Raw genomic sequence first — 288,358 nt, 5'->3', positions numbered from 1 at the left:
TGTTTAACTTGGGTCGGGGGCGAGCCACTGTGGTGCCCGCTGGTCGAATCCAACTTCTTAACTTTCATCGCCGAGCCAGAGCGTCTTTAAGTCTGCTGGCTAGTGTGATCTGGTGCTGCTGTATGGCAGACCGCTCGGCTTGTTAATTATTAGGATTGAGGATGCTAAACTATTGTCTTTTTTAAATAATACAGCCTGGCTGTGACCTAAATGTGGGCCTCAGCCTCACTCTACTGAGGCTTGCCCGATGCCTGGTGCTGTCTGCCTAGAAAGGAAAAGGGCACATGGCGAGACTGTTGTCTATAATAATATTAGGCAGTTGAAAACAGATCCATGTTGGGGCCTCTCACATCCTGGGAGTCTTGCTAGGTCCCAAGGTCCCAAGTGGGACAAGAAGTGGCCTGGAGTCCAGCTTGATGAGCTGCATTATCAGGTGACAAGGTCTCATTTCTGGTGCTTTGCCTCAGTTTTGAGATGTTCTAACTGTTTCTCATGGCTCAAATGGCTGCAATTTCTGATATTCACATATCCTTCATCTTCATTACTTTATTTTGCTCGCGAGAAAGTGTCACTCATAGTCGTTGAATGGCACTCATAATTTCACTGAAATTATTATAATGTCACACATATCAATTTGAAACCTTGGCAGCTATGTCTACTAAATGCACCAGGCTACTAGGCTTGTCCTAAAAAAGATGGGCTCTTGGCGACCATCTTGGAATTTAAATACTTAAAAGTCACAAGTAAGGGAAGTGAGCTGCCATATAATTTTGTTTCTTTTATATACAAAACAATTTCTAGACTTTAGGGGGCAGATTTACAAGCCTCTTGCGCCACTTTTGCATCACTTTTAACATGGGAAAAGTGACGCAAATGTGACGCAAGGGGTTTGTAATCTGCCCCTAGGTATTTAGAGCAAATATATGTTAATCATATAATTACACCGACAATAGTTTCATCCTAAAGTGAAAAGAATGGTATTGTTTTTCTGGATAGTAAGATCCTTGTAAATACAAACAACAAAACCGTTCTGTTTTAAGCAAGGCAATCTATAGGATTTAGTTTTCCGATATATAACCTGGCGCCGGGCGATTGATTCTAAGGTCATTCCCCATAATGACAGAGACCATAAGACCCTGATTTTAGAGATGGTATCATTCTACCCTACGGTTATTCATGCTAATCAATATCCAATTGTAGGAGGAGAGTAAAATGGGGGACCCTCTGAAACTCGCAGGAAAAGATATCATCTCTTTACGAAACCATCATCCCTTATTTAGAGGTTGCTGACCAGTTCAGTCATAATGTTGCCTGCGATTTTGCCCGAACAGAAATTGAGAAGAATCATCACGGTTTAGTTTGACTTGGCAAACTTTTCTTTCCCTCTAGTAAAAACTAAGAAAAAAGCTCCCACTGGCCATCCCTGGTATAATGGTGACTGCCTGAGGGCTAAGAAAGCACTAATCTCAGCTATTAAAAACAAAGATTCTCCCATGATAAAAGATAAACGGATAGCTCACAATAATATAATTAATATGGCAAAAAACTGTGGGAGGTAGACAAATGGGAAAGCTTGAGATTTGCCCTATGTTCCAGGGATATGCGGTCCTTTTGGAATCTAGTTAACACTGGCTCCACAGAGGGCAAGTCGGCAATAGAACCAAATTTGGGGGCAGGAATTTGGAAGATCCACTTTGAAGCCCTCTATACAAGGGTAGAGGAAGATGAGCGTCAAGCTAGTAATGATTGTGTCTCCCTGCAGCCCCATAATTCTGCTGTGATTGACATTGCTCTGCTAGACATAATAGGAGCACTGAGAAGGATATCCCGCTCAAAGGTGCCAGGTCTAGATAAGATCCCGGGTGACCTACTACGCAGCAAACCTAATATTTGGGCCCCCTACCTATGGACCCCGTTTAATGCCATTTTGCATGGAATGTCGATTCCCCCGTCATGGCTGGGGGCGGAGATTATTCCAATTTATAAAAAGGGCTCACCACTCTTCCCCTCCAACTATCGTCCAATAAGCCTCATAGATATTACTCAAAAAATATACGCAAGAGTGCTATTGTATCGAATGGAAAGCTGGATGGAGGAGCATTCTATACTCAGACCCTACAAAGCAGGTTTTAGAGCCAAGATGTCCACAATAGATCAGATACACAGGCTGCAACTTCTGTACTGGAAGACAGTGCTTTTGGAGGGAGGCAGCCTCTATCTGATCTTTGTGGACCCAAAATTGGCCTTCGACCTGGTCCCTAGGGATAAATTGTGGCCCATTTTACTAAACTTGGGGATTCCCCCTTATCTCTCCTATCAGGTGAAATGGCTCTATGAAAACAACTATGCCCAATTTAGGTATGGTGAAAATGGTGAGCTTACTGACCATATTCCAATAGAAAGAGGGGTAAGACAAGGATGTGTCCTGGCCCGACCCTCTTTTGCTTGTTTATTAATGGTCTGGTGGAGACTCTGAATGCTGGGAGTGACATAGATGCCTCTAGGCTAGCGAACAACAGGGTTCCGGCCCTGATGTTCGCCGATGATACCCTCTTACTATCCAAGTCCCCAATGGGTATACAGAGGGTCTTGGATATTTTCCATCTATTTTGTAAAAACAGGGATTTGGAAATCAATTCAGTAAAGACGAAATTTATGGTTTTTAATGGAGGTAACACCACACAACCAAACCCTCTTTTAGATGGGAAACCATTAGAGAAAGTGTCTGTTTTTGACTTCCTAGGCTTAACACTCACTGACAAAATGGAGTGGACCGCACAAATCAAGAAGACCAGTTTAAAGCTGGCACAGACTGCTGGGGGGATAGCAAAGATGTCTGGGAAGTGCATACACAAAATGGTTAGTCCAGTAATGGAAATTTACAGGGCCCAGGGTAGGGGAGTGGACTTATATGGGGCAGAAACCTGGGGCCATCGACCATGTGATCACTTATCTAAGAACGAGAACTCTTTTATTAGGCAACTTTTAGGTCTCCCTAAAAGTACACCATTGATGCCACTTCGCATTGACCTTGGGGTTAACCCAATTGCGGAGGAAGTTGGCCTTAGGCCTCTTCTCTATTGGAGATGTATCTGGAGTACTCCAGAGCTTGAGTTCTTTAGACAAAAGCTAAAGGAGGTCGTAAATTTACAGAGAGTTGACACAATCCCATGGCTGTCCTACATTAAAAACATCTTGGCTGCTATGAGGATGGAAGACTTATGGGTTAACGCTGAAGCAACTTGCATGACAATTCCCAAGAAGGCCTTGTCAAAGATCTTTAGAGAATATAAACTTAATCAGATAAATGCCAATTCGGACACAGGTGCACTGACCCTATCTTTTCTGGTGGCAAAAGACCAATACAAGCTAGAACCTGTTCTTGATGTTGATAGAGCAAGCATCGCATCGCGACGTGCTCAAGTCATGAACCTCGCCCGTGTGTAATCAATTAATAAAATTTGTACGTCTTACTAATCTTTTATTTTTATATTCGAACGAGGTAGAGGAAGCTTGTGTATGTGTTTTCTAATACAACTAATCCATGTCTCTAAAACATGGCCGCCGCTTGGAAAATTTCTTCTGCGCATGCGTCAGTCACACTCACGTGACCTGACGTAGTTATAAGTTTGGTGGGAAAGGGTGCGCATGCGTAATACACAGCTTTCGTGAATAACGTGGTGATGCTCTTGTGAGAGTGTATATGTTGCTAACAATTAAACTGCATAGTATATTTTTATAATGATAAGTTTAAAGTACAAAACCAATGATGTGTTTACATACATTTATTTCTATGTATTAACTTGTTCTCGCTTGCTTTTCATGTACTGCGGGGAATGGGGGCCCGAACCGGTTGGGAGCCATATTGAAGGTCCCTTCTGCGCATACTCGTGGAGCACTGAAAGGTGGCAACATTGGACAGTGGAACTCAGCCAGCTGGCAGCCACAGTCAAGATGCTCATGGGAAAGCCACCTCTGCCCTACGAGACCGGAGAAAGTTGCTCCTTATATGATACATTGTGTGTTGCGCTACTGTTTGCCGTACAGTTTCTCATGGGAACCCCAATCTCGCTAGGCGGTACCCAGAGATGTAAATTAGGCCTCCAAATAGTCTATTCTGATTGGTGTGTTACCCAGACCCTACCTTAGGACCAATCCAAATTGAGGGATTCTGACACTTTGCAACATTGGGGGGTGGTACACCGTCCCAAAACAGTATAACTACCCTGGGTTCACCTAGGGAATTTGTCCGACTTGTCTGGTTTAGCTGACCTGTCACTGACCCAACGCACTCAATAGGTGACTGAAGATACAGAGTACTGCGGAGCACTCTGTCCGAAATTGACCATAGACTAAGGTTTTACTAAACCTTAAAGTGCTGGCGGAGCACTTTTGCTGGGAGTTCGCTGACCCAATCGGGGTCTTGATCGATAGCTGCAGAGAGGGTGGAGCGCAGGCATTGCTTCCGAACTGTGGGTGCCGGTCCTGTCCTGAGGGTCCTGTCCTGAGGGTCCTGTCCTGATCCTAATCTGGTCTTCCTGTCCTGTCCTGGGTGTCCATTCTGCACCTGCTGTCCATTGAGGGGTATCCTTCCTTGAGGGGTTCCTGTCCTTAACTGACCCGTGGCCAGGGTTTGGTTTCCACACCAGTCTAGGTAAATATCACTCTAAATCTCCTGAAACTGCACCTTTCTATTTTTCTGTCTTTTGCTTTAATAAAGATATACCTTTGCATATGTTAAATTTCCATGCTTTGCCGCAACCATTGAATCATAAAGTCATTTGCATTTATTTCATAACGTGTTCCTATGTTACCCTACCTGTTAGAAATTATATTTTGCATTGCAGTTTGCCATTTCCTGATATGGTCTAGAACCTCCTTACTTAAACTGTCTAAAGAACTTTTGCCTTAAAGCATAGCGTGTCTCTCTTCATAGACTCTCCTATAGATATAAATGTCCTGAACTCCTGTCTTATTCCCTTGAAATAATTCTAGAATACTAGTCCTAACAAAAGCCTATCCCATCTTTAGTGATTCATCTCAAACGTTCTAATTCCCGATCCTTCATTTAAGTGTGTCCTGGTTCCATTAGTTTATAAATGGTTGCACTGACTTATTTGCTATTTAGCTATGTACTTTCTGTTATTCTGATTATCGATTGCTTAATTACTGTGAATTTGATGATTTCTGAATTTTACTAAATTAGATAAAGACTTTAAAACTTCCAGTTGTCCGTGGTCATTTTACAAGATTTATTGAATGTTATTTGCTGGGTTTGTATTTTGCTGCCTTTCCTTTTACAGCTAGCTCCCTGATCCATTGTGGTCATAAGTACCCGTGTCGGTGGATGGTAAGTCGGGTACTCTGAGGAATAACGAAAGGAACTCACAAATATCTGATAGCAGACCGTGAGGTCATCCGATCAAGGTATATGGTGATTTGAAATATATGGGCCCGAAGCCGGAAGTGGCGAAATTATTGGTCGGGTGACCCGCGCGCTCTATCAGTATTTTCTGGTAGCAGAGTTATGGTTAGGGAATAATTAAAGGTTAGGTAGGACTAGTTAAGCTAGCCAAGCCGGTAGCTGCTAAACAGTATTGCTGCTATAAGAGCGGCCATTTCGAGGGACTTGATCACTCTCTTGAGAATGCGCTGCTTTTGAAATTTATGAATTGTTTTAAAATTGTTATTCTTGTTCTTATATTGTTATATGTATTAATCCAAGTGTATGTAAAACGTATCGTTAAGTGTTGTCGGAACTCCCCGGGGAATTGAATAGGCAAGTGGTGAATAGAATCCATTGCCTTGAGGTTGCAGGTTCAAGGAAAGTTAGGTGCAGGTTAGGTAGAAACCAGAAGCACTAACTAGGGTTTTTTCTGAATACATGTGTGAATAAATGTTAGTAACGAGGTTCATTGGCAAAATTCCAATAGTGGCGTAACCTAGTAAGGGTCACATCGGAAGAGTAGCAGGTTCATCGGAGCTTGAGTGAAAGCAAAGGGGTCCGCTGGGAAACCTTAGACTCGGATATATCCCGGAAAGAGTGGATGGGTCTAGGGAAGTAACAGGTTCACTGATGCTAGAGTGAAGGGTAGGCGGAAAAGATCTACCCGCAGCGTGTGAAAAGTAAATGGAAGTAGTTTACTTGCAGTAAAACAACTCTTTCCTGTCTAGACACTTGAGCACTGTGGCGAATGTGTATCCGTTGTAAAATAACCAAGCACTAGCACTTTAGAAAGAAAGAAAGTTTCCGTTACCTTGTGAAGGGAGGGAGTCAGTCGCGAAGCGTCTCTGACGTCACTCTGTGCCGCGCTGGGATTGGTAGAAGCAGCGGGCGGGTAGCGGGGCTGGAATTGTGAAGGAGGGGTGAGCGCCGAAGCGTGAGAACTGTCTCGCGAAAAGGCCGCGCACCCATTGGCCGAAAATATTTGAACTCGTGCACCCCATTGGTCGTGCGGAATTATAAGACGCATTCTGATTGGAGGTAAATTGTAAACAAGGTTAAGTGTAGAAATCGTATGTGGCACTCGTATTCTACAGAAACTAGACCCGATCCAAGAAGCTTAGGTTTTGAAAGGGATCAGTGGAAGGCTAATAGATACGATATTATGTACGGAAATAAGCGAAAAATGTCCCTTTGTAAATAAGGTGAAGAATTACTTCAAAAAGGACAAGCCGATTAAAACTAGAGAGGGCATTGTTATTCCACCACCAAATACTCCCGCCTCTTTCATGATGTTTGACAGAGGGTACAATACGTGTGTGTGGTTAGAAAATTGGGTGAAGTACACAAAAGACGACGGAATAATGGCCTTTCCGTTAGAAGGTACCTTTAATGGTAGGATCTTGTTCAACTTAAGAACCCAAATGAATGAATTACATCCCAGACCGAGACTAACGCAGTATGAGGCATTAGAGGAATGGGAGATTGAGGCTTTCCAAAGAGAAAAGCCCCGAATGGACAAAGGGCTGACAAAGTATTACCCAAAACTGAGACAAGAATCCCGAGCTAAAAAGATGAAACAATGGAGACAGAGCATGATTGTTGAGGGACTGTTTCCCATGATGCCAGCAGAAGATCCTCCCGGGGGGGGAAAAAGAGCAGAAAAGACCAAACATTGGGGGCCCCTGGGAGAATCAGATGACGAATTGTTAGATGACATATGCATGAGAAGTCCGCCTCCTTATAATGAGGGACACCGACCTTCGAGTGCAGGAGATATTCCCCAGAGACCCCTTCAAAGGGAAGAGGTCAGGTCCGTAAGTGTGGGAGGGGATTATCTAATTCCTCCTTATACTGAGAATCTGGGACCCGTAGAAACCAGAAGTATTTACCCCAGGAGACCCGTGGGCGGGGAAACGGGATATTCACGTGAAGGAGATTTTGGCTCTCGCCCCCCCCTTCGGAGGTGAGGTGAGGTCTCTGAGTTCAGGAATGCCACAATTACAGTCCCGGGATGAGGAAGATCCGAGAAGTCTAGGCACAGGAAGTCTGTTTCAGAAACCTAATTATGGCGGAGGACCAAGTGAGACACATCCCACTGCCCCGAGTTATGCTCCCATTCTAACCCCACAGGTGTTACATGGAAACACTTTGGACAGGTTGTTAGAAGAAAAGGAACGAGAAGCATTAGGAAATCAGAGAGCTGAGATAATACAGAAAATGTCACAGCTAAATGCAAGTCCTGAAGCCTTGACGATCCCAGTAACAATCGGACCGGTGGTTCCGTTGTATGGGGACCGTCAAGGAAGTCCGAAAACTCCCGTAATTACTCCTATCATTGCACCGACCAGACCAGAACCATTAATTGTGGATGACCAGACAAGTGAGTGCGAGTCGGAGGTCTCGCTGCTAGATCTGCCCATTAGAAAAACTGGAAAAACGATACCGAAAGGACAGAATACTTTTAATGCGAGGGAAATTCAGATGGAATCGACCTCAGGTACTAGGAGTGTCACATTGGTGACTCCTGAAGAAATTGAAAGATGGAGTCAAGAATTGGGAAAACAAGCGTCCCCAACAAAGCCTTTAGATCTCTACAAGCTGAGAATAGAAATAGAGGAATTGATGGCAGGAAACGTAGGATTAGACAGATTAAATACCTACTCTGAAGACGAAATGCTGTTTATCTGCAAGAGTCTCACTCGAAATACTCGAGTGCTTCATGAAAAACTGATAGACACGGCTGCTAGCATGGGAATAGATATTTCAAAATCAAAACCGCTGCAGAAACCATATAGGGCAGATTTCTCAGACAAGGATTTGGAAAACTTGAATGTTTCAGGGAAGAAAGCACAGGTCAAGGAACTATTGACAGTATTGCAAAAATGGGGAGATGTGGAAAGGTGGAAAGCCAGATGGGCCAAGAAAAAGGATGAGGCCAGATCTAGGCAGGAAACTCCCGAATTCTTGCTAAAAGAAGCTGAAAAACCAGAACAGTTATGCCCTATGCGCGAAGTACCAGGTGGAAAGTATGTGCACGTTCCATGGTCCAGACAGGATATTGTGTCCTTTACTAACGATTTCCCGAAATTGCGCGAGAAGCCAGTTGACTGGTATAGACAGGTGGAAAGGTTCGTAAAGGTGCAAAAATGCCTGTGGAAAGACCTGGATGGGTTTTTCGACATTGTGGTCCCGGTAGATCTGTGGACCGAGTGTAAAATAGCCATAGCTTGGCCTAGTGAGGAATACCCGAGAGATGGCAAAACAGGGGAACCATCGAAAGAAGTAATGAGAAAATATGACCAGGTAATACAGCATCTGAAACTAAAAGTGCCAGCAAAGGAAACTGATTGGACCAAGATAGACAGAACCACGCAGGAAAGAGACGAGACAGTGCACTCCTTTTATGAAAGGCTGTTGCAGGTGTTCAAAACATACAGTGGTATAGATAACATCGAGATGAAGGATATGACACATTTTATTTACAGGTTTGTAAATGGTTTAAGACCCGAAATTTGTCAGTGGATAAAAGATAACAAAATCTGTTGGCATACTAAAAAGATGGATGAGGTCCTACGGTACGCAAAGTACTGTGAGGACGAGATGGCAGAAAAGAAAAAGGCTCTCAAGGAGAAGGTTATGTGGGCTCAAGCGAAGCTCGCAGAACAGCAGGAAAAACAATTGAATAAAATGGCCAAATCTAATGAGAACAAAGGTCCTGGGGGAGGGGGTGGAGGCAAGCCCCGGCCCAAAATTAGCAGGGAGGAGGCTAAAAAGAAATTTCCCTGCCACCAGTGCGGAGAAATTGGACACTGGCGAGACGAGTGTCCCTATTTGCAGGATGATAACTCCCAAACACCTGATTTAACTCCACAGACGCAGAAAGAAAGACCAAGAAAGACACAACAACGGGTAAAAACGATTCAGTTGCCCAGAGCACCAAAGCAAGTATTTAAGGGAAAATCACCACAGGGTGATGACGTAGAAGTCTGGGGATGCGATGAGAACAGAAATACAGCAACTTCGCAGTATTTACTAAATGATACCTTCCTTTGTGATGACCAGTACTGACGGGGCCTGAGAGGGGAGGACGAGGAGTGCGTACTTGGCGCCTCCTTGCCGGTAGACCAGTCCGGACCATACATTTGAAGGAAAGGTTGACGGAAATGATGTCCCTTTTCTGTTGGACACTGGCGCTACCCATTCTACTGTGAGGACAGTGGACGTTCCAAACCTACCCCTCTCGGGAGAAGCCATCCAAGTAGTGGGTGTATCTAATCAATTGATTAGTACTCCTGTTACCGAGCCCATGGAGATCTCAATTGGAAACGTTAAAGAAATGCATAGATTTGTCGTTTGTGACACCAGTCCAGTGAACCTACTGGGACGTGATTTGCTGTGCAAAATGAACTGTACCATCTTTTGCACACCAAAGGGTGTTGAAATTCAGACCCCAGATGAAGATGGCATTTATAAATTAATGTTAATAAGACCTGACTCAGAAATTAAACGAATGACTATGCAGGATTTGCCCAAAGAACTCCAAGAAACAGTGAAGCCAGAGGTATGGGACTTTACCGGAAAAGATGTAGGATTAATGAAAAACGTAGACCCCATACAGATAGCCATCAAGGACAATGCAGTATACCCTAATACTAAACCATACAGAATGAATGCTGAAGTGAGAGCAGGTGTTGCCCTGGAAATACAGAAATTGCTAGAAGGAAACATCATACAGGAAGTAATGAGTAGCCCATGCAACTCACCGATTATGGGCATCAAAAAGCCTAGTGGCAAGTACAGAGTAGTTCAGGACCTAAGAAAGGTAAACAAAATAGTGGTTCCTTGCTGCCCTATTGTCCCGAACCCAGCAGTGATTCTGTACCAGATTCCCTGGGATGCTGAGTGGTTCACTGTGATAGACCTATGTCATGCATTCTTTTCCATTCCCTTGCATCCAGACAGCAAATTTCTTTTCTCATTTGCCTTCAACAGTCACGTGTATGTCTGGAACAGGGTCCCCCAGGGGTACACAGAGATCCCCTCTATCTTTAATCAGATCTTGAAAAAATGCTTGGAAACTTTGGTCTTACCTGGAAATCTGTCTTAGTGCAATACATTGACGACCTCTTGGTGGCGTCCAAAAGTCATAGGGACTGTGTGATTGACACCATTGCCCTACTGAATCACCTGAGTGAGAAGGGACATAAAGTGGCCCCTGAAAAATTACAGTTCTGTGCAAAATCAGTGAAATATCTGGGGCACCAGATAGAGAAAGGCATCAGGAAAGTAACGTCAGAAAGAGTGAGAATAATTCAAAAGATGCAGTTACCCCGTACTCAGAAAGAAATCAGAATGTTCCTTGGAGTGATAGGATACTGCAGGCAATGGATTGTGGGATTTGCAGTCCTAGCTAGGCCCTTGATAAAATTGACCAAGAGAGGAACACCAGATATTGTAGAATGGGATGATGAAAGCTTAACAGCCTTCACAAAATTGCGAGATTGTCTGTGTACAGCCCCTGCGTTGAGAATGCCAGACTATTCCAAGGAATTTGCCCTGTTCTGTGACACTCGCGATAATTGTGCATTGTCAGTCCTAACCCAAGAACATGGCACAACCAGAAGGCCAGTGGCATATTTCTCTGCCACCCTGGATCCAGTGGCAGCTGGATTACCAGGATGTCTGAAAGCAGTAGCTGCTACTTGCACCAGTTTAGAGCAGAGTGAATCCATTGCCATGGGACATCCTGTAACTGTGTATGTTCCACTTGGAGTGGTAATTTTGCTAACGAGAACGAAAACTCAGTATCTCACCCCTAGTCGGCTAACTAAATACGAGAGGATTCTCGTGGGTGCTGCAAATATAACAATTGTCAGGTGCAACATTCTGAACCTCGCCACTCTGCTTCCCAACTCAATGGATATGGAAGATGGGGAGGAAGAGGAGCATAACTGCATTGATTTAACAGAATTTTGCACAAAGCCACGCCCAGACATTAAAGAAACACCTTTGCCTAAACATGACATGGAATTGTTTGTGGATGGTTCATGCCTAAGACATGAACAAGGAGGCCTGAGTGCTGCCTATGCGGTAGTCTCCTTAACCAAAATTGTAGAAGCAGGTTATTTATTTGAAGTAAAGTCTGCACAAGTAGCCGAATTGATCGCTATGATAAAAGCTTGCAAAATTGGGAAAAACGTACGCCTAACAGTGTATACTGACAGTCAGTACTGTTTTGGAGTTGTGCATGACTTTGGCCAATTATGGCTACAGAGGGAGTTCCTGACTTCATCAGGTACCCCTATTCGAAATGGAAAAGTTGTCCAAGACCTTTTAGAGGCAATCCAATTACCAAAGGAATTGGCAGTGGTCAAGTGTGCTGCCCATAAGAAGGACTTTGACCCTGTATCCTTGGGAAATGATTTTGCTGATCGAGTGGCACAATTATGCGCCAGAGATCGATATATCATAAATCCAAAACGGGGGGGGCCCGGAAACAGCTGCCAACTTCGAGTGTTTGAAGAAGTGCCTACATGGGATGAAGTGAGAGAATGGCAGCAGGCGGCACCCTGGCAAGAGAGAGAGAAGTGGAAGGAAGAAGGGTGTAGACCAGGACGTGAGGATGGTGTCATCTTGGGCCCAAATGGTATGCCTGTGTTACCCAGACACTTGCTTGGCACAATGGCTAGACTGATACATGAGGGATCACACATTGGTAGGGACGCCATGATTCTGGTATTCCAACAGACTTGGTACAGCAAAAAATTCAGGAAAGTAGCAGAATCCCTCTGCCAGAGGTGCCTGTCATGTCAAAAGATGAACCCAGGCAAGAGAACAATGGTGGAACTAGGGAAAATTGGGAGGTCAGGGGGTCCCTTGGTGAGAATACAGCTTAATTTCATCACCATGCCACGTTGTGAGGGGAAGCGTTATGTCCTTGTCATTGTCTGCCTATTTTCAAAGTGGGTGGAAGCTTACCCTACTCCCCAAAGTGACGCAATGACAGTAGCAAAGTGTTTACTGAAAGAACTGATACCTAGATTCGGGGTTCCAGTCACGATTGAATCAGATAAAGGCCGACATTTTCAGAATGATGTGATCGACCAACTCTGTAAGGCATTTGGGATCTCGCAAAAACTCCACTGTGCATATCGTCCAGAGGCATCTGGAGTAGTGGAACAAATAAACGGGACTATCAAAACAAGATTAGCGAAATTGTGTGATGCATCTGGCATGAGATGGGTAAAGGCCCTGCCTCTGGTTCTGATGGGACTCCGAAGTATTCCAGACCGGAAGACAGGCCTGAGCCCTCACGAAATCCTGATGGGAAGAGTGATGAGACAAGCATGGATACCAGGAAGCAAATTGTTGAGTATTACTGATGATTTGGTGCTTGAATACTGCAAGAGATTAGGTGACCAAGTGCGTTATATCTCTCGCCAGATCGGAGAAGACGCCGTCGCCAATCCAACGACTCCTCTCCACAAACTGGTTCCCGGGGACTGGGTCAAAATAAAGAAGCATACTCGGTCGAGCTGCCTGGAACCAAGGTGGGGAGAGAAGCGCCAAGTGATCCTGGTAACGACCACAGCAGTGAAGTGTGCCGGTGTTCCCCATTGGATCCACGCCAGCCACACCCAGAAGGTACAACCCGACAAGGAGCCTGGAGAAGAAGACCGTCCAGCGGAGGGGCCTGCAGAAGCAAGACCAGAAGTAAATGACGACGTACAACCCAGTACCAGTCGAGCTGAGGGGTCCGCAGACGTTGGTCCAGGAGTAGTTGATGACGAGCTACCAAGAGTCCAGCCTGCTGAAGGGTTCCCAGAAGTTGGTCCAGAAGTAGCTGATGACGAGCTGCCAAGCATATGGCCAGATGAGTGGATACCCTTGATTGACCTCACCGAATACCCAATCAGAACAAGAGAGCGAATTTGGAAAGGTAGAGAGTGGAATAGAGAGGAAAAGCAAGGCACAGGCGAAGAACCTCAGACTCTTGAGATTCACGTCAAAACTGAGGAAGGAGAAGGTCAGACAGGGACTGAGCAAATAATTGATACACCTCCCCAAACTCCAGAAGTGGGAAAACAACAGATTAGACCTAGTAAAGAGATTCGAGCGGAAGAAAATCAAGAGATCGAAGTGCTCGAACAGGATCAGATAGGATTAGAAAAACGTGTTCAGGACACAGAAACAGAGACATTTGATAAGCAAACTCAAGACTCTCCTGAACAAGGCCAGATTAGTAACCAGGCAGAAGAAATAGATGCAAGCCCTGGAACTAGTCAGATAGGAAGGGAAATAGAAGAAGCAGAATTGCCACAAACTAATGAAAATAAAAGGGCAAGAGAAGAGAACGAAGTCTCAGTGCCAACTAAAAGACTTAAGAAAAGAAAGCATATTGAGCCTGGATTCATAAAGAAATTGAGACTGAGAATAAAAACGGTGGAAGAAAAACGTGCAGAAGAAAGGAGAAGTTCTCGCATAGCAGAACAACCAGAAGACACTTCCAAAAGAAGGAGTGATCGAATAAAAAGACAAAACAAAAAGTACAAGTCTCCTGAATGGACGCTCATTTTGGAAGAATTTGAAGATCTTGATATAACTGACGAAAGCGACGGAGAACCAGTCGCTGAGTACTCTGCCGAAGAAGAAGACAAGCCACCGTGAATTTGCACAAAGTAAGCTACTGGTGTAAAGACACAAAGAGGGGTCGAGAAACTTCTTCTGAGCCAAAATGTCTGATTCAAACGTGAATGGTAGACCTAGTCGCAGTTGTTGCAAAACATGCTGCAAGGTATGTGTATGTAGTATAATTATAGTGATATTAGTTTGGATAGGACTAACAGTGTTCATTCCTTTTGCGGTGAGCAAAAACACTAATGTTGACCCTACTGAGATTGTAAATACTGACAATGAGGAGCTGACAACACAGAGTGTAGCAAGACATGAGAGAGCACTCAGACAAACAAAACGAGACCTAGAAGCATCAGATGAGGGAGGACTACATTATCATGGAGTTAAGAATAAGACACATTTAAATGTTTTCGCAAACTTGTTAATACACTGCGTAGAGACTATGGAAATTGAGGATTGCTATGTCTGCATGAAGCTACCTACCTCTGTGGCTGAAGGCGTGACATACCATCACCTGCCCCTGACATATGGAATATCCTGTAGCATTTTAGCAAGCTTATTTTACAAAAGAGGACCGTTACAGTACTATTACTCTAACAATGACGTGATCTTTCCTGAACTTCCTATACTTGGGAACCTGAATCCTGTACATACTAAAAGTGACGTTACTCGCTACATGGGCGAATACTTTCTGACTATAGGTAATATCGACATAGGTGACGCACACAGAGATAATTTGACTTGTTCTTTGCGTGAGCAGGAAAAGATGTTCCTGAACATGGCAGAGAAGAGGAGAATAAAAATACAAAGAAAGGCAGATGACGAAAGACAGAAAACGCCAAAATGGGCTGAGAACATGGAAGGCACCTCAAATGGTGGGGCGGGTCCTGCTCTGTTGCTGGATTTTGAAAAGAAAGGGAAGCTATGTCTTCACCGCGAGAAGACTAGCTATTATAATAACATTTTCATTGGTTCCAGTGAATGTGAACATAATTACAAGGTAATTGGAGGATGGGGTTTCAAAAATGGGTCAGAGCCTGTGTTTCCTGGAATTTATTATATATGTGGAGACAAGGCTTATTTCAAATTGCCGGATCACTGGTATGGAAGCTGCTACTTTGGCATTGTCTTCCCGAAAATATATCATGTGAACAAAGTTGCTGGAAGCAGTGAAAATACTAATGGCTTAGTGCGTAGTAAAAGAGAAAGCGTAGGTGAAATAATGGGTAGTATTTTCAGTGCACTGATACCTGGAGTGGGAGTGGTTCTGAACACTCACAGAATTTGCAAATTGTCCACTATAGTGGATGTGTTGTCTACTGACACAGCTCATGGATTTCTGCTGGTCAATACCGAAATGGTTGCGATCAGATCAATGGTTTTGCAGAACAGACTTGCTCTTGACACCTTATTAGCAAAAGAGGGCGGAGTCTGCCGGATGTTGAAGGCGCAACATTGTTGCACTTATATTCCGGACAAAAGTGTGCAGCTCAAAAGATATGTGAAAAACATTACTAATTTGGAAAGGGAACTCAAACCACTCGAGGTTGACAGTGCCTGGAAGAGACTGGTAGATGGTCTCTCAAATGTAGGTCATTGGCTTGCTAGTTTAGGTAAAAGCTTATTGTTCAAGGTACTGATGCCAATTGGAATTATAGGTCTTATCCTATTTTTCATATTTGTCTGTTGCAAATGTCGTAAGCACACCAGAAAGCATCAAGTGAATGCCAGAGGAGTGAAACAAAGTGTGGATGAGCTTGAATTAGAGGAAATGAATAATCAGATATACAAAAGGGTGAAAAATTCTCATCCTACCAAAAATGAGAAGGAAAAGCTGAATCGCTTGTTGGAAGAGATAGAGCTGTATAAAGTGTGAAGAAGTTGGCATCTGGTTCCATTATATTTTTGTGATGATAGTAAATATCATCAAAGAGGGGATTGATAGAGCAAGCATCGCATCGCGACTTGCTCAAGTCATGAACCTCGCCCGTGTGTAATCAATTAATAAAATTTGTACGTCTTACTAATCTTTTATTTTTATATTCGAACGAGGTAGAGGAAGCTTGCGTATGTGTTTTCTAATACAACTAATCCATGTCTCTAAAACATGGCCGCCGCTTGGAAAATTTCTTCTGCGCATGCGTCAGTCACACTCACGTGACCTGACGTAGTTATAAGTTTGGTGGGAAAGGGTGCGCATGCGTAATACACAGCTTTCGTGAATAACGTGGTGATGCTCTTGTGAGAGTGTATATGTTGCTAACAATTAAACTGCATAGTATATTTTTATAATGATAAGTTTAAAGTACAAAACCAATGATGTGTTTACATACATTTATTTCTATGTATTAACTTGTTCTCGCTTGCTTTTCATGTACTGCGGGGAATGGGGGCCCGAACCGGTTGGGAGCCATATTGAAGGTCCCTTCTGCGCATACTCGTGGAGCACTGAAAGGTGGCATCATTGGACAGTGGAACTCAGCCAGCTGGCAGCCACAGTCAAGATGCTCATGGGAAAGTCACCTCTGCCCTACGAGAACGGAGAAAGTTGCTCCTTATATGATACATTGTGTGTTGCGCTACTGTTTGCTGTACAGTTTCTCATGGGAACCCCAATCTCGCTAGGCGGTACCCAGAGATGTAAATTAGGCCTCCAAATAGTCTATTCTGATTGGTGTGTTACCCAGACCCTACCTTAGGACCAATCCAAATTGAGGGATTCTGACACTGTGCAACATTGGGGGGTGGTACACCGTCCCAAAACAGTATAACTACCCTGGGTTCACCTAGGGAATTTGTCCGACTTGTCTGGTTTAGCTGACCTGTCACTGACCCAACGCACTCAATAGGTGACTGAAGATACAGAGTACTGAGGAGCACTCTGTCCGAAATTGACCATAGACTAAGGTTTTACTAAACCTTAAAGTGCTGGCGGAGCACTTTTGCTGGGAGTTCGCTGACCCAATCGGGGTCTTGATCGATAGCTGCAGAGAGGGTGGAGCGCAGGCGTTGCTTCGGAACTGTGTGTGCCGGTCCTGTCCTGAGGGTCCTGTCCTGAGGGTCCTGTCCTGATCCTAATCTGGTCTTCCTGTCCTGTCCTGGGTGTCCATTCTGCACCTGCTGTCCATTGAGGGGTATCCTTCCTTGAGGGGTTCCTGTCCTTAACTGACCCGTGGCCAGGGTTTGGTTTCCACACCAGTCTAGGTAAATATCACTCTAAATCTCCTGAAACTGCACCTTTCTATTTTTCTGTCTTTTGCTTTAATAAAGATATACCTTTGCATATGTTAAATTTCCATGCTTTGCCGCAACCATTGAATCATAAAGTCATTTGCATTTATTTCATAACGTGTTCCTATGTTACCCTACCTGTTAGAAATTATATTTTGCATTGCAGTTTGCCATTTCCTGATATGGTCTAGAACCTCCTTACTTAAACTGTCTAAAGAACTTTTGCCTTAAAGCATAGCGTGTCTCTCTTCATAGACTCTCCTATAGATATAAATGTCCTGAACTCCTGTCTTATTCCCTTGAAATAATTCTAGAATACTAGTCCTAACAAAAGCCTATCCCATCTTTAGTGATTCATCTCAAACGTTCTAATTCCCGATCCTTCATTTAAGTGTGTCCTGGTTCCATTAGTTTATAAATGGTTGCACTGACTTATTTGCTATTTAGCTATGTACTTTCTGTTATTCTGATTATCGATTGCTTAATTACTGTGAATTTGATGATTTCTGAATTTTACTAAATTAGATAAAGACTTTAAAACTTCCAGTTGTCCGTGGTCATTTTACAAGATTTATTGAATGTTATTTGCTGGGTTTGTATTTTGCTGCCTTTCCTTTTACAGCTAGCTCCCTGATCCATTGTGGTCATAGGTACCCGTGTCGGTGGATGGTAAGTCGGGTACTCTGAGGAATAACGAAAGGAACTCACAAATATCTGATAGCAGACCGTGAGGTCATCCGATCAAGGTATATGGTGATTTGAAATATATGGGCCCGAAGCCGGAAGTGGCGAAATTATTGGTCGGGTGACCCGCGCGCTCTATCAATGTCATACAGCCCCCCCTTGCAAAAAAACTGTACCTACAATTTAGGCACGGCATACTACCACTGCGCGCATTTACAAGTAAACGGGGAAATACTTTGACTCAGGGCTGTCCAGTCTGTGCAGATAATCCAGAGACGGACCAACATGTTCTATTTGTCTGCCCGGCATACGAGAAGGCTAGATACCGATGGTTACAACAGGTGTGTCGGAATCTTGGGACAAAGCATTGCGTGGAGGCCTATAGGATCCTAAAATATGATACTAGCCTGCCCATAGTGTATATACTCAGTTACTCGCTTTCTCGCTACTTATTTTCTATGAGGTGTGTACGGTCATCTATATTAAAAGGTGGGTTTATGTTGCATCCAAAGAAGACAGATCCAGTTCAATAGTTTAAGAAGATTTATTCTTAAGGATAAGTACAGCTCTCTGACTGCCAGAGTGTCTCTCTATCAAGCTCCAGTCTCAAGTGAGCCACAAGAGCCTAAACATTCTAGTATAGCTAAGCAACAATGACATGTTGAATTGAATTGAATTGAAAATTCCATTTATATAGCGCATAACCACCCGAAGGCCTCGCAGCGCTTATAAGAGTTTGTTATAAGAGGCTTAAAGGAGAAGCATATTAATAACAAAACTTAAGATAAAGCATAATATATACAAGATAGGCATGAAGATGAAGAATACTGAAACAGGGATATAACACACCTCCTCACCTGTAAAAACAAAAAGTTAAGTCACATAGTCATCAAGATACTTTGGAGTGGTCCTCAGCCTGGAACCGACTCTAATGGAGGGGTCAGAGACAAACCCAGGACCGTCCAAAACATTATCAGGAACATCATTATTTACAGAAAATCCATCAAAAGGAGAAGAAAAAGGAACATTGGAAACAGAATTGCGAGAATCATCAAAGGGGCGTGACAACATACCAGGATCAGAGAGGGTTGGAGAATTATCACCAACAACTCTAGCAATGCGTCTGTTGCTCCACCATTTGCCACCTGAAACCATGACAGAATGTTTACCAACTCTGATAATAGTAGTTTCAGGATAAAATCTAGATCCTTTGACTTTACCTGGTCTCCTTATTCTGACTTTGTCTCCAACAGAAAAACACAGATTCTTAACATGTTTACTGTCATCATATCTGATCTTTGACCGAATCTGAGAATTCTCAACTCTGTCCCTTACTACACTCAGGTCAGGGGAAGTTCCACCAGATTTAGTTTTGGTAACCACCCATTGAGGGGACAATTCATTAAAGGATTCTCTACCACGTAGCATAGCAAATGGAGTGATGCCCGTGGTAGAGTGAGGAGTGTTATTATATGACCACACTCTGTCACTGACAACGTCTTGTACAATTTGTCCAGAAGAGATGGCAAGTTGAACAGAGTCTTTTAAAATGCGGTTCACCCTTTCCACTAAACCATTGCCCTGTGGACTGTACAAGGCAGTGGTTAGATGTTTAACTCCATAATTGTTCAAAAAAACTCTCATATTGTGTGAAACAAACTGCACACCATTGTCTGAGACAATAAAACCAGGAATTCCTTCTGACCTAAATAATTTGGACAAGAAACAAATTACATTTTCTGTATTGGGATCCTTCATAAATTTAAAAGACACCCATTTAGAGTGATAATCCACAACAGTTAAAATAAACCTATAACCTTGGTTCAAACCACCGATTGGTCCCAAAAAATCTATACCTAATTTCACCCAAGGATTTTCTGGAAATTTCACAGGAGACAAAGGTGAATTGACTGTGCGTAAAGACTTTTCAGCATGAGAACATTCAGTACAGTTGTACAATAACGTTTCAACCGAAACATCCATGCCCGGCCACCAGTAATGCAGTCTTAGTCTTTTCTTTGTACTGGTAATTCCTCCGTGTCCCTTATGAGCTAAAGTTATTACTTTGTTTCTGATAGATGTAGGGGGAACAAGTAAAGATCCTCTCATAACCAGATCTTCTTCAAGGCTCAGTTCGTCCTTAATTTTAGCAAAAGGAATCATGTTTTTATCAATCTTACTTTCTGTCGGCCAACCATCTGATATCCATTTTTTTAAGAGAATCTGGGAGTTGTCACCATCAGAGGCTTGAATCCATTCCGACTTGGAAATGACTCCCTCAGTTAACTTTAAGCCATCAACTAAACTTATTACCACCTCCTTATCATCAAGGATGGATTCAACCTCCGAAGAATTGACAGGACATCTTGATAAAAAGTCTGCCTTGAAATTCTTTCCTCCCGGAATATGTCTCATTGAAAAATTAAAGTCATATAACTTGGAAAATAAGCGAACTAATCTAGGACTTGCATTTCTCAACCCTTTATCATTCCATATGAAAATAAGGGGTTTATGATCAGAGACAAGTATAAACTCTTTGCCCCATACATAAGTGGAAAAATGTTTGACACCCCAGACACAAGCAAGAGCTTCCTTTTCTATAGTACTATAATTTTTCTCTGAGGGCGAAAGTTGTCTAGAAGCAAAAGCAATTATATTTTCATTCCCATTGTCTAACTGACTAAGTATAGCACCCAGACCCATGTTACTTGCATCAACAGTAATGTAAGATGAGAAAGCCTCATTGAAAGGTTTCAGTGCTGGAGCAGAAATGATCAAATCCTTTAACTTCTCAAATGCAGAACTTTGTTCATCACCCCAGACAAATTTAACTTTGTTCTTGGTTAACAATCTTAGGGGTTCACTGATCAAAGCGAAATTCTGTACAAACCTTGAATAGAATTCACTCAATCCTAAAAATGATCTCAATTGATCCTTATTGGATGGCTGAGCACATTCACGAATAGCCTTAAGTAAGTCTTGTTTGGGACTAATGCCTTCCTGAGATATGACATGACCTAAATACTCCACCTTGTCAAGTAAAAATTTACACTTCTGTTTTTTTACAGTCATACCATGTTTGTTCAAGATGACTAGAACCTGATCTAACTTAGCTAGATGTTCATGAACAGTATTCGTGGAGATAAGTATATCATCTTGGTAAGCTAAAACATCCTTTACATTACCAAACAGTTGTGACATTAATTTCTGAAAGACTGAGGCCGCTGAAGCTAGGCCAAACGGTAGTCTAAGAAATCTAAAAGGACCAAATGGAGTGTTGATAGAGGTGAGATCCTTAGACTCATCATTCAGCTGGATTTTGTGGTATGCCGCTCTCAAATCAATCGTAGAAAATACCTTTGTACCTTTAAGTTGCGCAAGCATGTCCTGGATGCGAGGCAAAGGAAAGCAATCAATCTGAATATTTTTATTTAAGGACCTACGGTCAATGCAAAGCCTGATCTCATCACAATTCTTTTTAAGAGCAACGACAATTGGAGAAATCCACAATGATGAATCAATTTGCTCAATCACGCCTTCATTACATAATTGATCAAGATGAGTTTTAAGTCTATCCCTGATACTCAATGGAACATGTCTGACCTTGTGAACTACAGGAATAGCATCTGGTTTTAGGATAATCTTATGTTCATATCCTATGACTGAACCCAACTTATCAGAAAAAACACCCTGATGTTTATCAATTATGGTGTCTAATGAAGGATGTTCAATAGTAATAGCATTAATGTTTTCAGAACGATCCAGGGAAATAGGATTATCAGTACCTGGTCTCAAAACCATTTTAAATTTCCCCTGGTCCTTCCAACCTAGGATTTTATAACCTTTTTTAGAAACATAAATGTTTGTATCAATGGTTCTATCCTCAAAGGTGATATTATCTAAAAAATATCCCATCATTTTAATTTCTATGTCATTAAAGGCAACAGTGTGTATATCAGTCGGTAATAAATCAATCCCAACCCATTCTTTAAAGAAGAAAACATCAGGAATAATGGTAACCGGAGAGCCAGAATCAACTGTAACTTCAAGGGAAACTTTTCCTATGATAATATCACACACAGGATCACCCCCATCTGCATCTTCTTGTGAATTAATCATTTCTACAGATAGTAAAATTTTGTTAATAGATTTGTCTTTGGATACTAAATTCACTTCAGTGGTGGGATTATCTGATAACACACACATGGTTTTAGCTTTAAACTTACAAACTGAATTAAAGTGACCAATGTTCTTACAATTAGTACATTGTTTTTTTAAAGCTGGACAAGTTGGTGAGTTAGCAAGATGAGATTTTGAACCACATCTATAGCATTGAAGGGATTTATCAGGTTTTTTCCATTCAGTCTTATTAGGTGGTTTATCTTTTTCACGTTGTGAAGAAGATTGTGAACCTTGTTGAGAAATTTTATTAACTGTCTCTGAAATGGAAGGTTTGTTATTGCCAAGTTCTTTGGACGCTGAGACTGATCGTTCTATACCTCTTGCAATTTCTAAGGTTTCAGTGATTGAAGGATTTCTACAACAGAGGATTCTTTTTTGGACTTCGTTGGAATGGCAATTGACAACTAATTGATCTCTCAAATATTGGTCAATAGGGCCTTCAAACTCACAGGAAGCTGCTAACACTCTCAATTCTGCTAAAAAGGTATCACTACTCTCATGTTCCCTGTGTTTCCTAGTGTAAAATTTGTGTCTTTCAACAATAATGCTTGGTTCATCAATAAAATGGTTCTCCAACCTGAGAATTGCTTCAGTGTATACATTCCAATCATCAGAGGGCGGGCGTATAATTTTAGGTTGATGGTCAAAGATCCTCTGACCCTCTGCGCCTAATGCATTGTACAGCATGGCATTTTTACGTACAGGAGGGAACTTAGTGCCATCAATGGCTATAATGTAACTGTCGAAAGATTTGAACCATTGAGTCCATTTTATTTTGGGAGTGGAACCTGGTTCTGGGAGAAAAGGTGAGGGAAGAATAGCCGTTTGCATAACCATAACAAGGCAATATAAAGAAGAAAATTAAGAAAAGAAATGAGAGAACAAGAAAATACAATACACAGAAATAATAAGCAGTATAAATTGAAATTTAACTTAGCTGTGCCTATCAGCGTGCAGGCAACGAAGTAAAATTGGCAAGTATCAGTTGAAGTTGCTGTGCCTATCAGCGTGGAGGCAAGGAAGAGTAGTTCAGTACAGTGCTGTGCCTATCAGCGTGAAGACAACGAAGGTAAAAGACGGTGAAAATGTGGTTGTAGGCATCAGCGAGTGTCCTGTAAAGGAAAGAGTGTCGGCAAATGTGAAAACTATAATAAAACGTTGAAATTAATCAGCTGTGCACATCAGCGAGTGCACGGAGCGAATTAAATGAAGCGCGTTGTTTTGTTGAAGTTGGTTGCTAGGAGACTGCTAAAATGGCGGACACGTTGCGTGACGTGGTAACGTGGAACGTAGCAACGTTGTGCGATGACGAGCCAGTGAAGAGGAAGACGGAGCCTCGCAATGGAGTCTGGAAGATGCTTGCAAGGACGTCAGCAGAAAAGAATGGTCGCGCTGTGAGGCTCTGAAGTCGCGCTGTGAAGCTCGGCAAAGTTCTGGAAACGGTAAGCCTCAGTTTCAGTTGGAATTTTTGAAAGTCGCTGGGATCGCCAGTGTGGAGCGCGAGCCTCAAGAAAGTGCATTAATTGTCAAAAATTCAAATAATGCGATTTCGGAAACGTTGGCATAAGTGCAGTGAAAATGTAGACGTTTTGCCAGCTGCAAGAATGATTTCAAGGCACAAGTTGTAGCAATATCAAAACGCTGATCCAGACTGAGTGACAAAGGAGCAAAGCGTTGAAGGAGTGCCTGTGCAGCAATCAAATAAAACAGCAATCAAATAAAACAGCAAGCGAATGTCTCAGTTGTGTTTCAGATTGGTTAAGTCTCTTATTTTTTTCTCCATATCAAACGAAGTATTGATATTTTAAAATTGATGCTTTTGGTGAAAAACGAAGCTTTATGTTAAGGGTAGGGTTGTGAAATCAAGTCAGAGTTTAAGCACAGTTCAAAGCCAAGTGAGTCATGAATTTGTAAATTTTTTAAAAAACGTAGATATCAAAGCAGGACTTGCAGCAAAGTTTTCAAATAGAAGAGAAAAGGTAACTTATCTTGAAGAGATATGTTGGCTGAGTCTTGAATTCAATAAAGTTGATTGAAGTTTCATGAATGAAGAAGGTTTAAAGAGGGCACTGCAGTCTGGCAGTTGATGAAGATGATGTTGATGAAAATTGAAGATTTTGATTTGGATGTGGGTCCAAAGAGGGCTGACTTGACCACCTCGTCGCCAAATTTATGTTGCATCCAAAGAAGACAGATCCAGTTCAATAGTTTAGGAAGATTTATTCTTAAGGATAAGTACAGCTCTCTAACTGCCAGAGTGTCTCTCTATCAAGCTCCAGTCTCAAGTGAGCCACAAGAGCCTAAACATTCTAGTATCGCTAAGCAACAATGACATGTTATAAGAGGCTTAAAGGAGAGGCATATTAATAACAAAACTTAAGATAAAGCATAATATATACAAGATAGGCATGAAGATGAAGAATACTGAAACAGGGATATAACAGTTTATTGGATAATATTAGCTTTTTTTACGCAAAGTGTATTAATACTTTTTGATTACCTTTTTTTTTTTAAACAAATTTTATTGATAGATCACATAGAAAATCGCAGCTCTCTGTAACCCAGAGACGTCTGCCAGACATAAGTGCACATGTAATATAATGCAATCCATCACGATTTTATCTGTAAGACATTGGAATCATTGCAATCAGCTGATCCCCCTCCCTCCCTCCCTCCCCGCCCCCCCAACTATTAATTACCTTTTTAAGTGTTTTAAAAATATCAATTACGAATTAGTACTTTCTATATTTATATTCAGAACTTCTTTTTTTAAATATTGCAATGCACGCGCACTTTATCTCTACAAATTGTGCTGCATCTTTTTATTTGTGCTTTTATGGCCATAAACGATACAGAAAAGGGGGTGGTGATGAACAGAGTGTCTGAATTAAGCAGACCACTCTTACCCAGTCCAAAGATCAGGGCTTGATCCATCACCGTTATTTATCTCACTGCCCCATCCCAGCTCAGAACCTGGCTATATGCAAATTAGTCTGTCCCTGGCCCAGTGCACCATGGGAACAGGGCAGACCAAACTACCAAGCCAATTCTTCACCAGAAAGGAGACAAGCTACCGGGGACCGGTTTATGGCATTTCAGCCTCTTCGGCCCGGCTTGCTTGAATCCTGATGGAGCAGTGAGAAAGGGACTCATGTCTGAGTATACCCTGCCACACCTATAGTGGCCAAAAACGATACAGAAAAGGGGGTGGTGATAACCAGAGTGTCTGAATTAAGCAGACCACTCTTACCCAGTCCAAAGATCAGGGCTTGATCCATCACCGTTATTTATCTCACTGCCCCATCCCAGCTCAGAACCTGGCTATATGCAAATTAGTCTGTCCCTGGCCCAGTGCACCATGGGAACAGGGCAGACCAAACTACCAAGCCAATTCTTCACCAGAAAGGAGACAAGCTACCGGGGACCGGTTTCTGGCATTTCAGCCTCTTCGGCCCGGCTTGCTTGAATCCTGATGGAGCAGTGAGAAAGGGACTCATGTCTGAGTATACCCTGCCACACCTATAGTGGCCAAAAACGATACAGAAAAGGGGGTGGTGATGAACAGAGTGTCTGAATTAAGCAGACCACTCTTACCCAGTCCAAAGATCAGGGCTTGATCCATCACCGTTATTTATCTCACTGCCCCATCCCAGCTCAGAACCTGGCTATATGCAAATTAGTCTGTCCCTGGCCCAGTGCACCATGGGAACAGGGCAGACCAAACTACCAAGCCAATTCTTCACCAGAAAGGAGACAAGCTACCGGGGTCCCCGGAAGCTTGTTTCCTTCCCAGTGTAAGAATTGGCTTTTGTAGTCTGGTCTGCCCTGTTCCCATGATGCACTGGGCCAGGGACAGACTAATTTGCATACAGCCAGGTTCTGAAACTGGGATGGTGCAATGAGCTAAAAAACGGTGTTGGATCTATCCCTGATCTCTTGACTGGGTGAGAGTACTCTGCTTAATTCAGAGACTCTGTCCATCACCACCCCTTGTTGTAAATAATTTTGTCCACCCTAAGCTTGGAAGGGTATACTCAGATGTGAGTCCCTTGCTCATTGCACCATCAGGATTCAAGCAAGCCGGGCCGAAGACGGCTGTAATGCCAGAAACCGGTCCCCGGAAGCTTGTTTCCTTCCCAGTGTAAGAATTGGCTTTTGTAGTCTGGTCTGCCCTGTTCCCATGATGCACTGGGCCAGGGACAGACTAATTTGCATACAGCCAGGTTCTGAAACTGGGATGGTGCAATGAGCTAAAAAACGGTGTTGGATCTAGCCCTGATCTCTTGACTGGGTGAGAGTACTCTGCTTAATTCAGAGACTCTGTCCATCACCACCCCTTGTTGTAAATAATTTTGTCCACCCTAAGCGTGGAAGGGTATACTCAGATGTGAGTCCCTTGCTCATTGCACCATCAGGATTCAAGCAAGCCGGGCCGAAGACGGCTGTAATGCCAGAAACCGGTCCCCGGAAGCTTGTTTCCTTCCCAGTGTAAGAATTGGCTTTTGTAGTCTGGTCTGCCCTGTTCCCATGATGCACTGGGCCAGGGACAGACTAATTTGCATACAGCCAGGTTCTGAAACTGGGATGGTGCAATGAGCTAAAAAACGGTGTTGGATCTAGCCCTGATCTCTTGACTGGGTGAGAGTACTCTGCTTAATTCAGAGACTCTGTCCATCACCACCCCTTGTTGTAAATAATTTTGTCCACCCTAAGCGTGGAAGGGTTCACTCAGATGTGAGTCCCTTGCTCATTGCACCATCAGGATTCAAGCAAGCCGGGCCGAAGACGGCTGTAATGCCAGAAACTGGTCCCCGGAAGCTTGTTTCCTTCCCAGTGTAAGAATTGGCTTTTGTAGTCTGGTCTGCCCTGTTCCCATGATGCACTGGGCCAGGGACAGACTAATTTGCATACAGCCAGGTTCTGAAACTGGGATGGTGCAATGAGCTAAAAAACGGTGTTGGATCTAGCCCTGATCTCTTGACTGGGTGAGAGTACTCTGCTTAATTCAGAGACTCTGTCCATCACCACCCCTTGTTGTAAATAATTTTGTCCACCCTAAGCGTGGAAGGGTATACTCAGATGTGAGTCCCTTGCTCATTGCACCATCAGGATTCAAGCAAGCCGGGCCGAAGACGGCTGTAATGCCAGAAACCGGTCCCCGGAAGCTTGTTTCCTTCCCAGTGTAAGAATTGGCTTTTGTAGTCTGGTCTGCCCTGTTCCCATGATGCACTGGGCCAGGGACAGACTAATTTGCATACAGCCAGGTTCTGAAACTGGGATGGTGCAATGAGCTAAAAAACGGTGTTGAATCTAGCCCTGATCTCTTGACTGGGTGAGAGTACTCTGCCTAATTCAGAGACTCTGTCCATCACCACCCCTTGTTGTAAATAATTTTGTCCACCCTAAGCGTGGAAGGGTATACTCAGATGTGAGTCCCTTGCTCATTGCACCATCAGGATTCAAGCAAGCCGGGCCGAAGACGGCTGTAATGCCAGAAACCGGTCCCCGGAAGCTTGTTTCCTTCCCAGTGTAAGAATTGGCTTTTGTAGTCTGGTCTGCCCTGTTCCCATGATGCACTGGGCCAGGGACAGACTAATTTGCATACAGCCAGGTTCTGAAACTGGGATGGTGCAATGAGCTAAAAAACGGTGTTGGATCTATCCCTGATATCTTGACTGGGTGAGAGTACTCTGCTTAATTCAGAGACTCTGTCCATCACCACCCCTTGTTGTAAATAATTTTGTCCACCCTAAGCTTGGAAGGGTATACTCAGATGTGAGTCCCTTGCTCATTGCACCATCAGGATTCAAGCAAGCCGGGCCGAAGACGGCTGTAATGCCAGAAACCGGTCCCCGGAAGCTTGTTTCCTTCCCAGTGTAATAATTGGCTTTTGTAGTCTGGTCTGCCCTGTTCCCATGATGCACTGGGCCAGGGACAGACTAATTTGCATACAGCCAGGTTCTGAAACTGGGATGGTGCAATGAGCTAAAAAACGGTGTTGGATCTAGCCCTGATCTCTTGACTGGGTGAGAGTACTCTGCTTAATTCAGAGACTCTGTCCATCACCACCCCTTGTTGTAAATAATTTTGTCCACCCTAAGCGTGGAAGGGTATACTCAGATGTGAGTCCCTTGCTCATTGCACCATCAGGATTCAAGCAAGCCGGGCCGAAGACGGCTGTAATGCCAGAAACCGGTCCCCGGAAGCTTGTTTCCTTCCCAGTGTAAGAATTGGCTTTTGTAGTCTGGTCTGCCCTGTTCCCATGATGCACTGGGCCAGGGACAGACTAATTTGCATACAGCCAGGTTCTGAAACTGGGATGGTGCAATGAGCTAAAAAACGGTGTTGGATCTAGCCCTGATCTCTTGACTGGGTGAGAGTACTCTGCTTAATTCAGAGACTCTGTCCATCACCACCCCTTGTTGTAAATAATTTTGTCCACCCTAAGCGTGGAAGGGTTCACTCAGATGTGAGTCCCTTGCTCATTGCACCATCAGGATTCAAGCAAGCCGGGCCGAAGACGGCTGTAATGCCAGAAACTGGTCCCCGGAAGCTTGTTTCCTTCCCAGTGTAAGAATTGGCTTTTGTAGTCTGGTCTGCCCTGTTCCCATGATGCACTGGGCCAGGGACAGACTAATTTGCATACAGCCAGGTTCTGAAACTGGGATGGTGCAATGAGCTAAAAAACGGTGTTGGATCTAGCCCTGATCTCTTGACTGGGTGAGAGTACTCTGCTTAATTCAGAGACTCTGTCCATCACCACCCCTTGTTGTAAATAATTTTGTCCACCCTAAGCGTGGAAGGGTATACTCAGATGTGAGTCCCTTGCTCATTGCACCATCAGGATTCAAGCAAGCCGGGCCGAAGACGGCTGTAATGCCAGAAACCGGTCCCCGGAAGCTTGTTTCCTTCCCAGTGTAAGAATTGGCTTTTGTAGTCTGGTCTGCCCTGTTCCCATGATGCACTGGGCCAGGGACAGACTAATTTGCATACAGCCAGGTTCTGAAACTGGGATGGTGCAATGAGCTATAAAACGGTGTTGAATCTAGCCCTGATCTCTTGACTGGGTGAGAGTACTCTGCCTAATTCAGAGACTCTGTCCATCACCACCCCTTGTTGTAAATAATTTTGTCCACCCTAAGCGTGGAAGGGTATACTCAGATGTGAGTCCCTTGCTCATTGCACCATCAGGATTCAAGCAAGCCGGGCCGAAGACGGCTGTAATGCCAGAAACCGGTCCCCGGAAGCTTGTTTCCTTCCCAGTGTAAGAATTGGCTTTTGTAGTCTGGTCTGCCCTGTTCCCATGATGCACTGGGCCAGGGACAGACTAATTTGCATACAGCCAGGTTCTGAAACTGGGATGGTGCAATGAGCTAAAAAACGGTGTTGGATCTATCCCTGATCTCTTGACTGGGTGATTTTTATTTATTTATTTATTTAGTAGTTTTGTATAGCGCTGGCTAGACCAGAAGGTATCAGAGCGCTTCACAACATGTAACTCGTATACAAAAGTTAGCAAATGTTCAATTGTACAGAATAGGTCATCTAACTGATTGGTCCCAGGTGGAATCTTGAGTTGAGACCCTGATGATCGTCTTGAAGTCTTAGATAAAAAAATTGGAGAGACACTGGAGGTGGTCTGGGGTCTGTCAGTTCCCTCGAGCATGGTCGAGGAAGAGGGCTTTTAGTAGTCTCTTGAATTTAGAGAACGAGGGTATTGTTCTGATGTGAGGAGGAATGGAGTTCCAGATTTTCGGAGCGTTACCAGCAAAGGATTTGGCTAAGGTTCTGTGCTTGCGAGCTTTCATGGGGATGAGCAGTAGAGAGTGGGAACTCCTGAGGTTCCTGGACTGGCCTGCCCTGGTGAGCTTGGCTGCCAGGTATTCTGGTTTGCCTGTGTGCAGGGCTTTGTGGGTGATGCAGGCTGTTCTGAAATTGGCTCGCAACTCCACTGGGAGCCATCTGAGTTCTTTAAGGGCTGGAGAGATGTGCTCAAATTTCTTAATTCCGGAGACCATTCTCGCTGCTGCGTTGAGTGTCGTCTTCAAGGGGGCAAGGTGGGATTTTGCTGTCCCTGTCAGGGTTGCGATCCCGTAGTCTATTCTGGAGAGGACTAATGCTTGGGTGGCTTGCTGAAGGTCCTTGGGGGGGAGGAAGGGTTTTATTTTGTAAAGTAATTTTAGGTTGAGAAAGGCACTTTTAGCAGATTTTGAGATGTGTTTCTTCATGTCAAGTTTTGGGTCTAGGGTGATCCCTAGAGATTTCACCGAGTCTGCTAGAGAGAGGTCGCCATTGAGGGCATCGATGGCTTTGAGCCATTCTTTGATTTGAGGGTTATCATCTTTGTTAGAAATGAGTAGTATTTCTGTCTTGTCTTGGTTTAGTTTCAGGTGATTGGTTGTGAGCCAGTCTTGTACCTCCTTGAGCGTATTGTTTAGTCTCTGGATGTCATTAATTGAGGTAGTTTCCAGATAGAGCTGAGTGTCGTCCGCATATAGATGAAATGGGATATTGGATTTTCTTAGTAGAGAGGTGAGGGGTTCGATGTAGATATTGAAGAGCTGAGGGGAGAGTACAGACCCTTGAGGAACGCCTCTGATGACCGGATGAAGGTCGGATTCGAAGTTTTTGATTTTTATTCTCTGTGATCGGTTGTGAAGAAAGGAGGAGAACCATTGGAGGACTGTCTCTTGTAAACCGACTCTATCTTGAAGAACCCTTAGGAGCAGGTTGTGGTTGACTGTATCGAATGCAGCCGATAGGTCTAGGAGGACGAGAAGGCAGCATTGATCGGCGTCGAGTGACTTGAGTAGGTCATCTATGACGTTGAGGATTGCAGATTCAGTACTACATCCCTTTCTGAATCCCGATTGATGGGGATCTAGAAATTTGATGTTTTCAAGGTGAAGGGTTAGCTGGGGGAGCACGCATCTTTCCATGATTTTGGCCAAAAATGGAAGGTTCGAGACCGGTCTGAAATTATTCAGATCTTCAGTGTCTAGGCCTGGTTTTTTTAATAGTGGTGTGACTTGCCCTACCTTGAGGCAGTCTGGAACAGATCCAGAGCTCAAGGAGCTATTGATAATCTTGCACCATAATGGAGCTAGGACTCGCTTTAGGTCTTTTGTCAAGAGAGGCGGAAGTAGGTCCAGGGCGTGAGCTGAGGGTTTGGCATTGGAGATTAGATTTACTATCTCTGCTTCCTGGATGGGAGTGAATGATGACCACTGTTGTGGAGATTTCATGGAAGCGTTGACAAGGGTTTTGGGCATATTGTTCTCCTTGAGAGAGAGGGGGTTTAAGCCTAATGCGAGGTCAATCTTGGCAATTTTGTCGTTGAAGAAGGTTGCGAAGCTGTTGCACTGAGCTTTAGATGCTTGAGTTAAGGAAGGAGTGGGTTTGGAGGTCTGATTTCTTATGATGTTGAAAAGTTCTTTGGGTCGATTTTTTGCATTATTTAATGCTGAGCAGAAGAAATCAGATTTTTTATTCTTGATGTGATTTTTGTACGTCCTGCGGGCTTCTTGGAGTTGATCACGGTGGGGGGTTGAGGGATTGTTCCTCCAAGTTCTTTCTACGGCTCTTAATTGCCTTCTTTCCTCGTTGATGTCAGTGGTGAACCAGGATCTGGAGGGGATGTTTCTAGCTTTTTTGAGTTTCAAAGGAGCAATTTGGTCTAGGGTAAGCGTTAACTGAGTGTTATAGAGAGAGGTGATCTCATTGGTTGAGAGGTGGTCAGTGGCGCATGGGAGCAGCAGATTGATTCTTTCTTCTAAGACCGCTCGTGGAATTTGGGCTGTGTTTCTCACCCATTTGGGAGGGTCTCGATTTGGATTGGAGATAGTCAGGATTGGAAGGTTGATATGAAAGAGGACTATGTGATGGTCAGACCAGTCGACGGGGAGGATGTGATCGATGGTGATGGACTTCCTTTCCGCTATAATGGCGTCCAGGATAGCTCCTCTGTGATGAGTTTCTTCTAAGCAGTGTTGTGTCAGATTGTTTGCTTGAAGTAGGTTATTTAAGGATTGGATGAGTTTGTTCTTGGTTTCATTCCATCTGTGAGAGTGAGAGTACTCTGCTTAATTCAGAGACTCTGTCCATCACCACCCCTTGTTGTAAATAATTTTGTCCACCCTAAGCTTGGAAGGGTATACTCAGATGTGAGTCCCTTGCTCATTGCACCATCAGGATTCAAGCAAGCCGGGCCGAAGACGGCTGTAATGCCAGAAACCGGTCCCCGGAAGCTTGTTTCCTTCCCAGTGTAAGAATTGGCTTTTGTAGTCTGGTCTGCCCTGTTCCCATGATGCACTGGGCCAGGGACAGACTAATTTGCATACAGCCAGGTTCTGAAACTGGGATGGTGCAATGAGCTAAAAAACGGTGTTGGATCTAGCCCTGATCTCTTGACTGGGTGAGAGTACTCTGCTTAATTCAGAGACTCTGTCCATCACCACCCCTTGTTGTAAATAATTTTGTCCACCCTAAGCGTGGAAGGGTATACTCAGATGTGAGTCCCTTGCTCATTGCACCATCAGGATTCAAGCAAGCCGGGCCGAAGACGGCTGTAATGCCAGAAACCGGTCCCCGTGTGGTAAATAAATAAATAATACCCTATTTTTGACTAGGCATATATCATAACAGATAGCTCAATAAATAAGAGTCAAGATTCGAGGTAGTAGGAGTTTCTGCAGATTTATTACAGCATAAGGACAGGATCAGGACAACCTGCATAGGAACAGAATGGCAGGGCTAGAGTGGCCCGGCAGCTGCCGGGGCTGGGTCTGGGATGAGCGCGCTAACGTTTAATAACAATACACGGGCATATATACATAGCGCGAACACATAGCATTACATTGCAGTAGGCGTAGCAGTGGGTGGAGCAGAAGGTGTGACGCGTAGCAGTCGCGAAAGATAACAGTAAAAGTAGGTGTAACTGGGCGTATACATAGACATGTGGTGCAGACGTAACAGAATATGTCATGAATGGGGCGGAAACATTGGAGGGGGCTACCTAAGGAGCCGGGACCTCTAACCTGGTGGTGCGCGTAAACTGGCAATGACGTATCACTAGGAGAAGCTGGGGGCTATGAACTCTGTGCTAGGAGCAGAGACTAAAGTCTGGAGGGTCGGAGCGACATGTACCTAAACCCTATCTAGTATCTGATGTTTAGGGAACATGTTGATATAAACTAGAAGTCATGAGGGGAAAAGCTAACTTGACTCTAAGACTGGACCATGCATTATTCTACATGTAGTGCGTGATGAAGAATATTAAATGACCAGTAAATACAGTATTTCTCTAACATGGAGACGTGAAGGCTAGACAATGACGGAAACTATTGATGCAGTTCAGTAGCTTAGGAATGCAGAGAAGGAGGACTAAACTGATAGCTGGAATCATAACATACTCTTGGCAGACTCAGAGGCAGAGCCAAGCTGCACTGGGCACTGCGAGGCAGGAAGTAAGTGAAAGGTCGAGGATACAGGTGGGGGCTGTATCGCTCCTTAGCGAGGCTTCAGGAGACAGGAGCTGAATCTGATGTCCGGGCCCTGTTGAGGCCTGGAAACGGGGACTTTATAATGAAATAACGTGCACACTGGGGAACGTGGCAACGTAGCTTTACATAGGCCTGATATTCGTAGTATTCACGAGGACTGGAAACTGACATACTAGAGGTGGACACAACTATAATTGCGTCATTAATCGGACATGGGGAATAACATATGCATATTGGTCATGTACACATAACATATGATGGATGAGGCGTAGGGACACAGAACATGGCAAAATTTACTTTTCCACATTCCCTCCTTGTCACTACGTTTCCATCAGGAAACATCAATATTCATGATACCATCTATCATTTCATACAGTATCATTTGCTCGTCTCGAATTATCTTGGAACGGGATTTAGAACGGGGCTTGGGACTAGGAATACAAGAGGTAGCACAAATGCCGCAAATCGCAGGGCCACATTGTATACAGAGGCAGCAGCTGAATATGATCGCTACTGCAATACCTAGAAAGGACAGGACTTTCCATCCCCAGGCGGAAATTATATTCCAGAACCAACCGGACCATGTCCAGGTGCCTGGATTTTGGTGTAACAGATGGGCAATTTTATGAAGTCTGGTTATAGCTGAATAAACAGACGGCGCGTTATTAGGAATGAAAATGCAGCAACTAGATCCGAGAACTCTACAGGCCCCGCCCCTATCGGCCAGTATGACGTCAAGGACGAGACGATTCTGTAAAACGACAATTCTCATAAAGGATTGCTCTTCGGTTAAATTACCTAGAGCGGAGGCAGTCTCATCTACTACTGCTTCAAGGGTTCTTGTTAACCTACGGATTAGCTTACTGTTTACAACTGTACCTAAATAAGGGAACACACCTTTATCTATATCAATGAATTGCTCTGCGGTAGTTTCAGTATAATCGACAATCGGGAGGTTTCTCTTGTGTCTAGTATGTACTAGATGTGTGTTTCTATGATAGTCAGGTGGGGCTAGAAAAACAGGTGGCAGTAGGAAGGCAATGTAACAGGTTCCTTCCCAATCGAGGGGCAGACGAACATATGCGGTCTGACCACAAACAAAATAAGAATGACGTGAAGCTTTAAAAATAGATTTCCCACTGTCACTATACTTGACAATAGTAGTACAATCACTATGTCCTACGTGTACAGAACCATGACTACGGACACATAATTCGCCTTTGATTGGTAGTACTGAAATAGCAGGTGAGTCTGGAGTAGTATCAGACTGGACATTCAGGACCATAAAATTCGAAGAATAGTTACCTAAATTATACACTTCATTTTCTAGATCTAAACCTGTTCTGTGGGGGAAACCTTGCTTGTCTGGGAAACATGTACTGTTAAGAAAAGACATATCTGTTGAGGATGACGTTAACGTGGACCATGCTCCACACGAACCATTATGTGAGAATGGATAAGGAAAAAGTGGCAGAACTCCCTTCGGGGTCTGGAAAGGGGGGAGTCGACCACACACCCAACAATTAGTGGCATTGCTGGTCTGGTGTGAGTAATGTAACATACGGATAAATGAATTGTTACGCATAGCGAGGCGGTAAGCATATTCGTGAGGAGGCAGATCACTAAACGTGTGCTCTCCTGTAACATTAGCAGACTTATTTTCATGAGAAACTGAAAAATACAGGAAAAATGCATAGCTGATGCAAGAAATCATAATGCTGATGAATAATATGAAGCTTAGAAAAATGATACATTGAATTGAACTTTGACTGACTCTCTCACTATGGGGGTCTATTTTATACATGTCAGAAACAGCCTAACCGTTTCACCTAGGGGAGGACTTATACAATCAAACTGACTGACTTATTTTACTAGACCGTAGTTTTAACTTATACTCCTGCTGCGGAGTTTTCTCTAACAGGGAAGGGGTTGTGTCAATGTCTTTTGCGGGACAGTCCTTAGGAACAATATTTCGGCAGTCCTTAAAATCCTGGGAATCCTTGGAAATGTTTTTAGAAACGGGTTTTAATCCATTGAAAAGTTTTACATGAGAAAGATGTATCCATCCTTTTCGGCCTTCCAACTTCACGGCTGTACGGGTGGTGAGGAGGACCTGACGGGGCTCCTTCCAACGAGGTTCCAGCGGACTTGATCTGTCAAAGTTTCGGATCATCACCAGCGAACCTGGAACGATTTCATGCGGTGCCACCTCGGTATTGTCTGGAAATGCGGCGGCAACCTGTGAACGACATGAGTTGAGGGCAGACATCAAGGAAGCTAGGTAATCTGTCAGCATATTACATGAAACATCAGTATTACTTCGGGGTCTAGGAGTACCCCACATGTTAGGGGGGCGGCCGAAAACGACCTCATACGGGGACAGACCTGATCTGGAATGTGCGACCATGCGCATATAAAACAAAGCGACTGGCAGAGCTACTAGCCAGTCCACACCCTTTTCTTTACAAACTTTGGCGATACGGATTTTCAGAGTTTGATTATGTCTCTCGACTAGACCGGCTGCTTCAGGATGGCGTACACAATGGAACTTCCACTGGTACCCTAACAAAAGGGAAACGTGCTTCATGAGTTCAGATGAGAATGGCTGACCGTTATCAGAATATACGACTCTAGGGAGTCCATATCTAGGGAAGAATTCACGAACCAACTGCTTGGCAGTGGTCGCGGCTGTGTAATCTGGGACTGGATATGCTTCTGTCCACCTGGACAAAGCGCATACAGCTACAAGGACATACTTGAAACCTCGACATCGCTCCATCTGAATATAATCCATCTGGAGGACTTCAAAAGGGTGGTCAGGAGGCTGGAAACCACCTTGTTCCACCGGGACACTTTTACCTGGATTAAACTGACAACATATCATACAGGTACGGACTTTCTGCTTGGCTGCAGCTCGTAAATGCTTGTTGAACCAAATGTTCTGGATACTGTCTAACATAGCTTTTTCTCCTAAATGTGCTGGACTATGTGCGGTATTAATGATGACTTGAACCATAGAGTCGGGGAGAAACCATGTGGTTCTACCCTTTGTTAACCATCCTTGATCTGTCTGGACCCCTCCTTGTTCGGACCATTTCTTGATTTCATCGGGAGTAGCATGTAACTGGATATCTATGACATCTTGAGTAGGGTCCTTAATTGTCATACATGTAGTCGGATCTGGAGTGTGTGTCAGGTTAACTGGAATGTCTGGAGTCTGTGCTGTAAGCTTGGCTGTGCGATCTGCTAGATCATTACCTTGGGAAATAATGTCAGTAACTTTCGTATGTGCTTTGCACTTCATGATAGCAATAGATGTCGGTAAATGTATGGCATCTAACAGAGCTTGAATAAGGAAACCATGCTGAATCTTGGTTCCATGAGAAGTCATGAAACCTCTCTCCTGCCAGAGCACTCCGAAGTCGTGTACAACTCCAAATGCGTAACGTGAATCTGTGTAAACATTAACTTTCAGGTTCTTGGCGTGTATACAGGCTTGTGTCAGAGCAACTAGCTCTGCTGCTTGAGCGGACAGAGTGTCAATACGGTGTGTTTCAATAACTTCGGTGTCAGTAGTCACTGCATACGCGGCGACTAGTTCTCCTGTACTAGTTCTCATACATGAACCATCCACATAAAGTGTCAGGTCGGGGTCTAATAACGGAATATCTGTCAGGTCTTGTCTTGGCTTTGTCGTAATGTTAACTACTTCCACGCAGTCATGTGTGTCAGGATTTGAATTAACTGATGGTAACAGTGTAGCAGGATTCAGGATATTGCAGCGTCTAATTTCTATGTGTGGCTGAAATAGTGTCAATTCATAACCTGTTAAACGTGCGATTGTCAAGTGCTGTGTTTGTGTTCGGTTTAAAAGAACTTCCACGGAGTGTGGGACTTGTACTGTCAGGGAATGTCCTAAAACTATGGAATCACTTTGTCTGATAGCTAGTGCTGTGGCTGCAACTGACTTGAGGCACGCAGGCAACGCCTGGGCGACTGGATCTAATGTGCTCGAAAAATAAGCACAGGGCTTGTATTGTCCTGCTTGATCTTGTGTAAGAACAGATAATGCTGTACCTTCACGTTCTGTAACGAAAAGTGTAAAAGGCTTACTGTAGTTCGGTGTAGCTAGAACTGGAGCTTGGCATAGGGCTGTCTTTAACTCATTGAAACTAAGTGTATGTTCAGATGTCCAAGGGAGGACAGTCGATACGGCTGCCTCCTGTGTCGTTAACTGTATCAGTGGCTTGGCTAGAAATGCATACTGGGGAATCCATTGTCTACAATAAGAAGTAAGGCCGATAAAGGCACGTACCTCCTTCTGGGTTCTGGGCTGGGGAAGACTCGCTATTAACTGGATACGGTCGGGTGTCAACTGCCTACCCCTCTTGGACAGCAAGTGTCCTAAGTAGACCACTTGCTGGACACAGAATTGAAGCTTCGAAGGGGACACCTTGTGCCCCATCTCGGCTAGGAAATACAGAACTGTCAGTGATGCCCGCTCGCAGTCACGTTCAGAACGGGCTGTGATCAGTAGATCATCGACATACTGGAGCAGGGCAGTGTCAGTTGGCATGTGAATATTGTCTAGTTGTCTCTTGAGTGCTTGACTGTAAATACTAGGGCTTTCTGTGAAACCTTGAGGAGCGCGTGTGAACATATAGCTCCTTCCATTTAAACAAAATCCGAAAAGAAACTGGCTGTCTGGATGAATGGGAACACTAAAAAATGCATTCTTGAGGTCTATGACAGTGAAGAACATGGCTTCGGGATCAATAGCTGTTAACAGGGAAGAGATATCTGGGACAACTGGGTACTGAGGAATAATACATTTGTTAAGCTCTCGTAAATCAATCACTAATCAATATACTGGGGGTGCATTTGGATCAGTACGTTTCATGACTGGAATGATCGGAGAATTACATACATTGGAGTCAGTTTCTACAACTACTCCTTGAGCGATGAGCTCGTCAATAATTCTGGACAAGGCTGCTACAGCCTCGGGTGGCAATCTATACTGCCTGATTCGTGGTAACACTACACCTGGTTTTAGAGTCACACGATAGGGTGTGATTTGCATGTAACCTACATCAGTTGGACCTTGCGCCCATAAATGCTGCGGAACATTAGACAGTCTTGAATCAAAATCTCGTAATACATAGTGACCCTTAAAGTCACGTAGGAACAGTCGTATTCCCTCTGGGGAACAGCATATGACTGCACCCAACTCTTTCAGTGTCTTAATGCCTAATAGATTTTCTGGACATGACTTAGTAAGTAACAGATCAGTAGTGCGGGACAATGGACCTACTTCTAAAGTAACTGGCTTAGATATCTCGTTAACGATAGGTTTTCCTGAAAATCCAAGGGAAACATTTCTTGAGCCTGAGAGCGGAGCCCCTGGAACTTCGGCATGACTAATTGTGGTCCTACTTGCCCCTGTATCAATCAGAAACTTTCTGTCTTTCCCTAATACTTGACTGTGTACATAGGGACCTTCTTGATCTACAGGTATCTCGATGAGAGGCAAGCCAACCTCCCTCTCTAGGCTGTTTCATGAATATGGCTGGTACTCTGGATACTCAGACTGCGCATACTGGTACATCTGCGATGTAACGTGCTGTGTTGCAGCAATAGGCTGCGGTACTGTAACTGTCTGTTGTGCATTCTGTGGCTGAGGAATCTGTGAAACTTGTTCTTGTCTAGGCGGACGTGGTCTTTCTTTAGTCTTACCAGTAGCTATGTTGTGTTTCAGAACTGCACACTCATTTATAAAATGACCTGGCTGTTTACAATAATTGCAGTTCCCTTTAACGGGAGCTGCAGGATGACTGGCTTGATTCGGACCCCTCTTCTGACTGTCTTGAGGAACAGATTGTGCAACTAGCACTTTCATTTTCGTGTCTTTCATACGTTTTCTCTCGTGTTCTTGCTCTTCCCTGATTCTATTCTGGTGATACTGAAGCATCTGGAGCATCTGGGACGGAGTATTTGCTTGCCAGGTGCTTTCGACTTTCAAAACTCGATTTTTAATTTGTGGACTTGAATTCTCGACTAATTTAGTAACGAAAAGGTGAGGGTATGACTCACTACTTGTCTTGAGGCCACTGTTAATACTGAAACATTTTTCAAACCTAGAATAAAAATCACTAATATCTTCATCTTGTTTCTGTTTACAGGCTGAGATTGCATCCCAGTCTTCTTTTCTCGTTGTTAATAATCTGGGTAAAACTTGAATTAATAATTCTGGTAATTCTTTACATTTATCTCCAAGACCGGTACCTGGTACTCGTGCCTTGTCTTCAGCTTCTAGAGCTGTCCAATCGATCTTTTTCTCTCCCACCTCCCATTCTTTTTCCTTTAGCTTTTCATACACCCCTGCGGGTAGCAGAACTTTTAACATTTTAATGATATCTGGGTAAGTGTATTCTCCCATACGGAGCATGTCTTTTAATTCTCGATGGAACCCTGCTGGATCTTTGTCATGACAGGGAATTAATTTCTTCATTTCAAGGAGTTCCATCTTTGTGATTGGAGTGTATACAAACACTCGTTGCATTTCGCCACCCGTTCCTTTAACTGGGTGGACTTCTCGTAACGGATTCTGTCTGTCTATGTAGAATGATTTACTTTCTGGGGGTGAGACATGAACAAAATGCGGGTTCAAGAACGTTCTATATTTGTGACGCTGTTCTAGAATGACACTAATTAAATCGGTACCTAGACCTCTCCATTTATACTGGAGTAACTCGTTCAGGATATCATGTAACGGACCTGGATCAGAGTGCTGACCCTCATACAGAGTAATGAGGTGCTGGATCATATACATACCCACCAGTCGCTGCTCGGCTGGGGGCATTTTCAGAAACATTTGTGCCACTATTTCGTCTGGAAAAGTGGTAGAATCAGTAATCCATCGGACTGCTGATCGAACTAGTTCTTGTTCATGCATAGTACTTAATTCACTGTAACCGATTCGTGATCTCAGAATGTGATCGGTAGCTTGAAATACTTGTTCTAGGGAACCTTGTTCTGGTACTGAATGATGGAAAATAGACTTGGGTTCTAGACGTAAATGGCGATCTGGAAATCTAGATTTTCCTACATACGCTATTCTAGCAGAATTCTCGTCGTCTTCCTCTTCAGGATCAGAGGTACTTTCTTTCTCGCTTACTTGTGCTGCTTTACGCTGTTCGTGTATCTTTATTATTTCTTTACGGATTTTCTTGTACATACTTTCCATGGCACCGATGGTCTTGTGCTTACCCTCGGCTATATTATCACTCCACCTTGTCAGGATTCTCATTTCGGCAGAATCTTTAGACGGGTAATCTTGTTCTCTTATTAGACAATTAATCAGAAACTTTAATATCATGAGCTGGATCTCGGCTTTCCTTTGAGACATGGCATCACTAATGCTTTCTGGATCATCCCCTGTACGGATGAAACGATATATTCTGTCTAGATCTTCTTTCATATTCGGTAAGGTGACTAGATACTCGGCCACCTTTCTTACGCGGAACGAATATAAAACCATATTATCCTCGCCTGGGACTGGATCATAGACACATTCGGCAAGGGATTTTCTTATTTCTGCTACCGTCTGATGTCTAGGCGTACGCTGTGACGCTTGTGCATGTAATTCGGCTAACGTTAAACGCTTGTGTGGCGGCGGGGTTTGAGGAGGACCTCCTCCTGCGGCCCCTAAACTAGAATCATCGACGGACATTCTTCGTGGCGGAGCGGGAAGTTGAAATGCTGGCTGGACCGGGGGTACCGTAGCAGGTACTCCGGTGTCTGGAAGAGCGGGAAGTGCCTGATTTACAGGGACTGGCGGAGCGCGAACAGGATTTGCATATTCTGGGACTGTGTCGTCCAAATAGGACGAAATAAAAATATCAGCTGCGGTCTGTTTGTGACGTAGCTTGGTCGGAACTAATGGTGGCGGGAAATTACTGGATGCCTCCGGGGTCGCTTTTGGCGAGCCCTCGGCAAGAAGAGGATACATACCCTTAATAAGGGCATGCCTCTGTCTGTCTGACTGTTCGGCTTTGACTTGTTCACCTATCTCGATTAATTCTCTTTCTTGGGCTCGTTCTTGGGATTCTCTACTTAACTCTGACTTTCTGACTTCCTTTTCGGTTCTTCTATGCGCTTCTTTACGCCATAACTCGATGGCATCTTTCTGTGACTGTCTGGCTTTCTTTTTCCATAATGCTTCTTCTACTCGCATGATACATTCGGCATCCCATGTACCCGATACAGGCCATCTATACTTTTCTTCTAACTGTTTGGTATACTCTACCCATAAATCTAGATACAATATGGCACTTATGCCATGTTTCTGATACATAAAATGACCTGGACTGTCCCTCGGCGGAACAGGAACTGCTTCTTCTAATAAACCCTTTCTAGTTTTTAACTGACGTAACTTGGAAAAGAGCGGCATTGTAAACTTGAATCGGAACACAATACAATACACAAAGAACAATAACAATTGGGAAAACAATTCAGGCATACCACGACATTGAAAATACATTAAACAATATCATAACATAACAGTTCGAACAGAATATTACCTGGAATACTGAGAACAGAAATACAAGAATTTTCTCGAGAACGGAACAGACTAGAGTTACTGGATGCACTGCTGTAACAGTACGGAACATACCGGTCCCATAAAGGGACGCATCAAGACCCGTATCCACCTAGGTGAACACTTCGTTTGTGAGTCTGGGTACCACCAACCCACGGACCAGGAGTCAATTTAGATTGGTCCTGTCTAGATACTACCCCAGCAATGGTACTCACCGGGCAGCACGGAACGGAAAGCCTCGGACTGGACTGGACTGATGGCGACGAACTTCGGACTTCGGACTTCAGTTACGGGTGGGCCTCCGGATACCTCGGACCTTGGACTCTCGGCTTGGGCTCTGGTCGGGACTCGCCGCGTTCCTCCACCGTCTCGTTTGGATGCTGGACCGCCTCCTCCGTCTCCTCCGTGGGCCTGAGGGATACTTGAAGCAGAAATATCTGCACTTGGCCAGTATGGTTCCGTCACGACTGCAGAGGGTCAGGGGGTCGGCGTGGCTTCACCGACGCGTGGGGAAAGGGCAAGTCCCTATTCGGGCGCCATTATGTGGTAAATAAATAAATAATACCCTATTTTTGACTAGGCATATATCATAACAGATAGCTCAATAAATAAGAGTCAAGATTCGAGGTAGTAGGAGTTTCTGCAGGTTTATTACAGCATACGGACAGGATCAGGACAACCTGCATAGGAACAGAATGGCAGGGCTAGAGTGGCCCGGCAGCTGCCGGGGCTGGGTCTGGGATGAGCGCGCTAACGTTTAATAACAATACACGGGCATATATACATAGCGCGAACACATAGCATTACATTGCAGTAGGCGTAGCAGTGGGTGGAGCAGAAGGTGTGACGCGTAGCAGTCGCGAAAGATAACAGTAAAAGTAGGTGTAACTGGGCGTATACATAGACATGTGGTGCAGACGTAACAGAATATGTCATGAATGGGGCGGAAACATTGGAGGGGGCTACCTAAGGAGCCGGGACCTCTAACCTGGTGGTGCGCGTAAACTGGCAATGACGTATCACTAGGAGAAGCTGGGGGCTATGAACTCTGTGCTAGGAGCAGAGACTAAAGTCTGGAGGGTCGGAGCGACATGTACCTAAACCCTATCTAGTATCTGATGTTTAGGGAACATGTTGATATAAACTAGAAGTCATGAGGGGAAAAGCTAACTTGACTCTAAGACTGGACCATGCATTATTCTACATGTAGTGCGTGATGAAGAATATTAAATGACCAGTAAATACAGTATTTCTCTAACATGGAGACGTGAAGGCTAGACAATGACGGAAACTATTGATGCAGTTCAGTAGCTTAGGAATGCAGAGAAGGAGGACTAAACTGATAGCTGGAATCATAACATACTCTTGGCAGACTCAGAGGCAGAGCCAAGCTGCACTGGGCACTGCGAGGCAGGAAGTAAGTGAAAGGTCGAGGATACAGGTGGGGGCTGTATCGCTCCTTAGCGAGGCTTCAGGAGACAGGAGCTGAATCTGATGTCCGGGCCCTGTTGAGGCCTGGAAACGGGGACTTTATAATGAAATAACGTGCACACTGGGGAACGTGGCAACGTAGCTTTACATAGGCCTGATATTCGTAGTATTCACGAGGACTGGAAACTGACATACTAGAGGTGGACACAACTATAATTGCGTCATTAATCGGACATGGGGAATAACATATGCATATTGGTCATGTACACATAACATATGATGGATGAGGCGTAGGGACACAGAACATGGCAAAATTTACTTTTCCACACCCGGAAGCTTGTTTCCTTCCCAGTGTAAGAATTGGCTTTTGTAGTCTGGTCTGCCCTGTTCCCATGATGCACTGGGCCAGGGACAGACTAATTTGCATACAGCCAGGTTCTGAAACTGGGATGGTGCAATGAGCTAAAAAACGGTGTTGGATCTAGCCCTGATCTCTTGACTGGGTGAGAGTACTCTGCTTAATTCAGAGACTCTGTCCATCACCACCCCTTGTTGTAAATAATTTTGTCCACCCTAAGCGTGGAAGGGTATACTCAGATGTGAGTCCCTTGCTCATTGCACCATCAGGATTCAAGCAAGCCGGCCGAAGACGGCTGTAATGCCAGAAACCGGTCCCCGGAAGCTTGTTTCCTTCCCAGTGTAAGAATTGGCTTTTGTAGTCTGGTCTGCCCTGTTCCCATGATGCACTGGGCCAGGGACAGACTAATTTGCATACAGCAAGGTTCTGAAACTGGGATGGTGCAATGAGCTAAAAAACGGTGTTGGATCTAGCCCTGATCTCTTGACTGGGTGAGAGTACTCTGCTTAATTCAGAGACTCTGTCCATCACCACCCCTTGTTGTAAATAATTTATGGCCATAAAGGCCGAAATAAAGATTTTTTTTTTAATTGAGTTGAATTGATTTTGAGCAAAGTAATCTATGTATTTTCGTTTTCTGATTTATTGATTCAGTCGGTGAGGTAAAGGCTATCTGTCTCCGGACATAGATGGCCGCACCCTTCACGTCTAGTCAAAGGCATGCTCAGACTCTCATTTCCTGTGTTTCTCGTCCTTTGTCGGTTTCGTGGGTCCAGTTCTCGTGTCCGTCTTTAGTTTCATACTAGTTGTGATCACATAGCTTTGCCAGCACACGGCCACGCCCTCTTCCCGCTCTCTCCTCCCGCTCCTCGCTTAATCTGTGCTTGGCCCGTGCCGCGCGTCCATAGCAACCACCCCTGGAGCCGTCTCTACGCGTACTGAGCATGCGCAACAGCCCCATCGACCTGCTTCCTGGACTTCAACGGTGTCGTAAACCGGAGTGCGCATGCGCGTTACTTGTCACTGTGTACATGCAGAGCAGGAGGCAGAGTGAGGACAACAGGCGAGGGGCAGGATGGAGCCCGAAGAAGGGGCAACAGGGGGGCCCCAAGAAGAGCGGGCAGGGAGCCTTCTAGCATCGGTGAGCATTAGGGCGTTGGGCATCAGGGGCTGCTCCAGGGAACCCCAAGACAACACTGTGCACAAGTAGGAGGTGTGCAAAGCACAGCCCCTGGGAGGACATTGGCAGGGTTGGAATTCACACACAGTTTATGTTGAGTGGCATATGGCCGATCTGAGCAATTCTTTTAGTACATTTACCCGTGCCTGCAGTTCAGTATTTATACAGGATGAAACAAAGTTCCTAAAATGCAAAGTTAAAGGGCTTATGAACTGTTCAGGTTTGATCTGCATATGTTATGCCTTTGGGGTTATAGGTTAGCCAGCTGTGTGCTTTTCCTACGCCTTACATTCCCAAGTTACTGCGTTACATATTCCACAAGGGATGGTCTGTGAGTGTGGTGTAACCCCTGTGAGTATTGCCGGATTAGAGCATCTCCTGCCCCTGGTGCTTTCAGCCTCTCAGCCTTAGCATGGTGGTGTTGGGAGGGTGGGGTGGATTGATGCTTACTGATCCTATGTGCTGCTTTGTCAAAGTGCTTCGTGCTCTCTATTGCAAACTGCAAGATGATCACGTAGACACCAGTGGACAGAAGGTGTCTGCTATGGGCTATTGGCCACAGCCTTTGACCGTCTTTCACTCTATTAAACGCCAATATGTTGTATTTAAATATACACCCTTAAGCAATGGATTTACGTTGTCAGGTGTCTGAGGATGATCTTTACTTCAGTTATCCATAGTACACACACACAACGCTCTACTAGAAGTATTTATCTAATGTCTGCTGAATTCACATGTTATATGCCCCTTTCAAATTGTCAGAATACGGAACACACTACCCTAGAGTTCTCTGTTTATCTCTAAGCAGTAAACAGCACAGACACTGATTTCACAATGAAACATACCAGTTAGAACACAACTCGGGTCACTGCCCCCCCCCCCCCCCACACAATATATAGTGCAAAATACCGGACACCACACAATTCCACAAAAAGAAATTAGTGATCGCCCTTTCCATTTCTTACATGCAGACCCCAAATCAAGTGCATCACTGTATTGCTTTAATGTAAGTAGAGGTGTGCATTCCAGTGTCAAGGACATGCCGACCCGTGTCTTTCCCCTTAAAATTAGCAGTGCTTGAAATCCAAATATGTATAAGTATTGCAGAGGAATACCGGAACACTACTTGCCTTTCATATCTACCAGAAACTCACATTTCTTAGACTGTCTGTGTAATTTTCTATTTGTATTTCTATAAATAAATGGATGTGAAGGTGTCAATTGCCCACTTCTTGCACTGCGAAGTTGTCTACCTGGTAGCACGAAGCACTATATCAATGTAATACACAAAAGCTGTTGAAAAAATAGTTTTTTTCTCATGTATCAAGCTAAATGTACCTAAAAGTGACGATCAAGTAAAAACACACACAGTTGTATTTTTTGCATGGTTTTGATTAGCCATTTTTTTCTGTTAAATTGGTGGAAAATCAAATCAAATCATAGAGTATTTATTAAGCGCGCATATCACTCGAAAGTCTCATGGCGCTGGTGGATGACTCAGAGAAGGACTTGATATGGTGCATTAGATGTCAAACAGCCATGTCTTTAAGTTCTTACGAAAACAGGTGTGATCACTAGTGGTGCGAAGAGGTAAGGGCAATTTGTTCCAAAAGGACGGAGCAAGGAATGAAAAAGATTTCCCTCCACACATAGTGGTACGAATTCTGGGCGATGAGAGAAGTGCTTGGTTGCAGGATCTCAAGGTTCTACCTGGTTGATACCAGCTTAACTTTTTGGCCCAAAAATCAGGAGCTTTTACATACATATTTTTATGCGTCAAGCAAAGAATCTTAAAGTGTATACGTTTTCTTACAGAAACAAAGGTTCAAAGCTTCTTTAGATTTTAACAATACAATATAGCACACAATGGACTACTATATGATAACTTGTTCCTGCCCAGCCGGGCCAGGAAGTTTATTTTCTCAAACAATGTCGATTTAGACACAATATTTTCAAACAATTAGTATGACACAAGCCTGTGCCGTACTTAGAAGAGGAGAAAATAGAGGAAAGGTGAAAGGGGTGTCTTCAGGCAAGGAAAAAGAGCAAAACAGGGCACTTTATAGTTGAAAAGAAATAATAACAGTGTCGCCTGGAGTGAAACAAACATTCTTAAATTATGAATTTCTACATGTATGTACACTCATAGGTGTCGACGGTTCGATCCCTTCGCTCAATTAATTAATTGGGATCATCATCAGGACTTAGTAAATAGGGTTGCCTGAAAATAACAAAGCCTCTATAATAAGAAGAGGTTTTTTTGGGTGAGGCGTCAACCTTGCTAGGGGCGCCTAGGGGCAGTGGCATCCAGGATTTCAATGACTTGTCCTGGTGGAGGGTTTTAATTGTTACCCATCGTGATTTCAAGCCTTTGTGGGCTCGTTTCGAAACTTGTTAGTTTCCGAGGGCGAGATGACTCAGTAATAGAGGATGCCGGTTTGGGCTTGCTTATATTCGGTCCTGGAGCGTGCCATTAGGGGCTCGGTGGCCTCAATAGATGTGCACATCAAAAACGAACAATGTCGTCAATACGATTAAGAATGACCCTCGCACTTGGTCCGGGTGTCCAGTATCACTCCCGGCAGTGATACTGGACACCCGGACCAAGTGCGAGGTCATTCTTAATCGTATTGACGACATTGTTCGTTTTTGATGTGCACATCTATTGAGGCCACCGAGCCCCTAATGGCACGCTCCAGGACCGAATATAAGCAAGCCCAAACCGGCATCCTCTATTACTGAGTCATCTCGCCCTCGGAAACTAACAAGTTTCGAAACGAGCCCACAAAGGCTTGAAATCACGATGGGTAACAATTAAAACCCTCCACCAGGACAAGTCATTGAAATCCTGGATGCCACTGCCCCCAGGCGCCCCTAGCAAGGTTGACGCCTCACCCAAAAAAACCTCTTCTTATTATAGAGGCTTTGTTATTTTCAGGCAACCCTATTTACTAAGTCCTGATGATGATCCCAATTAATTAATTGAGCGAAGGGATCGAAACGTCGACACCTATGAGTGTACATACATGTAGAAATTCATAATTTAAGAATGTTTGTTTCACTCCAGGCGACACTGTTATTATTTCTTTTCAACTATAAAGTGCCCTGTTTTGCTCTTTTTCCTTGCCTGAAGACACCCCTTTCACCTTTCCTCTATTTTCTCCTCTTCTAAGTACGGCACAGGCTTGTGTCATACTAATTGTTTGAAAATATTGTGTCTAAATCGACATTGTTTGAGAAAATAAACTTCCTGGCCCGGCTGGGCAGGAACAAGTTATCATATAGTAGTCCATTGTGTGCTATATTGTATTGTTAAAATCTAAAGAAGCTTTGAACCTTTGTTTCTATAACTTAGTCATACCCATGGTTCTTAGCTACCCGCTGGGTTTCCCTTGTTTGTCAAAAAATACGTTTTCTTACAGGCAGCCAGTGTAAAAGCTTCAAACTAGGTGCAGAAGGAGATCTTGGTGGGAGATTAAGTACCAGCCAGTCATTGGTAGAAGCTAGCAGGGCATTCCCATAGTCTATACGACTGATAATAAGCCCCTGGACTAGGGGTTTTCTTGCCTCAGTCAGAATCCACTTAAAAACCTTGGGCAGGCTACGCATAACACCAAAGCAGAAGCCAACTGTCTTATTAACATGGTCTTTCCTTGAAAGCTTATTATCCATTTGAAAGCCCAGATTACACACTGATTGAGTTGGAATAGGACAAGGGCCAAGGCTAGAAGGCCACCAACTAGGAGACCAATGCTCATGAGCCCTGCCATAGAGTATTATCTCAGATTTTCCTCCATTCAGCTGTAAGTGGTTCATGCACATCCACTTATCAATTTGAGACATGCAATCTTTAAACCGGGACTTGGTTTCTGATGGGTCTGGACCAAGAGTGACCAGGATCTGAGTGTCGTCAGCGTATGATACGACATCAAAACCATATGACCTAATCACTTTGGCCAGAGGGGTCACTTAAAGGTTGAAGAGTGTGGGACCCAAGATAGAGCCCTGTGGTACTCCCATCCTGACTGGTCTACTACAGGAGCTGGTCTTTCCTACCTGTACTCTCGTATTTCTAACTGTTTGATAATTTTTGAGCCACTATAAAGCCTTACCTCTGACACCAATCTCCCAAAGCCGATGTTCAAGAATGCTATGGGAGATGGTGTCAAACGCTGCAGATAAATCTAGCAGCACGAGGATAGATGACTGTCCCCTGTCTAGTGCAAGCCTGATATTATCAGATACCTCCAGCAAAGCTATTTCGGTACTGTGGGCTGCCCTTAAGCCAGATTGAGATGGGCCAAGCAATCCACAGCTCTCGAGATAGAACACAAGCTGTTTGTTAACCAGTGACTCAAGCATCTTACCAAAATGAGGGAGCAAAGATATAGGACGATAGTTGGAAAAAAGTTTTGGGTCTGCAGTTGATTTTTTTAGTATAGGCCTAACTCTGGCAGTTTTCCATATATTGGGAAGTTCTGATTTCAACAGTGATTTGTTGAATAAATCCGTGAGACTGTCCAAGAGAGATGGAGCTACAATAGGAAAAATTCTCGGTGGCAAAGGGTCTATAGGAGAATCAGATTTTACTTTTCCAAATGCTTTAATCATTTCATCCGAGCCACATTGAGTAAATTGAGGGGGATCAAGAATAGTTAGAGAACGATTTCCCATGTCGTTATTAAAATCTTGTGCAGGGAAAGAATTATGGATAGCCATGATCTTATTATCGAAGAATTTTTAAAGAGAGTCTACCCAGTCCTGAGGGATAGAAGATTGTGACTGAACAGGCGGGGTAGAGAATTCCTTCAGAATTTGATATAGCTCTTTGTTTGAATTTGCTGCCCTCTCAATACGGCTAAGGAGAAATTATTTTCTTGTTTGTCTTATGTTTTCCATATACTTATGGTGTAAATTGATACTTGTATAGCGCACTACTCACCCGCAAGGGTCTCAAGGCGCTTGTACGAATACCGCTGTGGAACCCGTCCTGGCTTTCCCTGTGAGGCGTCCACTCCTGGGCACCCCCAGGGTGAAGGCCAGGCATCCTTAGCATGGTGCACATCTTTATATGATTTACGACGATTGGTTGTTCAGTAAACCGTGGAGCGGCTCAGGCTTTAATTGTGACTTTAGTGAGAGGAGCAATTTTATCCAAAATGGATGGTAACCCCAGATTTTTATTTTGAGTTTATATATGGTAAAAATGATGGGTTGAGGTTTGTGAGTGTATATAGGATAACTTAGAAGAAACAGAGAGTTTATACGGACAAGAGAAAGAGTGGAGGGAGCGGAGAGAAAGTAGGATCCTTGAGAGAGAGTGTACTCAGACAAGAGACTAAGACACACAGGGAAGATGCCTACAAAGAGTGTTACTGGCGACAGGAAACATTTGATGTATATCTGGCAAATGAGCTAGAGTTATAGGGATGCAATGTATCAATGGTAGAGTAGCATCAGATAGACCGGCGGCATGCACTAATATTCCTCCTTTTAGTGTAGCAACCCTGGACTATCTATGGTCTTCAGTAGAACATTTTCACAACATAGACGTTATCCAGATAATCCGAAAACCTCAAGTGGCCATGTGGCAATTCTATATAAGATCACTATGCCTCTGGAAAAGGAGCAGGCAAAAAAGATGATTGGCCTTTAAGAAGACTGGGCCCTACTACAAAGAATAAACTGGCAGATGGAGCAATCCCAAATAAACAAAATAAAACAAAGTTTAGCTCCACTAGTAAAGTATCTTGGAAGTAAGAAGGAAAATGAAGTAATAGGCTGTGCAGTGCGGATTGTATTATTCTAAGACAACTTAGCAGAATGCCCCAAAAGACGATCAGAGATGGAGCAAAATAGGTAGGGGCATTTTGAGGGCCTTAAAACAAAAGTCTAAGAATGGAGTTAAATAAGGCTCTCCGCCGCCTCTGGTATAAAAACACCTATTTAAAGGATATGAAAGAAAGAGTGAAAAAACAGAGGCAAGCTTACAGTAAACAGCTTTGGCTGGATAAACAGAACGCCGATGAACTGACCTGGGCCATACTCCACCCTGCACTCAAGACAAAGGATTCAAAGAAATACTGGGTGCTAATTAACAAGCTCACTCAAGCCCGAAACCCTAAGGTCTGTATTATCTCTACAAAGCTATGGTCTGACCACATAAAGCAACTTTACAGCACGACAGCTGGTTGGAAAAACAGGCATAACAAGTGTGGCGGATAGACCATTGAACATGATAGCCAATTGTCAGAGACCACTACGGGGCATCAAAGGGGGACACAAATCGTGGGCATATTGAATACGGTGTATGGCTCAATGGAGGTGAGGGAAGTGAGTATAGTACAGACGCCCCTCAATATCAATATTGTGCAGTAAAGAACATTATCATAGACCTAAATTAGACAGCAGTGGTCTGGGGCGCATGGCTCATTGGAGGGACAAGACTAGAAAGAGTAACATGCTTCAAATATCTTGGTGTTACGCTCGATGAAAGAGGGGGCAGAAAAGCCCAGCTAGGCTTCCTGGAAATGATGGCAAAACACCTGACCTGCTGGCTAGCCCAATTCAAGAGAAGCCTTGCATGCCAAAACACAAACATATTATTAACTGAGGTGGCAACTAAGTTGATGCCCACAATACCATATGGTGCAGTGGTAGTTAAGTATCAATTCTATGAGTTGCTGGATAAACATTAATGTATCTGCCATCGCCATCTATTTGCACTCCCAGGCTGCACTAGTCACTCCCAAATAAGACTGGAATTCAGATTACCAAAGCAAGATCTGGCTTTGCGGGCAAAATTTGTTTCATACTGTCAGAAATTCAAAATGGCCCCAATTGGCTCAACGAAACAGCTTCTCTGGGAGAAATTTCATGACCCTGGCTCTGCATGGGGCCAGTTCCTGATAACCTCCATCAAGGCGCTGTGTGCGTAAGATCTGATAAATAACACCTTCCCACAGAAAATAACAGTGAAACTATCAATTAAGTCAGCAAAGATAATCTTACGGGATCAGGACCATAGGGATATAAGATCTAAATTTCACGGCAGCTGGGCCATGAACCTTTACACTCCCCTTGAATATTTGGGTCTTCTCCTACCAAACCATGCAAAGTATATACTCATGAGAATGCTCCTTGGCCTTATCCCACTAAGGCGTTATTGGTATGGTGCAGGGAAAGTGAAGGTGATGTGCAATGTTGATGGTGATGTGCAATGTTGATGGTGTTGCCAAACAGAAGAGTCTTTAATGCACGCGATCTGCATATACAAAGTGCTAAAACCCCTGAGGTGCCACTGGTTCTGGCCAATCTTTCAACCTCTCAATGTGAGGACATGTTGGGCAGCGGTCCTAACCTGCTCAAAAGGAGAATCTTGCCAGCTATCTGGACGCTTTTTAAAGTTTGAGAAAGCAGCAACTGTTAATCTAAAATGACTATGACGGTTTTACACACTTTTACGCACGGAGCACCTTGACTTATTGTGCCACACCTTACTGACACAGAGCTCTTTGGACTTTTGGGGGTCAAATTGAATGTCAATAGAACTTAAGGACAATTTCCAGGATACAGTTTGGCCACGGTTGGAACCGTCTGCCTGTGGAGTAGGAGCTGAGAGAGGCCATGGCTGCTGGACCCTATTTTGCCCCCACAGGAATAATGGACTAGGAGGCACTTTTTAACACTAAGCACTTTAGAGTAGTATGTGGTCCGGTGACTTTGACTAATGTTTTGGTATGAGGCAAAGTATATTTGTCATGTTGGACCTTCTGGAGTGAGGTGAAGCATATGTCATACCAGATCATCAGGAATGGGAGTTTGCTGCCCCAAAAGGAGGCCATTACTTGATACCTTCTTCCTTTTAAATATTGTTTTAATCATGTTTTATAATTGTTGTTTGTGCTGAGATGTTATGATTTTAACTAATCGAGCATTAATAAACTAAAATTAAAATGCAATGAATGTGAGCTGGAGGATAACGAAGTGGGGTGGGCAGTGTAGATAAAGGGACCAATGGCATCTAAACATTTATTTCTCTTGTATCCTACATGAATAATTTTTTTTATTTTATTTATTCATTTTAATCTCTAACAACTAGCCGTCTGAAATCTGTGCCTGCCATTATTCAGACATGGCTGGTTACCCTGCTTTTTCTTAGCTTCTTTGGGTTTATTAAGTTTGCTGTCCATGACAGCTTCTACCAAGCCCTGCCACACTCTCACCTTACTGAGTATTGTTTGCCTATAACTTGAATGCACAAAGACAACTGTCAATACCTGCCAATCCAAGGTTTTACTCCACTGCAGACATTTGAGAATTGCCTCTGGCAGAAGAATTTAGTTGATATTATTTTTTAAAAATGCGTGTAATTACCTCAGCTCACCCGCTTATCCTAATGAAGAACAGACATAATAATGAGACTGTCTATATTTTTTACGTTTTGATTGTACATAATTAGGATACTGTCCAACCAATTGTTTATTGAAACTGGAGTTCAGAGACATGTGGCTCAGTAACTAACAGCTAAACTATTCATGGTATTCCTGCTGTGATGTAAACGATTTACATGTATTCACTCGTTTACATCCTGCTGTAGCACAGATCACTTAGCCCCCAACATTGTGCTGCTGCACCTTTTCCTTTGTGAATACAATCAGGATTTAAGATAAAATGAATGTCTGTGGCTTGTGGTCACACATTATTATCTCTTTATATATATGATTAATTTCCTTTGCACCGTTTAGCTTTTGAATTACTAAAATATGTTAAAATGTATCTGTCTAAAGTAGTACATTTGCAGCATTGAGATTAGCATCTCCTACAATTTGGGATAAGGGCTTACAAATGTGTCTTAGAATCAATTGTCTTCGTAGTTGATTAGTTCCTTTGGAATATGAAACAAGAGCTTTTGGGGCTGACTGGTTCATACCATTTTACCTCACCTGAAAAAATGTGTGTTGGACCAGGCTCTTGCTACAAAATAGCAATGATAAACTAGAAATTTTGTGTCCTTAGCATGCCTTTTGGATGCTGGGAGAATGTACTGTCAGTGGATTCATTATATTAAGAAGCAATGTGCATGTACCAGGGTGTTCTCTAGAAGTCAAATTAATTTACTTTGATTTAGAGCTAGGGTTAGGGATCCCATTGGCCTAGGCCATCTGATCACCAGGATTATTTAATCATAGGGTTTAGGGCATCTTGCCTAGGTATTCAGGTAAAGGGTGTCCGAAAAATGGTGATGTCTGCTTGGGTAGGGCCAGGCATCTGCTCAGAAACTCACTCGCAACAGGTAAGAAGATATCCCTACTCCACCTACAAACTAAGAAAAATGTCATATTCCTGCTGTAATCCCCACTTACTGCTCCACTTTCATATCCTCTACAGACCTTTACAACACATCACAATATCTCTTCCAATTTTTAAAACAGATGTGCACTAATAATGATGTTCTGCATATCCACTTTATGTCAGTATGTTTACACCTATGCTCAACATCACATCAACATTGTCTGTCCTCTCACCCTGCTGCTCCGTCTAACTACTGTTATCCCTGTGATCTACCTCACTCTCTTCTCACACACCTAAACCACTTTTCAACATCTAACACCTAAATGCCACCTATCACATCCTCTGTCCATCCTCCCAAATAAATAATCACCATTCTACTCCCATCCCCTGCTATCTCTTCCTGCTCCCTTGCGTCAGTCCTACTCCTAACACAGCATGCTAACCTCTTTCCTAGACACCCAATCTCGCCCCACATAGATCTTGCCTATCCTAACATATCTCCACTCACTACTCCCTATCATAACTTATAAAATACCACCTTCCACATACAAGACAGAATTCCTGTTCTTTGCCAAGAACAATGTACAAAATGCAGTATAAACTTGGTTCAATGACATCAATCTTGATGGCTTCAAACACCAACTTTCTACGCAGCCCAAGTGATTTGGATTCAACCTGACCCCAACCTTACCTTAAGGAACACATTGTAAAAAAAAAAAACAAGCCAGCTTGGTCCCAGCTCTCTCTTTTTAAAAAAGTTACATTCTTTCTTCGGGAAAGAGACTTCAGGAGTGCTGTTCAATCCCTCGTACTCTTGCATCTGGTCAGTGATAATGCCCTACTTCATGGCCCCTTAGACTCCACACTGACACCCTAGGGGCATCCTACATGGTGCAGCTAGTCTCATCCAGGGCCTGAAGAAATATGATCACATTACCCCATCCTATTGGAACTCCATTGGCTCTGCTTGCCATCTCATGCCATCTTTAAAAGCAGTTGCATTATTTGCAATGCTGTAAAGACGAGCACAGGCGCATATCTTGCGGACAGGTTCTCCATCTCTGGTGAATCTGTGCACAGCTATGACACAATTTAACTTCAAATTAAGAAGTGTAAAAAAGAAAAACAAGACAGCGTGCCTTTTCCCTCCTTGCACCCACGATCTGGTACACATCCCGTGTCCATCAGGGCTGCCTGAGAGGTGCTTCAATTTACATAAGAGTGAAAGCCCTCCTATTTATAGAATGCTACACCACAATGCATTAACCATCTACAACCCAGGTTCCTTTCCTCTTACTCACTGACTCTATGCTTGTCGTTGACCATGTAACTAAAGAAGGTGCCAGTAAGGAGAAAAATAAGGTGCTTAAAGGAAACTTTAAATATATAAATAAGGAAACTTTTCCTTTGGTGCTTAATGAAAGACGATGGACTGAATATAATGATCCTGATTTGGCGGCCACAGAGTACTCTAATTGGCTTGGGGCAGCCATTGATTTTCTTGCTCATATTAAAGAAATTCATATAGGCAGAAAAAAGCCTATGGTGCCCTGGTACACAGAAAAGCTTAAAATTCTCAAGCAATCCGGTTGCCGCTAAAGAACGTATCTGGCACAAACATTATCACCCATCGGAAAGAATAAAACATAAGACCAGGCTGGCAGTATATAAATTAGCCATTAACTTAGAGAAATCATCTTTTTACATTCAGATGACATCATTGCTCAAGTCCTTTAGTGATTTATTTAATTTGATTATTTCAATATCTACCCCGCCTGCTTTGGCACAGGACTTTTGTGGTATGGCTAAATATTTTCACTCCAAAGTTGATGAGCTTTACTCCTCCTTGGACAGTTGTAACTCTGAGCTCTTCAATTTTGACCAAAGTATTAATCTCTCATCCCTTAGTCCTCCCAATATTAAGGATCAGGATGACTGTCTGTTCGCTTTCCTCCCTCTTTCATACGAACAGACTGACCAGCTTCTAGAGGGGATCAAATCAGGCTCCCCTCTGGAACCTTGCTCCCCAAAGCTAATGATGTTGGGTAGTGATATTATTATTCGGCATCTTACAGCAACTCTTAACCTGCCCATTTCCTCCGGACGCTACCCACTTAGCTGGAAATCAGCAGTCATCAAGCGCTTATTAAAGAAAAGAATTCTTGACTCAGCAGAATTTAAATACTATTGCCCCATTTCCCTGGTTCCTGTTACTTCTACAATTCTGGAGAAACACCTTAATGCCCATCTGACTACATATTTGGAACAGCATTTGCTTTATCCTTCCCGGTATGGATTCGGAAGTTGCCATGGGTCTGAAACTGCATTAATAATTGCAGTCAACAACATTCGCATCTTGGTTGATTACGGGCAGACCGCATTGTTGATTTTGTTGGACCTATCAGCGGCATTTAATACCATCTAGTCAATAAGGCTGATTGACAGCCTTCAGGAATTCGAGGTGACAGATTCTGCATTGGCGCTTCTGTCTTCTTTTTTAACAGATAGGTCACAGAAAGTAAAGATGGACCAATTCTACTCAGACCCCACTTTCACTCTTTGTAGAGTCCCACAGGGCTCCTCCTTGAGCCCCACATTATTCAATATATATATCTTCCCACTGGCAAAGCTGGTTAGATCATTTGGGTTGAAGGCAATATCCTATGCAGATCATACTCAATTAGTTGTGTTCATCACAGAGGATATAGAGGCCTCAGCGGGCAATTTTACCAACTGCATGAAGGCGTGGCATCTTGGATGATAAAAACTATCTTCAACTGAATGGGGACAAATCTAAGGTTTTGGTTTTTGGTAGCTAACATTCTATGTGGCCAGAAACGTTTGGATCATGTATTTGTACTGTCGCCTCTGCAAGGAATCTTGTTGTCATCGCTGACAACAAGTTGTCCTTTAATCTCCAGATTCTTGCTTCTGGGTTACAAGGACCCGTAGGAAGATATTTCTGTTTCTTTCTTTTCCCGCACGGAAGCATTCAGCTGTGGTATTGGTTTTATCCAAGATGGATTATTGTAATGCCCTCTATTTGGATATAAATAGGGCCTCTGTCAACAAGCTGCGACTTGTTCATAATGCAGCAGCAAGACTTTTCTTGTACGTTCCGAAATCTCACTCAGTTTTGGCTGACATTCAGAAACTACATTGGCTTCCAGCGGAGAAACAAATCCTGTTTAAGGCCCTATGTATTGTTCATAAGGCGCTTCATAACTCAGGCCCGAGGGAATCAGACACCTCTTCCAACGCTACGTCCCCACCAGACAAGTGCGTTTCGCCAATATAAATCTGCTGTTCGTTGTTCCCAGATACAAGAGGGTAAGATGGGGTGAAGGAGCCTTTGCTGTAGCAGCTTCTACGTTTGAAATACTCTCCCTGTATCGATTTCTAGTCTTGAGTCACATCTTCCTTTTCGGGAGACCTCGACGACCTGGCTTTTTTTCCTTGTAACTGATTTTTACTGAGGGCTTATGCTCCTGCCTGGTAGTGGAACTGCTTCAGCGTCTTGACGCCTTTGGACATTTGTTTGCACTTTATGAGTTGGACATTCATTCATTCATTCATGTACAGCACTCCACAGCCTTTTGCCTAGCTTCATGCTATAGAAATCCCATACATTACATATATGAATATACATAAATATATAAATACCTACCACTAACATCTATTACAAATTTGATACAATACTACCCCAACTCTCATCATCTCCTCATACCCCCAAACACACATTCTTCCACTGAAAAAACACATTTTATATGTATTGCTATTCAGCAACAACACTCATCTAACAGCATAACCATCCTTCTAATCAGAAAAGGACACAGGCCTCCCAACGCTCACCTCTAACAAACTCCGGCTTTAGAATCTCCCTCGCCATCTAACACCTTAATAAGTCAACACAACTCAACACTGCTCAGCACCACACAAATAAACTCTGCCAAAACTTTCATATGCACCCATCAACAACTCTCTTCAATTGCTGTTATTCGATAACTAATACTAAGAAAAAGACAAACTCCTGCAATCTCACACGCTCTTTGTATCACCCATACAACAGCACAATAAAACTCAACTCCGTTTTAAAACGTCACTGAAACATAATCCTACATCCACAACTGCCTCACAAACAGATTCTGACTCACACAAGCCCTCCTTCTCTTTGGATCTCCACCTAACAGCGGGTTTTTACTAATGTTTCCTTGCACACAGTCTGTAATCTATCAAGAAAACTGTCCAATACTGCTATACTTTGTGGCCTAAACATCTGGTTTGATAAAACAAATATACTACAACAACAAAATATTATCATATCAGGTCTAAGTTCACACAACTTTCAACAGATCATCTCCAACCCAGAGCTGACCACTACTCAACAAAGTATACTTGTTACATGGACTGATTATCACATCATCACCGTTGTCATTCAAGATCCGAAATGAACCTAAAGAGCACCTATCCACTATAACCTATAGACAGTGGAACAAACTGAACATGCAGGAGTTGAAATCACACCTAAAATAAATATTCAACTGAAAATAATAAACTCTATAGAAAATTCTTATGAGTAGATGTCCTCAGCCATTGACATATTAATCCCAAAGCAACTGCAAGAGTAAGTAGGATACAACGTGGATGAATGAAGAGCTGAAAAACATTTGAGAGCAACTCAGTGCATATAACTGAAGTTCAGCAACCGCGAAGACAAAACGTCCCTACACAAACACTATACAATGTACAACTCATTTCTAAATAAGGCCAGAGTAATCTTCTACTCAAGCAGGACTAACAATGCCAAATGCCCAGCTAAGAGACTTCATAAAATTCTATCGCAATTTTTTAGGCCAGAGAGTTGTCTAACCTCTACCCATTTCACATGACATCTGCAAAAAACTAGCGACACATTATACAAAGCAGACACCCTAGATCCTTATCTAACAACTGAGAGAAACAATTTCTCCTTTTTCATACAGCCAGCTTCAAACACAGAAGAAATGCAGCTTCCACCTATATCAGCCTTCCACTAATTACGACCTCTGAATTTGAAGGCCTACTAAAAGCTAGCAGCCTAGCCTTCTGTCCTACAGACCCCTGCCCTTCACACATTTTCAAAAAGATCCTTCAGCCAACATTGATATAAATTCCAGTCGGATATATTATGAATAACTCCTTAAAAATAAGAACTTTCCTAGAGATATTGAAGAAGGAATAAAAAGTTGAGTGGAATAACTTGGGCCCTTCAGATTCCAACAGCTACAGACCAATCCCTAATGTGCCTTTTTTTAGCCAGCATCTGGAAAGAGCAGCCTTTCACCCAATCTGAGAATTCTTAGAAGAACATTAACTAATCTCAGACTGGCAAACAGGATTCCACTCACAAAGTGCGACTGAGAATGTCCTAATCACAATTAGGTTGGCCTAAAAACATAGTTCGCAAAAATGGTGTTGCTGAATTACTGCTCCTGGACCTTTCTGTCGCTTTTGACACAGTACTCCATGACACACTATTTCTTAGACTGAAAGAAGCTGGTGTAGATGGCATCACCCTCAACTGGATTTCCTCTTACCTAAACACTAGATTCTACAAATGTCCTTTGTCTTTCTCCTCAAATTCTTACTGCATAAAACCAGGGATCTATCATCTTGGTATGTCACAACTAATTACCATAATGAAAAATAAAGTAGATTTCACAGGGGCCATGTTTACGAGTCTCTCTCTAAATTTGGACCCACGCATTAACACTTGTTAACTCATTGGTTGGAATTACGATTTTGGTTTTATTTAACGCATCCAATAATTGTTTTCTATGTAATGTCATGTTATTTTGATATGTACTTACTGATATAGTGCGCAACTCACCTGCGGGGATATCCTGGCCCTTAAGCTTGATCTGTATGAGCCGACTGGGCTTGGTGAAGAGCCAAGTCTCCTGTGGAATTCAAGAACTGAGGACATGGCTCTGATATACACAGGCGTGTCGTTCCCGGCTTTAGGAGCGATGTAGAAGAAGGCATAATGGCCGGCTCTAGTTCTGTGTATGCTGGGAGGTGTGTGCAAGTAGAAGTCTAGCTGAGCGGATGTTTCTGGAAGTTTATGTGATTGTTGAGGTATGTGGGGTCAATGTTGAGTAAGGCTTTGTATGTGCATGTGAGGTGTTTGTAAAGTACTTTTTTGTGGTTTGGGAACTAGTGAAGCTCTTTGAGGTGTGTGGTGATAGGTTGATGGTGAAGCTGGTCGCAGAGTTTGTATGATCAGGAGTCTTCTGGTCAGTTGAGTATTGATTCCAGTATAGAGTGCGTTGCCATAGTCAAACTTGCTGCTGATGAGGGCTTGGGCGATGGTTTTGCAAGTGTTTTTATGAGCCATGTGAAGATCTACTTGAGCATCTTGAGTGTGTGGAAACAGAAGACAGAAACTGCATTCACTTGGCCGGTCATGGTGAGTTGCTTGTCGATTACAATTCCAAGGTTCTTTGCATGTAAAGCTGGGAGGGGTGTGGGTCTGAGTTGGGCAGGCCACCAATGGGAGTACCAGAGATAGGAGTCTTTGCTTAAGATTACTACTTCCGTCTTGTCTATGTTGACTAATGACTGAAAACCTATAATTTCACCTCTACTCATTAACTTAAACATGAAACCACTACTAAATCTCAATAACAGTTTCAAACTCACTTACTACAGATTTGTAGACAACACACAGCTAATTCTCAAGCTGGAACATCCTAAGGATCTAGAAACATCAAGACCTAACACCTGCCTCCTAGCCGTAGATCAGGGGACTCTGTGGAAACAGAATGCTTCAAAAACTGAAATTCTGACCTGCAGTGATTTGAAAAACTATGACCCTTTATTTCTCTGGCTGAATGGAATGGAACCTGCAACAAAAATAGCCACAAACATGACAAATCTTGGAATTTACTTTGACTCTACTCTTTCCATGGATACTCAAGTGGACAGGCTGTGCTAATCAACCTTCTGCAAGTGAAAACACTTAGGCAAGTCTTTCCACATCTTAAATTTCATCAAAAGATACAAGCAACATCATCACTCATCCTCTGAAAAGGTGCCTATGCTAATGAACTACACCACAGCACTCTGCTATCAACTATCAGATGGCAATACAGAATTAAAAACTTAGCAGCAAGACTGATTCTAAATTTAAATCGGTCTGAAATCTCCACACTGGCTTGCGATAGAAAGAAGATCCTCTTTAAAACTGTAGTGTAGTTCCTATATTCCCAATAGGTTCTGCGCATTGGAATAATATATACTGCAGCTTAGATGTAGGACCAAGGTCAACTAGGTCTCTGCCGAATATATTAGACTTAATTATGTGTGTGCCAGCTAGCTCAGAGGTCACTAGAAACTTTCTCGAAAGTACAAGAAGGGATTAGTTTCTGACAACCATATAACATGACAACTTTGTTTCCCAAGAATAAGAAATCAATCTTCAGAGTTGTGGAAACAATAGATAACTATTTTACTCAGTCAATTGTGTATACTTAGTTTCATCAGAGCTGCTGGGAAATTAGAGAGACTGGCGTTTTCAATAAAAGGTATTTATTGAACAGTCTTCTATCTCAAGCATGAGAAATGTACTGCTACAATAGTAATGCTGGTTATAAAGTACAAGGCATATAATACAAACAGTATTATAAAGTAGTACTGTAAAAGCATGATATGGTTTCTAAGCCATAAGTTGCTTTAAATAGATAAAATGCATAGAATAAATACAATGATAAAAGAGATGGCTAAAAGTACTCAACTGGTGCTTCTAAAATACGCCTACCCCGATGTACCTGACCTAAGCCTAGCACAAGGGAAGAAATAAGTTTAGGAGTAGTTTTAAGTTTAGTATTCTTTGCCTAGAATCTGCCAAGAGTCTAATCAAGAATTCTCTACGGGTCTAATCAGCTCCGTACCTTGGTTTAGAATGAAGGAGGTCTTGTATCTCTCTCGCAGGACTCGATCTCCCAGATACCCGCCAGGGTAAGCTGGAAACACTGGAGCTGGATTTCTCGGCAAGAGAAGAAACAGCGTCTCTCAGTGCGTCTGCTGGAGCGTCTGCTTCCTTCGCGAAAGTATATACCCAGGCCTACAATTGTAAGGACAACCAAGGCTATTTCAACAACAAACTTAACTATCGAAACGCGTTGAAATAAACAGCCCCCCAACAATATCTGGGAAGACCTTATCCGTAAACCTGCACATTAACCAGAACATATATCGTTTTTAAGAAATTTATTAATGAAAATATTGTATTAAGTGTATTGAATATATCTGTTTTGTTATATGTTATTGATCAATTGTTTTATCACTAGAATTAAATTCTTAAATATCAGAAAAAAACTCTTTTTGTGTGTTCACCCCTTTTTAGGTATCGCTGGAGGGCGGAGCTCTTAGCTCCGCCTCCAGAGAAATCTCTTGATTTCAGCAAGGAAAATGGAATACGCCCCCCTGTCCCATGGGCTAGCTCCATAAATGGAGGCTAGCCATTGGGTGCCGGATCTGTCCGTCAAGGCCGGACCAGATTCGGGGGCGTTCCCGAGATTTTTTCCCTGGGCGGAGTTACGTTTTTCCCGTTCCCTCCCCTTTCCCGCCGTCCGTGTCCTCTCCCGCCCCCCTCCCGCCGTCCGTGTTCTCTCCCGCCCCCCTCCCGCCGTCCGTGTTCTCTCCCGCCCCCCTCCCGCCGTCCGTGTCCTCTCCCGCCCCCCTCCCGCCGTCCGTGTCCTCTCCCCACTCCTCGTTATCTTAGAATGGATGGAGATACTCTTCTTACCAGATTGGCTGATTGATCTCTTGTCAATTATTAATTGGTTGCAACAACAGAAGGCTTGCATTTTGTGGATTGTGATTGGCTGAGAAAACACATTCCAGCTAGTCATTGGCTGAGAGGTTCCAGAGTATGCACGTTACTTGACGAAGCATTTAGTTGCTGCACGCCCCGCCTTCCGTCAGGGGGGGGTGAGATAGCTGAGAAGAGAGTGCCGACATGCCTACTTCTTACTGGGTGAACTGCGTGTCCTTAATTGCCTTAGTGAATTGACACACGAGACAGCTGGAATATTCTAGTGATCCGTGTAAACCGGATCGCGGCTGGTGAGTACTTTCCCTTAAGGTTTCAATCACACTGCGCCCCCTGTCCTATTTGTAAGATCCATCGAGAGCCACCCGGTCAGTACCTTTGTCAAGCGCGCGTCACCCCCGGTGCCCCGCCCTCCCCCGCTCCGACCTCAGTGGCTTCCGCCTGGAAGGTCCCTCTCCCGCTACCCTGTCACGGGCCTGCACCCCCGCCCGGGCCGCTACTAGTGCGGTGAGTGCCATTTGCAACTCTTGGTTGTTGAGAGGAGGCGCCGAGTGGCGCGCGGGGATGGCCTGGGATGCCCCCGGACTGACCACCTTTAGCCCTCTGCGAGGCCAAACTGTCCGGTTCTGCACCACCGCTCCGTGGGGGCGGGGCTGAGCCTCCCTTAGTTTCGCCAACGACGCTGTGTGGGGCTGCGGCTGGCCAGCTCCCACCGCCACACAGTTTGTGATGGAGCTTCGCTGCAGCCTTCCAACTCGCTGGCCCCCGGCCACACCTGACAGTTTGGGGTTGCTGTTGGATGCTTGTGATTTGTAAGTCCGCTGCGAAGGCGGAGGAGAGCTCCTCGGGGTTACTATCAGAGCTCCCTTTTAAGCTCATTGGAATGAATTGGACATGAAGGTGAAAGTACACCCTTCGATATGGCGTTTTAAGCTTTTCTGTTTGTTAAAGTAATCGTATGCTTCTTCTCACGTACATAGGTTTTGAAAAATGTAACTTGGTAGTTTTAAATGTTTCTCTTTTGGATTTGTAGTGCGTCTAGAACAGGTTAGTATTTCTATATGTTCAATTATTCATTGTCAATAAAATGTCCATGTTTTAAACGTTCCATCGTAATTGTCCCCGTTGCACCCTGGCACGATGTGACTGGGCTGTGTACTAGGAATTTGTACAACTTTACTCACCCCCATTTGAAAGTGCATATGTGGTTCATGGAGAGCTTTACTTGGACAGGTACTGAGTACCTGTATTTAACTTCATGTTGGTAGGAAACGTGCCTGCCGTTTTTAGAAACGGTGCAGTACTATTAGTGGGAGACTATTCCTGCTCTTCCCAGTGGCAGACAGGTACTCATTTCATGGATACTTAGCACTTGTATTCGTTCCAAGCGCTATAATCATGGTATTCGGTTCCTTAAATGTTTACGAGAGCCTGTATGTAGGTTTCTGTCTTTTTTGGTCTGGACAGTACCTATTTTGCGAGGGAGGGAGTGAGTGGTCTGTACCCAAGTTTAGCTGTTTACGTATGTGAACAACTTTTAATTTCGTGTATATTCTAATAAAGCAAGAAGGCCCTCTAAAGTTTACAATGGCAGGTACTGTCTTGGATATCAACTCTTCATACAACACTTCCCCTTTCAGCATTGGCATCAGATGATTTTAGTGCATCATGTCTCTCAGTAACCCAAACGCTTCTTCATTGTGTTTAGTAAAACGTCTTTAATCCAGCATGTCCATGCCGCAGCATCCTTTTTAGGTTTCGCTGGAGGGCGGAGCTCTTAGCTCCGCCTCCAGAGAAATCTCTTGATTTCAGTAATGAAAATGGAATACGCCCCCCTGTCCCATTGGCTAGCTCCATAAATGGAGGCTAGCCATTGGAACAGAGATCTGTCCGTCATTCACGGACCAGATTCGTGGGCGTTCCCTCGATTTTTTTCCCTGGGCGTTCCCTCTGTGGAGTCATGCGGCGGTGGGCGGAGTTGTTTTTGTTTTTTTCGGCGCCATGTTGCTCTCATTCTGCGGCCGACCGACGTTGGAGGAAGTCCAGGTGGGTGAGTGCTTGTTTTTGACCGTGTGCTGTTCCCGCCCCCCCTCGCTGTCCTGTGCCCCGTTCCCGCCCTCCCCCCCTCGCTGTCCTGTGGCCCGTTCCCGCCCCCCCCCCCTCGCTGTCCTGTGCCCCGTTCCCGCCCTCCCCCCCCCTCGCTGTCCTGTGCCCCGTTCCCGCCCCCTCCCGCTGTCCGTTCCGCCCCCCTCCCTGTGTGTCCGTTCCGCCCCCCTCCCCGTTACCGCCCCCCTCCCCTTTCACTCTCCGTTGCTTGTTAGGTCTGGGATTACACCCATTATAGCATTGCATTCTTCTGATCTACAATTAGGTCTCTGGTGTCTCTGCACAGGAGGAGGATTTGCAAACTATGTAATATACTCATTGCATACATTGGATAGCACCCGCTTGCCTCTTGTGTCTTTCCATCAATGATAGAAATGTTTTTAACACAGCCCCCTGCTTCTTCATTCATATATTAACACGACCCCCTTCACCATTATAGATCGGATATGCCGGGCACTGTTGCCTTGCAACTACTGGCTGCGATGGCGCAGACGACGACAACAACTTTCCGAGGTCTTCTGCTAGTGTGTTTTGGGAACGCAGGCGTGAAGATTGCTGACCTGTAAATTACATGCTCACTGTACCTTAACGCTTTAATGATGTTTGTTCTGACTGAGCCTCTTTGCAATGGCCAGAGTCTTAAAAGCAGTGAAAACACTTTTGTCTGCAATTAATATCCATCTGAGCATAGGTCAAGCATTCAGTGGGTTATAATTTGCAGTCTTGTTTTACCCAGTGGTGCCAAACATGATGACTCTCGCAGATGAAGTTGCAATATCAAGGGCAGAATTGCTTGAGTTTTTCTTTGTATCTTAAATTAAATCATGCAAGTAAATGTTGGTTCCTAAAGAAGAGACATGGGCTTGAACGTTTATTTATTTAGCGGTTTGTATTATTTTAAATATTGCAGCTTTGATTCCTATAGATTTAGGCAGGGCTTTAAGTGGGATGAAAAAACCGAGGAGTCTCCGAAAGAGGCTCTGTTTCTCTTCGTGCTGTGTTTTAAGAAATGCAATAGGTCTCGCATTTGCGAGAGATTAAGCTATTGGCATTGTAAATGACAATGCCTTTTATTTATCTGTTTTCAAAACCAACACATAAATAAAAAGTTTGTCATTTACAATGCCAATAGCTTAAACTTTTGCAAAGGCGAAACCGTTGCATTGTAAATGCTTGTTTAAGTTTGTTGTTGAAATAGCCTTGGTTGTCCTTACAATTGTAGGCCTGGGTATATACTTTCGCACTGAACAATTTCCCTGTCCCAGGATTTTTATCCTTTCCAGGGGGTCCCTGATATATTACACAAAGGGTCTGCTTCCTTCTGCACTTGCTGCTGCAGGGCATCGGGCAAGTAGTTAGTCGATCTGCTCCAAGAACCACCGTGTGTTAGTTTGGGCAAATGTAGGCATATTTATACCATGAAGGTGCCGAATTTGACGCATGATTGGACTTAATAACATCACTCAAAGGTTCAATTCCCAGAAAACTCCAAGATTTCTTGGATAACTTAATATTCAAGCAGGGGGAAGATCCTAGCTGCTGAAGGAGGGGTTTTCCAAGAAATCTTTGTGAATTCTTGGAACTTAGTGGAAGTAGCCTTGCCGTATTTGGGCTGTAAGGCTCAGTCCTAATATGGTAATGATTTCTATGCCTATATAGGGATAAGGTAAAGTATACCTATATAAGGGCATGAATCGGGAAAAGTTACACTAGGGTCCTAGCACAGCCTTTACAACAAAACTACCTTTCATCACTCACAGAGCTATTAACTGCAAAGGATCAACATTTATTCAGGTAAAAATCTCAAAATATTCCCATCCCAGGAACTTATCTTCACGACTTGCACCACGCTTAATAATTTCAGCTTATAGGAAATAAGCCATTGATACTACTTTCTCTGTGCAAGCTGCAAACCTTTGGAATTCCATACCTCTAAAAATCAGAGCCATTGAGAACCACTTAGACCGCAGAAGGATGTTTACTCCCTTGCGACCCAAATATGAATCCACACGTACTCATTTTCTGCCGACAGGCCAATAACCTCAGGACCCTCAAAGATCAAGGAAATGTTAAATCAGCAGAACATCCTTAACAAACAGTCACTATTAGGGGGAGGATGTGGCGCAGCAGCCAGAGCTCCCGACTCAGGAGCTGTGGATCCGGGTTTGAGTCTCGGTTTGAGTGCCCATGGACAGCGCCTGAATACCCTCATGGGTAATAAGCTGCGTCATATAAATCTACAAACTATTATCAGGATGTACCTCATCCCCATAGAAACTCAACACTCGCACATCTTTCTCAAAAGACACACAATGGTATAATCAATGCCAACCCTACTGCTTGTCTACTCCTTAAAACTTGACTGACAGATCTAATAACCTGCTTCATACTTCCACATTCCAAAACACCCGATTTATAGGTAGGGGTTATTCTTTCTCCTGCCTTTCGCTTTGAATGACACTCTTCGTACACTCCCTCCTCTGCATGTCTCAGTGCCTCTATAGCCTGCCCTTTCATAAGTCGGCAGACTGAATGTAAATAAACTAACCATACTCCTCCTTAAAAATCTTGACTTGACTTGACTTGAAAAAATCATAAACTCTCTTTTTGCGTAACCATTCCTACAATACCTAAACCTTTCTATACACTGATTCTTTTTCCTTAAATCACAATGTCTCATTCTGTATTACCTCTCCTTGATATCTTACAATATCTAACCTCCCCACCCTATTTCCTCAACTCTCTTTTTCACTTAGAGTAACTCACTTTACTACTTACACATAATGCCTTTTAACTTAATAATTTACGACTTGAAAATGGAGGAAATTGGCCAGTGTCCTTAGAGCACAAGATTAACCCGTTAACCAACAAATCTAAAACAACAAATACCCACTGCGTTAACCTTCAGCTCCTCGTCTGGGGTAGTAAGCCCTATATAAATGCAAGTACAATACATATTAGCATATTTTATAAGAGTATATGGGTACGAGTTAGGAACTAACTCCTATACCCTTGTGAAGAGTAGAATCAATTGTAGTGTTTGATTAAAATGATGTGTTTTACGACCCCTCTTGTTTAGTCTCTATATGAGTGATTTCCAGTTGAAGTTAACCGTATATGAACAGAGTCCTACAGCTTATGGTCAAGGATTGTATTTGTATTCTGCGAATTGACTTTGATTGGCATTCAGAGACCAATAGTAACTTGCTAGGTGATATTTCGATGCCCAAATAGGGCTTTATAAGCAACTTCAAGTAAGTGGTTCACAAAACCAGAATGGACTTGTACATTAAATTGCTCAAGTGCTGTACCATTTTAACTTGGAGTGAATCTTCTCGCATTTGTGAATGTTCTAGGGCCAGATATGAAAGGAGGTGACAAGCCACAAACTCAAAAGCATGTGTGTATTCAATAACCTTTAGCAGGTTGTTTTCCACTCGGACGTTGGTTGCAGTTTTACTCCTGCCAATGCCGGAGTAAATCGGTTTTCAGGTTGAGAAAAGAAAGGGAACACCTAGGATTTTTCCATTGGATAGGGGAAAGTTAGCAAGTGCAAATTCATTGAGATGTTACATTTAACATTTGGAAATATACAATTGCAGCAATTTCAAATGGCTAACGTGCGTGCATGTGACTACCGTTAGCAATCTTTGAGATCTACAGTTTCCTAGTAATTCTGCTGAAATTCCTTATGAATTTCAGGAAAGTTAGTAATTTTCACTTAGGGAAAAATTCTACAAGAGCACATCTCCATTTATCTTTGCAAATTAGGCAGGAAGCCTTACTTTGATGAAAATCCAGATTACGAGTATTGCTTCTAAAACAGGGTGGTATTTTAGGGCACTAGGCTACTTGAAGTCAATACATATCATTAAGTGGGAATCATTGTTGATGGTGGTCTCACCTGGAGCTCATTATAAGTTTTGTGAAAGGAATTCTCCATCTGCTTCAGTGACGGCATTGCTAAGTTTCTCTAAGAATATTGTAGTTATTAGCTTTTGAGTTAAGAAAGCCTGCCTTGATTTGATAGACCAGTGTGCAGTGGTGACTCCAGCAGTTTATCCTTTGATTGCTGCAGTTATGTCTTACTTTATCCAACAGTCAAGAGGTGGAGCATTGGTAGCTTCAATCTGGAGTAGTGTGATTGATGTTGATAAAGAGAGTACCAAACTATTGTTTCCCTTTACCTCTACCTGCACAGTCCCTGCACAAACCCTTAAATCCCCCTTCTTTGAGTGATATTAAAAATTTGTCATTAAATAAAAGGTTCTTTACCTGTATGGTGAAGTACATGGTAGTAAAATAGCCTGTGTAGTACTTACCTACTTTGGTATGTCCTGCTTAGTGAAATATGCACAGTAAATGTACTTATCTTAATGAACACTTTTCAAGGCTATAAGATCGAGTTATCAGTCAGAATAATGTTTATGAGGACAGGGTTGTGTTGTGAACCATGCTAAGTCATGTATGGTGGGACCACCCTATTTGTGATGGAGGTGAATTGATTTGATTGGGATATCTAGTGCGAAGAACAAGAAAGTTGGTGATAAATGTGCATCGGATTGCAAATGATGAATGAGTCCTGAAGAAGGTGGTGCAGGCAGAAGATGCTGCAGAAACGCTATGGTACGTGCCACAGAGTGTTGATCATCATGGTCCAGTCCATGCATGTTTAAGGAATGATGATGCTGGCTTCATACATTGCAATATCTTTTGTGAAGACCGTGGATTTCCTTGAAATTAAAGTGAAATCACGTCTGTATTGCCGAGTAGTATCGAAATGAATTGTTATGATACAGTTCAAAGGACTTATTTTTGTTATTTTATGAGAAGAGAAAGAGAATGAGATTGATTTCGTATCAAATAAAAAGGTTATGAATAATGAAATAATTGAGTGTGCTGAGAGTGCTATGCTCGCAAGGGTTGAGCAGTTGTCTATACATTGGTTGAGTGTGTGCTAAGAGTGCTATGCTCGCAAGGGTTGAGCAGTTGTCTATACATTGGTTGAGTGTGTGCTGAGAGTGCTATGCTCGCAGGGGTTGAGCAGTTGTCTATACATTGGTTGAGTGTGCTGAGAGTGCTATGCTCTCAAGGGTTGAGTAGTTGTCTATACATTGGTTGAGTGTGCTGAGAGTGCTATGCTCGCAAGGGTTGAGCAGTTGTCTATACATTGGTTGAGTGTGTGCTGAGAGTGCTATCCTCGCAAGGGTTGAGCAGTTGTCTATACATTGGTTGAGTGTGTGCTGAAAGTGCTATGCTCGCAACGGTTGAGCAGTTGTCTATACATTGGTTGACAATAATGAAACAAGTGAGGGTGCTGAGAGTGCTATGCTCGCAAGGGTTGAGTAGTTGTATATACATTGGTTGACAATAATGAAACAAGTGAGGGTGCTGAGAGTGCTATGCTCGCAAGGGTTGATCAGTTGTCTATACATTGGTTGACAATAATGAAACAAGTGAGGGTGCTGAGAGTGCTATGCTCGCAAGGGTTGAGCAGTTGTCTATACATTGGTTGAGTGTGTGCTGAAAGTGCTATGCTTGCAAGGGTTGAGCAGTTGTCTATACATTGGTTGAGTGTGTGCTGAGAGTGCTATGCTCGCAAGGGTTGAGCAGTTGTCTATACATTGGTTGAGTGTGCTGAGAGTGCTATGCTCGCAAGGGTTGATCAGTTGTCTATACATTGGTTGACAATAATGAAACAAGTGAGGGTGCTGAGAGTGCTATGCTCGCAAGGGTTGAGCAGTTGTCTATACATTGGTTGAGTGTGCTGAGAGTGCTATGCTCGCAAGGGTTGAGCAGTTGTCTATACATTGGTTGAGTGTGTGCTGAAAGTGCTACGCTCGCAAGGGTTGAGCAGTTGTCCATTCATTGGTTGAGTGTGCTGAGAGTGCTATGCTCGCAAGGGTTGAGCAGTTATCTATACATTGGTTGAGTGTGCTGAGAGTGCTATGCTCGTAAGGGTTGAGCAGTTGTCTATACATTGGTTGAGTGTGCTGAGAGTGCTATGCTCGCAAGGGTTGAGCAGTTGTCTATACATTGGTTGACAATAATGAAACAAGTGAGGGTGCTGAGAGTTCTATGTTCGCAATGGTTGAGCAGTTGTCTATACATTGGTTGCGTGTGCTGAGAGTGCTATGCTCGCAAGGGTTGATCAGTTGTCTATACATTGGTTGACTAATGAAACAAGTGAGTGATATTAAAAATTTGTCATTAAATAAAAGGTTCTTTACCTGTATCGTGAAGTACATGGTAGTAAAATAGCCTGTGTAGTACTTACCTACTTTGGGATGTCCTGCTTAGTGAAATATGCACAGTAAATGTACTTACCTTAATGAACACTTTTCAAGGCTATAAGATCGAGTTATCAGTCAGAATAATGTTTATGAGGACAGGGTTGTGTTGTGAACCATGCTAAGTCATGTATGGTGGGACCACCCTATTTGTGATGGAGGTGAATTGATTTGATTGGGATATCTAGTGCGAAGAACAAGAAAGTTGGTGATAAATGTGCATCGGATTGCAAATGATGAATGAGTCCTGAAGAAGGTGGTGCAGGCAGAAGATGCTGCAGAAACGCTATGGTACGTGCCACAGAGTGTTGATCATCATGGTCCAGTCCATGCATGTTTAAGGAATGATGATGCTGGCTTCATAGATTGCAATATCTTTTGTGAAGACCGTGGATTTCCTTGAAATTAAAGTGAAATCACGTCTGTATTGCTGAGTAGTATCGAAATGAATTGTTATGATACAGTTCAAAGGACTTATTTTTGTTATTTTATGAGAAGAGAAAGAGAATGAGATTGATTTCGTATCAAATAAAAAGGTTATGAATAATGAAATAATTGAGTGTGCTGAGAGTTCTATGCTCGCAAGGGTTGAGCAGTTGTCTATACATTGGTTGAGTGTGTGCTGAGAGTGCTATGCTCGCAAGGGTTGAGCAGTTGTCTATACATTGGTTGAGTGTGTGCTAAGAGTGCTATGCTCGCAAGGGTTGAGCAGTTGTCTATACATTGGTTGAGTGTGTGCTGAGAGTGCTATGCTCGCAGGGGTTGAGCAGTTGTCTATACATTGGTTGAGTGTGCTGAGAGTGCTATGCTCTCAAGGGTTGAGTAGTTGTCTATACATTGGTTGAGTGTGCTGAGAGTGCTATGCTCGCAAGGGTTGAGCAGTTGTCTATACATTGGTTGAGTGTGTGCTGAGAGTGCTATCCTCGCAAGGGTTGAGCAGTTGTCTATACATTGGTTGAGTGTGTGCTGAAAGTGCTATGCTCGCAACGGTTGAGCAGTTGTCTATACATTGGTTGACAATAATGAAACAAGTGAGGGTGCTGAGAGTGCTATGCTCGCAAGGGTTGAGTAGTTGTATATACATTGGTTGACAATAATGAAACAAGTGAGGGTGCTGAGAGTGCTATGCTCGCAAGGGTTGATCAGTTGTCTATACATTGGTTGACAATAATGAAACAAGTGAGGGTGCTGAGAGTGCTATGCTCGCAAGGGTTGAGCAGTTGTCTATACATTGGTTGAGTGTGTGCTGAAAGTGCTATGCTTGCAAGGGTTGAGCAGTTGTCTATACATTGGTTGAGTGTGTGCTGAGAGTGCTATGCTCGCAAGGGTTGAGCAGTTGTCTATACATTGGTTGAGTGTGCTGAGAGTGCTATGCTCGCAAGGGTTGATCAGTTGTCTATACATTGGTTGACAATAATGAAACAAGTGAGGGTGCTGAGAGTGCTATGCTCGCAAGGGTTGAGCAGTTGTCTATACATTGGTTGAGTGTGCTGAGAGTGCTATGCTCGCAAGGGTTGAGCAGTTGTCTATACATTGGTTGAGTGTGTGCTGAAAGTGCTACGCTCGCAAGGGTTGAGCAGTTGTCCATTCATTGGTTGAGTGTGCTGAGAGTGCTATGCTCGCAAGGGTTGAGCAGTTATCTATACATTGGTTGAGTGTGCTGAGAGTGCTATGCTCGTAAGGGTTGAGCAGTTGTCTATACATTGGTTGAGTGTGCTGAGAGTGCTATGCTCGCAAGGGTTGAGCAGTTGTCTATACATTGGTTGACAATAATGAAACAAGTGAGGGTGCTGAGAGTTCTATGTTCGCAATGGTTGAGCAGTTGTCTATACATTGGTTGCGTGTGCTGAGAGTGCTATGCTCGCAAGGGTTGATCAGTTGTCTATACATTGGTTGACTAATGAAACAAGTGAGTGATATTAAAAATTTGTCATTAAATAAAAGGTTCTTTACCTGTATCGTGAAGTACATGGTAGTAAAATAGCCTGTGTAGTACTTACCTACTTTGGGATGTCCTGCTTAGTGAAATATGCACAGTAAATGTACTTACCTTAATGAACACTTTTCAAGGCTATAAGATCGAGTTATCAGTCAGAATAATGTTTATGAGGACAGGGTTGTGTTGTGAACCATGCTAAGTCATGTATGGTGGGACCACCCTATTTGTGATGGAGGTGAATTGATTTGATTGGGATATCTAGTGCGAAGAACAAGAAAGTTGGTGATAAATGTGCATCGGATTGCAAATGATGAATGAGTCCTGAAGAAGGTGGTGCAGGCAGAAGATGCTGCAGAAACGCTATGGTACGTGCCACAGAGTGTTGATCATCATGGTCCAGTCCATGCATGTTTAAGGAATGATGATGCTGGCTTCATAGATTGCAATATCTTTTGTGAAGACCGTGGATTTCCTTGAAATTAAAGTGAAATCACGTCTGTATTGCTGAGTAGTATCGAAATGAATTGTTATGATACAGTTCAAAGGACTTATTTTTGTTATTTTATGAGAAGAGAAAGAGAATGAGATTGATTTCGTATCAAATAAAAAGGTTATGAATAATGAAATAATTGAGTGTGCTGAGAGTTCTATGCTCGCAAGGGTTGAGCAGTTGTCTATACATTGGTTGAGTGTGTGCTGAGAGTGCTATGCTCGCAAGGGTTGAGCAGTTGTCTATACATTGGTTGAGTGTGTGCTAAGAGTGCTATGCTCGCAAGGGTTGAGCAGTTGTCTATACATTGGTTGAGTGTGTGCTGAGAGTGCTATGCTCGCAGGGGTTGAGCAGTTGTCTATACATTGGTTGAGTGTGCTGAGAGTGCTATGCTCGCAAGGGTTGAGTAGTTGTCTATACATTGGTTGAGTGTGTGCTGAGAGTGCTATGCTCGCAAGGGTTGAGCAGTTGTCTATACATTGGTTGAGTGTGTGCTGAGAGTGCTATGCTCGCAGGGGTTGAGCAGTTGTCTATACATTGGTTGAGTGTGTGCTGAGAGTGCTATGCTCGCAAGGGTTGAGCAGTTGTCTATACATTGGTTAAGTGTGCTGAGAGTGCTATGCTCACAAGGGTTGAGCAGTTGTCTATACATTGGTTGAGTGTGTGCTGAAAGTGCTATGCTCGCAAGGGTTGAGCAGTTGTCTATACATTGGTTGAGTGTGCTGAGAGTGCTATGCTCGCAAGGGTTGAGTAGTTGTCTATACATTGGTTGAGTGTGCTGAGAGTGCTATGCTCGTAAGGGTTGAGCAGTTGTCTATACATTGGTTGAGTGTGCTGAGAGTGCTATGCTCGCAAGGGTTGAGCAGTTGTCTATACATTGGTTGAGTGTGTGCTGAAAGTGCTATGTTCGCAGGGGTTGAGCAGTTGTCTATACATTGGTTGACAATAATGAAACAAGTGAGGGTGCTGAGAGTGCTATGCTCGCAAGGGTTCAGCAGTTGTCTATACATTGGTTGACAATAATGAAACAAGTGAGGGTGCTGAGAGTGCTATGCTCGCAAGGGTTGAGCAGTTGTCTATACATTGGTTGACAATAATGAAACACGTGAGGGTGCTGAGAGTGCTATGCTCGCAAGGGTTGAGCAGTTGTCTATACATTGGTTGAGTGTGTGCTGAGAGTGCTATGCTTGCAAGGGTTGAGCAGTTGTCTATACATTGGTTGAGTGTGTGCTGAGAGTGCTATGCTCGCAAGGGTTGAGCAGTTGTCTATACATTGGTTGAGTGTGCTGAGAGTGCTATGCTCGCAAGGGTTGAGCAGTTGTCTATGCATTGGTTGAGTGTGTGCTGAAAGTGCTATGCTCGCAAGGGTTGAGCAGTTGTCTATACATTGGTTAAGTGTGCTGAGAGTGCTATGCTCGCAAGGGTTGAGCAGTTGTCTATACATTGGTTGAGTGTGCTGAGAGTGCTATCCTCGCAAGGGTTGAGCAGTTGCCTATACATTGGTAGAGTGGGTGCTGAGAGTGCTATGCTCGCAAGGGTTGAGCAGTTGCCTATACATTGGTAGAGTGTGTGCTGAGAGTGCTATGCTCGCAAGGGTTGAGCAGTTGTCTATACATTGGTTGAGTGTGCTGAGAGTGCTATGCTCGCAAGGGCCGCTGTCCCTTCAAGCATATTATGACTTTCCTCACCACCACTGATTTCATGGAGGGCTTTCTTCCATGAAAGCAGTGGCAGTGAGGAAAGAAAGGGGGCCCTACAGGGCCCCTTTTGCCTCACTCCAAGTGTATGAACACAGGCCCTGTGTGCATGCACCCCTAGTTCCAGCATAGCTTGGACTTCACAGTCCATGCCGGGCTGGAACTTACTCTGATGTTCACACTGCGGTGCCTATTTTATAGGCATCTCCATGGGAACGCCAAAGAATTGCCCGCCAATGACTAAAAAAGTAATTACACAGAGGGCGGTTCTCACGCATGTTCGGCAGTGCGGCGACGGGGTGGTCCCGCTGTCGCACTGTCAAACCCGTAATCGGGCCCTAAGTGTGCTGTGAGTGTTCTGCATGGAAAGGTTGGGTAGTGTCTGTAGGTTAAGAATAACGAAATAATTAAGTGTGCTGAGAATGTAAGCATGCAAGATTTGGGTAATGTCTATAATTACTATAATTAATGTAATATAAATTGCTTATTTGTGATTTTATGATTGTGCCACATATGACTGCCTGACTACTGCTTTAAAATGTTAACATTCATTTGCCCGCACTGTATGTCGCTTTTGCAACTTGAGAAAACATGGATTTCACTCTGAATGAGTTTGTATGAGAGAGGGTATCAAGAGCAGCGAGCCACTCTGACCTGATGTCTGTGTGTGATGTACAGGTCATGGGTTTAAATCCTAGCAGGCCCAACTCATTCCTTCTTCCTTTCAAGAAGGATACATTGACAGCCCTTAACTGTGATGCTATTAATAACAGATATTAGCAGACAATGTCATTAGTTTTGTAAATGGATATTATTAGTAATTATATAACAAGATCTCATCGCAGCAAGTAGATTCATTTAGCACTTCAGAGGCAATAAACCATGAATTCTCTCTTCAGGAATTTGAGGTTTCTTTGCATTTATAGACTTGTCAGTGAGAAGGGTCAGTACAAGAAATATGTTCCCATTTGTCACTTGTATGGAGTGGGTGATTCTTGTGTCACTTAAACCAATATTGCATATGAAATGTACTAAAGAGATGCACATTTTGTTGCATGCCTTGTTCTAAAGAAAACGTTATTTTTTTCTTTTTAGTCCATGACAGCAGTGCCAGCAGTCTCCCAATTAGGTGTAGTGGAACACCGCGTGACCCTGAGTGACATCCCAGGTAGTTGCACCCAGGTGTCCAGTGCCAGCGCAGTCTCTCCAGGAGAAGCTGTCCCCCACAACGCTAATGAGGTACATCTTCTACTCTTCACTTAGCCCCCCACCAAATCATCCACCGGTCTATGGGAGAGGTAGAATCATGTATGATTAGCTATCCACAACTTCAAGGCTGGACTGGCCGGGCGGGCATCAAGTGTTTCCCCAAGAGGCCGGAATGGTGGGGGGCGATTTTGTTAGGGGGGTAGTTTTGAGGCAGTTTTCAAAGCACTGCAAAGTTCATTGTATATTCAGCAGTTTTCGGGCAACAATAAAAGTTGACTCCGGTGATTAATGTGCCTGTGGGAGAGAGTTGGGGTTTTGTCTAGTGGCAGTTTTGACTCATCTAAGGCCCAAAGGGTTAATATATTCACTGTAAAGAACGTGTACCATGCATATCAAAGGACAATATTTAATGTGCATAGCTCAGCGAGTTTCTGCTTTTGTCACAGAGATTCTGTTGTCATTGTGCAGTCCATAAATTACATTCGTAATCTGGCACTGTGAGCTATGAACTGCCATCTAAGAGCTGCATGCAAGCGGCATGGTACAGGTTAAAAAGTTATGTTTTTTTCTAGTCATTCTATCCTGATGTTGATAAAAAAGATTTGTTTGTGTAAAAAATACTATTATTATTAATGTCAACCCTAACCACTGTGTTATGTTCTAAATCCTGAGTTTGTGCTTCTCCAGACCAAGCACTCTTAAAAAGTGCCTACTGGTATGGATGATAGGTAGTCCACTTTGCCTTATGTAACATTTTCCATACACTGATTTACACACGTATGGTTCATTGTCTCTTTATGTGTGACAATGGATGATAAACACTTGCCTGGCACTCAACACAGAGAAAACATAAGTCCTTATACTCGGCTCCACCCCCTCCGCATGGGGCGACTCCTGGAGACCCCAGCCCCCGGAAATCCCCCACCCCGACAGACCACGCACAAAACCTCTGCATCATACTAAACCTGTCGCTCACAATGAACCGCCAGATCAACGCCGTCTCATCGACCTGCTTCAACACCCTTCGCATGCTGCGGAAGACGTTCAGATGGATCCCTTCGTAATCCAGAAAAATGTCACACAGGCTCTCATTAGCAGCAGACTGGACTATGGCAATGCCTTCTGCGCCGGAATCAACAAGAAACTCCTTTGCAAACTCCAGAACGCAGCACCCATACTGATCTACGATATCTCCTGTCGCAGCCACATCGCCCAACACCTCCGCGATCTTCACTGGTTCCCAGTCAAAAGAAGAATAACCTTCAAGCACATCACCCACACATACAAGGCCCTTCACAACACCGGACCAATATACCTGAACAAACGCCTCTCCTTCCATGCATCAAAAAGACACCTATGATCAGCTGACCTTGCTTTGACCAGAACAGGTGGAAGGTATTTCTCCTACCTTGCCGCCAAGGCCTGGATCAACCTCCTCCTCCACTTCCGACATGCCCCCACACTGCCCCAATTCAGGAAGGACCTCAAAACCTCAAAACCTGGCTCTTCGGATGACCCCAGCACTCAAAAACATTGCGCTTTTTCCCCCCATCTCCTAGAGACCGCCGTGGCGAGTAGTTGTGCTTTACCAACACTGATGATTGATTGATTGATGTGTGAGATGTAAAGTGCTCTGACCCCCTACACTGGTATGAGAGGTGAGAGGTGAGAGGCACTGTTGGAGGGTGATAGTGAGGTAATCATTGAAGAGCCCCAACAAAGATTGTTGAATCCTATTGCGCTCTAAGGTCATCATTTACTATACTTTTAAATATAATACGATTGAATATATAATGAAAAAGGTGTTGTAGAATGCACCTTTTTTCCTCAAATTTACGTCGGGGAGAAGCCCCACCCTCCAGAAAAAACTTTTTGTAGTAGTCAAGCTCACCCGCTTGACCTGAACGTTGGCTGGTCTCACTTAGTTGTTTTGTTGTGCTATAACTGACATAAAATAGACAGAGTAAACCTTGTGCTGTCTGTATCATTACTTGTAACACCGATGTGAAAAACCCTGGCATTGACAATAAACCGGTTGCAATTTTACGTTGTGGGCCCCTCACACCCATCCACCCAATATCAGCATTTTCCCCCTGCTCTGATAAGTTTTATGGGGTGGATGAGTCATGTGGGAGCCATGCACGTGATCTCTCATCTTGGTGTCTTTGCCCAACCCTCTGCTCTGACCCAAACCAAAAAGAATGCTTGTGAACCTGCACCCTCTATCCACTCTTACCAATGTCTACTCTCTGTCCTCCCATGGCACTGACCACCCCCATTCTGTCTCGATATAGAAAAGCTCCTCACCCTGCCTCCGTTGCTCACCACCCTCGCAGCACTCCATCGCTGCCCCAAGCGCTCTCTGCTCTCACATTGAGAGTGGAGGGTCGAAGCGCGCTGATAGTGTCTGTGTGAGAGCCTTTAATAAGCACAGCTTGTCTTTTTCTATCAGCCTAATCAGACATCGACTGCTGATGGGCGTTGTTGGTGATAGTGTGCCACCAGTATACCCCAGGGGTGTGGAATTTAATAAAATATCTACTTGTCAATGGGACAGGTTGCTTCATAAAACGACTTGTCCTCTAACAAAAATCCCCTTATCCCTTTAGGGCCATGTAGCACGGCGACAAATTATGGAAGCAATCTCATTATATAAGAGGTCTGGTAATAGCCTCTCTGATTATACCAGAGGTCATACCATAATAGGCATACGGCTTCCGGGAGTGCGCAGCGGCTCGCCACAAGCACGAGTATGTGCTTTGAAAAAGAGCAGACTGCTCTCCCCAGCGCGCACCACTTACGGGTGCACCCCTCCGCCTCTCTCTCCCGCTGCAGCCTGCATGCCTTTTTTTTTTATTAATACTTTTAGCGTGAGGGGCTAGTTTGATAACCATGTTATAGTGACCTCTCCCAAAAATCACCACTATGCCCGGATCCCTTAGATACACTCACAGGTGACAGGATGGTTTTAAGGTAAGTACTTGGTAAATATCAGCGCAATTCAATGAACACGGTGGGAGGAGGTTGGTGCTTCAGAAAAGCACCAGTTGCTTGAGACACATTAACATTATGTGGTTTATGAAAATAGACCAAATGCAATGAGCTTTGTTCTCTTGAACCTATCGTGCACTTAATTCATTATCTTTCATGGGACGCCAATGTTCAGACGCATAGAGTCGATGCTGCTCAGTAAGCAAGGCACAAAGCACTGCATATTACCAGGGTTTATTGCAATATTTTAAGACAATCATAATGGGTCACAGTGTTAGATAAAAATATGAATACATGACACTGATACCTTCTTAGTGTAATCTGTGTGCAGTATTAAAAATTCCAAACCTTGGTCAACAGCAAACCCACAGAACATGAAGGTGAAAATCTGATACAGCTAAGAAAATATTGGTTAACAATGAGGTAAAAAAAAAATAGCCTTTTGTGTTGTCAGCAGAGCAATCAGCCTACAGGGTTCTGGAAAACACTCTAATATCCAGCGCCTGCAGCTAAAAATAGCTAGCACCTATTTCTAATTAGTAAAATTCTTACTTGTAAAAACGGATGCATACTCTTGGCAAAAACTGCAATTTTATACTTGCGCCAATAAAGCATTAGTGCATCTTATGAACCCGGATTACAAACGAATCACGCAAGGAGAATGGTCAGGGAATTTGATGTCACATTTCCAGAAAATATCACAAAAGGGTGGCTCCTTAACATAAGAGTACCGTTCTATTTTGCGTTGTTGCTTATCACCGATCTGAACTATATTGATCATCACAGGGTCAGAAATGCAATCGCCCCTTGCACTCCGCTCTACAGTGGGATCACGTGACCACAACTCTAGAAGTAGAGCAAACACCCAGCCTCAGCAGAGAACTTTGAAAAACCTTCTGAAATATACCCGCTAAGTCTGGGGCTGTCCATGTCCCATACATAACACATTAAACAAGCATTTGCAATGGAATAGGTCTCGAAGTTGTGAGAGTCTGAGCTATTGGCATTGTAAATGGTAATGCCTTTTATTTACGTGTTGGTTTTCAAAACCATAAATAAATAAAAGGCATTGTCATTTACAATGCCAACAGCTTAAACTCTTGCAAATGCGAGACCTATTGCATTGCAAATGCTTGTTTCCTTAGTTGCATTTTTTTATAAACATTTTACTTTAAAAGCAATGAATCATCAGTCTTGCTTTCAAGCTTTTGCATATGTTTGTATCTAATCAGAGAGCATCCTGGGAACATTATACATAGCCTCATATTGTTAAACTTTGCAAACATGTGTACTGGAAACACTGTCAGTAGAGTCGTCTGAACTTCCAACATTTCCTTAGAGCGCTCACCCTAATATTAAAGGCTTTGTATTAATGAACCATAAATACAAGTTCGAACAGCATTAACTTTTGGACACAAGCGTTTGCTTAACTGCAGACAGTGCCTTTCCCTGTTCCATAATGTCGTACTGTAAACTGGCAGCCAAAAGCAGGAGGCTGGGCCTACTTGTCCCAAGGACAAAATAAACATGAAAACGTGTTGTCCTTGACCCCAAACCATCTGTCCTGAGTGTCTGTGGTAAAGGAATTCCACACTCCTGATCCTCCCCCTCCTCTGCTAGCCTACATCAGCCAGACGATCCCTGAATGTTACACAGTGTTTTTTGCTCTGGAGAGCTGCGCTGTGCTGGTCATTTGGTGAGCTTCTACATGAATGTGTTGTCAGCCTTCCTGATTTGTAAATGCTTCACTATAGTGTTTACCATTTTTAGGTCGAGCCTGAGCATCGCATGCGCTGCTCTGCGGCATGCTGTATTGGAGAATGCACTTGAAGCCCCGTCCTCTCTCCGCCCAAATTTGTCATTGGCTTAGGCCGTTGCCTTTCGTAAATGCTTTCTTCTGATTCGTACATAGGCTTTTTTTGTCAATCCTTAGTACTGCCTTGTCTTCATTTGTAACCTTCCATGAGGACTGGTACTCTTACTGTGGTTGTTACACGGTCTGCTTTATAAGTTAGTAAGCACTATTTTCTTTAATGTTCTTCCCCTATTTCACCCACAACATCGCAGCACCTGCCCGCTTTTATTTGAATAGTAATGTATTTTTATTCAAATTACAGTGCGGTCGACTTTATAGCGGCCACGTTTATTTAATTATTTAATACACTGCGCGGGCCGCTTTCACTTCAGCGGCTGCGCTTATTTGATTACCAGCGTGGGCCGCTTTCATTTTAGCCGCGCTACGAAACCTTTTACATTTTTTTTTTAACTTGGGGTGAAAGCGCCATACGCACCTTCACTTTAGTGTTGGCTGCGACCCTTTGTTTACTCGCTTCTCATTGTAACCTGAGTATGCGAGCAGCGTCTAAGAAAAAGAGCGTGGCCACCAATGTAGTGGTCTCGCATTTGCAAGAGTCTAAGCTCTGCGCATTAAAAACAACATTGCATTTTATATATGTGTTCCTTTTAAAAACACATAAATAAAAGGCATTGTCATTTTCAATGCCAATATCTTAAATGCTCACAAATGTTAGACCTATTGCATTGAAAATGCTTGTTTACTGGCTCTGAACAAGACAGGCCATAACTGCAGTTACCATGGTCAGCACAGCAGCCCAGGCTCGGTCTTGGGCTGGAGAATATGAATCAGCAGCAGTGCGTGGTGGTGCCGCGTCAATTAGGCGTGCCATAGGGCAATGCGACCGGTGTGGCTGCACTGGGCACTGACCTGAAGGGGGGGGAGATGCTGTGTTTAACATAACTTAAAGCACCTGCTGCAGACTTCCCTGGGTGTCCAGCTCTCAGGCAGCAATATAAATGCCATAATAACTCTTGTGATTAATGTTCCTGCTAGAGAGTGATCAGATTTTTGTCTAGTGCCAGTTTTGACTCTTCATAAAGTAGCCTAGAGGGTTAATATGCCTGCTGCAAAGAACAGATCTGTATTTTGTGTGGATAGCTGAGCGAATTAGTAACGGTAGCGTTTACCAGCACTTTAAAACAAATTAAAAGTATGTGACAGAGGGGTTATGGAGAGATGAGGGGCACTTTTGCCGGGTGGTAGGGAAGGAATCCAAGGAGGAGGTCATCATGGGTCGAAAAAAGGTTGTTGCACCGGCCGCCATCAGCGCCAAAGCCGGCCCTGTCGTCAATTGAAGCTTTACTGTGATTCACCTCCACATGTGAGCCACACACACTGCCCATTGTCTGTGATTTTTTAAATTCATTTGTGCTTACTGTTTGCCTGACTACGTACATATACCATGTCTCTATACACAGTCCCGTTTCCCCTTCATTTTCGCGATGCAGGGTTAATGGCGAAGGAGGCGAGCTCCCCTCTTACAGCAGTACCACTATTTCCCATTATGAGAATGAGGAATAAGAACTAATAATGTTCACCCTGACGCATAGCGAGTTAAATTGCACATGTCCGAAATTAGATCTTGCTTGTCAACTGAAGTGGATGCTGGTGGTCCCTGTGCACATGATGTATCAGAGTCTGGAGACAGACACCAGAGCCCCCAAGTCTCAGGGTTGCCTCGCCTCGCGTTGCAAAGTGACAGCCGGTGAATCCAGATTCTGGTACCTGGAGACAGACTCCAGAGCCCCCAAGTCTCAGGGTTGCCTTGCACAGTGACAGCCGGTGAATCCAGACTCTGGTGCCTGGAGACTGACACCCGAGCCCCAAGTCTCAGGGTTGCCTCGCCTTGCACAGTGACAGCTGGTGAATCCAGACTCTGGTGCCTGGAGACAGACCTAAGAGCCCCCAAGTCTCAGGGTTGCCTCGCCTTGCACATTGATGGCTGGTGAATCCAAACTCTGGTGCCTGGAGACAGACACCCGAGCCCCAAGTCTCAGGGTTGCCTCGCCTCGCGTTGCACAGTGACAGCCGGTGAATCCAGACTCTGGTGCCTGGAGACAGACACCCTAGCCCCAAGTCTCAGGGTTGCCTTGCACAGTGACAGCCGGTGAACCCAGACTCTGGTGCCTGGAGATAGACACCCTAGCCCCAAGTCTCAGGGTTGCCTTGCACAGTGACAGCCGGTGAACCAAGACTCTAGTGCCTGGAGACAGACCCCAGAGCCCCCAAGTCTCTGGGTTGCCTTGCACAGTGACAGCCGGTGAATCCAGACTCTGGTGCCTGAGTCTGGATTCACCGGCTGTCAGTGTGCAAGGCAAGGCAACCCTGAGACTTGGGCGCTCTGGACGCTAGGCTGGCTGTAGCAGCCCCTGTGCAAGCAGACCATCATCTTATGCACTGGTGCTGTCACAGGTGTGCTGCACCGCCTCAGTCACTGCAGTCAGGTGCATGGCCATGTTCTCTCTGCATTGAAGGAATGGAGTTAAAGTTAAAGAAAAGAAACGCACACCTGTCCTCCACCTCAGCTCTGCCTTCACTTGCTTAATCCTTGCTTAATTTAAGTTCAGATTGCATGGAAGATTTGTTAAGTTATACGCTTTGCATTTAATTATTAAGGAAAATATTTATTAAAATAACAAAGGGCCTAGAGGTAGAGTTCTTCTATTGGACGTGACGGATATTCTGTCTACCTTATTACCAATGCCTTATATCGTACAACATTTGTAATAAAGTGGACAGGTTAACCCTCGCGTTTATGATGTAGAAGTCCATCCACCAAACTCTAAGTCAGGATCAAAGCATTTATACCAGAAACTCAGTCCCTAGTAACACGGAGGCGCCTTAGCGTTTTGGAGGATGAATAATTGCATGGTGCCAGACGCACAAAGTTTAAATTGTGCGTGGTGCTGGTATGCAGGTGGAAATCGCATATTCTGGGTTCACAGAATCAACAGAAATGTTTGCCTGCTGCTTAAATTCGCCACTGTTGACCTTCCGCCAGTTGAGTGGACTGTCCATTGGCGTAAATCTGTGACCAAGGCGAGACAGGGCGCGTTCTTCGTCTGGCGGCATGGACAGTGTAGGTGAACACCAGAACCATCTTACATGTTCAGACACTTTCTTTCAGGTTGTTTCAAGAGCTGAGAGTATACTTAAAAATCAAAATGTGTACAGTGTCTAGACCTACTTCTGTAAAGTTTTGTGAATCACCAACATATGTAAATTGGAACACATCACAGATGTAAATCGACAAGACATTTATTCACCTGTGTGTGAATTGACCTGTGAGGCAGTTGTGACGGATGGGACCATATTTTGACAGTATAGGACATTATCGTAGTTTGCGAACATGACTTCCTCTGAACACGGTGGAACCTTGGTCAAGAAACCCTACCTCAAACAGTGCAGTTCAACAACCTCTACTGCTAAATTCCTGACTTGCTCTCCCTGACAAATAGGAAGTTGTAGGCACAGCCTTTCAGCATACCCTGCAAACATGGAGCTTCTCATTTCAAGACTACTTTTATTTTCGAATACCTGCTATTGGGACACTTGTTTTGGGTCTCACTCCTCTTTGTGAAGGATGTTTATGCTTCATACCCTAGTTCTAAGCAGTCTCCAGTCTTTCTTTGTCTGCCTTGAGCTTTCACCACCACAGCTGGCTCCAGCACTCCAGATAAGGCCTTCCTTGTGATGTTCAGGGTGCTAACATACCCTCTCCATGGTTTCTGGTTTTATCTTACTCTCCCGGTCCATCCACAACCAGGTAACTCTGCAGTCCAAAGTAGTGGTAGTTCAAAGGTTTCTATTTGCTTTAAACCGTTTTTTTTCGTTCATATTCCATTTTGTACAGCTTTTTGAGCTTTGATATTTCTATCTTTAATATATCAATTGGCTGCACTGAACCTAAATTGAAACCTTAGCACACACCCATCCACCTTATCGACATCATGCCTGTGTGTTCCGCTTATTTTATCACTTCAATTCCAGGCAGAGCCCATTCACTATCTGCTTCAGTTTTCCTACATTTAAGTACAAAAAAAACAACCAATGTTTGCCTGGCATGACTTCCCCTCCTGAAACCATCCTGTCTCCCCTCTTAACAAGGTACCCTGTTAGACGTTCCATATCAGTGGAGTTGGGCTGCAATCGCTTTTCTCCAGGTTTTTGAGCCTTTGTCTTGAGCAGGTGATTGTGAGATTACAATATGTGTTGAATATTGTGCTGTTAACAGATATACTCCCTGCTATGAATGAATTCTTAGACATTGTGTTTTATATCGGCAGGGCCAGGAGTCATGGTACCAGCTTCCAGCAGAAGATGCTACGGCAGCATCCGCGACCAGGTTTGGAGTGACCGGGCTTGAGACTGACCAGACCGAATTCCCCACGCTGGAGGAAGGCACCCTGATGTCATCTGAAGATACTGGAACTGCTGCAGTGCAAGGCCTCTTTCAGTCTGGCCTTTTAGGTACAGCTTCTGTCCAGTTTTCAGTCAATGTGGCCAGAATGAGCTCTGAGGTTGATGCACACTGCCCTAAGGCCTCACCTTTTGAGGACAGTAGGTTTCGATTGTATTCTCTGCAGTTCTTACTGTCCAGTTCTGTGATGAACAAGACACAAAGTGTAGCACAGGATTCAGTTTATTACTTGCTACTCTTTCAGTTTTGCTCTCCCTCCTTCCCAGCCTCTTTGATCCCCATTATGTTATGCTACCAATCTCTTGCATTCCCTTGTGCCTGTGACATCCTTGGATCAGGTCATCAGCTCCTGGATTGTTACTGGATCATGTCTGAGTCTCCCCATTGGATAATCCTCCATTGTCATACGTCAAGGCAGCTCTTTTCCTAGGGTGTCAGTACCTTGAAAATAAAGAAAAGGGCAGGATTGTCCGCATTTGAAGTTTGCCATATCTGCACCGTCCACCTTATGTCCAATTCTGATCATTCGAGGGTTGTCTGTCAAAATACGGAGTACAAAAATATTGTGGTGTCAAAATGGCGTAAAGTTAAGTGCATATAAGTGAGCACAGCTTTCCTTTGCACGGTTGCATTGACCGGTGTGCCACGCGTCAGTTCTGATATGACTAATATTTACCATATCGATCGCTAAAATACGTAAGTATTCTTGTATTGGATTCCATCAGTCATGATTCAGGTGTCCCTTGAAACTGAAGTGGATCCGGTATTGACTGTTTCTGATTGAAGTCCACCATATGCAGTGCAGTCTTGAAACTGGTGTGGGCCTTGATCTGGCCGCAGCCACTGGCTAGCATGTTAATCACTTAACAGAGCACCTGGTTACCATATCTGGTTTCCTTGCGCTTAGTGGCAGAAGCGTCCGTTCACAATGCTCTCGGGAGGGCTCCTTGAGTCCTCCATCAGCAGTATCAAGCAGAAAATGTGTTTGTGTCTCTACAAAAGGCAGTTAGCCGTGAAAGTCAAACATAACAGTTTTAAGCCGTATTAATGGAGTCGCGCAGCGTGGTCACCATGGCAGCTGTCTTTGCAGTAAACAGAATGGAAATCCAGGCTGGAGCCATTCATGCCCAAGCTGGCAGCGTCTTCTAGAGGCTGTTCAAGCGGTTATTGGGAGTCGTAACTGTTTCCTTTCCGTAGAGTTCATGGCTTGTTTTTCTCTTGTGCCCTGAATGTTAGTTTGTATTCTATTTGGGTCAACTGCTGGGGTGTTGCTTGTTCCTGAAAATACTGAAACCCACTAGTTTTTAGGAAAACTGGCACAAAACAGTGTTTATGACCTTCATGCCCTGCACTTACAAACGCAATAAATAACTTTTTCCTCGTGATTTTCGGCACACGTTATCCCAGCATACCCTGATTTAGGAATTCGTTATTTTCTACACTGCTTGTATGCAGCAGTTGAGAGACACCTGTATGAAAACATTTTGACTTGGTACCATAGATTTGCAGATGCCTTTAATGGCAATGGACAACGTAAATAAAAGGAAAAGACCTTCCCTTTCCTCACATTCTCCTTGAAACCCTGATTTTTTAGTTGTTTGGATCTTGAAGGAAGATGCCTACATTTGTGAAATTGAAGGCAAGCACCATCTTCAAACCAGTGTTTTGATGCCTGACTTCCCATCATTAGTATAGGGCAGCGCGGACCTTTCTCACATGCAAGCAGCAGAAGTGCAGTTGTTGCCGGGACAAGACCAATAGACAGTCTGTGCCCGGTTTTTAACAGGGGCAAGGTGGTGGCCTGTTGGTAGAGTTTGTTAACAAGCTTAACCCGTTAAGTGCTGCGCACGTTCAACGGACGTCGCGTGCACTACCTCGGTAGTGCTGCGCACGTCCGCTGAACATGGCAGCCCCGCCCACGCAATAGAACATTCCGCACCAGCGTGGAACGTTCAGCGCAGCGGAGGGGTTAAAGGAAAAAGTCTTGAGGAAGATAGTAATGGAAACAATGTGTGTTTGCTTTTTTGGTCTGGCTTGACAGTGCAGCTGTTGCCAGACAATTATGTGAGACTCACCAAGACAGGGCCTTTTGCTCCACCCACATGTTGGAACCTAGGAGTACAGTTTTTGATTGGACAGAACGTGTGTACTTTAACCAAAAAATGCCTGCTTTCCACACAGCTGTGATCATTTTGTTTATTTATCCTGCTGCCCAAGGTTGAACTTTCAAGGGCCCACACATGCTATTAAATAGTCGTAGAAAACTAGGTAATGTATGGTGTTTTTCTCAGGCAGCAGCGCAGATGGGAGGAGGACAATCATTAACCCACATGGACTTTTATATCTGACTTACAGTGCAAATGTCACCTGACCTTTTAACCTACACCAGTATCTTGCTTCTACACAAATACATATCCATTACTACGAATCTACTTCTAATACTTCACATTACCATACAATATTCTTCTACATCCAGACCTATCTGCATTTCCAATGCTTGTCACTTACTGTGTTCCATTTTAAAGGGTGTTTATGGATACAGAAATGCGTAATGCTATAATGCAACAGGTAATGATTATCTAGTTGTATTTCTGCTCCAATTTCCCATCTGTTGCTCTAGCCGGGAGGTTTGATATTTTGTTATGTTAGGGTACAATAACTTCATAACACTGGTTTTCCACTCTTGACCACTTGCAGGCAGGCAATATGGTCCTTTTTTTTTTTTTTTTTCTTTTTGTAGAGTTTTATATAGCGCGAACTAGACCCTTCAAATGGTGCTTTACAGGTGCATTCCAGAAGTGGCAGCCCATCTGCACAAATGCAAGCTACCTGAAGGCACACAGAGAGGCCTTCTTTTTCTGAAAACACTGAAGTGGTTTTATTATTGTTTTCGTTCCAGTTGATGCAGTTTAACAGTCTAACTCATCCCCCATCTGTATTATATTCACATCGCTGCCGGTCGACTACATTTAAGCGCCCTACCAATATCATCCTCATAAGTCATTGTCGTTTGTTCTTCCTTTTTCTTGTCTTCCTTCTATTTTCCCTTCTCCTTCAAGCAGCCCACTGCTGGCTGAACACTTGATGAACTTCATGGCCCACTTTGCATCACCCAAATACTGCCTGGACCTTGCACCACCCACATACTGCCTGGACCTTGCACCACCCAAATACTGCCTGGACCTTGCACCACCCACATACTGCCTGGACCTTGCACCACCCACATACTGCCAGGACCTTGCACCACCCACATACTGCCAGGACCTTGCACCACCCACATACTGCCAGGACCTTGCACCACCCACATACTGCCTGGACCTTGCACCACCCACATACTGCCAGGACCTTGCACCACCCACATACTGCCAGGACCTTGCACCACCCACATACTGCCAGGACCTTGCACCACCCACATACTGCCTGGACCTTGCACCACCCACATACTGCCAGGACCTTGCACCACCCACATACTGCCAGGACCTTGCACCACCCACATACTGCCTGGACCTTGCACCACCCACATACTGCCTGGACCTTGCACCACCCACATACTGCCAGGACCTTGCACCACCCACATACTGCCAGGACCTTGCACCACCCACATACTGCCTGGACCTTGCACCACCCACATACTGCCAGGACCTTGCACCACCCACATACTGCCAGGACCTTGCACCACCCACATACTGCCAGGACCTTGCACCACCCACATACTGCCTGGACCTTGCACCACCCACATACTGCCAGGACCTTGCACCACCCACATACTGCCTGGACCTTGCACCACCCACATACTGCCTGGACCTTGCACCACCCACATACTGCCAGGACCTTGCACCACCCACATACTGCCAGGACCTTGCACCACCCACATACTGCCTGGACCTTGCACCACCCACATACTGCCAGGACCTTGCACCACCCACATACTGCCTGGACCTTGCACCACCCACATACTGCCAGGACCTTGCACCACCCACATACTGCCAGGACCTTGCACCACCCACATACTGCCAGGACCTTGCACCACCCACATACTGCCAGGACCTTGCACCACCCACATACTGCCTGGACCTTGCACTACCCTCAAACTGCCTGGACCTTGCACCACCCTCAAACTGCCTGGACCTTGGACCCCACACAGACTGGTTTGTGGTGTTGCCTAAACTTTGAAGCACCCACAAACTGCCTAGATTCGCTTGTATCATATATTGAAAAGCTTGGGAGTGGCAGATATTGAACATCACCGCTGTGTTGACAAGCACAGTTGAACGGCGTGGCTGTTAGATATTGAAAAGTGCAGCTGTTCTATGGATTGAAAAGTGTGGCTGTACCATATTTTGAAAAACAAGGCTGTATCGGATACTGAAACGTGTGGATGCATCGTACACTGAAAAGCAGACTGTGCTAAATATTGAAAAGAGTTGCTACACCTGGTGTCGGGCGCATGACTGTACCTGACATTGGAAGCCCAGCTGTACCAAACATTGTAAAGCATGGCCGTGTTGTCAGATATTGAAAGGCGCGGTAGTACAGATATTGAAAAGAGTTATTGTTCCAGATCTCCCTTAGATGCTGATTTCAATGTCTGTTTACTGTCGCTGTATGTATTATGTTGTTTACTTATATTCTGAATACAATTTAACATATTGCACATGTAATATTTCTATACTTGTATGTATGTGTATAGTATTTCTATAGTGAAAACACACCCAAAAGGCGACAGATCACTGTACATGGTCATAGACACGCGTAAAGTGACTGTGTAATAGGAGAGGAAGCTGGATGCTGAATGGTTCATGCAGTGTGATGTAGTATTCTTTAGTGGGTGAGTCTTCGACTCTTTCTTAAACTGAGCAGTGTTGGAGCAGTCCTGATGGAAATGGAGATGTTTTTCCTGGGTGCCTATAGTCTTGTTTCTTCTTTTTTATGCTTCTTAGTCTGATGATGTCTTCGCCTTAGCTGTGCAGAGAACTAAAAGAGATTAAGAGTGTGTCTGCAACATCAGCTGGTGTGCTTGTGGAGACGGCTTTCTAAATGATGCATCTGATTTTGAAGATGGATCAGGCATGCAAGGGGAGCCAATGGAGTTCCATCAGGATAGGGGCGATGTGTTCAGATTTCTTCATGTCCTGGATGAGATGTGCTGTGGTGCATAGCATGCTCCTAAGCAGTGCTAGTGTGGCGTCTGGAGGTCATGGGGTAGGGCGATGCAAGAGCACGAAGGTTTGAACGGCAGTTCGCTTTTTGGAAGAAACAGTTCAACTTTCTTTAGGAGAGATGGCTAGGACGACACCATCTTTGTGTTTTTTGGAAATCTGCTCCTTTAGGGTGAGGTTGGTGTCCAGGGAAAGTCCAAGTGACATGGCATTCTGTTCTGTGAGAGTTGGAGTTCAAAGCCATCAAGGTTCATGTAATTGATCCAGGGATGGTGGCTCAGTGGACAAATGCATCCATTGCAGGGACCTGTGTTCGACCTCATGGTCACAGGTTCAAATCCTGGTGGGTTCACTCTGCCTTTCATCCATCTGAAGTCGATAAAATGAGTACCATTGAGTTGGGTAACAATGAACATCTGTTATTCAGCGCCAAGAGACCTCTGGGTGAACGTGCGCTTTTATAAATACACATGTTATGTTATTAGGTTTATTGTTCTGGGCAAATAACAGGAATTCTTTTTTAGTTGAATTGAACTTCAGGTAAGCGCTGGACGTCCAGATCTGGGTGATCTGCAGCCAGTGTTTGAGGCGTTGGCTTTCTGTAGCACAGGAGACTTTCATGTGGAGGTGTGCATCATATACATTTTGGTGACTGTTGATGCTAATATCTGAGCACTAAGTGGCTCCGTGCAGAAGTTGAAGATGCCGTGAGATAGTTTGGAACCCTGGGGGATTCGCAGGTGATAGGGATCTCTTGTGATCTGGCGGTGCCCACTTGAACACACTAGTGTCGGTTGGAAAGGTAGGAGGAGAACCACTGAAGGACATTACCAGAGATTGCCACTCAGGCTCCAGGGTGCATATGAGGATGGGATGGTCGACTGTGCTCGAGGCAGCTGAGGTCCAGCAATAATAGGAAGCAGGAGTCCTCTTCATCTGTGGTGAAAAAGACATTGTCCACAATGTGTCGAGCATTGGCCTCCATGCTTCAGTGTGATCTGAAGCCAGACTGATAGTTGAGCTCGAGGTGGGAAGCATTGATGTGATCTTGGAGTTGAACATAGACAGTTTTTTCAATGGTGTTGCCAATGAAGGATAGGTGAGTGATGCGCCGGTAGTTGGTGTGGTCATGAGGGTCTAGTGTAGGTAATTGAACGGTCTGGTCTGCTCTGAGAGCTTCTGAGGTGATGTCTTTAGTGAAGGAGGCATTATCAATGGTCAGTTGGGGTGAGAGAGTGCCCCCAGAGAGAGCTTTGATGAAGCACCATGGTAAGGCATCATCTTAATAAGAAGTGGCTTTGAGGCAGTTGAGTATGTCAGTGAGATCTGGAAGAGATAAGGCTTTGAAGGCTAACCACGGTGGGATTCTACGGGAGAGGTGGGTGGAATTGAAGAAGCAAGCTTGGTGTCATTGATGTTCCGTCTGATCTTCTGTATTTTTTCTGTGGAGTGAGGATTGGGGTCATCAGGTGGGGATGATGCAGTACTTGATTGTCTTGGAAAGCATTCTGCTTCTGTTGGTGGCTTCACTGATGTGATCAACTATGTGACCAACTTGACTATTAGCTGTCATTTTTACTGAAGCTAATTCACATCTTAAATTTCCTAGAAATGCAGGATACCAACCTCTCGCCTCATCTCCCCCTTCTGAAATCTGACTCCCTCCAAGTGTACAATACTTTTGAAGAGACCTTATTTCAGCGGACTGAACTCAATTTTGCTCCTTTGAGGTAAGTGATCTTCATACCCTTTCATTCTGGATGTGTGAAATGCGTCAGCCTTGCACATTGCGTACTGAAGTTCTTTTTGATAACATCTGGAAGAAGACTCTTTCTGAGGACTTCAGGATCTTGGAGATGTGTCCAGAGACCTCATTGGCAGAAAGTGACTAGACCCTCCCACTGAGTTTCTGGATCTTTCAGATGTGTCTAGAGACCCTTTTTGATAGAAAGTGACACTGAAAATGACCATCAGACCTCTCCATTCCCTGTACACTGAACTTCTATAAAAAATACTTTAAGGATTATTTATTGTTCCGAGGACTGGCTTGCTGTGAGGCTTGTGTGTCTGAGTCACCACCTTCACTAGCCTGACTGCAGCCTGCAGAATCCAGAGAACAGGAGGGAAAAATAGCGACATTGGGTCACCAAACCACAGCATACCTGCTTCACTTATATGTGAAGACAGATCCCCAGGGGCTCGACTCATGTCTTCGCAAAACCCTAATGTCCCCAAAAGGCTGGAAGTTTTTCCAAGTGCATATGTGAAATATCTGCACTTTTTCTGTCCTTGGCCACATGACTTTCCCAGATACAATAGCAGACAGTAGAAACCAAACAGATCCTCCTCTCCAAAATTAGTTTCAGTAGTACTGGGTCTGTGCAAATTCCTAGTCTCTAATGAAGTAAGGGAATAGAGTGAGCATCGACGAGACAGCCAACATTTATTGGCAGATGTCCAATTATTGGCCATCTTTAAATGAGGCCGTACATTTCTTACTTTTTTCGTGGCTGGGCCCAACTAGTGTTTGTTTGCTGCCTGTATTATTACATATTCCTATTTTCTCGTGAACATTAGGCTGTTATATCTAATGCGTTAAAAAGATAGACAATTTCTGAGCTAGGATTCCAAAACACTGAGATGGCTGCATTTCTCCCATATTTCTTCAATTTCACGCAGTCTGGTAACAAGGAGCCCCCAATATTGAGTGAGGAAAGCGCAGTTCAGTGAATTACCATAAAATATGGCGCATACAGGCGAGTAGATATTAAGATACAGCACTTGTAGTCAGGTGTTGCTAATATGGAATGAATAGGGCGCTCAATGTGTCTGTGCACACATGTATAGGTGGCAGGAGTTGTTCACACCCTTGCCTAGTGTGCAGCTCTTAGGGCCAGATGTACGACCTGTTTTTGCATGCGCAAACTGGTTTGCGAACCTGTTTGCGTATGCAAAAAACTATTGGGCCATGTACGTAGCCTATTTAGCGAGTTGCAATTATCTTGCGACTCGCTAAATAGGTTTTGCTACTCGCTATTTGGCAGGGGCGTTCCCTCCCAAATAGCGAGTCTCAAAACCATGTACAAATGTTTTGCGACCGCAAAAACACTCGCAGTTACCATCTACTTCAAGTCGGTGGTAATACATTCACAAATTGGAAGGGGCCCATATTGGAACCCTTCCCCTTTGCAAATGCATGCAAATGTATTTTTTAAGGGCAGGCAGTGGTCCCTTCCTTCAAAAAATGGAAGGAAAACGTTTCTTTTTTTTTTATGCAGCTTGTTTCATTTAAGGAAAACGAGCTGCATTTAAAAAAAAAAAAAAAACGCTAGGATGTGGAACCAGCTGCCAGAAAAACTGCGGCTGGAACCCTCTGAGTCAAACTTACGAAGAGACCTGAAAACAGTCCTCTTCCCCAAGGACTAAGACCGGAGTTAAGCTCTTCTCTCAATCATGCCACGAACACCTGGAAACAACTGTAGCATTGCCAGCGCGGGGACACTTGCTAGTGTAACCATGCGCTTTATAAAATAAAATAAATAAATAAAATAAAATTGTATAAATTATACATGAAATGATTGCCTAGTTTGTCAGTGCTCATTCCGAATGCGATATTGTTGTGTGAATACCTGTAGGTGTCATACTATTAAGTTCTATGATGTACCTTGACTTCATCCTACGTAGGGTGCTTACTCTATGCCCTCCTCGTTCTTGTTTGGGGACCTGGTCTATACAGAAGAATTTTATGAGATCACAGTTACTATTATGGAAGCTTTCGAAATGGCGTGCTACTGGATATGTTGGATCCTTCTTATTTATTGCACGCATGTGCTCCAAAATTCGTTTTTTCGTGGGATGGATTGTACTGCCCACATATCTTTTGGTACAGGGGTATTCCAGACAGTAAACCGTGAATTCTGAGTTGCCATTAAGCAACATATTGATCTTTCTCATTGGTTGTTGGCCCTGATGTTGAATGCTATGGTTGTTAGTTTTCTGACTCTACTTGCATGCCTTGCACTTCATGCAGGGAAAGAATCCTGTAATGGGTTCTTTACGTCGTGTAGATGCAGCATAGTGACTAGACACCAGGTAATCATTCATGGGTTTACACCGTCTATGTGTACTGAGAGGTCGTTCTGAGATGGATGACTTGAGGACATCATCAGATTTTAGAATGTGCCAATTTTTCTTAAAACTATGCACTAGTTCTGGTGTTTTGGAGCTGTATCGAGTGATCATTCTAGCAGGCTGGGCAGTGTTCTTAAGAGTTCTGCTTTGGGACTTGGGTAAAAGAAGCTCAGATCTATTTAGAGTATCTGCTCTTGTTTCTGCAATTTTTAAGACCTGTTTAGAATAGCCTCTTGCTTCAAATCTTACAAGTGCCTCGTTCTTAGCAACATTATATTCTTCGGTGGATGCACAATTCCGTTTTAACCGTAGACGTTCACCATACGGGATGCTATTAGTCCTGCTTCTAGGATGAAAACTCCGAGCATGTAATCATGTCATTGCCTGACCTGTGGTAGCTTGCTTTCTCACTATAATCTTATTTAGCAATAGTTTTATATTTTAGTGTGTAATCAGCACTCCATCCATCTTCTATTCACTAAGGTCCGATCAACAGATAGGTTACAGTATCTGTGTACTGAGGTATTTCTTTCTATTTATAGATATATTTCATAGCAGTTTAAAGAGTCAGCAATACTTAAATGTGACATCTGATTAGAAAATGTGAGTTGAAATGTGCTTTCTGCGTGTATTTAATATTACATAATATTATATGCTTGAGTACTTTAGTGATTGTACTCCTCTGATGTAAACTGCACTGCTTTCTCCATCCTCCATGCGCTGTACGTGCCTGCTTCGTGAGAGTGAGTAGTTTCTTGCCTCAACCGAGCAAGTGGCAGGAGATATTTTTTATCCAGAATAATAAGGCACATGCACTAATGTTAATGATAACAAGCGTAGCGTAGGCTAATAGTAATTATTCCCTTGATAATGCGTAGAATTAGAAATATATTTCACCTTGATGTTAATTCAATCTCTTCGTGCCATTATGCAAAAGATACCCATATTTCCACCAGAGCGGCTGTTGAATATGCAATGTATTGAACATCATGCGATAGTATTGAATCTGAAAGTATTACTAAGGCCTTTTTTCGCTTGTTTTTTCAGGTGGACTCTTGATAATTCTGAATTCTCTGAGCTGCATTTAAAGCCGCTGCAGATGCATGATGCTGTGCAGCTGGCTTCCACTGAAGTTACCACCGACATGTCCAGTGGCTGTTTCACTATCTCCCAGCATCCTCTTGCAGTAAGCACAGGAGGGGCCGGCGATGCAAGTAGCAGCTTCTTTTTATCTCAGCACCCACTGCCTCCTACTCCAAAATCTGCAAGGATAATCTTTGAGCACCGGAACAATAGAACGGAACCTTACTCAGAGCATTCCAGCATGGATGTACGTGCAAAGTCAGATGTTCCAAATTCTCAGTCGCCTGTTGCCAGGCAGGAAGTGTTAGACACACATGAACCACGCCCTGAAGGCGAAGGTTACATAGATTCTATTACTCATGATGGCTCCTTTCTTGACAATAGTGTGTCTGCACCTATGCTACTTGAGTTGTTGGAGAAGGAAGTAGGGTTGTCTAGCAGTGGAGGATCAGCTTCAGATAGTTCCTCCAACAAGGTGCCTCCACATACAGAACCAGAGCAGAAACAAATGGCGCAAGAGGAGGTCTTGGATCACATGATGTATGAGACCGAGTCCCTGGGTCCTGAGGTGCCTGAAGTAGTGATTGATCCAGGTGCTCTTGAGTTGTTGGAGAAGGAAATTGGGTTGTCAAATAGCAGTCGATCATCTCTTAACAGCTCCCCCTGTATGGGCCTTTCATCTCCAGTGCATGAACAAAATCAAATCCAGCAAGCTGAAACCCTAGACCTTAAGGAGCATGAGGACTTTACTCTGGTGGAGCATGAGACCACAACGGTGGGCTCTGGCTTCTATTTGTCACTAAATAAGGAAAGTAGGCATGAGCTGTTCAAGAAAGAAGACGTGATGTCAAGCAGCTGGCAGTCATCTCTTGATGCGAACTTAGATCCTCTGGGTCAAGAAATATCGAAACAACAGTTCCTTACCATTGAGCATCAAGAGAGTCAGATGCTTCAAGATGGGAACTTTAAATTCGCAGAGAGGGATGCACCTCACAAAATATTCTTCAACAATGATCATCTGGAAAATCAGCTTCAGCAAGACCACAAGGAAGATCACAAGACACAAGAGACCTCTGACAAAAGGGCAGCAACTGTGATACCCGAGGGAAACCAGATACACCAGGTTGGGAACTTGGATCTTGTAGAACCAGCGACCAAGTCCCTGGAAGCGAACTTTGTTCAATCACTGAGTCAAGAAAAGTCAATCTCAGAGTTTGAACAATCCAAGGGTAACTGCGTTCTTTCAGTAAGCAAGTCTTCGAAATCCTCCAGTGAAACAGATTTGTGTCCTGTCATGATTTCCGTTGATGGCATGAATATGAAGCGAAACAGTGTGAATATGAGAGACTCTGGACGATGTGACTTATCTGGCATCACTGTTCATCCATTGAATAGACTTGCTAGTGGAGATTTTCGAGATAAGTTACGTACAGATTTGTGCTGTGAGATCCGACTCCGACATCAAGAGAAAGAGGCATCAGTTTGTAAGAAGAATGGAGACAGTACCAATGAAAATGCAACACCTCATTCTGGGAATGTGGATTCAGAGCCTATTGAAACTTGCAATCTGAAGCAAAGCACACTTAGCGATGTCCAACCAAAGCCAGGCAATGCTGAAATAACTGATTCTTCTGGATACAGCATAGAGCGAGGTCATCGAGAGGCTGACATTTCTCCTTTCGACAGGCCTCTTGGAAATGACAGTGTGTTCTTTAGGGGGATCGCACAACCTATCTCCCAGTCAACTCCAGGTGCTTTTCCCAGCAAACGCATAAAGAAGGAGATCGCTGGCAAAATGATGCCATTCATGTCAAATCTTCCTGGCTCGAATGGTTTATTAAGTGAAGAACCTCCTGAAACATCTAAAAGTGCCTATACCCAATCCTCTGGAAAGCAGCAGTCAGAGAAAGTTGACACTAAAACCATCTCAGAAAATAGTACATCTCTGAGTGCCTCACCACTGCCTTCTGGAAGGATCCATTCCCTCCCTACCTTGAGTTACATGGAGAAAGTAGGAGCTTGGAAAGTGAACCAGTCATTGGAGAACATGCCCTTTGATGCTTTAGTTCTACGTGGTATAAATGGTGTGTCACCTAAGAAGAAAGCCTACAACGCCGTAGCTGAATCTTTGAACCGCATACTAGCCAAGCAGAGCAGTACTGGTAGCCCAAAGAGAAGCCTGAGTGCATCCATCGGAGGTGCATCATCGCTAACCAGTTTGAACTCCGATGAAAGAAAGCCAGTGCATGGGTTACCCATTGCCCGATCCCAGTCATACAGCGCTATAAGCACAGTTAGCAAAGAGATGGTGCACAGCGAGTTCGTCCTAGACCAAAACCAACATTCCGTCAGGAAAAAATTAGAACAAGACAAAAGCAAAAATGCCAGCTATGGTGAGACTCTTAACACAGATGAGGAGAACTTGGGAGATCGCACCGAACAAATCAAGACTTCTTTTGAAAATGAAGAAGGCACAAGTCCTGGGAATGTTCATATCCAGTGTCTTGAAGCAAGTGTGCCTCCTACAAGTCAGAATGTTTCCGACTTCCTTCCAGGAAAAGTGGACTCGACTAGAAGTCCTGGAAAGTCTGATCAAAGACACTCCCTTGAGCCAGGTCCTTCGACTAGCAAAATTACGATGGAGCAATTCAGTGATGTTTCCATGGACTCAAATTTTCTGGACAGTTCCCAGTCAAACAGCCAGCCTGATCGCACATTTGTAGGTTCTGCTGGGGCTGGGTCGGGCCACTCCCTCACTAGCCTGGAGGTGGATAACTATGCCCCCTACTGGTCATCTACAGTTAAAACACCAGAGAAAAAAGAGCTTAACATTGAAGAAAGAATACCGGTAACTGCCATTTTTCCATTTTAATCTATTTTTATCTTTTGTTCCTGTATGTCTCTGACCATAGCCTCCCTGTCCTTCAAGCTTCACTTTACCTCACAAATGCTCACTTCACATAGCATCGAAAAATATTACCTGATTAGATCAACATGTTATTCTTCCTATTTGTGGCAATCCAATACAGCCATTCCACCGAAAACATGTCCCCTTGTTTTCCCATTTTTTCAGACTGATACCTAGAAACATTTCTACCCTCTTTAGTAACACTATTCTGGTAATATCCTCTGCCTGCCCCCCTCCGCAGCCTGGCAGTCTTCCAGTGCAGCGACTGTGTGATTGAAAGCATGGGTAAGATGATTTACTTGACGTCCAAATGATTCTATACTGAGACAAACTTACTGTAAACTCATTCTAAGACCCTCATAGATGCATCCTGGACTTGAATTAGTCTCCGTCACACAGTACAAGCAATCATACTGCACGTTCCAGCAGCATTTTATCCTCATCTGTATCGCAATTAAACAATACTATACATTCCTACTTTATGGAGGGCTTTTTTACTCCTCCTTATTTCACACAAGTGTCGTTCGCCTTCATTATTATAGTTCAGCTGCTTTATTATAAAGGGTTGTGTGGTGCTCACTTTATATATTTATATATTTTTTTTATTTATATATGTACACACACAACAATATATACTTTGATGTATGTGACTGTGTGTGTATATATATAAACACACACACACACACACAAACCCCAAGAATCCTGGCCTTTTTCTCCAACGGAAAAGAACACACGGGCACAAACTCCTCTTCAATTGTTGTACATAGTTTATGGCAACTCACTCCATGCCATGGCGCGTTTCGGTCACCTCACGTGACCTTGAACACACACGTGTGTATATATATATATATATATAATTATATATATATATATATATATACACGCTTTTGTATATGTGTATAAAACATCTAATGATAAAGAAATTGTCTTGCCTTATCATAAGCAAATACAGCTGTTGGCTGTGTGCTGGTAATCCCATGGAACATACCCTAATTCTCAGCATTTCAAAACATCTGGATCACAAAGATGAGTTCATACAAATAGTGCTTCAGGCAGGCTCTGTAGGTCCTCCACTTAAAGAGTAGACTTGCACTTGTGATTTTAAGGTGAGAAAAGGATGTTGTTTAATAGAAAAGGACTTGGGAATTAAGACGTTGAACCGTTGCTTCTCTTTGCACACAACACACATTGCATTTAACCGCTCTCCGACCTAGGATCACAACCTTCCCCCTGCCCACCCTTCTCTCATTCAACATTGTGTGTCCATGTGTTGCCTGATGTACAAGCTTTTAGATACATTTAACATTTCCCTTTTATTTATTGCACTTGCAGTCATACTCTACCCTATTGATTTATCCGTTGCAGTTCCGAACCCCTTTCCTCTTTTTCATTCTTCTTGCTAGTCCTTTAGCGTCAGTGTTCATTTTTGTAGTGAAATCAGTATACCTGAAAACATCTGTAACTTTGGCTCCAGTCAGCCCATTCGGCATCTGCCAAGTCCAGCCCTCCTCACACTCCCCATGAGCAATCTAGTCTGTTGTAAGAGTCTACTACAACATCTCCTCTGCACCTTGAGAGGCTCAGCAACGTCCTGTACTTTGCCAGATGCACTCTCAACTCTTGCTTTAGCTGCATCTGCTTCTCCAGGCACCTGGCAGTCTTGCTTACTGTGAACAAAGCTGTCCCTTTCCTATATCGCACCTATTTGGCCAGTTCTGTCCATGGCCCTAACTATTGCTGCAAGCTACTTCTATTTCCCATCTCACTGAAGTCCCTTTCCTAAACTCATGCCCACAAACCCAATTCCACCTTTAGTTTCCTCCACCTTCTGAAGAGCACATTTCGCCTGTGTGATAACACGGAGACATTCATCACTTTGCGTTACCACCACAGGCGAACATTGCTTCCATCTCCCCCAGACTCAAGACTGAAACCTCCTTCTGTACTACTTCCAGATCCTACATTTTCATTGGCAGCCACATACCCTCATGCACAGTGCCATCACCCTAGCCCTTCCTGTTCCCTTTAAAGTCAAGCGGTGACCATTGTGAACCCAAAATATTGTACACCACCAGCATAACCTTCCTCACACACATATAGTGTAAATAAATCATAGACTAACAACCTTTGTCACATTTGTTGTGCAAATATAGCAGTAAGTTTGTTTACTGTTCGAATATTGCAGTGTACACTGTTTTGTATGCAAATCAAAAACTGCCTCAAAGACTCGCAGGCATGATGATTGGCACACACTTGGGGCCTGATTTAGATCTTGGCAGATTGGTTACTTCATCTCAACGGTGACAGAAGCCCATCAGCCGAAATATAAATCCCATTGTATCCAATAGGATTGAGATCTATATCGGGAGCCTCGGTCATGTTTATAAAAAAAACAGAAATGAAAACCTCTTTGGGCTAATTCCTGACCTGGCTGAGGACATGGAATGTTTGCATCACTCACAGGGAAGGGTCTGAATCATTATCCTAACTTTTATTCTGCTTCAGAATTATCATTCTTGGTAAATGTAATGGATCTCGGAGGTAATAAATGTATTTATGTATGTATGGATGCTCTATTGCATAGCATGAACCTAGCTAACATGCAACAGAGCACTGTAATATTTTAGTTAAACGTGGTAATGTTTGTTGTCTTTTATCTTGTCTGTTCTACAAGGGGTACCTTCGCAATCTTGGAATAGACCAGTCACCCTCCACCATTCTCAACCTATTTGTTCCCAGAGGACCAATTCGAGAGCCAGAATTTTCACCTTCGGAACTCAGAACATTTAAGGAGTCTGCTGACTCAACAACAAAAAGCATGCTTCCTTCAGAAGGTATGGTTGGAGCATCATACGTTCAACTGGGAATTCAAATGTGTAAGATCCTCATTCTACAAAGATGTGGAACTTGATTTTATCGTATGCACTATCTCTAATGTCACTCACTATAGTTCTCCTAATTCTGAAACTTTGCTTCTGGATATTGCACTTGTTGTCATTTTAAATGCATAATAGTTAGGATTATTTATTAGTCAAGCAGTAAATGTGTTGAAACTTGCACAGTACCATTCTGATATCAGCACATCCCATGTGGCAGTTCAACATACCATTCTTTTGGAAGTGTGTGATGCGCTATTGCTTCCCACTGTGCGCTGCAGTTACCATTTTGAATCGAGGCAAGTCATTATCACTGCCACCTGATGGTGATTTAAATGAGAAGGACATTTAACAACATTTAGCAATGGAACTTTAGGGAGCTTTATTCTTTCATTTGCAAATGTCCATGTTCTGCTTTTGTGATTTAATTTCCTGAGAGCATCTTAGTTATTGAAACTTGGGTAATGTCTTCTAAAGGCTTCTGGGTGATGGGCTCTAACTAGATATCCCTCATGACACTGAAAGTGGACAACAAACAGCTCTTTATAGACACTTGACCACCATGATTGCTTATTTGTGGAGAAGTGTTCTAATGACCAGCAGACATCTACTTAAATTTGACCTGGTAAAGATCGTCAATTGCATTATGGAAACAGTTGGCAACAACTGATACTTGGTGATAAGAGAGGTAGAATTACAGATCCCAACTAAAATCTGTGACTTGGACAATGGAGAGAGTAGTGGTGGAAACCAGGTCATCTCCTTCATTCTGTTTTTTTACATAGGTCTGTCCCATGACAACTCATGTTGGGTTGGGTTCACTTACTCCTTCTATTTAATCCTTTTTCCTAGTCTGATGTTTCCTATTTTCCTAATCTCAAGTTTTGCTTCATCCGTAGCTCTGTATATGTCTGGCTTTTGAGACGACCTGGCCTCATACGTGAAATAAGATCAGATTCAGAGTCGTAATCGAACTCCAGCTGTCAAGTGTCCAAATTGGGTATGCAATGGGAGCAGTTGTCTGCCATATATTCTGCTTTAATGTCCCCATTCCCTCAATAGGCCACAAATCCATCTGCACCAAAAAGAGCGCTTTCTTAGTAATTTCACATAGAATAACATTGCGTGAGTGTTAAGATGGTAGGAAACTCCTTGGGGTAACTTTGCTAAAACTAGATTCACTGTAGTTAAACCTTCAAAATGATTTTATCAATAGTGGCTATCCGGCCCGTAGTCACCATGTTATGAGCAAGAGCCTTTTCATTTCCTGAGCTTAAACAAAGATCATTTAGCAGATATTATGTCCCCTCTCTTTTCAGTTGTGTCCGGGTAATGGATTCCAAAGTATGGTCTCATATTTTGTGAACATTGTTAGACCTCCTCATCGCTTCTTGTCTCTAGTGTTTAGTTCTAGACTTGTAATCGTGTGGAATCATTGTGCTCCATGTGTCAATGTCTGACTGCAAGGTATTTGCAGATCAATTCATTTATCCTCATAACAGAAGCACACCATGTGTGGGCAAGAGCTGAGTTACTTTCCTAACTTTGTATGCATTAGTGAGGTCGCCGTGATCCTAATACCCAAATGGAAATACTGCATCACCCCCGTCCAGGCAAATATCGGTCATTGTCTGCTGAGACTTTAGTCCTCAGAAGACTTGAACAAAGATAAGGATATGCTAGATGGTGTTTTCCCATATTTTGTAAAGAGATTTCCTCTTGCATACAGTTCTTTTGGCTGTGATCTAGAGTGGATAGTATCATCCAAAGCTATGTGCATTTTCTTCCATAGAATTTATTTTTGGTACTTTTTCCTAATCTCACTCTTTTTTCTCCGCAACAAATAGACTGTTCTGACCAAAACACTTAGGGGGTCATTAGGATGATGGGCGGACTTTGTCCGCCCGCCATCCTGTCGGTATTCGGGACTGCCCGCCATAAGGGCGGGGGTCCCGTGGGGGGTATTAGGATGTGCCCGCCACAGTGCCGGGCACATCCTGTATTTTTAGCATTGTGGCGAGCGGTGCTCTCTGCACCGCCTGCCACAATGCTAAAAATGAATTTCAGCATTTGCATTTACAAAGCGGCAGGCATCGCGCGGTGCCTGCCGCTTTGTGAATGCAAATGAAGGGGGGTACCAGAGGTACCCCCCGTGTGCACCCCCCACCTCTCCTTCACTCTGGGCACCCGCAGGGGGCCCCCAGAGTGAAGACCGCATGCCTTTCCGTGGCGGCATCGCCGCCGCGGAAAGACACCTTAAAACAACCATCATAATATGGCTGGCGGTGTCTGATAGACACCGCCACCATAGTATTCCTTTTCACCCCGGCCGCATACTAATATGGCAGGGGGGAAAACGAGTGTTGATGTCGTGCGGATTGCCACCGCCAGCCTGGCGGGGGCAATCCGCCCGACATCCTAATGGGCCCCTTAGTGTTTATATGAGAGGGGGTAGGGATATGGGTCAAACCAATCTCTGCTGAAAAATATTCATCTTGTAAAATGATTCTTTTTGGCGGGAAGGTGAGAGTGTGTGTGTGTGTGTGCATGTATGTGTTTGTGTGTATGTGTTTTGCCTGTCACATGATGCAGGTACCTCGCACCTAGCTTTGCAACACTGGCCAGCAATTGACCCTGTGACTCATTGGAACAGTCCAGCCCGAACTGCCATCATTTTAGGTAACAGTGGCTAAATTGTTTGATAGCAAAGTGTGTTGCAGAACAAAAGAGTGGGTATTGTTTGTAACACGCAGTGCTGATAATTTAGGAAGGAAAGAGTGGACCAGCTGTGAAACAAGGTAAAAGGTTATAGATTGTTTGATAGCAGAGGGGGTGATAGATTAAAAGAGTGGGGTGGTTGTTTTATAGTAGTGGTGAATGTAGGTGGGATGGGTGGATTGATTGACATGGTGAATATAGAAGGGTAATGCTGAAGGAAAGTGTGAACCAGTTGTGAAGATTGTTTGACAGCAGATGGTATGATGGATTGAAAGAGTGGCATGTTTTTTAGTATTCCATGATGATGATGGAAGGTAAGTGACTCACAAGGTGAAAAATACAGGAAATAAGAGGGTACAGTGTTTGCTAGAGCAAACTAATTACAGAAAGAAATATCAAGTAGAAAGCTTGCCATTACATGCAAATACAAAAGGGTTGACTGCTTGATAGAGCTGTGAGTAAAAGTCTGGTAACAATCTTCTCTTTCTTTTTAGGAAGCTCAGTGAATGCAGCTGATAATTCCCCGTCTAGCCTCTATTCTGGCTTTTCCACCATAAGCATGTCAATGCCGGTAGGGTCAGATTGTGGACCTGATACTCCACGGCCCACTGAGCTCTCGCTGCAGTTTACATTAAGAAATGCTAATGAAAGACCCATAAGCCAGTCCAGCATAACTTCTGCCCAAGGAAACAGCCAACCACAACTCCCAGTTTCTCTTCCTTGTGAACTCTCACCTCAGTTACCTTTAACATTGACTGAGGAAACTCCTGCAAAAAAGAATAGCTCCAACTCCATCCAAACTGAAGACCCACAAGACTACCAAACCGTAGGCCTTGTGAGTGGCAGTGAGGCAGAAGAACCAGTTAATCACAATCAACAGTTTGTGTCCCCACTGCCCAGCCAGCTGGATGAGGAGAGCCTTTATCTTGTTGATAAACTGGAATATGGAACTGCTGCCCGCATTTCTGACAGTCTGACCTCAAGCCCTCTCCTGGAAGATTCGCTTGATGTGCACAAAAGCTCTCTGCCATTGACGTTACACTTGAGTGCCTCACTAGATCAGTACAAGGAACAGGGAAATGATTCCTTTGTCGGGTCAAAGACACTGAGAGAGATCCGCCAGCTGCTGGCAGAGGCAGACAACATTCACCTGGGGGAGTCGAATCCGACTTCTCCCCTGACTTCTTTGGGAGGCAGCCATGAGGGCTCTTTCTTATTGTGGAGAAACTTGCATGGCTCCCAAGATTCAGGAGCTGTCAGGTGGAGCACAGAAAGCCACAGTCCAGTGCTTCGGAGAAGACTTTCATGGGATGCCTCCTTGACTAGCAGTTTGACGGACAATCACTCCTTGGTCAAATCGGCTTCTTTAACAGATGGTATTGTACACTGGGAAAACCTTGGTAATAATGATCAGTCTAGAAAACTTAGCTTAGAGCCCTGGGAAAGTGTTGAAAATATGCGGGCAGCGTATACTGTAACGAGGGCTGAGCCAGAGGGTTGCAACCATGCACTAGATGGCAGAAATGCACCTCTGGCAGTTTTGCATTCACGTGATGATGCCAGCACACAATCCAGCATTGAAAAGATTTCAGTAGACCCATCGGCTCGAACCAGAGAGCTCTTGAGCAGTGTCTCTGATGCGGTCAGTGGTCTGGAACAGGCTCTGGCCATGACTGATGGAGGAAGAGTGAAAGAGAGACCTGCAGTTCGAGAGAGCGACGACAGCAGCAGTGTGGACTCCCTTGCCGCACGTGTCACAAGCCTTCTCAAAGGGGAAGCCCCTGCTGCACGTGCAACACAGATGATCCAGAGGTCAAAGGAAGAGGAGAGAAGGGCATGTGGTAAGAGTATTGGATGTTCATTGTTCCATTGATTTGTTTGAAATAACTGTTTGCCTCATTGTTTGCAGTGGTCCTTGCTACTATCAATATTTCAATATGTTTCCAGCAGTAGAGTATGCCTAGCTACGATTTAGTACTTTCCTGTGCATTTTGGGGGCGTAAGTTATTGTTAGCTCAGATAATTATAACTGGTGGATTTCTGTGGGTTTGTACGAGTGAAATCTGAGCCTAACTATAACGTCCCTGTAAACTTTGGTTTATTCAGTGAATTTCTACATTTTTTCAAATCTCTTTTCTAACTATAACATTCCTGTAACCTTTTGAGATGAGTGTGTGAGCGAGTGCATGAGCGTCTCAGTGGGTATGTGAGTGGGTGTGTAAGTGTCTGAGTGGGCCTGGTAGTTGCTGCATGAGTGTCTGAGTGGGTCTGTGAGTCTGAGAGGGTCTCTGAGTGGGTGGGTGAGTGTCTGTGTGGGTATGCGAATCTCTGAGTAGGTTTGTGAGTAGGTGTATGAGTGCCTGAGTGGGTCTGTGAGTGGGTGTACTTGTCTGAGTGTTCTGTGAATGGGTGCATGGGTGTCTAAGTGGGTTTGTGAGTGGGTATGAGAGTTTCTGAGTGCATCTGTGAGTGGGTGCATGAGTGTCTTAGTAGGTACATGGGTGCATGTGAGTGCCTGAGTGGGTTTGTGAGTGGGTGTATCAGTGTCTGAGTGAGTCTGTGAGTCTGAGAGGGTCTGTGAGTGGGTGTGTGTGGGTATGTGAATCTCTGAGTAGGTCTGTGAGTAGGTGTATGAGTGCCTGAGTGGGTCTGTGAGTGGGTGTACTTGTCTGAGTGTTCTGTGAATGGGTGCATGGGTGTCTAAGTGGGTTTGTGAGTGGGTATGAGAGTTTCTGAGTGCATCTGTGAGTGGGTGCATGAGTGTCTTAGTAGCTGTATGGGTGCATATGAGTGCCTGAGTGGGTTTGTGAGTGGGTGCATCAGTGTCTGAGTGAGTCTGTCAGTGGGTGAGTGGGTGGATGTCCAAGCGTCTGTGTGGGTGGGTCAGTAGCTATGTCAGTGACTGGGCCACAACTCAACCACACCTGCCCCTTTATTCAAAAAGAGTCCACAGTTTTGCACAAAATATCTACCCAAGTGGAGTACTTTCTAATCGTTATTTGCTAAGTGCCACGTCCTTTGGTAAATGCCCAGTATGCATTCTGCACTACAGCTCAGCTGCGTAGTGGAGCACGAGGGAATGTCACTAGTGACTGTGTGTGCTTTTTGGCAATGTGATCTTTCCTCAAGCATCTTTATACAGAAATTTGTGTTAACATGAATCTTCCTATAGAGAAGACGACAAGAGTACAAAGGGGCAAATCTCCCCCAACAAGTCAAGTCCGGTATATTTATTGAGCGCACATATCACCCGAGGGTCTCATTGCGCTAGCGCATGACTCCAGATCCTGCTGAGAAAGAGATGGAAAGGTGCTAACAAGGATCCTTCCTCCTAACTATATGAAGTAAGTGCTTCTTTCTTTGGTGGCAATGTCCTCACATTCCTCAGTATCAAGAATTCACTAAAATCGGCAGGAAATGCGCTTGGGGGGGCGCTTGTGAAGTGGTTTCCATCTTTCTGGAAAAAGGGAGGAAGACCTTTGCATACTAATAAGGTGGGTGGGTCAAAATAGACGAAGCTTCTGAGTTATTTGCATATTTTCATACGTGTAGCTATATAAAGTGAGAACCATGGACTCTGCTCTCACCAGAACAAGAAAGAACCCACTCGTCACAGTCACATACAGATGGCGTTCCAATAGATCAACAATGCATTCACCTCCAAGAAGCAATTCAGATCGTTTTTCAGTATGAAATTGGAGAGAAAGCCCACTTGCATTGCCTACGCCAAGCCCAGGAGTTAGGATTGTATGTCCTTTCCAAAAGTGGAGCTTCAACGAGGGCACCTGCTCTGTTAATATATGTAAGTGCTTACTGGAGAGGTTTACTTTTTGTGAAATGAGCATCAGGACCAGAACGGCCCCCGGAACTCCATCCTCCAGGACCTGGCCACGACTTAATGGGGAAGGGTCTGCGCTGCTCACCTCCCCGGGCCGATTTCAATCCCAGGGTCCCCATCCCCCAGGGCCTGGTTTAATTGAATGGGGCTGGAGGATCATTCGGCCCCTTCTCCCATGTTGATGGTGGCCCGGAGACCCCATCCCCTGGGGCCTGGCCATGTGTCCCTAGGTGCCCTAGTCCCACCCAGCTATACCAAAGGGGATGATGGACGGAGCGCTTGAGCAAATCAAACACTCATCCCCAGTCAACTGATCTGGGTTTAATCCATCATCTTTCTTTAGCTCACTCCACCACCCCAGTTCAGACATGGCCATATGCAAATCAGTCTGACCCTGTGCCTCATGGGAACAGTCCAGCCCGAACTGCCAAGCCATGTCTTCCCTGGACCGGAAACAAGCATCCTGGGACCGGTTTCGGGTTCATAACCCTCATCAGCCAGGCTATCTTGAATCCAGTGGCAGAGTGAGCAAGGGACCCACGTCTGGGCATACCCTGCCAACTTAGGGCGAACAAAGCGATACCAAAGGGGATGATGGTTGGAGCACTTGAGCAAATCAAACACTCACATCCAGTTAACTGATCTGGATTTAATCCATCATCATTCTTTAGCTCACTCCACCACCCCAGTTCAGACATGGCCATATGCAAATCAGTCTGACCCTGTGCCTCATGGGAACAGTCCAGCTCGAACTGCCAAGCCATGTCTTTCCTGGACCGGAAACAAGCATCCTGGGACCGGCTTCAGGTTCATAACCCTCATCAGCCAGGCTATCTTGAATCCAGTGGCAGAGTGTGCAAGGGACCCACGTCTGGGTATACCCTGCCAACTTAGGGCAAACAAAGCGATACCAAAGGGGATGATGGACGGAGCGTTTGAACAAATCAAACACTCACCCCCAGTCAACTGATCTGGGTTTAATCCATCATCATTCTTTAGCTCACTCCACCACCCCAGTTCAGACATGGCCATATATATAGTCCCACCCAGGGCACCTAGTGTGCAGGATGGAAATCGCGGGGGGGGCCTCAAGACCCTCACGGTCCTAGATGGCTCCGTGGCTCCTGCGGAAGCCAGCAATACTCTTGCACACATGGAGCTGCTGGAAATGCAGCTACCTGATTGCAGAGCAATAGTTTAATCCCTTTTCCTGCCTGCATGTCTGTGGGTAGGGAAAGAGATGAAACCTCTGCTTCCAGCAAGAGGGAGCACTTGGACAGCTCCCGCTTGTTGGGAGTGGGGCATTTGCTTTTGCTTGGCGGGAGCTGTCAGCGTCCGCCAAGCAAAAGCTAACAGCTATATCCCGTAGGTGGGCACAACGGGACATAAGATCTGGACCTGGGGGATAGCAGTCCCCAGGGGCATTAATGGCTCCAGACCGGAGGGCCCTTCTTTGCAATGCACGGGCAGGCCCAGGGGAGTTGGTGATCCTGGGGCTATATGTGGGCCAGGAGGAGGGCCGTGCCCCCCCCCCCCCTGCCCCCCACATATATTTTAAATGCTGACCCCGGGGAGATGGTGGTCCCCGGTGAGCGGGATGTCTGTATGGCCACCGCTAATTATTAGTGTAAATCACCGGGGAAGTGGTGGTCCACAGGCTCTAAAGAGCCAATGGAGTGGGTTCCGTGCTCCCCCCTCCTTTTTGGGTCTCGCTGGCAATGCATCCGCAAGGATGCATGTGTCCAGCTGGAGACGTATAGTGATCAGTCTGGGGGAAGGAGGACAAGAGGGTGTACGAGCTTTGTTTCCTGGATTCGTGTGCGCGAACGCGCACGTTCCGTCCTGCGCCGCCCTCCCAGCCTAACGCGCATGCATGCACACAGACACACACACACGCGCGCGCACACGCACTTACACAGACACGCAGGCACCCAGACAGGCAACCCCCTCCTCCTCCCCCACAGTCACACACGCATACACACAGACTCCAAGACACATACACACACGCACGCTCACACACATACACAGCCCGCCGCCGCGCGCGCGCACACACATGCCGCCCGCCCTCGCAGGCCAGCAACAAAGCGAAGCCCCACTCACCGGCAGCAGGACTCTTCCTCCCTTCTTCGGCACCGGGGCGCAGGGTAGGCTCCTGCCTGCTCCGGTGCTCCAAACAATCGCGGCTCTTCCGTGGGAGGCGGGGTAGGCTCCCGCCCTCCTACTTCCTGTTTCCGGTAGTCCCGCCCGGCCTGCCTGACTTCCTGGTCGCAGGCCGGCGGCGTTGCGTGGACTTGGAGTCGACTTTACTGAAAATTAAACATGCACCTTTGTTGTTGCTTTTATATTCGCTGTGTCAAAATTAGGAGTGCCTTAAACGTCTGATCTCCGATTCATAACAAATCTAGGCATGAGTATAGGAAGTGACATCCATGCACACGGTGAAATAAACACTCGGGGAGGATGGCATTCTCCAGGAATAGCTCCGGAGCTGGCGACCCGAGGCACTTTGCGTCTCGAAGCGCAAATGTCGTGCGAATGCTCTCTGGTGACACGTGCCATGTGTCGGAAGTGTTGGCGGGGAGCGCGTGCCGCCTCGCAGTGGTATAGGAGGGCGCTGCGTTCTGCACCTTTAAGTCACGTACCAGCTGGCGCGGTGTGCCACTTGACCCTGCCAGGTCAGCACACGCCTGTCTGTGCGCGGGCTGCCTCGGAGTGTGTTGATACAGGACGTGATTTGTATATACACGGCACTACGCATTAACTACATGTCCAAATGTGGGAACCGCACAACGCCGGTCAGCCGGCCCTCCTTTGGCAGGTGTCGCCGTCTTTGGACTCCTAGTTCCCACCCTCACAAACAAAATACCCCCATAGCCTTCGTTGGGGTCACCCTCTTCCACATATTATATCATACTCTAACAACGCTATTTTATTCTCCGTTCATTTTAAAGGGGGCACCTTCTGAGGCATTCTAATTTACCCTTATTTGAAAGTCGTCATATGACGGGAATCCAACTGAGAGTTCTAGAATAAAATCAGAATTGCATTTCTAAATTAAACCTGAATTGAAGGGAATGATGTTTTGATATAAACCTTTTTTTGACTAAAACCATGGGATTCGCCCTCGTAGATGGGGTAGACTGGCAGGATGCGTGTGTTAGTCTCACACTCTCTACTGTCTCGCAGTTTCTACAGCCTGGTTGTGATTTTAGAGTTTTTCTGTTTATATCTTATAACTATTGGGATTGTAAATGACAAAGCTATTAATTTAGCTATTTAAAAAAAAACATAAATAAAAACTTTGCCATTTACAATACCAATAGCTCAAACTTTCCTAATGCGAGACCCATTGCATTGCAAATGCTTGTTAATAATAAAGCCTTCGGAGGAGTTGGTCCCTGGGGCTCCCTTGAGACTGTGGAGGGGGTGCCCGCAGCCCCCTCCAATATTTTAAAGAAATCCCTAGGGAGGTGGTGGTCCTCGAGGAACAAAGAGGCTCCGGGTAGGGGGCCCGTGTGCCCCTCATTTTTTTCTTCTTCTTTTTTTTTAAATGTCTACATTCCTTGCCTACCTGGGGGCATCTTTTTTTTATTTTATTTTTATTCACAGTGATATTCACAAATATATGCAAATGTTGCCTGGGACCCCAAGACTAAGGATCGGTGTCACAGTATTCCTCCTCTGCCCTATTGTTGTTTTTTTCTGGACTCGGCTGAAGTGGACTCCCAAGATTGCTGCCACAAACACTTACTGGTTGAAGTGTTGACAGCCAATCAGAGTTCTGCTGTCTCTACACAAACTCGTCATTATTCTCAAATTATTCGAGTCTGTTGATATACACATTTGGATTTCCTTTAATATTTTGCAAACTACTGAACGGATTTACACCAAATAAAAAGTGCAATCTGCAGATCAAAAGCTAGCTTTCCTTCAAATTTGGTCTAATTCCGTCCAGCGGTTTGGGGTGCAGGCGTTTCTAAAGAGTCCATGGGAATTAGCACGGTAATAAAACATTTTTTACCCACCCCCTTTTCTCAGCCACTTCTTGATGGATCGTACTGAAACTTTCCATGCAGAACTAGATTCCATGGTGTACTTTTTGGGGGAAATTGCGTGACGATTCGTCAAACGGCGTCAAAGATATAGGCAAGTCAAAAAATGCTTTTCCTATGGAGACATGGTCCTAACTATAACTATCCACTGGCGACCGCCAATAGGTAAGATATATGTCTGTATATATGTTTAGATATATATTTACTCTCTCTAGTACCGGTGGCTCTAACTTCTGTCTTGGCAAGAAAGCATGTAATGACCGGGAGAGTCAGTTAAAGGGGATTTTCAAAATACTTTGCCCTGCGGACACTACTTATAAGTAAGTGTGGAGGGAAAGAGGGGCTCGCTTTTGAAGTCTACAAACTGAGGTTCGAGGCATGTGGGCTGCTGAATTCATATCTATAGCATAGTGTTGGGTCCGGATGATTGCACCTTGTTGTCCTGGAAGAGTCTTCGAAGTATCACGAGATAGGTGGCTCCTCCCCTGGACTACAGTGCGCATGGGCATCGACTCCATCCTTAGATTGTTTTTTTCCGCCATTGGGTTCGGATGTGTTTCGTGAACTCCGGTTCGGAATCGATAGAAACTTAGTTTTTCAAGGCCAAAAGGCCTTCTCTGACCCGTCGGTATTGTTAGCGTTCGGTGCCTCACTTCATCCAACTCTTCAAGTTCGGATATCCCGTGAGTCGTGAAACTTCGAGGATCGAGGCCCAGTCGACGTGGCAAGACTTCGACGGCATGGAACGAAGCCCGTTCAAATTCTGTCCGGTGTGTGGATCCAAATACCCACACATCGACGTCCACCCGGTCTGCAACAAATGCCTGTCGCCGGACCACAACGAGGCCAACTGCATGGCCTGTTCCAGGTTTAAGTCGAAGAAAACCATCAAGCTTCGGCGTGCGGCGCGCCTCGAGGCCCGGCGATCGGCTACAGCACCAGTGGACATCTTCGTCAATGAGGAAGCGGACGAGCAACAGGTCCATCTTCAGGTTTCGCCTCCTTCGGTGGTCGTCGAGTCCGACTATGAAGCGGACGCCGAGGGCCAAGACGTGGAGGAACTCGTCGAGGAGGTAGGGGACGACGAAGAGGCCTACGGGGCCATGGAAGATAGCTCGGAGAAAGAGCTATACCCCGTTAGAACATTTAATAAGGCTCGGGTCGAAGGATCGCCACATGGCCTTACCATAGACCCTACTCCAATGTCCATGGCCCCGCCTTCCGGCCCGGCCACAGACGCTTCGGCAGAGCCGCCATTAACTAAATCGAAACCGAAACTTTCGGTGTCAACCACAACTAAAATGGCCGACACACCATCGGAACCGAAGACGTCTGCTCCACCGCCGTCGTCTCCGGAGGCCTCGAGGCCGAAGAAAAGTGTCGCACCCTCGACGGCGACAAAAGTGGTCAAGGAGCCAAGCTCACAAAAGACCGTAGATTTGGCGTCGAGCACGGCGGTCGAGCCGAGGCCCAAGAAGACGAGCACAGCGGTCGACCCGAAGCCCAAGAAGACGGGTGAGGCCGTTCACGCCAAGGCCGTCGAGCCGAAGTCCAAGAGGCCTGTCGACACAACGGCTGCCAAGGGCGCGGAGCCGAAGTCTGGCGCGACTACGCCAAGGGTCAAGGTTGTCGAGGCGAAGTCGTCGGCGTCCACGTCCGCTACTGTGGTCGGGGATCGCAGTGCTCCGCAGACGGATGCTCCGGCACCTCGCTCGGACACGCAGAAGGGGCCGATGCCCGAGTCTTCCTCTGGGGGTGGCCCGAGGACGTCGGTCGGATTGACGAAGCAGGTCTCGGACTCACTAAAACGGATTAAGGACAGAGCTTCCGCGTCGGAACCGAAGGTCCCTTCCGCAGCGAAAAAGGCTGTCCCAACGCCACAAGCTTCCACACCAATCCTTTTCACGCTACCACCTAAGGTGGCGCCGAAGGCCTTTGCACCGCGGTCGGTGCCCAAGGACCCAGAGAGGTCGAAGTCGGCTCCCCCGGCTGGGGGTCTACCGCGTCAACAACTCTCTTTGTCGGAGCAGTTCATCGACGCCGACACCAGGAAGCTGACGCTTCTAAAGCGGAAGATTACGGCGTCAAAGCCCTTGGAGTCCTTTAGGATTCCACTGAAACGCAAAAGGCCTGCGGAGGACACTCCTGTACTGGTTGAACCCACGATTCAACACCCTGCAAGGGGGGCATCACCATCACACACCTATTCGGATGGAGAAGATGGGGAACAGCAGGATGAGGAATATAATTTCCCAACCCACACTGAGCCTGATGAGCAACAAGACTCGTGGGTGGACACTGGGGATCAAGGGGATCAGCAGGCGACCCTTGACCCACAGGTGTTTAACGTCAAAACATCTCCCACCGAGGATTCAACGGCGTTTCATGCTTTAATAGAGAGGGCAGCTAAAAACCATAACGTTGATATGCACGCTGACCCTGTGGAAGCAGACTTCCTTTTTGACACTTTCTCCACGGCAGAAAAAACTGTAAAAACTCTTCCCATATTAAAGGGGGTCCTACGGCATGCTGTGGACATTTTTAAGGAGCCCACAAGATCAAGGGTTGTTAACCCTCGTATTGAGAAGAAATACAGATTGGCACTTGGCGATCCAGCATACATAAGGGGCCAATTGCCACTGGACTCTTTGGTGGTCTCTAATGCTCGCAAACGAGCTAACTCTCAAACCACGGGTGAAACTCCTCCCCCGGACAAAGAGTCAAAAGTGCTGGAGGCGTCATGGAAGAGGGTGGCAGCACAGGCGGCCAACATCTGGCGCATTTCAAACACACAGGCGCTGTTGGCCAGATACGACAGGGCACATTATGACACCCTAGAGACCCTGTTGCAACACCTGCCAGAGCAGTACAAGGAGGGGGCTGAGATGCTGGTACAAGAGGGCAAACTCATTTCCAACGCTGCTATCAAGTGCGCCCTTGACGTCACGGATACAGCGGCAAGGGCGATCAATACTAGCGTGATGTTGAGGAGGCAGGCTTGGCTCCGAATCTCCGGCTTCAAGCCCGAGATACAGACAACCATCCTCAACCAACCGGTCAACCCAGACAGGCTGTTTGGTCCTGAGGTCGACACCACACTGGAGAAAATTAAAAAGGATACTGAGACCGCCAAGTCCATGGGGGCTCTACAGTCACAGCACTTTCGTGGGAACACTTTTCGTCGCTCAGGCAATCAAGGTGTTACCAGGGGACAAATGTCACAGCAGACGCAGTTCAACAAAAGCGGGGCGCAGTCATCCTACCCCAAACAGAGTAGAGGAGGATACCGGGGCAACAGCTCCAAGGGCAGAGGCAGAGGCAACAACAGTTCCCGTTCCTCTGCCACCAACAAGCAGTGACTCCCGGTCACTGCCCCCCGACCACACAACACCGGTCGGGGGGAGACTCCAGCGGTTCCTGTCGGTGTGGAAGTCCATCACCACAGACAGGTGGGTCAAGCACCTTATCCAGTTCGGCTATTGTTTAGAGCTGACAGACACTCCACCCAACATGCCCCCAAGACACCGTCCTATGTCACGAGAGCATTTGCACTTATTGCAGCAGGAAGTTCTGGCCATGCTGCAAAAAGGCGCAATAGAGCTCGTGCCAGTGGAGGAAGAAGGCACAGGGGTATATTCCCTGTACTTCTTAATTCCAAAAAAGGACGGCACGCTCAGACCGATTCTAGACCTACGGCCCTTGAATCGGTACATCCTCTCAGAGCATTTCCACATGTTGACACTGCAACAAGTTCTTCCTTTGCTGAACCAGGGAGATTTTCTCGCAACCTTGGACCTCAAGGATGCATACTTTCACATCCCACTCCACCCCTCCCACAGGAAATACCTCAGGTTCACCATTCAAAACAAGCATTACCAATTCAAAGTCCTTCCTTTCGGGGTGACCACTGCCCCCAGAGTGTTTACAAAATGTCTGGCGACAGTGGCGGCGCACCTCAGGAGACAGAACGTCCATGTCTACCCTTACCTGGACGACTGGCTTGTTCAAGCAAAGTCGGCCCAGCAGTGCGCGGCCGACATGTCCCACACCATTCACCTTCTGCACAGTCTGGGGTTCTCGCTCAACTATCCAAAGTCGCACCTTCAGCCAGCACATGTGCGGCAGTATTTGGGCGCGACGATAGACACTTTGGCGGCTACGGCTCAGCCAAATCCAGTGAGGATAAGCAACATGCAGTCGCTGATCCTAAAGTTCAGACCACAACACTCACTTCCTGCCAGAGTGTTCATGCAGTTGATAGGCATGATGGCCTCCTGCATCTTCATAGTCCCACACGCGAGACTTCATATGCGTCCACTCCAAGAGTGCTTGGCACGTCAGTGGAATCAGGCTCACGGGCAATTGAAAGACCTAGTGTTGGTGACCGGTCGGGCATCCAGCTCTCTGCATTGGTGGAATCCACACAACCTTTGCAAGGGCCGACTGTTTCAAGAGCCGGTGCCACAGATTATCCTGACGACGGACGCATCTCTCCAAGGGTGGGGAGCTCATGTGCTCCACTACACGGTGCAGGGACTATGGACAATGCAGCAACAGAAGATGCACATTAACTACCTAGAACTGATGGCAATCTTCTTGGCATTGAAGTCCTTCAAAGTACATCTGTGCAACAAAGTCGTGTTGATCCGGACGGACAACATGACAGCCATGTACTACATCCAGAAGCAGGGAGGTACACACTCTCCACAGTTGTCTCATCTGGCTCAGAGCATGTGGAAGTGGGCCATTCAGAGGAACATCTTCCTCATGGCGGAACACCTCCCAGGCAAGGACAATCAAATGGCGGATCTGCTCAGCAGATACAGCCACCAAATGCACGAGTAGGAGTTACATCCATCAGTACTCCGCCCGTACTTCCAGCAGTGGGGTCATCCAGAGATAGACCTGTTTGCCACAAAGGAAAACGCAAAATGCCAAAACTTTGCCGCCAGGTTCCCTCATCCACAGTCGCAGGGCAATGCGATATGGATGAACTGGTCAGGCAGATTTGCGTACGCTTTTCCCCCAGCACCTCTAATCCCGCTGGTGGCAAGAAAGCTCCAGCAACACTCGATGACGCTCATCCTGGTTGCTCCAACGTGGGCACGCCAACCATGGTACACCACGTTTCTAGAACTCTCTGTGGTACTGCATCAAAGACTGCGCCTCACACCCAGGCTCTTGACGCAGAACCATGGCGACATTCAGCATCCAGACCCGCGACAGCTCAACCTGGCGATCTGGCTCCTGAAGTCTTAGAGTTTGGCTACCTTAATCTGCCCCCTGAATGCATGGACATCATCCGGGAGGCACGAAAGCCCACTACCCGAGCTTGCTATGCAGCGAAATGGAAGCGGTTTGTCATTTACTGTACTGACCACAATATCAACCCGCTAGATGCATCCATTCCTAATATCATCTGCTATTTGTTACATCTTTACAAATGCAATCTAGCATATGCTGCCATTCGGATACATAGCATAGCGGCTTATCTTCAAAACAGGCAGCATCTCTCTGTTTTTAGAGTGCCTGCCATTAAAGCCTTCCTGGAAGGCCTGAAGCGCGTCATCCCTCCCAGGACCCCGCCAGCTCCTGTTTGGAACCTCAACTTGGTCCTCACCAGGTTGATGGTGAGGACCAAGTTGAGCCTCTCCATTCCTGTGAGATTCAATTCTTAACATGGAAAGTGCCTTTTCTCTTCGCCATTACTTCTCTGCGGAGAGTCAGTGAGCTGCAGGCGCTCACTGTACAAGAGCCATTTATTCAGATTCATTCCAACAGGGTTGTGCTGCGCACTAACCCTAAGTTTCTTCCAAAGGTGGTGTCGCAGTTTCATATCAACCAAACCATAGAACTGCCCGCATTCTTTCCAAACCCTGAAACAGTAGCGGAAAGAATGCTCCACACTCTTGATGTCAAAAGAGCGTTAATGTACTACATTGACAGAACAAAAGATTTCAGAAAGACACAACAGCTCTTTGTTGCCTTCTCAGCCCAGCACAAAGGCAACCCCATTTCCAAAGCAGGAATTGCCAGATGGATCGTTAAGTGCATTTAAGTTTGCTATCACAAAGCTAAGCGCACTTTAACGGTCCGCCCCAGGGCCCACTCCACTCGCAAGTTGGGGGCCTCCATGGCGTTCCTAGGCAATATTCCTTTGGAAGACATATGTAGAGCAGCCACATGGTCTACACCACATACGTTCACTAAGCATTACTGTGTAGACGTACATTCCAAGCAGCAGGCAGCTGTAGGGCAGGCTGTTCTTAGAACACTTTTTCAAGCTTCTGCAACTGGCGCGGGCAGCCGCCGTTAATGGAGGGACTGCTATGTATTCTATGCTATAGATATGAATTCAGCAGCCCACATGCCTCGAACTGAATATGCTACTTACCAGTATGCATCTGTTCTTGGCATGTAGGGCTGCTGACATTCATATCGCCGGCCCTCCTCCCCGGCGCCCGTAGCGGTTGCAGACTTCTTCTTCTTACACTTACTCTTAGACATGGTCATCGTTTACACTAGTGCACTCCATCTTTGCCACAATGGCTAAAAACAATCTAAGGATGGAGTCGATGCCCATGCGCACTGTAGTCCAGGGGAGGAGCCACCTATCTCGTGATACTTCGAAGACTCTTCCAGGACAACAAGGTGCAATCATCTGGACCCAACACTAGGCGGCGATCTATGCTATAGATATGAATGTCAGCAGCCCTACATGCCAAGAACAGATGCATACTGGTAAGTAGCATATTCATTATTGGTCATGAAATATCCAAGAAGTTGTAAATCTACTCAAATCATAAGGGAACTAAGGCAGAGAACAAATAAGCAACTATTCTAAATATATAGATTAATAAATTGCCTAATTGTTTCCAAAATATTTCCTTATTGCGTTTCTAAGTGTGAAGAAGAGGTCTTTCCCTCTGCTGGACTTCTTGAGCAGATCATTTTGTTGCTATGCGTCAAGTTGCTGTTGAGCAAATAACAACTAAGGGAGTGTAGTCTAGAATATTGAATATGGAGTACGGAAAATTGTTGTACCTTAATATTTACTATTCTTAACTCGCATCTATATATCTTGACGCTAGATATACAAATAGGTAGAAAACTATGGGGTAGTTCCCAAGATTAGGTGAAGAGCAGCTCCTGTATAGAGCACCCTAAAACACCAGCAACACTCTGAATCTGACCACCTCATATGTCTGTTTTTCTAGCAAAGGTTTGTTGGATAGGATTAGCACTGTGCCCTCCATGCAGGGCTAGAAAGAAACAAGGTATTTTGCCATTTTTACTGGAAAGTCTTTAAGCATAGGTTTAGCACAGTGCCAACCATGCCAAGCTGTAAAATTACAAAAACCTTTTACCACCCCAGGCACAGTTTTACAGCTTTGGACTGGAAAAATATCAACCAAACCAAACAGATTCAGAGTGTTGCTGGTGTTGTGGGGTGCTCTATGCATGAGCTACTCCTCAGCTAAACCTTGGGAAGTACTGTGGGGCTGAGTCACAGAACTAATCTTAGACACAATCCTAAACTTACTACTTTTGGTATTCACGGAAGGCATTTAGTAGTAGTAAAGTTAGGATTTTGTTTTAAATTAGGATTTTGTCTTAAGTTAGGATTTTGTCTTCAGACCAAAACTTAAGACAAACTTAAGTTTAACTTAAGTTTAATTTAAGACAGAATCCTAACTTAAGACAAAATCTTAATTTAAGACAAAATCCTAATTTAAGACAAAATCCTAACTTTACCACTACTAAATGCCTTCTGTGAATACCACAAGTAGTTAATTTAGGATTTTGTCTCAGATTAGTTCTGTGAATCTGCCCCCAGAGTTCTCTGCTTCTTTTTTGCATAGATAGATAAATCTCCAATTCAGTTCACCAGCAGCCACTGATACTTGCGGACGGGCGCCCAGTCTCATGAGGGTGAAACTCGCGTCAATATAGATACTGCCTTTCAGGAAACGACCAGCACTCGTGGGGTGCAAAACAGACTTTTTTATTCCAAGAACAAACCAAACAAACACATTTCGGCTGTGCTCTTTCCTCAGTGTAACCATGTTCAGTGAAAAGCATGTCATTATCAAACATGAATTGATTGGATAATTGTTACAAGGACTCAGTGTAGGACTGATACAGTATGGCTTTTTAGATTCATGATTTCAGTAGCAGCCATCTTAACACTATTAAATTTAATAGCATTAATGCATATTTGAATTTCCTAGAAAGAAATTCTAAAATCATAAAACACTTAAATCCTTGTTCAGTGAAAAGCACGCCACTATAGAACATGAATTAATTGAATAATTGTTACAGGTAATCGGTGACAGACCACTCCCATATGTCAATTCAGATTCATGATTTCAGTGGCGGCAATCTTAACACTGTTAATTTTCATAGCATTAAAGTACATTTGCGTATCCCAGATAAAGTAGAAATCATTCTGTAATTATAAAATGCTTAAATCCACAATAATTCATCTAGTGTTAAATATATTTCCATGATTGTTTTTTGGTGGCCCTCTTATTCTGTTCTTGTTCAGAATGGTATTTCATTATAATACAGATTAATGACCCAGTAGAAGGCAATTCGCCAAAATGCATCGGTCCATTCTTACAGATAAAGCGCAGACTGTGTAAATAATTTAATAAACAGAATTGAAAAACTGATCAGGAAAGGAGTCTCCGTTTGTTAACCTTGTGCCGCAGGATCTGTTATTCATGAGGAGAACACCTAAGGGTGACATATATATATGTTGTTAGGTGTAGAAATTCTCTATATCCGTACACGCCAATATTTTTGTCCTTGATGTTATAGCTACAATATTAAGATAGTATTTCAAAAGCATGCAGCTGAATAGGCACTTGAATGTGTCACCAAAAGGCTTTGACATTTTAAAGTAAAAGTTGTCTGGACAAAGTCAGTGTAAATTCAACCCAGTCAGAGGAAGGCACTGGATGGAGCACAACCTATGAGCCATGCATTGTCTTTCTGTTGACGAAACCTTGGAATTCCACATCTTCAGCTGAGGGTGACTTGGTGCCACACTTGGCCATGAAAGTGGGTTCCCCCTTACATACTTAACATACATCAGTGAATGTGTATGTAGACGAGTCATTCGGGTTAAGCTGGGTTTCTTCGTTGCTATTGTCATTGCTGGCCTCCCAATGGCATTAGGACTCAGGAAGGGAATCTCCTGTTCAAGTACCACATACCATGCTTAATTTGTCGCAGGGAAGTTCATACCAAAAGGTGGCGCATGAAGAATGTTCTATGTTTTCCTGTAGGTCAAATATCTTTTAAACATGCATCCAGCCAGGATACAATTGGTGCAATAACACTGTGCAGCTTTGAGTTTGAACCTCAATGACTTCTGTTAACGATCTGTGCTGGAAAGCTCAGAGATTGAATGAGCCTCAGTGATGCCCGCCGTGTATACAGATATCTTTGTGTTACAGCTGTCGTGAAGCTGAAGTTGGCTGGTCAGACGTTGGACTCTGAAGCAGATCTCAATGAAGAGGACAGGAGGAGAATAGAAGAAATCAAGACAGAACTGCTGGAGAGTGCAAAGAAAGCCGGCTCTGCCAAGGTAAGGTGGGGAAATCGAACCAAACAGAGGCAAAGCACAAAGTGTACAAATATACTGTCCCTCTGTAGTGAAAGTTATACGTCAGTTTGCTAGCTAGGTCAGATCCTGTTGGCACTAAAGTAGAATTGTGAACTGAGGCTCTGACCCCCCGTTTGCGCTCAGTGTGCTGTTCGTTCTGTAACTTTCTAAAGCTAAGGAGTTAGGTCCTGAAACATTGGGGTGGGCTGGACCTTATAATCAATGGAATACAACAACAGTGCCCACACCAACCAGAATCTCAAACGATTATTTTAAGAGTCAAACCAAAAAATTAATTTCAGTATTGGCCGGGTACTTTTATTTATACCCCTCCGATTTACACAATTCTTTTCATAAACTTTTTAATCTCATTTATGAATGAAAAAAGAAACATATAAACATTCAAAGCTATTTACACAAATATATACAACACATAAACCAACTACATACCATTACCTAATACACAAAATAAATACAGTACATACATCCTACGTGCAATACAAACAATATATCTTAATGCATTTATGTTCAAACAATCAATATTCAAAAATGAATTATAGACAAAGTCAAAACAGGAGAAAATATCACCAAAATATCACCTTTGAGGAAAAGGGGCATGGTGAAAACGACTTTAAATGGTCAGTCTTATTCAGCGTGAACAATACAAAACGTCCTGCTGATGTAGAGAGAGTGCTGTTACAGAAGGGGGCTTATTTAATTTTAAAATTCAATACGACACCAACTGGCCTCAATAGTCTCTCTGAAATATCTAGGCTATGATAGCGTAAAGTCATTGACGGCGTCCTGCAGTCGAGTTGCTTGGAGGAATAACACTGGGACACTATGAAACTCCCGTTTTCCGTTTTTTCTGTAAATGCCCTTATAAATTGGTAAGACGCATTTGATGGACCGCCGCTTAATATTATGCACGGAAAAACATAATACAATGATTTATATGAGCGGATGTGAGCTTTGGGAGACCACACGAACTGCTACCGAAATACCTGTCTGATAGAAACTACGAGTACCATGATTCTTGTGGTCTAAGCGAACACGTATATTGAAGGATTCCAAGATGGCCGCTGTTGTGGTGGAATCGGAGACGGGACTGTGTCATGAAAGTAAGGTAACGTGTTCCCTCTCACCCAGAAAATAACTGTATGTTAGTGAGGGCGCAGCGGAATATTGACTAATGCGTGTGTATCCTCATGTATTAAGACCGAGTGAGACACAGGCGGCTTCTTTCCGCAGCGGATATACGGTTGAAAACGACACCACGACTAGGACCAGGTAGCAGACTAAAACTAACACATGCTGGTAACGGGGGTGGGTTTTTTTCCAAAGTCGGGCATAGACTGACTGTTTCCATCGTATTTTTGCCCGCCAGCCAGAGAAAGAATAAACATTCAAAGAAGTGGTGCATGAAAAAGACGGCCTTCATTTAAGTTAGGAAGGTACGTGCCTTATCTAAAAGTACAGAAATGCAATAAGCTGCTAATGGGACACTAAAAGTGATCGTATGGCATTAATTTCCATAGATCTCCATAGATCACGTGTGGAAAGGGACCCCGGCCCGTGGGTCTTGAACAACCTGAGCCCGCCTCCAGCAACATAAAGGTACGATCACCCCTGCCACTACAGGTGCCACTTCAAATGGATTTCGTAGCCCAAGTAGAATCTCCCCTAGTTATAAAAACTCCTCCTTTTTTACAGGAATCACTGACACAACCGAGTAGCCAGTAAAAGCTAAATCCGAGTCTTAAGAAGAAATAGTTGGCCCAATCCCTGCAGGTAGATATATAGAACTACTCTGGGGTATAAAGATGTGGTGGTACAAGAGAGGCATCTTGCAATCAACAAATAAAAATTCTATTATTGTTTACACCTATTGCAGATAAGTGACAAAGCCCTGATGAGAATCCAGGAAGTATTTTACTTGGATTCGAAACGCGTCTGCAAAAACTTAAGGAGCAATTAATATCATTGGTTGGATGAACTAGCGGCTGCTAGCTCTAAAAAATTGGTCACCGTTTGGTGATATTGTCTCCTGTTTTGACTTTGTCTATATTTAATTTTTGAATATTGATTGTTTGAACATAAATGCATTAAGATATATTGTTTGTATTGCACGTAGGATGTATGTACTGTATTTATTTTGTGCATTAAGTAATGGTATGTAGTTGGTTTATGTGTTGTATATATTTGTGTAAATAGCTTTGAATGTTTATATGTTTCTTTTTTCATTCATAAATGAGATAAAAAAGTTTATAAAAAAGAATTGTGTAAATCGGAGGGGTATAAATAAAAGTACCCGGCCAAAACTGAAATTAATTTTTTGGTTTGACCCTTAAAATAATCGTTTGAGATTCTGGTTGGTGTGGGCACTGTTGTTGTATTCCGTTCGTTCTGTAACAGCACGTTTTTTATCTCATCGCTTCTTTTTCTTATATTTCTCGCTAGCATTCACTTCATGATGACTTACACCCTCCCCACCACAGACCCTGCCCACTTGTCGTGTCCGAGTATGCAACAAATATGTAGTAAATACATTTCTAGGAATTATAAAAAACAAATACACAAAAGCCTTGTAATTATAACAGGGTTGTTATCTGGGATTAAAATAAATCACACATACATGCAGATGTTTTCAGAGTGCTAGGGGAATTACTTTGACTCCTGTCTAGCCAGTTGTAGCCCAGGAATACCTGTATTCATTTTTATGGGGAGCTGACCAGCCACCAATCTGTTACACACTGCACGTTACATTACGTACATCTGTCCACCTTCTTAAAAGTTGTATGTCCGTACCAGAGAATGACATTCATTATTACTGTATTAGCCACACACACACAACCCCCCCCCACGCACAACAACCCCCACACACACACAACCACACACACAACCACACACACACAACCCCACACATACAACCCCACACATACAACCCCACACACACAACCCCCCCACACACACAACCATACACACACACACAATCACACACAACCACACACACAACCACACACAACCCCCCACACACAATCCCCCACACACAACCCCCCCACACACACAACCCCCCACACACAACCCCACACACAACCCCACACACCCAACCCCACACACCCAACCCCACACACACACAACCCCCCACACACACAACCACACATACACACTACTACACACACACAACCCCACACCCACACACAACCACACACACACAACCACACTCACCCACACACGCACACAACCACACACACAACCACACACACACACAACCAAACACACAACCCCACACACACAGGCCCCCACACACACAGGCCCCCACACACTCAGCCCCCCACACACACAGCCCCCCCCCCCACACACAGCCCCCTCACACACAACCCCCCCCCCACACACAACCCCCCACACACACAACACCACACACACACACTACCCCCCACACACACAAACAACCCCACTCACACAACCCCCCACACGCAACCCAACACACACAACCACACACACACAACCACACACACACAACCACACAACCCCTCACAAAACACAACCCCCCACAAAACACAACCCCCCACACACACAACCCCCCCACACACACAACCCCACACACACAACCCCCCCACACACACCACCCCACACACACCACCCCACACACACCACCCCACACACACCACCCCACACACAACCCCACACACAACCCCACACATAACCCCACACACAACCCCACACACATCCCCACACACACCACATACACCACACACAACCCTACATACACACACAACCCCCCCACACACACAACCCCACGCAAACACACACAACCCCACACAAACACACACCACCACACACAAACACAGACCACCACACACAAACACCCACAACCACACACAAACACACATAACCACACACAATCACACACACAACCACAACAAGTATTGGCATAGCCAATAGGTCTCACCTTTGGGACCTAAGTGTTTAGCCACGAAACAGTTGATGTGGTTGCACCAAGGATATTGTGCTGCATAACTAAATACTTAGAAGGTCCCAAAAGCTAGACCTATTGGCTATGCCATTGCTTGTTATGGGGAGCTGACCAGCCACCAATCAGTTACACACTGCAGGTTACATTACGTACATCTGCCACCTTCTTAAAAGTTGTATGTCCGTTATAGAGAACGACATTCATTATTACTTTATTACCTACAATTTGTTCTCAGATGTGGTAGTGATTGGTCTCCAGGTATTGCTTCAGATGTCCCCATTCACCTTTCAGGCTGCATTTCAAGTTATTCTCAGTGCCCATATGTAGGTGTGTATACTGGAAAACTCTGTTGTCAAAGCCCAACAAGGCCTAGTAAGAACAAGTATTTATGTACTTACGCCTTCATTCTCGGAGGCTGAGCATGGCAACAGGTCCAAGCTCGAGCAGGGCAGCTGTCCATACTATCTTGGTTGCTATGTTCTCGCACTTGGTAACTATTACGATAATGCTTTACACGTGCTCTGGCTAATGAAGTTTGCAACGCCTCAGGGACATTCATAGCAAATGATTGCACCAGAGCTGGTTGGTCCCGTTCATTGAAGTTGTGATTTACAACTTAGTTGAGATTTTGCATTTGCCTTCAAGACGCCATTATTGGTGAGTTTATATAAAACAAGGTAGTCTGCGTGCCCCTCTAATATCACTTGGAAGAATTTCCTGAGTCTCTTCGTCTTGGTTAGCAGCGCTTACTTCTTAGGACATATTACCACCCACATTTCTCTCTCTGTTACCGAGTACCTTATCTATGTGAGCAGATTACCATAAAACGCTTAACTCCTGCTCCCCCTTCACGTTACCTTTATCACTGACCTATGAACCAATCAACATTTCTTTGTTGTGAATAGTCCATCCTGCACTTTATCCTATTCTCTTCTGTAGTTCTTGTAAAGCGCATGTGTACCCGGCAGCCTCCCAGCACTTGAACCAACACCACATTAGCCAGAACCACCATGGGGTGGGGGCACTGGTTCCTAAACAGCCAGGTTTTTACAGCCTTGCGGAAGGAGAGTTCATTGTCTAATTGGCGTAACTCTATCAGCTGGTGCTCCAGAGTTTGGGGGCCATGGAGGCCATTGAGCGACTTCCCCATCGGGATCTAAGAATCTTGGGGTCATTCAGTCGGTGTGTAGAGGAGGATCTGAGAAGCTTACAAGGAGTATATGGGGAGGCTAGAGATCATCATCAAATGCCTCAGCTCTCTCATTTCCCCCATTCAAGGTCATAATCAGAACATAACTTCTGTGGCTGCAACAATGGGACTAATATGGATAGCAGCCCACTCCCATCTATCAGTGGTTGAATCTGGGTCATCCCTTTCCCCGCCCCTTGTAAAGACCCACGTATATTATATTCTCCTGTGCACCATTGCATATACCCTTCTGCGCGGTTAATTTCCTTCTGCAGTTTATGCGTTGCTCTGTAAATCCTGTGTACTTGACATGCATTTGTTCTCAGTTAAATGCATCTATACATTCTTAAGCGTTGCAAAGCAGCGAGGTCTGGTGCAAATTTTGTTTTTAGCCATGAACAAGTCGTACTGTTTCCTTTAGAAAACATATGGCATTGAGATTGGTACAAGTGGAGTTCTTCCCTGTGGTAATGGGCCGTTAGTGCATCCAATCACAGAGCAAACACTGACATGATTATATGATGCAGAGGGAGGGACAGGATCAAAATAGGCCTTCACTTAAGTCTAAGGCTGATGTCACAGTCCCATTCCTCTGTAGACTTCACAAGAGCGTGACTTCAGAGTGGCTCCTGGCCTCTTTGGCTAACCCTCCTGATTGAAGGTTGAAGTGTCCTCTAGGTACATACCTGCCTTCTCTATATCCCAGTTTTGTCCTGATGGCTCCCTTTCAGCAGAGGCCTGTCTTTTCAGTCAGCCATGCCTTGAGCAGAAATAAAGAGAAAGGCACAGGGGCAGAATGTCTGTGTTCCAGAAGATAGGAGAACTACATATGGCCAGATGAAATGAAATATAGCAGAGTAGGTGTGACGTAAGACGCGTGGTTGAATATGAAGCATTGGAAGGAGGACAAAGAAGAACTGCATTGACAGGATTGAAAGGGTAGACAAGGGCAGGCTTGGTAGACAGGGATAATTCGGCAGGAGGACACCTGGTAGACAAATAGGACAGTACAAAGTTATTTGCTTGAGACAGCTGGAACATGAGGAAAAGAAGAGATGAAAAAAGAGCCCAAGCACACTACTCTTTGTGCAAGTTTCATCGTTCAGTACACGCTGCTGGCCACCATACACTCCGCACGGCTCAGTGTGCATCATGCACTGTTGACATCATTACACTTTACATAGTGCTCATTCCATACAGCATGGTACTCAGTGGGCTCGGATCACTGCTCAATGGATTCTGTGCACTTTCCACTGATCAGGGTGCAACATGCACGATTCACTGTTCATATACACACTGTGCCCTGCTCATTGCACTGAAGTGTGCTCAGTGTTCACCATGCATGGCTCACACCTCAGTGCACACTGCTTACTGGATATTGTGTACCTGCTTGACTTGCACCATGCACTGCATCAGTTGTTCAGTGCATACAGTACATGAGGAGCAAATCAAGCACATAATATAGTTCATATTGAGCATATGTTCCACATGGTGAACACCAGTGAACGTGGCAGCGCTTGTTTTTTAAATGTCTTTTTTGTGAATCTTTTGTCTTTCTGAGTGAAGACCAGGCTTCAGTGGCATCAATCATAGTGATGTATTTAGAATCATGGTCATGTGTCATCACTTCCTGGGATTCAGGGTCAAAGGTCGTAGGATGCCACTTCCTGTGGTGTCATCGAGGTCAGCGGGTGTGTGATGGTACTTCCTCTACCCCTGGCATGTTGGTGAATTGACCCCTGTGAGCCTCTGTCTGGAGCCCTGGGTCATAGGTGCAAGGTTGGCAGATGAGAAACATGGCCTCGTTCGACTGGTCCAAACATCTGCTCTGATTTGAAGTTTTGGTCCAGATGTGTGTGCCTGCTCTTTATTCGCCCAGTGAGTTAACCCTTTCCTGCCCGTGGCAATGCTTTGCTACCCATTACGAAACATATGGAAATTATAAATTATGGTCTTTTTTTGGTATAATGAGTGGATGCTTCACTGCAGCACTCAGACCTGATGCATAGGACCTGGTGAGAAGTAGTTCCTTTTTACACCTGGAAGGACTACAATTGATTTGTAGCAATACTGTAAAGAGATTGTGAGATCATGAACAGAGCGCACTCTCCAAGACAGTAGTATATTTAATTGGATATACATTAGGGGGTGGGGGGGGGCTCCTCATTCTCCACAGGGATGGGAGGTTGGCACATCGAAATGTATCAAGCGAAAGGAAATTGAAATTTCCTTTCGCTCTTCTGCCTCTGTTGGCTTCTCCCTTCCTCTTGTTATTCCCGTCCATCAGACTCGAGGAAAGAAAGATTTTTTATTATTGTCTCAAAATATTGTAGAACAGAAGTTCACTTCTATACAGTTCAGCCATAATTGCTCCCTATATACCGATCCTCTTCAAATGTGTAGCAGGGATGACCTTGTTATGCAGACGAATTTATTAAAAAGAAAAGTGAGACTGCAGGTTAAGGTTTAACGAAAGAACAGCAGAATTAGCAATTATTCAGTTTCAATTGCACGGGTGCTTGGAATATGAATAATTCCTTCCTCCAATCTAGGTTTTAATCTTGCTGGCACAGCCTTGTGTTTGCCAATGACAGTTACACTGGACAAAAAGGCTAGGATTCCAGTTCAGGATGTGATTGTTTTTAATACTCCCAGCACTGCCTGCAAGCAGTAAAAATGTGCTCACAAAATCTCAGACCAAAAAGGGCCCAGGGTGTGTTTCTTTGCTGTGTTGTCTTTTGTTTTTTAGTTCAAACATTTTTATTAGATTTTAAAGCAGTAAATAAATATTAAAACATAATAAAAAGTGATACAGGTGATGAATATTGATAACGAGTAATATAACAATGGGGACCAGGTTACAAAAAAAAAATCATCAGAGAAGTTGCATATAGTTATTGTAAAAAACAAAGAAATAGTGATCTGGATAATAACAGGCATCAACGGTATCACTATGCAATAGAAAAGAAAAAAGGAGAACTAGCAAGAAAAAGGAGAAAAAAAGAGAAAGAAAAGATAAAGGAAAAGAGGAAGAAAGCGGGGAAGGAAGAGAGAGGGAAGAGAAGAGAGAAAACCGAACTCCTCCTGTGGGGCTCTACAAACAGACACACAAGACACACTTAATCAGGTGACACAAAGGGATATTGAGCAACTAAACCTTTTTAGGCTAAATCCATATATGCATCCAAAGCTCTCCAAACGCCACTAGAAATCGAAGGAGAGATATGGGCCTCATCAACCGAGGTGTGTGCACTTCTCAAAAAAGAAACCCATGCCCACCAGGTATGGTATGAGACTGAGGAAAAAGACTTCCATTCCATAAGAATCACTTTGACAGCAACAGTTAATAGAAGATCTAATAATTGTAAATCTAAGGGATCTAAAGGCAACGGGATTGGAGAGGCCAAAGGACCCAGCATAATCATGGGAAAGGAGAGCTGGAATTGAACATCAAAGATTAACAGAAGATGTTTATGCACCATATCCCAAAAGAATTGTAGAAGAGAACATTCAAAAAACATATGTGGAAAATTACCAGCTGTTAAGCCACAACTCCAACAGAGGTCATTCTCCTTCAGAGACAGGGAATGCAAGCGAACTGGAGTCCAATGATGGAGATTGATAGAAAAGAACTTAGACTGAATTAAAGAAGGGGCAATTTTATTACGCAGAGATAACTTCCCAATTAACTGACAGGAGTCTGGTGAAATATGTTGTGTAAGATCATGAGCAAAATGACGCAACCATTTTTGTTGGGTAACAGTATGCTGGACAGAAGAGTCGGAAGAGAGAAATATGTAGATTTTAGAAGCTACATGACCAGTTCTAAGCCAAAAGTGAAATAGGGTAACAGTAGGGGAATTGGAAACCAATCGTAATTTAGCAAGAGCAACTTTAATTTTTAGAAATGTGTACAAGTCTAAGTTAGTGAGAGAAAATTGTTGAGCTAAGGAGGAGAAGGGTAACGGATCATTATGTGAGTCATAAAGATGTCGCACAAGCGAAATCCCTTTAGCCGCCCAATAAGACATCAGCTTGTGATCAATGACAATTTTAATCTTAGAATTACGCCAAATTGAGGACCAATGTGATTTATGAAGAGGAATAGCGACTCTCTTATCAACCAGCCGGACTGCAGCAATGGTATCTAAGATAATCGAACGAGAAAACGGAATTGATAAAGTGGAAGTGGTTAAAAACGAAGAAGGTGGCAAAGGGGCAGAGAGCTCCTGTTCAATTAACATCCATGAAGGCATATGAGCAGGAACCAAAGAGAACCAAAGTGCTCCTTGAGAAGCTAAGAAAGCAGCTTGGTATTTCTCCCAATCCGGAAAGTTACAACCCCCCATATCGTAAGGCTTTCTCAAAAACTTGTAAGCAATTCTAGCTCTCTTGTCATTCCAGAGAAATTTGGAGGTAATGATATCCATCTCATGAAAAAAAGAAGAGGATAATTTTACCGGGAGCATAGATGATACAAAATTAATGATAGGTGTTATCATCATTTTCAAAGTTTGTAGCCGACCCCACCAAGAAATATGTTTCGGAGACAAGGTGTCTAAAAGACGACGTACTTTGGTTATAGTCTGGGCTTCATTATACGCGACAGTATCATAAAGGGTGCCACAAAACCAAATCCCTAAATATTTAATCTGTTTAGATTGCCACTTAAAACCTGCAGAACCCATATGCGCTGGGAAACAATAAGCATTCAAGGGGAACATCTCTGTTTTGTCTCTATTAAGGGTATAACCAGAGACCTTAGAAAAGAGAGAGATGGTATCAGTAATGGCGGGAATGGCCAATACTATATCTTCAGAGAAGATCAGAACATCGTCCGCATAAGCAGCTGTCTTCATACAATGGGAACCAAATTTAAAACCTTTAATGTCTGGGTGGAGATCAATCAATCGGAGGAGCGGGTCGATAGACAGTAAAAACAAAAGCGGGGATAAAGGACAGCCTTGTCTGGTGCCTTGGCAAAGGTTAAAGAAAGACAACGTAGCCCCATTTACCCTAATGTTGGCTCTAGGTTGAGTATAAAGGGACATAACCATATGAACAAAAGACAAAAGAATCCCCAAGGTTATGCGCCAGTAGAACAGCACGTAGAAAAGGCCAAGAAACCTTGTCAAAGGCCTTTTCGGCATCAAGGGCCAAAGCTGCAGCTGGAAGAGTAGCACGTTTAGCCGAACCCAGAATATGGCAGAAGGTACGAATGTTGTCCCTGGCAAGTCTACCCTTGACAAACCCCGTCTGAGATGGGTGAACAAGCTTAGGGATATAAGACTCCAAGCGTTTGGCCAAAATCTTGGCAAAAATCTTAGCCTCCATATTAAGAAGGGAAATAGGACGGAAATTCTTGGGATCAGAATGATCCTTACCCTCTTTTGGAATTACCACAATAGTGGCATCAGCTGCCGAAACCGACCCCCCTTGAATAAAGGCCTCAAAAACTGATTTAAGGCGAGGAACAACAGAAGGAAGAAAGGTCTTATAAAACAAAATGGGGAAACCGTCAGGACCGGGAGATTTCCCAGACCGGGTAGCTTTAATTGCAGCAATAATTTCCTCAGAAGTAATCGAGCCACCCAATTTGCTACTATCCTCCACCGAGACAGATTGTATAGGAAGTGTCTTCAAAAAGTCTTGACATTGGGAAAAAGATGCCTGGTTAGTGGGAGTATAGAGCTTACTGTAAAAATCTCGGAATACATCGAGAATATCTGTGGTTTGAAATTTTTTTATTCCAGAGTTATCATTGATAAAGGAGATCTGGGATGATTGAAAAGAAGATTCCTGAAACTTCAACGTAGGCGCCAAAATTTTACCTGCTCGGTTCTTTAAAAGTAGGCGTTTGGATTTCTGAGCTTGTACTCCTATATGAGCTCTTTTGGTAACAATAGTATTGTAGGAATACTTTAAATTCTTAATGGTCTGTAAGCATTTGTTGTCCTTAGAGTTGCGATATAGAGATTCCTGTGTTTTGATTTCAGCCGCTAAATCAGCAAGTTCCTTTTTGATGACAGCATTTCTGCTCACCATACGCCTAATAATGTGACCACGAAGAGTGCACTTAAAAGCATCCCACAAGACTATTGGAGAAGAAACGGAGCCGTCATTATCAGTGAAAAAAGTATCAATTTCTTTGGAAATGGCCAAAATTTGAGACTCATCATGCAAAAGCTCAGTATTTAATTTCCAGGAACGAGGACGCGATTTAGAAGCAAAGGACAGAAGAGTAAAGGAAACAGCTGCGTGATCAGAGACAAGAATAGGATGAATGCACGGGGAAGAGGAAGACTGCACAAGAGACTAATGGACCAAAAGATAGTCAATCCGAGAGAAACTAGAATGGGGAGAGGAAAAAAAGGAAAAGTCACTACCCGTATGATTATGAAGACGCCAAATATCTTGGAGATGAGTCAAGGAACACATATTCGTCATTTGCTTATGAGCTTTAGGGGGATGGAAGTTAAATGCAGAGCTTCTATGTAACAGGGGATCCATTGGTAAATTGAAATCTCCACCCACAATTAGATTACCCTTATGCAGAGTATCAGCTAATGTTTTAGTAATTGCTCACCAAAATGAGGGGTCATCAATGTTTGGAGCATAGATATTCATAACAAATAGATCATCCGTACCATTAGAAAACTTGGATAGTAACCATCTGCCCTCCGAATCATGTTCAGTAGAGATCACGGATAAACCAGAATTCTTAGAAATTAACGTTATCACACCATTCTTTTTGCCCAAGGCCTCCGAGCAAGCAACGTCAAGAACCCAATCCTTCTTCAAAAACAAGGCCTCTTTGGAAGATACTTTTGTCTCTTGCAAGAGAACCACATCTGAAGATAAGGATTTACAATAATCTAGAATTTTTTACCTTTTCACCGGATGATTCAATCCTCTAACATTTAAGGGACAACACATTCAAGCCCGGCATATTTCTACCAGAAAAGATAAATCATAATACGTAGATAACAAAAAAGAAAAACGAACGACAAGAGAAGACCACCAGCGCCGTATCACAAACAACACATAAGGAGAACCCCAACAAGAAATTCGTGAAGAGGAGAAAAAAGAGAAAAGTGAAAGAAGTATTGGAAAAGAGAAAGAAAAGCATAAAAGAAAAGAGAAAAAGAAGAGACTCGCTAGGGTAGGTCCATAAGGGACCAAACTCATACCAGGGGGAACATGGGAAGGGAAAACATAGGACCGTCAGGAAGATCAGTCGATAAAATTGTAGATCCCAGACTGAAGAAGAGGAAGAAACATGCAAAGGCATCCAAGAGCGAGAAAATTAGGCATACAATATAAGGCATATCAAAGAGACAACTGATACATAGAAGTTAAAATGAACTAGAAGAGACTTATCTAAGAGTCAAATAAACCAATGGAGATAAATACAAAATCTATATAAGGAACAGAGAAATAAGCATGAAATGCATAAAGTGTTGAGAACCACAAGCTAGCAAATAGAAAAAAGGAGGGGATGGAATATATGGTAAACAATGCTAGCAATAAGTGTGAAAACTGCAATAGACGGCTAATATATTAACAGGCAATAACATATATGAGCAAGAATAAAATCTGTAACTTTAAAAAAGATAGACCATACGGATACAAAGCAGTTAAAAGGAACTAGAAGAGACTTATCTAAGAGTCAAATAAACCAATGGAGATAAATACAAAATCTATAGAAAGAGCAGAGAAATAAGCATGAAATGCATAAAGTGTTGAGAACCACAAGCTAGCAAATAGAAAAAAGGAGGGGATGGAATACATGGTAAACGATGCTAGCAATAAGTGTGAAAATTGCAATAGGCGGCTAATATATGAACAGGCAATAACATATATGAACAAAAATAAAATCTGTAACTGTTAAAAAAGAAAAACAATACGGAAATAGAAACAGAAGAGAACCAATTGACAGAAAGAAATCACTAAGAAAGGAGCCATAAAGTAGTATTAATACAACCACAAATACTAGAGGCAAACGAAAGGAGTGAGCACAAAGAAGATAAAGCTGACAAGAGCGGAACGATCGGGTGAGAAAAACAAACGGAGAGGCATACACCATAAAGGAAGAAACAAATATTGGAGAATATGAGAGGCAGAAACAAGATGCCAGAGCTCATCAACAACAAGGAAGATTACGAGAAAAGATGAAATAAGACGGACAAATAGCGGATAAGTCTAACAAAGTACATAATATGTTCCAAAAGAGGAAACCAAACGGAGAATAAGAATCACAAGTCAACATGACAGCTGACAAATGACGGACAACTCAGCTGGATAACGAATATCGTATCGACGAACAACAGGTGAAACGAAAAAACAGCGACACATGTCAAATACCAAGATGTAATAAGCCACGTGAGTCAACAAAGACAGGAAATCAAGACCCAGAGGGCCCAAGAGGTGGAGCAGAATCCAGCTGTATCGGATAATATGAGAGGCAGAAACAAGGAACCAGAAACCACCATCATCAGGGAAGGTTACCAAAAAAGACAAAGGAAAACGTACAAACAGCGGATACGTCAGACATCAGGAACATAAATTGTTCCAAACGAGGAAACCAGATGGATACATAACAGGAACGAGTCAACATGACAGCTGACAATTACGGACAAATCAGCTGGAAAAACGAATATCAATCAACGAGCAACACATGAAGCGACAACACAGCAATACTTGTCAAACAGCAAGACGCACTAAACCACGTGAGTCAGCAAGGCAGAAAGTCAAGACCCAGAGGGCCCAGGAGCTGAAGAAGAATCCATCTGTGATTCAGATTGATTATCCAGGAAAAAGGAAAGGTCAGCAGGTTCATCAAAAATCCGGTACCGTCCCTTGAAAGTTATGCGAAACTTGGAAGGACCAGCAAAGGAAAAGGGGATATTCATGTCCAACAGACGTTTTCGCAAATTGAGAAATCCTTTCCGTCGGATGACAGTGTCTCTGGCAAAATCCTGGGAGATAGCAATCTGATGACCTTCCCAGGACACCGACTTAACTTTCCTCATGTGAGCCAAAATCTGTTCCGAATGCTGATGACGCAGCGGTTTAAAGATGACTGCCCTCGGATAGGTGGAGGATTTGGGTTTGAACGTGGGTACTCGATGAGCTCTCTCAATCTCAAAATCTCTCTGAAAGGAGATTTGTAGGGTAGAAGGAAGCCACGTAGATAGGAAGTCAATCATTGAGGAGACCGATTTCTCTGCATCTTCAGGAATACCAAAAATACGCAGGTTACTCCTCCGATTACGGTCCTCCTGCTCGGTAAGGTCTCTGCGCAGCGCCATCATCGAACGCTCCATCTGTTGAAGAGATTTCGAGTGCTGGTGTGTAGTATCCTCGACCCCACTGATACGGGATTCAGCATTCGTAACCCTGATAGATAAGGCTTTAAAGTCATTTCTGATAGCAGCCACCTCCACTTGCAAGAGGTCGGTATTAGTCTTAGTAGACTGCGCAATATCATGAACAACATTTAAGGGCGCCAGAATAGCCTCCAAGGTGGTATTAGTATCTTTCTGAGAAGACTCAGGAATGGGGGACTGTTGTTTAGATCTTTTCAAGGTCCCTTTAGAGTCTTTAGCAGTGAGAGAAGGCCCCATGTTGTCCGCCATAAGAGCAAGGCACAATAGACCGCTCCAAAAAGTTACCACAATAAATATGTGACGTGAAGTAAAGAGTAAGGAGCGAGGAAAAAAAAAATGCCAAAAAAAGAAAGGAATGCCTCACCAAGTGCCACTGATATGAAGCTCCTGAAGCTCAAAGTAAGACCATTACGTCAGCTCACAAAATGGAGAACAGGAGCAATTGAGGGGAAAGAAGAAGCCATGAAACACCCCCAGAGCGCGAAAAAAAAAAACACCTTCCAAATATGAAGTAACCTAGAAACCAGGTAACTCAGCACAAAACCTCAGGTGAAGCAAGGAAGTCCCATGAGCGAGTATAGGGAGGTGAAGACTGGTATTTAGAGAGCCACGTAAGGCAGTAATGACATATTGCGCCTGTATGCAGGAAAAGGACTCCAGAGGGCCACCAATATAAAAAAATAACAAATGTCACCTCAGGTCATCCTGTCGTACTCGCTGCGCTCCAGAAATATGCTCCGGTGTCAAAGAAACGAGCGACGCCACCGCAAAAACAAAATGGCGGCCGCTCACAGAAATGCCGGTACCGAGGTTCCCGACAAGAAGGGCAGTTCCTGTCGTCGTCCGCTATTGCAGGTGAAAGGGAATCACTCACGGCACCTTCCGACACCTCATATTTGGTTTATGGAGAAAAACAGCCTCGAGCGGGATCTTCAAATCGTCCCGACAGCCGCTGTCACCCTGGAGCTCAAGCGCGACCCGTCATCTCGCAGCGGCGTGCAAGCCACGCCCCTGCTGTGTTGTCTTTTTAAGATAAAACGTCTACCGCAAGCTGATCAGATGGCACCTAGAATGAAAGTTGAAAAGCAAAGATAAAAATACATAGCGTGTAAGTGAAAATAGTTTAAGTAATTGTCATTTACTTTGAAAATCTAATGTTTTAATTTTTACGCATCTCAAATGATGTGTTCTTCACAACTCTTATTGTCTCCTCATCATTAAACCTAATACTAACCCAAACATACACCCTTCTTACCTACTACCTAACAATAACTACAGTGAAAGGCTTAGTCTCAATATTAGCCCTAATGCTTATATATGCCTTTGACCTCTCTCTAATCCTGCCCCTTTCTTCAATCTATCCCTATCCTAAACTTTCACCCTAATCATACCCTTAAAATACCCACAACCTTTTCACAAACTGAAACTAATCAGACAAAAACATTAAATTGTTGAACTACTTTTAAATTCTATTTTTCCTCGTATTTCTATTTTTTCCACATTCTCTCTTTCAAACTTTATTTTTCAAATTTTGATTTTGTTTAACTACTTTATCCAAAACTTTGACATAGTGTCAGAAAGGCGTGGCACCCATGGTCCAGATGTCTGCTAAGATATAGCAAAAGAAGACTTTTTAACTCAACTTATTGGCTACTTCTGTGTTGGAAATTCTAGCTCCAGTACCCTTTGTTTCAACTGAGGTGGCACAGTGCACAAAAGGTGCAATATAGACCCAGAGAGGACACTTTCTTACCTTCAAACACTTTCTGTTGTTGAACTGAGATGTACATTGCTTTACAGGCACATTCTTTAAACAATGCTTTTTGTAGCTTTGACTCCACTTCCTCCACTGTAGTCCTGTACCATGATCATGGTGAAGTAGTCTGTGTTCCTTCAGTGAACACTGATCTGTGTTGTCTCCCCACACAGTGCCTTAGCATCATGTAAATGCACAAACATTCGTCACAGAGACCTTACCTAAAACAACTAGTCAAGCTGAAATGATTACACTGTAGGTCGGGGTGCATGAAACAGTGTTTTTCCTTGGTATTCAAGCTATTTATTATGCTGTTTCCACAGCCATCTCTCTAAAAACATGATCTACTTGAGGTGGGTGTGATCCAAGCCCTTTTATGGTGATTCCCTGTCCTACTGAGTTTACCCATATTTCCTCTTGAGAGTCACACAGGATACACTTTGATTGTCAGATGTGCCACTTAGGTGTTGGGGATTGCCCTCTCACCCAGGAATGCTTTGTACTCACGCTTTCCTTATGAATGTGGACGTGGGTAAGAGATTTGTGTTTGTTGTTTGCTTCCAGCTCTGCCTCTGCCTGGTCTCCTGATCTGATACTGATCGATGAAGGGATGTAAGAAAGAGTGCTGCCTCTGCCCCTTCTCCATTCCCTTCCCCTGCATGGTGTGTGCTTTGTAATTGATCCGCCTCTGTCTGCTATCCCTTAGGACTTGGGATGGCAGATTAGGGAGCATGCTGTATGTTTTGTTTTTTTTAATTCAAAGGATCTGCTCAAAGTATTTTGGGGTGATTTTTACAGCATGTTACTTATAGACTGTGTGCTTTTTGCCACAACAATGTACATTTTGTAGACCTTTGTTAACCTGTTTTTCCCTTTCAAGCGTTTCAGATTCCGCGCCCCAGGTAAGGTGGAGGAAAGTTCTGGCTCAGTGTTTCTTTGTTGCAAGAGGTTACTTCTATAAAGACAATGGAGTGGTGGTTTTACACTGTATTCCCTTATCAGACCCTACAAGTTTTGGAATATTCCCAAAGAAGGTCTACAGTTACAATGTACTAATAATGGTTCGGATGCTGTATGTAGAACCAAAGCTGATGCTACTAGTGCTTATAAACCGAGGGAGCCTCCCAGTGCCCGAGTGGTGCCAAATTTGACATAGCAGCGTTGTGTCTTTTAGGGTGTGGAAATTCTCCCATGCATCCCTATGGGAAATAACCATGCTTCATTCACCGATCCTCCACATTGTTTTATTTATAAAGAGCTTGAGGTATGCGTGTTAAGAGAACATGCACATTGGTTAAGTACTTTGCATTCATTAGTTATATTGAACATGCATTAACATTACCTCCACGTGACCCAGTGGGAATAATTTCCTGGAGGGTGATGGAAGAAATGAAGTCCCTCACCATAGATTCTTTCATGCAGGAGATCCTTTGTATATGCCTCCAATCCCATCCTTATGAATACTTCACACAGTGGCAAATAGGCATCTGGGAACCCTCCAGGTAATATCTTCTAGCAGGAACACCTCTGGGATGCAGTAGTACTTGTCCCCAGCCATAAAACCATAAACACTGCCGACTACATTAAATATTTCCATTTGGGTTAATCGTATGAAGATATCTTTTGTGAACATCCTTTTGGTCCATCGTAGATCTGGGCCTCTCAGACCTGCTTTGCACGCCCCTGAGATGGAACATTCTGTTCGGAAGCCTCCAAAATTCATGTTCGGGATGTTGTAAATCACAAGGGTTTTGGATGCCTCCAGGGCAAGCTCTCTAGGACTTTAGGCTAAAATAAGAATTTTAGAGCCAGCAAAGGTGTACTCTGGTTAGCACAATTACTTTGATTATAAACCCCACCTGATCAGCTGAGAGGAAGTGCTTTGGATATCGATTAGAGCAAACCTTCTTGGAATAAAGGTCCAGAGCAAAACTATTTGTATGGCTGATCGATCAAAGGGTAGACTGCTGCATCCCACCCATCTTATTTAATGGGGTCCTCTAGCTCGTTAATGATCAACCACCTCCAAGTCCCACAGCTTCTGTATGAGGGCTGTATTCCAAAATATTTAGGCTAAAGAAGGGGGCAAAGTGTTGACATACAAAACTTTCATGGTGCAGGTAGACAACTTTTTTCTGCTGTTGGACCTCCCTCACTGGAGAGGCTCACTCGAAGGGAGCGCTATTCTACATTACACTCCATGGAGGCTATTCACCAACTTCATTTTGTAGTACGTGAAGTAGTGTTTCAGTTCTACCACTCAAGTACTATTAAATGCTGTGTACTGACCAACGGGTGCGACGCGCACCTCTGCTGCTCCTGTCTTTTCTGTGCGGAGCTGTCCTCCAAGGTGGCAGAGATCTCCACACACGTAAGTCCGTGCTTCTGTAGTAAATGCGGGAGGGACAGGGAGTGGCTGAAAAATGGGAAATACTTACTACTAAATAGAGGTGATTAGGGACATTTAAGGAGAACCGTAGGGAGATGCATGCTGATACAAACACCCACCCATAAAAGAGAAAGCCCATTGCAATTTGCAACTAACTACTAACTTTAATACAGTCCCAAAGTTGTCAAAACAGTAGTGAATGTATTCCAGTAAGCCAAGCACCACACAAAGCCACTCTCTGATGCAGCAACAAAGTCCCATAGAAAACAATGTAGGCAGGAAATTAAAGTAGCACCTCTTAGGACATGAACATATTAAATAAATGTGAGATTTAAAAAAATGTATATCATGTGTAAATGTTAAGTGATATATAATTATTAAAAAAATATTGTATCATTTTAAAGTTTACTGAGAAACGTAAAAAAATATTCAACTTTTAATAACATTCTCACAATAATTTATATTAATTTAGCAACACAATTTATTACATATTAAATAAAAATGTTTACATTATTGGTTATAAGTTAAGTGAATAATTTAAAATGAATTATTTAATGCACATTTCATTTAATGAGCTACTGTGCTGTCGCATTTATTAGTTCTAGGTCATTAATAAATATTTGAAATGAATGTGCATTTATATTATATATTCCATACTTTATTTTTTTTTATAGAATAATCAACTTTAATCATTTTCTCTATACTTTCCCATAAGTAGATTTTCGGGATGGTGATGGAGGTCTCCTCCTGCATGTGAAAAGTTAGTATTAGTAACTTTACCGTCCTAAATCCTGTTTCAGGAAGCTCAACCCCCTGAGTAGAGGGGACGGAGACCTAAAAGACTACATCTACATGTAAATCTACTCTTAAAATGGTGAATAGCAAAAAGGGTAGCATTACACCTGGGTACACACGTCATAATTCACAGGAGTAAAAATACACATTGTATATTTCTCTTGGTGAATTGGGCTCCTTGTGCTTCTGAGCCACTCACAGGTTCCCCTAAGGCTCAGGAATTTCTCTCCCTCGTGTTACTTACTATCTTGAGATCCCTTCTTATAGAACCACGTCCACTCTCTGCCAGTGTCTTCCTTTTCCTGAGTAGCACTAGTGCTGTGTCTTAGATTGGTTTACCATATAAGTATGGCTGTAAACCGGGATCAGCAGGAATGTGAATGTGTAAGTCTATATTCAAAGCTGTGTAGAGAGCTGTGTCATCCTCTCGCCGAGCTAGAGTCTGCCAGTAGCATTTTAAAATACTAGTGTTATTAGCTAAGTAACTTTAATTTACTGAGCCACAAGAGAGAGACATCTACCAGTCACTTAAGCCTTGTCTGGTAACTGCTGTAGACGTGGGTGTTTTCCTGACACATACAGTCTACTGAAGCAATGAATGCTTTGCCACTGTGCATGCAGCAGTGCACAGACAGCCCTCTCCATGACTGAACTGCAGCATTCCACAAACCTGGAGCTGGCACTGCTTGTTGGCATTGATACAGCTTATCAGAAGGAAAGCAGCTGATCTCTCAAGCATGATCAAGCCCTGTGGAGATTATATTTGTTTTATGTATATAATCCCCAGTCACATAATTTGTAGCACCTGTATAAGCTCATACTCTTCCAACCGTGCACAAAAATAGTAGCCTCTGGCCTCTAAGAAGTGCTTCAGGCTTATCGGAGGTATCAGGCACTTTACAAACTATACAAATTTATAACTAATTCTGATTCGGGTGCAAACAGAAGTTTCAGCCTGACTCTTACAAGTTGTGTAGGGAGACAGCAATGCAAGAGCGCGTCCCCATGCACTTTTCGTCAGAAGAAAGCTGTGGAATCTGTGTCAGGAAAACATCCCAGAATGTCTGGATTTCAGCAATTTTGTGGGACCCAGCTTTCAAATTGATGGTCTACTGGACACCTCAGCACTTCACCTCAGATCTTAAACAGCTGTTTGTTCTTAAACTGGTCCCAACTTGCTAAAGAGGTAGTACATAGTGGGAGGGGGGTCATTCACTTGACTGTTTAGTGCTTGCACGTAAACTAACTATCCACCCATATGACGCCGGGATTGTTTAAAGCTAGATATGGTCATAGAATATCTACACCTTCAATCCAAAATGGCATTGGGGAGACAACCACAATACCATTTTGAGACCCGTTGCTGCTTGTAAAAGCGAGATTCTTGAAGACTTAGATCCAGTGAAAAATGTCCCTATCGAGTTCCCAAACCCCAAAATCCTTGATGCTTCGGGAAATTAATTCTGTACCTTGGACCATGTCACTCTGATTAACCACATGGCGGAGATCAGGTTTCAAGCTAGGTTTTTGTCTAGTTTAAATCTTGTTGTCTAGTCGGGCTCCACTTTTTTCAATGCCTTCTTGCACCTCTGACAAGGCTGCCATTCGATGTGGTGTCCTGAAGCACACTTTCCCCCTTCGTGTTTAATGTCTATGTTCGTCACCTCTCCCAGTTCATTAGATCCTTTGAGCTTAAGACTTTATCCTACGTGGATGCCTAACAGATCAATATCTGACTAGACCATCTAGTGGAATCTGCATCTGTACTGACCTCTATGCATCCGTGCTTGAATCACAAATTTACAAAACGTTATGCTGGTAGAATGGAACTACTGCTTAGCAGAAACCGCACTTAATCAAAAAGCCATGGTGCCAGGAGTCAAATGGTTCCTCTCTAAAAGTACATAGCAACGCTGTCATTTGGATGTGCTTAAGGAAGATATACCCTTTTCTGCTGACTGACTACTATCCCACTGTAGTGTCTGCCCTGACTTCATCTTGGCTGGAGTACTGTTATCAGTATGTATTTAGGTATTGCCTGCTATCTGCTTAACAAACTGTAGTGGATCCAGAACCGAGCCAAGCAGACTACCTACGAGATGGGTAAATATTATCACATCTCAGAGGCTTGGCGAGCCCTTCGCTGATTAGAAGTCAAATGTAAGGGTCTGACCGTTGTTAACGTTTTCTAGTCTTGAAGATTCTGTATTAAAGATCTCTGTTTTGCCTCCCACCCCTGGGCATTCCCTAGGATTGCCACATCCCTTTGTTGCATGTGCCTTTCCTGAAGAAAGTGCGCTTTGGTGGCCTCTCCTTCCACCTGAACTCTTGGTGCCTTCATTTGAGGATCAGACTTTTGGATAGTTATCTAGCGTTCGGACCAGCATTGAAAGCTTTCTTATTTTGTTTATTCTTTTGTATGCCTGTAGTCTTTCTGCTGTTTCTTTTTTTCTTTGCTGGCACCAATAAATGTAGTGATGTTAATGCGCTTTATATAACAAAATCGAGGAAAATCTGTGGAATTGGTGCACAAACACTGATTCCATTGATTATTAACCATGCAAAACTCAAAATAAGTAATTCATCATCTTAGAGTTACCGAACACTGGAGCATCATTAATTACAGGTGTGGAATTACCAGTGCCGAGCAGATCTTTTATCCCATAGCTTTTTTCATAATTCTATTTATTTAGCCTGCATGCTCTCAAGACATAGTGGGTGAGGAGTTATTTAAGTGTTGAAATCTCTTCATCCCTCCAGTTAATTTATCTCTGTAGTATTTTGATCTTCAGTCTTAGAAGTCGTTGCTTCTTTCCAACAGTTCCTGTTGTACTTGTCTATAGCGCCGTCAGAACTTGCTCACCGCTCACATTTATTCAATGCTATCCTTTAAAGATTGTCAAGTGTGTGTCAGAAGAGACATTTCAAACCACAAGGACGTTCATTTCTTCCAGTGCTTACATCAATACATTTTAATTCCTACAGAGGCTTCATTCACTGCATCACTTTGGATCTTGGTTTCACCTGGTGTCGCTGTCCTGTAGGATGTGTTCTTGCTGGAACGCTGCAAGCCCCCTGAACAGTGAAGAACCGTTTAGGTGTTTGCTGCTGGAAGATTCAAACATAGGACGTTTCTGTTAGTATTGGTTTAGAAATAATCCTTGCAATGCTTCAGGTAATGTCTCTCGGGCATGTCTGTCGTTGGTGCTTCTTTAGTTTGTATAGCTGAATAGAGAGTAACTTTATACAAGGAGGAAAGTGCTCCCAGCAAGGAATGGTGACCCGTGTTCAGCGCTTGCTCTCTCTTCCTATTTGCTTAGCTCCTATGTTCTTGAGACAAGCGGTTCACATATGGCAAATAGATGTTTAGATGTTCTCACTGACTCAGTTTGTAAATATGGCGGGGCCTTGGAAATCATTTGGAAGCCTTCCTACTGAAGAAGGAAATTTAATGCTGTATGTCTCTATTAGTGTAGTTGACCTCCTGATGAAGGGTTTATTGTGGCTAGAGCAATTCCATCATTCCTAGTCCTGAGGTTCATCTGTTTACCCTCACCCATGTACCACCCTTCAGTCCTCATTGGACATACCGTGGTCCTGCACCCTCAAAATGTTATTAATGGGTCTCACAATAACCTATAATGAATGTTCAGTGGGATGGAGGCAAAGCAGTGCAGAGGGATGCCGCTCTTTAAATTGTGATGCCTGTCATAGAGTACTACCAGTACATTATTGTGCTTATAAGAAACCTTTAGATTAGAGATCAACCATCCTTGTCTCTCAATGATCTTTCAACTAGAACAAACATGGAGGTAGATCTGATGTTGTCAGAGAAGCAGTCACTATAGCTCACTGAATCCAGGACTAGAGGGTACAGCCAAGCTACATCCGCTTCATGAACAGCGTAACAGACTCAATTGGTCCACCTTACGCTTCAATAGAATCCACATCTCTGGAGAGGCACTCGAAGAATATCTGAGCAGGACCCTCCGTGACGGATCGGACTAATGCCTCTGCCCCCTCCCCGTGGTTCTTCATTTCACCTGGCACAACTGAAAGCTGTGAAGTATCCCAAAGGAGAGATATAGTGCTCTGCGAAAGCAATAAGCAGATAAATACATGCATTCTTTTTAAAAGTAGGTTACTTCCTGCTTGAATCTCAGAATTCTTAGAATAGTTGGCAATGTCCCCTAACCCCAACCCTCCCAACCCTCCTTACATCCATTTTCTTCTGAGCCAGTCTAACCTTTCAATTCTGACTCCCTTAGAGGAGAGAGAAGAGAGCTAGAGTGTCATCTGTAATCCAGACCTTGTTTGGAAACAGGAAGTCCTCAATAGAAGCAGAGTTCATAATAAAGACAATGCCTAACTCCCTCCCTCCAGCCCTGTGCTGAACCGCCTTCTGATTTAGCTCTGCCTTTCAATGGCAATCCCCCGCGCACCGTGTGGCTTTGTCTGTGTTGGAATTCCTTTCCTTGGAGTGCATCTATTCTGAGTGCCCTATTGTCAATGGAAAAGCTTCCTGTGCAGCAGTCGCCTTTGCAGCTCAGAGATGCTTTTATCTTGCTTCCACAAAGCTAGTCTGCAAAGGCAGAATGGCTGTCCTTGGTCTTTACAAACGACTAAATATCTTTTCTTAAGCAAGGCGATTAAGCAGATAGTAAACAATGAAGGCATCTTCCATTGTACAGCATTGCACTGCTAAATATATCTGCCTTGTCGTGTATGTGGTAAGAACTCAATTGTACACAACTGAAGAACTGTCTCTTGGAAAACTAATAGCATGGACTACTAGGCAAGTGCTTGATCAAGGACTTTTGTAACTTAAACTGCGTATATAGCGACGGACACTTTTTAAACTATTTATTTATGAATCATTGTTTCAGACTTCCTTTTCTGTTCTCATGTCATCAACCCAGTGGGTTTCATGAAACCAGACCCTTGTGAATTTCATCGCTGCATTAAGAGGAGTTGTTTATCTGCCTCTTGTCAAGCAAGACAAATTCTGCTCCATTGGCAGAACACCTCACTCACAAGATGCTCAAAATAGCCATTGGACATGTCTTAGCACAATTGTTTTAGGTGTTCCGTGGCTGGTGATTCCGCCTGCTAAACAACATACCCCTATTGAGGATCTGAGGTCTTGAGAGTGGTCATGGCTGTCTGAGCTTTGGTGTGTATTTGTTGGCTTGTAGGCAGAGTTAGACAATCGTGCTACTCTTTTCAATTCTGTCAGGGCTATTCATTACGAGTGAATTACCTCCCAAAACCCGACAATCGTGGATTATTCAAAGATTCTGGCCATGATTGTCTCATAGCATTCTGCAGCTTCATCCCTCTCAGGCATGGTCGCCGATGAAACTGCTTTTGATACTGAACCCCTCTGTCCAGGGCACCTTTCTTCCTTTGGAACGGTACCTATATTTGGCACAGGGGTCTCAATTACCTTCCAGGACACATGGCGTCCTACTTGGCATATTAAGACCTGCTGGAACCATTCACCATGTTGATTAAGGTACTCACTGCTAATGTAACCCCACATTTCACTCTTGCGCCGTCCGTCTTATGCCGCTTACCTTTGAAATCTCACTTTTTCTCTGGTTATCTCATTCGGTTAAATATCTCTGGTTCATGGGATTGAGGAAGATTGACTAAACAAGAATTGATCCCTGCATGCAGTAATGCATGATGTGGCAGTGGTGTAATGCAAGGTCTCTTATGGCATTACACAAACACTAGGATATTGTGTTTCCTAAGCCATCCTAGGAACACGTAACAAATTCACAGCAACCACAGCCTGCCCTCTGAAAGGGATCCAGCCTAACCCTCAGGGCCCACAGTTACAACTAAACGCACATGCATGCAGAGCACCCTCTAAGTAGTCAGATGTGCCAAGGTGTTGTTCTTCCGTCCTTCTCTCCTTCCTCTCCTCAAATGGGGCACTTCATCCAGCACTTAGGGCCTTATTATGACTTTTGTGGTTTTGGAGCGGGGCTGCCATGCCCGGCTCCGAGACTGCGAAAGCCATAAAAAATACCCGGCAGACTACTGGCATTTCTTTGGTGGTCCCACAGCGGTTCCTTTCACCACAATGGGAGTGTCAAAAGCAGTTCCTGCAGGGTATGGACCGTCACGTCCATGCTCTGCTGGAACTGGGGTTGCATGCAGACAGGCACCTTTGTTTCCTCACCGCCACACTTTTCATGGCGGTTGAACTGCTATGAAAAGTATGGTGGTGACGAAACTTGTAATATGCTGGGCAGGGCCCCAGTGGCCCGCCAAGCATATTGCGGCCTCAAGACTGCAGCAACACCGCTGGGGATTTCTGATCCCTGGCTGTTGCGGCGGTACCAATGCGCTCCAACTGCCCTATTTGTAATAGGGCTGTTGGACAGCCGGTGCGGCAGTGCGAGCACCGTCACCATGGCAGTGTAGTCATAATAAGGCCTTAGTCCGAATGTGGCTGATGCATAGCTGCCTTACTCTCCCGAGGTCTTTTTAACTTTGAAGTTGCAACAGCTTGCATAAAGTTAAAAAGCACCCACTGGACCCATGAACTTGTAAACAGTAAATATTGAACTCCCCACTTCAACAAGGCTCATCACCCATATTCCAACGCCAGACCACTAATGTTACCGAACTACCTACATGATGATCATTCAATTCTTCACCCACTCCACTCAGTAGCAGTATTTACATTTAAAAATTAGAGGTTCCATATAATCACATGTACAACACTTAGATGCTCCTTGGGAACTCATTCATATAATACAAAATCACTCTCAGATTTACTTTAACTACACAATGCCTTTCAGGTCCTCAAAGTGGCCCTAAGTCACACAGAAGACACAGCTTATCACCTAAAAATACAATCACAATCGTTTAGATGAACTTCTTTTAAGCATGCATCTGAAGGTTTAGCGAGCATCCACGCAGTTTAACTTGATGGAGGGAGCATTCCACAGCTGAGGTGCTGACATTGAGAAGGTCCTGCCAACCAGCACAACTCTTTTCACATTGGCTGGTGGTGAGCAGAGCGAGAGCAGGACAGGGCACTTCTACTTCATTATATTGCCTCTGCCCGTTGGGCATGAAAGAGCGTCTGGCATTGCTAAAAGCCTGATGAACTTTCCACGGTGATGTGGACTCTGTCCAGTCGTTGATAATTGGTGTCGAGTGCAGGACTCAATTGGTCTGAAACTCATTGCTGAGGCGACCTAGTCTAAAGAGAGCTTGAACCTCCACATTATGCGGCTGTTGAAGGTTTCGTAAAAGGAATTGTGGAATGCTTGGGGAGGTCCTATTCAGTCAAGTGTATTTCACTGGAGACAACCCCAGAAGCATTAGTAACTGAATTGTTTGAGGAGGTCTCCGGAATTCAGATGCCCAGGGCCTGCTTTGTATTTATTTAAGCCTCTTTAACTAATGTGCAGGTGCTCAGGAAAAAAATTCTCACTACACAAAAACCCTAAGTTAGAAAATAAAAGGGAATTGCTTCCAAGTGTAGTGTGCCAAATGACTACAGGAGGTAATATGTGTTTTTTAGTCCAAAGTAAGCATCGTTTTCCTTAATGTTGGTGTTCTGGATTCTATATATGATGCACTCATTGTCAGCCAAATTAAATACTTTACGAATTATGATATTATTCAGGTTTGACTTCCGAATGTTACATTTGAAAAATGATTACAATGAATGATTCAATGTAAATTAAAAAAAAAAATTCTTCTTTACATTAATCTTTCAGCATTCACGGATGATGAGTTGGGATTCAGACAACCTTCACACTCCGCAGCAGGTGCAGAATATAAGCCATGTCAGAGACCTGGAATTAATAGAGTCAAGGGATGCCATCCACAAACATGGTTTCTGGGAAGCGGAGACAAAGAGGCATAGACCGATTCAAGCTGCCAGTCATGGAACCTCAAACTACTGTGTTGATGAATCGCAGCAAAAAGCCTCCCAGGTCAAAGCGCCAATGACCTTTACCTTACCAGATACCGTCCAGGCTCAAATGTCCACAGATGGAAGCTTTGTTAAAGCCATCAATAGTGACAGTCTAAATCCCCAATTTAAGGTTGTGGACCTTTCTTTGAAAACTACCACTACCTCTGCTGATGTTCCTGTGGACTCAAGATTGCTGTCCGATGAAGCCACAAAGCCAATTACCTCCATTACATTTTCATCTCGAAAGCGGACTCCATCGCCTTCCCTCTCCCCTATTAATAACTCTAGCTTTCCCGAAGTCTCAACCAAGATCGTCCCACTGGAGGTGCGGCCCATTAACAGCAAAGAAAAGATGATTGACACCCAGCATTCGGGTGCACCTAAAGAGAGGCACTCTGCCAGCCAAAACCGTAATCCTGCAAATAATGTACAAAAACAAACAGCGGACGAAGACTGGATGCGACAGGACTCCACGGTGATTGGTAAAAATCAACTCCATCAAAGTGGAGACATTTCCTTGGCCCAGTGGAATAGGCTGTCTCCACTTGAGCAAAGTCACAGCTCTGATTCTCAAAGGGGTGGTTTTGGAAAGGGTCTGCCCCTAGGAGAAGAATCACATGATCTAATTAGTGCTCAGACTTTAGCTAGTTGTGGTGCTGCCTCTCACAATCCTGGGATGCCACAGAAAACAACTTTTGTGGACTATCCAAATCGCCCAAAGCCCGGAGACAGCAGCCCTAGCAACCTAGACGCGAATACAGGAAGTGCAGTAGACATTATTCTTCCCACCTTGAGCCTTCTCCCCAAAGATCAGAATGTGTTGGTAAATGAAGAGAAAGTAGAAGTCTTGTCTGTAAACCAGCCTTTTGACCAGTTGAGCAACAGAAAGGAGTACAACAGAAGGGAGCGCAGTCCTTCACCATCCCATGCATCACACACCGAGGCGGCAACAGTTTCTTCTCCAAGCAGAAAAGCTCTTTCTTGTGTACGTGTTACAATTGCTCCAAAACCTTTACACTCCCAGCTGAACGATGTTTCCTCTGTCATGAATTCAAACACATCTTCTATAGCTCAGGACAGATCTGAAGCAAAACCCACTGGCAGGTTAGGTGTCGATGAGCAAGAGAACAAAGGTACAAAAGTAGTAAGCAGCCAGTCGGCTGAAAAGAAAGTAAGCTACTTAGATGAACCAAAGACAGGCTCATCTCAGAATTCATACTTTCTACATTCTTCTATTCCTGATGGCGACACAATATCACAAAATGGCAACCAAGCAGTACTAAAGCCAAAACTGATGCACGATAATGCTGTGGATTCCAGTACCCTGAGCAAGCAATATACTCACCAGCCTTCCGCAACCAAGAAGTCTTTGTCTGACGCCATGACTCAAATAACAACAGAAAGTCCTGAAAAGACCACATTTTCAGCAGAGATTTACATCCAGGATGAAGACAGTAAACGACCTTCTGATTGGTCTGCAGATAAGAAAGCCATTGGAAGTACAACCCTTGCATCCTCTTGGAACAAGACATCGCACTCCTCTCGGTCGGCAGGTGAGCATCTTGCATTTTATTGCCGTTATCTTTATTTTCATCTCTGAGTAATGTCGATATTTAATTTGATGAGTGGCTTTGTAGAGCACTGGTAGTTTTCCTTCAGTGACTCTTAATTCCATATGGGATGCTGTTTTCGTAAGTTCTCAATGCATTTGGTTCCCTTGGTGGGAAGTGTATGCCCTCGTGTGGATCCCATGCTCGCTGTTCCACCAGATTTAGGCTAGCCTGAATGATATGGGGTGATACCCCAAAACCCGTCCCGGGATGCTAGTTTCCGCTCCAGGGAGGACCTGACCTGGCAGTTGAGGCTGGACTGTTCCCAGGGGGAGCAGGGTCAAGATTTATGTGCATCTAGCAGGGTCTGAACTGGAATGGCATTGGGAGCAAAAAAACGAAGGATTTACCTCCCATATGTGAGTGGGGGTGAATGCTTGATTTGTTCAGTATTTCGTCCATCATCTGTTCTTTTTGCGTTATTCTCAGAGGCAGCGGTGAATACTTTCTAGTCCTGATATTGATCAGTATCTAAAATACAGAACAGACTGTGAAGGTGCGGTGTGGCTAGTAATGAGATGCTGATATTCAATGTCAGAGGACATTGGAGTCCAGTTTGAGTGTGTGCGGGTCTCTATAGAGCCTTTCTCAATCTCTGCAGGTAGCATTCAGCCAGTTGTGGGAAAGATCTGTAAACAACAGATAGGTGATTTAGGCATAACGTTGTCTTTGTTGTATTTTATTTTGCATTTCCCTGGGCTTGTTGGTAGTCTGTTTAAAAGACAATAAATAGGTACACTGAGTGTGATATAACTGGTCTGAGAATGATATTGTGGGCCCAGTGATGCTAGGTTATCTACCCTTAGCAGAGCTACGAGAAGGAGGTTCTTGGAATATCCTATTAGACCTGGACAAGACCTCTTCTACCTCCATAGTTTTTAGTCCCTATCTCTTTGCTTTTCTACACCAGATATCAAATCCAGATGCTTAGCCATTTTTATTCAAAAAAGGTTTCCTACCAGAGTTATGTTTTTTTCTAACCTTTGTAACTGGAGCATTGCAAATGGAGTTGCCCTTCAGCCTGGTTGGACACTTTAAACAGAGGCAGAGACTGGTCCAGAAAACAGCCCTAAGAGATTTGATTACAATCAACCCAGTGGCAGCTGGGGACACTTGCAGACACCACAGTATACAGTATGTCAAGATTAGTAGTATTTGAATGTTCACAAGTGTCCGGTGCTCTAGGAGGAGGAAAAGCCTCCTGGTTTTCCCCTGCTGGAAGAGTCCAAACATGAAAAATGCCAACGTATTCTTCCCCAGCACGTTCGTCTGTTTCGTCTGTGCTGACAGTGTTGCAGCAGGCTTGTTCAGGGCTACAATTCAGTTTATGAAATAATATCGTGAGATGGAGTAGAGCGAATCACTAGGATTTGAATGTGGGTTGACATAAGTCGTTTTTGTGATGATTTTAACACACATTTGTACACGTGACTGCAATTACTCATGCTAACCTTTCGAGCACAAAGTATCTTTTGTTCTAAGACCCAGGTGATGGTATCTTTGTACCAAGGTCTCCTCCCTAAAGCAGTGTAATATTCACTATTTTAGCCCTGAAGAAGTCTGCTGCAACACTGTTAGTACAGACGCGACACGTGCTGACAAGGGCGAAGAGATTTGATGTTTGGTGAAGACTGGCAGATAGCAGTCAGAGACACTGTATCATAATCTTCAAAAACATATTGTTACATCCTTAAGCTATTTATATGCTTCTGTTCTTGAATAAATTGCTGAAGGTAAATTTCACAATATGTGAAACTAAATGACCTGGCCAAGGCCACAAGTTTGTTTACAAACTTTTATCAAGCTGTAATAGCGGGCTTCGCTCGCATCGCCTTTCTCGTGGGTTTTGGCTCGTGGGGTTAGGCTCGTGAGTTCGACTCGCGTCTTATCACGAGCCAAAGCCCGAGACTAACTTTGTTTCTTTTCAAAAGTCGTATACACGAGCTGAGGCCCGTGCTTACTGTACTAACATGTTGTGTTTCAAAAGCCCTTCCTCGTGCTTGGTCGGCTGTGTCTTCCCGTTAGCCATTGTAACCGCAGGCTTAACGGAGACAGGACGTCCATCACGGGTGGAGTCATGTACTAAGGATTAAACTTCTCTTACCTGGAATATTCCGCCTCTTCCTAATTTATTACATATTTTGGCGACAAGACGGAGACTCCACCCCACCCACGCTGATATTTTTCCGTGATTCAAACCTCGTCAATCACAAGCATTTTCATTGGACGGTCGAATCTCTGGCTTTCCCAATCATTAGAGCTGCCTCTACAATTTCTCAAACCGGCAACTCTTATTGGACGGTGACAATCCTCTTCGAAACGATCGACCTCATTGGATACCCCTTTTTCACAACTTTATTGAGGTATCGTACGAAGACTGGTTTCAAGACGCAACCACAAGGTACTGTGTTGATTTAAAATATTTCTTTATTGTGCGCTCCTTCAACGATACGCACGTTGTAATTGAAAACTTTGCGTGTCACCTCAGCGACACGCACGCTTTCGACTTACAACGCACCTGGCAATTTAAATATCTTCTGTTAAGGATCCAAGCATCGCGTGTCATTTTCAACGATACGCACGTTGTTGTTGGATCGACATGTAATCATCGCGTATCATTTCAGCGATACGCACGCTTTCAGCAGATAATTTCAGGATATTTACAAGGTTGTGTACAGCGTATCTTTACAGCGATACGCACGCTTTTTCATGTGTTCAATTTACATATCTACAACGTTTTAAACGTTTTTGAAACATTATATCATCATTTAAATAACATCTTGTTAATGTTAAGATAATTGTGATTTTAGAACTATAAACCCCTCTCGTAATTCTACTTTCATATTTAACATGGCTAATAACCAGTGGCATCAGATCACCCAACCCCCACCGTTCTTGAGCAAACCAGGCACTCCAGACATAATTTGGTCTGAGTGGTTCGGGTTGTTCGAGAATCACTTAATTGCTATTGATGCCACTGAGTATTCTGACAAAAGAAAATTCGCTATTCTTTTTGGTTGCTTAGGACAAGCCGGTCAACGAATATTTAAGAGTATTGTCCCCATAGCACCACCTATTTCATTAGATGAAAGCGGAGACAATCTTTGGAACGTTTACATTGAAGCCATTGCAAGATTAAAAAAGCAATTTTGTGATGAACCTAACATTATGTTAGAAAGACACAACTTCTATGCCAGGAAACAAAATGAAGACGAGAAGGTAGAAGAGTACATCGCTGCACTCAGGGTTTTAGCTATCACTTGCAATTTCGAACCTTCTCCTGATAAATTCATAAGGGACCAATTCGTATTTAATTGCGCATCAAGGAAGATTAAACAGAGAATTCTGGGGTGCAAGAACCCATCTTTAAGTGAAGTCATAGACCTTGCTCTTAGCATTGAACGTTCTACTTTAACCAGCAAAGTTGTCATGGACCAACCTAAACAGGGTGTTAATGTTATAGACTGCTATGACTCTGATGAAGGAGAAACTCTCTGTTCCATTACTAATAAAGGCAGAGTTCAACCAAATAAGTTTAACCAAAAGAAAAAAACTTACTTTTGTTATAGGTGCGGCTCAAAGGATCATATTGGGAACGCACCAAATTGCCCTGCCCTCAAGAAGCGATGTTCTATTTGTAAAAAAATCGGACATTTTCAAGGGGTTTGCAGATTCGCGAAGAAACCCCCGAATGTTAATATGGTGGACTTTGATGCATGTACTGAGTCTTTTAAGAACATTATCGTAACTCTTGATGCTAATGGTGACATTGATTCTATTAAGGGTCCACTATGTGCAGCTATTATTGATAATGTACACCTTCAGGTCATGGCGGATTCAGGCTCCCCATACACTATCCTTAGAGATTCAACCTTTTATGAAAAGTGGGACAAAAGAGTTAAACTGATTGAATCTGATGTTAATCCGCTAGCATTTGGGGAGAAGAATATTAACATGCTAGGGTATTTTGTAGGATTAGTACAGTGTTTAGGGAGGGAGACTGTCACTAAAATTTATGTAGCAGAAAAAGGCAAAGACATCGTAGGCTGGAAAGACTTAGCCTTGATGGGTCTTTATTTAGTTCCAGGTGACGAGAACCCCATTAAAGTTGGGAAGTTACCTACCTTTAAATCTGATTTATCTGTTACTGTGATTGATGATCATAGCACAAAGGTTCAAGAAATTTTGTCAGAATTCAAACCAGTATTCATGGAAACGGTAGGGAGTGTCAGAGGATTTGAGCATAAAATTAGACTCATTCCTGGGGCACAACCAGTTAGTCATAAAGTTAGAGCTGTCCCATTGAGTGTCAGATCTGAATTAAAAATAATGTTGGATGATTTATGCAAACAAGGTATAATTTCCCCCATCAATTCTTCACAATGGGTCGCACCAATCGTGGTCGCACGCAAAAAGACTGGGGAAATTAGATTATGTGCGGATTTACGCACATTAAATAAGAACATTATTGTTGACTGTCACCCGCTACCAAGAATCCACGAGCTACTGGCTAACATAGGCGACGCTAAATGGTTCTCTTTGATTGATCTGAGGTCAGCGTACCATCAGGTGCCTTTGGCGAAGGAATCCCAAGAACTTACCTCTTTTATTACTCCTTTCGGAGCTTTCAAATTCCTTCGCCTCCCTTTTGGGTTAGCGTCTGCTGGAAGTGTTTTCCAGAAGCTGATGGATGTGATGTTTCAAGGCATAGCGGGTGTGCAAGCATACCTTGATGACATCCTGATTTTTGCCAAATCATTAATTGAACATGACGCTATTCTTAGAAATGTACTTTCAATTTTAATGTCTAGAAACATGACTGTTCGCGCTGACAAATGCAAATTTGCAGTTAACAAGATTGATTATCTGGGACATACAGTATCAGACCAAGGTATCACCCCCAAGTTTTCAGTCATTAGAGCCATTGAAGACGCTAAACCTCCTCCTGATAAGGATGCTTTACGATCTTTCCTAGGTCTTGCAGAATATTATGCAAGGTTTGTCCAATCATACTCCCAAATAGTGGAACCTTTAAGAAAGCTTTTGAGAAAAGGGTCTAGTTTCGTTTGGACACAGGAGTTAGACAAGGTTTTTTGTGAGATCAAGAAAATGATTGTTTCCGCAAAAGCCATACATGCCTTCAGAGAAGATGCCACCTCAGTTATCACTGTAGATGCGAGTATTTCTGGTCTAGGGGCAGTTCTTACACAGAAGGTGAATGGTCAGGAACAAACTGTGGCGTTCGCATCCAGAGCACTCAAAGAGTTTGAACAGAGGTACAGCACCATCGAAAGGGAAGCTCTAGCTTGTGCCTGGGCGGTCCACAAGTTTAAAATGTACATTTGGGGTAGGAAATTTGAGTTGGTCACTGATCACAAACCACTAGTTTACATCTTTGATAAACCCAGTTCAGCGTCCATGTCAGCTCGATTGATGAGACTAGTCTCAAAATTACAAGAGTTCAGTTTTACTGTTAAACATATTGTCGGTGGCAAGAATTTTCGGGCTGATTGCCTATCTAGAATGGCTATGGAAAAGGATGATGAGGAGGATTTTCTTGTAGAGGACGTCGAATGTGTTACACTTGTGGATGCAGTGGATGAAGTTAGTGATGTGATTTCTGAGGGCGATTGGAAAGAAGCCACTGCTTTAGACAATGTATTGTTAAAAGTGATAGAGTTTACCACACGATGTTGGCCTGAACCAAGATGTCTGAATAGCGACCTACGTAGTTTTGCCCAAATTTCTGAGGAACTGTCTGTTGAGAACGGCATTGTACGAAGAGGCGAGAAATTTGTCCCTCCTTTTAAACTGAGGGAGTCTATTATTAATAAGGCACATCAAGGGCATCTGGGGACAACTAAAACCTCTATGCGCATTAAGCAGCGCTATTGGTGGCCCTCAATTGATGCCCAAGTCAAAAAATTGATTGACTCGTGCCCAGAGTGTTTATTATCCGATAAACATTGGCGCACACTGAAAATTCCCCTGCATCCCACAGATTTCCCTAGTTCCCCCTGGGAGAAAGTTGGGGTAGACTTTTCGGGGCCATATTCCATTCTCCAACAGGAGAATAAGTACATTATTCTTTTGGTAGACTATTTTTCGAAGTGGATGTACTTTGATTTTGTTAAGACCCCTGATTCTGATTCCACTATATCCTTTCTCAAGCGGGTGTTTGAGTTAGAAGGATCTCCCAAGTTTATCGTCACGGATAACGGAACTCATTTTGTTTCGGATAAGATATCTAGATTTTTGAAACAATTAGACATCAAACAACTCAAAGTCTCCCTTTATTCCCCAGCTTCGAATGGTCTCGTCGAGAGGGGGAATAAGGTGCTTAAAGAGGGTGTTCAAACAGCGATTTCTTGTGGCTACAATGTGGTTGATTTCGTAAAACAAAAAGTGTGGCACTACAATACCTCCCCACACTGTGTAACTGGGATCTCCCCGTTTTCCTTGCTTAGAGGTAGAGAGGACCGTTCTGTACTATTCCCTTCATGGTTGCATCAGGACTCTGCTGGTAAAGTTATCGATTTGGATTCTGTTAAGAAATCTGTTCTAGAAAAACAGAGTCAAATGAAGCTACAGTTTGATGGTACCTCAGTTGGTAAATTAGTAGACCTGCAGGTTGGTGACTGGGTTTTAATCAAGAGTCCTGGTAAAGTAGTGAAAGGACGCTCAAAATTTTTTGCACCCATTCAGGTAGTTAAAGTAAGTAGGGGAGCAGCCTTTCTGGGAAAAAAGGGTTGGTGGAACAAACGCCAACTGGTGAAAGTCTCTGATCACCAAGCAGAGATTATAAAAGGAAGGAAGCATAATGGTTACTCCAATAATTTGGATTGGAGTTTTTGGATGAATGTTCCTTCTGTTTCCAGTGTTCCCAACCATTCCTTTTCACAAGCTCCTCAGTCCTCATTACAAATCCCTGGGGAGATTTCTCCGGATCCTGTTGTTAGTCAGGGTGCCCCGTCTTACACAAAAGTTTCTTCTTTCGGCAGACACATCAGGGCCCCCGAGAGATATAATGAGTTCATTAGATTTTAAGCATTTGTATTATTTTTGGTCAATGTAACCCAATGTGTTTTTTTGTTGTTTTTTTTTTCTTCTTTTATTGACTGTTGTAAGGGGGAAGGTGGTGTAATAGCGGGCTTCGCTCGCATCGCCTTTCTCGTGGGTTTTGGCTCGTGGGGTTAGGCTCGTGAGTTCGACTCGCGTCTTATCACGAGCCAAAGCCCGAGACTAACTTTGTTTCTTTTCAAAAGTCGTATACACGAGCTGAGGCCCGTGCTTACTGTACTAACATGTTGTGTTTCAAAAGCCCTTCCTCGTGCTTGGTCGGCTGTGTCTTCCCGTTAGCCATTGTAACCGCAGGCTTAACGGAGACAGGACGTCCATCACGGGTGGAGTCATGTACTAAGGATTAAACTTCTCTTACCTGGAATATTCCGCCTCTTCCTAATTTATTACACAAGCCAACTCCCTTACGTTGCTAGTCAGTTTACATTTGAACTGGAAACATAACTTGCCCTAACTTGTTTGAGAAGCAGCACTTCCATTGTGTGTTGCTCTTCATGGTAGCGTTAGTAACTGTACCAGTAGAGAACCTCCCGGTTGCTGCACCGTGCAGTGACGGAATGTGATGGATGCTCCATTGTACACATGTAGACATTCTCTGTACCACTGTGAGGAAGTGGAACGTGATGATGAAATAGAGCACCACAGCAACTGAGCAATAAATACATTCCGCATTCCGCTGTAGGAGTAGGCCTCTGGCATGTTGCAGGACTCGCCTCCTCTGATCCACTGTAGATGGTAAGTCTTTCGTAGCCTTTGTAGTCCTGCCCTGCACTTTGTAAAGAGACTTATGTGGTAGGGTCTGGCATGCAGAGGGAGACATTCAGTAATCATAATTTAGGGTTTTGTTTTAGACTTAACTAACTCCAACTGCTTTGAATTGGCATAATCTGGGACTCTAAATGCTGAGCACTCTTTGACTATCGTCTTGGCCGAGGCCCTTTTATCATGTGTCTTCGTGATGGTGATTTCTTCAGTGGCTGCCCGGGTACGGCTTGCTGCTTATGTTTGGATGTGGGATGTTTATCTCAGAAGAATGTCATATTTTTCTCACAAGTGATGCCAATTCACAGTGGTATAGCTAATGCATATTTAATGCTGCAATTACCCTCATGTCTTCCCAAAGTGCTCCACCCAGAACCCTCCATTTCTGCCATTTTCGTTACATGCAACATTCCCATGACATTGTTCAGAGCAATTCACACAGATCCTCGTCACTGTGTAATCCATGTCATGCAAATTCACAATCCCACATCGATCCCTGCTTTAGAGTGAAACACTATAGGGCTGACTTGATTTTCTATAAGCCAACTTGGCATCCACGTCGTTCATAAACTTTCTAGGGCCAACAAATTCTACAGAATATTGGGCTGCTGGCACTTCTCCGCCAATGCCACTTACCCTACGTGCATCAACCAATCTATTTTGTATTAATTTTGAATGCCTCTCTGCTTCCTTCAGCCCACGTAAGTCTCTATACCGAATGTAGGAAGCTGGCTCTTTATATAGTGGGCCAAAATGAGGCACAATGTGTAAAAAGTCCAAGCAAACCCCAATTGGTTTACAGAGGCATAAATAACACCCTGAATGCTGTCTTTTGTGGTAGTGTGGGCGAGTAGTTAGGCATATCAGAGGGTACTGTTAAGCATTTATTGCACACACAAATGGAGTAAATGAGACACACACTCAATAAAGAAATACGACACCGGTTTATAAAAATAACACGTTATTTTATATGAATTTAGATTCCAAGATCATAGGAATTGGGAAAGTTCTTTTTGAGATATGAATTTTTACAGTTTTCAAAAGTTGACCGTGCAATTTTTGGGAGTGATAATGTTATCCTATGGAGAAAAACATGCATTTGAGTAGTTAACAGCAACTTACGAGACTGTTCTTTTGGACTTGAGGTGAGTATGGGGCAAGGACCAAGGCCATACCAACAGGTCTCCTCAGGAGGCTCTAGGGCATCTGGGTGCAGAGGTGTGTTACGGTGTCGGGTGTCCCATTCAAATGGATGGAGAACTGTCCGGTTGGAAAGAGACTGCTAGCTGGGACTTGTGAGTCAGTCTGGAAGAACCCACAGACGGGCTCGACCCTTGAGATGCTCTGTCATTTAGGGACACTGTTGGTCCACTTCTCCTCATGCTATGGGGCTTCTCTGCAGTGGTGTCTTTTGGCGTCTGGGTCGGTGCTGGGGTCACTCGCAGTTGGAGGGGGCCTGCTTAAAGAGGCTGCAGGTGACGACTGGAACTCCATTTTGGCCAGACCCAATGGGGTTGTGGACATCACTCTGTCTCAGAATTCCTAATTCTACCACATACAAGATGGTGGAATTTCTAACTTCATGTTCACCTCAAGCTGTTTACCCTAAAGGTGTGTCCAGCTTATCAGTGCAACATGCCTCCTGCATAGCTTTGAAGTCTCCTGTCTTGTTATGTGTTGTATATTCTTACTTGGTCCAATGTGGCTACTTGATGTCTGTAGTCCTTTCTTAGTGTTTCTATCTTCTAGCCTAAGTGTGTTCTATCTGGTGTGTGAGGACTCCAGCCTTGGCAGTTGGTCTGGTCAGCTGTGAGGTCTTACTGCTCTGCTGTTTATCTTATTCCTTGTAACTTAATAAATCCAACTTAACTACTGGAAGATGTGTCCTGCTATCTACCTAATTTGTGTACAACATTATGCAGATCACCAGTTATCCTGTTTGGCAGAGGTGTAGACTCCCCCTGCTATAGCAGGCACTGTTTCTGTCCTCTAAGATGGGGGCTCTCACCTCCTAGGGGATCAGAAACGTGTCAGTGGTTGCAGTTTGGACCAGTGCCCAGTACATAAGTGTAGTGTACTGCTCAGCCAGGATGTATGACGTGAGAGAATGTGGAATGTTAGAATGTCGTTTGGATGTCATCAGTTGCTGAATGGGCTGAGCAGAGCACAGACTCCTCCTGGTGGGGCTCTCCTTCATCTTGAATACAACTAAAATAAATACATCATTTAAATTACAAAGAATGGACTTATTGTTGTTCATTACATTGGCGACGATTCGGAAACGCCCTGCGCGTCAACTTTCAAGCTACCTCATCATTCAAGATTTACATTCTTCAGCAACTCATCTTTATGGCACCATGAGCCCCGCCAGTGACCTGTCATCGGTCGCCCTCAACATCAATCGTGCCATCAGCAAATTACTGAATTCACGGACAACTGTGAACTGCCTTCATACTAACACCTGCTTTCACCTGTGTTCCTGTGACCTTCACCTGCGTTCCTGTAACACAAATCGCCCTGCACTACAGATGTTAGCTGCATCGCGTGTCAGCCGCCTTGCCTGCTCTTCAAAATATTCAAGACTTCATTTCTTGAATTACCGGCAGCCTAAGTACACTTTCTACATCGCTGACAACCTATTGCGCATATCGGTCTTAAAGGTAGGGTACAGCCCCTGTATGAACCCCACAACAGGTGAGCCCATTCTATTTGCTACGTTTACCAGAGTAACTTTTTTTTTCCGTCCTGTTGCACCCTTCGTGGTCCGGCACTTAGCAGTGTCATTTTATTTCATTTTTATTCAATTTTTTCATGCTTTCTATACTTACCCACTACCTGACAGTTAAACCGCTTTGCCAAATTCAAAATACGCACGAGCTTCACATGGAGCGCATGCACTCAGCGCACGCCAACCCACCTGTTTCACGTGCCACCATCATCTTCCTCTATGACGTGAGTCAGCCTTCTACCACCTCCGGAATTCTTTGGAGCACGCTGACACCGCGAGCCACCCAGCATTTCTCACGTCGATTGGCATTTTTCATCGTTTCATATCCGGTCATCTTTCATCTCTACGTCATCTCAACTTCCTCAATACAGCGATAGGCACGCATTGTTATTAATTAGCCTATTGCATCTCAGCATTTTTCCACAGCGATAGGCACGCTTTATTATAAATTTGTCTATTGCATATTAACATTTACAACAGCGATAGGCACGCTTTGTTTTATACTTGCCCATCGCATTTCAGCATGAGTATTACAGCGATGAGCACACCCTCACTACTTCTCCATTTTAAGACAAGCCATCTCATTTGGAAACTTTTCATATCACTTCGGTCTTTTGTTTCTCCAAATACAGTACTTTATTGTTTCAACACTGCCATCTAGCGGTTACTTTTCACCACTGCACCTTCACAAGAATAACAGTTTTTCAGCGATTTAATGCAGCCTTTCCAGTGTTTCATTTCTCAGACCACGGTGACCACTTTATTTATTTTATTTTATTATTTTTTAGCACAATTACTATTTAGCGGAGTGTCACCATGTCATTATGGACCATGTCCTTTTCATCTTGCTGTGTTACTTGTCATCCATGACTAAAATGTTTACTATTACTTTGTACATTGCATTTTTAATTGTGCAACTTCACAATGGGGTCCTTCATTACAGTTGCTTGAATCCCCTTCTTTGCAATTCATGCACGCATTTTGAATGTACACCACTGACAGTACTTTACATTATTACTTTATTGTATGTGCATTTTTTTTTTGTTTTTCGCATCGTTATATAGCTTACCTCTACTTCTAATGCCCATGTTGCATTTGTCATTTTTGTTTCATACCGTGTGGTTACTTACCTTCCACACCTCCACTCTACTTTAGGGAAATTTTTACTTCACGTTTTTATTTCATACAGTGTGGTTACCTTCCACATATTCCACTCTAATTGAGGGAAATTTTCTTTGTTTCACGTGGTCATACTCCACATTCAGTTTCAGGCAATACTTTTTGCCGTGTGCCATTCATGCACACCTTGCACGTCACATTTCAGTGCTTATTTACTAAACACAACTTTAAAGTTGCGTTTTCTCACAGTACCTCGCAGTACCCATTTCACACTCCCTTTACATGGGATTAATTACAGTTTGTATTTCACCTTACATCGTTTCATGTTTGTGATTATAACTGTTTTGTGGATTCACTTTTTCAAGAATCCACCCAGGTGTACCCACACACCTTCCTACATCTTTTCTTTGCATTTTCTCCTGCATTCACTTTTCATTTTCTCGCCACCTCCACACTGGTCTGGCCAACCAGTGTGCTCTGGTGGTGATTTCTATATCTATTCTTCATTATTCATGTCTTTGCGTCACCATTGTTGCGCAAATCTCATCTTTCTTCACTCGTTTATCTTTACATCACTTTTTCTTTTACCTTGCAACACTTGCATCTTATTCGCATCTGTTCTCTCTATAAAGGGGAAGAAGGGTTGTTTCCACTCATTTACATGTTTGAAAATGTATTTTTCATTCCTTCTTTTCAAGATGTTTCTCGAAGAAATTTTGCTTGTAACTTATTGTACCAAGTTCTCCCTTTTCATTGTAAAGAAGGGAGAAGATGTAGTGTACTGCTCAGCCAGGATGTATGACGTGAGAGAATGTGGAATGTTAGAATGTCGTTTGGATGTCATCAGTTGCTGAATGGGCTGAGCAGAGCACAGACTCCTCCTGGTGGGGCTCTCCTTCATCTTGAATACAACTAAAATAAATACATCATTTAAATTACAAAGAATGGACTTATTGTTGTTCATTACAATAAGTTAAGATGAATTCCCTGTACAATTGCAATATCTAGTAATAGAACTAGACATCACAGGGGCATATCTGTTGATGCAGATATATCCTCACATGAAATAGAATGCACCTTGCCTTACGGCTCAAAGGTGTGGGTAGGGTTGTCTTACATATATTAGATGCAGTGGCTTTGGCTTGACACACAGGAGTGTGTACTGTCATGTATTCACTTACGGTTTGCACCATTTCACACAGCCTGCAATTGTAGTCGGCGTGGAATCTGTATGTGTTTTCCTCAAGGTGGCATATGATATGCTGCTGCTCTTGGGGGACCCTCTTTAACACCCATTCTCTAGGTGCCTGGGGTACCATTTACTAGGGGCTTATGGGGGTGCTAAAATCCTGAGCCAAGTGCAGGACAATCAGACTTACCTTGTTAGCAGGCCTCAGTGCAGAATTCAAAATCAGTATCTAGTAACTGAGGATGCCAACCTGCCTGCACAATGGTATGACTGGCAGAGGCATCTCACAGGGCAGTGCCTAGGATTCCATTCACCTCAATGGGATGGGAGTGTCTGCCCCTTCCGGAAGCACCAGCTCACCTTCTGGCCCAATTTCTCAGTTAAAAGCTACAAGGAGGTCCTCATCTGAGAAGCAATCATCAAAGGCTACACTGACAAACCCAGTGCCTAACTTTTTCTTTGGACAATCTAAGTCTGCTCTGTAGTGCCCAACCTGCTGACAATCCAAGTACAGTCCAAGAGGTGTACTCTGGGATGTACTATCCATCTTTTTAGGGACGTGAGTCTCTAAAGGATCTTCTTTGGAGGACTTACCACTTCCTTCTTTTCTCCTGTGTGGGCCTGACCCCCCCTTTCATGGAATCTCCCCCCTATTGGTTTTTGGGAATTCTAGTCCTACTCCATTCATCAGCTTTCCTAGCCAGAGCACTGGGGCTAGAAAGTGATGTGTCTACTAGATGCTGATGTAACTTTTCTGATGTAATATTTGCTAATATGTGCTCCTTCATGATCAAATTGTAGTGCCCTTCATAGTCCTGCACCTTGTGGCCTTTTAGCCAGCAACCTAGTGTTTTGACTAAAAGTCCACAATCTACCCAGGTCTCACTCGATATTTTGTGAGTCTCCCTGAACCTAATTCTGTACTCCTCCATTTTGAGTCCAAAACCCTCAATCAGAGTGTTCTTCGTGAGGTTATAGGAGCCAGGATTTATCTCACTGAGTGTCAGGAGACTGTCCCTGCACGTAGCTGAGAACAGCTTCCAGAGTAGTGAGCCCCAGTCTTTCTGGTGTAACCTCCTCATTCTACAAACCCTCTCAAAGGCTGTGAACCTCTTGGTTATGGTCACCCTCAACATATTTGGGGACAATCCCTTTGGGAATTTTAGATTGAAAAGTTTACATTCTCTCCCTATTAAGTTTTTGTTGCCACCAGAAATGGGTGCTAGGCCCATCGCAATGATTTCTATAGTTAGGAGTTTAGCTTCTAAAGCTAGCCTTCTGACCAGTTTTTGAAGTTTGGGATCCTCCTCTTCAACTTCCTCTGGAGTACTCCTAGTAGAGGTACTGTCAGTAGCTGAATTGAAGACTTCCTCACCACTCTTACTGGCATCTCCCCCTAGTGTTTCTTTTGTGTTTTCTTCCTGGACCATGGTCCTATAGTGCTCAGCAAGCAGGTGCTGCAGGTTAGCTTTTGTATGTTTAGCCCCCATGGCAAGGTTCCATTCTGAACAGAAGCCCTTAAGTTAAGTTAAGTCAACTTAAGTTTCTTGTAGGGAGCCAGGTTGAGTGCCTGGGTACTACCCTCTGCCTCATACATTGTGTTTTACAACAGTTGGGACCTTTTTAGTAAGTTACAAAAAATCTACCAGACTATACCTTTTACGGACCTAACTGTCTGGGATAGTTTTTTTAAATTTCTAAAAAACAAGGATCGAGGGACTAACCAAGGCCCGAAGAGACCAGATCGGACATTTGGAAAAATAAAAAAAATTGAAAAAATGTTTTTGACAGCTAAATTCAATTTTGGATTCCTTAGTGTAATCACAATACTAACTGAGGGGTACACAAAATGCAAAGTCCTCTATCCCGCTGCTGTCCCACCAATGTAGGATGCTAGCTCATAATATAGTGGACCAAAATGAGGTACACTGTGTAAAGAGTCCAAGCAAACCCCAACTGGTTTACAGAGGCACAAATTACATGGGGTGTCATTTACTAGGGCCTTATGGGGTGGTAAAATGCTGAGCCAACAGCAGGACAATTAGACTTCACCTTGTTTTAGGGAAGGAGCACTGGCACTGAGGTCTGGTTAGCAGGCCTCCGCGCACTGTCAGTGTCGAAAATCAGCATCTAGTTGCTACAAAGGGGGCAAAAATTGGGTGGGCAAGTGCAACAAAAAGCCCAGTTTCCAACACCAAATGACTGAATCGCTATTCTACCTCAGTTTATCATCACATACATAGAACCTTCGGCTGTCCAGTTATAAATGTTTTCCAAACCCAGTGGTTTGATGAAATTTTGCAACCTGAATGGAAATATCCAGCCACCTTGACATGATCGTAGTTACCTCAATACATGCATTTCTTGAAAAGGAACACCATACACCACCCCGTCTTCTCTTGTCTCCCCCACCAGTGTAACGTTTGCTTGCCCCAACTGCTCCCAACATATTCACCAGTAGTTTGTGTTCTGACCTTATACAGAATTAGAGCTCCTTTGTATACATCCTCTAATAGATCATATTCAATGCACATGCCTTTACATCATATGTAGGAGTGTGTAATTTACTTCAGCTGGATATAAAGCACTTGATTCATGTGCTGTCACATGTTATGATGAAGCTCCCAAACTCGGTTGTCAATACTAAATGTTCTGTCTGTTCTGGAACTTGAGAACAAATGCAGAGGTTTCTTTCGGTTTTATCAGGAATCCACCAACATATTTCTTATGTGAGAAAAGATCACATTTTTGTAGAAGATTCACATGAATAGTAGATTGTTTTTATCTTCAGTTTGGGAAAGTTCCCAGCTTTGGCTTTGATTAAGGTTGCTATAGCTTGTACAAACGTTTTATGTGCACAATTGCACTGCTAAGGAAGAACAACAAGGGTCCTAATACAAGGTCCCCAGTTTCTTTAAAGGTGCTGCAGAGGAGCAGCACTAAAAGAGGTAAGGCCTAATACTAGACGTCTGCGTCTTGGATAAAATCTAGATTCTCTTGTCAGGACACCCCAAGAATTGCTGTTTGCCATGCAATTCCTGATGGGCTGGCAATTCCAGGAACTTGTAATCAGCCCCTGATTGTTTTTTGCAGAGTATGTTGCACAGAAATATTGTGTTTGTGATAAATGAAGATACTGGCGAACATAAATGATCACAAAGGTCAGAAATTATTTGTTGAAAAGCAAAGCAAACTTTTGGACATTAAGAAGACTGCCCTGAAGCGTGCACATAAAAACAGATCATGTGCATCTCTAATCAATAGTGCTCACATAAACCTAATAAAAATACCTACAATTGTTCCTTCATTTCGGGGGCTGGTGCCTTAGACACTTTTCATTCTTGCTCTTTCTCTAGTCTTTCCATTTCTGAGATATTCGCCTGCATCTGTTAATGCAAACTCACTGCTCCACCTTTAGAATGATCCCACTTTCGGCCAATTTCCTTAGTGCCCTTCATCAAGCCTCCATTTCTTACCTTTCTTCCTTTAGTTTCCAGAATGTTCTCCAGAAGTTATGCTACCTCTTCCTCGTTTCTTTGAAATCGAGACCATGCCAGTACAGAGGACTGCTGGATGTGCCCCTTCCTGAGTATACTCGTTGTCTAGACTTCTATAGCAGGGGCAATGAAGGTACACAGATAACAATTACAAACGTGTGATTATGCACACATTTCTTAGGAACAACACCAGCTCCTTAATGTTTGCAAGGAGGGCCTATTTGCCAAGATGTTGTCATTCATACCTGCAGTTCCTTCGTGTCCCCCTAGCTGGTCTCCTACTTGGTGGCCAGCTAAGCTAGGCTCACCTCCGTCCCCCGTCACAAACGTCAGAAATTTGGGTGTCATGTTCGACGACAAGCTGCCATTTATATACCACGCCTACGCAGTTGTCGCTTCATCCTTCCATGTCATCAGGATGATAAAACAAACTCCTACCTTTTCTCCCAGTCAGCGCCGGCAGGACTCTTATTAGCACATTGGTTATGTCAAAGGTTGACTATTGCAATGGTCTCCTTATCAATGCTCAGGAAAGAGTCCTAAATAAATTACAACTGGTGCAGAACGCAGCCATCAGGATTTTGTCAGCCACCCCCAAGTTTAAACCCATATCCAAGGTGATGCGAATGCTCCACTGGCTACCCATCAGGAGTAGAACCAAGTTCAAGGCCCTATGCATCGCATACAAAGCAATCCATAAGACAGGACCGGAGTTTCTGAAGAAAACCCTCTGTTCCTATATGCCAAGCAGAACCTTGCGCTCATCAGCAGCCAACCTTCTGACTGTCCCTCGAACCAAGAAATCCTCATGGGGCGATAGAAGATTCACCGTCGCCACTATCACACTATAGAATATGCTCCCCCTTCACATTAAGACCAGTCCCAACCTGCTTACCTCCTGGAAAAAATTAAAGAACTGGCTTTTCAACCAATAAACCACCCGCTCCTGGCCTTCCCTCTGCTGTAGTCTGCAGCCCGAGACGCCCAAGGGTATTTGCACACTCTACAAGCTGCCTGTTGGACCTGGGGGTCTCCAAGTCACATAGGGTAGCTTGACACTAAATGGGAAGGCCTAACTCAAAGGTACATGTGTTAAGTTTGCGTCACACCCTTCAGTAACATAACGTCCATCCACTCAAAAATAAGGACACTACACCAATTTTAGAAAAGTAGAAAAGCTTTATGATCTCTTTTGCTGTTGACTTCTTACTTTGTGTTCAAACGCTAATTCAGTACCACAGTTACAATGAATTCAGTGCATTTACGCTTCTTGTTTATGTAAACTTCCTCACTCCCTCCTTCTTCAATTACTTCTGCATTTCTGGCTTTACATTAAAACAGTTTCAACCATTAATTCACATTACACCCTGGCTTAACACCTTAGGAATATCCGGGCAATAGAAATCTGGAATGATACCGTGGTATCCACTGTGTGACACTTTCCCTACAATCAGGTGAGTAACCCCAGGGTTCAGATGCCAGGTTCCATGCTGCAATCAGCTCATTTATAGCTAACTCATGTGCTTGAATAAGGTAAGGTCACAGTTTTTCCTCCCCTTCCACCTCTGAAAGAGATTACAAAATTAGACCTCAATCCCCATCCTTATCAGCCACAGGAGTTCAGTTTTCTTCTTCAGCACAGTTGATTTCCCCTGCTTCACTTATTCTTCTTTACTCTTAATCCTGATGACTTTTAGTCTCAGTCTTCCCCAACTTCGTTAGGGCTGGCCTCTCAGTTATCCAAAGTATTAGGGGCCAAGAAAGATCTCCCTTTCGGTTTCACGGCTGTTTTCCCAGTCATACAACAACCCCCCCCCCCTTTATCTCCACCTTACTTGGGGCCTGTCGAGTAATGTGCCGTTTCAGCCATCCAGCCCGTATTCACCAGATCTCCTCTCCCGGCGGCTCCTCCCTCGTGGGCCGGGTCAGATGTTCTTCAAACCGGCACCGAGGGGAGGCCTGCCTGGGCTAGCGGTGATTCGGCCACCTGCGCCGTCTCCTCAGTTTTCTCGACGATCGCGCCACTGAGCAGGCGCGGGGGAGCAGTGTCTCGGCAAGGCGCCGCCTCCCTTCCTACTCCGGCAGTCAGGCACACCACTTCTGGGCCTGCACGCTGATCGGCGCTTCCTCGCTCTCCACAACAGTCGGCCACACTACCCTTGGGCATGCGCACTGACCGGCGCCACCTCCGCAGACACTATCCTCCTCACCAGTGTCTCTCCGGGCAGCACAGGACGCCTAACTTATTCCTGCCTCCCTCTCTTGGGAACCGGTAAGGCGGACTAGCGGGGCTTGCCACAGTCAGCGGCCAGAGTCTGTGAAGGCAGGGGAAAAGGGGGACTCGAGGGGGCCAGCTTTGATTACGAAGCTGCTTCCCTCAGATGTCAGAAACCAACAACAGGGCTCGGTCAAGGGCTAGGGGGGGAACGTCCTCACGAAGAGGTTGTCTACCATACAGATAAACTAACTACTTCTTGTGCGCCCACCTCCCCACGCCACTGCCTCACTCCTCAAGCTCTCTAGACTACACAAAATGGCTACCCTGTCCCTGGTCTTTTATAGACTGACCTCCAAGGGTCCAGCAGGGTCCAGAAGATTCTGGAAGGTCCCTATTCTATCCTATGGGTCTTTCTCCTAGGGTGGCAGTTATGGCAGTTAATGGCCACCATTTTGTGTATCTCCTAGTTCTAGTCAGGAAAGGCACCTAGGCCTCAGGAAGAACAAGCATTGAAAATGCATAGGTCGTTGCGTGGCTGAGTGGCGTTGCGTGGCTGAGTGGCGTTGCGTGGCTGAGTGGCGTTGCGTGGCTGAGTGGCGTTGCGTGGCTGAGTGGCGTTGCGTGGCTGAGTGGCGTTGCGTGGGTGAGTGGCGTTACGTGGGTGAGTGGCGTTACGTGGGTGAGTGGCGTTGCGTGGGTGAGTGGCGTTGCGTGGGTGAGTGGCGTTGCATGCGTGAGTGGCGTTGCATGCGTGAGTGGCGTTGCATGCGTGAGTGGCGTTGCACGTGTGAGTGGCATTGCGTGTGTGAGTGGCGTTGCGTGTGTGAGTGGCGTTGCGTGTGTGAGTGGCGTTGCGTGTGAGTGGCGTTGCGTGTGAGAGTGGCGTTGCGTGGGTGAGTGGCGTTGCGTGGGTGAGTGGCGTTGCGTGGGTGAGTGGCGTTGCGTGGGTGAGTGGCGTTGCGTGGGTGAGTGGCGTTGCGTGGGTGAGTGGCGTTGCGTTGTTGAGTGGCGTTGCGTTGTTGAGTGGCGTTGCGTGTGTGAGTGGCGTTGCGTGTGAGTGGCGTTGCATGTGTGAGTGGCGTTGCATGCGTGAGTGGCGTTGCATGCGTGAGTGGCGTTGCATGTGTGTGTTGCGTGTGTGTGGCGTTGCATGTGTGTGTGGCGTTGCGTGTGTGTGGCGTTGCGTGTGTGAGTGGCGTTGCGTGTGTGAGTGGCGTTGCGTGTGTGAGTGGCGTTGCGTGTGTGAGTGGCGTTGCGTGGCTGAGTGGCGTTGCGTGGGTGAGTGGCGTTGCGTGGGTGAGTGGCGTTGCGTGGGTGAGTGAATGGTTAGCTGTTGCTTATGCGACGTATGGCACTTAATACTAAAGTAGGCAGACCTTAGCCTTTGTGAGAATAATAGCAAAATAAAAATAAAAACCAGATCAAGTCAAGGACGCAAACGGCACCATGCTATTGTTTATTTACTCAGATGATTTGCATAAAAATGTAACTTGTGAGCACGTTTCTCTAACTCTCCAATAATCCCATTACAACACTTTGCACAAATGAGATTGGGACTCATCCTTCCGAAGTCGAGAAAAATGTGCAACGCTGTGTTGTAGTTAATTTTTTTAATTAACAAAATGCAAATAATGTGGAGAGATTTCAAGTGATTCAGGAATGGGCGCCCGTGTAAAGAGAAAGTACGGCCGGCCTGGGCGGTGATGGTGACCAATTAATGGCACTTAAGACAACTTAACGAAAATTTCTGGAAAGGTAGAGAAGAATTGAAAACTTTAACAAGCAGTGAGACATACAGCTTATATTTTGGATGCACTCTGTTAAAACGCAGCAAATTATTTGAAAAGCGCAGTAAACATAGCGCAGCAACATGTACATGTTGATACAGTCTTATGTCCGGTAAAATATCAACATTAACCTTGCCTCATGTGTGGCTGATAGAGACGCCGTCGGGCATGTGGAATTTCTTTGGCAGCGGAGACCTACATGATAAATTAAAGTATCCGATCCACTACTGAGCATAATGCCGAATGAAGCAAGCATCGCGTAAAAGTATTGTGAGTACGTTTCTCTAACTCTCCAATAATCCCATTACAACACTTTGCACAAATGAGATTGGGACTCATCCTTCCGAAGTCGAGAAAAATGTGCAACGCTGTGTTGTAGTTAATTTTTTTAATTAACAAAATGCAAATAATGTGGAGAGATTTCAAGTGATTCAGGAATGGGCGCCCGTGTAAAGAGAAAGTACGGCCGGCCTGGGCGGTGATGGTGACCAATTAATGGCACTTAAGACAACTTAACGAAAATTTCTGGAAAGGTAGAGAAGAATTGAAAACTTTAACAAGCAGTGAGACATACAGCTTATATTTTGGATGCACTCTGTTAAAACGCAGCAAATTATTTGAAAAGCGCAGTAAACATAGCGCAGCAACATGTACATGTTGATACAGTCTTATGTCCGGTAAAATATCAACATTAACCTTGCCTCATGTGTGGCTGATAGAGACGCCGTCGGGCATGTGGAATTTCTTTGGCAGCGGAGACCTACATGATAAATTAAAGTATCCGATCCACTACTGAGCATAATGCCGAATGAAGCAAGCATCGCGTAAAAGTATTGTGAGCACGTTTCTCTAACTCTCCAATAATCCCATTACAACACTTTGCACAAATGAGATTGGGACTCATCCTTCCGAAGTCGAGAAAAATGTGCAACGCTGTGTTGTAGTTAATTTTTTTAATTAACAAAATGCAAATAATGTGGAGAGATTTCAAGTGATTCAGGAATGGGCGCCCGTGTAAAGAGAAAGTACGGCCGGCCTGGGCGGTGATGGTGACCAATTAATGGCACTTAAGACAACTTAACGAAAATTTCTGGAAAGGTAGAGAAGAATTGAAAACTTTAACAAGCAGTGAGACATACAGCTTATATTTTGGATGCACTCTGTTAAAACGCAGCAAATTATTTGAAAAGCGCAGTAAACATAGCGCAGCAACATGTACATGTTGATACAGTCTTATGTCCGGTAAAATATCAACATTAACCTTGCCTCATGTGTGGCTGATAGAGACGCCGTCGGGCATGTGGAATTTCTTTGGCAGCGGAGACCTACATGATAAATTAAAGTATCCGATCCACTACTGAGCATAATGCCGAATGAAGCAAGCATCGCGTAAAAGTATTGTGAGCACGTTTCTCTAACTCTCCAATAATCCCATTACAACACTTTGCACAAATGAGATTGGGACTCATCCTTCCGAAGTCGAGAAAAATGTGCAACGCTGTGTTGTAGTTAATTTTTTTAATTAACAAAATGCAAATAATGTGGAGAGATTTCAAGTGATTCAGGAATGGGCGCCCGTGTAAAGAGAAAGTACGGCCGGCCTGGGCAGTGATAGGGGAGGAGGGAGGAGAAATGCGAGTCACGGCAGCAGCAGCCTTTGATGTGCCTGCCGGCCGGCCGTGAATAATTAGGGGGTGAGAAATGCGCTCGGAGGGCTGCCTTTGATGTGGTAATGCGAGGCAGGCAGGCAGGCGGCTGGTGGCATTGTGCACGCGCTTTTTAGGGCTTGCGCAAGCGCAATGACCTAAAAAGCACATGCACTTGAAGGAATCGCCAGTGGAATCGCCAGTGGTGGTTAACCTCTGTTTGAGCCACAATAGAGCTTCGCCAGCTATGCGCTGAAGCGCATCAGCAGGCGAGCCCTAAAAAGGTCTATGAGGGCAAACAACACCTAACCCCTAGGCCAACACCTCAAAAATTCAGTGGACATAAAAAGATAAAAAAGGTTATGAGGGGCAAAAAGGGGACAAAATAAATAATTAATAGGAGGGGCTACCCAGAGGGCAGACAGGTCTAACACGCGTCCCCCCCCAGCTGAAAGTGGGGAGAGCTACCCAACCCCTTGGGAGTTCTCATCACTAAGGCGGAAATACCTAGAGAGACCGTCTGCATTGGCATGGTCCACTCCAGGCCGATGTTCCACCCGGAAGTCCATTCCCTGTAGGGAGATGGACCATCTCAACAGCTTGGGATTCTCCCCCTTCATTTGCATCAGCCAACGAAGGGGGCGGTGGTCAGTCTGAACCAGGAAAAGCGAGCCAAACAGGTATGGCCGCAACTTCTTCAGAGCCCATACCACCGCAAAAGCTTCCCGCTCAATTGCACTCCACTTCTGTTCCCGGGGAAGCAGTGTCCTGGACAGGAAGACTACAGGCTGAACCAGACCCTCTTCATTGAGTTGCGATAACACTGCCCCAATGCCATGCTCGTATGCGTCTGTCTGTACGATGAACTCCTTGGAGAAGTCTGGGGCCCTCAGGATCGGTGCTGCACACATTGCCTGTTTCAATTTTACAAAGGCTTGCTGACAAGCCTCTGTCCAGACTACCCGTCGAGGTTGTTTCTTGGATGTGAGCTCTGTGAGGGGCGCTACAATAGTGCCATACCCCTTCACAAAGCGACTGTAGTAACCTGTGAGGCCCAGGAAAGCTCGGACCTCAGTCTGGGTCTTGGGGGGTTCCCAGGCCATGATTGCCTCAATCTTTGCCTGGAGTGGCTGCACTGTTCCCCTACCCACCAAGTGACCTAGGTACACAACCGACCCCTGCCCAATCTGACATTTGCTGGCCTTGATTGTCAAGCCAGCCTGTTTCAGGGCTTGGAGAACAGCTTGCGCAAATGGTCCTCCCAACTGCTGCTGAAGACGGCAATGTCATCCAGGTAAGCAGCGGAGAAAGCCTCCATTCCGGAGAGGACCTGGTTCACCAGCCGCTGAAAAGTGGCAGGGGCGTTCTTGAGCCCAAAGGGCATCACGCAGAACTGGAAGTGTCCCTCAGGCATGGAGAAAGCTGACCTTTCTTTTGCTCCATCTGTAAGGGAGATCTGCCAGTACCCTGAAGTAAGGTCAAAGGTACTCAGATATTGGGCAGCTCCCAGCCGGTCAATCAATTCATCCGCCCTAGGGATCGGATGAGCATCAGTCTTGGTCACTGAGTTCAGTCCCCGGTAATCCACACAGAACCTCAGTTCCGGAGTGGTGCCTGGTGGGGCAGCTTTTGGTACTAACACCACCGGGCTGGACCAGGGGCTACTGGAAGGTTCAATGACTCCTAGCTCCAACATCTTGGTAACCTCACCATAGATCCTAGCCTTCACCTTGTCTGACAGCCGGTAGGTCTTTGACTTCACTGGTGGGCTGTCTCCTGTGTCCACATCATGGGTACACAGGTGGGTTCTTCCCGGGACAAAGGAGAACAACGAGGAGTACTGCTCCAATACCTGGCGGCAGTCCTCTCGCTGCTCAGGAGTTAGGGATGGGGAGAGAATCACTCCCTCCACCGACCCATCCTTTTCTTGCGACGAGAAGAGATCAGGGAGAGGCTCGCTTTCCGCTTCCTCTCCTCCATCAGTCACCATCATCAAGATGACTTCGGGCCTCTCATGGTGGGGTTTGAGGCGATTGGCATGCAGCACCCGTAGGGGCTGTCGAGGGGTCTTAAGATCCACCAAGTAGGTGGCCTTACCCTTCTTCTCCAATACCTCAAAGGGGCCTGTCCAGCGATCCTGGAGAGCGCTCAACTCTCCAGGTTCCATCACCCACACTTTCTGGCCAGGCTCCAACTCCACCGGGTGAGCGTTGTGGTCGTACCATTCTTTCATTACTGCCTGACTGGCTTCCAAGTTGTCAGAAGCTTGCTTCCACAACTTTGCCATTTGGCTCCGGAAGGCCAGCATGTAGCTCACCACATCCTGAGGAGGCTTTCTGGGAGACTTTTCTCATCCATCCTTCACCAGGCTGAGAGGTCCACGCACAGGGTGCCCGTACAGCAGCTCAAAGGGGCTGAAGCCCACTCCCTTCTGCGGCACTTCTCTGTAGGAGAATAGCAAACAGGGCAGGAGGACGTCCCATTTCCTCCGCAGGCTCTCAGGCAGACTTCTTATCATGCCTTTCAAGGTCTTGTTGAACCTCTCTACCAGTCCATTGGACTGGGGGTGGTATGGAGTGGTGAACCGGTAGGTCACTCCACACTCCTTCCACATTGCCCGCATATATGCTGACATGAAGTTGGTCCCCCTGTCGGACACAACTTCCTTGGGGAAACCCACTCGGGTAAAGATCCCCATCAGGGCCCTAGCCACAACAGGTGCAGTGACAGTCCTCAGAGGAATTGCCTCTGGGTACCGCGTGGCGTGATCCACCAGGACCATGATAAACCTGTGACCAGCTGTAGTTGGTGGATCCAATGGCCCCACAATGTCGATGCCCACCCTCTCAAAGGGGGTGCTAACGACAGGAAATGGTTCCAGGGGAGCTTTCAGCTTCACCCCTGTCTTCCCACTGGCTTGACAGGATACACACGTCCGACAGTATGTGTCAGAAGCCACTTTCATCTGAGGCCAGTTAAAGTGGGGGACAAGCCGGGCAAATGTCTTGTCCTGACCTAAGTGTCCTGCCAAGGGAATCTCATGAGCCAATTCTAGAAGAAAGGCTCGGTATCGTTGCGGGACTACCAAGGCCCGGGATGAACCGGGCAAAGGTTCCTTAGGTTCACTGTAGAGGAGTCCGTCCTCCCAGTAAATGTGGTAGTGCCCTGCAACGTTCCCTGCTGCCTGGACTTCGGCCTGTCGCCTCAGTCCCTCAAGGGTAGGGCACTCCTTCTGGCCCTTACAGAACTCCTCCCTGGTAGGCCCTCCCTCCACATGCCACTCAGCAGGGATGGGTAGGTCCTCCAGGGAGACTACTTCCCCCTCCACGGACTCCTGGCCCACCACCGCAGGTGGCCGATCTGTCTCATGGGGCGTGGAAGCCGAAGCAGGCTTCTCCTGTCTTCGGGTCTGTCCCTTTTTGGCAGCGGGCTGGGCCATTGTTCCAGGCTCCAACCCAGGCGAACTCCCTCTCTGGGCAGTCGCAGACCTGGTGCTTGCACAGGCCCAGTCAGGTGTACCCAGCATCTCTGAATGAGTCCGGTATTCCACCTCTCTCAAGCATTGTGCTCCATGTCATTTCCCAGCAGACAATCGACTGGCACGGCAGGGCTTACGGCAACTCGAAGTGAACCTGCAACCCCTTCCCACTCAAATGGAACCTCGGCCACAGGATAGTAGCCCAATCTGCCGTCAGCCATCGCGGCGGGGTGGAGTACATGGGGAATCACCTGCTCTGGAGACACCTGTTGACTCCTCACCATAGTCATACTGGCCCCTGTGTCTCACAGATCCTCCCCTCTTTGGCCATTGATGGTGATCCATTGCCCATACTTGGTAGTATTTGGGGGCACCTGGATCTTAGGAACCATCTCCCGGTCTCCCAGGGACACTAAGGTGACACCCGCCCACTCACCCCCTTATCTAAGGGCAACTCCTCCCCGAGCGCTACACTAGCTACTCCCGGGGCTTTACCTCCGGTGGGAGGGGGTGGTCTCTTTGGGCACTTGACATCTCCCTTATAATGTCCAACACCACCACACTCAAAGCAGTGGACAACCCTTGGCTGCTGGCTTTGGCCAGGATGAGGGTTCCGGGGCGGGTTAGCCTTAGGGGTGAATCCTGTTCCCTTTCCCTAGAAACTGTTTTGGGGCCCTTTTGAGAACTCCCGCTTTTTATCTCCCCCCTCCTTCTTCTGGGGGGCGCCCTGTCCGGCCCTTTGGGAATCCCCTCCAGTCCCCTTTGAGGACACCCGGGTACTTGCACAGATGTCCGCCTCCTCTGCAAGCTTCCGGGGGTTGGTCAGCTTGCTGTCCACCAGGTGTTGACGCAGCTCGGGAAAACATTTCTCGAGTAGATGCTCTTTGAGAAAAAGGTCGCACAACCCCTCATAGTCCCTCACCTCGCTGCCTTGTATCCAACCCTTTAGGGCCTTCCTTGCATAGTCCAGGAAATCCACCCAATTTTGTGTGCCTAATTTGTGACTTCCCCTGAACTTTTGCCTGTACTTCTCTGGGGTCAGTCCAAACTTTTTGATCAGCGCCACTTTCATGGTGGGGTAGTGGGTCTGCTCATCCTGCTCTAGGGCCAATAGTGTATCCCGTCCAGTAGGAGGCATGTATTTGTATAAACCACCCCCCCAGTGTTTTTCCTGGATCCCATGGGCTCTTAAGGAGACCTCATAGGCAGCCAGCCACTTGGCGATGTCATCCCCTGAGCTGTAGCTGGCAACTATATCTTTAGGTAGGTAGGGTCTGGATTCCCTGGTCAGTTCTTTTGTTTCGCTGCCACCATTTGGAAAATTAGAGGGTCCTATCTGTAGGGCCTTGAGTTCTAGCTCCCTCAGTTTCAACTCGTGAGCCATCCTCTGTTCCTCTTTCTCCTTTTCCATCTTGGCTAACTCCCACTTCAGCTGTCTCTTGTCCCTCCTGTCCACTAGTTCAGCTTCGGTTAAGCTTCTTCCGGAGACACTGCTGCCCTCCCTTGAAAGGGTCCTAGGTCCTGGTAGTAGGTTCCCCATCTCAAGTGGAAACAATCCTTCTACCTCTATGACTGTGTCCCGGTCCGTCTCCTCTTCCTCCTCCTTTCCCTCTCCATGTGCTGCCACCCAAGCCCTCAAACTGGTCTGGAGTTCCCCCTTCTTAGCACCACGCTTAAAAAACACTCCCACTTTTGGCAAAAGTCTCTAAGCTGGGCTGTAGTATAGGTCTCCAGTTCCTCCAGAGCAAATTCCATTTTGCTTATGAGAGATATAGGGACAACCACTCGGGAAGAATTGGTTCAAAAGGGACAAATTGAAGCTACCTCCACCCACCACCAGGAGTAAATTTAGAAAAAGCAAAAGAAGTAATTTGGAAGTCCGCCAGGAGAAAACTCCAGGTGTAGGCCTGTGGAGTACACTTAGTTACTGCAGAGTAGACGCAAACACAGTTCTCATCCCACCGCTAGACACCAATTATGTTGGACCTGGGGGTCTCCAAGTCACATAGGGTAGCTTGGCACTAAATGGGAAGGCCTAACTCAAAGGTACATGTGTTAAGTTTGCGTCACACCCTTCAGTAACATAACGTCCATCCACTCAAAAATAAGGACACTACACCAATTTTAGAAAAGTAGAAAAGCTTTATGATCTCTTTTGTTGTTGACTTCTTACTTTGTGTTCAAACGCTAATTCAGTACCACAGTTACAATGAATTCAGTGCATTTACGCTTCTTGTTTATGTAAACTTCCTCACTCCCTCCTTCTTCAATTACTTCTGCATTTCTGGCTTTACATTAAAACAGTTTCAACCATTAATTCACATTACACCCTGGCTTAACACCTTAGGAATATCCGGGCAATAGAAATCTGGAATGATACCGTGGTATCCACTGTGTGACACTTTCCCTACAATCAGATGAGTAACCCCAGGGTTCAGATGCCAGGTTCCATGCTGCAATCAGCTCATTTATAGCTAACTCATGTGCTTGAATAAGGTAAGGTCACAGTTTTTCCTCCCCTTCCACCTCTGAAAGAGATTACAAAATTAGACCTCAATCCCCATCCTTATCAGCCACAGGAGTTCAGTTTTCTTCTTCAGCCCAGTTGATTTCCCCTGCTTCACTTATTCTTCTTTACTCTTAATCCTGATGACTTTTAGTCTCAGTCTTCCCCAACTTCGTGGGCTGGCCTCTCAGCTATCCAAAGTATTAGGGGCCAAGAAAGATCTCCCTTTCGGTTTCACGGCTGTTTTCCCAGTCATACAACAACCCCCCCCCTTTATCTCCACCTTACTTGGGGCCAGTCGAGTAATGTGCCGTTTCAGCCATCCAGCCCGTATTCACCAGATCTCCTCTCCCGGCGGCTCCTCCCTCGTGGGCTGGGTCAGATGTTCTTCAAACCGGCACCGAGAGGAGGCCTGCCTGGGCTAGCGGTGATTCGGCCACCTGCGCCGTCTCCTCAGTTTTCTCGACGATCGCGCCACTGAGCAGGCGCGGGGGAGCAGTGTCTCGGCAAGGCGCCGCCTCCCTTCCTACTCCGGCAGTCAGGCACACCACTTCTGGGCCTGCGCGCTGATCGGCGCTTCCTCGCTCTCCACAACAGTTGGCCACACTACCCTTGGGCATGCGCACTGACCGGCACCACCTCCGCAGACACTATCCTCCTCACCAGTGTCTCTCCGGGCAGCACAGGACGCCTAACTTATTCCTGCCTCCCTCTCTTGGGAACCGGTAAGGCGGACTAGCGGGGCTTGCCACAGTCAGCGGCCAGAGTCTGTGAAGGCAGGGGAAAAGGGGGACTCGAGGGGGCAAGCTGTGATTACGAAGCCGCTTCCCTCAAATGTCAGAAACCAACGACAGGGCTCGGTCAAGGGCTAGGGGAGGAACGTCCTCACGAAGAGGTTGTCTACCTTACAGATAAACGAACTACTTCTTGTGCGCCCACCTCCCCACGCCACTGCCTCACTCCTCAAGCTCTCTAGACTACACAAAATGGCTACCCTGTCCCTGGTCTTTTATAGACTGACCTCCAAGGGTCCAGCAGGGTCCAGAAGATTCTGGAAGGTCCCTATTCTATCCTATGGGTCTTTCTTCTAGGGTGGCAGTTATGGCAGTTAATGGCCACCATTTTGTGTATCTCCTAGTTCTAGTAAGGAAAGGCACCTAGGCCTCAGGAAGAAAAGGGACTATGAGGGCAAACAACACCTAACCCCTAGGACAACACCTCAAAAATTCAGTGGACATAAAAAGATAAAAAAGGTTATGAGGGGCAAAAAAGGGTACAAAATAAATAATTAATAGGAGGGGCTACTGCCTAAATAAATGTGTCCAGCTTACTGAGGGTGCCACAGTATCGGCTGAGAGAAAGAAGTCTGCGTATCTTTACCAACAACTAGTTATTGGGGTATACAGGCGGTAGGTAGTTTGCCTGCTTGTAAGCATTGTGCATGATGTCATCCACCTCCCCGCACCTTATACATGCTCCGCCGTTGGATACTTAATTTAACTGTGCCCAAAGAAGTTTATAACTTCTTAAATTGTTGTTATTTACCATGGTTCTCTAAAGAATCCATAGATAGTTATGTCTGTAGTCATAAAGTGAGCAAATGATTCCCAGACACTTGGAAAAACATCATTCCTCGTGTATTGTTGCCTTATGTTACCCAATGTACACTTTAAGTAGCAAATGTAACACTTGGGTATTGAGAGTCTGTAGATACGTACATGAATAAATATCTTTTTTTTTTTAAAACAATGCCCGAGTTAACAGTTTTCGATGCAAAATTTTTAATGCAAGCTATGGGTGTGTAAAGTGTTACACCTGGAAATGGCCCGAGCAGATTGCGAAGTTAGACTGACACTAGACCTGCTGACGTCTAGTATATGTCCAATATCCAAAAGACTTTTGTTCATTTCCTTTTTCTACACTGCTGCAGATCAACAACTGCTGTTGCCATATCGGCCTCCGGGAAGCGCAGAAATGTACTATGTCCTCCATCCGGAGAGTATTTCCAGATTATCTCCTGTCCGATCAGATACTACTGTTGAGAGCACACACTCTGGTAAATAAATAAATATCATTCAGAAATGTAATATGCTTATTGTTGTATGTGCATGTTTGGTGTAATTATCACTAAGTGTTATTTTCAAGCTTTCTGTAGCGGTGCTCTGTCTAAAGCATTAAAGTGCTAAGCAACTTAAACGTGTTCATAAGATCTCCTAATCTGGTCCAAAAAGCCTTATTTTCAGCCGATATGGGCTACCTCCATGAGTACTCCTCTGCCTTGTGGGTGCGTGAAAAATCTACAAGCGAAGGCCTTAAGACTTTCATCCGAAGAGAAGTTGGCTTTTGGAGGCCAAATATTCAATAGTGTTACAGCAAAAAAAGACGTGGGACCCGTGCTCTCCATGCCACTGGAATCAAGCTAGCCTGGCTGACGAGGGGTGAAACCCCGAAACCGGTCCTAGGATGCTTGTTTCCAGTCCAGGGAGGACAAGGCTTGGCAGTTCGGGCTGGACTGTTCAATGAGACTGATTTGCATATGGCTGGGTCCAAAGTGGAATGGCATGGTGAACAAAGAAACAATGGATTTAGGCCCAGATCTCTGTACTGGGGTGAATGTATGACATTCTTCTGCATTCTGTCCATCAACTGTTGTTTTTGTAAATATTCAATAGTAGCAACTTTAAATGGCAAGGCTAGAGAAGATCTAGCAAAATAGGGCCAATGAAAGAGAGGAAAATTAATATGTAGGTGTATATAGGTCGGAGGAAAAGGACAGGGGCGTAAACAACATAATCAAGATTCTGCACTGAAATCAACACCGCTTGAGTGGCCTCATTTGCAGTTGGTTACTGTAAGTAGGAGGATGAAATAGGACATGCTCAGGAGGCTGCTACCCCAGCACTGACATCAGCTGCCCATTAAGCCATCAAGTGTGACTTGAATGTTTGTCTCCTGAACCCTAAATTTGCTGTTCATTACAATCTAAACGTCTACTGACCCAGACCAGTGTGTAGTCTTAAAATGTTTGGAATTGGTTTTAAGCTAGCTCCAAAACTGTCATCCAAAGTGCTCTTAATGAGGCAACTATGTGTCCAGTTCAAGAACACAGATCAGCTAAAAGCGGCTAAGTGCTCCAGTCTTACACTACAGATTATTTAAGTCTGGCTACATATTTTACAGGTTGCCAAGTGTTCCTTAAGTGCTCCTAATTCCCTCTCAGATGTTTAGAAACAATCTCCAAATTGTTCTTATACTTGTCCAAAACGTTCCTTAGTTTAATAGCAAAATGCTTCCAGTCCTAACCGTTAATGCATGAATCTTACATGAGTGCTAGCAGTTGCTCTAAAATTGCATCAGGAAGCCTGGATGTCTGGCCTAGGAATGAGAGGATATTCGTCCATTGTTTTTTGTTTGACATATATTTTGCAAAAAAACATAGATGTGAGATTGTCAGAATTGGTTGTCCCATTTTATGGAAGGTTTCTTAATTGGTAGCAGCTACAAAGACCTGCAGTGTAGTATTAGAGGCCTACATCCAACATAGAATGACTGTCATATACCCTGCAAGAGTTTTTCAGGAGTTGCCTGCTGGCAAGTGTTGAATGGCTACACTCATGGACACTTGTCCCTAAAAATGTATGAGCTGGGCTATCAGCAACAACCAAGCCTCAGCATTTAAGTAAGATTTGTTTGACAGCTTTATTCAAAATTAAGTAATTTATCCACATTCAGATACCTCGAAATAGCTTGTATGACATAATCTAATCTATAATTAGCAACAGTGTTTATAGTGGTTGGCCAACCTCTGTATGAGGGCCAGATTTGTATTATTTTCGTATTACTATTGTTTCCAACTAGTTATATTTGCAAACGGTAAACATCTATGGCATGACATGGCACTGATGCAACACTCTCAGACCTATTTTGAATACCCCTTGAATTGTAGTCCATGGGTGATGAGAGGGGGATACATCCACACAAAGGAGAGATATTCAAGCAGGAGAGATGGATCTTGTACCGTGGGGGGTGAGTGGTGGGGCTGCCGCCGATGTGGGACGTTCACTCACCGAGTGCCCTAGGAGGCTGTGATAAGGCAAATCTATGTAGACTCTTCGGTCTTACTATCGTTACCAGTTTTTTGTGTTGACTGTGGAAAAACGCTCCTATTAAAGACACTATAACCACCATGTTGTATCCTTCATCTGCAGGCTCAAATGATGCCATCCCACCAAAGTTCCCAGCCGAAGTACTTGGTTCAGAGGATGAAAGAGCTTCAATTACTGTTCCCATCAAACACACAGAGGGAATTTACAGTAGACGAGCATCGCCAAAGGCGGCCTGGCAAGAAAATATTTTGAACCGGACAGCTGTTACAGGTGAAGTCTCGGTTTGCAAGAAGCACAAACAAATTTACCTTGCGGTCTATGTTCCAAGTGGCATTTCGTTAATGTATTTGAGATGGATTATAATATGTAGATGTCGGGCCTGCTGCTCTCCCGTACACTACCCTGGTCTGCAGTGTGGAAGAATCCATGTACTTGCTGATTGGGATTCCATCAGTTGCTGCCTATGCAACAGACCCAATTTATGACTGCAACCCAATCCCACATTAGTCATTGCTGTTTTAAGAAAGCAAATCCTAAGAAATAGCTATTTTAACTAGATGCTGCTCACAATTGTGATTCGGTTCCAGTTGCACATTCCGAGTCACCAAAATAAAATTTGAGTGCATCTGATACATGAGCTTTTATATCTTACACTACAAGAGAGCAGTATGTTATGGCTTTATTTCCGGGTTCACATGGTTAAACTACTTTGTTGTGCAACTAGGTAATAACAGTTTCATGTGGGTGATGATTTTTCACAAAACCACTATGCTATCTATATCCAGCCTACCCAGCTTTTGTATTGTGGCTAATAAAGGGGGGTGGGTGTCCTGCTTCCGAGCCTTTTTTTAATTTTATTTACAATCGAGACTAGTAAGGAACAGGGAGAAATAATGTTTTTTTCATGACTACAATTTGGTCTAATGTGGAAGCAGATGGAGTTGAAATCTTCTAATTAAATTGATCACTGGATGAATTTTGTTTTTTCGCTGACTTGCAGTTTCCTATGTATTTCACCGGTCTTGTGAGTCCAGTCTGAGGTCTAGGTAAATTACCAGATCTTTAATGTCTATTAATTTTCATAAATATTGCTTCCCCATTTGTGAAATATTTCTCTCTTTTTTGCTCGTAACAGTACCGGAAGCACACTGGGAATTGTCAGAGACGAACCATCTTGCGACTAAGTCTGCTCAGTCTCATTCTGCATACATCCACCCTAAACATCATGTTGAAACCAGGACTACGTATGCCTCCACAAGTCATCAGGAGTTACGAATCAGCGATAAACTAAGGAATGATTTATCATTAGAAAGGCATCATCTTAAGTTTGCAAATCCCCAAGAAGAGGATGAAAAGGGTTTCTTTCAACTGAAGGCTGAATTAGATGACAGTAGGGATGAGGAGAGAGACATCAATTTAGCATTGCGTAATCAAGCTCTGAATGATGCTAAGCAGAAGTCTTCAAGGGAGAAAAGTCATCGTTCTCCACGAAAACATCCGCTCACTCCTATTGGTGATGAGTGGCATGAACGTGAACTGTCTCTGAAGCAAAGCACCCGGTCCAGTGGAAGTCTGGATGACCTCTGGTACCGGTTCCTTGAGCGGCAGAAGAGGCATCGGCTGGTAGACGCTGGTAGCAGCAGCCATGAGGAAATCTCCCTAGTAGAACGCTTGGATCGACTAGCCCGGCTTCTCCAGAATCCTACTGCTTATTCACTGATGTATGCTAAAGATGAACCCAACAGAGACAACTCCAAGAAAAGAGAGGAGAAGCAAGGGAGGCAAAAAGGGAATAAAGATAGACAGGAGTTTGCTTGGACTTCTTCAGACCTCCTTGACAATGTCAGAAAAGTTCACCACAAAGACAAAAGAGCACTTCACTCAGATTCCAAAGACGACTGGACAGACCTCTCCACGGACCGCATCAAGGGACTCCTACGAAAAAAACAGTACACATTGGCAAAAAGTGACAGTTCTTCTAAAGAAGACCAAAACAGCGTGACTGACTCGACAGTTGCAACTGAATCCGAAATGGCTTCTCAAACAGGTAGCGACACAGCCACTCAGACAGGAACTGGCAGCACGGTTTCTACGATTGACACACAACGGCTCATCAGGGCTTTTGGTCCTGAGAGGGTGTGTCCATCCTCTAAACTCTCACACCTTTACAGCACCATCAATCATCAGAAAATCCGCTCTGAGGTGGGTCGCAGAGGAAACAGAAAGGCCCAAGTCAAGGAGAAGGATCGGATTTGTTTTACAGAGCTGAAGAGGAGCAGAATAGATGCCCAGGTACATAAAGTCAACAGCAGACTCAGCTTTTATTTTGTTTGCTATTGGCTATGTTGCTGACATATATTTGAGTAGGGATTGATCTGTTTTATTGCCAAGACTTTGGTATGAGGGCCCACTCTTGTTCTCAAGCATCTGCAGTGTTGCCTCAATGAGCAATATGTATGTGGTTCTGCATATTTCAGGGCAATGAGTCCACGGTTTCCTGCTTCACTGGTAGTATGGAATAGTTTACTGGATGGGAAAGAATGAAAATGAGTCAACGGTTAGGTTTGCATTCCAAAAATAATCTGCAGTGGTGTGAGTTTAATACTTCTAGTACCATTAAGCATCAGCAGGCAGACATTTAAGAATAAGTTAAAGAGAACTATGAAAGAAATGGAGGAGTCTTGAAAACGAACATCTGTTAATGCTTGCAGTTACTGGGAAATTGAACTTTCAAAACAACAGTTATTGCTGGATTTCATTACTAATATTGAGACATGATACTGTGGTAGAGGTGATGGTGTGAAAGAGATGATGGTGTGAAAGAGATGATGGTGTGAAAGAGATGATGGTGTGAAAGAGATGATGGTGTGATACGATGCTGCGACGGAGACAACGCTGCAACGGAGATGACGCTGCAATGGAGACGACGCTGTGAATGAGACGATGCGGTGATGGAGATGATGCTGCGATAGAGATGTTTGAACGTGTTACATTCTGAGGCATATGGATAACTAGAAAGAAGAAGGTGGTGAAAGTATGTCAGTACTAGCATTTAAGGGAATACAGTGAAAGGCCTTGCTTCTCATATAACAATGGAGATAACAGTAATGCCATCAGTCCTGATTACATTGATTGACGAAGGCAGTAGCTGGGGATAGATTTGGTTAAAGACGTCAATACTTCATTTGGCCAAATGTTAACTGGGCAATTCTAGTGTGTCTGGCCTGAGAAACTTGGCTTTCAAGTCCCTTCCTGCTGTATCCCTCCTCAGGATACTCTCTGTCCTTTGTGAATATATGAACCAAAAGGAAGAAGTAAGACACTGCAGGGAGTGTCTGTCACTTCTCAATCCTAAACAAAACTACTATGCGGATGATCTCTACTAAAAGAGCCTGGTCCCCCACTAAAATGAGCCACCTCATAAAAAAAAAAGCCAAAAGGAGAAATGGCAGAAGCAAAATAGGCGAAGGCATAATGCGTGTAGAAATAGAGGGAGCTACAGCAGTATATAGACAGATCAGCAAAACAGAGAAGCAGCAAATAGAGCTCGAAGGACAAACACACAAACAGAGAAGAAACAGCTCTACTCTGTTAATGATGGAGGTAGAACCCTTCGCCTCCAAAGAGGAGGGAAGGCCAAGGTTCTTATAATACATTTTAAAATGCAGCTTGCAAAACTCTATGAACATATTGTATTGATTAAAAAACAAATGCTCAGGACATCCAGAGCCATGGCACGGAGATTTGCAACCTAAGATCCCTTTATCAAATCTGATCACTATCCTGGAATTGTAGTACAGAATATATTTTTTCTGTGTGTTTTTCTGTCACTGATCTTGTTTGCGTGCTCACCTTTGGTATTAGTTATGTAACCATCTGTATTTTTTGGGGGGGGGTCTTTTGCTCCGGTAATTCAGTTTCACTTAGTCGTCCATTGCTGTAGTGCAAGGGCGCTCCTAAAGTTGATCCATGAAAGCTGAATTCAAGCCACCTAGTCGGGATGTCCAGAGAGATTAAATTGCCAAAGTCAAAGTCAAAGTCAAAGTCAAAGTTTTTTATTTTGTTTCGGTACTCTTTCGAGGACCACAAAATTGTTTAAAAGAAAATACATTTTACATTTACGTACAACTTAATACATTTTCAGTGTAATTTTAAAAAATTTATAAATCTTATTACAAACATATTCGTTAGGTGGCTTAACGCATACGGAGATGAAGTCTCTTGCATTAGCGGTCCGGCAGGACCGATATATAGGTTCTAGACATGATAACCTAGCAATGACAACGTCTTTATTCGGACATATAAAGAGCAGATGCTCTAAATTCTGTTTACCCCCCAAACACAGATTACATTGTGAGGTACTGTTTTGTTTCCAGGAAGAGGTAAAGGATAACAAGGGGAGTATACCCAAACGTAGCATCATGATCGTACGCCTTGCACCATGGGTAAGAGTGTATTCCAGATAAGGCAATTTTTGCTTATATTCTTGGGAATCAGCATAAGTTTTATACATAGATAATTTTGTGCAGTGTGAGTGATCAAGCTCATAACTCAATTTTGGTGAAATTTTTTTTAAAAATAGTTTGAGTTGTGCGGGAGTCCAGGATGATAACATTTCTGCACTAATTTTTGCTAAACAAAAAGCCTCTCCCAAGTTTTTAACAAATATAGAGTTAGTGGTATCCTCACTAAAAGACTCGATTTTTAGCAGATGTCGTAGGGTACCCTCTTTGGAATGCAGAAGGTTATAGGCCCACCTAATGAGGCTTGCTATTGATATCGCAAATGCGCTGGTGATCATACATTCCAGTCTTAATGCCTGTACTGGTGTTGAATTGGAAACTTTCAATAGCTTTTTTAATATTTTCCCTTCATTTAAATCCATATAACTCCATTGTTTTAGGGGAATATGTTCAGAGGCGTAAGATAGGACCGGGGAGATCTTGGCTCTATAAATTTTTATTAGTGCTGAGAAGTGCCTGCTTGCAGTATTCGTATACAGGCGTGATATTGCCCCAGCATGTAGATCACATTTCCTTTTTAAATGGGTAATTTGTTTACTATTACTCATATTATGTGAAAAGATTCTTCCGAGATAGGTATATTCCTTTGTCTGTTCCAAGGTCTCTCCTCCCAGTTTCCATTGGTACTTCACATCTTTTTTTGTGTTTGTAAATGCAACTACTTTGGTTTTACTTATATTCGGAGTTAAAAAATGTTCTTTCGAGTAGTTGTGTAAGATAACTAAAAGATTTTGAAGACCAAAGGGTGTCAAGTCAAACAAGACTATGTCGTCCGCATACAGCAAACAATGTATCCGTTGAGCTGCCATTTTCGGTGGAGTACATAACCCTTGTTGTAGATGCGACGGTAGGTCACTCAGGTATAGGGAGAATAAGATCGGGGCCAAAAGACACCCTTGCTTTAGTCCATTAGATGTATGTATTACCTTTGACAGGCCCTTCTCACCCCCCATTTGGACACGACACCAGGTTTCACTGTGTAAGTTCACAATTAATTGTAGTAGAGGCTCTGGGATACCCATTTTTCTCAATTTCATCCATAGTGTCGGCCTGTCGAATGCTGTAGAATAGTCAATGAAGGCTGCGTATATTGTTTGGGATTTCCCAGTTACGTATTTGTCTAATAAAAATTGAAGGGTAGCTATGTTATCCGTAACTGAATGGTTCGGCCGGAACCCAGCCTGAAACATGGGGATTAATCCCTTCGAAAATGCCCAAAGTTTCAGCCGGTCAAGTATTTCTGCCGCAAAGATCTTTCCGCCAGCATCCATTAAAGCAATTTGTCTATAATTGCCAGCTATACTCCTTTTTCCTTTTTTATATATTGGAATTATTGTACTTCCTTTCCACGAGTTTGGAATGTTCCCAGAGTCGAATATATAGTTGAATAATGGCGCTAGCATCTGACCCCATGCTTTTTTGTCAACTTGATAAACCTTAATCGGGATCTGATCAGGACCGAATGCGCCCGTACTTCTTGCCTTTTTGATATTCAAAGCAATTGACACTGCCGAGGCCCTGGAGAGTTTTATATCTTTGGTTATCTTTTCTTGGTCAGTATCCTTTCTCACCAATCCATTCATGTTGGGTTTGTACAGATCATTTAAAATTTTGCCCCAGTCTTCTTCTGAGACAGGAATTGCTTCAATCTTCTTTGTAGTTCCCGTCATCTTCGCTATCAAAGACCAATATTTTCGTTGATTGCATTGCCTTACTGCTATTTGGATATCAATCCAATTACGGTCCTGCTTCAACCTTTCTTGTTTGGCCCATTGTCTTCGAATTTGATTCTTCAGTTTGTTTACTTCAGCTTTATATGTTGACGATTTAATCAGATACTGAGCTCGAATCATCCTATTAAGCATTTTTATAGTTGGCTGATTGCAATTTTTGTACTTGCTGACACACTTTTTTTGTGGTGGTCTGTCCTGTTTTGATTTGCTTAGTATAGCGTATTTAAGTTCGTATAATACAATTTCATAATTCTTGATTGGGTCTTCTGAGTAAGTAACGGTTAACAATTGAGATTGTGTGATTAGTTCATTCAGATAGTCCAAATTTTCCGCACCCCAAAAGATCCGACGTTGGACTGGATTTACTTCTATTTTGGGTTTACTGAATATTGGATCATTCTGGAAGGTGGTTTGTGGCATCCAGAGTGTTGTTAGGCATAGAAGGGCATGATCACTTTCCTCATTAAACTTGATGGACAACTCAGAAATTTGTTCTTTTAACTCGTTCCCACATATAAAGTAATCTAAAATAGAGGAGACTCCATTTCCTTGTCTAGTAAATGAAGCTGGCTTATCTCCATTGGTGTTTCCATTTAATATTATCCCGTTTATACTTGGAAGGAATGATAATAATAAGCTACCTCTTTTGTCCGACTTTACTCCTTTTGGAAATTGCGGGAGCGCTATTTCCAGTGATTCCTCCTTGAATAATGTAGACCATTTCTTTATTTCACTATTAGATATTTTAGCATTTAAATCGCCCATGATGATATAGGGTAGATGATGTTGATCTTCGAGGATGTTAAATATGGTCTCTAAGAGATGATCGAATAAAGGGTCAAGTTTTTTACTTGGTGGCGCGTAGATATTAAAAAGTAGTATTTTCTTATGAGCATCTGCTGGTTGTAGTTTAAGTTGTACTTTGATACATTGTAGATTGTGCGAATAGGTATCAATTATTTCTTGTGACCAAGAGTAATCTTCTTTCAGCAGGATTGCCATACCTCCTTTCGCGTGACCCCTTTTAGATTTTTTTGCTAGATTTTCGTAGACATAATATCCTTTTTGCGTGAAGGGAATGGTGAACCATGTTTCCTGCAAAGCAAGAATGTCTGGGTTATCTTTTATTGCATCTTTCATTTTATTGGCGGTTTTCCCGGCCATATTCCATAATGATAATTTCAAACCTTTGCTAAACTTGACGTTGTTGCTCATTATCCATTTTTTTGCTGTTTAATACTTCTGGTAACCACGTCCAGGATAGTAGGTTATTCTCCTTTTCTTTTGGATTAGTTTTCCGGGACCAAACCGACCTTTCGCCATGCGTTACTTGTATTTTTAATATATCTTTACTCATGTTGATTGATGTATATTCTTGCCTTTCTAAACTGAGTTTATTTTCAGTATGAGATTGTCTAATTACTACTGCATTTTGTAAGTTAGTTTTGATTTCTGGAATTGAAATTACATCATACCCATGCTTTTGTAGGATTTCCTTATCTCTTATAATTATTCCGGGGAGAACTGGGGAAAAGAATATCACTTGTGCAAATTTAAAATTTTCTTTTTTTGGAAAGCGTACTAGGTCTATTTCTTTACTTGTCAAGGAGTTCAGGGAAGGTATTTCTTGTAATAAATTAATTATTCTTCCTGGATTGAGCGGAATATTGTCAGTAGGAAACAGTTCCTCTATTGTTAGGTGTTTTGATTGATTTCCATCCCACTGCCAAGTTTTATGATCTTGTAGATCTTTTGTATTGTTAATTTTTTGCTCAGTTAATTTTCTTACTGTTGGCTGGCAATATTCTTCTGCTTTTGGATTCAAAGGCTTCACCAGCGTTGTTATTTGAGTCGGTGAAGTATTCACCAAATTAGCAAAAGTATGTCTTTGAAATTTGAGTTTGTTCCCTTTTTTCTTTTGGATTCTTCTCAGAGGTCGTCCGTGCTTTTTCTTTCCCATATTTTCCTTCACTTCTTTGTTTTTTATGATTTTTCCCGTCTGTTTTGTTTCATTTTCTTTGATATCCTTTGTTGAATGTAATTTATTTTCAGGGGATATCGAACCTTGTCCTTTCTCAGTTTCTTTATTGGAAAAAATAGGATAGTGTTTAATGCTATTTTCGGAGGTATATTCCTTTTCTTCTCTGAAGAGCTTCTTCAGAGAGTAGATTATGGGAGTTTTCCTTTATTCGTAATTCCTCAGTTTCAGTCTCGATTATTTTCGCATCTGATGTTTGCGTACTTGCGTTTTGCATTTTTTGAGGTCTTGTTCTTTTTTTACAACCATCTTCAGACTGTACTGGGTTAACCATTTCTGGTTTATCGGATAAATCTTTAAGTAATTCTTTTTTCTTTTTTTCCTCCACCAAGAATTTGAGAATACCTATTTGGACGTCCAAAGTGTCATCTGAGTTGGCTAAAATTTGACCTAGATGGGTGAGAACTGATTCCAAAATGTCTTGAAGGGAAAAGAGTGCTTTTGACAGGGGTGGAACGGTAGCTGGCTGGGTTAAATTAGAAAAGTAAAAGTCAGTGAGATTAGTTTGATTAATATACAATTTAGGTGATTTATCTGGGGAACTGGTAAGAGGCTGGTTTTGTCTTAACGGAGTCACTGATTTCTGCTCTTCGATCTTCGTATTATTACTTACTGAGACCTCCTTGACTAAATCATTATCCTGCTGTTTAATTGGTGTTATTTGAGACATCTCTAAGATTGATTGATGGTACTCTTCCGAGGGGAAGATCTTTGACAAATTAATCTCTGGATTTGATAGTACTTGATTTTGGTTACTTAGTTCTAAGGGTGGTATTGACTGATGTTCACAATTATTGATTGAGAGATTTTGCTTTTTTTCATCTTCCGAAATACGAAAAAATGAGTGGTTTTTCTCTGAGAGAGTAGAAAAGTATTTAGTTATTGCCGGTGTATTGGAAATTTGACCTGGTTTCATAGCTTTATCGACAGAATTTCTAATAGCTGCATCGGTACCCATGCGTTTCATATAAATTGTTCTTGAGCGCAGCTTTTTTAAAGCCATCATTAGGGAGTTTTGTAATCCTAGTGGTCAGATGGGCCTAATCTCCTGGTTTCGATGTTAGTGGGGTGGCCCGTCCCGTCCTCGGTCGTCCCCGGACGGCCACAGACGGCCCGCCCTTTGCCCGGGCTTGGCCCCGCGCTTGGTCCCGCGCGCGTCCCGCTACGCGCGAAGCAATTGGATTTTTCTATGTTTCGGCAGTGGGCGTGTCAGTGGGCGTGTCGCCTGGTGGAAGAGGAACCAGCTGACCCCAGCTGGGGTTTCTGGTCCTCGCAGTCCCCCGGGCTTGGCGCACTGTAGTTTGTTCTTCCTGGCCTCGACCCTACTGACTCCAGCTGGGAGCGATGGACAGAGCGTGCGGATTGCAGCTCACGCTCACACCAGCGAGTCAAGGGGAGGCGCACCACAGGGCAAAGAGGAAAACGAGCGTTAGCTCTGGCAGCAGAAACAGGATACAGTTAACAAGTAGGGATAGAGATCCCTCGGCAGGCACTAGTGAGCAGCACTTCCACTTGATTAGAAGATTAAATTGCCATATCATTAATCTAAATGGACATTTTTGACATAGTGGAGAGGCTGAAAATCTGGCATGGATCTGGGCACTGAGGGCTAATGTTGAGCACCTGTGCCATGGTATAAAAGAATGGGGCACTCGCTACTTTTTCCAAAAGCTGAAAATCGAATGATTGAACTACTCTTCTATAGGTGCACAGCCTTGTTATTGGAACGCAGCTGCAGAGTACGCATCCACAGTTTTGTCTCATTGCGTGCTTTCATCTCCCTGTGCTTTGACATGGAAGTGGTACCTAATCTCATCTCTTCCTTTCTCGCAGATGACGGATGCAGAAGTTTCTTCAGACACGGTCTCTACGGCCAGCAGTTCCTGGGGTCCCAGCACAGCTCTCACTAACAAAAAGCATGTCAAGCACAAGGGTGTTCAAGCAGGTAAGAAACTTTACCAGGAACTGGTTCACGCCCTCAGGATGGCATTTTCTATTCATTATGTGTGTGGACTGGATAGGTGGCAGAACTCAAATTGTATATATTGGCTATGTTACCACTATTTTGAACTGATCCATATTGGCCATGTTTTGCTATCCAGTATTACCGTCCACACCACCAGGAAAAAATCCATGAATTTCCAAAACGTCAGCATAGCCAGGACTTGCATTTGCTTTGGGGATATGTCTTAAATAAAATCAAAGGGCCTCTACTGTGTCAGATGCCTGGGCAGTTCAGCTCCCATATCTGCTCCGAATGCTTACCTTTGCTCCGTATGTCTGAATGCATCCCTGTGGTGCTTCCGTTTGTGTGGAGCCAAAAGTTGTCTAGAAACATTAGAGACCTTACTTAACACGTCTGGCCTATATCTCCCTGAGTACATCCCTTTGGCCATATGTGAAACTAGGACAAAGCACACTTAATTTAATTTGTGAAAACCTCTCTGGCCTCAGTTTCTCAACATAAGCACTTTCCCTTTTCTCGTCACCCTTCCATCGTCTGCTGCACCTCGCTGGACTTTTTAATTTGAAGATATTAGCCTCAGTCACAAGGTCGGTAGATTTATGTACATGAATACCATAGTTTCTGGAAGGTGTTCCTGCATATAAATCCAGTTATAATCATTATTTGACCTTTGGTATCACCATTCGGGGTAAATATGCTTCTATTTGCCACCAGCTCTGAGCTGGTGGTAAGTAAAAGCATGGAGGCAGGTGCGTCAGGACAGAGCAGTATCTCTGGATTGACAGAAGGAAGCTTTCTGTGCTCCCCTTGCTATGGAAGGGAATTGGGCAAGGGTTGAGGCCAGGCTGCAAGCCTGAGCCTCATGTGATGCTACTGGATGGATTTTCCACCCTCTAAAATCTAGTCTGGTGCTCATGCAGAATTCAGGGGTTGGAATCCCAGGTCTACAAGTGGACAGAGTGATAACCCTCTTTAATACAAGAAAAAGTGTGTCTTCAACACTTTGCTTCACTTTTTCACATTATCTTGTCGAGTTTCTTTCCTTCAAAACTTTCTTCTTAGAAAAATCTTTGTAAATGTCTCTGAGTGTGTAGGATGCTGCTGTTTCTGATGGATATTGCGAACAGCTAATTCCTCACTATAGAATATTCCCGGGGGCCAGACTGGACCTGGAAATGTTTCTTTTCATGGTGTGCTCCTTCTTGCTACTGGGTCCATTGTGTGGCTTCGTGCTGACTCCTTACCACTCCATAGGTGACAGAGTAGAGCCACATAGAGACACCACCCACGCATACTGATGCCAGGTCCTTTCTCTGCGCTTTTTGACCTAGATCAGGAGCTTTGCTACCAACTTTTTTTTCCAGTGCTAGGGAACAATATTCCCACCAAAAGCATCCGGATTTAAGCATGGTCTCAACTGCAAGTAGCTAATGTCGGACACAGACCCACACAATGTATGTCTTTGGTGCCTGGGCTCAGGACACGACTCATGATAAGGGCGCCCTCAGGCTGATTAAAGGACTGGGAGGCAAAGTTGGGTGCCGCCGAACACAAGAAGAATGTGCAGCCTTTGTATAGATTTCACTGCAGGTTGTAGTCCCATTCATAGGACTGCATGCCCACCTGCTCCTCTTCTCACTTGAAGTCCTTTGGTAAGTATAAGTCTAGGCCTAAAAGCTAGCATGAAAAAGTGAAGCAGCACTTGACCTTTCTTACTCTGACTCCAAGGAGAAGATGCAAGGTTGAGATGTTAGTTGTACTCCATCAAGGTCACAGGCCAGGGTACCAATTCCTCAGTTGATCCCGAATGCTCATAGTTTCCCAGGCTGTCATCAACCCCAAAGCACATCAAGGCCTTCAGTGAGGCCATGCGCTTCTGGCTCTTTCTGGTGCGCGTCTGGTCCAGACAGAACCGCAGGGGCCTCCAGTCTGTTTTCCACCAGGTGGACCCTCTGTAGTGCCATATTCCCCTTCCAGCACACATTTCCACTCTGGCCCCTAGATCCACGTTGGTGTCTGCCACTCCAGCGCTGGTACCAGTGCCGCTAGCAACAGTTTATGAACCGGTGTCAAAGACCATGTCCAATCCGGATATCTGCTTGATGTCGCGCTTTGAGATGATAAAAGTGTAACCTTTTGTCTTGCCTCCTGACTCTAACCCCATGTCTCTACCACGTGGCAGCTACCAGCAGAGGCTCCTTTCTCTGCTTGGCTCTTATTCTGACCATGTTCCAGAGCAGGGTACACACAATATGTTGTTGAAGATGATGGTGGAGGGGAGAATGGCATGCTCCCCCTCATTACATTGATGATGCCCTATACCTTGTTTTATGAAACACCAGTTGGCTTGACACCTCTCTATAGACAGAGCTTGATTCGCCTCATAGGCCTCCAACAGAAGAAAGGGCCTCATCGTAGAGGTGGTTAGAGGGTAGCTAATGAATTACAGTTTTCCTCCATTGATACTAAGACAGATATTTTGATGAAATACTACAACCCGAGCCAAACATTTGAGCCCTGGCACTAGTTAAATGATGCTTTAACAGATACTCTTGTGGCTAGCAAAACCATGTTTTCATACTATGGCTCACATTAACTCCTGGATGCAAGCCAGCCATCTTCAGCTTAATGCTTGCAGTGAACTGGCAAGTGGGCAGACATCTTATACCAGCATCTGATGACACAGATCTTTTCACCAAGCACCCTAAAAAGCAAATGGCAGCTCTTCAGTGGAACCCGAAATCTTGTGGGGCCCAGTATCCGCCTTTCCTACACTATCCAGGATGCAGAAGAATCAGTTCAGATCCACCGTGGTGGCAGAGCAATCTAAAATGTCTTGCGGCAGGCATATCTTCCATCCCACCAGAAATGACAGGGGTTACGGAGGCAATGCTGCTGTGTTGTGGGTGGGGAGTCATTTAGGGGAGTTAGATATCAGAGGTCTCTGGTCCCAGTGGAGAGCCAGCTCCACATTAACGTTCTGGAACTTTGAGCCATTTTCTTGTTCTTGAAAGCCTTCTTGCCACCATCAAGGGAAGGCTTGTGCAGGTTCTTACAGGCAACACCACTGCCCTATAGTACTGCAAGATGCGGGGTGCATAGCATCCTGTTCCAGGAGACTTTGTGCCGATGGAGGTGGCTAGAGCACTAGGTTATCTTTCTGTTCGCCAACCACCTAGCAGAGTCTCTGAATGCCAGAGTGGACGACTGACCAGAAGTCACCTGGCAGATCTTGAGTGGCTTCTGCATCTACCTGGCTAGACCTTTTCACCACCTTCCAAAACAGGCATTATTGCACTTTGGAGTTTCCTGAAGAACACTTGTTACATGACACATTCCGGTGAAACGGAACCAGGGATTTCTGTACATCTTCCTACATTTGTCTCTTGTACCCTGAGTCCTGAATAAGATAAAGAACAGCCAGGCCTGATTGTTGTATTTTGTGCCAGGATAGTGCGGTAACTAGATCTACTGTCCTCCAATCGCACTACCACCTCTTGTCCCCGCAGCATGGCAGAATCCTCCCTCCGAATCTGCACAGCTTACACTGCCATGGGCAGAGGATGAGTGGTGGAAGGTAGCTGCTTTCAATATGCTGCATGAGGTGGTAGATGTCCTTCTCACCTCGAGACACCCTTCCACAAACCAAACTGCGCTGGGAGAAGTTTGTAAAGTGGTGGTGTTTGGGACAATGTTCCTTTTCAGATGAAGCTGTCAGACTTGCTTTTGTTTGGTTTTTCATTAGCCCAGCAAAGTCTTGCAGTGGGCACTGTAAAAGGATATCAGTCAGACCTGTCTGTGATTGACAGCCCAGCCATCCTTGTTTAAATCACTTGTTCTGATGCAGTTTATTACAGGTTTGAAGCACATGTTCTCTCTCAAACCTTTTGTGATGTAACAGGGGGATCTTTGGTCTTAACGTTGCTCATGTCGATGCCTTTCGAGTCTTTGCATAGCTGCTTGCAGTGTACCTTGACATTCAAGACTGTTCCCGCCTTGCAATCAGGTCAACTCATCGTATGAGTGAGGCACCTTCAGTACTACTGCCCTATTCCACGTTCTTTCAGTCTGACTACAGTGGTAGATCTGAAGCCATGTTGGCACTGCCACTATAGTGGATGGCATATTAGGTGCTGCAGTCCACGAGTGGCATTTACCTTATTGACCCTTGGGTACGTTTTGTGCCATATACTTGGGCCGTGTTCAAAGGGGGAGCACGGGCACTCTACTGGTTAGCCAGGGGTATTGTGCACAGAGTCCTAAAGCAGGCAAAACTTTAGGGCCCAGCGCAAGGTGAAAAATCTTGGGTAACCACACAGAAAAGGCTCATTTCCATCATAATTAATCTGAAATAGAAATCAATAATAATTCAGGTTGATTATCACATCAAAGTGTAGCAAAAAGGTACAGAAAGACTGTTGTTTTGGAAAATAATGATGCAGGAATTTGGGGTTACGCAGATTTCCAGCCATTCCAGATAGCAGAGAACAATGACATTTCTACTTGTGCTTATCACCAAGAGCTTGGGTTGCATTCTGTGGTTGTCTGTGCGGTTCAATATCCATGCCTTGTATCAAGGAAAAATATTTAGGATGTGCTGAAATATCCAAATGTTTACCCTATCCCCAGACTGAGTAATATGAAGTATATACTAGCTCAAGTGGGCTTCTTTTATATTGTTAATGCCCCCAAAGTGGTCTCAGCAACGACAAAAAGCTGACTGCTGAGTTTCAAGATTTATGCTACTCAGACAGAGCAAATACTGAGCTGTGTAAACTATCCGTGACCAAGTCCTGCAATAAAGCCATTTCTTGACTCTGAATTCCTGTGATCAGTCTTATTTAGATGGAATATGTAGGTAGCCAGACCACAGATCCTCAAACGCGCACTCCACTTTGTGTCACTGGTCATACCTTAAGCAATCTTGTATGAATGTTTTCTTTTTTTTGTCATTTTTTTGTTCCTTGACACACATTATTTGTATGCAGTATTGACTACAGAAAGGATTCATCATTACAAGGCAGCCTTTGAATATCGGTTAAGTCTATAACATCCATGTATTTGTTTTTACAGTTAAGGAACGGGCCAGCGCGATCATGTGATGTATCTTTGTTTAGCGTTGGGTTGAGTCTTACATTGTGTATGTATAATAAATTGAGGTCTGATTTTAAATGTCTTACTGCTCCTCTTGTTACTTGAAATATTTTGTGAATGTTGTTGGTTTACTTGTATATGCTGTACGATTATTACTTGTATATGTATGTACTCTGGCTTTGTGAACTATCAGATTAGCATTCTACAGTGTCAAGCACGATGCCCTTTGGTCCACCACTGTTTCACTGTGTCACTTCTTCACTTATTATCCCTTCAGTCGCTCTGAGTTCTCACTTACCACAAGGTCAAACGTGAGCTCAAGTTTTCTTCAAAGTCACATTGCTCAACTGTGGCATCTGACTCAAAGAGGACCCCTCTTGCCTCAATACAATCATGTCCCTCTAGAAAAGAACATTCCTCCACGGCTGTGATGTTCCCAGAGAAGATGTTCAAGCAGCCCAACACACACATGGAGCTGCTGGTGAATCTTTGGTCTAATTACTGAATGTACTGCATAGTGTAAAGCACAGTCACTGCTTAGTTAGCAGTAAATTGACTTGTGAGCACTTTTCTTTTACATTTGACTTCTCCTTCTTGGCCCCCACTCCCGTCTGCGCCTTTCCTGGTGAACCTCACATCTTCAGAGGTCTGACAGCTGCCTGAGTGTTCAATTTAGATAAAAACACATCACATAATCAGTTTGAACAGAGTCTGCAGAGGTTTTCCTGTTGAATCCATATAACCAGTTTTTTGTGGACAAAATTGCCAATATTAAAAACAGCATCTTATCCTTGGTCCCGCCCCACTCCCCTAGGTCTGACTCCTTCCTGCCCTTTTCCAACCCTCAGCGGCTGACTCAGATCCCTCCAATCTCGGAGATGGAGTTTCTAGCTCTTTTAAATAAGGTCGCCTCTGGTTCCCCCACTGACTGTTGTCCTCCCTTGATCCTCCGTGAGGCTTTCACAGCCTGTCCTATCCCCCCCCCCTGGTGCTACTGAATAATTCTCTTTCTTCTGGCCTGGTTCCTAGTTCATTTAAAGTTGCCGAGGTTGTGCCCGTTCTTAAAAAACCTATGGCAGACCCTACGGTCTTGAGTAATTTCCGTCCCATTTCCCTCCTCCCCTACCTCAGTAAAGTTCTCGAGTCTCATGTTACCAACATATTGAGCTCATTTATTGAACACTCACAATTCCTTGATTCCCAACAGGCCGGTTTCAGACCCGCTCACTCCACGGAGTCTGTTATACTTTCAGTTATGGAGGAACTGCGGAGAGGGGCGGACTCTAACATCAGTCAGGCTCTGGTGCTCCTGGATTTGTCAGCCGCCTTTGACACGGTCGACCATGACATCCTGGTCGACCGTGTCAGGGAGGCTGGCATCCGGGGCACCGCCATTGACTGGGTTTGCTCCTTCCTGAGTAAACGCCACCAGGCGGTCCGGCTCTCTCAGTTTTCTGCTGACAGGGTCGGGCTAACTTGTGGTGTCCCGCAGGGCTCCTCCTTATCCCCTCTCCTTTTTAATTTATACCTGACCCCCCTTATTCCATCCTTACGAGGTAGTAATGTCACCGCGTTCAATTACGCGGATGACATCCAGCTGGTCTTCGATATTAATTCCTCGGACCAGTCCATTGACAATTTCCAGTCCACCCTCTGTCGCATTAGTGACTGGATGGGGGTGAATCACCTGAAACTCAACCCCAACAAGACAGAGTTGGTGCTTGTCGGGGGGGCCGCCAACCCATGGAAATCCATCTTTTGGCCCGCGAGGTTGGGTCTCCCCCCAAGCCCAGTCAACTCAGCAAAAAGTCTGGGGGTCATCATTAGTAATGACCTTACGATGAAGCCCCAGATCAATGCGGTAGTCTCCTCCAGTTTTTTTCAGTTAAGGAAAATTCGAAAGATTGCTCGCTTCCTGACCACTGAGGCCCCCACCTTGGTCTTGTTGGCTCTAGTCATCTCTAAGATAGACTACGCCAACTCCCTCTATGTTGGTATACCGGCCTACCAACTGAAGAGGCTGCAACTTGTCCAGAATCAGGCCGCACGTCTTATTTACCAACAGCCTAAGCACCAACACGTCCGTCCTTTGTTAAAATCCCTCCACTGGCTCCCTGTCTCTGAGCGCTGCAAATTCAAACTTGGTTGTATTATTTTCAAGTCACTGGCCGGCATGGGCCCGTTTTTTATTTCCTCACTATTGCACCCATACGTCCCCTCCCGCAATCTCCGCTCCTCCCATTTGGCCTTACTTAAGGTCCCGGTTTTTAAACGCAAGAAACAGGGAGGACTTAGGTTCTCAGTCCTTGCCCCTTTTCTCTGGAATACACTCCCTCTTGGCATAAGACTTGCCTCCCCCTATACCTGCTTCAGGTCCCTTCTTAAAACCCATTTGTTTTGCAATTCTTACAATTAACGCTCTTCGCCCCACGGAATGTCTGTCTCTCCATGCCTGAGCGCCAAGAAACCGTTAGGTGTTAGTTGCGCTTTATAAATATTTTTTACATTACATCATCCTCTCCTACCGTTCTGCATTTTCTACTGAGAATGTAGGGGCTGCAAACAAGTCTTATATAAGCATATTTGTGGGTTGTAACCTTTGTACTGTTAGCCTCAAGACCCCTCCAAACAAGTCACACTTCATTGCCAGAACTCTGGTACAGGCAGGTTGATGATCCGAGGTCAACAAACTAAAGGTTGAAGCAAGGCAGAGACACATAGAAATTGAGGTTCTACTACACTGGGAAAAAGTCACTCCTGCATCTTTGGCCTTTTTGAAAGAGTTACTCTCAAACACAGTGGATCAAGAAGGCAATTTAAACATTTAAGAAGAAAACCTTCTCTATCCCTGCTTTACATTTTAGATCTAAATAACATGGCTCTTGAACGTGGCTTGTTCAGTTTAGATGTGTTGAAGGCAGTGGGGAAAGACTGGAGGTCCAAACCTTAGTCCATACCGCCCTTATCTAATGCAGATTTTCAAGATCATACATTTTTATAGAGATGATTTCCATTATTGTAAGTACATTTATTTTGTGTGGGTTACATGAAAATATGACCTAATTCTGTCCCTCTGGGTCGAGGGTTAGACACGCCTCTTTTTCAGAAATCGAAAACCATTGGTGTGGCATTCAGTGGGCTTAGTTGCCTTGTTTTATAATTGTGAGAAGGCAGATAAGGTCTGGACAGATGGTGTCCTGTGCCCTCCTTTGATGTGTTATGTTGTTTTGCTTCCTCTCAGGGGACCTTGAGATTGTGATGAATGGCACAAAGAAGAACACTCGAGACGTTGGCATGACATTCCCCTCCCCCCGGCTCCATCAAGAAATGCCAACGCGGGACATTCCGCATGCCAGTGGAGTTCTCAGCCAATACATGGAGAGCAGGCTGTCCACACCAGAAGACAGCAGGGAACAGAAAAAATGGCCAAATGGCATTCTGGCAGAGAAAATCCCAAGAAGAAGGAGACCACAGCCAACAGGTTAGCTCTCAGTGCTATCACTCAGTGCAGATCAAAGGTGCTGAATAGTATCTCCAGCTACTCCCTGTTGTATCGTGAATTGAAAAGTATTTTTTTTACACATTGGCAGTTGTGCTTAATTTGTGCTGGTGGTGGGCACTGGTACGTACTTTGGCAACTGGGACCTATTTTTAATTATCAGACTTTGACTCAGAGCAAAAGAGACAAAGATACAAAAGGGGGCAACAAGTAAGAAAAGGGTGAAAGAAAAACAGTGTTGAAGCAACAAATAGGAATAAAAAATAACCAGCAAGAGTGAGATAAAATGAGACGGGAAGTGTAGGCTGGTAGAAGAAAGAGGCATGAGGTGGAATCATAACTAGGACAGCTTTGGTCTTCAGCCACCACCTTATTTGACAGTGCCATCAGCAGGTTCCTAAGAAACATTTCAATCTCTCCACTTGTTCCTTTTATTTTATTTGTAACACATTAAGCACTGATTGACCGCATTGTTTTTTTCTGATTTATACCTGTGTCACTAAAACACTAGCTATTTAATCTATATGCCTGCTCCTAAGCCCTGACTTAGTCTGTTACCAAATAATGAGACACTTCCATCTTCCTGATCTTTTGTTTTTAGAAAGTGCTGTAGTGCAGTTTAGCTAGTGCAATGCGATTGCTAACTGATGTGTATGTGTGTCCACTCCCCTTCCAGCGGGAGCGGAGTGTTCACCACAGTTTGGTGTTTTCAGCACACAATCGTAAGTTATTAGAAGCTTCACACACCCCCTTCCTTCTTAACACCTCAGGCAGAAATTAATTTGTGGACCTTCTTCAAGGGAACATGTTAAATAGGGCTGGCCCATGTTTGCATGAGATCGGGTGTGATAAGAAAACAACAAGTATTTCCACAGTAATTGGAATCCTTCTGCAAATGACTTCCATGTAATTCACTCTCTCTACTAGGCCGTTACCTTGGAGAAGGTACCAACACTATTGTTCAGCCACTTACACAATTTATTTGGTGTTTTGTTTCCTATATTTGGATGGGCATTTGGGTCTGGCAGCATTGGTGGTCTCTGTGGGAAGGGAGTTTTAGCCTGTGGTTTTATGGGCCTCATTGGCGTTATAGGAATTGCCAGAAATGTAGGGTCACAATTGACTGTACCCATCTCAACACTACTACTTACTTCACTTGAAATAGCATTGTACAATCAAATCTTGTCTTATAGAAATGAGTTATGTCTCTGCTGTAACAGAGACACAATAAAGAGCATGGTCTTGTGTTGAAATTATCAGTTAAAGTACATTCCAGATAAATCATTGATTGCATTTTTTAACCATTGTTGTTTCAGGTTTCTTCACTTCATAAAACTTACTTAATAAAATAGTTATTTATACTTGTGTAACCTTTTCCAAAGGAGTCACCTGGGTTGTTCCTGCAGACGATTTAAAATCTGGCTCGAGGAAAGAGAACCAACCCAGTTTACAAGCAGGACACAGCCCTGTTTGGTATGAACCACTGACCCAGACAAGGCTTTGGAGAGAGCCACTTCGAGAAAAGAGTCTACAGGATCAGCAGATCATCAGTAGAACGAGCACAGGAGTTCGTACAGCAGTAACCGAAAACAAGTCACATACGACATTTCTGGACATAACGTTGCAGGTAAATGCAAACTGTGACTCAGAGAAGTATAGTAGGGCAGCTTGAATGTTGTCGTTCCAGTGCCTCCCAATGCAGAAGATTTTGTTTGATGGAATGTGAGGCTGTAGATACACGTGCTCTGCAAACGCCTGCCATCTAGTGTTTGGTCCAGAGTTGTGCAAGTTGTTTTTCTTCAAAGAAGTCTTTCGACTCACGAGACCGAGTGATTCCTCCTCTTAGTGATATTACGCATGGGCATCGACTCGTTTGTTAGATTGTTTTCTCTCCATTATCTGGTTCGGACGTGTGTTCCTCTGCTCTGTGTTTTGACTCCTTTCGGTAGGATTGTTCGGTTTCTTTACTGTCACCGATGGTATTGTTTACGATCCTGCTTTTCCACTTCTGAGATGCATTTGAAATTTGTTGGATTGGACTTCGACCAACCACCCTTGGGGGCACGGCCTGTCTTGGGCCTATCTTGCCGTGTTTTGCCGACTCAATCTAAGATGCGTTTCTAAAGAAACACGCACCATTTCATTGTTGCCACCTTGCCATGCAAAGTACCCACACACATATCAACATCTCATGTGCACCCTGTGTCTTTTGCCAACCATAAGCAAGCCGACTGTGACACATTCGCGCCAAGAAAACACTTCGGTATCAAAAGGCCCGGGGATTGGAAATGTCTTGAACGAGCGGGGTTGGTACTTCTTTTTTCTTTTTTTTTTTTAAACCTTTATTTAAAATACAAAGCAGGTACAGTCACGGGCAGCAAACCAATAAGAGACATAAGTATGCAACAGTCCGTTTCCAAAGCGCCCCACTGCAATACAGGATAATGTCCGTACCGTATAGGTACCAGGAATAGAGAGGTTTCGTATTTTCTTTTTTAAATCAAAGGAGAGAAATAAACAGGATAAGACATCGTACAATCAAATAACTTCATAACAGGGGTTTTCAATAATCAGGATCTTCGCAGTCAGAACCAATGTAGGTAAGGCGACAAAAGTAGCGCAAAGTAAACAGGATAAACAAATACAGTGCAGATCACGTGTCAATGCAATACATATTCAGTGTAACTTAAAGCTTCTAAGAAAAGCATCCACCCCCTGAATTCTAGCCATAAGAACGTACGATGAGCAACCCAGAACTCGATATTGAAAAAGGGAAAGGAAAGAAAGAAGAAGAAGGGGAAAGCCAAAAGATTCAAACAAAAAAAGAGGCCCTAGAAACACAAATAAACCAAGAAAAAGAGTAAAACCCCTCCCCAAACCCCCCACCCTGCACCCCTGCCTACGGCTACGGCCTCCCCCACGGCAGCGTGCCTGTCGCCCATTTTATGGAACCCGAAATTTAGAAGAAAGCGGAAAAGAGCTATTGCTCAACTAGGTTAAGGAAATACTAAAGGAAGAAACATAGATGGAGAAGGAAAGGAAAGGGAAAAACGAAGGAGGAGACCAGGGCAGACCCCAGCACGCACTCAGTTTCACCTCCCCCACCACAAGAAACACCCACTCCATATCAAACCCGAAGTCAATACAATAAACATATGCGGAGTGGGGTCAATTCTAACCAGCTCGTCGTTAGCGCCGTCATGACATGTGTAGAGAGTCCCGTATTGGCACCATACTGTAAGTAACACTACAACACTCAACCCAGGCCCACCCGGTCCAAAGTGCGAACGCAGTCCAGTCCCTCTGGAACAGTTGTAGCCGGGTCAAGGTACCGGACTGGGAAGAGGCCATCATCCTGTGAGACGACAATACACAACGAGGACGTTCGAGGGACGCGGTCATCCATGCATCCAAGGGCCATCCGGGGGAGCAAGTGGTTGTGCGCGCTCTTCGGCATTCGCCCCGAACAAAGGAAATAGGACATGTCGTGACACCACCACTGCTCACAAGTGGTAGGGAGCCGATAATTACAACATGGGAGTCCTCCCAGAAAAAGTCCGCCATCAAAAAGACCTTCCACCGTCGCCGTAGTTGATAAACCGCACGCAGCATTACCGTCACTCCGTTGAACGTAGGCACACAAGTCGCAATCGTACCCTTGTCTCACAGCATCTAGCGATCCGTCAATCGGGCTAAGAGCAACACCACCTGAACGATCCTCCCGCACAATAGCATCCAGTGCGCTCCCCGCGGTCTGCGTCAGATGTTGCAAAGCAAAATGCAAGTCCAATATGGCCGCCATAACATCCCCCAGTCGCAGTTCCTTCGTCTCGCCCCCGGTAGCGGCAGTCGCTCCCTCCAGCAAAGCTCCGACACGCCAGGCCAACCCGAGGCGGGCATCTGAGCGCACCATTTTCGTGGCCCCCGCAGGAGAACACAGGATAGATCAGTTCAGTACGGTTTGCGCAGGGCACACAGGCACAGAATCACAGGCTGGGAGGGGGGTTGTCGTCACACGACCGCAAGAGGCAGCAGATCAAGCCTCACCATTGCTGCGGCATCGTGCGGGAGGCGCCAGCAAAGATCGAGTAGATCCGAGCTCCATCTCCCCAGACCGGCACTTCCGGCGCACTACTTGCCGTTGTTGTTGCATTCAGGGCCGGGCGCGTCATCACTCTAGACCCCGGCTTCAGGGAGGGGCGGGCCGCAAACATCGAGACGACGTATCTCCGGCTAGGAAGCCGTCAGAGCTCCCGGGCGCGCATGGATCCGCGCCGCTTTATCTCAGCCGTGCGGGAGGACTGCAAAGGCGCTGGTTAGGAAGCTGGTTGTGGTGGCGGGGGACAGCAGCCGACGGAGCCGAGAGTCCGAGCGGCCATCTTGGTCCGCGACCTGGCTCCTCCCCGGGGCTGGTACTTCTGATCTTTTTGGCAACTAACACCCACAGGAAGAGTCAGCCGTCAAAGAAGGTCAGGCTTTCTCTATTGGTGAAAGCTCTGGCTCGGACGTAGGGATGGATATGGAGATGCACAAATTCCCATCTGGCCAGTGTGTGAGTACTGTCTGTGACCCCCACCACTCCTCCTCCAATCAAGTCAACCTCAAAATATTCCCTGCTCCCATTATCAGAGGTCACCGGACAACCACTGCCTTTGGGCCATGGTCGGATCCAAAAAACTGTATTCGGCACCCGGCCCTCGGGCACAGCACTGAAAATGTATTGCAAGGTTAAGCCTTGGACATCGACCTCTTCGGACCGAGGACATGCTTGGGGATCAACCCTACCTTTGGTACAGACCCGGCAACTGACCTCATCTACCTAGGTGACGAGCAAGCAAAGAGCAAGCAACACAGTTCTAAGTCGAAACCATAAGTATTTAAAACTTTGCCAAAAAACACCAGACCTTCATCCACTTCCATCACTACTGTCAAGCCCACTCTAGAAAAAATGGAGATTCAGATTCAGGAAGGAACTGGTCGGATTATTGCCTCTCCGCAATGAAAGAAGAGACATTAGACCTTCCTCTTCCTTCCAAAAAGAGACAAAGGATAAGCCACCAGTCCTACTCGCACGTCTCCTCCTCCTGCTCCACGGCCATCACCACCACCTCCATCCCCACCTCCTTCTCCTACACCACTGTCTCCAACACTTTGCGCACTTGATGCTTCACCTCAAGGGTCACCACTTCAGACCATGGAGGGTTATGAGGGCCATGAAGGGATACTGACCCTTGGGATATGTATGACAGTGATCCCACTGCTCCCAACGATCCAGATTTATATCCAAATGATCCCTCCCCACCTGAGATGCCACTTCCTTTCATCAGGTTGTTGCTAGGGCAGCAGCTTTTCATGGTGTTGACCTGCTTGAAGAACCCCTAGAGCATGATTTTCTATTTGGAATCCTTTCTTCCACTCACAAGGACACCCATTATTTGCCCATGCTTCCTGTCATGATGAGACATGCCGAGGCTTGGGTCATCACCTCAACGGTGGACAAAAATATAAAACTGCTCCCTCTGACCACCCCCTTTATGTTGTGTCAGGTTCCACCGGACTCCATTTTTTCCACTACTTCTCGTAAAAGCGCAAACAGTCAGACTGCTGGGGACACTCCACCACCTAAGAAGGAAAGCACGCACATAGAAGCAGCTGGCAAAAGGGTTGCAGCACAAGCAGCCAATCATTGGTGCATTGCCAGTTTCACAAGCTCTTCTAGCCCGTCAAGATAGGCCCCTCTGGGATAAAATGGAAGAACTCTTGCAGTACCTCCCCGAGAAATTCTACAAAAGACGCCAACAAATTGTCAAAGAAGGGCAAGCAATTACCAACAATTCAATTCACTACGCCCTAAGACGCAGCAGATACAGCAGCTAGAGGTATTAATACCAGCTCTCTTCTTAGAAGACATGCATGGCTTAGATGTTCAGAAATCAAGTCAGACGTACAGCAGGCAGTTTTAAATATACCTACTGATACCGAGCACCTTTTTGGACCGAAGGTAGATACGACTCTTGGCAAAATGAAAAAGGACACAAACACAGCTAAGGCCATGGGAACTCCTTTCATCACTCAGGCTACAGAGGTACAGATAAATCCACCCCCACAGACACACCCACTTCCCTACATAAACAAACCCAGTCCACCTACAGTAAGAGTTATTTCAGAGGAGGAAACAGCAATGGAAGGGGCAGGAGTGCCTCTGCACGTGGAGCAACACCCACTGCAAAGCAGTGACTACCCAATCTTCCCTCCCGACCACACATTACACCTGTCTGGGGCAGGCTGCAGGTCTTCTACCCAGTCTGGGATTCCATTACCACAGACAAGTGGGTACTAGCCATCATCCAACATGGCTATCGTTTGGAGCTCATTACCACACCAACCAACATTCCACCTCGTTCTCACAGTGAATCACAGGATCATCTACCGCTTCTTTTTTTTTTTTTGTTGTCCTCATATATGCCACCAGAAAATAATTACTCTGAATAGGCGTTCCTCAGGCCACTGACACAAACCTTCCTATTCCGACCCTCGTGTTTGTGGATAGCCTTTAAGGATTGCCCAGAGGTAGGATTGTTACCCGTCCAACTTCCTGTCATGATGGTACTTGCTACTCAGGAAGGACAGGACCACAAAACCTCTGGCATAATCATTGGACCTTAGGTTTATTTTATCTTTCGCTCCATGCATTTAAAGCTGACCACAGATTTACAGACTTTTCTCCGCCACATAACATATCAAATTTACTCACCACCATAATGTTTTTGAGACAATCTGCAAATATTGGAGGGAGTGCCGATTTCCATACCTTACAGATCTCTCTTCTGGCGATCACTATTACATAAAAGATAAACTGTGATAAATTACTATCCAAAACGTAGTCTGATTGGAGACCAAAAAAAACCAAATTGGGGGTGCATGGAATTGAAAATGCAAGTACATCCTCCAAAAACTTACACACCTGTTCCCAAAAGTTACTTATATTGGGACATTCCAGAAACATATGAATATCATTTGCATCCTGCAACTTACATCTTGGACAAAAATACTTAACAACCGACATCTTGGAGAGTTTCGCAGGAGTCCAATAAACTCTATACATGGTGTACAAATGGTTTCTTCGCAAATTAGAGGGTTTGATAATTTGCTGAGACATTGTAAAGGAATCTTTCCACAATTTCATTAGATTATCCGAAACCCAGAGCCTTGAGGGGTCCCACAATTTCATAATTTCAGTTTCCAAGTTATCCCTATTGTCAAGTAGAATTTTGTACAATATGGCCGTCTCCCCTCTCCTCACTCTAGAATTATTGATTAAATTCCACAGTGGACTCTCGTTCTCTAAATCCCAAATTTGGCTTCCCCACCAAGCTGACAGCTGATAGAACTTAAATCTCGTGAGAGTACCCCCAGTTAAATTAACCAAAAATTCCCAATTTAGGGCTTTCGAGGCATCCAAAAAATCCCCCCATCTAAAGAGACTAGCTCTCTTCAACGGGAGAGCTAGTTGATCACCCAAACATTCAGGAGTACCTGGAGAGTCCCAAATCGGAGCATAGGAGTGATAATAATGGATAGATAGCAACTTGCAAATTTGATACCAGTAATGTAAAGCGGCTTTCAAAACCTTCAGTCTAACTTTTTTGAAAAATTTTTGATCCCCAAACTTGAACAAGAAAAAATCTGCATCAAATGGAAGGTCATGCAACATGGCCCGAAAAATTAAACTATTAGACGTAGAATCCAATTTATTGGCTAAGAGCCGAAAATTTTTAAGCTGGAAGGCATAACAATAAAATAATAAATCAGGAAGAGCCAAGCCTCCTATTTTTAGACCTCTCCTTAGCTTTTTCCATGCTATCCTTGGGGATTTTGTCGCACAAATAAAGGATCCAATCCTGCCTTGTAAATTAAAAATATCTTTTTTATTAAATACTAAAGGGATAGAATTAAACAGAAATGTTACCTTCGGTAATATAATCATCTTTACTAAATTCACCCTACCATAAATATTTAAGGGTAGAGAGTTCCATTTAGACAATAGTTTTTTAATCTCCTTTATCACGGTTTCCAAACTGGTCTTAGAGATTTCTTCTACCTTCTGAGTCAGTTGGATACCAAGATATCTCATCTTAGATTTTGCTTCTGGGATAGAGACTGGACTGTTCCAACACATAACATCAGTTTTATCCCTATTGATGCTATATCCTGAGACAATACCAAAATCGTCAGCTAGTTTAAATAATCTAGGTATGGCTTCAGATGGGTTTGAGGTATAAAGAAGAAGATCATCGGCATATAGTGCTGTCCTGATTATTAATTCTCCTATGTTAAAAGGAACAATTACAGGGTCTTGTCTCAAAGCACAAACAAATGGCTCGAAATATATGTCAAACAATAATGGAGACAAGGGGCATCCCTGCCTTGTTCCTCTATGAATGTGCAACCAATCAGACAGACCGCCATTTACCAATATCCTTGCTCTCGGGCCCTTATATAAAGTTTTAACCCCATTAATAAAAGTTTCTGGAAAACCGAACTTTAACATTGTTTTCCAAAGGAAAGGCCAATTAACTTGGTCAAATGCTTTAGCTGCATCTATTGCAACTATAGCAAGAGGCTTCTTCTTTTCAATTGCATAATCTATGGCCCCAATTACTTGAAATGTGAGTTCGTTTAATTGGCGACCGGGAATAAATCCCCTCTGATCTGGATGGATAATAGTTTTAATAACGTTTGCCAATCTACTGGCCAAAATTCCAGAGTAAATCTTTAGATCAGAATTTAAAAGTGAAATGGGGCGATACGATTCAATTTTTGTCGGGTCTTTATTTGGTTTTGCAATTAGAGAGATTGTAGCATCTAGCCAAGAGGACGGAATTTGTTTTCCCAGAATAAAAATATTATTAAATAGTTTCAATAGTGGAACTAGAATTTCTTCTATATTATCCTTATAAATCTCTATTGGAAGCCCATCCGGGCCTGCAGCTTTATTTCTTGCCATTTTCTTTATTTGAGATCTAATCTCTCCTTCGGTTATTCCCTTTGCCAGAAAAACTCTGTCTGTATTGCTCAGTTGTGGCAGGTCCCTCAAGAAAGACAAATTTTCTAATTCCTCGTCCAACCGATTAATTTTGTCGCAATACAGCTCTTCATAAAACGTTTTAGCTTCCTTCTTAATCTCTCCGTCCTCTGACAGGAATACCCCAGTTCCGCGCTGTATCAATGATTTTATATTATTTCTAGTCCTCTCTGTCCTGGCTTTCCATGCTAGTAATGATCCACATTTCTCCCCATACTCAAAGTTACGTAATTTACTGACTTCCCATTTATTATTAAGAATTTTTAAGTTTTGCTTGGCAATGCGTACGAAGTACGCATGCGCTAGCAAAATCTAATGTAATTTCTCTGTGGGGTCGGGTATCCGCCCCCTCCTCGCCCCCTCCTCCCATTGGCTAGCTCCATAAATGGAGGCTAGCCATTGGGAGCCGGATCTGTCCGTCAAGGCCGGACCAGATTCGGGGGCGTTCCCGAGAATTTTTCCCTTTTGGCCACGTCATGCAGCGGTGGGCGGGGCTTTTTTTTGGGCTCGTCGAGGTTTGTTTAGGCCATTTTGCGGCCGACCGCCGGCCGAGGAAGTCCAGGTGAGTCTTCCCTTTCCTGTCCCCCCTCCCGCTGTTGGTTCGTTTCCCGACCCCCCCCCCTCTCCCGCTGTCGGTTCTATTGCCCGGTTTGTCGTCGTCTTGTCTTCCCTTTCCTGTCCCCCCTCCCGCTGTTGGTTCGTTTCCCGCCCCCCCCCTCTCCCGCTCCCGCTGTCGGTTCTATTGCCCGGTTTGTCGTCGTCTTGTCTTCCCTTTCCTGTCCCCCATCCCGCTGTTGGTTCGTTTCCCGCCCCCCCCCCCCCCCCTCTCCCGCTGTCGGTTCTATTGCTCGGTTTGTCGTCGTCTTGCTTTCCTTTGCCTGGTTCTCGGTGGCCGGCTCCCGCCGTCTTTCTCCCTCTCTTCCTATAAGTGCTTCTTGGGCCCCAGCCCGCCTCAAGCCGCTATGTGCACTGCTACATGTCCTGCATGTTGTCTGCTCGGCGCCCGTGCCATCTCTGCCACTGTGCCCTGGTGCACGGACTCCCACACGGGAATTACCTGCGGCCCCGATACCCAGTGTGCCCGGCTCCCTCCCCGTGCAATGCACTGTGCCTGCTCTGTGCGCTGCCGTGCGTCCTCAGTGCCCCGAACCGCCTGTGCCTCCGATGCCCTCTCTGCGCCCTGAGGCTGCAGGCACGACTGGCCGGGGTTCTAAGTGGCACAGACAAAGGGTGCCTTTTCACTACGAATTGCAGGTGAATGGGGGTTTATTGTGGGGGGGGGGGGGGGTCACCGTCTCATGCAGATGTCTGCTCAACACTTCTTACACAGATGTAGGGGGTGGTGAGCTCCGCGCTATACAAGCGCTTGAAGCGGGCGTGCGTGTGTTGCACGAGTGTGCAGGCACCGGAGTCAGTGAACTGCTTGCAGCTGCACCAGTGTCGATGCAGAATGTGGTCCTTTAGGCGCTGGGAGCCCTCCACCTGTACCTCTTCAAATTACGTACCTGTTTGCAAGAGAGATGTGCTTTACACGACGCGCTTATCTTCCACTTTACTCCCTACCCATAGGGGGGGGTTTATGTGGCTTGTGTTCTGTACCTTGTGTTCTGTACCAGCTATCCACGCATACGCTGACAGACATCTCGGGCAGGTTATTGCTATAGCGTCTGAGCGTCCACTGCCACTTCAAGGCGCTTAAATCCGTGTCTAGTCGCTCAGTGGTCTAATGCCCACAGCAGGGGCCTGTGTTCCCGTGGTCACAGGTTCAAATCCCGGCGGGTCCACTCAGCCTTTCATGTATCTGAGGTCGATAAAATGAGTACCATTGAGTTGGGTAACAAAACGCATCTGTTATTCAGCGCCAAGAGACGTATGGGTGAACGTGCGCAAATTCACGTTACCTTATGTTATGTTAAATGGCAGACGCCTTGTGAAAGAGGTGATTGCAGGCGCGTGCCCCCAGGTGTGTGTTTACCGACCAGAACGCCTGGTTCCTTTGCCTGGTTCTCGGTGGCCGGCTCCCGCCGCCTTTCTGGAGGAGGCGCAGTGCAGAGGACATTTTTATTTCAGAGAGTGTAGCTATCTCCCCCATCGGAGAGAACCACATATAATAAAACATCAACTTCCACCTGCGTTTCCTTCCCCGCTCCTACGACCTCCTGGTCGCCAATCGCGATATATGGCTTCGAACGAAAGGCGCTAGATTACGAGCCTCTTCCTACTTTGCGGTAGAAAATTAACAAGCGAAATTCGGAAAGGCGGCTCAACAGAAATAAATATTTGTGGTTCCGCAGCTCAGCGGGTGAATGCGGCTGTAAACAAATCCGTGTCTGATGTGAAGGGCACGAGGACAGAATGCAAGGAGGGCGGCTCCGCGTTTCACCGTTCTGTGGTTGATGAAAGGAGCGCCATGGGGGTCGGTGCTGTGTAAAATGAAGCGCCTGTTATTCGGAGCCAGGGTGTCTTGCACCAAGGGGGCCGAACCCTGGGTGTCTCTCTGGCTGGAAACAAGGGCAGATTCTGAGCCTGCCCGAGGTACTGTCCCATCCTCGGCGTCATTTGCACTGACATATATCCCCGTTGGCATTTTATTATCAGAGTACGGACTCACACACACCCTTTTATTTTTATGTCGAACCATTTTGCAGGTCAACATCTTCATATTATGAAGCCAGCATCCGGGGGTAGACGTCTACTACTTATATAACACGCCATTATTACATATATATCCGTTCAGTACATAAAGAAAGGAGCCCGACTCCAAAGCGGCCGCCCGGGATCACACTTGCTGGCGCGGAGGAGCCGTGACTCGATGTCTGTCCGCCGCCTTTGCTGACACCAGACACCAGCTCCATCAATCGTTGACACCAGACACCAGCTCCATCAATCGTTGACACCAGACACCAGCTCCATCAATCGTCTACTGGCGACTTCCGCCCAAAATAGACAGACATGTTCAATGCCCCAGCGATGGAACCCTCCCCCCTCCCAGCGGGGGCTCATTAATATGGAAAACATCATGCACCAGAGACAAGCACGAGGCGATGATGATAAAATCAGGAGCAATGGCCGGACGGATGCAAACATCACGAGGCAAGTGATGAAATGCGGAGGCGCGCGCCTGAGCGGGGGCAGATTGCGCCCCCACCCCTTCCTGCGCGTGGCAGCCGGGGCACACTGTTTGGGTACCCTGGGATGCAGGTCGCAAGCGCTTCAAACAACAAAGCGCATTTTTGGGAGACGCTGCAGCTATTTAGTTCCACGCACCCGCCTACAGTAAAGCACTACGTGATGTGAGGGTGGCGTATGAGCCGGAGCGGCCAATACACTGCAGAGGACAAGAAAAGAGCATTTATGACCATTTCCCTGTTCAAGGAGAACATCTGGCTGCAAAGGTAACGAACAGCTGTGCAGCCTCGTGCAAAGCCCCGCACCCCCACCCCAGCCTGTCTCACTGTATCTCACGGGGAGCAGGGTGTGGGGCCGTCTTTCCTTCCAGTTCTCGATTCTTGTCTTTTTCCATCCACCCTTCCATTTTTCTTTCTCTCCGGTTTCTTTCAGTCCTCTTCCACCCGTGCATCCTTCTTTCCTTCTATTATTCTGTGCCTGTCTTCTCCCCTCCTTCCTTCCATCCATAACTAACCCATCCTTCCTTTTCCTCCATCCGCCCGTCTCTTCTCCCTTCTTTCCTTCCCTCCATCATCTGACCTGCTCCCCTTCCTTCTCCATATCCGTCCTTCTCACAGGCATCCATCACTTCTCTACCCAGCCATCCCTAGCTCCATCCACCCACCCCTCTCTGCGCCTATCCCTGCGTCCACCCTTCTCTCACCCACCCCTTCAATTTAAACTCTTTCCATTCAGACCCTGTCCGTCGATCCATCCTTCTCTCCAACGACCTACCCCTCTACCTCTTATCTTCCTCTCCATCCCTGCTTCACTCCATCCACCTACCTCTTATCCTCCTCTCCATCTATGCTTCCCATCATCCACCTACCTCTCTACCTCTTATCCTCCTCTCCATCCATGCTTCCCCCCCATCCACCTACCCCTATCTCATCCTCTCCATCCATGCTTCCCTCCGTCCATCTACCCCTCTGCCTCTCATCCTCCTCTCTGACCATGCGTCCCACCATCCACCTACCTCTCTCTCTTATCCTCCTCCCCATCCATGCTTCCCTCCATCCACCTACCCCTATCTCTTTCCTCCTCTCCATCCATGCTTCCCTCCGTCCACCTACCCCTACCTCTCTTTCTCCTCTCCGTCCATGCTTCCCTCCATCCACCTACCCCTCTACCTCTTATCCTCCTCTCCGTCCATGCTTCCCTCCATCCACTTACCCCCTACTTTTCATCCTCCTCTCCGTCCATGCTTCCCTCCATCCACTTACCCCCTACTTTTCATCCCCCTCTCCTTCCATGCTTCCCTCCATCCACCTACCCCTATCTCATCCTCGACATCCATGCTTCCCTCCGTCCATCTACCCCTCTGCCTCTCATCCTCCTCTCCGACCATGCTTCCCACCATCCACCTACCTCTCTCTCTTATCCTCCTCCTCATCCATGCTTCCCTCCATCCACCTACACCTATCTCTTTCCTCCTCTCCATCCATGCTTCCCTCCGTCCACCTACCCCTACCTCTCTTTCTCCTCTCCGTCCATGCTTCCCTCCATCCACCTACCCCTCTACCTCTTATCCTCCTCTCCGTCCATGCTTTCCTCCATCCACCTACCCCTCTACCTCTTATCCTCCTCTGCGTTCATGCTTTTCTCCATCCACCTAACCCTATCTCTTTCCTCCTCTCCATCCATGCTTCCCTCCATCCATGCTTCCCTCCGTCCATCTACCCCTCTGCCTCTCATCCTCCTCTCCGACCATGCTTCCAACCATCCACCTACCTCTCTCTCTTATCCTCCTCCTCATCCATGCTTCCCTCCATCCACCTACACCTATCTCTTTCCTCCTCTCCATCCATGCTTCCCTCCGTCCACCTACCCCTACCTCTCTTTCTCCTCTCCGTCCATGCTTCCCTCCATCCACCTACCCCTCTACCTCTTATCCTCCTCTCCGTCCATGCTTTCCTCCATCCACCTACCCCTCTACCTCTTATCCTCCTCTCCGTTCATGCTTTTCTCCATCCACCTAACCCCTACCTCTCATCCTCTTCTCCGTCCATGCTTCCTTCCATCCACTTACCCCCTACTTCTCACCCCCCTCTCCGTTCATGCTTTTCTCCATCCACCTAACCCCTACCTCTCATCCTCTTCTCCGTCCATGCTTCATTCCATCCACTTACCCCCTACTTCTCACCCCCCTCTCCTTCCATGCTTCCCTCCATCCACCTACCCCCTACCTCTCCGTCCTCGCTTCCCTCCATCCACCTACCTCTCTACCTCTTATCATCCTCTCCGTCCATGCTTCCCTCCACCACCTACCCACCTACCCTCAATCAATCAATCAATCATGCTTTTGTGTAGCTCGGCTACTCACCCGTGAGGGTTTCAAGGCGCTGACCCATCTACCTCTTATCCTTCTCTCCATCCACCCACACATCTATCGCGCATCCTTCTCTCATCCATCCCTTCAGTCTGTCCTCTTTCCATTCATCCGTCTATTGACCCCCTTTCTCTCCATCCACATGTGTATCTGTCACAACCTTAATGCTCACCTTCCACCCCCTCCCCCCCTCTCCCCTGTGCTCTCTTGTAGCTCTTCCCATAGCCCCATCATGCAGTTCTCTTCCACAGACCTGCCTCTCCGACTGAAGTCAAAGGAGCTGTAAGGTGTTTGTGTGTGTTTGCTCTCTGTGGGTGTTTGTGTGTGTCATTTGCGAGAGATAAAGCTAGTGGCATTGCAAATGACTGCCATTTATTTATGTTAAAAAAAACATAAATAAAAATAATGTCGAGCAATGCCAATAGCTCAAACTTTAACAAAGGCAAAACCATTGCATTGTAAATGCTTGTTTCAGTTCTGAGTCTAAAATTTGTTTGTAACTAAAATAATTCCTTTTCTAATCTTGATATGTTACTTTGATCCTCACCAATGGCAGTAAGGAGTTGCTGTTCTTTTGATTTAATCAAACTGAGATCTTTATTATCCTTTTCTTTCTTTAACTTCCTGATTAGGATCATCTGAGAGCCATATATTCCTCTTAAGAAAGACTTAAGAGTATCCCAAACAATATAGTCTGGAGCTGATTCTTGATTGAACTCAAAGAACTCTAATATGTGTTCCTTGATTTTAATGTTAAAGACTTCATTTAACAAAATAGTCCTATCTAGTGTCCATCTATAATCAGAAAGATTCATTTGAATATTAATAATCATCTCAACCACAGAGTGGTCCGATAATCCATTGGGAATATAAGAAATAGAGTGGGTATTAGCCAATAATAATTGATCCAACAGAAAAAAATCTATTCTCGAGAACTGATGGTATTTTTTGCTATAGAAGGAAAATTCTTTCTTAGTGCCGTGTTTAACTCTCCATACATCACATAACATATATTCTTTCATTATATTCTTCAACATCGAGAGGGATTTTTTTGGGCAATTATACTTAGGTTTTGAAGTGCGATTGACCGCAGGGTCTAGTAATAAGTTAAAATCACCACCCAACACTATGGGGGTTGTAAACTGAAGCATATAATTTTCTAATCTCTGTAGAAAATAAGGATTATCCTCATTCGGACCGTAATAGACCCCACATAAAAATTTAACAGCGCTTATAGAGACTAATGCAGCCAACCACCTCCCTGAGTGATCTGTGGCCCAATCATGAATATTAATGCCTTTATTAGCACTTATTATCATTGCTACACCTCTCGTTGTGCCAGTTTGCTTTGAACAAAGAACATCCTGGACCCACTTATTCCTTATAAAAACGTTTCTACATTCTTCAGCTCCCAAATGCGTTTCTTGTAAAAGAATTATAGAAGCATCCGTATTTTTCAAAAAATTAGATACATTTAATTGCTTCTTACGGCTCCCTATTCCGTTCAAATTCCAGGAGAGGATCTTAGTATATCTAGGTTGAGGCATCGGGCATTTCTACTCTTCTACCTTTTGAGGCCAGCATTGAACGTAATAGTCTATAAAAACTTATAGATACTAAAGAAAAATACAAATTTTTTTTTTGGGCATAAGAGGACTTTTTTATTTGATTTCTCACCCCCCCCCCTGAGAACCACCCCCCCCCCCCTCCCTCCCCCCGAGGAACCCTACCCTCCTGATTGGCGTAACTACGCCTTAGGAGGCCCTAGACCCATTTTGCCCTGTCAATAAGAAAAGAGAAGTAGGTCTCTAGTTCTACATATACAGATTTATGTAAATTTTTACCAAACCCCTTATTATTATTATTTTTTTTTTCCTCTCCCACTCCCACTCTCCCCTTAAGCATACCCCAGCACCCTGCTTTTTTTATATATATTTTTTTTTATTATTTCTCGAGCCTCTTCCCCTCTCACCACCACTCCACCACCACACCACCATACCCCTCTAATCCCTCTTAATATAAATTCAACAAGATAGTACCATTTAGACTATAATAATATATAATTATACATAGTGAAATGTCTCTAATTAGTCTGTCTGCTCCTTCATCTTAGTTAACACTGCATCTACTTCCTCCGGGAAGTGGCATGTATACATTTTATTATTCCACATTATTTTTAGGAGCGCTGGAAATTTCATTTGCACTTGCGCCCCACTAGAGCGCAGCTCTGGCGTTCTCGAACCAAGCTCCCATTGTCTTTGAGCTGTCTTACTGCCTATATCAGATCTGATATGGTAGGGGTTGGCTTGAAAATGTAGAGAAGCGCGAGAGAGGCATCTGGTAAGAATTAACTCTTTTACGCTATAAGTTTGAAAATAGACTAGGATCTTCCTAGGTGCTTTTCGGTCAGGGTGCAGTTTAAATGGATCTCTATGGACCCGCTGAATTTCTGCTTCCAAATTAATGTCTGGGCGATCCTTTAAGATATCTTCCCGTAGCAATCTGCATACAAATCCTTTTAAGTCCTCTACCTCAGCCCCTTCCGGAATTTTTAAAATCCTCAGGTTGTTACGACGAGTCTGAGTCTCTAATCTTTCAAGGTCCATTGCTAGGGTACGATTCTGAGCCTTTAGGGCAGCTATATCTTTAGCATTCATATTGGAGGATTCAGTAAGAGAAGACACCTTTCCTTCTAAGACGCTAGTCCTGGCATTTATACCCTCTATTTTGGCCTCTAAAAGATCGAACCTATCATGCAGCCCCCTCTGATTTTTTTCGGAAATCTCAAATCTCTCCAACAAGTCCTCTCTCAAAGTATATAATAAGGATCCCAATCTTTCCTCTGCTGTACCACCTCCGCCACTTGCTGAAGCCCCCCCACTCGAATGGGAGGGAAGGCTGTAATTTTCCGCACATAGAGCAGGCTGTGTAGTAGAGCCATTAGATTGAAATGCAGGAGCCATAGTATGAATCCTATGAGCGCTGCTCGAGGGACTTTCACTAGATGGCATACCGTTAGAGTGGGAGTTAGAGGGAGAGGGGGATTGTATATCCTCCACTGGTATTTCTTTAAGAAGTCCAGAGTCCAACACTGCATACTTATTGCTCAAAGGAAAAACAGCTAAGCAGGGAGAATTCGTGGCTGTGTCCGATTTATCGCTTTCATTCCCTGTAAGATTACTTGTAGGGTTACTTGTGGGATTACTTGTGGGGTTACCAGTAAGACTTTCTTCATCGGGTACATCATTTGCAATTTCCCCAACTGCTAGGTTCGTTTCTTTACTGCTCTGACTCTTAGAGGAGACTGCTTGCTCCATAATTTTAAAGTAGCTTTTTAGTGAGGGAGTTCCTTTAAACGGTTGCTTTTGTTTCAAACCTTTTGATTGTCCTCTTTTTACTCCCCCCTTCCTACTTTGTTTGTAGGGTGAAATAGGCACTGGCCCAGCGCTTCCTCCTTCAACCAAGTCAATGGGACTAAGGACACCTTTTTTCTTAAGCTCTTGTTTAGAGCGCAATTGGTAACGATTTTTTGCTACTATTTTGCTAGCCCTATGGTTAGCACCCTCTTTAGTTGTAATATCAAGGGAGCAGGTAAGTGTCTGTCCTTCAGCAGTTACTTCACTTCTGCAAGGGCCTTCTGAAGCGGGGATAACTTTGTGTGTCTCAGGCGCTTCCTTATCTGCCTCCATACAAACAAACAAGTCGTTACCGGTGCTGGTCGCTGAGAAGGAAACCTGATGAGCTAATGCAGCTGCTCGATACCAGAAAGCAATTCTCGAGCGCAGCCATAGATTATTGCAGCTTACCTGCAGACCAGTCAGATTCCAGGCTTGTACAACTTCTCTGCTGGTTCTATCTTTACCTGTCACTCCCGGTCTCGAGACCTCTCCGCCAGGTTTTGGCGTTATCCGATGTAGTATACCGGTACGTGACTCCTCAGCATACCACCGCTCCTGCCTGCATTCACTCTCTCGTTTTCGCATTATGCGGGGGACCGCCGTGCCGGTCCTAGTGCCTCCGGGTTCCGAGCACCGCGTTCAGTGTTCGGCGTTCTGCGTCAGACTTACAGCTCGAGAACGAGAAAGACAAAACACAGCGAAAAGAAAAGCTCAATAGTTGTCTAGTAAGTCGTTTTCAATGTAGCATTCCTGCTCACCAGTGTGTAAACTGCCGCCATCCGTATCCCGGGATCCTAGAGACCATATTAGAAGCTCGTCCAGGGCGTTCAGAGTCGGAGCCTCACAGCAGCCGTTAGCCTGCCGCCGCCATGTTCCTCAACATGATGAGACATGCCGAGGCTTGGGTCATCACCTCAAGGGTGGACAAAAATATAAAGCTGCTCCCTCTGACCACCCCCTTTATGTTGTGTCAGGTTCCACCGGACTCCATTTTTTCCACTACTTCTCGTAAAAGCGCAAACAGTCAGACTGCTGGGGACACTCCACCACCTAAGAAGGAAAGCACGCACATAGAAGCAGCTGGCAAAAGGGTTGTAGCACAAGCAGCCAATCATTGGTGCATTGCCAGTTTCACAAGCTCTTCTAGCCCGTCAAGATAGGCCCCTCTGGGATAAAATGGAAGAACTCTTGCAGTACCTCCCCGAGAAATTCTACAAAAGACACCAACAAATTGTCAAAGAAGGGCAAGCAATTACCAACAATTCAATTCACTACGCCCTAAGACGCATCAGATACAGCAGCTAGAGGTATTAATACCAGCTCTCTTCTTAGAAGACATGCATGGCTTAGATGTTCAGAAATCAAGTCAGACGTACAGCAGGCAGTTTTAAATATACCTACTGATACCGAGCACCTTTTTGGACCGAAGGTAGATACGACTCTTGGCAAAATGAACAAGCATTTACAATGCAATGGTTTTGCCTTTGTTAAAGTTAGAGTTTTATCTTAAATAGGGCATATCTGATGCTTTTCAAGTGCATCTATATTAAATATGGCATATCTGATGCTTTTCAGTGCACTCAGTTTACGGCTGATGTTATGGATAATTATTCTTAACATTGTTACGGACTTGCTAGATAGGAGTCTTACAGTAATTAACTTATTCACACATCCTCTAGATCTACTCTCTTTTTGACCTGATAGTTTAATATACTCTCTTTGCACTCTATACATTACCACAATGTTTAACGTGACTTCCATCTGTAATCACAGTCTGTATATTATGTATTTATTTATTCTGGTTCAAGTGTAACACATCAACTCTTTGTTAAACCATATATATATATATAACACGATTTTTAATCATAGCTGGTCCTACTTCAATGAACTACCAATGTTTGCACTCCTTGTACTTATCCACATACCCCACTGTTTGATGTAAATTTAAACTTATCTACCAATGTTAACTAATTCCTTTATGTTCCAATCTTTCGGATTTGCTGTACATATTATGAAAATGTATGCATAAGATAATCACCTCTCTCTGTACATTAGTTATATCCTTTTTTATTATTATTAGTCAACACATCGCTCACTATAGTACCGCAATACATTGTACAATGCATTGAACCCCAAGCGGTTTGAGTATGAGCTATAGAAAACAGTACATAAATACGCAAGGGTGCAAATGGGTGGGTTTAGGATTAGGTGACATAAAAAAAAAAAAAAAAGATCGACCGATATAAATACACATACATACACAGTGTTTATCCTGAAAAGCCAGTAAAGACTTTGTGGCTGGGGTCCCCCTATGTCATGACTAAGTGGGGATTGTTTGACTTTAGAGAAGTAGGGTAATGGTTACAGTAAAAGCTTGTTTAAGGTTAATGTTCTATATGGTTAACCTAGCATAGGCATACCGCATTAGGGCTTGGTTGGAAATGTTGCTGTATTCACAATTCTAAACCTGTTGAGTATCCGAGAAGGATTGAGCAAGTTGATTACAATTATCCCATAGATGTCAATGTTTGGAGTTCTGCTATTACGGTGATTCCTTTATGTATGGAGGTTTTTAAGTTGGAGGGTAAGAAAAACAATTCTAAGTGAACGGGGTACACAAATTATGAGGTCGAGTCGATAGTTATAGCAAAGAAGTTGGGTGGCAGTTTTGTTTGGGGTAGGTCGTTAATGACGATGAGACACATTTGGGATGGGGTCTCCTAGAAATTCTGGCTCTTGGTTAGAGTGGGGCTGCTAAAGGCTTGGCCTCTTTTATTGGCTGGAAGTTTTGGGCATGTGATATGTTTTTCAAAGTTTATTTTGGTTCAGATCTTTTGTAGGACAATGTCGGGATTAAGCCCGTTTTCATAGAATTTTTTTTGTTTTTTATTATGGATTATTCCATTCCTCTGGGTGTGCGGGAATTGGTAAAGATGCAAGACTCCGCTGCCGGTCGGGGTTGCAAAGACCGGTTACCGGTGGGTGCAGGGTCCAGTGGGGTGCAGTCCCAGACACAACCACAGTTGGCGCTGGCCCGCCTCCCTCTGACTGCACGGGGCAGTGTGTACACACACAGACAGATGACAACCTAGAACTTGTGCGTGCTGCTGTTGCAGAGTCCAGGCGCCTCCCTTCCCACTACTCCTAGCCCAACAGAACCCCTGTCCCCGGCTGACCTGCTCTGCAGCGGCCTCACTGCGGGACCCCATGCCGGAGCGAGTCCTAGAGGAGATAAAGTGAGCGGGCTCTGCGGCCGGGGTTGCGGTGTTGCTGCGAAGGGAGCGCCGGGTGTTCACCATACTGCCGGCACGGGTTGCGCTAAATGCCCGGGCCTCTCACTGCCCGGGCTCTCTCAGCGCCATTCCTCTTTCTCTCGGGCTGCTGTCAAGCGGCGCTGCCACTGGGGGTCGCTACAGCCAGTACCGCGGGCCGGCCGTTACACTCTCTCTATTGGCAGAAGCAGAGGTTTCCGCAAACACAAAGGCTCAGCCACTAGACCAGAGACATAGAAGAGCGGACAACGCTGGCGATTGCATATGGAAGCAGCGGCCATCTTAACAATTCCGCTTTGAAGCTGCTCGAAAATTTGCAACTACTGAATTTGACAAAAAGAAACTGGGCCGGGATAGTTCGCTTTAAAATACTTTTTTGGGGAACTGAGGCTGCTGCACGGGGAGAGGGATGGTCGATGCAGGCTGCTTCCTCCTTCCGGCTCTCTCCTCCTCCTCCTCCTGCGATGACGTGGAAGGGGGCTCGGCCGGCTGGGCCAATCCCAGCGCGGCCCGGGCTTGAAGGCGGGCGCTGCTTCCTCCTCTCACTCGGGGCCGCGGCGGTGAATACATGGAGCAATGCCGGGTGGGATGGAGGCAAACAGCAGTGACAGGCGGAGAAGACATTCCCGAGTGCAAGGGGAAACAAGCAGGAAGGCGGGTGCCGGCTCAATGCCGGACCAGGTTCGGGGGCGTTCCCGGCTTTTGGCTGACGTCGCGTGACGTAGCCAAAAGGGAAAAATTCTCGGGAACGCCCCCGAATCTGGTCTGGGATTGACAGACAGAGCCCTCTACCAATGGCTAGCCTCCATTTATGGAGCTAGCCAATGGGAGGAGGGGGCAGATACCCGACCCCACATAGAGGATTAGAGGATATCATTAGATTTTGCTAGCGCATGCGTACTTCGTACGCATGCATCGCTAGTCAAAACCTAAAAAGGACCCAAACACAGCTAAGGCCATGGGAACTCCTTTCATCACTCAGGCTACAGAGGTACAGATAAATCCACCCCCACAGACACACCCACTTCCCTACATAAACAAACCCAGTCCACCTACAGTAAGAGTTATTTCAGAGGAGGAAACAGCAATGGAAGGGGCAGGAGTGCCTCTGCACGTGGAGCAACACCCACTGCAAAGCAGTAACTACCCAATCTTCCCTCCCGACCACACATTACACCTGTCTGGGGCAGGCTGCAGGTCTTCTACCCAGTCTGGGATTATATTACCACAGACAAGTGGGTACTAGCCATCATCCAACATGGCTATCGTTTGGAGCTCATTACCACACCAACCAACATTCCACCTCGTTCTCACAGGGAATCACAGGATCATCTACCGCTTCTCAAACAAGAGGCCAAAGCTCTTCTTCTCAAGGGGGCCATAATACATGTCCCTCTTCAACAACAATGTTCAGGGATATTCTCTGTTCATTCTGATCCCCAAAAAGGATGGATCGCTAAGACCTCTAAACCACTACATCCTATTAGAACACTAACATATGGTCACTCTACATAATGTTATTCCACTTCTCCAACAAGGCGACTTTATGGCAACACTAGAGCTAAAGGACGCCTACTTTCACTTCCCAATATACCCTGCTCACCGCAAATAACTCAGATGTGTAATAGCAGGCAAGCACTACCAATTTAAAGTCCTTCCGTTTGGGGTGACTAGCGCACCTCGGGTGTTCACCAAATGCTTGCCAGTGGTCACGGCATATCTGTGAAGACAAAAAATCTGTGTATTTTCATACATGGTCAATTTGCTCCTCAAGGCTAGCTCCCACAAACAATGCCAACAGCACAGTCAGTTGACAGTGGATCTTCTTCACAAGCTGGGGTTTACTGTCTCACCTTCAACATCTACAAGTTCAGCCTTACTTGGGAGCAATCCGAAGCACAAAGTTAGGATTATCCTACTCCAATTCCACTTGAATTCCGAACTGTAAGGTAATTCTACCCCAGTTTCAACCAAACAAAACAGTCACAGTAAGGACAGTCATGTGTCTGCTAGGGATGATGCCATAGTTCCCCACACAAGGTTACATATGCACCCTCTACAGCAATGTCAAGCTCACCAGTGGTCTCAATCAAATGGTCATCACAAAGACCTAGTGTTGATAGACCACTAAATTCACTGTTTTCTACAATGGTGGAACACCAACAATCTGTTGAAGGGGCGGCCTTTTCTGGACCTTGTTCTTCACATCACTCTTACCACAGACGCATCAAACACAATTATGGGTGCCCATCAAATGGACTTGACAGAACAAGGTCTTTGGGATGCCAAACATCACTCTCGACGCATCAACTACCTGGAGCTTCGTGCAGTATATCTAGCACTAAGACTTTCCTTCCTCGCCTGTCACACAAGGTGGTTCTCTTTTGGACGGATAGTATGATAGCCTTGTATAATCTACAAAAATGGGAGGACATGGTCTTCACAACTATCACACCTGTCTCAGACCATATGGAACTGGGCTCGTGCTCTTCACCAAAGCATTCACCTGTTGGCGGAATATATGCTGGGGGCAGACAGCGATTTTGCCGACCTACTTCAGGATGCAGCAACAGACCCACGATTGGGAACTCCACCCTCAAGTCCCCCTTCCCTACTTTGAAAGGTGTGTGCTTCCTCAGATCGGCTTTTTCTCCACAGCAGAAAATGCAAAATGCCCAAATTTCACATCCAGGTACCCACACCCACTATCCATGGGGAACACACTATGGATGAGTTGGTTAGGGATATATGCCTATGCTTTTTCACCTCTTCCTCTCAATCCTCTCAATCCAGATCTACATAGATAGAACTAAAACTTTCAGGAAAACTAAGCAACTCTTTGTAGCCTTTTCTCCACCAGATAAAGGCAACCCAATATACAAATTAGGCATAGCCAGATAGATAGTCAAATGTATTAAAACTTGCTACATTAAGGCCAAAATACCTTTACCTGTTACTACCAGAGCATATTGCAATCATAAAAAAAGGAGGCCAGTAGGGTCTGTCTAGGAAATATTCCCATAGCTGACATTTGTAAGGCAGCTACATTGTCTACACCACATACATTTACCAAACCCTACTGTGTTTATGTTTTAGCACGCCAACAGGGCAATGTAGCTCAGGCAGAGCTACGTACTCTTTTTCAAACTAGTGCAGTTCCCAGCCACCGTTGCATAGGAGGAACTGCTTTACAGTCTATACAGAGCATGTGTATCTACAGCCACACATGCCATCAAACTGATTTTTACCCTGTAAGCATTTGTTTACAACCCTCATCTTGGGTTCATCCCCCTCCGCCTGGGACGACTCATGGTGGCAACCGGCCCCTGGGAAACGCACCCATTCCTACGGACCACGCACGTAACCTGGGCTTCATCCTGGACTCCTCCCTCTCGATGACCAGACAAGTCAACGCCGTCTCATCATCATGCTTCAACATCCTACGCATGCTCAAAAAAATCTTCCGTTGGATCCCCACCGAAACAAGAAAGACGGTCACCCACGCACTGGTCACAAGCCGACTGGACTACGGAAACACCCTTTACGCTGGAACCACAGCCAAAATACAGAAAAAACTCCAACGCATCCAAAACGCCTCAGCTAGACTCATACTAGACATCCCTCGTCAAGCTCACATTTCCGGTCACCTGAAAGACCTTCACTGGCTCCCCGTCAACAAGAGAATAACGTTCCGCCTCCTCACCCACGCACACAAAGCCCTCTACGACCTAGGACCCGAATGCCTCAACACGCGCCCGTCCTTTTACACCCCCACCCGCCAACTACGATCGTCCAATCTAGCCCTCGACGCAATTCCTCGAATCCATAGATCCACCATGGGGGGAAGATCCTTCTCCTACTTAGCGGCCAAAACCTGGAATTCTCTCCCCACCCACCTCCGCCTTACACAGAACCACCTCTCCTTCAGAAAACAACTAAAAACGTGGATATTCGATAAGTAAAGTACCCCCCTCCCTCCCTCCAGCGCCTTGAGACCCTCTGGGTGAGCAGTGCACTATACAAATGTTAAACTTGAACTTGAACTTGAACTTTGTGGCATTTATTGCTCTAGATTCACATGCTCACTCCCTCCTCCCCAGACTGTGGCAATTGTAGTTACATTTCATACTTATGTGATACACCTACATTTAGACTGGGCACTGCTTTTTTAACATATTCCTTACATTTCTTTCTCACCCCCCTGCGGGAAAACAATTTAACAAAGGAGTCAATGCCTATGTGAAGTACCACGGAGAGGAGGAGTCACTCGGTCTCATGATGCGAAACACTTCTTGGAAAAAAAAATACCTTGCACAACTCCAGGCCCATCACTAGATGGCAGGAGTATGCAGAGCATGTGAATCTACAGCACTACATGCCACAGACAGATTCTTACAGGGTAAGTAACATTATCCTTTTCCATTTTCCTCTCATTGGAGCAAGAGTTAGTGGGTAATGCTGTGGGTTATTTCTCTGTTGCTGAGTTGCTCTGTCACATTTTCCAGTGGTATAATGATATGGTGGTATGAGAAGTAGTGGTGTATTATATAATAGAGTTATCCATTCTTTTAATGTGTATCATTGCTGTCTTGATTGCACATACAAGTGAATGTAGCTGTTGGACATGGCCCTTCTTAGGGGATTTCCTTAAACATTTAGCTTTTTCTCCTCTTGGTTATTGCTGATTAATTGCGGGTTTATATAGCGCTAGGATCGACTCCCGGAGGAGTATCTCCACGCTTCGACCGCTGGGGAACCCGTCCTGGCTCACCCTGAGAGATGGTCCCTAATGGGTATCTCTAAGGTGCGACCAAGCATCCCCGGCGGTCTGGGGGGGCCGTTGTGAAGATGAGGCAAGCTAATGCCCAGAGTTGCCGAGTGTGGTCCCTGACTAGAGTAGGCACCGAGGCGAGAATTATCGAGCCCGCTGACCCTGGTCCACGACCCTGCCGCGTCGGGAATCGAACCCTGGTCCCGGGCCGTTCTCTGCTTACGGGTCTGCCGCCTCTAACCAGTGAGCCACACTTCTTCACACTGATACTCTTATCGTGGTCTTAGGACTCTTGGCGCTTTCCCTCTGTAATGCATTGTGAAGGCATGTGCAGACACCCTTCCTACCCGTGCTAGAAGGTGGTGCTTACTCGATTGGTTTAGGTGTTGTAACTCTGAGAGCCCTGTAAATAAGTACACCATATACCCAGGGCAGGTATGGCACTGGCTAATGGTGGGACGCACCAGAATAGCTTTTTAAACGTGTATCAAGCCTGCCATTGCAGGACTGTGGGTGCACAGTTGAGCCTATGCTCAGGTTGGCATTTCTAACTCATTGCCCAACCCTGAGTAGACCTTCCACTACCACTAGACATTCCCAGGGTAAGGGCAGGTACACATGGGTGTTTCCTGCCCGGGTAGTGAAGATCCCCCATGTGGGTTTTCCCTACCTAGGACGTTAGCTCTTCCCATGGGACAACACCTAGTTGGCGTGGCAGTTCGGGCTGGACTGTTCCCATGAGGCACAGGGTCAGACTGATTTGCATATGGCCATGTCTGAACTGGGGTGGCAGAGTGGGCTAAAGAACGGTGATGGATTACACCCAGATCTGTTGACTGGGTGTGAGTGTTTGATTGGTTCAGATGCTCCGTCCATCACCACCCCCTTTTGTACTGCTTTGTTCGCCATAAGTTGGCAGGGTATGCTCAGACGTGAGTCCCTTGCTCACTTTGCCACTGGATTCAAGCTAGCCTAGCTGAAGACGGCTGAAATGCCAGAAACCGGTCCTAGGAAGCTTGTTTCCGGTCTAGGGAAACCATGGCTTGGCAGTTTGGGCTGGACTGTTCCCATGAGGCACAGGGTCAGACTGATTTGCATATGGCCTCGTCTGAACTGGGGTGAGAGAGTGGGCTAAAGAACGGTGATGGATTAAACCCAGATCTGTTGACTGGGTGTGAGTGTTTGATTGGTTCAGATGCTCCGTTCATCACCACCCCCTTTTGTACCGCCCTGTTCTAGCTAGGCGGTAGCTTGGGATAACAGCGAGGTATTGAGCTGTAGAACGTTAGTGTCTTTGAGGCACATAGAAGTTAAAACGCCTCCTGAGATGGGGGGGCCCGGATCTGTATAAGGCACCATGGGCGAGGGTGAGGGCCTTAAACAGGACACGCTACCCCACCGGGAGCCACTGCAAATCCCGGAGATGTTGTGTTGTACTGCACCTACTAGAAATGCCCAACAGTGCTCTTCCTGCCGCATTCTGAATGGTCTGAAGCTTTTTCACCTGAGTACCGGGAAGGCCAATATATAACTAATTGGCGTAATCAATGCGTGACAATATTTCAGTTTCAGTGTGCCGAAGCACGCTCCGTCCAGATATTTAATCTGTGGGGAGAATCTGAGGTCCTCACTGAACCAGACCCCTAGATTCTTCACTGGGCTCCCCTTGGCCAAAGCTCGTCCCTGAAGTGTGGCGGGGAGGACCCGTAGAGGATTACCTCGGACTTGAGCTGGGTGGAGGGCACCGGAAATCTCAACAAACTTAGAGAGTTGTTTGTGGACAGCCTTCTCACACACCTTCGCCACAGCCACAGAGAAGTGAGATAGGTTGGTAACTGGCTAGTGTAGCAGGGTTTAAAGAGGGCTTTTTTTAGCAGGGGGAGCAGTTAAGCCTCTTTCCACACAGCTGGAACCATAGTGGTTTGAAGCGATAAATTGATAATATTATTCACTTCAAGGTTAGCCACCTCCGCCACAGCTGCTAACTGCCTAGCTAAGCACGGGTCAGCTGGGTAACCTGATTTGAGAGATTTGAGAATGGTCAGTGTATCCACCAGGGGAATAGGTGAGAAAACTGTCAGGGAAGTGCGGGCTGGGTCGGGGGTCGAGACAGTCCGTTAAGGGTGCCGCTGTTCATCTATCTGGATCAGGGAAGATTTCTACCCCTTAACAACATAAGCATTATCTTGAGAGATTTTTTTAGCTGTCACTCGTGCTTCACCAGATACAATTGGCGTTTCATGACCTGATGTTACGGAGCATTTGAATCCCCAGATAGAGAGTTTCTGTTCTTCTTGCTTGAAGAATCGAGATGTGGACAACTCTGATCTGATGGATCAAAATACTGTATGCATCCCACTACCTGTAATGAAAACCAGGTTATTTGCTCCGAAGGGTGTCAAATAAATCAATGCTCAAGGCAAAGGCTCAGTTTGTTGTTCTTAGTATTTTCAGTAGATCTGTAATTCTTTGCGACAAATGGGAATACACAGCAGGTAAAAAATAATGATGGGGGACATTACATACGTGAAGGCCACAGAATGTGGCACTCCATGTGTTTGATCTGCTGCTATTTTTAAGTGATCAAGAGTGTCTACAACAAATTATGGTCATCCCTGTGCGAATTCTTGGCAGGCATAACTAAGGTAAATTTGGTTGGACAATTTCCTTTCTGAATTGGCCCCAATAGGTAACATTACATTTGTTCACATTGCTGTCCCGCTTCCATCTATCACGGCTGATTATATCACTTTCTTGCATGTTGGTATGTAAAAGTACGTTCGTATGTAAAAGTGAATTTACAATCAATGCTATGGTGATGTTTCATTGTAGGAGGCTCTGCAGATGCATCGGCCTGGATTCATCTCCAGTTCTCGAGAGCGGATAAAGCGATTGGAACTGATCAGGAAAGAACGAAAGCTGCAAAGCATGTTTCAGAAAGAGCGGGACCAGCTATTTAATCCCCTGGAGGAAAGGAGAGAGTGGCAGAGTACCGCACATCCAGGTTTAGAAAAAGGGTTTTCCCTAACTATATGCTCAAGACATTTTAAACGTTTAATTCCTGGACCTTCCATTGATACTTCTTGAATTGGGATTTTCAGACAATATTGGCCAACGCACGTTGCAGTGGAATTCCGATATTTTCAACCACCTTTTTTAAGACCTATAACTATTAATATTTCCTTTGTATCGCAATCCAACATTTTGGGTAATCCAATGGATTTAAGTATTATAGTACTTAGAAGGTGGACTAAATTCGTGGACGTCCAGGAAATTGATTTCCTCAAGTGTGAACGATTGGATAATGAAGGAGTAATTTCGAAAAAAACTTGAATGTGGTTGTATTTCATTTGATATGAGACCTATATAAATATATGTTTCTATTTGTTGGATTGGGTTACAAAGGAAATATTAAAAGTTATAGGTCCCGAATAAGGTGGTTGAAAATATTGGAATTCCACAGAAACGTAAGTTGACCAATATTGTCTGAAAAGCCCAGGTCAAGACGTATCAGTAGAAGACTAAAGAACAATGGTCTCCCTGGTTGTCTGATGAACATTATTGTTCTGGGGGTAAAGGGTTTGTGTATATGAAGTGTCTACGATTGTGCCCTGTGTGTGAGAGACGGCAAGTGGAGTGGTCATATGGTTAATTGTTGTTTGTTGTACTTTTATAGTTTTGTAATTATTGTAGTATTGTTTGTAGAGTCTATGTATCATATTGCATTGTAACTGCATTTATAGAGCGCTTACTACCCCAGACGAGGCGCCAAAGCGCTTTTTTGGCGAGTAGAACGCCACTCCAGACCCCATAAAGGATTACTGTTAAATTAGTATAGTGAAATTTGAAAGTAATTTGAGTGGTGGATATGTTAGTCAGTTATATGGATTCAGAGGGATAGAAGAGGGAAAAAGGTTAGCATTTTTACCCCTCATGGGGTTTTGAAGCGTTTTTTTGGCGAGTAGCACACTAATCGGCAACCCATAAAGGATTAGTGGTGAATTAGTATAGTGAAATATGAAAGTAATTTGAGTTGTGAATATTAGTCAGTTATTTGGATGGAGAAGGATAGTGGAGGGACAGAAGAGGGATAAAAAGGTTTGTATTTATATAGTGGTTGCTACCCCTGATGGAGTTTTGAAGCTTTGTTTGGCAAGTAGCACGCTACTCCAGAACCCATAAAGGATTAGTGGTGAATTAGTATAGTGAGATATGAAAGTATTTTGAGTGATGGACATGCTAGTCAGTTATTTGGATTGAGAAGGATAGCGGAGGGATTGAAGAGGGAAAAGTGTAACATTTCTATTAAAAAGTTTGTGAAAAATGTAATATATGAAAATAAGAAAAGTTGTCAGAAATGCAAAATAAAGTGTAAATAAAAAAAGTAAAAAAGAAAATTATAATAAAATAAAATTGTAAATACGTTTTTGGGCTCAGCCTACGTTGCATTATTTCCATTGATGAGTATAGATAGGTTAAGCAGGAAGTGTTATCATTGATTAAGTGTTATCATTGATTACTAGAAGATGGTGAGCCTGTTGCCTCATTAGATGTCCCTGTTTAAGTCACCAGCTGTGACGTTTTTTTTTCAGGTCCTTACTTATGATTCCCAGTCAGGGTCCAGGTATTCTTCCTATCTTCCTCCCCTTTTTGTTCATTCTTCTCAGGGACTGTCAATCCAGATCCCAATACAGGTTCCCCAATGATAAGAAAAGAATGGGCAGTAGCCGAATACAGTCAGAATTGGGAGACTTATTTACCTTTGGCTAGCTCAGGGTTCTGCTCCGCCTGCTGCAGCGGGACGCTAGTTAAGCCACATACTCCCCCTTCCGACAATTTTCATCTTTTGGCTCTTTCTGTTAGGCATCCTATATGCCTGTCTTATGCTGCCTCGCCCCCTAGTTGGAGAGGCCTACTTTTCTGTTAACATTCCTCATGGCCTCATAGTTGAGCAGGCACCTGTTCCTGGTGTATCAGCAGCTTCTCTGCCTGTGAATGGTCAGCTGTCTACCCCCCCCCCTTTACAGCACCATCACATTGGCGATGGGACCTCCTAATAAGTCTGCCAACATTTCAGTGTCAAAGGTGCAGTTACACTCGGGGCACCATTGAGAAAGTGAAAACAAGGAACAAGGCATTCAAGCAGCCACCAGGCGGGAGAGTCAAACACTTCAATAAAGTGTCCGAAATGCACCATACATTTTTGTTTATTGTAAGCCACTTTTTTTGCTGTAGACTGTATGCTTTCTCAAATAATGACTAAACATATTTCAATGGCAACAAGCTACATATTATCCCAAGAAAGGTCATTTTCAGATTTTTTCTGATCTCAATCTATTTCATTTTGTTAGATGAACTGATCTTACAAAAACGAAGAACAATTTCAAAGAAAGAGATGGTGGAGAGATCCAAACGGTAAGATTCCATATTTAGTGCAATCCGTAGTTTGATTTGAGCATATTAATGAGGATTGTTTTTTAGCATAATTGGCTATCATAAAGATCATTATGACATTTCTGTGACCTGCGTATACAAGGGTGCAGGGGTAATCTCCTAAACCCACCTTCCCCTCTGTTCATTCAGCCCTGATGGTGAACCTTTCATGCCTAACAGGGAAGGAGTATTACGATACCAGGGATATTCACCAACGCTTCCATTCTTCTTGTGCCATGCACGTTTGGCATGCAAGGAGTGCAGGATATGGAAGTTGCATGACTGGGGTGTGGGAGAGCACAGCCTAGGATGGTTATGGGGCATGCAATCCTTGTTGTGTGCCCACCATTGGCAACCTACCTGCTCACATGGAGTTTGGTCCCTACACAGTCTTTTATTTAGCTCTCATAAGGCAAACCTTCCCTGGCCTGGCCTTTGGCGTTGAACTGCAGTGGAGATTTGTGCCATAAATGGTAAAAAAACACTTTGGGGGCTGACCTGGGTACAAGTCGAGAGGAGATGTTTTTTTGAAGTCATAGATATAGTATAATACATCTGTTTCTCCGGAAATTAATCGTTCATAGATTCACATGCATGAATCATTCCCTATTGTTAGGCTGAATACCCTTGATAATCAGTTTTAGCATAACAATGTACCATTACACCCAATGACATTGGGGGGGGGACATATGCTAGATACAACTAGTCCACCTAAGTGTGTGATACACACTTCATCCAGTCAGGCATCTCTCCCCTGAAAAAAATCTTCCAACTACCAGATTTTCTAGGTTGTGACAGTGTAGGTAAAATAAGAAAGAGCCTCATCAAAGGGGAGGAAGGAGAGCTAATCTATGAAAGATGCAAATGCTGCAGAGCCAAACCGCAAGTAAGCCATTTTCTTCTCCAGCATTGAATCGTTCATAGATTCACATGCTTGAATCACAATTAGCAAAACATTACTAAAAACAGTGGAAGTCGACAATGAAGCTCACCATAGGAGCATTGTTTCTGCTCATCCCAATATTGCTTCCTTCCTGCATTGATGTAATGTTTTGAGAAAGTGTGCGTCATTCTCCATGCCGCTGCTGTACAGATTTCCTTGAGTGAGACCCCTGCAAAGACGTTGGCAGCGGCTGCCAAACTCCTTGTAGAGTGGGATTCAACAGTTGTAGAAAGTGGTCCGATCATAGACATGTAGGCCAGAGTTGTAAATGAAACAATCCATCTTTGTTATTAGTCTAATATTGGTCTCCCGTATTCAAAGGGACATAATTTATGAAAAATTGGTCCAAACAACAAAAGTCCTTTGTCTTATACAGGTAAATTTAAAGTCTAGAGAATGAAGAGCTCTCTTCTCCACCATGGCAGAGTTTGCTAAAAACACTGGTAAAGAGAGCTTTTGATTCAAACAAAATGCGGTACATTAGGAATGAATCTTGAATTTTACTTGCAAGACAGAACCTGTATTTCTCAGACTCTTCTAGCTGATGTTACGGTTAACAATTAGGTTGTCTTTCAAGAAAGATGCCATATCATACACTTATGAACTGTTTCAAAGAATGGACTCATTAGAGCTGCCAAAACAGTGATGAGCTGCAATCATTGAGAACTTCTTTCCTTTAGAGAGAAGAATCTGAAAAATCATCAAAGTTTTGAGCATTAACAAGACCTTCTGCCTCAACATGATTTTTGTAGTTGACAGGATTTTCGGTCTTTGGCTTTCGAGGTACCTTCAGGGTCAGCTTCTAGTGTGAGCGAGTCAGTCTTTGCCTTCCCTGCACCAGTCCAAGTCATTTGTCCTGGTACGGACGTTTCAGCACAATAGGTCTCGCTACGCAGTGGGGCCTATTCCAACTGCCAATCTGCTCTGCCCAGACTTTCCGGGAGCTGGAGTGAACCCTGCCAAACTCAGAGTTTTATGAGGCTATGCACCATATTTGGGCGGTCCGACCCTTCTAGAGTCTCTTTGGGCTCCACGGGTGCAGGAGGGGCCCCTACTGGTTCTCCACCAGCAGGTCCGTTCTTGGCTCCAGTAGGGCCCCTTTGGTCCAGGTCTAAATCCAGAGCAGTGCCACCTACAAGACTGCAAGACTTCCTCAGTGCCCGCCCCTGTGCCATCTCTAACAGTGCCGCCAGCGCTCAAAAGAGATGCAGGCCCCACCGCCAATCCGACTCTGACACATAGCCGGGCGTCATCCAATGGCAACTGTGGCGTCGACTGGTGCCATGCCTTGCCTTCCGAACTGGACGCAGTGCTTTCTTCCTTTAACAGGCCTGGAGAGGGTGCTGATTGGGAGGGGTCAGAGGTCATCTTAATGACACAGAGGACAATTGGTCTGAAGAACTGGCGGATGTCAGTGGTTTGGACACCTCACCAGACACTGGCCTGGTCCCTCCCACTACCATGGAGTTTGGTACCTACACAGTCTTTTATTCAGCTCTCATAAGGCAAACCTTCCCTGGCCTGGCCTTTGGCGTTGAACTGCAGTGGAGGTTCGAGGCATGTGGGCTGCTAAATTCATATCTTAGCATTAGATCGCCGCCTAGTGTTGGGCTCGGATGATTGCACATTGTTGTCCTGGAAGAGTCTTCGAAGTATCCTGAGATAGGTGGCTCCTCCCCTGGACTACAGTGCGCATGGGCATCGGCTCCATCCCCAGATTGTTTTTTTCCGCCATTGGGTTCGGATGTGGTCTCGACGTCTTACTGTCGGAACCAAGTAAATCTATCTTTTACCGGCCAAAAGGCCTCGATTTTCTTGCGTCGGTATTGTCTGCGCTCGGTCTCGAGTCTTCCGTCTCTTGGAGCCGGAATAAGCGGAGTTTTCTTCGCTTTCTAAACTTTGAGGCCTTCTCATCGCGACACGACTGCAAGCCTTTACGGACATGGAGCGGAGCCCGTTTAAATACTGCCCGCTCTGTGGGTCCAAGTACCCACACATCGATCTACACCCCGTGTGTAACAAGTGCCTTTCACCGGACCACGACGACGGCAAGTGCAAGGCCTGTGCACAGTTCCGCTCCAAGAAAACTCTCAAGCTTCGGCGCGCGGTGCGCTTGGAAGCTAAGCAAGCGGCCCCAGATCCGGAGAACATCTTCGGCGACCAGGAAGAAGAGGTCCAGGGTCACCATCTACAAATCTCCCCATCACAGACGGAGGTCGAGGCGGATCCGGGAGACGACGACGGAGTCGCGGGTCAGGTCCTCGAATACGTCGAAGAGGTAGGAGACGACGATGAAATTTATGGGGCCGCGGCGGATAGCTCAGCGGACGAGCTCTGCCCCGAAGGTTACGAGGATACCGACCGGGACACGGGATCGCCTGTCGGCCTTACCCAGGACCCGTTGCCGCAAGCCACAGCCCCGCCTTCGGGCCCGGCTACGGACTCACTTGCTGGGCACGCAGTTTCGAAACCGAAACTGAAACCATCGGGGTCGTCAACACCTAAAATGGCCGACCCGAAATCGAAACTGAAACCAAAGGACTCGAGTGTCCCTAAGATGGCTGCCGTGCCTGTGAAGAAGTCGGTGCCCGTCACCCCGTCGGCTCCGTCGACCTCCGGTCCGCAGAAGCCGAGGAAGTCTGTCGATTCCGATGCTCCGAAATCGAAACCGACGCCCGAAGAAGGGGCCCCCAAGAAAGATGGTCGGCACGGATCAGCGGCTACGGCGCCGTCCAAGCCCGCCAAGGTCGGCTCCAAAGAGGCTACGCACAAGAAGTCTGCGCCCCGGCCTCAAGATTCGGAGGTGCCGAAGACGGTTTCCGCGCCCAAAACGCACAAGGCCCGAGAGGACGTCGGATCCGAGGGACAGCTCAAAGCATCCTTGTCGGCGACGAAACCCACTGGCAGTGTACCGTCCCCCATTGCGGAGTCACTGCAGAGAATCAGGGAGAAAGCCTTTGCTCCATCGGCTCCGATGCCATTACCGCAGCCGCAAAAGGACGCTCCGGCTAAGCCTTCTGGGAAACTCCTCTTTCTCTTGCCACCTAAGGAGGCGCCGAAAGCGTTTTCGACGAAATCGGCTCCGAAACAGGGTTCCTCGCTGCCTGACCCTCTTCCACGTCGTGTACTCGAATCGGAAGACGATTCAGAGCATTTCATCGATGCTGCCACCGGCAAGCTGACACTCTATAAACGGAAGATCACTTCTGAGCCGGTGGACCCCTACGTCATCCCAATGAAAAAGAAGAGGGTGCCCCTTGACGCCTCAGGCCTCACGGAACCGATTCAGCCTCCTCCAAGACGGAGCCCTACTCCCTCCCCAGAACACTCTGTGGGTGAGGAATATGATGAGGATGAGCAGTACAATTTCCCTATCGATGAACCTGATGTACAACCAGATTCATACGACGACACTGGTGACCAGAACACCCAAGGTGTGGGCCAAGACCCGCAGACCTTTAATGCACGTGCATCCCCGACTGAGGACTCAGCAGGATTTCATGCACTAATTGAAAGGGCGGCGGCCAATCATGATGTGGACATGCATGCCGACCCGGTTGAGGAAGACTTCCTTTTTGACACCTTTGCCATATCTGAAAGGACAGTAAAGACACTTCCTATGCTGAAAGGTGTTCTCAAACATGCTGGGGACATTTTTAAGGAGCCTACGAGGGCGAGAGTGGTCAACCCTCGCATTGAAAAGAAGTACAGGCCTGCACCTGCGGACCCCGTCTACATCCGGGGACAATTGCCACTGGACTCTCTTGTGGTTGCCAATGCCAGGAAACGTGCCAACTCCCAGACAACGGGTGAAGCTCCTCCCCCGGATAAGGAGTCCAAAGTGCTTGAGGCAGGAGGCAAAAGAGTGGCTGCACAGGCGGCAAACTTTTGGCGCATCGCAAATACACAGGCGCTCCTGGCGCGTTATGATAGGGCGCACTACGACACCCTAGAACAGGTTATACAACACCTGCCCCCACAGTTCCAAGAAGGCACCAAAATGCTTATTGAGGAGGGTAAGCTAATATCAAACGCAGCCATCAAGTGTGCACTTGACGCTGCGGACACAGCTGCTAGGGCTATCAACACTAGCGTTATGCTGAGAAGACAAGCCTGGCTCCGCATCTCAGGGTTTAAGCAGGATATTCAAACAACAATTCTGAATCAGCCAGTCAATCCTGATAGTCTGTTTGGTCCGGATGTTGACACCACCCTAGAGAAAATAAAGAAGGACACGGAAACTGCTAAGTCTATGGGGGCCCTGCAGTCCCAACAGTTTCGTGGCAGCAATTTTCGTCGCTCAGGTGCACGTGGAGTCACCAGAGGACAGATGGGTCAACAATCCCAGTTCTCCAAAGGTGGGGCGCAATCCTCGTTCACTAAACAGAACAAGGGAGGTTATAGGAATAACAGCAACAGAGGTCGCGGCAGAGGAAACAACAGCTCCCGCACCTCTACTCCAAGCAAACAGTGACTTTCTGTCACTGCCCCCCGACCACATAACACCTGTCGGGGGGAGACTGCAGCAGTTCCTGCCCGTCTGGAGAAACATCACCACAGACAGGTGGGTGCGACAACTAGTCCAGTATGGTTATTGCCTAGAGCTGAAATCCACTCCACCCAACATCCCACCGAGGCAAAGGCCTATGTCCGCAGAGCACTTGCACTTATTGCAGCAGGAAGTGGTGGCGATGCTGCAAAAAGGCGCAATCGAGCTCGTGCCGGTGGGGGAGGAAGGCACAGGGGTATATTCCCTGTACTTCCTTATTCCAAAGAAGGACGGTTCTCTCAGGCCCATTCTCGATCTACGTCCCCTCAACCTGTACATACTGTCAGAGCATTTCCATATGCTTACACTACAGCAGATTCTTCCCTTGCTAAACCAGGGAGACTTCTTAGCGACCTTAGATCTCAAGGATGCTTATTTCCACATTCCACTACACCCGTCACACAGGAAATACCTCAGGTTCACTATTCAAGGCAGGCACTACCAGTTCAAAGTCCTACCCTTCGGAGTCACTACGGCCCCGAGGGTGTTCACCAAGTGTCTAGCGACAGTGGCGGCGCACCTCAGGAGGCAGAATATCCATGTCTACCCCTACCTAGACGACTGGCTCGTACAAGCCAAGTCAGAGCAACAGTGCGCCGCAGACATGTCGACTACAATTCACCTTCTTCACGATCTGGGTTTCTCCCTAAATTACCCAAAATCGCATCTTCAGCCGGCACATGTCCGGCAGTTCCTGGGTGCTACAATCAACACCCTGACAGCCATGGCTCAGCCAAACCAAGTCAGAATCGACAGCATTCAGTCACTGATCCAACGATTCCGACCAAGACACTCCCTGCCAGCGAGAGTGTTCATGCAGTTGATAGGCATGATGGCCTCCTGCATCTTCATAGTCCCTCACGCACGGTTACATATGCGCCCGCTCCAGGAGTGCTTAGCGAATCAGTGGACACAGGCTCGTGGGCAATTGACAGACCTAGTGTTGGTTACCAGTCGGGCATACGACTCTCTGCATTGGTGGACTCCACACAACCTTTGCAAGGGCCGACTGTTCCACGAGCCCGTGCCGCAGATTGTCCTGACGACGGACGCATCTCTCCAGGGATGGGGAGCTCATGTGCTCAATTACACAGTGCAGGGACTATGGACGACGCAGCAACAGAAGATGCACATCAACTATCTGGAACTGATGGCAATCTTCATGGCGCTCAAGTCCTTCATTGTACATCTGAGCAACAAGGTCGTGCTAGTCCGGACGGACAACATGACCGCGATGTACTACATTCAAAAACAGGGGGGCACCCACTCGCCACAGCTGTCTCATCTGGCTCAGAGCATGTGGAAGTGGGCCATTCAGAGGAACATTTTCCTCATGGCAGAACACCTCCCGGGCAAGGACAATCAGATGGCGGATCTGCTCAGCAGATACAGCCATCAGATGCACGAGTGGGAGATACACCCTTCTGTTCTCCACCCGTACTTCCAGCAGTGGGGTCATCCGGAGATCGACCTGTTCGCAACAAAGGAGAACGCAAAATGCCGACTCTTTGCCGCCAGGTTCCCTCACCCACAGTCGCAGGGGAATGCGATATGGATGAACTGGTCAGGCAAATTTGCATACGCTTTTCCGCCAGCCCCTCTAATACCGCTGGTTGCAAGAAAGCTAAGGCAGCACTCCATGACTCTCATCCTGGTTGCTCCAACGTGGGCACGACAGGCTTGGTACACCACGTTCCTCGAACTCTCAGTGGTGCCGCATCAAAGACTGCGCCTCACGCCCAGTCTTTTGACGCAGAACCATGGAGACATTCAGCATCCAGATCCACAACAGCTCAACCTGGCGATCTGGCTCCTGAAGTCCTAGAGTTTGGATACCTTAACCTACCTCCAGAATGCATGAGTATCATCAAGGAGGCGAGGAAACCAACTACTAGAGCATGCTATGCTGCTAAGTGGAAGCGTTTTGTCATCTACTGTACGTCCAATGACATCAACCCACTAGATGCATCTATACCCAACATCATCTGCTATCTGTTACATCTCTACAAGTGCAATCTGGCGTACACTTCCATTAGGATACATCTCTCAGCCATAGCGGCTTATCTTCAGAACAGGCAGCACCTCTCTGTCTTCAGAGTGCCCGCCATTAAAGCCTTCCTTGAAGGTCTGAAGAGAGTCATTCCCCCAAGAACACCACCAGCTCCGGTGTGGAACCTCAACGTCGTTCTCACCAGACTGATGGGGCCACCATTTGAGCCACTGCACTCGTGTGAGCTCCAATTCCTTACGTGGAAAGTGGCCTTTCTAATAGCTATTACGTCTCTGAGGCGTGTCAGTGAGCTGCAAGCGCTCACCATACAAGAGCCGTTCATTCAAATTCACCCAAATAGGGTAGTGCTACGCACTAACCCTAAATTCCTTCCTAAGGTGGTGTCACAGTTTCATCTTAACCAAACTATTGACTTACCAGCATTCTTTCAAAACCCGCAAACGGTGGCGGAAAGAATGCTCCATACCTTAGATGTACGGAGGGCGTTGATGTACTACATAGACAGAACACAACCCTTTAGAAAGACAAAACAACTCTTTGTTGCCTTCGCACCACAACACAAAGGCAACCCAATTTCCAAAGCAGGGATAGCCAGGTGGATTGTTAAGTGCATCCAGATATGTTATCAAAAAGCCAAGCGCACTTTAACAATACCCCCCAGAGCGCACTCCACACGCAAACTGGGGGCATCCATGGCTTTCCTAGGGAACATTCCTTTAGAGGATATTTGCAGAGCAGCCACGTGGGTCACACCACATACCTTCACAAAACACTACTGTGTTGATGTGCACTCCAAGCAGCAAGCAGCTGTAGGACAGGCTGTTCTCAAGACACTTTTTCAGGTTTCTGCAGCTGGCACGGGCAACCGCCGCTGATGGAGGGACTGCTATGTATTCTATGCTAAGATATGAATTTAGCAGCCCACATGCCTCGAACTGAATATGCTACTTACCAGTATGCATCTGTTCTTGGCATGTAGGGCTGCTAACATTCATATCGCCCGCCCTCCTCCCCGGTGCCTGTCGCAGCTGCAGATATACTATTGTATTTATTCATTAGCATGGACATCCTTTACACTTTCACTCCATCTTCTGCCACAATGGCGAAAAACAATCTGGGGATGGAGCCGATGCCCATGCGCACTGTAGTCCAGGGGAGGAGCCACCTATCTCAGGATACTTCGAAGACTCTTCCAGGACAACAATGTGCAATCATCCGAGCCCAACACTAGGCGGCGATCTAATGCTAAGATATGAATGTTAGCAGCCCTACATGCCAAGAACAGATGCATACTGGTAAGTAGCATATTCAATTTGTGCCATAAATGGTAAAAAAACACTTTGGGGGCTGACCTGGGTACAAGTTGAGAGGAGATGTTTTTTTGAAGTCATAGATATAGTATAATACATCTGTTTCTCCGGAAATTAATCGTTCATAGATTCACATGCATGAATCATTCCCTATTGTTAGACTGAATACCCTTGGTAATCAGTTTTAGCATAACAATGTACCATTACACCCAATGACATTGGGGGGGGGACATATGCTAGATACAACTAGTCCACCTAAGTGTGTGATACACACTTCATCCAGTCAGGCATCTCTCCCCTGAACAAAATCTTCCAACTACCAGATTTTTTAGGTTGTGACAGTGTAGGTAAAATAAGGAAGAGCCTCATCAAAGGGGAGGAAGGAGAGCTAATCTATGAAAGATGCAAATGCTGCAGAGCCAAACCGCAAGTAAGCCATTTTCTTCTCCAGCATTGAATCGTTCATAGATTCACATGCTTGAATCACAATTAGCAAAATATTACTAAAAACAGTGGAAGTCGACAATGAAGCTCACCATAGGAGCATTGTTTCTGCTCATCCCAATATTGCTTCCTTCCTGCATTGATGTAATGTTTTGAGAAAGTGTGCGTCATTCTCCATGTCGCTGCTGTACAGATTTCCTTGAGTAAAACCCCTGCAAACTCCTTGTAGAGTGGGATTCAACAGGTGTAGAAAGTGGTTCGATCATGGACATGTAGGCCAGAGTTGTAAATGAAACAATCCATCTTTGTTATTAGTCTCATATTGGTCGCCCGTATTCAAAGGGACATAAGTTATGAAAAGTTGGTCCAAAGAACAAAAGCCCTTTGTCTTATACAGGCAAATTTAAAGTCTAGAGAATGAAGAGCTCTCTCCTCCACCATGGCATGGTTTGCTAAAAACACTGGTAAAGAGAGCTTTTGATTCAAACAAAATGCGGTACATTAGGAATGAATCTTGAATTTTACTTGCAAGACAGAACCTGTATTTCTCAGACTCTTCTAGCTGATGTTACGGTTAACAATTAGGTTGTCTTTCAAGAAAGATGCCATATCATACACTTATGAACTGTTTCAAAGAATGGACTCATTAGAGCTGCCAAAACAGTGATGAGCTGCAATCATTGAGAACTTCTTTCCTTTAGAGAGAAGAATCTGAAAAATCCTCAAAGTTTTGGGCATCAACAAGACCTTTTGCCTCAACATGATTTTTGTAGTTGACAGGATTTTCGGTCTTTGGCTTTCGAGGTACCTTCATGGTCAGCTTCTAGTGTGAGCGAGTCAGTCTTTGCCTTCCCTGCACCAGTCCAAGTCATTTGGCCTGGTACGGAAGTTCCGGCACAATAGGTCTCGCTTGGCAGTGGAGCCTATTCCAACTGCCGATCTGCTCTGCCCAGACTTTCCGGGAGCTGGAGTGACCCCCCCCCCAAACTCAGAGTTTTATGAGGCTATGTACCATATTTGGGCGGTCCGACCCTTCTAGAGTCTCTTTGGGCTCCACGGGTGCAGGAGGGGCCCCTTCTGGTTCTCCACCAGCAGGTCCGTCATTGGCTCCAGTAGGGCCCCTTTGGTCCAGGTCTAAATCCAGAGCAGTGCCACTTACAAGACTGCAAACTTCCTCAGTGCCTGCCCCTGTGCCATCTCTACCAGTGCCGCCAGCGCCCAAAAGAGTTGCAGGCCCCATCGCCAATCCGACTCTGACACATAGCCGGGCGTCATCTGATGGCAACTGTGGCGTCGACTGGTGCCATGTCTTCCGAACTGGACGCAGTGCTTTCTTCCTTTAACAGGCCTGGGGAGGGTGATGATTGGGAGGGCTCAGAGGTCATCTTAATGACACAGAGGACAATTGGTCCGAAGAACTGGCGGATGTCAGTGATTTGGACACCTCACCAGACACTGGCCTGGTCCCTCCCACCACCATGGCTATGGAAGAGGGTGACTCATTTGCAGTGGTCATGAGGAGGGCAGCTGAAGTCTTGGACCTTCAGTTGCCCACAGTGGAAGTCAAGGCAAACGTTTTGACAGAGTTACTTTAGCCGGGATTCCCCTCCCCCCCCCATCTCAAACTTTACTCCCAAACAATGAAGGCCTTACATATGCCATCTTGGGGTATGGTCCAAACCCTACACAGGGGCTCCTGTGCACAGGACAATTGCCTACTGCCATTTTGCCACTCATTGGGACCTCAGTCTCCTCATCCAGAATGCCATCCTGGAGAACTTTGTGGTCCAAGCCTCCACTTCCAGGATCAGACCACTCCACCGGATAGGGAATCCAAAAGGCAGATAACTTCAGTGAGAGGATTTTCTTTTCCCTCAGCCTTGCACTGAGGTCGGTGAATACCGTATGTCTTTTGGGCAAATACACCCACATAGTATGGGATTCATTTGCGCAAGTGCAGCTTTTGGTCTCAGAAGAGACCTGAGGCATACCCTTCCAAGCTATTGCTGAAAGGCAAGATGCAGCAAACTTGACCATCACATGTGGACTTGACACGACCGACTCGCTAGGTAGAGCGATTTCATTTTCAGTGGCATTGAGATGTCTCGCCTGACTGAGAACCACTGGCTTCTCAGGTGTATGTCCAAGCTTCACTCATGGGCATGCTCTTTGAGGGCTCTCTCCTCTATGGTGAGAAGGTGGACTCTGCGCTGGAGCGCTTTAAGGATTTCAGAGCTATAGTCCGGTCCTTGGATCTATCCATGGCCTCTCACCATCCCCAGCCCACATTTTGCCCTTTCCAAGGCTCCGGTAGGGGTTACCAACTGTGTCCCTTCCTGCCTAGTCACCAAGACCAACAGGCATCCCTACCTTTTTGTGTATGCAGTTCCAACAGACTACAAGGTACCACCAGCAAGAGGTCGTGTCAGTCCATCACCCCTCAGCAGCTGCAGTCTCAAAATCCCAGGCAGTTGCCTCCCACCTCCAGACTAACGCAAACCTTCTGCATTATATTCAGTTCACAACATCCCAGAGTCACACCTGACTCCTTCCCAAATGCACCCTTTCATCGGGGCTCTTCTGGACATAGTGCACTTAAGGGCCTATCCTTCTGAACTGGTGAGTCCAGGATATTCAGGCTATGATGTTGATGTTTGTACTGAAGTCTGTGATGTTATTCTTTCATTCCGCCATCTCTCCACGAAGATCATCTTTCTGCACCCTTATCACAGGTTCTGTTGTTTGTTCCTTTTCTGGCACAGCAGTGCTCTGGGCGCAGTTAAATGTTATCTGTCTGCCATTTCAGTGTACTTGGGGTTGCTTGACCAACCTTCTTTGTGTAAGTCACCTGTTGTTATTAGATTTAACAAGGGTCTCCAACACTTTTCCTCCCAGGCAATTCATCTTGCCTCAATGGGATCTCAATCAGGTTCTGACCTTTCTTATGTGCGCTGTTTTTGAGCGGCTGGTAAGTGGCTTCACCTGCTTTTCTAGTGGCCATAACATCGGCCAGAAGGGTCAGCGAACTACAGGCTCTCTATGTGTACCATCTACCACCTTTTACCCAGACAAGCTGAAGACCCATGCTTCCTTTCTTCTGAAAGTTGTGACACCTATTCATGTAGGTCAAAATATCACCTTGCCTACATTCTTACTTCCACCTCACCCTTCTAAGTTAGAGGAGAGACTCCACCGTCTACACTTAAAAAGAATGTTGTCTTTCTACTTAGATTGTGTGAAAGAGTTCCAGATGGATGCTCTACTCTTTGTAGGATATGTCGGAGACAAGAAAGCAAAGGCTGTGCAGAAAAGGACCATTTCATGATGGATCGTTCTGTGATAAAGACCTGCTACGCATTGGAAAAGAAGCACACGCTGAGGGCTTGCTTGCTCATTCTACCAGCTCCAACGTTGCGACCACTGATATAGTTCACAGAGTACCTTTTCTGGACATCTGTCAGGCAGCAACGTGGGTGTCCTTGCACATGGTCACCAAACATTACTGTCTGTGTGGTCAAGTCCGTCATGATGGGCAATTTGCCTGCTCCGTCCTGCAGGACTTGTTGGTTTAATCTATTTTCTGACCCACCTCCGGGTAGGTATTGCTTTGGTATTCTTTCTAAGGTAAGGAACCTGTGGCTAGAAGTCTCTATCAGATGAACAAGTTAGTTACCTTCGGTAATGCCTTATGTGGTAAAGACTCTCTGTAGCCACATATTCCTTACTGATCCTCCCTTCTCTGTGAACTCATTTCATAGAGTCCTCCTTCTAAAGGCCTTGGCAATACACACCAGTGTGTCAGCATTTTTTGTGGCTCTGCACTTATTGCGTGGAAAGTCGCAAACAGAAACTGACGTCCGCATGCTGAGGTGGCACCTGTATAGGCACCATGCATGTCACTTCTGAGATGGACGATGCCGATGTGGAGCCAAATGGTCGCAACTTACCGGTTTGTAGGGGTACTTCTCGAAAATTTCCAGTTCCAATCTGACGCATGGGGAATATTCTAATGTAAGGAATCTGCGACTAGATAGTTTCTACCAGGTAAGGCTTTAGCAAAGGTAAGCAGCTTATTTTTTAACACAATCCGAAATATTTTCTACCTTTCTCCTGCAGAACTGACTTTGTTTTCTATAAACCTACACTGCTCAAAACTCGGGACATCGAACAGTACATCGTCAATCTCACCCACTCCCGAGGTAACATCGTAAACCACATTATGACAGCATTAACCTTACTCCAAGGCAAACCTATCGCCTGGCCACTGGATGTATGATTAAACAACTACCACTTATACAATGAGTGCCTAAACCACGAAGGCTAAACAACGACCAAAGCCAAACCACTACGTATTGAACAACGACTTACTAAACCACGAAAATTAATGATTTCCCATGTAACCCGAATGTACCACTACGTTCGAAACAACACAAGATTGTAACACGAAAAAACAATTTAATTAATTTAAACAACACTTCTAATGAATATATATTTACTATGAATATAGCAAAGAATCTTGAAAAAATAGACAAACTTTCAAAGAGACAGTAATGGACGGAAATAAACTATACAATATAAGCCCATCATCTTGTTTCACAATAATGTCAGACTAGAATGCTATTCAAAAGTGCTGCATAACAAATGGAAAAATAACACAAAATGCACTATTTATATCGTTTTTTTGATAAAAAGTTCTCACAGAAAAGATTTTTTTTAAAACACTTTCCAGAACATCTTTTCATTTAAAAAAATAATTTCCTCAAATTAAACATATAAAAAACGGCCTGCCATCATTGTGGTATTTTTAACTGTGAAAACCAGAGAGAATAGTTGCATCTAGCACAGGTCAGAATCGCATCAGTGATAAACAAGCTTATAGTTCCATCTACTGGCCTAACAAGTTAAATTTATACAAAGTCTATTAGAACGACAGCGTAATTAAAATATGGAAATGTACAAACCTATTAAAAAAACCTCATATTTGTTACTTTTTTACAAAATGTAGATCAGACTAATTTACTTAGAATTTTTTTTTAAATAAAAACATACTATATTATTACTTTTTCCCCCTTCAAATTAACTTTTTAATTATTGACACCAAAATATATTATACATTTTTTTTAATTAACTAATTATTGACACTTACCATTTGTTTAGGAGGTTGTGGTTCAGATACAGGAGTTGTTAAAGAAGTCGTGGTTGAGGTAACGTTCGTTGTTTAAAAGTCGTTGTTAAGCCCACTCGTTGTTAGGGATTCGTTATTAAGGTGGTTTCCCCTGGCCACTATGCCATTCTTTTCTATAATTCTCCACATCTAATCATCATGGCAAGACTGAGAGATCCAGATCCACTCCTCAATCAGTAGCTTCTCACAAGGAACTCATTTCTTAACCTCTCCAACTCCCAACAACCTTCACAAAATGCCAGTACTGCCTAACAAAACGATGTGGAAATCAGTAGACCCTTCCTGCTGTTCCAATATCCCACTGCTTCCACTGCTGTATTAGAAGCTTTTAAAGTTGTTTCTGAACTTTCCATTCTTAGTTCCCTCAACATCTGTGCTTCACCGGGTCTTTGCAAAGAACTTTCTAAATTCTTCTTTGACTAAATTGAGGGGTTTATTACTCTTGTTTCCTTTGCTTACACTGCCCTTGATCTGCAAAATGCAAAGTAAAACATCTATCCTCCTATTCACATATTTGTCTGAATCAATTTGCACTCAAGAAGGCATTTGTGAATTCTTGGCCTCCCTCCCTGAAACTAGGACCACCTCTTGATCCTTGTTGTCCTAATTCATAGAAGGTGTGCAAGATGTAGTGGGGCCTACTATTTAATAGAACACTTTCACAAGGGGATGTGTCAGCTGCTGTAATATAAGCTATGGTACGGCTATACTCAAAAAGGCAAATGCTGCAGTCTGTGCTAATTATTGGCCAACTTCTTTGCTTCCTCGTGCTTCAAAGATCATTGAAGCAGAAGTAAAGAGCCCGCTTTCATCTTTCGTGGTGACGAATTTCCTGTTAGATTTTTGCTGGCTTTTGCTCCAGTCGTAGCACAGAGTCAGTGCAACATGCTGGACAATATTAGAACTATTCTTGACGCTGGTGTCCACAGCAGTGCTTATTCTCTTGGACCTCTTAGCTGACTTTGACAACGTCTCTCCTTCTGAGTTAATGCGAAGAGTCTTTAAACTCCGCGCCCTATGTTGGCTCGAGTCCTTCTTGCAAAACAGAGAACAAACCGTGGTCCTCTCCTGTCAACACTCTTCGATCCGTTCTCTTCCTTGGGTATGCCTCAAAGCTCATCGCTATGTCCTAAAATGTTTCATATCTATATGCAACCCCTGGCTAATTTCATCAGGAGTTTGAGTTCGGCTATTTTTTTTGCTTAACAGATGAAAACCAAATTATTCTGCAGGTGCAAACTGAGCCCACTGTTGACCAGCTCCCAAAACTTAGCAATTGTTTTTGTGAAATGTTCTTGTGGAAACTCGTCCAAACTTGAACTTGGAGTAATCAAAGGTTCTCCTCTTTGGGTTGCCCAGTGTCAATCGCAACAGTAATTAGGTGTAGTTCCTGGGTGAGTCATTCATGCAAGGAACTTTGGTGTGCTTTTCAACATTACATTACCCATCAAAACTCATCTGTCCAGTCTGTCAGAGTCCTGCTGTTCTATTCTTACCTTTGTGAGAAAAACCCTTCACCTTTCACATACCTCCCAACAGAAACATGTAACTAAGTTCCAGTTACCACAATGTATGCATTTTACCTTGGTCTACCCAACTATATTGGTCTACCCAACATACTTGTTGCAGGTCATCTAGAATTAGGCTGCCCATTTAGTTCTAGGGCTCTCTTCTTGACCTTTATTGGCGTCCTGTAAAGAAACATTTCATCTTTAAAATCTTAAAGATTTGTCACAAAAACCGGTCCAACAAATGTCTGCAATTTTTTAAGTTGTGTGTTTTAAAAACCATATATCTGCCATATCTGAGATCATAGGATGCTAATCCCCAAAATATTCAGATTTCATCAATAGAGAACACAAGAATGTTCTTTCTCTTATCTGGCCCCCATGATCTGGAAAAATCAGAGGTATGAGAACAGTGATGCTGGTTGCAATGGGAGTGGGGTTAGTGAGTGTGGCGGCGGGGTCTGAGGTATGACTAAAGAACACAAAATGTCTGCAAGTGTTTTGGGTATTCCACCTACAGTTAACTACATATGAAATACCACAGCGTTTAAATGAAAAATAAATTGAAAAGGTTGTTAATGAGTGAGAACTGCACGATGCTACATTATGAAACCTCTAATAGTTAATGCACTGCAGAGGTCTGTGTGTGTACCAGAGAGCCACAGAAATGAATCTTGGCTGGTGCAGTGGAGAATAGTGACTTGTGTATTTTTAGTGCTACAGTGTCATAGCCTTTGGCAGTTTGAACTGTGAATATGTAAGTCATTATTTTATACTTGCATTACACACAGTATAAGATAGACTGCTAAAAAATGCACAAAAAGGTTAAGATAAAATCATGCTTCCCCCAAAAGAAATTTGTTATCACTGTCCCTTAAAAGTACACACTTCATTGCTCAGCTGGTAACTTTCTTGCACTATCACTGAAAAAGAATAAATATTTGCCATCACAAAGCTTCAGGTGATTTTCTCAATTAAAGCCAGTACTGGTTTCCAAGCACCCATTACATTGCAGATTGACCAGTTGCGCACATTTGCATTTTTTCAGGCAAGCAGGTACCCTGACGAGAAGGATTGTTTATTGGTTAGCTGTCTACCCGCCCTCCGTTTCACATCATAGGAGACTCCCCTGCCTGACATTTTTGCTAAACATTTCAACATTTTCAACTATCTAAATCAACCGTCCCCATAGGGTTGTCTTTTCACAATAAAGATGGGGAACTGTTTTTCATAAATTAAAGTATGGTCACGTCGTGCTCCTCCAATCCCTCCCACTTCGGCCTCTGGGAACAAGGTGTACCTATCAATTGGCAAAATCTTCTATTATTTGCATTTCTGTAAAGAACTAAAAACATATCTCTTTTCCCAGCAGTAGCTACCTGTTTCATCATCATGGTCATTTTCTAGCTTTCTTGTTGCAGATGTATTGCCTGTTGTATTGGCAGAGCACCTCATCTAAGCTCACATTGTGCTCTGTAAGTAGCATATTCCATTCATTTCAATTCAGAATATTATCCTAAAGGACTAAGGGGGTCTTTACGATGACACCAACAAGCTGTTAGTGGGGATCTCACCGCCATCGTAAAGTAATTTTCCCCCGCCAAATTACAATGGTGGGTGGTTCCGTGGTGGTCGGAAACTCCGACCACCACGCATCCGACTGGCTCCTTGACTCTGCCGGTGCGTTGGAGTCCTTCCTGTCCCTAACATGGTGCAGGCACCGCCATAGGGATTAGGATGGTCCCTCCCTGCCAGCCTTTCCATGGTGGTTCACCAGCCATGGAAAGGCTGGCTGGGATGGACATCCCTTTTTAACATTGCGGTGGGTGCTGCAGCCAGCAGCTCCCACTGCAAAGTTAAAGGTGGGTGATGGAACTGCCACGGTGGCGGTCGCACCATAATTCCTTTTGTGGGACTGCCGCCTTGTTGGTGGGCGGTCCCACATAGGAGACGATGGTGGACAGACTGAAGTCTGTTCGCCATCATAATCAGGCCCCAACGGTCTAATTTATAGTTTGGCAGATGGGATTCTCCATCTCAGATGTGATAGATATCCTGTCCACTATATTACCAGGGCATTATATTCAATGGTACTTATAAAACAGTGGATGGGATATCAGTCAAAGAATATGAAATGAAATGAAATGAAAAATTGCATTTGTATAGCGCATAACTGCCAACATATCATCTGCCTAATTCTGTGGAGAAGTGTGGCTCAATGGTTAGAGCGGCAGACCCTGATGCAGAGGTCTAGCCCAGGACCAGGGTTCAATTCCCCGCCTCGGCGGGTCTTGGGCTCAAAACTCCACGGACCTGATAATTCTCGCCTCGGGGCCTATTCCAATCATGGAGTCCCACTCTGCAACTCTGGGCAATAGCTTGCTTAATCTCCACAACGGCCCCCACAATGCTAAGGATTCCTGGCCTCCACCTTGGGGGTGCCCAGGAGTGGACACCTCACAGGGAAAGCCAGGATGGGTTCCACAGCGGTATTCGTACAAGCGCCTTGAGACCCTTGCGGGTGAGTAGTACGATATACAAGTATCAATTTTTTTTTTCAATTTACAATTCTAAATCAGATCGTAAATTATTTGCCCCTGTACTCTCTAAAACTTGCTGAAGATAAAAGCACAATATGAAGACAAGAAATGAAGACAAAGGAAGGAACTCGCTAACTTGACCCAACTCAAAGCCCTCTGCACAGCCCGCAGATCAGACCCAACTCAAAGCCCTCTGCACAGCCCGCAGATCAGACCCAATTCAAAGCCCTCTGCACAGCCCGCATATCAGACCCAACTCAAAGCCCTCTGCACAATCGACAGATCAGACCCAACTCAAAACCCTCTGCACAGCCCGCAGATCAGACCCAACTCAAAGCCCTCTGCACAACCGACAGATCAGACCCAACTCAAAGCCCTCTGCACAGCCCACATATCAGACCAAACTCAAAGCCCTCTGCACAACCCGCATATCAGACCCAACTCAAAGCCCTCTGCACAGCACGCATATCAGACCCAACTCAAAGCCCTCTGCACAGCCCGCAGATCAGACCCGATTCAAAGCCCTCTGCACAGCCCGCATATCAGACCCAACTCAAAGCCCTCTGCACAGCCCGCAGATCAGACCCGATTCAAAGCCCTCTGCACAGCCCGCATATCAGACCCAACTCAAAGCCCTCTGCACAGCCCGCAGATCAGACCCGATTCAAAGCCCTCTGCACAGCCCGCATATCAGACCCAACTCAAAGCCCTCTGCACAGCCCGCAGATCAGACCCAATTGAAAGCCCTCTGCACAACCCGCAGATCAGACCCAATTGAAAGCCCTCTGCACAGCCCGCATATCAGACCCAACTCAAAGCCCTCTGCACAACCGACAGATCAGACCCAATTCAAAGCCCTCTGTACAGCCCGCATATCAGACCCAACTCAAAGCCCTCTGCACAGCCCACATATCAGACCCAATTCAAAGCCCTCTGTACAGCCCGCAGATCAGACCCAATTGAAAGCCCTCTGCACAACCCGCAGATCAGACCCAATTGAAAGCCCTCTGCACAGCCCGCATATCAGACCCAACTCAAAGCCCTCTGCACAGCCCACAGATCAGACCCAACTCAAAGCCCTCTGCACAGCCCACATATCAGACCCAACTCAAAGCCCTCTGCACAGCCCGCAGATCAGACCCAACTCAAAGCCCTCTGCACAGCCTGCATATCAGACCCAACTCAAAGCCCTCTGTACAGCCCGCATATCAGACCCAATTCAAAGCCCTCTGCACAGCCCACATATCAGACCCAACTCAAAGCCCTCTGCAGAGCCCGTAGATCAGACCAAACTCAAAGCCCTCTGCACAGCCCGCAGATCAGACCCGATTCAAAGCCCTCTGCAGAGCCCGCAGATCAGACCCAACTCAAAGCCCTCTGCACAGCCCGCAGATCAGACCCGATTCAAAGCCCTCTGCACAGCCCGCATATCAGACCCAACTCAAAGCCCTCTGCACAGCCTGCAGATCAGAGCCAACTCAAAGCCCTCTGACAAGCCCGCATATCAGACCCAACTCAAAGCCCTCTGCAGAGCTCGTATATCAGACCCAACTCAAAGCCCTCTGCAGAGCCCGCAGATCAGACCCAATTCAAAGCCCTCTGCACAACCGACAGATCAGACCCAACTCAAAGCCCTCTGCACAGCCCGCAGATCAGACCAAACTCAAAGCCCTCTGCAGAGCCCGCAGATCAGACCAAACTCAAAGCCCGCTGCAGAGCCCGTATATCAGACCCAACTCAAAGCCCTCTGCAGAGCCCGCAGATCAGACCCAACTCAAAGCCCTCTGCACAGCCCGCAGATCAGACCCAACTCAAAGCCCTCTGCACAGCCCGCAGATCAGACCCAACTCAAAGCCCTCTGCACAGCCCGCATATCAGACCCAACTCAAAGCCCTCTGCACAGCCCGCAGATCAGACCCAACTCAAAGCCCTCTGCACAGCCCGCATATCAGACCCAACTCAAAGCCCTCTGCACAATCGACAGATCAGACCCAACTCAAAGCCCTCTGCACAGCCCGCAGATCAGACCCGATTCAAAGCCCTCTGCACAGCCCGCATATCAGACCCAACTCAAAGCCCTCTGCACAGCCCGCAGATCAGACCCAACTCAAAGCCCTCTGCACAGCCCGCAGATCAGACCCGATTCAAAGCCCTCTGCACAGCCCGCATATCAGACCCAACTCAAAGCCCTCTGCACAGCCCGCAGATCAGACCCGATTCAAAGCCCTCTGCACAGCCCGCATATCAGACCCAACTCAAAGCCCTCTGCACAGCACGCATATCAGACCCAACTCAAAGCCCTCTGCACAGCCCGCAGATCAGACCCGATTCAAAGCCCTCTGCACAGCCCGCATATCAGACCCAACTCAAAGCCCTCTGCACAGCCCGCAGATCAGACCCGATTCAAAGCCCTCTGCACAGCCCGCATATCAGACCCAACTCAAAGCCCTCTGCACAGCCCGCAGATCAGACCCGATTCAAAGCCCTCTGCACAGCCCGCATATCAGACCCAACTCAAAGCCCTCTGCACAGCCCGCATATCAGACCCAACTCAAAGCCCTCTGCACAGCCCGCAGATCAGACCCAACTCAAAGCCCTCTGCACAGCCCGCATATCAGACCCAACTCAAAGCCCTCTGCACAGCCCGCAGATCAGACCCAATTGAAAGCCCTCTGCACAACCCGCAGATCAGACCCAATTGAAAGCCCTCTGCACAGCACGCATTTCAGACCCAATTCAAATCCCTCTGCACAGCCCGCAGATCAGACCCAACTCAAAGCCCTCTGCACAGTTCGCATATCAGACCCAACTCAAAGCCCTCTGCACAACCGACAGATCAGACCCAACTTTTTTTGTAGAAAAAGTCGACAAAATCTATCAGGGTATAGAACAAACCACAAAGGAAATGGCCGAGTCCAGAGCAATCCCACCTTCTATTAATAGTGGCCCTGAAATCAACACTTCAGTCCCCATCACTCACATGAAAACAGAGATGTCCTCCTATATATCCCCACTTGTTGTAACACCTCCAGCCATTTTAGATAAATGGCCGTTGCTTGACTTAGACTTGGTTCGAAAACTTTTGAATTCCATCAAATCTGGCTCACCAAACGATCCATTACCGTGTTCTATCCTGAAAAAATTAAATGACAAAACCCTAGGGACAATTACCAATCTTCTTAATAAATCGCTACAGGAAGAAATCGTACCAAAGGAATGGAAACATGCAATGATCCACCCTTTACTGAAAAAAGCTGGAACTGACCCCAATTTGCCATCCAACTTTAGGCCTATCTCTTTGCTACCCACCTTTGCAAAGATATTGGAAAAACATGTTCACAGAATCCTCACTGATTTTATTACCACCCATGATCTACTACCTCTCCATCAGTCAGGATTCCGCACAGGTTTCTCTACCGAAACGACTCTGTTGGGCGTAACTGAGAATATCCGCCTACTGTTGGACCGCGGAGAAACGGTTGCCTTGCTGTTACTGGATCTCAGTGCAGCATTCGATACTGTGTCACATGCTGTACTTGAGCAAACCCTCCACACCACCGGTATCAGGGGCGCCGCCTGCAACTGGATTAAATCTCTGCTAGAACAACACACCTTCCAAGTTTTTTCCCAATCAGCATGCTCTGACACTATGACCCTTAAACATGGAGTGCCGCAGGGCTCTATATTGAGCCCACTGCTTTTCAATGTTTACATGAGTCCATTGGCCAAAATGATAGAAGAGTCTGGCCTACTCATGTTCTCGTATGCTGATGATTCCCAGCTTATTTTCTCTTTATCATCTTCGGACCCAAATAACATCTCGTCATTGAAAATCGGCCTCACTAACATCGCAGACTGGATGAGAAAATTTTTTCTCAAACTTAATGGCGAGAAAACAGAGTTACTTGTTTTGGGCAAAAACAAAGAACTCTGGGGCCCCCAGCACTGGCCTGATGTGATGGGCACACCCCCGGTCCCAGTCAAATCAGCACGCAATCTCGGAGTCATCATTGATGAATCATTAAGTCTTAATCAGCAAGCTACTAAGACATCATCCACTTGCTTTGCGATTCTAAAGTGGCTGAAGAAAATCTGTTGGATGTTGCCCAATAACACCCAAAAATCGGTCATCAATGCTTTGATAACCTCCAGGCTTGATTACGCCAACGTGCTTTATCTAGGGGCCAACAAGGCCATAACCCGACGACTACAGACAGTGCAGAATGCCGCCGCAAGACTGCTGTGGAAAATTCCCATCTCCACACCTACCACCAAGTATATTCGCGAATTGCACTGGCTGAAAATCGAGAATCGGGTAAAATTTAAATCCTTATGTCTTATGCATAAGATCTCAACCAACAAGGCACCCAAATATCTTCAAAATCTTATTCAGCCCTACCGTCCATCCCGCACCCTTCGCTCAGCTACAGCCAACCAATTTGTGATCCCTAAAATCAGGCTGGCGAGAATGGGTGGCAAATCTTTTTCATATCTGGGACCTTCCCTTTGGAATACTCTTCCATTGATTCTTAGGCAGGAAATGAATTACCTGAAATTCAGGAAAGCCCTAAAAACCTGGCTGTTTAACATCTAAAATCCTGATTTTCTCAATGCACGGAATCATCAGCGCCGGGAAACCCTTTGTTGGGTAGCTGTAGCGCTTTAGAAATGAAATAAATAAATAAAATAAATTCAAAGCCCTCTGTACAGCCCGCATATCAGACCCAATTCAAAGCCCTCTGCACAGCCCACATATCAGACCCAACTCAAAGCCCTCTGCACAACCCGCAGATCAGACCCAACTCAAAGCCCTCTGCACAGCCCGCAGATCAGACCCGATTCAAAGCCCTCTGCACAGCCCGCAGATCAGACCGAATTCAAAGCCCTCTGCACAGCCCGCAGATCAGACCCAACTCAAAGCCCTCTGCACAGCCCGCAGATCAGACCCGATTCAAAGCCCTCTGCACAGCCCGCATATCAGACCCAACTCAAAGCCCTCTGCACAGCCCGCATATCAGACCCAACTCAAAGCCCTCTGCACAGCCTGCAGATCAGAGCCAACTCAAAGCCCTCTGCACAGCCCGCAGATCAGACCCGATTCAAAGCCCTCTGCACAGCCCGCAGATCAGAGCCAACTCAAAGCCCTCTGCACAGCCAGCAGATCAGACCCGATTCAAAGCCCTCTGCAGAGCCCGTAGATCAGACCCAACTCAAAGCCCTCTGCACAGCCCGCATATCAGACCCAACTCAAAGCCCTCTGCACAGCCTGCAGATCAGAGCCAACTCAAAGCCCTCTGCACAGCCCGCAGATCAGACCCGATTCAAAGCCCTCTGCACAGCCCGCAGATCAGACCCAACTCAAAGCCCTCTGCACAGCCCGCATATCAGACCCAACTCAAAGCCCTCTGCACAGCCCGCAGATCAGACCCAATTGAAAGCCCTCTGCACAGCACGCATTTCAGACCCAATTCAAAGCCCTCTGCACAACCCGCAGATCAGACCCGATTCAAAGCCCTCTGCAGAGCCCGCAGATCAGACCCAATTCAAAGCCCTCTGTACAGCCCGCATATCAGACCCAATTCAAAGCCCTCTGCACAGCCCGCCGATCAGACCCAACTCAAAGCCCTCTGCACAGCCCGCATATCAGACCCAACTCAAAGCCCTCTGCACAGCCCGCAGATCAGACCCAACTCAAAGCCCTCTGCAGAGCCCGCAGATCAGACCCAACTCAAATCCCTCTGCACAGCCCGCCGATCAGACCCAACTCAAAGCCCTCTGCACAGCCCGCAGATCAGACCCAACTCAAAGCCCTCTGCACAGCCCGCAGATCAGACCCAACTCAAAGCCCTCTGCACAACCCGCAGATCAGACCCAACTCAAAGCCCTCTGCACAGCCTGCAGATCAGAGCCAACTCAAAGCCCTCTGCACAGCCCGCATATCAGACCCAACTCAAAGCCCTCTGCACAACCCGCAGATCAGACCCAACTCAAAGCCCTCTGCACAGCCCGCCGATCAGTCAGCAACTCATCCAATGCAATCTTCTACAAAACTACTGCAACAAACAGAATGAAAGCTGTCTTCATGACTGTTAATCACTGCACCAACCCCTGCTTAGACAGTATTGTCGTGCAATTTATCAACAAATGTAATGCACCAACAACATTTTCTCTGGCAAGATAAGAAACAAAAAAAAATACTCTTTGCCTCCTGTTATCCTAAATCTTTAAACCACTTAGGGAATCTTACAACCACTTCTTGCTCACCGATCCGATAGACTTTCTCAATGCTCTCAGGCCTCTTCCTACGAAGATGACTAACTGCCATCAACCGTCACAGAATGTCTCCACGATGAGGATGACCTAAGACTCAGACTGTGTATTATCTCCTCTTCTCCTCTTCCATCAGCCAAGGAACCTTCCTAGACCACTTAATAGCAAAGCAGATCATCTCACTGCAGAAAAATACTATTTCCAGACTCCGACAACCTGGCCAAAAAACTATCCCATCACCCACCTCCCCTTCATCAGAAAGACCACTGAGACGCATGTATGTATCCAACTACACAAAAAATCCTCATTAAAAACACCTGCTTGCAGGTTTTTCAATCCAGCTGCAACACAGAGGCAGCCACCATATAAGTAGTTGATGACACCCTCAGCAAGAACAAATCTGATCAAAACCCTTGAAACATGCATAGGTTTTGCCGTCCCAATCCTTTATTTCCTACAACAACCAGATCCTCCGGATGGGATTCGGTAGATCCCAGTAACTCCCCTTCCCCTGTGGCAGTCCACAAGTATCCACCCTCTTCCAATCATCTTCAACCTGAACATTAAACACTTTCGGACTTGAGTCACTAGCAACAAAATCTTGTCAGAGATGGCATTCAGCGGCTCAGAACCTACATCAAACTCATTCAGAACTGGTAGTAGTATACAAGCCTAAAACTCAACGTGACTAAGACGAAATTTGTCTTCCTCTGTTAATATACAAAGCTACCTTTGATTGAAAACATGGCCAGCAGATATGCACTTAGGCTGCTTCTGTCCCTTTTAACACCTAACAAAAAAGCGATTGGATTCACTCTCAATCCAGAACTCTAATTCAATGTATGGATCAGCTATCCTCCCTGAAAAAGTGAAAATCTTCCTACCCTCATACTATTCAGAACAACAGTGCAAGCACCAGACCTCTCCAACCAAGATGACGACAACTTTATGCTCACTTCTACCTGACTCCACTCTGGCATCCCCCATCAAAAGCCTGAGGAAATTTGATCTCATCATCCTCCTAGTAAAGGAAGTTCATTGGCTATCCCCATGCCCGCTTTCCTTTCAAGACCAGCTACATCTTCTATAAGGCCCTCAAAAATAACACTGCTGGTGCTCCAAACACTAGTCACCCCACGTTTGATAGTGCCAGAGAAACAAGGAAATGCTGGAAGGAAAAAAACAATAGGCAGGCTTTCTCAGTCTACACACCCAGGATCTGAAATATGATTCTCATCAACATCTCAAAAGTCACCACTCTTGTTCAATTGAGAAATAATTTGAAGATACATCTCTTTCTCCTCTGGCATTAGCTCACCCCACTATGTATCTCTTTCAGTGCACCTTACCTGCTTAGCCTACCAAAGCACTTCTCTTCTCTTCAGCACTCTTCTACTTTCCAGCTAGGTTCACACTTAAACTAAAACTAACATACATACCCAATCCAGTAACTCCTAACTCCATCTTTGTGTGGGGGATGTACGTCTAGATTAAGTCTCCTCATGGCTTTTTCTTGCCTTGCCCGATAGGCAGTACAGTATAGGGTGGTCCCAGTCAAAAAAAATTAGCAAGGCAATCTAATATACAACATTATAAAGCTTAAAGAAAAACAATCAAGAAGATTTTACAAATGCCTGAACAGTGTTATTTAATCACACCATCACAATGACACATGTATGCACATTAAATCTGGAAAAAATACATGTTGTGCCCAGAAGAGAAGGGGGTGGGGGGGAGAGGGATGGGTGATGGTTTGTGAGGATAAACAAAGTCAAAGAAAGCCAAGCTTTAGAAGTAAGACACAGCAATAGAATCTCCGTTGGTTACAAGCTGGCTTGAAATGGAAAGTGTTGACGTTTCGACCCCAGGGACGTGTAGGTATTTGGCTACCTTACATGGGGGTCTTCCTCAGGACTGGGAAAGGTAAGGGCACCTAGAATGCAAGTGAAATGAAATAAAAAATGGACTGTCTGAAAGGAAAATTAAAGGTATTGGTGGTCCTACAATTTACAGTGAAAACCCCCAGCACGGAGGGTTGGAGTAAAGGAGAGAGGGCCCGCAGGCTCAGGATTCCCAGAGAGCGGAAAAAACTCCACCTGAAACATAAAGGTGTAGTTTACAAACGGGCCCAGCCTATCAAGGCTCTGGGTAGTAGTGCAGAAAAAAATCACACATAATTTAAAGAGTTGCAGAACACTCACGCTAAACGAAATAAATCAGATATGTCCCATCAATTTCTATTCTTAAAAATGCAGCCATAACCTTCAGCTTGGATCGAAGTATTCACATCTACAAAAGGGAAAGTTACCAAAAGTTGAAAGGACCCGCAAGGGACTTTGTGGTTACGGTTATACTTAAAAACCAATGACAAAATCAGGAAAAGGGATAAAACGGACCTGCTAGGGCTCCCAGTAGACCGTCCCACGAGGGTACTGCGTCTAGGGAGAAATACATTGGTTTTAAGACTCTATCGTGTTACAAGAAATATTACAGCGATGTAGAGAACACAATAGCAAACTAGCAAACTCACCGCTCCTCGGTGGTCTGACACGTAGTGGGAGGGGATCAGGCCAATGGGGAAAGAATGCTGCAGTGACAAAGGGAGGCGTTAGGGTCGGAGCAGGACGTTACTGACCCACTGGTCCAAAAATGAGGCGATACAATGGCCCGATAGGCAGCATTCTCCCAACCTTGATTTTCCTTCTATCTCTCTCCATTTTGATCTATGTGGGTGGGAGAACTCAGCAAGCGGAGACAGGGAAATGAGTAAGGGATCCTAACTAGTTTATTATATTAAAAGGCTCTTGTGGCATCCTCTGTAGCAGCCAAGATTTATGGGCTGCAAATGACAGTGCTCCATGTGTGCTTTGCTGTCCTTTTTTTAAAGAATTTTAAAGAGTCATGGTGTCCCCAAGAGGTGAGTTCCTAGCCCTGGCAAGGAAGAGAGGTGTGCTCTTCCTACAACACTTACAGAAAACCTCAACACAGTTCAGTTTTATTGTGTCAGTGGCTTTTTCTGGTGGGGAAGCCAGTTTTGCATTTTTTGCTGCATATATTTTTAGTATATCTGTGTCATGCACAAAAATGTCCGTCACTATTGAATCTACTTGACAGTCTAGTTTACATTATCTGTGAGGCTTGGATCTTTGAGGCACAGAGTACAAGAATACAGCGGGGTTTTACAGTGAATTGCCACCCAATATGCAAATAAGCTCCACTGCAAAATGACTTATATACATTTCCTTAATACATAGTCATTTTGGAAATCTTACAAACCTGCTTTTTACTATTGAGTGGGTCAAACATTCCATCAATGGATAGGATTGAGCAGTCTTAGCAATGGAAGTAGCTGCACTAGGCGTATGCTGTGTGCTCTTGATGGGTGAGAGCGTGGGGGGATGCTCTGCCGGTCTTCTTTCTGGTGGATGAGGAGGGGAATCTTGCATCCTGAACATTGGAGAGCTCAGGCGCTGTGGACTCATTTACTGTCTTACATTTTGTCTCTTGTTTAGAAGTGATGCTTCATCTACTTCAAATCGTGGTAAAATCTCAAATACTTACCAAAGGTGGTCAAACTCTTTATAACTCATCGCAACACCACACACAGTGCTGTCTCTCAATTGCTCTCTTCTCTTTATCAAATCGTTACTTGCATTCAAAATGACGAAATATTTAACACATCATGTACCACTCAAACCATAATCAACTGCTAAAGAAACAAACATGCATTTCATTCCTAAAAGTCTTCCTTTCCTAGGATTTGAAGATTTTACTGATTTGAGGGATATTAAATACTTGTACAAAGCTTTATTTTATCTATCTCAGACCTTACCACTCGACCAATGAAGCACTTCAGAAAACTGGGCTTTTGTGGCAGTAGTCCCCCACTTTTTGCCTGCTATGTGAAGCAACTTTGACTGAAGTGCACCGGGTTCGTGCTAACCAGGTTCCCAGTGCCAGTGTTCTTGCCCCAAAACAATGCAACTGGTCAATTGATCCCCATTGGCCAGGCTTTTAGCACCTCTACAAGTCCTTATTTAGTGGTACCTACGGTACCTAATGTATAGGTACTAAAGAGGTCCCTAACAGCTGCAGCACCTTATGCCACTCTAAGGTGCCAAGCACCAAACTCACTTGGACTGCCACTGCAGGCTGCGTGCAAGGTGCTTCTAAAGAGTGAAAACACGAGATGGCATGCACCCTGTGTGCCATGTTCCCCAAACACTGTTTGTGATACACTCCTCCAGCAGGCCTTACAGCCCTAAGGCAGGGTGCATTATATTACATGTGAGGATATATCTGCATGAGCAGATATGCTTATTTGCTGGCAAGTTCAATTACTGACAGTGCAGGTGAACAGGTAAGCCATCTTACGGTATTTACTGGTCAAAACAGGTTTCCAAGCAACATAAGTGCTTCACTGGCACCTATAGTGTTTAGTATCAAACACCCCGTATTAATAAACCCACACTGATTCCAGTGATGGATTTATTAATACTTGCACCCAGAGGGTACTTTGGAGGTACCCCCTCAAACCTACCAGCCCCCTAGTATGCTGGCTGACTGGCTCATTCCAGCCTGCCACCACAGATGAGTTTCTGGCCCCCTACAGGCAGCGGACAGACACACTGCCTGCACTGGAGAGAGGTATTTTACACCTCCTCCTCCAGGAAGACTGGTAAACAGCATTTCACGCAGGAAGCGTCAGAGGCCTCTGCTGCCTTTGATATGTGACCGAAAGCTTCCCCAGAGAGGAAGATGTCACCCCCTGCCCTTGGCCCATCTGGCCCCAGGACAGGGGGGAAATGTAACTATAATAGGTTGCACTGCCCGGCTGGACACCCCTCTGGGATGAACATCCTGAAGTGAACATAAAGTTAGGAATGCCACCATCTTGGGTGTGATTTAATTAGGAATTCTGGGTCAGGGTGATGCCTACTTCCCAAAGGATGACCACCAGAGATCAGTGCTTTATTTTGGATTACTGGGCTCATTGATCCACAAAGAAGGAGGAGTAATGTTCTCCTCTGACTTTGCTTTTTAGAAGAAGCTTTGGCATTGGGTGGTCTTGGTGTCCTGTTAAGCCTTAGATCAAAAATATTGTTCAACATTGTTCAACCTTTAAATTGAATCTATTGCTTTGAATGGCATTTGCTTCCTTTCCATAACTTCATCATCACATTTGCCTTGTTAGTAGATTTACTGAGTTATACCATCTATTCTCGAGAAGCATCAAGAACACAATTTTTAAAATCAATATAATCCAGCATTATAGTCATAAAAATATCACTAACATATTTTTAGATCATTTCAAATACGTACTTTTGTTTACTTCATGATTAGAATTATTGTAATTAATGTAATTCAAATTAATTATGGGCAATGTTAAGAATTAATTTAATTTAACATAATTTAATCTATATTTGCTAAATGTATTATGAGGTTAGGGTTTACATGAGCATGGATGTATTCTACATTTGATCTGTATACTTAATTTGGCATTTTCTAGTTCAAAACTTTTATAAAAGTGGTGTGTGAAAACAAGGCATTGGAAAGGTTTGTGAATATGTTCCATTTAGATGGTGGTATGTACCTCTCCTGGAGCATCCATTTGGTCCTCTTTTGAGAACACCCATCTCCTTACTTCTAACCCTAAATGTATCAATATAGAAAATCTGCCTTACAAGCTTTTGCCTCTCTTGGTGTGTTTTGTGGAATGCATTTATATTTTGTTTGAAATTAGATTGATACTTCACCTTGTTATGTTTAGAAAAATCATTACAGACACCTCTTAAAAATTATTCTGTAATTCTATTTTCTCCCTTTATTAAATCTATATATTTTCCGCTTTGCATTGTTTATTATTCAGGCACCGAATAATACTTACATTTTTTGTTAACAAACTTTATTTGGAGAGAGGATGATGTCAAATTTCAACATAAAAATATCCAGTGGCGAAACAAAACACATTACTATCCATATAATCATTCAACTTTACAATTTTATCACACTCTTCTATGATTACGTTTTAAAATATATTTAGGTTGAGTCTATTATTGAATTCCAGTTTCATAACCACCATGAGCGGACCTTGTTTCCTGTACTCGATTAGTAAATTGTGATTAGTCAGGCCTTTCTAGCACAGCGTTTGCAGAATAGTATGTTCATCTGCTTCATAATAGTTTCCAACGCCTGCCAGTGCCCAGCGCAACCTGCTAAACAAACATTAAATTTGGCTTGTTAATTCATTCTAGTTAAGACTCATATTAACCATTTATTACAATTTTCTTGAAGTAGAAATAATGAAAGTATGGATCACTAAGCTGATTATACTAAACACCATACATAATAATTTTTGTATTGTTTTATTTTGTATTTCTAAGAATATATGAGCAGCTGCCTGAAATCAGGAAGAGGAAAGAGGATGAGAAAAGAAAATCAGAGTATACAACGTATCGTCTGAAAGCTCAACTATTTAAGACGGTGAGTCAGATCTAGATTGTTTTGATTTTCCAATAATAAGCCAATTATACATGATATTATCTCCATGTAGTTCTGGAAGGTTTGTGTGGGCTTTAAAAAATAAAGTTAGTTTACAGTTCTTGTTAGCCCAAAGTGTTGATGCATACATAATGTAAAAATGATTCACAAAATTGTATTAGCCTGATACTTTAAGTTCAGTACATCCGTATTGTCGCCATTCAAAGAAAGGCTGTTCTAGTTCTTCATCCTCATGTCATCTATAGGCAGGCTGTTTCTAGAGCCCACTGTAAAATGAGACACGAATTAGGCACAGGCGGATCTGTTCTCTAATACAACAAGTGCTGCACAACCTGTGAAATGAATTCACATCTGTATATATGTTTATCCCATATGTTTGCAGTTCAAAACAGAACTTTAGCTGTTCACATTTGTTTGAGAACTAGAAAAAACACTATCTTGTTGTGTTCCTCCATACAATCCAGATACCATAATGGCAGAACATCCGCCTACTTGCATCTACACCCCTGTGTTTTTGTGTTGGAATTCTTTTAACACCACTGTTGCAGTCACCAATTAATTAAAAACAAAATCTATTTAGGTCTATTGATAGCTGCCAGGCCTGCTAACCCACCTCTCTTGATATCCTCATTGTGGCCTGGCTGATGCATTCTACCCAAATCACTCATTTATCCTACTCAATTTTGCATTTAACACTGTTGATCATACTACTGTTCTTGGATTTATTTTGGTGTATCTGTGCTGCGTTATGTGATAGGTGGTTTAACGTACGTACCTTAGAAAAACAAAGTGGTAACAAATAGTGTGCAATCAATATTGGCGCAATTTCTTTGGCTGAATGCATGTACAAGTAACTACGATAACTAAACAAATTCTGAAATAACGTTGTGGTAATAGTTTTGTTTAAACTGTAGAAACAGTCAAAATAAAATGCTCCTTAACATAGTTAATATGGTTCTGCAAAATAGCCCATAAAGAGAAACACAAGTTTTAAAGTGCTTCTATGGTGCTGTTTATGTTCAAATGTATTGTCAAATTTAACTCTGCCAATCGCCCAGACATTCAGAATATACAACATACTTAAATCACCTGCATGATTAAATATTTCCCCACAAATTACAGGGGTATTTGTCCCAGGCGAAAAGCATCATCCCAAAAAAGACAATAACCTATAAATGTACAGCAAATTTACGATGATTGATTTGCTACTTTTAAAATATTGATCATAGACAACACTGTAGTAGCAGCAAAAAACAATCCAATAAAATATGTATTCCTGCTTTTTTTCTTTTCAAAGCACATGAGCATATGGCTTCACTCCACTCATTGAAAGTATCAAAATCCAATATAAACCTACCTAAACGAAACCTGATCCTCCACATTAAAAGCCTATTTCTAATTTGTGGGTCTTGGAATCATCATTATAACGTGTGCCGTCTACTATAAAGTCTTGAATATTAATGTAATCTATAAACCCAAACATATTAGTCACAATTTTAGATAGCCGATGTAAGGGCAGCTTAGAAAGAGGAAAAATGGATTGTAGGAAGTAGTGAGAGCATTAATATTTAAATATGGAAAGGGCTAAAACACATTATATGGCCAGCAAAAATACAAAATAACTGATAACATTTAGAGTTAGCAAAACGGGAGACCCGTGTTACACCCCTCGTTCACCGCAAGTTTCCCATTTTATTTTACTAACTTCCCCTTCTTAGCCTAACATTAATTCTATTAAAGTAAACATATTTCTTTTTTAAATATTGTTTTATATAATGAAGCAGATTATTGGTTCAATGCACCTAGCATAGATGACCTAGAAGTACAAAGAAATTCTACAAGTAAATGTATGAATATATTTAAAGGTCTGCTGTTTAATATATGTACTGCTATTCAGAGAATAGAGGTCTGGTACACATAGGCATCCTTCCACATCAAAGGTATTACCTTTATTAATATGATATTATTGTGCTTAATAATGACTGAAGAATAATTCTAAACATTTGCCTTATTTTTTTCCTATTTCAAGAATATAAATTATTTCAGATTTAGATTTTCCTTATAGAATTTTCTGCAATACTACTTCTTTTCCAACTGCCTCCATTATTGAAAAATGAATACATTATAATGTTCTCTATTCACTTTTTTTGTCTCTTGTAGAAAGTCACAAACCACGTTTTGGGGAGAAAAATCCCATGGAACTGATTTGAGATTAAGGCACCAACCTTTCCAGAGATGTGCTTGCAGGGTTCAAATTGGAGTCGGTTGTGATTGAGCAAATCAAAAGCTTTATTTGGGATGTTTTCATAAAAAGCCTAAGTTTTAACTCTATGATGTAAATTTTATAAAATGGCATCTAAATATTTTTTTTAATGATTAAATGTATGTGTGACTTTTTATGTAACCTATTTAAAAAAATAACTAATTGTGTTAAGAAGTGCTGTGAATAGGTTTGTAAAGAATAAAATATTTTTTTAAAAATATAATCTTTTGTTTATTCGTTAAGCTGCCTGATTTCCAACAATAGGTTTGAATACCTGAAATATAGATGTGGCGATCAATGACATCAAAGCCATTAAGAAAGAACTTTTACAATACGTATACCTGGTCCAGGTGGACCTGATCCATGGCGGATATTAAGGATGCTCATATTAGATAAGTTTATATCCAATAAGTCTTTAAAAACTCATTATGGAATCAGTGGATATCCTGAAAATGTGGCTTGGATCCAGCATACAGAATTATTATGGTGAGTGTCACAATCGAAATACTCTTTGCTTACTCATAATATTCGAGACAATTATAATTGTGCTTCTTGTTCGATTTCCTTTGGCTTGGTTTTCTAAAAACTTTCCTACAGGGGCTGGATCCATGCCATATTTTCACAGTACGCACTGATTGTAAATTATTTTCATGTAGGATCATACCTTGTTATTATTTGATGTGCATGAATCTACATATGCATTGTGTAAATGAAGGTGTTTCAATCAGGCTGTTGTCACTTAGAATAAAGGTATTTTGAAACTGAGCATTTTTGTGGAATAAAGGTTTTGGAAGCCTTTAATTCCATAAAGGAATTATTTAAGACCATCAACACCATGTTTTCATGGAGCATTTGAGAAGCAAACCCAACCTTCAGTAGATGTTTGTTATACGCTGTTGCTCGAATGTGAATTTATCTTGAAAAAATAAAACACAAGAGGCGTTTGGCAAAACAGGAATAGTTGGTTTCAATAAAACGCAGCTGCTGGGATAGCAGGCAACAGAGTCAGGGTCTGAAGACTGCCTCAAAGCACATTGGTTTTAGCCGATATTTTAAACATTACATGAAGGGTCAAAGTAATTTGTACATTCCTCTGGAGACACAAATCTGGGCCTAGTCATGGGGGCCATAGATCTGGTCTTTTATTAAGAAGTGCAGGTGGGTCTCATCCTTGTGTGGACCCGCCATCCAGGGCATCAGTCCAACTGCTGCATTACAATGCAGCCGGTTGGACCGCAGAGGTCAGGGGTAGGACCGCCGCTTGCGACAGGATCAAAGGTCCCATCAGGGCGGCAGTCGGATTCCCAACCCTACAATGGAGGCGGTGCCTGCGCAGGCACTGCCGTAGGGATTAGGATATCCCTTTCCAACTGCCTTTATTGGCGGTCTCACTGCCATGAACAGGCAGATTGAAACAGTCTTTTGGGGCCCCAAGCAGGGCCACCAGCTCTCGTGGGCCAATGCTAAGGGGCCACAGCACAAAGTATAGTAGAAAAAGGCACTTAACGCACATCCATGCACTGTATGCCAAGCACCACATGGTGCCTGGCACACGGTACATGGAAGTGCGTTAAGTGCCTTTTTCTACTATACTTTGTGCTGTGGCCCTTTTCCTGGGCTGCAGCACAATCTGCAGTAGAAATCATTTTACAACCACCCATTTTAAACCAAATCGGGCAGGTGGGGCCGCCGACACATTGTTGCTCCAACAAATCATCAACCGATCCTTCGAGACCGCCTCTTTTCCCGATGACTGACAACTCGCCGAAATAAACCCTCTCCTGAAAAAACCTTCAGCGGACCCCACAGACCTCAGACCGATCTCCATGCTCCCTTATCCGTCCAAAGTCACTGAAAAAGCCGTCAACAGCCAACTCGCCACATTCATAGAAGAAAACAATATCCTTGACTCCTCCCAGTCAGGCTTCAGGAGGAACCACAGCACCGAAACCACTCTCCTTGGGGCAACGGACAACATCTGCTCCCTACTAAACAGGGGAGAGACGGTGACCCTCATTCTCCCGGACCTCTCTGCGGCCTTTGACACGGTCTTTCACCGCATTCTAGCCCGCAGACTCTAAGAAGCTGGTATTCGGAATAAGGCCCTCGGTTGGATCGTCTCTTTCCTCTTCAACAGAACCCAATGAGTCAGACTCCCTCCTTTTTACTCAGAACCAACTCCAACCACCTCCATCAGCCCGACCCTAATCAACATCTACAAGGCCCAACTTGCATCCATCGTCAGAGCACACGGACGTAACATCACATCTTACGCAGATGACATCCAACTTATCCTTTCCCTCTCCAAGCAACCCAACATCGCCAGACGCAACTTTCAAGTCAGTATGGAAGCCATCAACAGATGGATGAAGAACAGCTGCCTACAACTCAACACAAACGAAACCGAAGTACTCTTCATGGGCCCACACCCCGACACCTGGAATGACATCTGGTGGTCCCCCGCCCTTGGGGCCCTCCCACGAACCACACACTCAGCCTCTGAATCATCCTGGACTCCGAACTCAAAATGGACCATCAGGTCAACGCCATCACCTCCTCCTGCTACAACACCCTCCGCCTACTACGAAAGACCTTCAACTGGATTCCCCACGAACACAGGAAAACAGTCACACATGCCCTCATCAGCAGCAGACAGGACTACGGCAGCACACTCTATGCCGGGATCAAAAAGCACCTCACCCGCAAACTCCAGAACATCCAGAACGCCGCCGCTAGACTAGTCCTCAACCTACCACACCACTGCCACATCAGCCTACACCTACGGACTCTCACTGGCTTCCCGCCGAGAAGAAAATCACCTTCAAGCCTCTCACCTATGCACACAAGACCCTCTACAACACCGGACCCGCCAACCTAAACCACGGCCTCACATTCCATGCCCCCCAACGTTCTCTCCGCTCGGCCCAGCTCTCCCTTGCGATGGTCCCTCAGACCAAGAAAACCATAGCCGGAGGACGCTCCTTCTCCCTCCTTGCGGGCAAGGCATGGAACCCCCTTCCTCTCCACCTCCGACAGCCAACATTGCTCCCTAAGTTCCTAAAGGAACTCAAGACCTGGCTTCAATGGAATTCAGTGACCCTCCAGATTGCTGCAGGCCCCCTCTCCACCCTCCCCCCCACACAGAGCACCTTGAGACCCGTTCGGCGTGAGTAATCTGAACGTTACAAGCCCATTGATTGAAACAATTGCAGTCATTGGTACGAACAATCCGCATCATAATAAGGGCTTTAGTGTGTCATCTGACTTTGTTTTTTTGGGAATATGGGCCCCTCCGGCCAAAACATGTTTTATCTGGGCCAATCTCCTAAGACCATTATGGTGTTGCTGCCTATCTGTGGGATCGATTTGGGTTTTCCTGTTTGCACTTTGGTCTGAGGGTTACGTGTCACCTCACCTGTGATCAGTACATTAGTTGCTTCAGGTCTAGGTCGCAGAGCCTGCCTGACCACGTACTTCTGACTCTGGGTTGAGGCTGAGGTCATATCCGGTGAATGCAGCAATGGTAGTGCGAGTTCATTATTACACGTACATATATCATGATGTGCATTGAGATCATATTTTCCAGTACTATCAACGCTAGGAACAAGCTGTAAACATTTGTTATGGAGAAAATTCCATCTATAAGAGGTTAAATTCAAACAATTGAAGTCAACTACTGCCAAATGCATTGCCCTTTCCTCGATCACTAGAACTGTTAGATAGACTGATAAGTTCCAGTTATAGATAATAGCAGTTTTTTTTTACCAGATCCTAAACTGAGAATCTTACACTTCTTGGAGACTTCAGCTAAGCAGGACATTATTTTTCTTGTAAACAATACACCCTACAAGCCTTATGTGTGTGCCCCATAACTGGATTGATATTAGTTGAGAAAGCGTTATTATTAGCAGAGCCAGTTCCTAAATGAACTAATCCCTCCTGAATTTGGCGAAAAAGGTAGATGTGGTTATGCAAATCAGGCTTTGGTGTAAATCAGTTCGATAGTTGTTGAGAAATTTTAGCAAATCCAAATATGTATATCTATGATCACAGCTAATTTGCGAATACTAACAAGCTTGTGCAGAGAACTGCAGAGCTCTGATTGGCTGCCAACTCTTCAACCAGGAAGTTCTGACAGTCATCTTGAGACTCTGTTTCATACGAGTCCCCAAAACAAAAATGTGAAAAAGAAAGAAAAGGGGCAGAGTAGGAATACCCTGCCCCCTGAGACCAAGTCCCCAGTAGGATCCCTACAGTAGAAAAAGGCTTTTTTTTGTTTCAGCAAATACGCAAAATTTGCGGGGGGGCGGAGCGCGGGCTCCTGCACTTGATTTGACAAGGGCCCCTAGATGGGCCAGGTCCCGGGGGCATTTTGTGAGAAAAGGAGGAGGGGCACTATTGTGTGATTACTATTCTAATGTGTTTTGGATAATACAAAGGCTATTTTTATATATAATCTTGTGTGGAGTTCCTTTTGTGGTGTGCCTAGTGTGTTGCTGCTGTGTGTGTTGCGCAAACCCTTTACACATTGCCTCTGGGATAAGCCTGACTGCTCGTTCCAAGTTACCAAGGGGTGAGCAGGGGTTATCTTCAGCGTGTAACTCCCTTGCCCTGATTAGAGTGGTGGTTTCTGCCTGGCTTAGGCGCAAGCCCTAGCCAACCAGAAATCCCATTTATAACAAGTATGCAATGTAAAGGGGAAACATGCTGACTTTGGGTGATCTTCTCTATTTTTACACTGGCTGAGACATTAAAATATTAATGTCAGAAGAGAACGGCAATGTGGCAACCGTACCTCATGTCGGAGGCAAGTTGCAGTTAGGTGGTGTGTATTAGGGAGTGGGGACAGGGTGTTACCTGACAATGAAGCAACAGTGGCAGTGGCACCAGAGCTCAGACCTGTGAGCGTCCTTTTGCACCTCAATTATCTAACATAACATGTGCATTTGTCAAATTCATGTTCACCCAAGAGTATCTTGGCACTGAATAACAGAGGTTTATTGTTACCCAACTCAATGGTACTCATTTTATTCACTTCAGAAGGATGAAAGGCTGAGTGGGCCCACGGGGACTTGAACCTGTGACCGTGAGGTCGAACACAGGCCCCTACTGTGGATGCATTAGTCCACCAGACCCGGATGTTTTTGTGTATGGATTCTGAAGGTGTTTATGTATTTTAGTCTGTATATGATGCACACAGTAATATATTGTAGGATGTGGCACACGTTATAATATTCCCATAGTGACGGTGCATGCCTCATTGCATAAGCAGCCACAAGGGAATCAGAAATGTCCAACCATTATCTAAGAATATATATGGAATTATCCTCTTCAGATGAACACATACTTTTTCATGTAAAACTAAGAAAAACGATTAATGATTCTTTTCATATGACATCAGCACCCTTTGTTCCGTAATAAATCCATTAAGTTGGGCAATAAATCCTCCAACCCTCCGCAGAGCGACACAAAGCAAATAAACCACAGCTGCCGCCCAAAACACAGGAAATGTTCTTGCACCTTTGTCCTTTTATTGGCATGCCAAGGCAGAATGCAGACGCAGTGTCACGTCTTGGAACAAGCTTCTTCTGCCCCTCATGAATAGTCACAGCAGAATATATAGGGCAGAAAGTGCAGTCATCAGTAAACTCATAAGATGTGCCCAAGGCCAAATATGGTTGTACATATACAAATAGAAGTGCCACGCAGGCCCAGAACATAGAGCAATATATGGGCACAAGGGACCAGAAAGCAAGTTTAAGCCAACCTGTAAGATTCAGAGGCTTTCCACAGCTGTTAACCCATGACGTGTCAATGAGGGCACTACAGGTCATGGGGTCAGGAGTTAATAGATTTCTAAGGGGAGGGGTGTTCAGGAGCACGGAGCAAGCAGCTTGGTCAGAGCGGTCAGCTCAGTAGGTCTGAGATAGTGTGGAGGAGAATATGGAATTGAGATATATTTTTCCCCACAATATCCCTCCTTTTTGATAGTAATATCAAATATTATTGTAAGAAAAATATGAATATATACATATGGTAGAAATATCGAAAATGTACTTATCTTTGACTAGCATCACACAGTGTTTAAATAACATGCATATATTGGCGTAGACCCATCTAAGAGGTATTCATTTTTCTACATAGATAAAATTATATACTAATACTTAATGCTTTTATATTATATCTCTATAGCCATTAATTGAAATGTTTCCTTGTGTGCTTTCTCTACATCCTGTTGTATTTGGAGATATTTGTAGGCTAGCTCCTGCTCTGTAGGAGGTAGAATTTTAACTGCGGAAATTGAATGGATGCTTTTAGTACACCATTGCTGTACCATGGAGCAGTAACACTGAAGACAACACAAAAATATCACTATTGTTAAAAAGATACCCAGTAGCGCTAAAAGTAAGTGCTTTAACCATCCTGTTGGTAGCCATGACCATAGCCAGGACCAGTCATCAGAATCTGTAATTTTCCCTGCTCCACTGAATATTTGAACTGCATTCTTAATTTGTGCCACATCCCTTGCTATGTTCCCACTTTTCTTTAAAAAATAACAGCAAGAGGAATTTAATAAAACACACAATCCTCCTTGTTGTAGTGTCAGGAGGTCAAGTGCAATTCGATGTTGAATAGTCATGGCAGCTACTGAGTTAATTTCCATCTGCAACTGTTGAAGTGCATCTCTTGTTGCATTGAATGCTACAGCTAGCTCAGCAGACATATTAACTTGAGCCAATTCTAAATCATATACCCCATATCCAGGGATGAATATACGCATTAGTTCAAAGAATAGGCCCCGTCTAGTTTCCAGAATAGGTGCATGTATATCTCTTTTATATCTATGAGCAAAACTCCCCAAATTTAGTGGCTCATGGGCTGCAATGTGTGGCACGACTGAAATGTTTGGTGTAAGGTAAGAAATAGCACACATGCCTTTCCAGTGCCGGGGAAGCACCTTGTATGCTTTAGTGCCACAAACAAAATACATTCCGCCCTGTAACTGTGTGTCTAATGTATGATATTTACTGAGTGGAAGGCCTACCCCTTCAGGGAAAGTGTTTTGGAATTGATCACACCATTTGTAATCAATCCATGAAGAATTTATAAGCGTAACATTTGCCCATGGTGCCATGTATGAGCAGCGAGCTGACTATAAGGGGTATTCTAATATTTTAGAAATCACATTTGGTGCCCTAGCGTGCTTATTCTTTTGCTCAATAAATGGATCATATAGAAGACCATCAGGTGTTACTAACAGTGTCTCTCCATCTACAGTGATGTTCCAGTAATGCAAAGTATAGTTTACTTGTTTTCCCCGTACCTTAGCTGTCCAGTTCCTACTTACTAACTGTCTGTCTTTTATGTTCCAATTCCCTGTGATATTATCAAATTCTAATATGTTAGGACACTTGCTACTTTTTAAATGTCCTAAGTATTGCGAAGCTGGGTTATATCCTGAAACACGATGCTTTAAACATACAGGAAATGCTTTTTCCTTGTCTTTGTATTCTACTGTAGGAGACACTTGGTATTGGGCTTGAATATTTGGCAGTATGGTACACCGTGGGTACCATCCAATCCTTCCTCCTCCACAATCCCATGTTACATTGGATATGAGGCATCCTATTCCTTGCGCATAATTTTGTATAGGCACAGGTGTTTCGTAAAGGCCAATAGGGTCGCTGGGGTGTCTGGATAACTCTCTACAAATCCAGCAATTTTGAAGACCTAAAGCCTGGGCAACTTTCTCATGTACTGCAATGAGGGGATGGTCAGCAGGTTGTTGCAGTACAGGTAGCACACACATGATTAAGGTACTCAAAAATATTGTTAGCATAATGCAATGCATTTTCTGGACAGCGGTAAATGTCACTTTCAGAATTTAAAATGTTGTTAGGCAGTGCCTTTCTGTCTCAGTTCCAGGGTACTTTCTGTAAGTCTCAATAATGAAAGTTCTTGTGGTGTGCTGTCATCTGCTTCTCCTCCTGGTCCGTAGTCGTCTTGTTCAGGGGCGGTTTCACGGACCTGCCCTGCGTGCTTCACGGACCTGCCCTGCGTGCTTCACTCAACAGCATCAGTTGGTGTCACCGTTCCTGGGACACTTGATGAAGGACCCTCAGCGTTGTTGTTAGGAAAGGTCTGGTCTGTCTCCCCCTTGTCCTGTGTTTCGCGCTGCTCCACGTGTGGCCGTTGCTCATCTGTTAAAGGTGACTCTGCCTCAGGCGTTGTTGGTGCAGCTCTGCATCGTGTTCCGTGCAGCCACTCGGGACGTCCCTCCACCATTAGTGATGTTCTGGTAACCAGGAGCACAACCTCCTAAGATTTCGAAAGAGCTTAAAAACGCTATTGTTTAGGAGAAGCCTGAGCATGGCATAATCCAATGCTGCTCTTTGCTCTGATTCCGCTGTGTTATTGTCCTGTACCATCTTTTCCTGGCGCTTAGAGACCTGTAGGTGATTAGGCGTGGTATAAAATTAAAATAACAATAACAACGTGGGGTCCAGTCCACCTAGAAGTAAGAGAAACATTTTTTATTTTTCTCACCATGACCATGTCGCCAGGTTTAAAAGGGTGTGTTTGTTCTAAGGAAGGATGGGGCAAAGCTTCCTTCACCTGGAGATGGTGATACCTCAATACCACTGATAATTGTACAGCATAGTCAGAAATCTGCTCATCCGTCCACAGCAGTGCTGCTTGGGATGCTGTGAGAGGCAACCTCAACCCCACCGACATAGGCCGCCCCATCAATACCTCATGTGGGGACAAGAGAGTTGTTCTAGATGGTGTTGCTCTTATGGCATGCAGCACTAAAGGCAGCGCCTCTGGCCATTTCAGGCCTGTTGCATCCGTTGTTTTGGCTAATTTATGTTTTATTGTGGAGTTCATTCTCTCCACCTGCCCTGAACTTTGTGGGTGGTAAGGGGCATGCAGTTTCCACTCTATTCCCAAACACTCACACATCTTTTCCACAATGGCAGCAACAAATACACCCCCTCTGTCACTGTTTATGCTCGGGGGGACCCCAAATCGGGGTATTATATCATTCATCAAGCATCGCACAACAGTTGCTGCATCATTCTTCCTAGTGGCAAACGCCTCCACCCATTTTGAAAACTGATCCACACATACCAACAAATATTTGAATCCATTCACTGGGGGCATGTAGGCGAAATCTATTTGAAGGTTGGTAAAGGGACCCTCTGGTACTGGCAAGTGATCATGGGTAGCGGGGGACCGACCTTTAGCATGTTGGGCACAGACAAGACATTGGGAGCACAATTGCGCAGTAAAAGCGGTTATCCCTGGTGCAAACCATTCTTGTCTAATCAAAGCATTCATCCCTCCTTGAGCCATGTGAGTGGGTCCATGGGCAAGCCTTGTAAGGGGCAGGAACATACTGCGTGGGGCCACAGGCCTCCCATCCTGGTGTACCCACAATCCCTCATCATTTGGCTGACATCCAGCATCACTTCACGCTCTTTCTTCCTCTGGAGGTGCAGACCATTGTGCTTCTTTCACATCAGCTAGCAACAGTTGTCTCTGAATCAGCTGTATTTTTGGAATACTTTTTGCCATTGAAGGCACCATCTGTACTGGCTGTAACATGCTCTCTTTTGCTGCTGTGTCAGCCATCGCGTTACCTCTGGCTATCTCAGTATTAGCTCCTGTATGTGCCTCACATTTTATTACTGCTATTCTGTTGGGCAGTAGTATTGCCTGTAGTAAATTCTTTACTAAGGGGCCATTTTGAATGGGGCGTCCTGCTGCTGTAATGAAACCACGATACTGCCACAGCTGGCCAAAATCATGGACAACTCCAAAGGCATAACGTGAATCAGTGTAAATATTAACATCTTTCCCTTCAGCTAGGATGCATGCCCTTGTGACAGCATACAGCTCGGCTTGCTGGGCAGATGTTCCAGTTGGGAGGGCTGCACTTTCAATTATGGTGTCTACTGTTGTTATAGCATACCCTGCTCTGTAATCAGTGTCTGTTAGTCTGCTGGAGGAACCATCAGTGTACCATTCATAGTCAGTTTTTTCCAATGGTGTTTGCTGCAAGTCTGGTCTGGGTGTGGTGCATGTCTCTACAACTTCAACACAGTCATGGTCAGGGGTCTCATCTGAATCACCTAGTGGAGGTAATAATGTTGCCAAATTAACAGGTGGGCATCTTTTAATGGTGATATTGGTGTTAGACAACAGAGTGACCTCATAACCTGTTTGCCTGGCTGCCGAAAAATGTTGTGTTGCTGCAGATGACAACAACAACGGTACCGAATGTGGCACATAAACAATACAAGGGTAGTCCAACACAATGGGAGCCGTCCTCTCTACCATCACAGCTGCTGATGCCACTGCTCTCTCAAGCAAGCTGGATGCCCAGTTACTGCTGCAGGCAAAGTCACGGAGTAGTATGCCACAGGTCTTTTTCCAGAGCCATGCTGCTGTGTCAGCACACCATTTGCAATGCCATTTTGCTCTGACACATAGAGATGGAAGGGCAGTTTGTAATCAGGCAGCCCCAGGGCTGGTGCAGTACACAAAGTCTCTTTCAGTTTCTTAAAACAGTTTGCAAGTTCATTAGTCCATACAATGTTGTTGGGAGCATCTTGTAGTGTACATTGTCGCAGGATGGCATCATAGGATCTGTACTCAGGGATCCACTGGCGGCAGTAGTTCATCATCCCCAGGAATGACAGCATTCCTTTCTTGGTGGACGGAGGCTGCATGCCCTGAATCATTTTGATCCTGTCAGGTGATATGCGGCGTGTTCCTTTGGATACCACATAACCCAGGTAAGTCACCTCTTTTTGGCAGCACTGGAATTTTGACAATGAAGCTTTGTGTCCTCTCTCCTGGAGGTGATTCAGCAGCGCTACAGTGTCTTTTTCACAAGCTTCAAGGGATGGAGATGCCACAAGTAGATCATCAGCGTACTGTAAGATGATGCTACCTCCTTCCAGGTGTAGGCTATCCAGGTCTCTCTTTACTGCCTGCGCATAGACCGTGGGACTCTCAGTATAGCCTTGTGCCAGTCTTCTGAAAGTATATTGGGCATCTTTCACTGTGAAAGCAAAAAGGTACTCGCTCTCTAGATGGACTCTAATACTGAAAAATGCAGAGGAGAGATCAATGACTGAAAAGTACTCTGCCTCTACAGGTATAGAAGATAATATAGTATTGGGATCAGGCACAACAGGTGCTAAGGGAACCACAATGTTGTTTATCTGCCGTAAGTCCTGTATGAACCTATACTGCCCAGTATTGCCCTTGGGTAATGGAATGATAGGACTATTACAGGGGCTGGATGTCTTTTTAATGATACCTTGCTGCAAGAGAGATTCAATCACAGGTTTTATTCCCTCCTCAGCCTGAGGTGACAGCCTGTACTGACGGACATAAGGTAATTCAGCATTCTCTTTAAGTGTCACTTTATGGGGAGGGCATGTTTTCAATAATCCTGCCTCATTTTTGTGTTTTGCCCAGACCTCTGAGTTCACTTGCTCTAGGATTTTATTTTTAGTCAGCTGTAAAGCCATATCCCCTTCAAGTTTGTCAAAAACGGCAGTCCTGTCCTTTCTGTTCATACACAACGTCCAACACCACCCTTCTCCATCTCCTAACACAGACACCATTCCTAAAGGAAATGTAAAATCCTTTGTTCTAGGTAAGTCCTGAAGGCGTTTGACCATGGGGCCCAGATCCTTAGGGTAGTAACCTGGTGCTACAGCTATGGATACATGTGGTTCAGAATCTGGCACTTGAAATAATCTCATTTCCTGTGGTCCCAGTTTAATGCTCACTGCACACCCTTCTTTTCCTAATGTGTGCTCAAACAACTCCATTGTCCAGTACAAATGTTTGTCTGCTCTGTAAGGCGTACCATTCAGGCACTGCTCCTGTGAAAAATGCTGCAGTACAGTGCATGGGCTCAGGTACTAATGTCAACTGCACTAAATGAGTGACCAATTCACTCTCAATGCCAGGGCTGTATTTAAACAGTTCTTGAAACATGTTTTCATATAAATCTCCATGCAATGGAGTCCATTGGTAACGTGTTGGAGAGAGAGAGAAGACAGGGGGTGCACACTTAATTTGCAAGCAGTAAGTGCTCTATTAGCCAATTCTAACCGGTTCTCAGGTACTTGTAAGTAAATCCCATTTTGTGAAAAATATAATGTTGCATGCAATTTACAGAGGAGGTCTCTCCCCAGCAAATTGATGGGTGCATCTGGTGACAGCAGAAACTGATGTGTCATTGTGAAGTCATCAACAGAAACTGGTAGGGGTTCTGACAATTCTTCATGCATCATCATTCTATTTACCGCTATAGTAGTGACTGTTTCACCACTACCAGGACCCAACTTGTTTCTTACTGCGGATAGGGTTGCACCACTGTCTATTAGGAAATCGATCTCTTTATCTCCTACCTTAATTTGAAACATGGGATTCTCCTCTGGTGTCTCGGATACCTTCATCATAAAGCACTGGGCTTTGGTTGCTGCAGTTTGTCCCATCTCTCTCTCCGCGTTGTCCTATGCTGATCCATGTTGCTCCTGGAAAGGATTCCTCAGGGAGTGCTGGGTCTGCTTCAGGTCTCTGGGCATGGGTGGTGCAGATGGCTGGGTCTCATTTCTGTCTGACCTTTCATTCCTGTTTCTATCATTTCTATTATACTGGTCACTTCTCTCATTCCAGTCCCTTCTACCTCTATTATTTCTACAATTGCGTGCCCAGTGCCCATACCTCTGGCAATTATAGCACCGATCCCTACTCTTGTCTCTCCTCTGGTATCCTTGTCCATTATCTTGTCTTTGCTGTGCCCCCTGATAATGCATTCCCTCTGGCTCATCCTCTCTTTGTACTTGCTGCAACATCATTCCTTTGTCATTTTTAGTGATGTCCTTCCTTACCTTAAAAATACCATCTCTTTCCATAGTTATGAGAAGCGTGCACAACTCGTTATATCCTTTAGTGGACCAATCAGGGTGGCGTAGTTTACAACTGTGGGCCACAGAAGCTAGCAATCCATTCATAAGGGTTTGCATAGCCAATACCTTATAGGCCTCTGCGGTGCGTGGTACCCCTGCACTGTTATCCCATGCTTCATTGTACCTTAAGATGTAATCAGCCACTGACTCACCTGGCTTCTGCAACGTGGCAGTGACTTGAGAAAAATCACCATGTTTAACTGCTAGGCCATTATTTGTGTCCCTGATAGACTCTAACCAATTAATCAATCTATTTTCTGTGACATCCATATTATTAGTCAGTATGGTCCAATCCCTTTCCTGTGGAATTTGGAATGCACTTTTTACTAAAGACCATCTGCTCCCATATCCTATTTTTTAATAGCATTTCTACATCTTGAGGGAGGGGGGTATAGGCAATACATATTTTATGAAGCCACTCATAATATTTTACACTGGCAGTCAGTGGGTCAGGCGCGTCCTTAGTCATTTGGGTTGCCTCCAAGGGCGTCCATGGTTTTAGCATGGCTGTCCCCCCCAACACTATTTTTGGTGCAGTTATTTTAGTGTTCAATAGTATCTCATGAGTATATGAGTTCTCTCCCTTTCCCTTTAGGGGCCGTGTTTGTGACCGTATATGTATCAGCCGTTCCCTTCTCTTTAGCTTATCCTGTAGTTTATTAATGGAGCGTTGTATTTCCTCCCTATCAGTTCTTCTTGGAACTCATCTGCCTCTTTCCTCAGGTGTGTCAACTGCTCATGTTCCTCCTCATCTTTTCTCTCTTTTGCACTCAGCCCTAAATCTTCACTCAGACCAAAAGTGGAAGGTCGGGCTGGGGATTTAAAAGCATGTAGCATGTCCCCTCCTAAAAATAAGTGCCCATTTAAGACTGGTGCTCTAAAACTGCCCTCTCTGGGGTTAGTTGGTATGTCAGGTACCCTAGTTAAATCACCTTCCAGGCATATGTGGAAATAAGGTACACGTGCTAAGCTTGGTTGTGAAGCCAGTGCTTGCTCAGGTGTGTTATGTCTTTCACACTGTTTGTAGGGGCCTGAAAGTGATGGGTAAATTGAAGTTGCCGGAAGAGGGGATGAGAATTGAGGTGCAGGAGAAACAGGCCCTGCAGACTGGATGTTTTGTCCCAATGTTTGGTCTGGAACATGGTCTGAGAGCCCTAAATGGCAGGACAAAGTGCGACCAAGGAGGACATTGTACATTCGATAATGGCCATAATAAAAGCAGGATTGACTATGTCATCTGCAGTCTTGAGTTATGGTGCGGAGTGGGTGACATGGAAATAAAGGGCAGAATAGAAAGCGATCATAATCCCCTCTGTGTTACCCACTCATGGTGGAATGTGGCACCTGACAACCCAGAGCCATGTAGTGAGATCGTACCTGTTTTGGCTAATGACTCAAGAAGGGTGAAATGGCCAAACGTGCTGGCCAATTTGGCCACCTTGGATCACATTAATTTGGAAGTTGACAAAGCAATCGCCTCCATGGAAATAGCAAGTCCTGTAATACCAGGTTCCTCCTTAATAACCGATGTACATGACACATTCTTTTCTTTGATAAAGCCGCATTTTATTAGAATAGTTAAGGCAAACAGGAAAGCACCTATCAAATTGGCAAGGTGGTTTAACAAGCAGTGCAGGTTAACTAGGTTGGAGCTGGGCAGAGCGATTAAAAGTAGATATAAGGCTTTTATTAGTGTTGCCAGGAAAAAATATAACGATAACATCCGCAAGGCCAAGAAACAGTGGGATGAGGAGTATTGGGAGGAGCTACTCGAGGCTTCTGGTTCAAGAGATTCCAGACTTTTCTGGAAAATCGTGAAATGGGGCAGAGGTGGCGCACCCAACAACCCAGACAACAATGTTAATGAGGCATCATGGGTTGAGTACTTCAAACCGCAGTATGCTGAGATTCGGGACATGTTGGCCTCAGAATCTATCCCAGTGGTATTTTGCAAGGGTGACTTATTCTCATGTAAAGAAGCTGAACTTGCAATTTCAACACTGCAAGGGGGGAAAGCCCCGGGGCTAGATGGAATTCCCTCAGACATGTTTAAACATGATAAGGTTCGGTGGGCAAAGTATGTGTCCGTGCTTGGAAATGCACTCGCCAAAGGTGCCAAAATCCCAGATATATGGAAGGGGGCAATAATAATACCGATCTTTAAGAAAGGCGATCGGTCACTACCGGCAAATTATAGACCGATAAGTTTGCTGGCCACTATCCAAAAGGTGGTGGGGAAGATGGTGGTCAACAAACTTATGGCCTGGGTGGATGAGAACAACGCTTTATCCCCCTACCAGGCAGGATTTAGGCGGGCGACGAGCACGGTAGATCAAATCTTCCGATTCACCATGCTGCGGTGGGGGACTGTACTCCTTGGCGAAGGCAGCCTTTATGTAGCTTTTGTGGATCTGAGGGCTGCCTTCGACCTGGTGCCTAGGAGTAAGCTATGGGAAGTTCTGAGGAAGATAGGGGTCCCACTTGAGTTGCTTACGTTAATTATGCGTCTCCACGAAAGTAACTTTGCCAAAGTTCAGTGGGGGAAGAACGGGGAATCTACCACTAATTTTCCAGTTGACCGGGGGGTGCGGCAGGGATGTGCCATGGCACCCCTGCTGTTCTCTTTGTTCATTAATGGTATAGTGGATAGGATGTTGGATGCAGTGGTAGACGCTCCTTCGCTAGCGGGCATCAGGATCCCGATCCTGATGTTCGCCGACGACACCCTGATTGTGTCCAAAACCCCGGCAGGACTGCAGCGAGCCTTGAACATATTTGATATGTTTTGCAAAGAACAAGGTCTCGAAGTCAATGTAAGCAAAACAAAGTTGATGGTCTTCGGACAAAGGCGCCAATCCCACCCAAGGGTATCTCTGAACAATATAAAATTAGAGGTAGTAAATGTTTTTACATACCTAGGGGTGGAGATATCGAGCAAATTCGGATGGTCGAGGCACATTGAGAAGGCGGTACTGAAACACCAGCAGATTTCAGGAGCACTCCGTGTCGAGCAAGTAAAATCTAAAACCAGGCCCATAAGACCGGTCCTAATGGTCTATGACGCAAAAGCATTGGGTGCAGCCCTGTATGGGGCGGAAGTCTGGGGTTTTGAGAGGCTTAACACCCTCCAAAGATCTGAGAACAGGTTCCTGAGAGGTATAACAAGTCTCCCTCAGAGCACTCCATTGATACCACTTGGTCTGGATCTAGGAAGGAGGTTGGTTAGTGATCGTGCCCGATTAAGGCCTATCCTCTACTGGAGACGGCTATGGACGACCCCAGAAATTAGACATTATGCAGAGGGGTTTCTTGCCTTAGTAAAATCAGATGTCTTCCACAAAATTACATGGTTGAAGATGCTTAGGAATGTTCTTGCTGAGCTTGGACTCTCCAAGCTCTGGGAAAATCCACTAGAAGAAGTATTTCCTAGTAAAAATGTAACAAAGGCCATATACTGGGATAACATTGAGCAGAAGCTCTGGAGGAGCGCAATCACTGAATCTATGGGGGGTAGATTTTTGGAAATCAAAACGAGGCCAGCCCTAGAACAGTATTGGGATACTATAACTGTTCCACTAGATAGGAAATTATTTTTCCAGTTAAGGGCAGGTTCCCTACCCCTAAGGTCACTGACGTCTAGTTGGAGAACTGGTAATAGTTCATGTTGTCCGACATGTGGTGCCACTAACGAAAGTATCGCACATTTTCTATTCTTGTGTGAGGCCTATGTAAGCCCGAGAAAATCCTGGTTGGCACCTGTTTGTAGAAATCTAGGTGTATTAAGTGGTGTTGAGGGGTTGAGAATTATTTGTACCTCCACCGATATGTCCATTGTAGTAGGAACTGCAAAGTACCTGGGGTGGGCATGGTCCATAAGGCGGAGGGCCATATCTCCCGACGCGCATTGAGTCCAACCACGCTTTTAGAAAGCTTGTATTAATTATTACTGTTTTGTATTTTATGTGCGTGAATTGCGAATTTTTACTGTAATATGCTGCCAAATGCATGTAGAGAGTACTGTTTGTATAAATTTGGGCATGGATCATAAGGCGGAGGGTCCCATCTGTCAACATGCTTTGAATTTTAGCTTTTTTTGGGGAAAGCTTGTATTAATTAACATTGTCAAAATATTTTATAGTGTTGCATTATGAATTTTTAATTGCAATATGTTGCTTTGTGCATGCAAAGTATTTGGAATGTATAAAATAACATGTTTGTGCTTTTATGAGTGTATAACTCGAATAAAGCTTTCAATCATCATCATCATCCAATGTTTGGTGGCTGTTCTCATTGCTGGCTCTATCTGAGACCCAGGAATTAAATTCCCTAGTTGCATCTACTCTCTGTCTTTTCCTTTCTTCCTCAGTAAGCAACAAAATCTCCTCCTCAGTCAATGCGCTACTAGTTATTTGCTCATTGTCTGTTCCTTCCCCCATTTTGAGGCGATAAACAGTTTTTTTAACGTATTTATATCAACATTCACTTGGCGGTGCGTCCAAATACATAGCAGAGCAGCAGCCCGTCTAGAAGTAGTGGCATTTGGTATTTCTTTAACCCGGTCTGCTTCAATTGTTGAAAACCCACACTTTTGCCATAGTGACAACAAATGCTGTTCTGTTTGCACATAGTTACTTAATTCTAATAAACACTGGCTATAAGATGTGGGCCAATCTTTTGCTAATTCTAGCTCTTTTTTAGTAGGCTTCTTGCACTCACTATTCACCACTGCTATTGCAGAACAGTCTTTATATTCAGTGGAGGCATTCCCCTGGCCTTTCTTTTTTGAAAGGAGAGCTTTATTTTTTGCAATTGAAAGCCACTGCTGTAAACAATCTTTTACATAATGTGAATCCCATGATGGGTCACCCTTTAAGTGTATACGTTCTGTCAAGCGTTCAATATCATCTATCTCAAGAGAACCAAATCTAGGCCACAGCCCGTCATTCCCTTTCCACGTCCATACTAGCGCGCAAAAGGGAGTTACATATTCTAAACAATTTGTATCTTTCACAACCTGAGCTGCAGGGCTATCTGCTGGTAATTTAAAATCCTTCTCTAATGACAGTTCTTTAAATAATTTCTTTGTCTTTTTCACCATGCGAGGCCTTACCACCTCCATAGTTCCTTTAGAATTACCAGAACCCATTGTGCCCTTCACTCACAATTTTTTAAACCCTGAAAGATAAACAAATATGTCTCCTGGAAGTAAAATTTTGTTAAGATTTGGATAGAGAGACTTGAGAGAAAAATATACAGTTGTGGAACACTCAGACACCACATAAAACAATTTGACTTCTCTGATGCAACTTGTTGTGATATCATTCAAAGAAGCATTTCAAATAAACATAGCAGGACAATACTTTTTAAAAGACTCTAAACATAATTAAATACAGTCATTGATCAATGACAGGACAGTGCAAAATTGAAAAACATTTCCTTGTGTCCTGCAGCCAGCCAATGGTCACCGCTTCCCTTGCTACACTTCTGGGAGGGTTGTTTAGGTTTCGACCTGGCGAGGGGCAAAGCCCCTCCCAGATCGAAAACTATTGTCTACAGTAGGGATGTTCGGACCGCCTCTGTTTCCAATTGGCTAGCTCCATAAATGGACGCTAGCCATTGGGAGACAGAGGCTGTCAATCGCGCTTTCTCTTGAAGACGCGATTCGGGGGCGTTTCGCTGTGTTTTTTTAAGCCCCGCCCCTTTTTTCGCCATGCCTTTCTGGGCGTTTTTTGTTGCAGGGATTGATTTTGCGTTTTAGAGTTAAGCACGTAAACTATTTGCATCATAACATTTCAAAATAAGGTTGTGCACTAGTTACTGCCCTCCAGGCGTAAAACCAGTCACGTTATGAATTAAACGTTGTGTAAAATGCCACCGAGTCCTGCTGCCGCTTGTTACTTTCTGTCCGGAGTCTGAGTTGGACCGTAGCCACGCCCCTAGAGGCAGGCTACAAATTCATGGCTGCTGCACGGGCAGAATGGATTTCTTTCCTTAGTGAAAACCCTATACCGAGACAAACTAGTTAAAATGTGCGATTTTGTTTTCTTTGTAAGTGCACAAGGTGTAAACGTCGTGTAAAATCCCACCGAGTCCTGCTGCCGCTTTTTACTTTCTGTCCCGGAGTCGGAGTTGGACCGTAGCCACGCCCCTAGAGGCAGGCTACAATTTCATGGCAGCTGCACGGGCAGAATGGATTTCTTTCCCACTTGCGCAGAAGAAGACGACGGACAGTGAAGGCGCCAAACCCGGACTCGGCCCAGAAGCAGAAGCAGCAGAAGCGGCAGACGCGTTCAGGTAAGTTTAAGCTCCTTTGTACTTTATTTTAAACTCCCAGTGGCCCCCCACCCCTGCGCAAGTCTGTTCTCCCCCCCCCCCGATTCCCCCCGCGACAGACCCCCCCTCCTCCCCGAGACCCCCGCGAGTATTGCGAGCCGCGACTCTAGTTGGGTAACTTTACCATCAGCAATGTATTTATTTTTTTAGTCTCTAGTCATTCATGCCACTACGTTATTTTCATGGAAATTGTGCGGTGTGCTGAGAAACCCCTTCCATTCTCGCAGTGAATATGGTGAATGCCTTTCTCCATATGGGCCCTACGTCAGAAGAGTAGTCCTCTGGCCAAAGTATTTTCTGAGCCGGGAGCCCTGCTCTGCTAAGACCTGCACATAAACGGCTGCTACTGTTTTCAAATGTAAGTTAACACAAATTGTGTTTTTGGATGTGTGTGTGTGCTTGCTTTTAATGTGCACTTGTTTGTTCACGTGTGTTTTGAAGACCGACAGTAGTTTGTGTGTAAGACAAGTGTGTGCTTGTTTGAGCGTGCAGTGCAAACGTATGTGTATGGACTGGAGAGTCGGGAATGGGTACTATTTGTCCGTGTAAGACAAGTGTTTGCTCGCTGAGTGTGCGCATGTGTTTTCACGTGTGTGTATGAAAGAGAGACAGTAGTGTGTGTCCATGCGTGTGGAGACAGTCATATATGCTGCTTCTATTGTACTTCTATTGTATATATTTGTGTTCATATGTGTGTGTTTGAGCAAGACAAATGTTTGTCTGAATGAGTGTGTACGTGCGTGTGTACCCAGATATATGTATCTGTGTGTAAAAGAGAAATGAGAATGCGCTGATATGTGCATATGTATGTGTGCTGAGAGAAACAAACATTTGTGCAGGTTTTATATGCCTGGTATGATTGAAAATATGCATTTTTAAACCAGGCTGTGAGCGATGTGCAGCGTCAGCAGATACGTTTGGAGTCCAGTTTCGACTATGAGAGCGTCTGTACTAGAAAGCCAATTGTGCTGTAATTTTCACAGTCAGTGGAAATGTTAAAGGTTTTAGCTGGCAGGCATTTTTATCTAACTTGGCAAAACAGTTGTGAATTCCGCTTTGACTGCACACACTTGGAAGATGTGCGATCTGCATCACAGGTCCAGGCTCTGGTTGTGTTGATAGCGACCCCTGGGGCCCCAGCTGACCTGTAAGTGTGCTTTCGATGTATATTTTTATACATGAGTTTATGGTATTTACATAGCAAATTTCTATATAATGACACTGACACATCCCTGCAAGCCCATCACGGCCCCATTTGTCGTAAATACAAGCCCACGGCCTGCTTTCGCCTCCACTTCC

The 288,358-nt window shown here is 44.7% G+C and overlaps 1 protein-coding gene across 2 annotated transcripts; it reads left to right on the top strand.

The window, feature by feature from the left end:
• Nucleotides 1-45,061: 45,061 nt before the first annotated feature.
• On the top strand, nt 45,062-267,946 carry ALMS1 (ALMS1 centrosome and basal body associated protein). 2 transcript variants are annotated; one of them, XM_078674479.1, is made up of 19 exons: nt 45,062-45,204; nt 76,970-77,113; nt 86,219-86,402; nt 93,121-93,241; nt 96,690-99,573; nt 102,308-102,467; nt 105,722-107,068; nt 122,582-122,712; nt 149,970-151,722; nt 181,720-181,845; nt 183,998-184,165; nt 185,031-186,187; nt 194,023-194,134; nt 202,491-202,730; nt 204,131-204,375; nt 231,604-231,775; nt 234,123-234,186; nt 265,348-265,447; nt 267,626-267,946. In XM_078674479.1, the coding sequence occupies exons 1-19, from the start codon at nt 45,139-45,141 to the stop codon at nt 267,668-267,670; spliced, it is 9,219 nt and encodes a 3,072-aa protein (XP_078530605.1). In that variant the 5' UTR covers nt 45,062-45,138; the 3' UTR covers nt 267,671-267,946. The 2 variants fall into 2 exon arrangements, with proteins under 2 accessions (XP_078530605.1, XP_078530606.1); XM_078674480.1 differs by lacking the exon at nt 76,970-77,113 and having other exon boundaries at nt 45,074-45,204.
• The last annotated feature ends 20,412 nt before the right edge of the window (nt 267,947-288,358 follow it).

This window comes from Lissotriton helveticus, chromosome 2_1, assembly GCF_964261635.1.
Source record: "Lissotriton helveticus chromosome 2_1, aLisHel1.1, whole genome shotgun sequence".
Classification (NCBI taxonomy): domain Eukaryota; kingdom Metazoa; phylum Chordata; class Amphibia; order Caudata; family Salamandridae; genus Lissotriton; species Lissotriton helveticus.
The sequence above is the reverse complement of the archived record's forward strand: the minus strand, read 5'-3'. Positions and strand labels throughout refer to the sequence as shown.

Bases quoted from the DNA above. Each gene is read 5' to 3' on its own strand.
- ALMS1 (XM_078674479.1), top strand. From the start codon at position 45,139: ATGGAGCCCGAAGAAGGGGCAACAGGGGGGCCCCAAGAAGAGCGGGCA. The intron at 184,166-185,030 runs GTGAAGTCTCGG...TGCTCGTAACAG, and splicing joins GAACCGGACAGCTGTTACAG to TACCGGAAGCACACTGGGAA. The intron at 234,187-265,347 runs GTAAGATTCCAT...TGTATTTCTAAG, and splicing joins ATGGTGGAGAGATCCAAACG to AATATATGAGCAGCTGCCTG.